The 288,358-nt window shown below is 40.4% G+C and overlaps 2 protein-coding genes and 1 long non-coding RNA gene across 5 annotated transcripts; 2 read left to right on the forward strand and 1 right to left on the reverse strand.

The window, feature by feature from the left end:
- Nucleotides 1–859: 859 nt before the first annotated feature.
- Nucleotides 860–28,464, forward strand: LOC129199769 (uncharacterized). Of its 2 annotated transcripts, XR_008574737.1 has the most exons (4): nucleotides 860–987; nucleotides 1,594–1,745; nucleotides 15,061–15,183; nucleotides 27,135–28,464. It is a non-coding gene; the product is annotated as an uncharacterized LOC129199769 (long non-coding RNA). The 2 variants fall into 2 exon arrangements; XR_008574736.1 differs by lacking the exon at nucleotides 27,135–28,464 and having other exon boundaries at nucleotides 15,061–16,130.
- On the reverse strand, nucleotides 4,778–80,143 carry ST8SIA4 (ST8 alpha-N-acetyl-neuraminide alpha-2,8-sialyltransferase 4). The gene is made up of 5 exons (XM_054810765.1): nucleotides 79,674–80,143; nucleotides 74,901–75,032; nucleotides 59,694–59,951; nucleotides 41,072–41,365; nucleotides 4,778–9,545 (listed from the first exon to the last, which is right to left on the reverse strand). Exons 1-5 carry the CDS (start codon nucleotides 79,784–79,786, stop codon nucleotides 9,263–9,265), a joined length of 1,080 nt encoding a protein of 359 aa, XP_054666740.1. The 5' UTR covers nucleotides 79,787–80,143; the 3' UTR covers nucleotides 4,778–9,262.
- A 3,306-nt stretch (nucleotides 80,144–83,449) lies between these two features.
- On the forward strand, nucleotides 83,450–242,373 carry LOC129199763 (uncharacterized). 2 transcript variants are annotated; one of them, XR_008574734.1, is made up of 2 exons: nucleotides 83,450–86,536; nucleotides 242,152–242,373. XR_008574734.1 is itself a non-coding variant. In XM_054810757.1 (2 exons), exons 1-2 carry the CDS (start codon nucleotides 84,428–84,430, stop codon nucleotides 86,087–86,089), a joined length of 1,539 nt encoding a protein of 512 aa, XP_054666732.1. In that variant the 5' UTR covers nucleotides 83,451–84,427; the 3' UTR covers nucleotides 86,090–87,116. The 2 variants fall into 2 exon arrangements, 1 of the variants encoding a protein (XP_054666732.1); XM_054810757.1 differs by lacking the exon at nucleotides 242,152–242,373 and having other exon boundaries at nucleotides 83,451–85,070; nucleotides 85,194–87,116.
- The last annotated feature ends 45,985 nt before the right edge of the window (nucleotides 242,374–288,358 follow it).

Raw genomic sequence — 288,358 nt, forward strand, 5'->3', positions numbered from 1 at the left:
TTCCATCCTATCTACAGTCACATAGCTCTGTCTTTATCTACAGCTCACTTCAGTCTGGTTTGCTAAGGCTTATATGATGCCATTGCTTGTCTGTGAGTTGATCCTAGCAACTTAGCCAATGAGTAAAGCACAGGCCCACAAAGAAGATTAAGGGACCAAAGCATCTTTCATATCAGGAAAGACTGAAAGAGCTGGGACTGTTCAGCCTGGAGGAGGCTCATGAAGGTCTCATTAATGTGTATAAATACCTGGTGGCTGGGAATGAAGAGGGAGCCCAGACTTTTCTCAGTAGACAGGACAAGAGCACAAATTAAAAACTGGAAATTTCATATGAACACAAGAAAATGCTTTATTTACTGTGAGGGTGGTCAAATACAGGACCAGGCTTCCCAGAGATGTTGTGGAGTCTCCATCACTGGAGGCTTTCAGAACCTGACTGGACATGGTCCTGGGCAAATTGCTCTAGCTGATCTAGCTTGAGCAGCAGGATTTGGACTGGATGATCTCAAGAGGCCCCTCTTGATTCTGTGAATCTGAAGCGATTCTGTGATTCTGTACTGATCTCTTGATCAAATACAGCCATGTTTGCCCAAAGAGTAGTTGTCTTAGACATTTTAAATTCCTAAAACATTTTTGAAATCAGTAATTTACAAGGAGAGGGAGAGCGAACACCACTTTTGTTGCTTCAGGAAAGACAAGCAGCACTCTGCACTCCCTCAGCAGCAGCAGCCGACTCCCTAAATGAGATATAGACATTTATTAGCATGGGTGTATTAGCCCTTGCATAGCTAAAAACTGGCATAATATGCACCTTTACTTGCCTGGCTTGTGAGCTTCTCCTGCCTTTGCAAAATAGGTTCTCTGTCCCATGCTGCAACAGTGGATATTGGAGGGATATGAGATTATTGGAAGAAGCAGCAACTCAGTGAGACTGGAAGACACTGGAACTGGAAAAGCAGTGATGCAGCTGGCATTGGAGTAGCTGAGGTTAGTTCAGGACATAACTTTGTGTAAAATCAGGCTTTACACATTTTACGACTCATAGGATGACTTTGATGAGCAGAGTTAGAGCTATTACAGCGCTGAATGCTGTATGTATATCACACAGCACTCTTCTATGCGTTGTAGAAGCACAGCAGGGAGCATTACAGATGCACCACCCAGGCTACTCCATCTTTCTTCTAAAAGAAGCATTTCATCCACATAGAATACCATACTACAATAGCTATTCTTCCAGCCTGGTGATTCCTACACAACAGTGCCTCAGGCTTCAAATAGTCTCTGTTCATGCACAGATTTAGGAGTTAGTTTGCACTTGCCAATGATATAGGAGTAAGAACAGAGAGCCTGGAGAGCACATGGACCACCCTGTAGAGGAAAGGGTGAATGCCATTCAGCCATTCAGTTGGAAGTTCAGGAGAGGGACATTTGAAATCATCTGCTCTTTTTTTGTTACTGTTTTTTGGTTTGGTTTTTTTTTGGGGGGGGTATGGTGGGTTTTTTTGTTTGGTTTTTGGTTTGTTTGGGGTTTTTTGCTATCTTCATACTATCATAATGTCATTAACCTTCACTTTGACTTTTGCTTTCCTGCAGTCAGAGGATTATATAGGAAAACAATGTGGGAACCAGCTGCTCAGACCCTGTTCTTGAACTTGATGGACCTGAAGCCGTTTTTCGTTAGTGCAACAAAGCAATAGGTGGAGACAAGGATTTGAATGCTCCAGAACAGCTGCTGAGTCATGAAGGTGAGTCTGAGAAGTCTGTCTACTGTGCTGACTAGCTACCTGTGCAGTTGGCTAGCTCTGTTATGACTTAAGTGCCGTAAAGGAACAACTAAACTGGAAGTGGAAGTTACAATTCCTTTGTCAATACTCCTTTGAGAAGCAATCTTTCATATTGTTAATCTGGTTTCATAAGGCTTAGAAGCAGCACTTGAATCACATCAAATATATTTAAAGTTTTGCAATAAGAAAATGGTGAAAACATCTCCTTGGTTTATATATGTATTTATTTTGGGATATAAAAAACAAACGGAAGATAAGGCATAAACTGAAAGGTGGGCTCACAAGGCCATTGTTTAAGGCTGCAGAGAAAGCACAGTAATCTAGTAAGCCAGCGTAAGCAGGTCTTCCTTATAGTGCAAGAATTTTTCATGAACACAGTTACTGATTACGAATTATATGCTTATATTTTTTCTGTAGTAAGTAATCAAAAGACAGCATTTTCCCAATACAAACAGATAGACATTTAAAATAATCTAATATGACAGAGCTATAAGCAGGATTCAGCAAAATATGGCCTTTTGTGCATGTGCCATGAAAAAGAACACAGCTTAGCAAAATATTGACTATCATAGCATTTTTAAATACACATGAGCTCCAACAGTGTGTGAAGGCTGAATCTGCAATTATAGAATAAAAATGTCAAATTCATTATGGGAAAGGTTGGGGGTTTTCTTGTAGTTTCTACAGCCAGGGTGGAGTTGTGTATTTGCTTTTGTAGCATGGCTGGTAAAGGTTTAGAAATGTATTATTGATCAAAACATGATACTAATTGATTTAATAAGCTTTAAAGCATAGCGTATATGTTTTTTGCAGTATTGTATATGTTTTCCACAAGCTATTTTTTTTCATTTTCTTTTACATTCTGAAGTGTATACAGAGATTCTGGCCCTCATTGGGTAAGTTTTGTTCTCATGTGAACCACTTCAAATCTTTTATAATAGATTGTATTAATGGGGCATTATGAGCAGCTGCCTCCTCCAGCCGCTTCAGGCCAGGACCTCTCCTGCTCCGCTGATGGAGCCCAGACTGGTGCCTGGTGCCCCAGGGTCTCTGCCCAGGCTGAGGCATGTAGCTGGTGCTTTCCCATTTGCAGGCTCAACCAGAAATGAAGCTGAACATGTGTCCATGCAAAACACACAGAGACATGGGGACACAGACAGAGGACACTGACACGGCTGGTCACTCACACTGCCGCAGAGGAGGAGCAGCCTCTGACAGCACCCCCAGAGAGAACTTGCACAAACCCAAGGGCAGGCAGCCCAGCCCTCTCCTCCTCCTGGGCTGGCAGACACAGAAGGTCACTACTGCAGCACACATGGGACATTCACAATATTCGCAAACACGCGGACGTTCACGGATCCCCAAGTACCAGCATGGCCCCTCTGCCCACCTGGCACCCCTGCCCTGATCCTGGGCCCTCTTGCCTGCCACACTGGGTCCCCAACGTGCCGGCTGGTCCAGCACTGCGCTTGCTGCAAACACACTCACCCAGCAGCACCCCAGCACAGACACTCTGCCTGCCTGAGACCCCTGCCCCGACCCAGGGTCTGCTACCTGCCGGCTGGTCCAGCTGAAGTTTGCTGGTGATTACCCAGGAACACCAGGTTTGGGGAGGATACAGGCACTCACCCCCCAGCAGCCAGCACCAGGCACACGGGCTGTGATCTGTGGTCCTGCCCCAGCCTCCAATGCTGAGTCCATCACTCGCCTCACTCATGCTGGTGACCCTCAGCAGCTGGTTTTGGGAACACACACCATTCCCACCCCCGGGCTGGAGGTTAAGGACCCCCACTTGCTCCAGATGCTGACACTAAATCATAGAATCACAGAATCATTTGGGTTGGAAAAGACCATTAAGATCGAATCCAACCGTAAACCCAACACTGCCAAGTCCACCACTAAACCATGTCCCTAAGCACCGTATCTACGTGTCTTTTAAATACCACCAGGGATGGTGACTCAACCACTTCCCTGAGCAGCCTGTTCCAATGATTGACAACCCTTTTTTCCCAATATCCAATCTAAACCTCCCCCGGTGCAACTTGAGGCTGTTTCCTCTCATCCTATCACTTGTTGCTTGGGAAAAGAGACTGACACCCATCTCACTACAACCTCCTTTCAGGTAGTTGTAGAGGGCGACTGAGACACCCCCCCCCCCCCCCCACTCGCTCCAGTAGCCGACACCACAGGCCAGGGGCACCCATGTCCCCAGCCTGACTCCAGCAGCTGGCAGTCAGTCCTCTCACTTCGGTTCCTCAGCAGTTGGTACTGAGTCCTTGCAGTACTCACACACATGGGATGGAGAGTGAGATTACGCAGAGAGTTAGTTAAGAAAAGATTTAATGGGGAGTTAGGACAGACTGTGGCAATCAGGCTCAGGGGTAAGCCAGGCAAGTGTACTGACTGGCCATGGCTTACACATGACTGGCTCCTTTTCTGCTTATTCCTCTTTTTTTTCCTCCCTGCACATTGCCTCATCAGTTTGCACAGTCCCATCAACTCCCTTCCAACATCCCGGAGCCTCAGGTCTGCAACTTTGTCAGTCAGAAAGTCCTGTTTGCCTGCAGTTTCTTGACAGTTGTTCAGTTAGTGTGTCTGACAAGGTTCGCTTCTTGATGTTGTCTCCATTATGATTTGTCTGTAAGGTTTGTGTCTCCATATACTTTATTGCTTCCCCCTTTTCCATAGTATCCAATTTAACAAGGTCCTTGATCAGATAATCTTACTTAAAAATAAACATTCCTACACTACACGTATCTTTACCAATTAGTGAAACTGATCAGTTTTGGTTCTCATCTCACATTTGTGTCTGTCTGTGTTCAGTTTATGGCTTCCTCCTTTTCTTAATATCCCCTTTTGTGATGAGAAAGTCCTTGACCAGACGCTTTAAAGAAGCAGACACTCCTTCCACATATCCTTACAATGACCATATAATTGAAAAATATTATCACAGTTGTGTTACAAAGGAATACAGAACAGAATATAGCAGAAAAAAATGAAAAAAGGTCTTTATTTTACAGTTATACAAATAAAAAACAATCCCCATACCTGTACTTGAAATAATATTAACAGTGTCAAGCATGACAATCCTGACAGAATACATATCAATACTTTAAACCACAGAAATTGTATTACATATGCTCAGTAGCAATAGTACTGTGCAGGAATGAAGCTCTCTGTAAACGCTCTTCCTTTGTTTTATCTATATTTAGAACAATTGTGCTTTTCCCTACAGAAAGTAGCAGTGCTCTTATAAATAAATAATGTGCAATTTCAGAGTTATATCCTGAAATATGCTAATCTAGATCCCCATCTCGATCCTGGACACGTCTCTCCCAGGAAAGTCACTGTAAAGAGTGCTCAGCACTAAAAAAAAGGTACTGAACTCACACTTGTTTATCTTCAAATTGCAGTCAATTAGAGAAAGATCTTATATCTGGAGAGTGGCTGTGGGAGACAGAACTGTCCCAAAGCTGAAAACTTAACAATCAAATATATTTATCTATTATTTTTATGAAAGACTGCCACAGAAACATTAACTTGTTTGTTAATAAACAATTTACAATAAATTTATCTGAATGAAATCAGGTTGTGCAATGTAAAGCTGTCATTAGATTTGGAAAAATCTACTCTGTCTGCTGTCTTGACGTAGCTCCCAGTTCTTATTTTTAACACTCTTAGGAACCATAGCTGGCAATTGATACGACTGATGTGAGAATAAATTTGAGGAACACTCAACTGATGTGCATTTCTTAGTTGTTCCTCATCAGGGCAAATATCATTACAATATTAGGGATCCTTCTTCATTTTATCTTATCTATCTACTTTGTATTAGTTGTTGATAGTGTTGGATGATAAGAGTGGTAATTATAATAAAGGCTGTTTATCTGATCTGTGCTGTAAGCAGCACAGGAGGTGTGAATGTATATAAACAAATCATCCAAGGCAACTATGGAGGCTTGAGCTGTTGACTACTGCACAATGAAGGACCACAAAGTGAAATTTATTCCACTGTAAAGTATGTATACAGCAGCTAAGCCTTTGGGGCTATGCTCCAGGTCACCTATAGGGATAAAGAGTGACACAGTGGAAGCAATCTGGTTCTTTTCTTTCAAAACCTGGGGTGCCTCAATAGAAATGCACGAAGAGGCCCAGGGCAATACAGAGCATGGAGGTATAAAGGAAAGGTAAGAAAAGGGTCTCTGCCATGAGTCCACTGCTACATCTTCCCAGCAGTGGGACGGCTAACAACCGAGGCCATTTAACCGAAGAGGAAAAGCTCTGGGCATATCCCACCTCATGTCACCTTAGAGTAACCAGTAACGTGGTCACAAACCCCCTCAAAACAGACAATTTGCAGCACAACAAACTGCACATCCGGGAGCCCCAGAAGCTTTGGGCTCTACATGGACACTGATCTTATACAAGAGCAGTAGAGTAAAATGACTCCTAGTGCTTGTGAAAATCTGCATGGTCAAAGACTACAACTGCTGTTTGCCTCAGAGGATGGTTTGAAACATGCCACTTGCTACATTACACTTCAGCTCAGGATAAAAGCTGACGCAGGTTAGTGAGGAGTCCTATGCTTTTGTTAGGGAGACACACCTGGGTGCCAGTTTGAGGGGAGGGTGCTATGAGAAGAATGAGTGTGGATGACAGTAGAGAGCCATGAGACCATGGCTCATGGTGCCAGTAGAGTGCAGTATTGAAGGTGGAAAGCCTGCAGGAGATGAGGTTAAGGTTCAGCTTTGAAAAGGGCAAACTCTGTTATCTTGCAAGTAGGTGCTACTGTCACATCTTGTGCCAACCAAGTTGGAGAAACCTTGCCCTGTATCACCTTGTTCTATCAGATTTAGTGATCAGGTAAAAATCTGGACTCCATGGTTTGTGTACTTAAGTTAACTTCACTCACAGAGAATCAAATAGGAGGGTTGCAAAACAGGCTTATGCCAAATTTTTCTTCATCTGCTGACTTTTAAAGAAAAACTTTCTCAGCTGTCTTCCTATTTATCTCATTGTTTTGAATTACACAAGTAATTTTTTTTTTTAATGACCATAGGAATTAAGAGTGTCATCATCTACTTTGCATTAAATGCATTGGTGCATTAAAACTGTCCCTGAGGTGAAAAATATCATCTGACAGTTAATATTTTAGTCTACTTGAATTCCTTTTTTGTTGATGGACTGACACTAAAGAGAAGAAAAGACATTCCCAGAAGAAAAGATAAAGCTAAACAGATGCTTCTCGTGAGTTTCTGTGAGACTGGCACATGGAATTTCTTTATCTCAACAGAAATTCTGTCCATGTGTATGAAATACATTTTAAAAGATCAACAGCAGCAAAACCCTAACAGAAAGAACAGGAACACGCCCACCTTTCATCAAGGAAATAGCCTTGTCTTAAACTGCAAGTTTACACAGTGTACAAATAATACCCTCTGGTTTATCAACAACAAATTAAACACGTTCCAGTCTGTATGGCTGTTTAGTTCCTTGTGATGCCTTGGTTTCAGTGGTGATAGAGTTATGACCACATTCCACAGCTTAGCAGATACCCAAAGTAAACAGTCCTGGGTAGGAGAGAATGGTGAATAAGGAAAGATGCTGCTACATCTTAGATATAGCAGAATGGCTTTCTATTTCCCATCAACTTTTGGCAAAACTGTCTGCAAGGCAGTGATTTAGCTACTAAATTTGCATAATCACAGACCTCTAGTCATGCAGGATGAAATACATGTGAACTTAAGAGGAAAAATGGGTAGTAAATGGCACTTTTAGCTAGTAAATGTTTGTGAGTGTTGTGCTACATATGAAATTGCTTGAGCTAGTTCAAAATTCAATAGATTCACCAACTGTCACATTTGGAGATGAGGACCTAACGTAGAACTGAAAACATAACAAGAAAATACCCATACATTGTATCTGCATGCCTCCTCTTTAGCTTAGCCTGACATGAAAATGGTGGAACCATGGTGTTCTTACTTTACCTGCTCCATTAGCACTAAAACGTATATGCAGACAGGTTTTGTATCTTAGTATATGCTGTACTGACACTCCACCCTGTCCTACCCTCTGTAATTTCTCTTTTTTGAAAGAAGGGAGTGAAAGAATTCTTGTTTTCATCGATAAACAAGGCTGATGTTCAGAAAAATCACTGTGAGATAATGCAGCTCTGTTATTTCAGTCATTTACAAATCAGAACATCGTGCTGATACAAAAGAGGTATATTAGAGATATCATCCAACACGATTAGAAAGTTAAGTTTTAAAGAACTGTTTGATCTAAAGTTCTTTTATTTTCCATTTAATTGTCTAGGTTTTTTTTTTTCTTTAGACATGTTCCAATGTCACCTGAGTTCCTTTAGATTTTGTGCTTTACTTTTAATCAGGAATAAAAATTGTATATATATGTATGAAATAATTTCTTTACTCCTGCAGATCTTTCTGAAGAATGAAATTCTATATGCAAAGTATGTAAAGAGGCTTTGCTTTGAGATGCTTAATTCAAAAATTTAAATAGCATAAAGAATATACTCCCTTCAGCAGCAAAGAAACATGCTAAATCTACAGCATTTCTTCAAGGAAAGACTGATGTATAAGAGTAATCTTTGGTACCAAAAATAAGGGCACCTTCTTTTACATCTTTAAACACAACAGAAAAACTTCTCTTTGACAATAGATCAAAATGACCTCTGAGTGATTCCATGTAGTGGGTATTGACAGCAGTAGCTAGAAAAACAATTGGAATATTAAGGGTTGTGTGACAGCAGGATTCAACACATTAACAATTGATAAAATATTTGATGTTTCCCGCCACCCTCCCACCCTTATGAATTTTTTTTTTCCTAAGACAATTCTGTAAGATACTTTTAATTATTCATAACATCCTCAAAACCCTTTAAGGGTTCCAATACTAAAAAGCAACAAAACCCAACCAACAACAATAAGGAAAAAAGCAACAAAACAAAAGCTGAGGTTATAATACAAGATCAGAAACAGTCCTCTGAATGAAGGCATTTACTGATTTGTTTGATCTTATGGATTTCACTTTCTCTACTCAATTCCATCATGATATTTTCTGCCAAAGCCTGGTTTATTTGCTCAAGTGAATATTCCACCCACTGGGGATTTCTTCTGTAGGCTGTCTGACCACAATGGCAAGTCAGCAGTAAGCAGACTATATTTTTCTTCTTTAATTCATGATGAATGTGTCACTGGTTCCTGTAAACACTACTGAGTATACATTCAAGCTTTTTTCTTAGTGAAAGTGGCACTTACTTGAACCCTTACAGTCAGGATAGCTTAAGTTATATAGCACTTTACAGGCATAATAGCTGGTTATGTACTTCTGATAAAATTCCTTTTTCCGATGGCTTAGTGGGTATTGAAACATATCCTCACTGGGATCCCATTGCCATTCCACAACATCATTATGATGAAGTGTGTATTCTGTACTTCTTATTGTATTTTACATGTACTTTATTGCTGTACGCATTTCCCTGTTGTTAATTTAAGTGCTCCTCTGTTATGTAATACATACAACGTTTTAAACTCTAATGGCATCCTATGAGGACTGGCATTAGAAAAGTACCGATACTTCAGATCATCATAATAATGATACTTGACTGGTTTTCCATGTAAATCCTTTGGGAATGGCCAAAATCCATACAGGTGAATTTCATCACAAAATCTGGTGGCAAGCGTATACATGAGGAGGCCAGTGCTGGGTCGTTTAATGTGGACCTTGTTTGTCAGCCAATAGCTGCAAAGAAAAAAAAAGTACATTAAGAAACTGTCATACAACTTCACGTGAAAAAAAATCTGTAAACTTACTTTATCTATTATGCATTCATTTGACACTACAAAAAAGCAAAAGTTTCCTTCTTCTCTTCAAGCTGAGATCATAAATTATGACACTGTTTTGGCACACCTTTATTCCACCTAGAAGAAGAGAGGTGAGATCTTATTTAACACAATGCTGAAGAAAAGTTGGCCAACTAAGATTCTTAGTTCAGGCTTTAACCCTAACAAGAAATTGTGATGCCTGCAAATGGTAGAAAACTGCAGTTAACCTCCTCAGCCAGATCAGGAAACAGTCTTTTGCTACAAACTTTGACCTCTTGCAGTATCCAATTCACCTCATCAAGTCAGCCCTATACTGAATATTTGATTGGCTTAGCGATTACTTCATAGATTGCTTGTCTAAATAGAAAGGAAATGGAAATAATAAACATAAGAATGTAACTTTCAGAAGTAAACAGAAGTGAAGCTTTAATTACTTTGCTTGTAAGTATGTAATGCTTCCTGCTTGCTAATGGTAGTCTCCAGAAAAGCAAAATCTTACACTAACACTAATAATTTTAAAAAGGTTTTGTTTTATACTCAACAGTACACAGATCCAACTGAAGCTATGGAACAGTCTTCCTGAGCCAGTAACAACATGTCTGGTTGTGGGTTTAGAAGCTGCAGCGAGTTTTCAAAGAGGCAAATGGTGGTTAAGTGCAGAAGGAACATTGGAACTGAACTAGATTCCAGCATGTAGCTCACATGGGTACCTTCAAAATCTGCCACTAACATTGTTTTACATCCCAAATCTTTAAAAATAAAACTTCATTGAAATAGTGCCAGCTTATTACTGGTAAGACACTTCTCCCAAGCCTGATTCAATGTAAAGTTTGTTAGTACTTTTGTAGAATAAAAAAAACGTATTTAGAAACTTAAACCTAGTCATTCCGATGGTTCAGATAAACAGCAGCCACACACGCAGCTGTACTGGTCAAACTGGAAACAAGTGGCTGCAAGTAGGGGAGGTAAGCATGTTGTTACACAGCGTTACCACAAAATCCTGAATCATTGCATTGTATCTTTATATTCGTTATTAGTTGTAGGCTGTGAATTGTTTCTATCATAGCCTAGACAGGGGGTCAAGGGAAATAAGCCTCATCAGACCAGAGCTATCCTTGTGATAAACAGGGTTACAATAAGGTTGGAACTCTGAGTATACCACCAGATTGCTTTAAAGGGATTTAGCAGCATAGCAGGATGAACATCCCACCCATCACTATGAGATAGGATAGCAAAAATATGTCTTTAATCAAAGTTTAAAGTGTCTTAAAAGCATCAGATGCTGTGCAACATTAAAAATAACTATCCCATTGAAACTGGCCTTTTCAGTTTCACTCTGCGAAAACCATTGGGCATAAAGGCTAGTGTCTTTGAATTACAGATACAGATGCATGTGAAAGATAATATTTTTTTGTGTTGTACTCAGTTTCTTTTTTGAAAGCTGAAGTAGAAAGCAGTTCTAGGCTGAGTGATTGCTTCTCCAAAGCCAACAGAGGGAACGACTCAGAATTTTGTTTGGTTGTAATAAACAGAATGCTAAAAAGCATATTTAAGAAGCAAATACAATGTAGAATGGTTACATGTACAAATTACAAATGTATAGCATATCATTTTTTCATTGGTTTCATAAACCTAGGTTTTGAGACAGAGGTTTCTGAGGTAAGATGTTAACTATTTTACTTCCTAATCTGAGAAACTCCAACATTTTAAAACAAGACAAGCCAAAGGAGAGGCTCCAATTCTAGGAGATTTTTTTTAAATGTTTGCTTATAGAAAAGTTATTGACAATACAAATCTGACCACTTTTGGCATTTTATATCACAACAAAAAAGATTAAAAGCGAAAGGTAATTACTTAATTTTTGTAGAAACTAGCATTTGTCTCTTCAAAAGTTGGTACCCAATCTAATCACATGCAGTCAGACATCTTTAGCCAAACAGCAATCAAACCTGATACATCTGGTACTACAGAGCACACCTCTGTCATCCCAGCTGAATTTCACCCTTCCAGGAATAGGATGATCATGGCAGAGAATGAAATTAATAGTAAATAGGTGGATTTAAATATTTGAAAAGGACACTACATCTTCTTACTTAAGAGTTTCTGTAAAGGCATAAGTATGTAATGAACGAATAAGATGTAATAAATATTCTTACAATTATAGAATATAAAAGCAAATCTTTTCTCCTGCTTGTCATATTCAGATATATAAAAGAGAAGTTTAACTGTTTGTTTTCTCTTAAAAATGAAAAAGATATTCAAACTCTGTACTCAAAATATGGTACTTGCTCTACTTACTATCAAAATTTTGCAACTTGGGATCAATTCTACTTCAGATGAAAAAAACCCACAAGTAATGCAATGAATGAAACAATTACAAGGTATTCAGTGCTCCAGGCTGGAGCTTCCTGCAGATCATTTGATCTCTACAAATCACTGGCTCCCAATCTCTGCTTGAACTGATAAAATTCGTTGTATGGCGCAAGTAGTCTTTTTGATTTTGGTCCTGAAATATATGTGTCGTCTTCTTAGTCACTCAAGTAGCCACTCTAATATGAAACTTGGTTAATGCTGATTTTTGGAGATTGATTCAGCTTGTAAATGCTTTAATGAATTTTTGCATCAGCTTTCAGTTTCTGGAGTTTTGTTATAACTTTAGTTTTAAGCCTAAAGATACCCTTCTTACCTATTTATCTAGGATGCACTCATTTTCTGTGTAACTAAGATTACAATGTGAGGAAGCAACTTACCACAGATCCAAAAAAGAATCTCTTGTTTCTTATAACTAGTATCTAGATCTTCACCTACGACTAATTCCTGATTCTCAGGCTCACTAGAGAAATAAGTTTAAATAACAAAGGAATAGGTGCATCTTGCCAAGTTAGAAAATGGGGTCTGCTATTTAATCATCAATATTAAGGCTGTAAGTGGAAGGCTGCAGCCACACAGTGCAGCACCACAGTGCTCCTGTGGTTTGTTCTCGATAGCTGCGATAAAATGACTTTGTGTGGACATGCTGTAAAGGAGACTACTGAATTTATCCAAATGTGCCGATGTGTAAATGCACTTAATTTCTGTAACATTAATGACTTGAAGTTGAGTAGCTTGAACTCAAACAGATCTCACTTCAAATTACTTTTAATTACATGGCTGATAGTAAAGACACTGGCAACATATCACAAGTTTCAGCTTAATACTCAGAAGTTAAAAATAAACTTCCAGTGGTAAGCGAAAACCATGGCACCACTAAACGCAACCCTCCTGCCCATGCAAGACCAGAGTATGTTGAACTATCTGAAATGAAGGAAAGGCCAGTTCAGTACTTAATTAATTTAGACAGGTTCATGTATTTGATTTGTATAAAATTACAGTTAATAATTAACAGGATTGCAACAGATATTAAAAATAGCACAATACACCATAAGATTAAAGGACACTCTGCTGATAGGAGGGGACTGCTAAAACTTTCTGCTCAAGCAGGTACTGTTTTTTATATCTAAGCCCTTCTGCTCCTAATCTTTTCTTCTGATATCATTCTATTTTCACCTCAGCAACTCATCCCAAATCCAAGCATCTTTGCCTCTAAAAACCTTTTTAACTGCCTGAGACACATTACACAACAAGTCATGGCCACACACCTGTAGACCTTCTCTTTCATTCAGTCCAATATGGATCTCTTTTCTACAATTCTTTCTTTTAACTGAGCATACACACTTCAAAGAGATTTCATGTGAATTTAAAATTTGAACAGTGATCTCCTGCAAGTTTCACTGTAGGTTACATTTAAAAGTGAAAATAATCAAAGAGATCTTTCAGGGTTTCTGTTAGGCCTAGAGATAAGTATTGCCAAGAATGGATTTGTGCCAGCATTATTTTAATACTTTCTGATGTTTTTAGGCATAAAGAAAATGTTTTTTCATTCCTTTTTAAAGCTTTTATCTTACAAAAACCTGGTTCTTACATGTAGTTCCACATCACGAATAAAAGATTTGCATGTTTTAATATTCTGTATGTAAAAACGCAATTTTTGGCTGAGAGTCATCTTTATCTTTACTAAGATAATAATAAAAACTAGGGTAAAGGAGAAAGACTCACTTGTTAGGTAAAATAATTTGATTTTAAATTGAGACATGGGTATAAAAACTAAACATCTCAGTAATGACTTTTACCAGAATCACAGGATTATTCAGGTTGGAAGGGATATCAGGAGATCTCTAGTCCAACCTCTTTCTCAAAGTAGGCTCCCTCAGCCACTGCTGACACAGCCTGCACTGCCGTCCAACCACCTCTGTAGCCCCCAGCTCAACTAGCTACAGTTGGCCAATATCTTTCCTGTATTATGGGGCCCAAAATAGGGCACAGTGCTCCAGATGCGGTTTAACAAGCGCTGAGTAGAGGGGAGCAATCACTTCCCTCACTTGACCAGCTATGCTCCTGTCAATACAGCCCCCCATGTTTTTGGCCTTTTGCTGCCAGGGAGCACTGACAGCTTGTACTCTTCTTGCTGCCTGCCAAGGTGCCCAGGTTCCTTCCAGCAGAGCTGATCCCAGCCACTCAGTCAGCCCCCAGCCTGTACTGCTGCAAGGGCTACCCCTTCACAGGTATGGGACTCCACATTTGTCCTTGCTAAATTTCATAAGGCTTCTGTTGGCCTATGCTTCCAGCTCAATCATCCAGCTACACTTTGACCCATCTAATTGTCCTGTCATCCAGACCATAATATTCTAACCTGGATGCAAGAATATTGTGGGAGACAGTACCAAAAGCCTTGCTGCCACTGAGGTATATGAGATCCAGTGCTCTCCCCTACAAAGTGTAGGATGTAGTATAGCTAAACTTAGTAAAAGTGCACAACTGTCTCTTTGTGAAGCAAGTCCCTTTTTAAAAGGTGCTTATCTTTGCCAGGTAAAATCACGTTCTTTTCTTTTTCATACTGACAATAAACAATACATACTAATTGCTACTGTTAGAAATGAAAAGATTTTGATATTTTCTTGTAGAAGCTTATTTATTTTCATACTACTATAAGCAAGCTTAAAACCATGACTTTGTAGTAAAATGCAAGAGTTTCCTACTATCTAGGAGAAAACTGGTTTCAAAACTATAATCGGTAGCCATGAGTAGTTCTCCATCAATAGAAAGTTGCATATACCATGGATGGGAAATAGAGGATATGACTGAAAATACAAAATAAGCCTGACATATTTGAGAAAAAAATTATGATACAATTTAACAAACAGGAAATGTAAGTTATTCAGAGAATTGCCTGTGAAGGCTGGCAAAAACTTTTAAGGTGATACTTCTTCAGAGGTGCATGTGGAGGTTAGAACTGGTCATAAACTGCATATGACTCAACAGGCCAAACTACACATAACTTTATTGTAACATGCTTGTAATTTGAGATATTTGCATGCCAATTCTTGCTATCCCAGGAGCTGAAAGAAGGCTCTCCACTCCAAGTAAAGAAGCAGAAACCAGAAGACTTCTCTCTGCCAGGACGGTCCAGTCGTGCACTTGCTGCACCTCCATCAGAATCAATGGGATTACATTGGAAAGTAAGAATTTAATAATTTGTTTCGGTCAATGTCAACAAACTGTCAGACTTCCCAACATACATTTGAGTCCACTTCTATTTTTTAACATTTTACTGTGTCTTTCAATTGTCACATTAATCTTTTCTTAACCTCAGCTGATTTCAAACTATTTAACTCAACCTTGCATGAAAGAAATTTGAAATAAAGTGAAACCAAATGAAAAACATGAGTGTGAGCAGAATATAATATAAAATATCACTTTGTTGGTCAGGAAAAATGATTGGTAAAATGATTGCCCCCAATCACTGGTACAACACTTCAATAGTTGTGACCGATTCTTTGCCACTGAGCTCTCAAACAGTTACAATGCAGTACAAGTTACAAATCAGATGTACTGTACGTTGGTCTTAAGCCTTGTGTCGGTGGTAAATTGATATGATTTGTAATGATCTGGAAAAATGAATGGAACCATGAAAGGAAGGAGTCTGAGTGGAAAAACTACAGCTGAAAACTGTAAGAAAAAGAATTAAAAGATGTAAAAGTCTGTCCCGATGAATATGAGATACAGCAATTTTTTACATCCATAATCACTGTTAAAAGATTGCTTTGACATTTACATTTGTCTTAGTATTTATGGAACCTCAATATTTTGGCCTTTAAAAATGCTGAATCTGTTTCTGCCAGATCAAAATATGACCTATGGTTTAACCTAGAGTCAAAACAGCCAGACCTTCACCTATATCTAGCAAGATACCTTTACATTTATAAAAATGGAATGTACTACTATCAGCATGATTGTAGAAGAAATGTTAATTGAAGAGCATGTTGCTACCAGATAATGACTTCTTGCAGCTATTGACAACAATTAAATTGAAATAAACACATAAAATGTAGACATCTGTTTTAAAAATAGTTAATGTTAAAATGATTTTCTGACAAGACAGTGACTAATATATGCAACAATTGATGCTGATCATCATTACATTAAATGGATACTGGGGAATCCAAATGACAATTGTTTACTCTGCTACTGTGGAATAGATGACTTCTGACTAGATTAAATCACAAGATGTGCTTTCCCAAGGCTGTACTCAAAATGATATGTGTTGTCTCAGACAAGAAAAACCTCATATGATGGGCTACATTCAAATATCAGATAATTTAGCACATTAACATCTTTATTTGCCATATCTACGAATTCCTTAGGATTTCTAAGTATAAGTGAGATCAGAATTTGGTTGTGTATATTTTGATGGATTTTTAACTCCCTTCTCTGGACAGGACTGAATCTGAGGAAACATATATGTTATAACTCTTAATAGCTCTGAAAGATTATATACCAAGCTCTGTTCATTGTGTGGCAAGCTGATCTCTAAGTAAACCCACTCATACACACTTGCCTATCACTGAAATTCTGTTCCTTCTACAGCCGTTACATGGAGAGAATATTTTTTAAAAGAGCTTTCTTAGAAATCTTGTATGGTATTTGAAAAGTTAAAATATTAGCATTAATAAGAAGGTAAGGAAAAAGGATTGTGAAAAAGAAGACAAAACATTTCAGAGCTACTAAAGAGTGTCTGTGTCAGTGGGAAATGCTAGAGGATGTATATTGTCTCAATTACGCTCTCAAAAAATACTGTAGAACAGGATAAGACACAGAGAAAAACAACATAGGTTATCAGAACAATAAAATTCTGTATGAAGACAGAGTAAACAGAGTAGGTTGAAAAAGAGACAACTAAATGGGGATATGGCAGAAAGCTCCAAAATAATGTAGTGTGTAGTAAGGCAAATGGGGATTTAATTACTACTTTAACACAAGCACTGTAACATAAAAACTATGGACCCAGTGAGCTTATTCAGTGGTAGATCTAAAATAAACAGATGCAACTACTTTTTCATGCAACATGCCATTGAACATAAGAATTAATTGCAACATGATGGTTTTGGATGACAATGGCCAACTGACTAAAAAGATACAAATTGTTATAGTTCACAAACACAGTGGTGCAGATGAAGCTCCTCCTCAAGGGTTTACTAAGCTGCTGGCCATGGGAGCACATATCACAGGGTAAATGCTTGATATCTCCTCCATTTCTAACTTTTCTTCTAAGCCTCTGTGTTGGCACCTGGCACCAGTAAGACCACAGAGGGATATACTTAAACAGCCACTTTTATGGTCTTGGACCCAGCATCTGCTTTCTCTTGAAGGTATTAGCTAAAATAACTTCCTCAAACTCAGAAAGAATAAAGCCTGAGTGTCCAAAGAAGAGCAGCGAAGCTGGTGAAGGATCTAGAGAACAAGTCTTATGAGGAGCGGCTGAAGAAGCTGGGGTTGTTTAGTCTGGAGAAGAGGAGGCTGATGGCTCTCTACAACTATCCAAAAGGAGGTTGTAGCCAGGTGGGTTTTGGTCTCTTCTCCCAAGTAACAAGTGATAGGACAAGAGGAAATGGCCTAAAGTTGCACCAGGTGAGGTTTAGATTACATATTAGGAAAAATTTCTTCACTGAAAGGGTTGTGAAGCATTGGAATAGGCTGTCCAAGGGAAGTGGCTGAGTCACCATCCCTGGCGGTATTTCAAAGACATGTAGATGTGGTGCTTAGGGTTTAGTGGTGGATTTAGCAGTGCTAGGTTAATGGTTGGACTTGATGATCTTATTGATGATCTTAAATGTCTTTTCCAACCTAAAGGATTCTGTGATTCTTTACTAGTGCTTTCATGTCTTCAGTGGGATTAATCACATCAATGATATGAACAACACTTCAACTGACCCCCTCAATTTATGTGAACATATTAAATAATTATAATGCATTATTCATCCTCTTCTTACTGAGATATGCTTTGGGCAGGAGGCTGCAGACGAAATCTAGAGTGTGAAAGAATTGAAGTGTGAACAATAATACTGAAAGTGTAACAGCCAGCGGGGAAACACTGCTGAGTGTTTGCGTAAGATCTACTTTACAGTTTTCAATGTACAATATTTTGAAATAGCATACACAAAATTCATTTTATTAAAAGGAATAATGCACTTTATGAAGAGCTGAAACACTCCCAAAAATTTTAATTTGCTTTTTAGCAAACTTAATTCACTACATTAATGTTAAGGGTTATTTTTTGTGTGGGTTTTTTTCCTTTACCCTTTCAATTCTGGCTTATAAAGCAGATTTCAAGGACCACTCAAGAGTTTGGACTCTGCCTGGCAATCTTCCTTAGAAAGAGAAAGAAAAGACCAGTGATATCAATGGTTAACGCAGTTATGTTACCTACCTTGCATTGCCACAGCTAAATGAGACCATGGCCAGCAGGCTGCCATTTAGTGTTACCATCATTGCAGAGAATTTTAACCTCTTTGAGCGTCGTCTTTACTGGCTATGGCAATACAATTAAGAATATATTAAAGATCACTTTTACCTGTCTTAAAATAAAATGGTTCAGTTTCCCTGGTATAGGAGACTATTCTGCTTTGCACCATTGCTCTAGTATGATCTGCTCCCAAAGCAGCTTTAAACAACTTCTGGAAAATTACATCAATAGGAAAAGGATCTGCTAAGGACAAAGAAGTATCAAAATACAGCATAACATTGGCCTTCTGTTGCCCCTAAATTAAGAAATGCTTGCCAAAGTTAAGACCAGTTAAGCCTATGAACTCTTTTCTCATACATGAAAAGATCTTGGTGTAACAACTGGAATCCTCCACAGCCATAAGCCACATACCCTATAAAATATTTGGAAGGATGCGGCAGTAATGCCTATATATGAAGGAGAAAGCCTTCAGGACTAATTAACAGGATATGTTTAAGACTGGGAATGTGTCTCAACTTCTGTCCTACTTTAGCAATATTTCCAAGCTATCAGAATACTTTTATTTGAACCCACATTAGCTCCTTCAATTTTCAACTAAAAAAAGAAATTATTGACCTAAGTTTAGAAGGAAATAACAGGATGAATAAACCTCTTTAACCATTTGATAAAAGTATTCACCCAAAGGAAATGACCCATGCTTCAATCCTTGATGAACCAATGACAACAGCTTTTATGTTAAACTTTCATTAGTTTCAAAATATAAAAAGCCCATGCTGCAGAGTCCTTGATTCTTCCTTCATAAACAAGGACTTTCAAAATTGCCCACATATTTTTTGATTTTATAGTAGAAGCATTCCAACAGGATGGACAGATGACTTCCCTTTCCCCAGAAAAGCCCCCAGGAGATAACAAGGCAGAGCATGACTGCAGAAAACATGGGCCATCTGGTCAGATGAGGGAGGAGGCAAGTTTAAGCCTCTGCAGGTGCTAAGTACCCTGTGCTGCAGTACAAAAGGAGAATGAGAACCATCATCTCCTATCTGCTTAAGTAACTTCTGGAAGAAAACAGCAGTGCATCTATGTGAAAACTGTTATTTAAGGGGCACAGGGCCTCCTCAGAGCACACCTACAAGACCAAGCTCTTCTTACAAGGCTGTGAGAAAGTCACGCTGTCCACACCTCTGCAAAGCTTAGCACCAAGATACCTGGCACCCAGCTCACTGCTGTCATGACCAAGGTATTCCAGAACATGAACAAAAGTTAAACTGTATGACCAAAATTTTAAATTTTAGAAAAATCAAAGCCTTTTCCCTAAATACATATGCCTGTACACAAAACTGCATCTCAACTGATGCCAGATCACTTTCTTCACTTAGCCATGAAACTTTGGTAAATGGTCTTTTATTTTCACACTATTATGAGGTACACTGTATCTGTGAAATTGGTTAATACATATGTACTCAAATATAAAGCCATTCAAAACCTACTAGAGTAAGTAGAGCAGTGACTCTTTGTCAAAAAGGGAAACTTTCTAAAAGACATTCTAAAATTTCAAAGAAATGTCAAGGTTTCTATTAGAAACACCTTCCTTGTTTAAAAGTTGAGCCTCACTTGGATTGTTCCAGCAGCAGATAGTAAAGCCTCACAGAAGACTTCAAGCAACACGAGTTGCAAACCTTACAGAACAAAAAATAAATTAAAATTTAACCAAATTTAAGAAATAAACAATACACATTTATTGCTATTCAGGACAACATGATCCAATTAATTCTGCAATTAACTCACAGAAACAGTGGGAATATTTATCTATATATATTTAAAAAAAAAATAAAAATTGGAATTATCTTGAAAAATATTGTACCTGGGATAGAAAACAATGATTTAACAGCTAGTTCACTTTATGTTTCACTGATAAAAATAGTTGCCATCAGTGTAAATAGTCCATAGAGAACCAGACTGTAAAGTAGTATCTTACATTAAATTTCAATTTTTAGGCTGAGAGCAACAGGAAGCAGAGATACTAGCCCAGGCCCAAATATCTTTTCTTTTGCAATAGTACGTTACGCATAGCACTAAGAAATGTCTCCTAGTGCTTCTATGAAAACAGAATTGGTGCAGATTCCAAAATGCTAAACATATCAATGTAATTGATATCTGTCTTCAAAAGATAGCCAAGGTGTGTTTGAAAATGTTTTGCTTTCATTCCATGAACACAACACTAATGATCAAACTGGCAACAGAACTTATCTGGTGATTCATAGAGATACTATCATTATTTTGATACGAGCTGAGTACAGGTACTCTGAGAGCAAAAAATAAATTTGTTTATTGCGCTTCTAAATCTATTTTGCATGTACATCAACAGACTTTTTGAAAATACATACTGGTTTCTTTTTCATTGATAAAGGTCCACCCCTGAAACCCTTCATACAAGCGCCTGAACTGACTTAGACACTAATATAACTGTGTTCAAAAAATGACTTGTTTAATGATAAAGGGACATGAGATCACCAAGGAGATTACACATGAGGAAGCTGATTCACTTTGAATTTGAGTGTTATTTACATGTCACTGGCCTGTCAAATGTTTTGCACTGACTCCAATCTGAAAATGCTATGACAATTAGCTTGCTAGAAAAGATTTCTTGATAAAATAGTTTAAACTTATGAGCATTCCTTGTTATACAGAGAATGTCTCTCAAGACAGATACTAAGAGATGGATAAATACTTCAGCGTCAAACATTAAAAAAGCTAAGTGAGTTTAAACACTTGAAAAAGTAAAATTACAGAATATTGTCCTGTACCAAAAATCTTACATTTTTTAGTCAACAGTTTCTGCCAAATCACATGGTCTCAGAATGCCTAATACCAGAATCCACCCTTAAAATCAATCTTACCTATTCAAGTGTAGGCCTAGGCTTGCTTTCTTTTTTGGGGGGTGGGGGAACTGTTCTGTCTTTACCATGTATTATTTTTACTTCTACAACATACTCAATATTACAATGCAAGGTAGAAAATAGTTTCTTAGAATTGCCTTGCAATGCTCTACAGTTTTACTACCACTCAAAAGCAGAGTGGGCTGGGCAAAGAAGTACTTAAAATGTTCCCAAAGAAAAGTTACCTGGATATTTGCTCCCCCTGGAGTCAGTGATTAGGGCTACGTTAGCAAGCAGTGGAGACTACTAGGAGTTGCTCTGACAGATGGTGCTGAGTACAGAATGTCCACACCATACCCATTAAAGGTTTTTTTTGACTGAGTTGGGGTGTACTTCATGAGCCACAGGAATGCCCCAGTTTATTTTAATCTGAAAATCATGTGCTTTAAGAACCTTTCATGACATAAAAAACAGTAAAACAGACTGATCAGAGCATTTACTTAAAAATGCCTTCTGACACAAACTGAAAACACTAATATAGATACTCCCCATGACACCCAATGACAACTATTGACTTAAAAGGTAACAGAAACAGTCTCCAAGGTATTTCCTGAAGAAAATTAGCATGTTTGAGCAATTCTTTGAGGTATCTCACTAAAACTGGCCTACTGTACTTGAAAAAGCAACAGCACTTTAATACTGAAAGTGATGACCCTTGATTCTCATCAGAGACTACGTATCTGTCAAGAAGGGAGATCATGAGAAAAGGTGCCAGCTCTTGCCTGGTAGCATAGGCTGGGTTTAGAAAGAATGACTGCAAATCTGATGTTAGCACAATAGCTAAGACCTGACTTGTCATTGTCATGGTTTGGTTGTCATTATGAAGAACAAAGTAAGTAAACGATGGAGAAAAAGAAGAAAAAGGAGTGATAGTGTTCATGTGTCTGCTTGTATGTGAGACAGTGAAACAGCAGTTTTCCAGGAATATCCTCTAGGAAACAGCTACTTATTTTTCAGGACAATGAAAACCAAAATCAAAACAATGGAACAAGGACATTTAATATGTATTGTGATAAAGATTATCTTAACTGCAGAATCAGGTTGGAAATAAAGATCACTAGAGAAGCTTGCAGGATGGAACTGTTTATAACACAATGCTATTATTAAAGGACTGGTCTTGATCTACCAAACTAATTGCTGGTAGGAGGATCATCATGTCCTCTATTCACTTCGCAATAGCCATCTTATCGCCATACTGGGTAGGCTGGAATGCATGCACATCCTCTGATGTTGACATATTATTTTTAAGACCTACTTAACAAGTTCTTTTGTGCACCTGAACCTATGATTAGAATCATAGAATCAGAGATTTGGGTTGGGTTGGAAGGGACCTTAAAGATCATCTAGTTCCAACCCCCCTGCTGCAGGCAGGGACACCCTCCACTAGAGGAATGCCTCAGGTCCTACACTTTGGTCCATTCAACATTGCCTTAATAGCTTCTAGAAGCCAAGGTCACTTTTGTTATTTATTTTTGGTAGAACGGCTTTTTTTCCTGCTTCTCTTCCGGGTCATTTATTCACTGTCATGTCATCTACGATCAGCCACACAATGTTTTTTCATCGGTGAAGGAAGATGCATCTTCTCTTACTTTATTTTCATGTTTTTCTCACAAGGCAAGTCACATTCATGACAACTTTTAAAATACTTTTGTTTAGCAAACCTTTTGCTGACATCTACGTGTCACCTTAGTCTTCAGGCGTGCTTAACTGCTCAGCATTCTCACAGAAAAACCTGAATGAGGCTTTTCACTTCTTCCCTTCTCAAAGCGTTCAAGCTCCTGGTAAGTCACTTCAACCACTTATCTTTTCACTGTGACTTTTAAGCCACAGAAATGACTCACTACCTCAGGCCCCACCATCAGAGCTCTACTCCCACTTGTTACTTGTGTTACAAGTCAGGATCTCTGTACCCGCCCACCACCAGTCAGTATTCCATACTGCTCAAGCATGCGGAGTTTGCCTAGACTGTTGTCTTCCTCCAACTCTCAAAACACCTCAGAAACACTAATCTGCTGCTTGAGTAGTTAGAAATACTCTCTGTGATACATCACACTACAGGACAGAAAGGGAGAGTAGAGGCTACTTACTTATATAGGTACTGAAAATTGCAAAGAATATCCATAAATATATTTTTCAAGTCATTCAAGCTCTTAGGAATACATTCACACCAAAAAGAGCCCTGAACCTTTGCCAGTAAACGTGTTTAGTTTTCTGTTGCACAGCGACATAACACTTATCCTTGCTTCAGAGTCACGGAAGTCATGAGCTGACACTCATTCTAGCACAGTACGTGCCTCTGCTGAAAAGCGTTGCTCCCTCAATTCATACACAAAACCAATTTTAAGAGTGAAATATATCTTCATTTTAAAAGAAGGCAGTTATAAATAATTTATTTAGAGATCACAGGTGCACTAGATGTGCACAACAGTACATAGCAAAGGTGCACTAAAATAGGCCTAGAGTACTTTTTACAGACTAAGAAAGCTAATAGATAAACTTCTGGAGAAAAGGTTCTCCTTTCTGGCAACTCAGTTCCTTCCTGAGGTCTGCTGGAAAGAGATGTATCTCTCAGTGAGGTGTTCCATGTCTGCCTTATTTCTATGACACACTTAGACAATAACATTCCTGCAATACAGATAATGGGGCAAAATACAGAATTCTATAAATTATAGAATTACAGAATCATTTGGGGTGGAAGGGACATCTAGTTGGAAGATCATCTAGTCCAACTCCTCCAGCCGTGGGCAGGGACATCTTTCACTAGACCAGGTTGCTCAAAGACCTGTTCAACCTGGCCTTAAACACTTTCAGGGTTGGGGCATCCACAACTTCTCTGGGCAACCTGTGCCAGTGTCTCACCACCCTCACAGTAAAGAATTTCTTCCTCATGTCTAATCTAAATCTACACTCTTTCAGTTTTAACCCATTACCCCTTGTCCTATCACTACATGCCCTTGTAAACAGACCCTCTCCATCTTTCCTGTAGGCCCCCTTTAGGTACTGGAAGGCTGCTATAAGGTCTCCTCGGAGCCTTCTCTTCTCTGGGCTGATCAATCCCAACTCTCTCAGCCTGTCCTCTTAGAAGAGGTGCTCCAGCCCTGTGATCATCTTTGTGGCCCTCCTCTGGACTCACTCCAACAGCTCCATGTCTTTCTTCTGTTGGAGGCCCCAGGGCTGAACACTGTACTCCAGATGGGTTCTCACAAGAAAAGAGGAGAGGGGCAGAATCACCTCCCTTGACCTTCTGGTCACGCTTCTTTTTATGCAGCCCAGGACATGGTTGGCTTTCTGGGTTGCAAGAATATATTGCCAGCTCATATACAAAGATAAGAAGATATGTTTATGTTTTCTTCAGTTTAATAAATTCTGACCTGCTCAAAACCCCTGTATTTTTGTTTCAATTTGTAGCCTTAAACTAGAACCCACCAGTGACGAATATTAAAATTGCATCAATTTCTTTTTGTTTTATTCCCCACCCCATTATAAATGAATGAACTTCCTTCACACTTGTAAGATAAAGCCAATGTCTCTGTCTGTAAGTTCAAATCAATCTATTTTTTATTAATATAGATAGAACCTGCATCAGGTAAATTATCTTTTATTACACATCGATTAAAAGCTGCTGGCATTAATGGGCTTTTTTTTTTTCTTCTTACACTTCCAAAAGTTAAGAAGACTATTTTTTTCATATATTTTACTCTTGCCCCATGGAATTATCCAAACACATAGAAATAGTATGGGCTAAGATTAAATTCATGGAGAACACTTGGACAGAGTGACTCTTAGGTGTAAAAATGGTAATCAAAAAGCATGTATATGAATTTATGATGATTTGAAATGGAAGATGGGAAGATGTGTTTAGATGATGCATAAACAGTCAAATCTAAGCTAATACAAAATAAATGCCTGTAGCGATGTACAGTAGTAATGATGAGAAAACAGCACAAAAGAAAAAGCATTTGATTAACCAGGGAAAAAAAGAACCGACAAGTTGAATACCAAACTGAAGCAACTATTTGCATGATTTGATAGCCCTCCTTTTTCCTTTGTTTCAATTTTTTTTGCATGAATTCACAGAAGAGAAATTATTTTCCTATGTTTATAGCTACAAAGCACAGATACAAAGTGATTGATGGGATATTCCCATTCAAAACTTTTCTACAACTTGTCAATATACTAATTTAGCAAGCTTTTTCTTTCTTCGCCTCAACTTTCTTCCTGCTCCAAATGCTAACCCTATAAAGGCCAAGTTAGCGCAAAAGGTGCAGTCATCTCAGTTATATGGCAGTTCATAGGTGTATTCTGATTTGTTTCAGTAGGGCTTGGGTCTCATCCACATAATCTAACAGGAATCTTTCCTCATAACACCTTTTCATTAACTCTATACCCTTTCTTACACAAGTATCTCCCAGCTTCCTACAACACAATTGGAAGGAAATACCTGGTTGGAACTTCATAAACCATTAGTCTGTATATAATCTACAGGACGGTTCAGCTCAATCCTTTCTATGCTCTGCAGGTTGTGTGAAAGTCCAAGCTTTCACTACCTGTCTCTCTTTTATGATCAAGGGGGATGGTGCAAAATACCCAGGAAAGCTTTTCTGAGGCAGTTTGTTGATTGGAAGGACAGTTCTATCATACAGTCTTACAGACCTGCATAATAGCTAGTTATAATAGCAACAGTCTTCTGTCACTCATGACTGTAGACAGCAATACATTCAGAGAATTTGAGTTAATGCTAATGCTCATCACCAGTGAATATGCTAAGCATAATGGCAGAAAGGCACTGTGCTGCTTTGCCTACAATGTTGTGCTAACATGCTTCAATTAGAGCATGTCTCTGCTATTCCAGATGAACACACATCTTCAGACCAGTGACTTTAAATAGTCCTGAGCTGTGCAGTTTTCCTTTGTGATTAAACATACATTAAGGAATATGTAAACTCATTGTAACTGGTTAACCAAATCAGACTTCTATACAAATTTTTAGAGGCTAAAGATTGGAGCACCACTATGTCTCTATTCCCCAATCAACAGTTTGACACAAGCAAATCCTGCTTACAAAAGTTAAGCATGCTGCCAGCGCAAATAAAAAACTTTGGCAGGAAAAGTAGTGTTGGATTTCCATTCTGGAAAGCACACTGGGCCCAATCCTAACAAAAAAGTTATAAAAGTAAGCAAAAGAAAGGAATTGCATTTGAAGTAAATGGGGCTAGAAATGTTAAGTATGTTTTAGAGGGAGTCAATTTGCTTTTTTTTCCTCTCATATATATTGTAAATATTATTTATTTCCTTCTCTAAAAAGAGTATTTGCATTAGTTTGGATTAAACAGAAGTGATGAAGCAAAGGGATGAATGGGAAGAAGAGAAAAATCATCATCAGACTGGAGATGGCACGAGAATATTTTATCGGTTTTAGAGATGGAACTGTCTTTGCCTTTACCACTAATTTTCTATTCAGTACAATAAGACTACCTACCAAACTTTCATACACAGAAGTATATGTAGAGGTGGGGGAAATAAGGCAAACCAGAGAGTGAAAGTATGGAAAAGTGACAGGCAAAAGAAAATGTGTAGTGTATAGAAAAAAACAGTATTTCTAACAACAAAATCAGAAGGCAGTCACAGAAGACAGATATTTTACTTCAGTGAGATTTTCAAGTTTTTAGGACACTTATAGCCTAAAATTATATTTTGACTCACAATCATACTGTGTTTGTATTTGAAGCAGAACTCTGTCCTCTGCTGAAGGAAAAGCTTTGCCCTGAGCAGTAACCACTGCTGGAAAACCTTCCTTTCCCACACTGGCATCTCTCCTATTGCTGAAGCTAAGACTGAGAAATCAGAATCCAAGACTGCATATGATTTCACCTGGCCCACAAGGGCAATTTTAACAGGCAGAGATTGGGCAGAGTGATAAATACGCAGCCTGCTTTCTACCAGCCATATTCCCTTCCTTAAAAGAGCCTTTATTTGTATGTCTCAGAGTAGCTATTCAAGCCTCAGAAAGGCTATTGCAGCAGTTCGTTAGTAGGAAACCTTGATAATGGCTTGGGTCAGCAAAGATACTGCAGCCAAGAAATGAATTTACTCATGTTTTGCACAGTAATGATGAATCCTCTAATAAATGCAAAATGATAATTTTACTATTGCATGACTGTTAAGTATCCATTACACAGATTATATTTCAGCTACGATAGAAGTTAGATAATTTTGAATTTTAGTTTCAATTTAAATAATACATACCTATGTAATTGAAATAATGTATAATACAACATAACAACATGTTCAAGTTAATTTTGAACTTACATGCTTATGCCCTGGGGTCCTGACTTTTTCTGGGGATTGGTGAGGGCATGACAAAATGTTCATTAAAAATTATTATGTGCAAATCTATCTATCTGCTATGTCAAACATGAGCAAATGGAGTGGAAAAGGAATTTGGCTTGTAACAATACAAGAGTGGGGGTCATTGGATAAGACTCTTCAACCACGCAGCCAATGCTTCCCTGGGAAAGCCATGTCAAATTTAGAATAGGGAAAACTCTTTTGTTTGAACAAAGGTGACAGTTCAGCTAAAGGCTAGTAAGGGAAAAGAACAATGTAGTCTTACTCCAAAGTTATAATAATAGTAATGTGCAGCAGACTGTCTGGGGGACATTGCTAAGTGCTTTGAAACACACAAGTAACTTTGGTTTAAATTTATAAAATACACATTTCAAAAACCTATGGAATTCATAATATTTTATGAAGCCATTCTACAGCTTACAATTGATTACAATTTTTCGTATGAAAATTGCAACAGAATGTTACTGGAGTGGTGTAATTGAAGTTAATAACTTGCACTAATTCTAGCTTTCACCATTAGATATAGTCTCCTACTGATGTAAAGGAGTATGCTCAGTAAGCAAATTTCTACAACAGAAAAAAATCCTAATTAACTAATGTTTTCGCTTTTCAAAACAATGTAAATGCTGTCATGTTCAGAAAATAAAAAACCAAATATATGAGAAATAAGAATAATATGCAGTGTGTCCACTATGTATATTAAGGAATTATGAACACGATAATGGAAGAACCTACTCAAATTGTTAAATTCTATGTTTGCCACTTCCACAAATCTGTATTCTTGAGATACCGTTTTCTAATACCTTATATCAATTGTTAAATCTATCCTAAAAAAGACAAAAAGACACAACTATGGGATATTCTGCTCTCTCCTGTGGAATATTTTATTCTGCGTCCCTGCAGTAGGGGGAAATTTATAAAGATCATCCCAGGATAAGGACTATGTCCTGTACCATGGAACATTTAATTAATGGCACTGATACTGAAACTGAGGTTGAAAAATGTAGCTTGTGAACTAAATATGTTCAGGATGCTCTTTGCTCATTGGACTGATAAACAAGTTAAAACTGCTTTCAGCTTGTCCCCAGCTCCCCCTGAAGAGTGAAGTCTATAATGTCTAGATACAGTAAAACATGTTCAGTGCTATGTTACTTGTTAGATTAACTTCAATTACACAGAAGAAAATCTGATCTCTTTTGATTTAATCAATACTATCTGAAGTCTCCCTTTCACAGACTACTATATAAAATATCCATTACATGCCCTTAAATTTGATCAATGTGATGAACCAGAGCAGATTAACCAGATATAAAACCAATTGACTTTTTACCATAATAAATCCCACAGCTGTCATTGAATTAACCAACCAGAAGAGCTAGGCTTCATACAAATAAAAGTAAACTACTTCAGTAAAATAAAGAGGGAGAAGTAACTCGTCAGGATCAAGATTCCACAAAATCTTTAAACTGTTAAAAAGCATTCACTGAAGCATGTTTAAACATTGAAGAACGTGATTGAATAGAAACAACTTGCTGCATCACAACTTCAAGTAGAGCTCAGAAGTGAGAGATTGCCTTACAAAGTCCATTAGATATGAAAACCTCACTTAAACAACACACAGGAGTCCACATACTGCCATGCCAAAGAACCAATGCCTATAAAGAACAACTGTTGCTCATTTTTCACATCCTATTAAGCTCTAGCTTCACTGTAAACAATGCCAACCAAAATGGCAATTAACAGCAGATGTGATTGGAGTTCTGCCAAGCCCACAGTTTTCACAAGGACATGCAACAGACCAAGAAAAAACTGCTTTAAGACACTGCTACTCTTAGGCAGAACCAAATATATGATACCTATGTGAAAGGCTGCAGAACCCACTATTGATTGTACAAGCAATAACTACCCAACAGAAATTCCTGTGGTTTTCAAGTAAGGAGATTAATAGATGTTTTTCCCTCCAGAAAGATTTTCTGTCTTTAGCTTGCCTTCCTCCAAGATTTGCTTATATGACAGCCTTCTGCATCAATTTCTCTTTTCTACTAAATATTTCAGAAAGGAGTATAGCGAAATATGATAGAAGACTTTGTCACGATTGACTAGTATTTGCCAAAAAAAAATTTAGAGATTTGTCCTCGCCATTGTATAACTTGTTTTATTTTCTTTCTGTGGGTTTTATGCACTTAGATATGTATCAGTAGAGGCATCCAGCAGGCAGGTGTCTACTATTATTATTGCTGTTATAATCAAATAAAGAAAAAAGGAATTATGACAATCCTGAAACAAATCAGCTAGCCAGTTCACTAAACTGTAAGATTACAATTAAAAAAAAAAAAGAGAAAAAAAAGGAAAAAAGACTGTGTAAATGCATTTTAAAAGATGTTTTAAAAGGAAAGGAAATACTTGGCACTTTCTTGATTAAAGTCTTTAAGCAAAAACTGAACTGTCTTACTGTTACTGTTATGCTAACAGTCATCGTATATTGCCAGTGGCTTTACTAACTTACCATCAACCATGTAATTAACAGTAATTTGAAGTGAGATCTTCAGTCTGAATTCAGGCTACTCAGCTTCAAGTTATCTGTGTTATAGATAGGAAGTGTATTTACACATTGGCACATTTCCCAGATATTTCCTGCCCAGAACTTGCTTTGCATATTACAGACAAGTTTATAGAAATTGAAAACAAAACCAGAAAGACAGATTTCCTCTTCTCTTTCTCCTCTGTTTCAAAGGATGATCATCATACCAAAATACAATGTCTTAGCAATCTCATGAGTTAAAACCAGGAGATCTCAGGCAAATTTTGCACTCTACAACAGCCTTTCTGCATTACCCTTGTCGGTGAGGAGCCTACTGCTCTCTAAATGGATTCAGCAGGAAGAGGACAGATGTTCACTACTAACAACATCAGAGCTGAGATTTTCAAATGCATCAGCCAAATCTTCCTATACTGATGTCCTCTCAAACCTTCTCCCTCCCCAGAACTCATTCAGTTCACCTTCTAATTGACTCCACAGCCAGCCAGCGTCATGTCTTTGGATATGCTCCCTCTGTGAAATGTCCCTGGGGACTCAAAGAAAGCCACAAACTACAGCAAATCAATGCCTCTATGAAAAACCCATGACAAAACCCTTGCAGGCAGCAGAAATCCAAATGTGTTTTGTTTCCAGTGCCAGCTTACAGCAGTCCCCTATAGCAAGCCATGGTGTACCATCTCCTTGGCACACCGTCTCCACAGCATGGCTTATAGGTACACTTGTGAGGTTTCATGCAGCCATGCAGCTTCCCATCTGGTGCAGGCATGTGTACCTCACTGTTTAGGGAGAACACACTGCAGCTTTGAGGGAGGGGTTCCCTCCTCGATCCTGTCTTTATTACAGATTCACAGATTGGTGGGGGTTGGAAGTGACCTCTAGAGATCATCCAGCTAGAGCAGGATCACCTAGAGCAGGTAGCACAGGATTGCATCCAGGCAGGTTTTTAATATCTCCAGAGAGGGAGACCACAACATCTCTGGGCAGCCTGTTCCAGTGCTCTGTCACCCTCAGAGTAAAGATTTTTCTCATGTTCGGATGGAACTTGTTTTCTAGTTTGTGCCCATTGCCCCTTGTCCTGTCACTGGGCACCACGGAGAAGAGTCTAGCCTCTAGAGTCTAGACATCCATGCTTTAGATATTTATAAGTGTTTATCAGATCTCCTCTCAGTCTTCTCTTATCCAGGCTAAACAGACCCAGCTCTCTCAGCCCTCAGGCTCTCTTAAGCCTCAGGGTTTTGCTTTAGTGATTCTAAAATTACTGCAAAGGCAGATAAAAAGAAACACTGATTATTTTCTGAAAGTTTGTCAGAGAGCTGTGTTCTGTAGACTACCTTCTTTTTCTTGCATCTTCTTCCTAACAGATTGAAGGTGAGAAAGGCCTCATTTGGAAAGTTCATGCCAAACATGAAACTTTAAAACAGTCTGCAAAGCCCACAGATGGATTTTACATTGTAGGAGCTGTCTGGAACAAAGAGGTTGATACTGCCCTCTTAGCCCTTCTGTATGTTACGTTTCATCTGAAGCTAAAGATTTTGATATAAACATAAGCTGTGCCACCTGTTGGTTTCAGTTTGACTCTGATACACCCACTACTTCCTCTCTGCCAACACTTCTGGTGAGTGTGCCCACATTTATACTGAAATGGAAAAAATAAAAATAAAAAAACCCCTCATGAGCCTCCAAAATGTTCTGAAAACAGCAGTTGCACTTGTCATTGGTAGGGTCTTAGATCATTTTACAGGTCGTCTTTGCTTGCAAATTGTAAGAGAAAATGATTACTCATTCTGGTTGAAAATTCCCCTGTATTCAACTGCTAGCCAATAAAGTACAACTAAGTTTAAAATGAAAGGCAAGTTCTAGCAGTAACTTTCTCTAAGTCAATTTTCTTTGACTACTTCACTAAATACATGCTTTAAAAAGTGCAAATGATGACTCTTGTTCCCACTAAGTACAGAATGAAAAATGTAAATAAGCTGTCTCTACAGTAGTCATGAGGCATATCAACTATTATTTCAATACAGAAATATTGTTTTAAAAAATGGTAGAAATAAAAGTAATATTTTTTTACATTTTAGAAGTAGTGGTTATTTTCTTAATTTTTCCTGTGGCCCATTAATTCAGTTGTTGAAGACTGAAGGATAAATCTCAAAGAAGGACTTCAATACAGCAACTTTATCCTATTAAACCCATAATGAGAATCCCCACACACTGTTAATCTCCCATATACATATAGACATGTCCTTGTGTCTACGCATGAACCTAGGACAGCAGGACACCCAAGGATTCAGAGGAACGACATCTGCCAAAAGAGATTCCTAAGACAGAATACACAGTGCTGCTGAGACTTCAGTCTAACCTGGGAAAGAAATGAAGACTGTTGAGAGATTTAAATCTCATTCCATCTGAAACGCAGGCTTGTAGCATCTAACTCAACCATGGTGCACCTTCTCACACCAAAAAAGCAGAATCCAGATTTGTCGTCTCATGTATCGTTATTTTTTTTCCAAATGTGTTCTGTGCTTAAAACATCACCATTCATGACAGCACTGACCTAACCACCTGGCTTCTATATCTCCAAAGTGTCTGAAATACAGTAATGCTCACCCTTTTTCTCACTTTCTAACTCAGTCTCTTAATTCTTTGTTGCAAACTGCAGCAGGCTAGTAGGCTTCCCTTAGTCTCTGAAAAGCCTTTACTTGGCTGATGTAGCAAATACACAAATTCCTTCCCTCACATGGTGAGTTGACCCTGGTGAGCAGCTGAGCACCCACACAGCTGTTCTCTCACTCCCTGCTCCCTCCTCAGTGGGACGGAGAGCACAAGAAGTGTAAAAGCAAGAAAACTCATAGATCAAGTTAAAGACAGATAATTAGGTGAATGGAAGAGGGGGAAAAAAGGCAATTGCTCACCACCACCCACAAGCAGACTGAGGCCCACCGTGTTTCTCAGCAACAGCCAGCTTGGAAGACAACCCCCCATCTTCTGCGCTACTGCAGTTTTATTGCTTGCTAAGCATGACGCTATATGGTATGGCATTGCCCTTTAGTGAGTTCAGGCCAGCTGATCTGGCTATGTCCCTTCCCAGCTTTTTGCCCACTACCAGCTTACTCACTGGGGGGGGAAAAGTGAGACATGGAGAAGGCTTTGATGCTGTGCGCGCACTGTTCAGCAACAGCCAAAACGTTGGTGTGTTACTAACATTGTTTCATCCACAAATCCAAAACACAGCACCTGTATTTTGGCACAGGGCTGCCATGAAGAAAGTTAATGCCATCCCAGCCAGACCCAGTACACCTCAGAAAGAGGAATGAACAGGAGCTTTTCTCCTATACAATGCAGAAACACCCTAAACCCTGGACTCCCTGTGTACAAGGAGTACTTCCCCACAAGCTGTGTTTGGGAGGAAGGCAGCCATTAGCCTTGGCATTTGGTAACTTCAGATATAAAATGCTTAAATGCTACTCAGTACTTCTGACTTGAAGGACTTATGTCTTTCTCCATATACAAATAAGAACTCAGGGACTTCAAACAAATCCATTAATGCATTCTTGAAGAAACTCATATGCACTAAAAAAGGAGGCTACAAAAGATACTAAGCCAAACTGCTCCTTCCTATACTGACACCACTGAAGGCGGATTGTCCCAGTGTAGTATTTCACAAAAAGCCTGGACTGTTTATTCATTTTCACAAACAACCCAGTGGCTTGAATTGGAGTAAAAGGTAACTGACAGCACCTGGTGGCATCATCTTTCATCTGTCATGGTCACCTGTGCAGAAAGAAATGCCATTCTTGATCTAGCTCTGCTCATATCAACGTGGCAACAGAAGAATTACAAAAGGAATAATCATGGGCATGTGTATTCATCTCTATCTTTGTCTTTTCGTTTGGTTTGGGCTTTTTGTTTTGTCCCCTTACTATACCCTCCCCCCCCAAAAAATGTAGAAAGATCAAAAGACAAAAAAAAGCTTAATCTTTTAAATTTTCTTTTGCTATTTTTATTATTCTTTTCCAGATGAAGGGATCAATTTGGAAAAAAGATCAATAAATATACTTAGAACTAGTAGAATTTGTCATACGATAACATTTTTCTTATGACCGATTCTGTTGCTCTCCTCTAGTTGAAACCTGAAATTCAACCTTAGAAGAGTAAGTTTTACAAGTCAAAGAAGTTGCCACAACAAGAGGGGCGGAAAAAAAAAAAAACAAAACAAAAAACCTCACAGAATTTTATTATCAAAAGGTAAATAAAAATAATAATAATGGTTCTCTCCCTACAATCATGACCAGGCTTTTCATGGCCTACTTTGCCTAATGGATCAGACATTCAAAAATATAAAAAGCAGACAGTTTAGTGCAAATTCAGTTTCTCCTTTGTGTCCTTCTCTACTTTAACTATGTTTGCCCCAATTGAAAAAGCTCTCCTTTCTCTCAAAAAATGACATAACTCTTGACAGGCCTTGCTAAATCTTCCTGAAACATAATAAAATAGAAGACTTGCACAATGGCAATAAAAGCTCATCTTGAGAAACTTTGATCCAGATGAGGAGGCACCCTCATGGGGTGCACAGGGCTTGCAGCCCTGGTAATTAGGTGCTGAAAAATTACCCCCAGAGTGTCTCCACTTCAGGAACAGGAGCATCACCTCCTGCTCTCCTATTAAGACAGGATCCCAGCATCTGAAGAATGACTTCACACAAATTATTAAGTTTTGAAAATCCAAACTAACTGGCATCTCATTTGTTTGCATAACTTATCAAACAAAGCCAGCTCTACTGATGCATTACAAAAGGGCACAAGGGTACTGTAATATAGAACTCCTATTTTAACATCCACGTACATGAAAAACTGGATTGTACTCCACTGAAAAGTAGGGAAACGTGAAATTTTTTTCAAATATTTTGAATATTTGTATGACATAATGCAAAAGACATGCCCATTTTATATTAAGTATAGTATTGTATTTTTAGCTTAATGGCCAGTTTTTAAATCTTTTGTTTTCTGCAGTGATTATTTATTAATCCACGTACTCCAAAATGTCTTTTCTTAGGAAATATATTTTAGCAGTAAAGAAAAAAGTAAAGTCTGTTAGCACTAAGAAAAGAAACAGAAGTGTTCACTACATAGATTGCTCACAGCAATTGTTTCTTTATTATATAGAATCATAGAATGGTTTGGGTTGGAAGGGACCTTAAAGATCATCTAGTTCCAACCCCCAGCCATGGGCAAGGACAGCCTCCACTAGGCGAGGCTGCCCAAAGCCCCAGCCAACCTGGCCTTGAACTCCTCCAAGGATGGGGCACCCACAACTTCTCCAGGGAACCTATTCCAGTGGCTTACCACCCTCATATTAGCACAGAGCAGCTGGAGAACTATTTGATTTCCGCATGTTTTGAGTTTCTCAAAGTATTTTTTCTGTAATTCCCACAGCAAAGGACTCTAGAGTCATGGTGTTGTGTGAAAGGTCACTACATCCACACAGCAGCTGATTGCTTTCACTAATAAAGGAAAAAAGACCCTCTAAATAGGAACAACATACTCTTTACACAGGGAAAAGACACAGATTTCAGTAGGAATTTTGCCATGTTATATGCAGGATCAACTCCAATACTGCTTTTTCACAGGCAGTAGCAAGGAGGAAATGAGCACAGGCAAATCCCACAGGATGTCCATGTGATTGTTCCATACCCAAAAGTCTGGAAGGAATCTTATGTGAAGCAATTTCAGCAATATTGCTGCTGAGTGACTAATTGTTCGTGGGATGGCTCCAATAGGAAAAAAAGCCAAGAAAACATTCTTAAACATGAAATTGAGTGAGAGAGATTTATTTTGTGGAGTTGGGAGAAGAAACATGAGAAAAACTTCTCCAAAAACTACTGTATTGGAAAGGACTGTATTGCTTGGCGGGGTGGGGGAGTGGTGGTGGTCTGCCTCTTCAGCAGATGTCTTCAGATATTTGCCAGCAGAAGCAGGAGAAGAGCAGCTGTGCAAGGCTCTGGGAGTTAACTCTGGCTTCCACCTAATACACCAATAACATGCTTAGTTTCAGGAGCCGTCTCTACTCCTTCCAGGGAACTGTAAGGCAGGATCCATAGCATAAAGCATCTCCTGATCTTACTTTCAGGTTGGTTGCCTGCCACCACTGGAAGTAAACAACAACATCTAGACTCTAATCCCAGCAGGCTCAGTTCCTGTTTGCCTACTGTTTAATGCATATGCCATTCGAGCTCTGCTACTGAGACCAGACTCTATACAGATACTGTCCACACTTCAAAGAGTATCATCTCACCTGGAAAACACTTTTAAAAATAATCCTAATGAAAGAGTTCAGCATTAATCTTAGGCATATTAATAAATCCAGATTTTCTGAAAATTGTTGTTAAATTAAATTAAAAAAAATTGTGAGGTTTGCTCATTATAATTACTTTAACCTTCCTGGCAGTGGCATTAGAAAGCAAATAAATCCTTTTAATTAGTTAAGCTCTTTATTTATAGATTCTAGTTCCATCTTGCACTCTGGTCAGAACTCAATTATTTTGTCAATAATGTGTGCAAAATTATATTAAAAGTTCCATAAAAGAGCTCTTAGAAACACTTCATGAAAAAATCATGCAACTGCCCCCAAAGCACTTTCCAAATTCAATATTCTAACTTGAAATACAAACTTGTTGATCAAGACGTACAAAAGCAAAATAGAAAAAATAAATTATCACTTAATCTAAATCTACTGAAGTAAAAAATCTGAATCCAACGGCCATTTAAGATATGCTACTGATTAAAAAAGTAGTCGTGTTGGACTTAGTATTTACACAATCTGTTCTAAAAACCTTGAATCCCTCTGAGATTTTAGAGGAGTGGCCATCACTCACAGAAGTTTAATAAGGCATGAAATCTGCAAAAAAGCAATTTCTTTTTCAAACACCACATTACCTTGTTTATGACCCCAAAAGTGCACAAATGGACAGGCAAAAAAAATTTTAAAAAAATCTCAGAATGCAGTCATTATTCTACTATCTGATCAACAGCATCTCCCAAATACTATATGCTGCTCAGAAAGTTTCTTTCATTAAAAAAGAAGCAAAATAGGAGAGAGAATTTCAGTGTGGAATGTGATTGTAGCAAAACTGCCCTATTACTATGTGAAACAGTACAGAGGACTAGAGCATTTGCCCTCACTAGATTAGAACAGAAGTCTAAGAAAGTTAACGTTCTCTTTAGAAACTGCCTGTGCCTTAAGCTTTAAAGAATAATGAAGAAAAAACCTAATTTGCCTGAACAATTTGGCAGTGTGATACACACAAAAAGGAGTAGAGACAATACTTTCCAAATCTTGTGGCCATCTGTGTACACCCTTCAGCAATAAATGTCTCTATTAGTACTTAATTTGTCAGGTTGGAATTATGAACTTCACTTCATTGATGATTAGTTAGTAAATTATTTAGCCCATAAGACAATGCATTTCCATATTTTAAATAAAATTTTAGGTGCGTTAAATCAAAGAACTCTTGATATCAATTTAAATTTCCACTGGGAATTTGTTTGTTCTTCCAAAAAAAAAGGAAGACTTTAAAATTGTAACTTTTTAGGATAGACATCTTCTCTTTTTAGGCACTTTTCAGGTCTGTATCAGACTGTGCAATATTTTTAGATTTTGAAAATCTGTAGTTGCAATATAATATGTTAAAGTTTCAAATAAAATCCTCATTTCAACCAGCTGAATGGTATGGATATGTTATAGCGTCATGGTATACCACATCCACAGGTATATCTGTGGCATAGGAAAAACAGCACAGGTGTGTAAGACTTACAAAACAGCTTAATGGAATGTTTTAGGTTATTAAACATAAAATTGCACCTTTTATTCATCTCCATGGGAATATGTTTTCAGGTTGAGGAACAGTTCTTCAGCAGATCCTCCCAGTATTATCTTTGGCATGGTCTAACAAAAATTTCATTGTGTTTAAGTTGTTACAAATTTGGGAGGGTTTCAAGATACAAAAAGATAACATAAGACCCACACTGACTCTTGACTGATTCTCTCATTAAAGTATAATTTAAAACAGCTTTAACTACCTTCATATAAATTATTATTTAATGCAAAATAAAGAGTAAAGCCAGAATGTGTTAGAATTATCAAGGCAAGAAACCAGAAACAAAAGAAGTGAATGCTTACCTGTATGTAGGTTAACAGGATTTTGGGGATGTTACAAATATTAATACAGGACAGTGACTGCAAATGCTACATTCCCATGTGTCTGCTCTACACTTAGCCTTTAATGAAAAATCACTGTGCTACATTTGAGCACAAAGGTATAACTATTTGAAAATGCTCACAGTCTACAAAACAAAGGCTGCAGATACAAGTAGTTTCCTTGCGTAAAGTAAGACAGTGTACAAAAAACACTTCTTGCAGTTCAGCTTTCTTTATCATGCTTTCATCAATAAATCAAACTCCATCTCCCTCTTACAGCTTAAGAGGCTGAAAGACATCACATAAGCCTTGCAGGCACCCTATGAAGGAGATTAGATGCTCTGCACAGGTCTTACTGTGTGTTTTAACATGCAGGTTTTGTGGGACCACAGGTCTCCACTAGGTCATCACATGGTCACAAAGACTTAAACTTGCAAGCAGAGAGTTTGCAAAAGAATCAAATATACAAAGAAATATATCAAATAAAACAAACACCAAAAATAGTTCATATTTATAAAGCAATGAGTGTTTTATATGAGTTCCTTTTAGCTAATCTCTTCAGAGGCTCATAAATCATCAGTTTACATTGAATTTGAAATAAACATGACCACAATAGACAGAATACAGCATTATGAAGATCTTCCTTAAAACTAAGTATGTAAGTTGCACACACAGTTTTAAATAGCTGTCCATTGGTTTCAAACTGAAGTTAGCAGTTGTAACTTGCTTAAACTCTCACAAGTTTTACTGCTTGAAATGGACTGATTTGACAATCAAGTTATGAAACTTTGAATTTTACTTTATTTTTCAAGTTACTTTACTAATATGCAGAAATTTTTTTTTTTAGCTCAGGCACACTTTAAGGACAGGTTTTGCTTATTATTTTCTTATAATACTATGGTATTCCATTTGACACATAAACCTAACAAATCTTAAAGTGATATAATTCAACCTGTAAAGAGATGACACTATTTCTCTAGATTTAACTTCACTGTAATACAAACCTCAATTTTATGGGCTGGTGTTTTAAGACTGCGTTCTGACAAATTTAAAGAATATTTGTTCCAAATATATTACTGCTAACTGTATCACTTCCAAACTTGACTCACGAAGACATATTCACTTCATGCACCTCACTTCATAAAATCAATAGTTAGATGAAAGATAAATTTGACTTGTTTTGTTCTTATGCAAATTACAAAAAAGAAGAGTAAAGAACACGTGATGATATTCAGCTACTTCCCACAAGAACAAGAAAGAGAAAGTGAGGTGATTAAACAACAAGGTTTACAGTTTTGAGCACAGATTCAACAACCTGACAAATTTGTGCAGTCGTATCAGATGACACTGGTAGGTATAATCTGAAATACAGTATAGTCTAAATTTTCAACAGCAATTCTGATGTCAGAGCTTTTTTTGCCTTTCTTTCAGAGAGACAATGTAGGTGCTAATTCTTTAAGACAAAGCCCTCTAAAGGAACTTCAAATCGGCCAACTGAAAGACTGCATATTACCATCCACACTTGACAATTTTGCTCAGATTTTGGAGATGGAAATGAGAACGGCTGTTTGTAAACTGGAAGTAATAATTTGTTCAGATTTATACGTGCACGCAAACCCACTACACCCATCCATGTGTTATAGGCATTCTGAATACTTGAAAATTCAATACAATCAAGACCCATAAATAGCTAAAGTGTAACTGTATAATAAAAAAACCTATCCAAACAACTATAGAAACTGAGCAACGCAGTAAACAAGTTAAAGGATTTCCAAAGGATTTCCAAATTGCAAAGGGAATATTTTTTTTTCCTAGTGCCAAAAGTGTACCACATGAAGAACACAGCAGTTAATCTATTTGAGACATGGCGGAAGGATAAAAGCGTATTCAGAAGTATAGTATACTACAGTATTTATATATATACTCTTGTAGTGACAAAGACATTGGAGCCCTCATCTGACAGTCTTGTTTAATTAAGGGGTTGGGAATAAAGTCTGCACAAAGCATGGATGCATTTTTTTTTAACAACTGGTTTTCAGTGATTCTGATCAATGTTTTTGAATTGTCCAAGCATCTGGCCAAATTCAAAAGGAGAAAGATTGCTACGAAAGATTGCTACAAAATCCTAGACATTTTAGAAAGGAGATCATTATTTTCAGATCTGCCAGACTTCACTATTTACAGGGTTGTTATCCTACCCCCATGCTATTTAAATTATAATTTTTATCTCCATTGTCTTGCCCAAAAGACGACATGTAGCACTTTCATCATCCTCTGATTTGATGACTCATAGATATAGTTTGAATTCAGACTATTTTTTAATTAATTTATCACTATACTGATTGTAAAAATATTTGTACATAAAAGTAAAAAGTTATTGTGCTAATGCATTTCAGTTGTTTGCAGGCTAAAAGAGTGGACGACACTTTTTACCAAACAAACTTATTTTATCATAACTGTAATCCATTACAACAATAATGGAAATATCATACTCCTTTTAACATTTTACTTGAGCTTTTTTCTGCCTGCTAGGAATTGTAGTTATGAGCTTCATTGTGCCAAGGACAGACCAGTCTTTTCCAGACACTTACCCTCTGACAGCATGAATAAGTCTCAGTGATGGATACGCGGTTCGCACTTTCAATTTATTCTTAAGGATTAATGCATTAACCCACTCCACATGCTTCTCTCCACCTTTGACCATGAAAGCAGGGATCCAAAGGACACTGTCATTCAGCATGGATAGTCTATGCACAAATTTTTCTCTGTCACTCTCATTCCGAAAGCCTCCAAATGCTCTTTGTACAACTGATGGATTCATGGTAATAAAATCAGATTTAGTTCCCACATCGGCAGCAAACTCCACCACAGGAGCTAGATTGCACCTGAAGAGGAAGAAATTAATGGAAAATGAAAATAAATATGAATAATCAACTCAGAAAAATGTGTACCTGAAGGGAAAACTGGAAATGAACATGGAAGCCCATTTCAATTTAACGTGAGAAAAAAACACCAGTGATAATAGGTGTGATAACATGTAGCATTTTACCCAACTTGGACACTCATTGGACAAATTTCTTAAAAACATTAAATGCACACAATACAGCGAGAAAAAGAGGAAGTTCTTTGTACATTTGAAAACCATGTCATCATGCTTTAAAATGCATTGACAGCTAGAGTAGCACTTATGAATAAGAGTATGCTTTCTAACACCTATTACCTCTCATTAGTATTTATTTCTCATCATGTTACCAACAGCTCACACTCTTAAAGGTAGCCAAGACAGTCAAATTAAATTACAATTTCAAAAAGTTAATCATTGCTTTTTTTTTTTTACAATATTTAAATATGATTTACAAATGAACTTACCCCATGTTAAATAACTTTTTTGTATTTTGGTTTTATCACTGCAGCTGATCAGATGTGTTGAAATTTAGTATTTTCATTTCATTTAGAAATGCAGTTTTTGGAAAAAAATTATTAAACTTTCCATTTTTCCTTGATGTCTCATTTTCAAACCTTGTTTAATTTTGCAGTAGCTTTGTGTTTTTTTCTAGACTTGAGAACAAGGTCTTACCAGGGCTTTGTTCAGCATAGTTTTTTTACCTCAGTTATATAAATACATATAAATGTAATCACATAGAGGCAGCATTCTCCGTGGGCAGCACCGGATGTAGGTGACAAAATGCAATTCAGAAATTAGTTGCGATTTCAGTGACCAGTATGATCCAACTGAAACAAATCACCACCACAACATCCTCAGTGAATTAGTCAGTAGCTGGTATGCCTCAAATAAGTATCTTGACACAACAATATTTTCACAGTTTAACAAACTGCTCTGTTGAGGTGAAGGAAGTTAAGAAGCAATGCTGGAACTAGGTCCTTCAAAATATTTACATGTTACTATATTCCTAATACAAATAGTATTATATTAGTTCAGCAATTCTTTTCTGCTACAGTAAACTTTTTACTTAAGCCATATGCAAAGTGTGCACATACAACACAGACCTTATGGTTCTAATATGATTCCATGTCTTTTGACAGCTCCTTTCTGATCTGCCAACAACATCAGTGCCTAAATCTTAAAAGTTTATACACTTTGAAACAAGTATATAAATGTAATTTTACTTAGATCCTGAAAAAAATTATCATAGGCATATCAAAACCAAGGTCTACCTACCTTGCATGTCATTACTGCTTCATCAGTAGTATACTTAATATCAAATACTGTATTCTAGAAAGGTATACAGCATAAGCAGTATAAATTCTTAACATATTGCATATTCAGATTTTTCAAGTATAACTTCAGAAAGTAATGAGCAATCCAAATACACTCGGTAACAATGGGGTTGTCTATGAAGAGTTAGAATATCAGTCATATTTTTAAAGCTTTAGTGTCTCAAATTACACTCCTGATTATAATATTAGAGGCAGGTAAGGCATTTTGTTTTCCAAATACTGAGAACCTCTTAACCCTTGATCTTTTAAAAAATCAGTTATATAAATATGGACTAGTAGCAGTGTTAAAGTTTGAAATACTGTGATAACTACACCTGCACTTTGAAAGGCTCTGTTTTCAAAGAATTAACTAGATGATGTTAGCAGTACACTGCTAAGATTGTTATTTTAGTAGAACAGGAATGTAAGACAAGCTCTACACAAATTTCTAGCTCTGTTAAGGAAATAAACATTACTAAATTAGTTGTAGTTGACCAAGTTGTAAAAATATTACCCTCATTAAGCCAGTTCTCATTTTCTTAGATGTTACTTCCTTCAGAGAATAATTCTAATGCTCATTAAATTAGAATTGTCAATATTGCATATTTACTCTATATTTATCCATGAAGATGGAAAATATAAAACACCTGCTAAAGCCCATCAATTAAAATCAGCACATTCTTCAGCAGAGAGTAAATGCAGCAGTTACATCAGGAGTGTTTCCATACGAGTTCAAGAGTTTATGTGCAAGTGATGGGACTGTAACACTTACCTTAAAGTGCTAGTACCAGATAATTTATATTTCCAGATGAGTTCAAGAAAATTTTATAGGAAGGTATGTTTCAGGATGTCCTGGTTCTGGTGAGGATAGAGTTAATTTCACAAGGAGCCAGGACAGGTGAGCCAAGCTGGCCAGGGGGCTGTTCCATACCATGTGATGTCATGCTCACCATAAAAGGGGGCTAGTCATGGATGGGTGGGCTCAGCGTGGCTCTGGGACCGGTTGAGCGTCCGGTTGGTCGTACACGCGTCCGTCCATCCGATCAGTAAATTGCTTTCTGTTATCACCCATTGTAAACATTCCCTTATCAGTACTGTTGTTGATGGTTTCCCTCTCCCTTGCTGTCCCAGTAAACTGTCCTTATCCCAACCCACGAGGCTTTGCCTTTGTTTTTCCGTTCTCCTCCCCATCCCGCCGGGGCAGGGGTGAGCGAGTGGTGGCATGGTGCTCAGCTGCCAGCTGGGGCTAAACCACATCAGTCCTTTTTGGCACCCAACTTGGGGCTCAAGGGGTTGTGGTAACGACAAGTCTGACCCAAGTGTGTTAAAACAAAGTTGTTATAAGCTTTTACAATGTCATTTAAACAGTTGCTGGTCATAATGATGTTTTGTTTGGTCACATGGCTCTGGTTTGTAAACCCGTGTTTATGTAATACCTGTGGTGCTGTTTATCACCTCTGGGAGAGGGGTTTATGTTCTCATATTGTTGTATTGCGTGATAATGACTTATGATATCATCGACGGTCATGAGTCTGAGCTGGTATTTGTATGTAGCATTTCTGTCATACCCATACCTCGGTCAACATCTTCCAGAATTCATTAATAATTGCACCCAATCTATGGGGAAGACGGGGGGGGGATACCTTCTCCCACTCTTTCACCTCCTCTTTTTCCCTTTTGGTTGGCTAAGGCAATTTTTGAGAATTTTGAATACCCTTGGAATGTTCAGGCCAGTATATTCCTGTTGCTAGTTCTGAATGTTTTCCAAGTCCTGTTCTGGGTTAGCAAAAATGGTTTCAAGGATACCACCCAGGGATCTTCCCCAAGGCTGAATAGTCAGGGCTGGCATGGCATGTGAGCGAATATGGGCGGATATCTAGACACATTCTCACTCCCAATGGTTTGGAGCTTCACTCCCGAACAACTGCAAGACCCTGAAAAAATGGTAGAATATTTGAAAGAAAAATGCTGTGGGGATTCCAAGGAGACACAACTTACTGCGCTGTGCTGGGCCCTGGCCACCATCTATCAAACACTGCTTGATAGTAGACAGCACCATTCAGGGGGAGAGGGAGAGAGCAGACCTGCAGGCACTGCGGATACCCAAACCCCCACAACAAGCACTACAGCTACCCAAACCCCCGCAACAGGTACTGTAGCTGAGCCAACAGATCAACCCATACCAATATCAGTTGCCCCTATACACAAAAAGAAATACACACGGTAATCGGTTCGCTTAGTAAAGGATGATGATGAACTGGGACCATCACAAGAACAGGAAGAAGAGCCAGAACCAGAAGTGATCACCCGATCTCTGTCCCTGAGTGAGCTGCGAGATAATGCGGAAAGACTTCAGCTGCCTTCCAGGGGAGAACATTATTACCTGGATGCTCTGCTGCTGGGATAACGGGGCCAGTAGCCTGGAACTGGAGGGCAGGGAGACCAAGCAGCTAGGATCCTTGTCTAGGGAAGGGGGCATTGACAAGGCAATTGGGAAGAAGGCACAGGCCCTCAGCCTCTGGAGGTGACTCCTGTCAAGTGTGAGGGAAAGGTATCCCTTCAGCGAAGATATTGTATGTTGGCCAGGCAAGTGGACCACCATGGAGAGAGGTATCCAATATCAGAGGGAATTAGCTGTGTGGGAGATGGTTTATTATGATCCGGACAACGCACAGTTGCCCACAGACCCCAATGAAGTCCAGTGTACCCGAACCATGTGGCGAAATTTGTATGGAGCGCACCATCATCGTACACCAACTCACTGGCATTAATTGACTGGAAAAGTGAAGAGGCACCCACAGTGGATGAAGTGGCTGACTGACTCCGGCAATATGAAGAGAGTCTTTCTTCCTCCCTCATCTCGGCTGTGGAGAAACTGTCCCAGGATGTCCGGCAACTCAAAGAGGATATATCGTACTCCCCACCTGCACAGACCTGTATTTCAGCTGTTAGGAGTAAGCATTCCTCTGCTACGGAGAGGGGATATAGAGCGTACACACCACAAGGTATCCTGTGGTTTTATCTGCATGACCACGGAGAAGACATGAGGAAATGGGATGGGAAGCCTACCTCAACTCTGCGGGCATGAGTACATGAGCTACAAGGCAAGACAGTCATAAAAAGGGATTCTTCCAGGAAAAACATTGCTCCAGTGTCCACCAGGCAGCCCCCCAGATCAAGTGGAAGGCCTGATAGCACTTATGATCCTCTCGAAGGGACTTCTAAGTCCTTTTTGCAAGAAGTGAGTAGTGAATATGATGAGCAGAATTAGAGGGGCCCTGCCTCCAGCCAGGTGGAGGAAAGGGACAATAGGGTATATTGGACTGTGTGGATCCAGTGGCCTGGCACATCAGACCCACAGGAGTACAAAGCCCTAGTGGACACTGGTGCACAGAGTACTTTAATGCCATCTAGCTATGAAGGGGTGGAACCGATATCTATTTCTGGTGTGATGGGGGGATCCCAACAGTTGACTCTGTTGGAGGCTGAAGTAAGTCTAACTGGGAATGAGTGGCAAAAGCACCCCATTGTGACTGGCCCAGAGGCTCGACGCATCCTTGGCATAGACTACCTCCAGAAAGGATATTTCAAAGACCCAAAAGGCTACCGGTGGGCTTTTGGAATAGCTGCCTTGGAAGCAGAGGAAATTGAACCATTGTCTAGTTTGCCCGGTCTCTCGGAGGACCCTTCTTTTGTAGGGTTGCTGAGGGTTGAAGAGCAACAGGTGCCAATCGCTACCACAACTGTGCACCAGCGGCAATACCGCACCAACAGAGACTCCCTGGTTCCCATCCACAAGCTGATTTGTCAACTGGAGAGTCAGGGAGTGATCAGCAGAACCCACTCACCCTTTAACAGTCCCATAAGGCCAGTGCAGAAGTCCAATGGAGAGTGGAGGCTGATGGTAGACTATCGTGGCCTGAATGAAGTCACACCGCCAATGAGTGCTGCTGTGCCAGACATGCTGGAACTTCAATATGAACTGGAGTCAAAGGCAGCCAAGTGGTACGCTACAATTGATATAGCTAACGCATTTTTCTCGATCCCTTTGGCAGCAGAGTGCAGGCCACAGTTTGCCTTCACTTGGAGGGGTGTCCAGTACCCCTGGAATTGACTGCCCCAGGGGTGGAAACACAGCCCCACCATTTGCCATGGACTGATCCAGACTGCACTGGAACAGGGTGAAGCCCCAGAGCACCTGCAATACATTGATGACATCATTGTATGGGGCAACTCAGCAGAGGAAGTTTCTGAGAAAGGGAAGAAAATAATCCAACTCCTGCTGCAGGCTGGCTTTGCCATAAAATGAAGTAAGGTCAAGGGGCCTGCGCAGGAAATCCAGTTTTTAGGAGTAAGATGGCATGATAGGCGTTGTCAGATCCCAATGGATATTATCAACAAAATAGCAGCCATGTCTCCACCAACGAACAAAAAGGAGACACAGGCCTCCCTAGGCGTTGTGGGTTTCTGGCGAATGCACATTCCGAATTACAGTCTAATAGTAAGCCCTCTCTACCACATAACCTAGAAGAATGATTTCAAATGGGGCCCTGAGCAACGACAAGCTTTTGAACAAATTAAACAGGAAATAGTTCATGCAGTAGCCCTTGGGCCAGTCTGGGTAGGACCAAATGTAAAAAATGTGCTCTACACCACAGCCGGGGAGAATGGCCCCACCTGGAGTCTCTGGCAGAAAGCACCAGGGGAGACTCGAGGTTGACCCCTGGGGTTTTGGAGTCAGGGATACAGAGGATCCGAGGCCCACTACACTCCAACAGAAGAGGAGATATTGGCAGCATGTGAAGGGGTTCGAGCTGTTTCAGAGGTGATTGGCACTGAAGCACAGCTCCTCCTGGCACCCCAACTGCCGGTGCTGGGCTGGATGTTCAAAGGGAGGGCCCCTCTACACATCATGCAATCAATGCTACGTGGAGTAAGTGGCTTGCACTGATTACACAGCGGGCTCGAATAGGAAACCCCAATCGCCCAGGAATTCTGGAAGTGATCACAGACTGGCCAGAAGGGAGAGATTTTGGAATGCCATTAGAGGAGGAGGTGACACGTGCTGAAGAAGTCCCACTGTATAATAAACTAACAGAAGATGAGAAACCATATGCCCTCTTCACTGATGGGTCCTGTCACGTTGTGGGGAAAGCATTGAAGGTGGAAGGCTGCTGTATGGAGTACTACATGGCAAGTCGCAGAATCTGCTGAAGGAGAAGGTGAATTGAGCCAGTTTGCAGAGGTGAAAGCCATCCAGCTGGCTTTAGATATTGCTGAAAAAGTGGCCAATGCGCTACCTCTATACTGACTCATGGATGGTGGCCAGTGCCCTGTGGGGGTGGTTACAGCAATGGAAGCAGAGCAACTGGCAGCGCAGAAGCAAACCCATCTGGGCTGCCCCATTGGGGCAAGATATTACTGCCTGGCTAGAGAAGCTGGTTGTGAAGGTATGTCATGTAGATGCCCACGTACCCAAGAGTCGGGCCACTGAGGAACATCAGAACAACCAGCAGATGGATCAGGCTGCCAAGATTGAAGTGTCTCAGGTGGATTTGGACTGGCAGCATAAGGGTGAATTATTTATAGCTCGGTGTGCCCATGACACCTCAGGCCATCAAGGAAGGGATGCGACATATAGATGGGCCTGTGATCAAGGGGTGGACTTGAGCATGGACGCCATCTCACACGTCATCCATCAATGTGAAACATGCACTGCAATTAAACAAACCAAGCAGGTAAAGCCTCTGTGGTATGGAGGATGATGGTTGAAATATAAATACGGGGAAGCATGGCAAATCGACTACATCACGCTCCCACAAACCCGCCAAGGCAAGCGCTATGTTCTTACAATGGTGGAAGCAACCACTGGATGGCTGGAAACATATCCTGTGCCCCATGCCACTGCCCGGAACACCATCCTGGGTCTTGAAAAGCAAGTCCTGTGGCGACATGGCACCCCAGAGGGAACTGAGTCAGACAACAGGACTCATTTTTGGAACAACCTCATAGACACCTGGGCCAAAGAGCATGGCATTGAGTGGGTGTATCACATCCCCTACCTACCATGCACCAGCCTCTGGGAAAATCGAAAGGTGCAATGGAATGCTAAAGACTACCCTGAGAGCAATGGGTGGTGGGACCCTCAAACACTGGGACACACTAGCAAAGGCCACCTGGTTAGTTAACACTAGGGAATCTGCCAATTGAGCTGGCCCTGCCCAATCAAAATTACCACACCCAGTAGAAGGAGATAAAGTTCCTGTAGTGCGCATGAAAAATATGTTGGGTAAAACAGTTTGGGTTATCCCTGCTTCTGGCAAAGGCAAGCCCATCTGCGGGATTGCTTTTGCTCAGGGACCAGGGTGCACTTGGTAGGTGATGAGAGAGGATGGGGAAGTCCGGTGTGTACCCTAAGGGGATTTGATTTTGGGTGAAAATAGCCAATAAATTAAATTGTATGATGTTAATAGCTATATACTGTAGCAATGGTATGACCATAAGAATCACCGAAAACTAAGGAAGGATGGACCTTGGAACTGAGCAAAGTGCCATGATGATGGAACTAGAACTGACTTCAACTGGTGCCCAGGAACTTCATCGAAAAATCCCATCTTTGATGTCCAGACTGTGAGCCTGGACCACACCAGATACACCAGCCGTGAAAAAACTGTGGATGGAGCGTGCAACAATCCAGCAGCACGCACCATTGTTCCTGCTCTGAGAGACTGTAATGGCAGATGGAACCCAAAGCCATGGACTAAATGAACTCGACAGATATTTTAGAGCGATAGCCCATAGAGTAAGGGAATGAGATCTGTGAAATAATCTGGGCATGACGTAGATGGTATGGAATAAGGGGTGGATAATGTCCTGGTTCTGGTGAGGATAGAGTTAATTTCACAAGGAGCCAGGACAGGTGAGCCAAGCTGGCCAGGGGGCTGTTCCATACCATGTGATGTCATGCTCACCATAAAAGGGGGCTAGTTGTGGATGGGTGGGCTCAGCACGGCTCTGGGACCGGTTGAGCATCTGGTCAGTCGTACGTGTGTCCATCCGTCCGTCCATCCGATCGGTAAATTGCTTTCTGTTATCACCCACTGTAAACATTCCCTTATCAGTACTGTTGTTGATGGTTTCCCTCTCCCTTGCTGTCCCAGTAAACTGTCCTTATCCCAACCCACGAGGCTTTGCCTTTGTTTTTCCGTTCTCCTCCCCATCCTGCCAGGGGAGGGGTGTGCAAGTGGCAGCATGGTGCTCAGCTGGGGCTGGAGCTAAACCTCGTCACAGGACTAATAAAACTGCTATTGTGTATATGCATGTAAACCTGAGTGTATGTAAATAGCTTTTGTTACCTGTTTCAGATCTTTTATCTTAACCTCTAATGCATCTTTATGCTATGCCACAGTTTCATACAGTTATTGGAATTTTTAAGTTTATTTTGTTAGCAATGTCAATGATCTGTCAATTCTCAGGACTCTCTCAAGAAAACGTCGTATTCAGAGACACTCATAAACATATACTTATTTTCAGTCAAACTGAGAACCCTGAACAACTTTGAAATAGGCAATGCAATACCCTTTCCCTGTTCTATGCTTTAATTCTAGCTTATTTTCTGTAAGGCATAGAATGCCTAATATATCCACAACAGTGATGAGGAGGTGAGGGGGACTCTGCACCACAAACTTCACCATTATGTGCCTAGGGAGATGTACACAGCAAATAAAACCTTACTTTTTTCTTTTTTATTTTTTCTTTTTTTTTGAGTTGTCATTGCTTTATTAAATCAAACAGGAAGAATAAATAGAAGACTGTAATTTACTGAGTTTCCTTTTTCTCACATGCTGCACTATTGATACCTTGCAACTATATGATTGCTTAAAATTTGACTCCAAAACACAATTTTCTGGAACACACCATCATCTTCCATTCTTTTTAAAAAAACTCCAGTATTGCCTTCATGTTAGTCAGCCTGCAAGTAAGCAGGCTGCAGGTCAAAGCTGAGCAGGACAAACTTGCTACAAGGTTATGAATACTGAGAATATAAGAACAGGGTGGAATTAACAGTCACACATAGTACTGAAGATTGCCTTGAGCAATTAAGCAAGCAGCTCTAAATATGATGAGAATATAACATACATCACATTTGTAAACCTCCTTCTGACCCCAAGCTATTACCTGTTTCCAGAGAAAACAATGAAATGCGCCTTGCCCCAACAAAAATAATTTTGCAAATGAATGGTTTTCATGAGTTCCTTTAGTTTCTTTTTTTCCCCATAAAAATTTGCTCTAAGTATATTCTTTAACAAGCTTATGGCTATTTTTTCTACATAATTTTGTTTAATCAGAAGCTCTAGCTCCTTTTTGCTTATGCACTAATCTGTCAATTAATTAGAGTCATCATTTTCTCCTTTATTTATTTTAAGCACTCTATAGAGTGGAAGTGTTCAGAAACTGGTCTAATGAGACAAAGATTGGTACATTTGGGAGATGGAGTTAGGGAAAAAACCTAAGTAAGTGTGAAACATTCATAATCTGTGTGATTGGTAGTATCGTAGGCAATAATATGCAGGTACCTCAAATTAATGCTGCAGTCCCTGTTCTTCCCATGAGATCAGCCCAGACCATATCCAAAACCTTGGTGCAGCCATTTCAACAGGGTAGTTAGTCTAAACTTACTATCAGGCACCGATTATATAATTTAGGTAATCAGTAAGTTTACAGGGCAACCTAATGTACATAGAATTCATGTATAATCATGATACTGAAAGGCAAATATATATATAGAAAATAGTCATAGTAAAAATGCAGAGGTTCCCACACACAAGGTTTCAATGTGATAGCAGATTTTCAACAGGCACACGCACTGCAATACTATCACTAAAAAGAAATCTGAGGTAAAAGGGAAAAATTAGTTCAAGGCTGAAATATCACATGGTATTTGAGTACCTGTAGAAAACCTGAGATCCTAAGATACACAGACCAAAAAGTCTCAGTGACTGAAAACCTACTTCTTCCACAAGTGTGTGTTGCATATAGTAGTTACAGTGGGATATATTAAGAAAAAGTGTGGGGAAAAAAGAACAAAATTGCCATGGAGTTGCATGCTATGAGAAAAGACTAAAGAATGGAGTAAGTGCTGCTATACTACACTGACATGAAAGTAATCAAACCTGGGGTTGCTGTGACTCCTTTATGGCACAAACGTATCCATAACATACTTACTCTTTTAGAGAGCAGAGCTTAACCAAGAAAATAATGAAATCATATTCACAAAAATACACTCAAATGAGAAGTCAGTTATTCCACAGAAATTCAGTTGAGCTTGATTGGTCATTAATAAACATACTGCTCATGTATATGCACTCAAATGTCCAATATGTAATATTCATAAGCCATATATCAGTGTTCTTTTTCAAGTTAATTTTAAATGAAAGCCATAACAATTTGCTTGAGTAAAAATGATTAGTATTTCCATTTGATTTGACATTGTGAACTAAAGGAACATTGTGCACACAATGCACAAATTGGCCATGAATCTGTACACTTGTTAATCTTTCAATAATCTGTGCACTTGAGGTTTACAGGTTGAAATAAATGTTTAGAAACCACTCTAAAGCCCAAGCTGCACAAAAGTGCTGTAAACCCATGCTTTTTTTCATTAATGTCTTCTCCTTATAGAGCAAAGCCAAAAATATTCATCGTACAATATTAACCACATACACTCTGAGAAGCCAAAAAATGAAAATTAGATTGTTGCTGGAAGACATAACATTAAACCTCTCTGAAACATGAGGCATTACCTAAACTAGTATCAATAACACACACTCTTTCCTGGATAGCGTGCTAGCTTTTATATTCAGGTTCACATCCAGACTCCTGTAAGAATCAAAATTGCAATCTTGAATTCAAAGATTCTTGACATTTTAAGAAACACTTGGATGTGAAAGTAAAATTCAAGCCTCAAGCACACTGGAAGGAAAAAAAAAAAAAGGTAAGTTCAAGGCAGCAGATAACCTAACAGCTGGACTACTGTCTACCCAGTTTACTTGCAGGAAGCACATCACCCTAATACCTGCGTCTATGTAGCACATCATTTCACTTGGTTCTTCAAATAAAGGTGTGCAGCAGCACTGTGATAACCTTCACATAAACATACACCCCCCAAAAAAGAGATTTTAAAAAAACTCTAATGCACAAACCTCCTATCTCCCCTTGCTAAATCTAATGATTAGTAAAATGCATGAATTCTCATATGAATTCTCGTATGTTCTGTATACTTGTTCAGCTCCTCATAAAACTAAAATTGCTTCATATTATCTAAAGGGATCGGGATTAGCAGGGAATCCCTTGACAGATCCCATTTCATGCCAGTCCTTACCCTCTGCATGGCACAGTAATGTCTCATAAGAGTAGCAAGCTGTGTAGAGGCTCAGGTACGGCATAATTATAGATTCGGTTCACATACAGAAATCACAGCTGTCTTTTAAGATGTACCATTTAAAATATACCATTATTGATCTGATATCTCCTTTTATAACACAAGTCCACAAGAAACTTGAATTTATGACTGATTTCACTTTAGTTAGAAGATCCATTTTAGTAACATCACCTGCTAATAAACTTCACTACTTCTTGTTGCCGAAACTAGAACCTATACTGATAATCATCAAATTCTTTCTTCCTAGCATCTTCCTTAACACCAGTGACTGAAATGCAAGTTATCCTCAATTGACACAGCACAGTGAAGTGACAGAAAAAGTCTAAGTGGTATTTTAGAAACAGTGGCAAAACACTTTGACACCAAAATAAAGGAAGGAATTTCTATCATTGAAATTTTGTTGTATACGGGAAAAAATATTCAGAGTATTTTAATGTAGGAAAACCTAAGAAATGGAACTTAGTAGTTTCCTGAATACTTGTGTCTTTGCCTTTTTATGTAAAAATACATTTACACATTACTGTCTATAAAGAGCATATTCTGTATGGCAACAATCAAAATGCTACAGAAGTGTTACTACACTGATATAGAAACTTTAGAACAGTTCTGCAACCTCATAAGACAGAAAGAGTTAAAAAATCTTATTATCCTTACAGTAAATTCAGGCAAAATGATTGTTTTTATTGTTTTGGAGAAGAACTTGGGGGTCGTGAGTTTGGAATGTAGAAAAAAGCAGTAGTTTGAACATTCAAAAATGGAGAACAGCAAAAAAGGCAATGTTTAGACTAAGACTGTTCAGAACATTTTCACACATCTCAATCAAAACACTTGGTCAATGAACAAATGGTGAAGCTTTCCTGCATTTGAAACTGTTCAGAAAACTATTAAATTAAAAGCTCTGTATTTCAGAAAACTATTAAATTAAAAGCTCTGTATTATCAACAATAGGAGAAAGAAACTTTAAAAGAATGTTATCCTTTTATCTCAGGATAATTACAGAAAGAGTCAGGCTAACTCTATGTGTTCTACATTCGGATGTTCATAGGACATCTATTTATTTAAGAAACCACTTTGGAATCTTTGATCATTTGTATGTGGGTTTACAGAAGTCACTTCTTACTGCTGTTTCCTTAGCCTTCTAAACTTATGTCCTTAAATCTCCTCCCATATCACTCACTTAAGAATTAACGTCCTAAAAAAAAAAGAAAAAAAAAGAAAAAAAAGAAAAAAAAAGAAAAAAAAGAAAAAAAAGAAAAAAGAAAAAAGAAAAAAAGAAAAAAGAAAAAAGAAAAAAAGAAAAAAGAAAAAAGAAAAAAGAAAAAAAAGAAAAAAAAAGAAAAAAAAAGAAGATGCAAAAAAGTTGGAATTATAAATGCTTATGGAGAGTACCCAGTACTGTGACTCACCAGAGCAGGTAGCACTAGGTGCTATGTACTGACTGAGCAAAAAATTCAGCTTCATAAGAAAACATCTCTGTATCAGCTCTCACCCCATGACGGGCTGCCTGGAGCAGCGGTCATGCAAGGACCCTTCCAAAAGCTGAAGAAATTGTGAGGTTCAGCCAAAAAGGGAAACTGTGGCCACAAGAAGTCAGGCCTTCTCCAAGTTTCTCATGAGGTGGAGGCCACCCATGTCTAACTTGACTGGAAACACCAAACAGCTACACTGGCACTTCCCCTTTCTCAGGCACCCAAATCACTGAGCAAGAACATCTGAAGATGATAGCTTTCTGGCTTTCTTCTGCTTTCATTTAATGTTTCAACATAGTGTAACAATTTGTAGGAAGAGACAGAGGGCAAAAAAAGAGCTGTCACATTTGAGAGCTGAAAAAGGTCTAATGAGCAAGTCATGATGTATTCAAATATTATATTTAAGGGAAGAATCATGCTTTAGGGTAAGTCTGTAAAATTGGCAACTTTGCTTTCAATAGATCTGCTGGCTCTGAGCATCCAGCTCTAATAGCACAATGGTTATGCTCCAAGCAAGGTGTATTAAATAAATATTTGGGCATAAAAGCTGATAGAAGTTACACCCCCCCCAAAAAAAAAACCCCACTTTCAGAAAATAAGTAAATTAATATCCTATATCTTTTTATTCTGACAAATATGTATTTTTTTTCCTATCAGCTGAAGGGACAACTGAAGAAAGAATAGAGGAAAGAAGCTACTATCACTTTCTGCTAACATATTAAGATTAGCAGAGAAATTTAAATTGTTCTCCTGAAATGAGCAAACACATCTCTGTGGTATGGTTAGAAGGTCTGTCCTTTTCTTCTTTCTGAACAGATATAGATTCTTCTCATATCACAATTGATTGCCCACAAAACCAAGACATCAGGGAAGAAGTCAAACAGATTATCCTCCTCTTTGCATAGGATAAAACAATATATTTATTAAAGGAATACAAGTTTTACCCATGTCAATTTCACTAACCACAATAAATGCCAAGTTAAAAAACGAAAGTCAAAGGACACTGGAAAAATAAGAGCTGCATTTGCTGAGCAAAATTTTATCACCAATGATGGCAAAAATATTCAGCTTGATTCCTAGATGCTGACAAGAGTATGAAAACATGCCCAACGGAAGAAAGAAGAGTTCCAATATTTAAACTAGGCACTTCAATCCAAAAAAAGAAACAATTAATATCCTCTCATGGTTGTCCGTTGTCAGAGCAGTCCTAAACTACTCAAAGAGAGTCACTCAACAGGCCTGTTCTCCATATAATCAAACTGAAATGAGAGGGACTTTTTCAGTAGTGTCAGCATGAGAAAAACCATAAGATTATTTACTAGGTTTGGGGGTTTTTGTTTGTCTGCTTTTTAACCAAATAACTCCAAAAGTCGTCTTGGCCTCTGCTTTTGAAAAGTTCTCATCATGAATGCTGAATTCCAGTAATTAAAAAAAAAAAAAGAAAAACAAAGAAAAACAAAGAAAAACAAAGAAAAAAAAGAAAAAAAAAAGAAAAAGAAGAATATTTATTCTGATCTTTGGCACTGTTCAAATTCTGAACCTAAAGCTGAACTGTATTCTTTTTGGTATTTATTGACTGCCAGAAGTAATTCCAGTAATCTGAAAGGTATTACTTGGCAACAGTTAGTATTGTTATTTTGCATTTACCCACAATACAGTTGTATTTTTCAGGAAGTCCTATGTAACTACTTCATTTCAAAATGTACTACTTAGTATAACAAGCTCATCTGTTCTGTAAGATGTAACAGCTAACACAGCCCTGACATGAGAACATGTAGACAATGGGGGAATAAGATTTATTTCATTTAAGTCTCACATGGAATAAGCCCTATATATCTGACCCAACAGCTAGAGAAACAGGTGAAAACTGTACCATGTGGAAAACATCTCCTGCAACAGCACTGTGCCATGTATACATATTAAATGTAATCAGGTTGATTATCTTGCATTTTCATTCTAATTTATTTTATGGAATCAGAGATTTTTGGAATGCTTCAGACTCTTTCTGGGTATAGTATCATAATGCAGCGTGCTTTAGCTCACCACTACAAAAGTAGTGGAGGCGCAAGGATCAATAGTCATGTAATGGTGTAAAAACATAAAAGGAAATGAAAGGAATATAAGAAACAGGAAACAGTTTATAGTCAGCACAGGGTTTTTTTAATAGCAAAGAGTATCCTTGTTTCCCATTTTAACTAGATGGGTCCCATTTTCTTCTGTCAAAATAGGCATAACTTCAGTAAACTTGCGGAACTAATCCATTTTATCCTAGCAGAAGATATGTCCCTAGACTCTTGATTTCTGATGCTGTGAGAACAAAATAAGGGCTTATGTGATCAAGTAATTAAAAACAAGCCTCTTTAAAGTGTTCAGTATGCATAGTAAATCCACTTATGCTGAAAAGGTATTACCTTGCTTGCAAAAATGGCCCTTATTTATGCACACTTGTATTGTTTTACTTGTAAAAATTGCTGACAATTATATGTTGGCTTGCAGGCATGCTTATTATTTGACTCTAGGTGCCTATTTTTAAACGTTTTTCATAATAGAAGTATTCTAATGATCTGGTGTCTCTGTTGGATCAATGTTCTTTGAGACATAGTGTTATATAGAAGGCACTGAACATGCTGGAATATGTCAAAGGAAGATGAACAGCTATTAGTAACTTTGGATGACTTTGAAAGACATTAACAGACACTATCAACCTTAAATTAATTAAAGCACTAGGTACTGATAGTATTCTTTACCCTTAATAAAGTGTGTATTCTGTGTCTTTATCAGTTATTACTAACATCTTCATACCACCTTTATTGGAACATTAAAATTCACGATATTGAGTTTATTGTACTGTAATGTAAACACTGCTGGATGTCTGTTGTGTCCTCTTTCACAGATCTTCACTACCAGTTTTATCATTAAATTAATGGTATTGTTGGGTGTTAGATCTAACATTAGAACCGCTGGTCTGAGAAACAACTCTCTCAAAACCACACACTTTTGTTTTCAGATCTCAAAATGAGCATACAGTACTACCAAAATCAACTGGATAACATATTTAGCCAAAATAGTATGACATATTTATCATAGCACATAGGCATAATGCACTCAGCATCAGGAGATTCTACATAAATTTTGTTCATCAGCCTATACACCTAGCTGTATACAGTACATACAGTAACTGCATTTCAGAATGGAATGAGTAGAATGAGTGCATTTTACTCGTAGAGAAATCAGCTGAAAGTAGAGAGAGTAACAGAGTGTCATAGTGCATTTTAATACCAGAATCCTATCAGCAATAGAGCTGAGTGGTTACTAAGTATGCCGGCACCATTAGATGATGTGATTAGCCATCATGCTGCATACAGCCTTTTTTTAAATGGAAGAGGAGGAACGTAGGAAACTGTAACTCTAAAGAATGCTTTGCCTTTTTCTTTAACTCAAAATACAAAAGAATTCATTGCTATTTACTTTAAACAGATGTTATGCACCTATGCACTCATCCAGACATATGTAAATAAATATCATATAGTTTAACCTATGAGATAATCTGTGAACTTCTAAAATGTTTTGAATTTGACTTGTAAATCCAATAATTTCACTGTATTAAAACTCTCTATAGGCTGCAGGGTCAGGTATTCTATTCCCAGAACCTTATAAAGATTATTATCCACAATATCATCAGTCTAATTAGTCACACACCATATGAGAGATGTTTCTCCAGTCTAAATAACTGATCAGCAACAGTAACTTCCTGATGTTCCTTTCTTCTTTTACTTATACACAATTCTTTAAGAATATTATCTTCACTCCACATGGCTTGAATTAGTTAAAATCTCCTATCAGATACCATGACCCAGTTTCACAGTGAGTTAAAACATGGGGAAGAGCATGGAGATGACTTCAGAGAAATTCAGCACATGATGTATGTACCTTGCCTTCCGAAAGAAAATGTTCATCTAGAAAATCTAGTATCTATTTTTTTTCTGTAGTTCTGTTAAATGAATCACATTTAATCTCTGAGAGAGTACAAAAGCATGCAATAGGCTAAATGTGTTTTAAAAATATGGTATTTAGTTTTTGATTCCTTCTGCAATCAGGATGCTAATTTGAAAGACTATAGTGGTACAAGCAAAACAAGGAAAATTAAAGAGTGGTGTGTTATTGTTTCAGGTGCCACTTGCTAGCACACCTTTCAAATAAAATGTAACTTTCATGTGTAAATCCTGATTTATGTACTGAAAAACTGTAATGTTTGTTTTCCATATCCTTTTGATAGTTTTTGCCATCATCTTTCTTCAAGGTGAGAAAATGAAAAACCAAATAACTAGCAATGACAAGTACTGTTATATTGTTTTCTGTCATTGCCCTTCTGTCTTCTGCCCTTTCACCCTTCTAAAACCAAACCAATAGAAATTTCTGCTTCAAAAGCAAAATGACCTATCTCTTGCACAAGCTCCTCTATATCCATATAATGCCAGGCTGTCAAATGAGGCCAGCTATTCCTCTTTAATTCCTATTGATATGCGAAGTCCAAAGGTATTCTATTGCATATGTTTGAAGAATGAATAAAAAGTGAAGCATATCAATGTTTCTGCCCAAACTGCAGGGGCACATTTTTAGAGCAATGTGAATAGATTTAGATGTGTGACTTCCAATTACCTTAACACCAGCCATCTGGTTCAACATCAATACATCACACTGTAATTTTACCCCATGCTGCACATATTATAATGTAGTAATTTACAACAGGCCATCTTTATTGGCCAAGAACTAAGAAAGAATTATTTTGCATTTATTCTACCAACGCCTCCATAAGAATATTTATTTTGTCTGGAATAAAACCAACGAACAGCAAAAATACGTAGCAGAAACCTCCCTCCTCTGGCCCTTGCTTTTTTTTCACTGTAAAAATAATCTTGTCAAAAATATGGGTAACATTCAAATTTGGGAAATCACCCAATGAAAGATAGTTTCAGATTAATTTCAGATAATGCTTGAAATCTGTATTTCAGATTAAAACATTTCTCCCAGCTTTTGTCCAAGAAACATAGCAGGCTGTATCTTCAACAGCAGATGAAAACTCACCTTATTACAAAGTCATGGCTATCAATCTCTTTTCCACACCCACTCTCCAGAAGGATGCCAGAATTCCCAACAACTGCACAGGTTTTAAATCGGCGATTCTTCATTGGGGAAACTTCAGGGAGAAGGCTGTGCAAATCCTGAGAAATATTTAGGGTGCGACGTCTGTCCAGTACATAATGGATTACATCTCCTGGCTTGAAGCTGCTTTTGACCACTGAAACATCTCTTTCAGCATCCAAGAATAGAAGAATGTTCTTTCTGGGTTGGCAGAGAAATGCACAGATAAAACCCAATACTCATGGCTCACATGGAGTTTATCTAATAGTAATACAGACTGTACAGAGCATACAACATAAAGCAGAGGGTAGATAGTGTCAGACAGACTAAGGTCATTTCCCATGCTCTAGGATGGAGTTAGAGCAAAGCTGTTAGGACACAGTTCAAATCTTGGTTACAGTATAACACATAAATACTACAGTGATAGAGCTTAATGACTTCCTATAGAAAAAAGCACTGAGAGACCAAGGGAAGATGACTTTGGAAATTAGCATACTATTTTTGAGTATTTTACAAAACTTTATAATAAACGCATATTTGAAAGAGGACCAGAGCAGTTTGTTTTCACAGAAACATCATGGAAATACAGTTAAATATATGAAGTATTTATGATTTTGGAAATAAATGCTTCACTACAATCTCATCTCTCACAAATCAGCTTGGTTCGGGAACAGACGTGTTTTCTTATAGATTCTTATTTTACCATAAGAACAACATATTCAGTTTAGCGTAAACTTGCTCCTAATTAACTGAAGTTCAGCCAAAGCTATTCTAATTAACTCAAAATAAGAACACCCACAGTCTTTTGTACCAATTTAAACAAAATCAGCTTAAAAACATACTGCAAATTAAACTACTGCAGCTCAGGGTCTAGTCAAGCTGTTAGCTGAACTCATAGAAACACTTATCAGCTCTATCATCACTTTCAATCAGGTTAGTCCAATCCTTTATCTTGCTTCTCTGCAATTAATTGTTTAAAGTATTAGGGTTCAGACACACGTGATCAAGATATGAGGGTTTAACAAGCTACCACGGGTCAAGTGAACTATGGTAATTAAACAGTTGTATGCTCCCAATTCACAGCAAGTAACAGGTGAAGAATGTCTGCTTAAATGTCAGCTGAAGAAGTTAAGTCATGGTATTTTTGTATCTGCTTATGGGAGTGGGGGCAGGGCACTAAAACCAGACATACTTTCAATACATAAGTTAAAAAAAGACACTTTTAATGAATGCAGCTATGTAATACCTGATACCTGCACTAGCAGTGTCAAGCAGTTTTCAGTACACATTTATCCTTAGTATGAAAAGCTGGGAAGGCCAGATCTGCAGGTGCCACTGGTCACCCAGGATTGCAAATGAGCAAAGCTTTACAAGCTTGAGTCTACCCCTGCTCTGTAGAGCATATATGTTTCTGAAGAGGCATAAAGATCACATCTGAACGTAGGCACAAACTTAAATACAATACACTTGTGGAACAGATGGGGGGTGCTGAGCTGGGGCGGGGTGTTCACTGTATGTTAATTTGAATAGAAACTTTTGCCTCTGCAACTCTAACAAGACAAGAAAAAAAACAATAACCTTATATTTTTCTGCTGCTGTCAGCAGGTAAGGTGGAATTTAAAACAGACATTTTGTTGAGTAAAATAATATGATTTTTAAGTAATAAGTTTTTAAAGCAGAACTTCCTTAGAGCAGATCAAACCAGGAAAAGATAATTAGAGATGCCGCTCTGGCAGTTGCAACACCCACTGAGACATATGAAGGGTCCCCCCTCAAGTGAAAAGGGATGAACTATAGGAACACCATGCTCACCAGCCAGTTCTTGTGTCACTGCCTCAAGAGCAAAGAATATGTCTGAAACTTGCAACCAGTGACACAAAATACTCACCGTAGACCTGGGACCTTAAGTCCTGGTTTCAGCTGAGAGTTAATTTTCTTTCTAGTAGCTGGTATAGTGCTGTGGTTTGGATTTAGTATGTGAGTAATGTTGATAACACACTAATGGTTTTAGTTGTTGCTAGGTAGTTGTTGTGCCTACACTAAGTCAAGGACTTTTCAGCTTCTCATGCCCTGCCAGGTGGACGAGAGGCTGGGAGAGTACAGCCAGGTCAGCTGACCCACCCTAGCCAAAGGGATATGCCCTACCATATAACATCATGATCCATACATAACTGGGGAAGCTAGCCAAGAGGTGGAATTGCTGCTCGGAAACAGATTGGGCATCGGGGTTTTGGTTTTTTTCTGCAAGTGGTGAGCAACTTGTGCCTTTGTGCATCACTTGGTTTTTTATAATAATAGTCATCATCATCATCATCATCATCATCATCATATGACCCATACAATGTGCAGTTACCCACAGATCCAGATAAAGTCCAATGCACCTGACCCATGTGGTGGAGGTTTGTGCAGAGCACACAACCAGCGTATGCCAAATCATTCCAGTAATGGACTGGAAAGATGAAGAGGCACCAGCTATGAATTAAGTGGCTGGCCAACTGCAGCCATATGAAGAAAATCTCTCTTCCTCCCTACAGGCCTGTGTCTCAGCTGTGGAAAGACTGTCCAAAAAATCCAAAAACCTGTTTGAAAAACTGTCATGGGAGATCCAGCAACTCATAGAGGATAGGTCCAATTCTCTGCTTGTATAAACAAGTATCACAGCTATTAGGAGTAAGTGTTTCTCTGCTCAAGAGAGAGGATATAAAGGGAATGCACCACGAGGCACCCCATGGATTTATCTGCGTGAACCATGGAGAGGACATGAGGAAGTGGGATGGAAAACCTACCTCAACCCTACAGGCACGCATATGTGAACGGCAAGGAAAAACAATCACAAATGGGGGTTCTTCCAGGAAAATTGCTGCTCCAGTTATCCAGACACAGTAGGAGGGCTGATCTTACTTCTGATCTTATGGAAGAAGCTTCTGATTCATATTTACAAGTAACAACAATGGGATTTGAACTCATGTGCATCATATGAACCCATTTGTTGGTAATGAATACTATGACCAGGATTAGAGGGGCCCTGCCTCCAACCAGGTGCACGAAAAGGACAACCAGGTTTAGTGGACTGTGTGGATTTTATGGCCTGGCACATGAAACACACAGGAGTATAAGGCTCTAGTAGGCACCAGTGCACAGTGTACTTCAATGCCATCAAGACATGAAGGGGCAGAACCCATCTCTATTTCTGGTGTGACAGGGGGATCCCAACAGCTAACGTACAGTTAACCATACTGAAGGCTGAAGTGAGTCTAACTGGGAATGAGTGGCAAAAGCACCCCATTGTGACTGGCCCAGAGGCTCGACGCATCCTTGGCATAGACTACCTCCAGAAAGGATATTTCAAAGACCCAAAAGGCTACCGGTGGGCTTTTGGAATAGCTGCCTTGGAAGCAGAGGAAATTGAACCATTGTCTAGTTTGCCCGGTCTCTCGGAGGGCCCTTCTTTTGTAGGGTTGCTGAGGGTTGAAGAGCAACAGGTGCCAATCGCTACCACAACTGTGCACCAGCGGCAATACCACAACAACAGAGACTCCCTGGTTCCCATCCACAAGCTGATTTGTCAACTGGAGAGTCAGGGAGTGATCAGCAGAACCCGCTCACCCATTAACAGTCCCATATGGCCAGTGCAGAAGTCCAATGGAGAGTGGAGGCTGACAGTAGACTATCGTGGCCTGAATGAAGTCACACCGCTGATAAGTGCTGCTGTGCCAGACATGCTGGAACTTCAATATGAACTGGAGTCAAAGGCAGTGTCCTGGTTCTGGCAAGGACAGAGTTAATTTCACAAGGAGCCAGGACAGGTGACCCAGGCTGGCCAGGGGGCTATTCCATACCATGTGACATCATGCTTACCATAAAAGGGGGCTAGTCGGGCAGAGGGGGGGGCAGCGCGTTTTTTTTTTTTTTCGGCGCGGTTCCGGGACCGGCTCAGTGTGCGGTCGGTCGTTCGTTGGCTCGGTAAATTGTTACCTGTTGTTACCCATTGTGAATATCTGTTATCAGTACTGTTGTTGATTGTTTCCCTCTCCCTTGCTGTTCCAGTAAACTGCCCTTATCCCAACCCTCGAGGCTTTGCCGTTGTTTTCCCGTTCTCCCCGTCCCGCTGGGGGAGGGGTGGGTGAGCGGCCGCGTGGCACCCAGCTACCGGCTGGGCCTAAACCACGACAGGCAGCCAAGTGGTACGCTACAATTGATATAGCTAACGCATTTTTCTCGATCCCTTTGGCAGCGGAGTGCAGGCCACAGTTTGCCTTCACTTGGAGGGGTGTCCAGTACCCCTGGAATTGACTGCCCCAGGGGTGGAAACACAGCCCCACCATTTGCCATGGACTGATCCAGACTGCACTGGAACAGGGTGAAGCCCCAGAGCACCTGCAATACATTGATGACATCATTGTACGGGGCAACTCAGCAGAGGAAGTTTCTGAGAAAGGGAAGAAAATAATCCAACTCCTGCTGCAGGCTGGCTTTGCCATAAAATGAAGTAAGGTGAAGGGGCCTCTGCAGGAAATCCAGTTTTTAGGGATAAAATGGCATGATAGGCGTTGTCAGATCCCAATGGATGTGATCAACAAAATAGCAGCTATGTCTCCACCAACCAACAAAAAGGAATCACAGGCCTTCTTAGGTGTTGTGGGTTTCTGGAGAATGTACATTCCAAATTACAGTCTGATAGTAAGCCCCCTCTACCACGTAACCCGGAAGAAGAATGATTTCAAATGGGGCCCTGAGCAACGACAAGCTTTTGAACAAATTAAACAAGAAATAGTTCATGCCGTAGCTCTTGGGCCAGTCCGGGTAGGACCAGATGTAAAAAATGTGCTTTACACCACAGCCGGGGAGAATGGCCCTACCTGGAATCTCTGGCAGAAAGCACCAGGGGAGACTCGAGGTTGACCCCTGGGGTTTTGGAGTCAGGGATACAGAGGATCTGAGGCCCACTACACTCCAATGGAAAAGGAGATATTGGCAGCATATGAATGGATTCAAGCTGCTTCAGAAGTGATTGGTACTGAAGCACAACTCCTCCTGGCACCCTGACTGCCGCTGCTGGGATGTTCAAAGGGAGGGTCCCCTCTACACACCATGCAACTGATGGTACATGGAGTAAGTGGGTTGCACTGATTACACAGCAGGCTCGAATAGGAAACCCCAATCGCCCAGGAATTCTGGAAGTGATCACAGACTGGCCAGAAGGGAGAGATTTCAGAATATCCCTGGAGGTGAAGTGGCACGTGCTGAAGAGGCACCACCATATAATAAGCTGCCAGAAAATGAGAAGCAATATGCCATGTTCACTGATGGGTCCTGTCACGTTGTGGTGAAACATTGGAGGTGGAAGGCTGTTGTATGGAGTCCTAGTCAATGAGTTGCAGAAGCTGCAGATGGAGAAGGTGAATCAAGTCAGTTGGCAGAGGTGAAAGCCATCCAGCTGGCTTTAGATATTGCTGAAAGAGAAAAGTGGCCAATGCGCTATCTCTATACTGACTCATGGATAGTGGCCAGTGCCCTGTGGGGGTGGTTACAGCAATGGAAGCAGAGCAACTGGCAGCGCAGAAGCAAACCCATCTGGGCTGCCCCGCTGGGGCAAGATATTACTGCCTGGCTAGAGAAGCTGGTTGTGAAGGTATGTCATGTAGATGCCCACGTACCCAAGAGTCGGGCCACTGAGGAGCATCAGAACAACCAGCAGATGGATCAGGCTGCCAAGATTGAAGTGTCTCAGGTGGATTTAGACTGGCAACATAATGGTGAATTATTTATAGCTTGGTGGGCCCATTACACCTCAGACCATCAAGGAAGGGATGCAACAGTCCAAGAGCAAACACCATCTCCACTGTCTTGAGAGATTGTTACGAGAGGTGGAGTCCAGAAGAGTCATGGAGTAAATTAACTCAATGGATATTCTAGAGGGATGGCTCATAGACTAAGTGAATGTTATCTGTGTGTACATATCAAAAGACAAGAAAAGTGATGGTGATTGTTTGGAATGTGTTGGGAGGTATAGGACCTGGGCATGATGTAGACGGTATGGAATAAAGGGTGGATAATGTCCTGGTTTCAGCTGAGATAGAGTTAATTTTCTTTCTAGTAGCTGGTATATTGCTGTGTTTTGGATTTAGTAAGATAAAAACGTTGATAACACACTGATATTTTCAGTTGTTGCTAGGTATTTGCAGTGTCTACAGTAAGTCAAAGGCTTTTCAGTTTCTTACACCCTGTGAGATCCTCAAGAAGCTGGGAGAGCACAGGTAGGACAGCTGACCCAGACTGGCCAAAGAGATATTCCCTACCGTATAAAGTCATGCTCAGTATATAACTGGGGAAGCTAGCTGGGAGGAGGCATTAGTGCTTTGAAACAGACTGGGCATCGGGGGGTGGGGGTGGGGTTCTGCAAGTGGTGAGCAATTGCATTTGTGCATCACTTGTTTTTTATTATATTGCATTATATTGCATATATTTTCCTTTGTTATCCTATTAATCTGTCTTTATCTAAACCCATGAGGGGTTTTTTTTCCCATTCTTCTCCCCGTCCCACTGTGGGGGTGGGGTGTGAGCAAGTGGCTGCATGGTGCTTAGTTACTGGCTGGGGTTAAACCACAACACCTTAAAAGCTATACAGGAAGTGAAACATGATAAAAATATTTTTTCAAGTGTTTCCTCTCTTTTTGTAAACTAGAAGAAAAAAAAAAGGAAAGAAAGAACATCTTGGGCTGCCTGTTACAGCTATCATGTATGAATGAAGCACCATCAGAGCAAAGACAGTTTGTGCTGAGGCATATGAGGGACTTGAAATAACACAGCAGGACAATGTTAAAATCCTGAGTGTCTAAAGCTTTTAGTAAGGCCAGGCAAAGTATCTCTGTAAAAGGAAGATGAAGACTCCACTTCAGCCTGTAAGTTGAATGGACTTAAAAGCTACATGGGTTTGATAAGCTTCATTTTGTGGGTACTCTGCAACAGATATATTAATTGCTACAAAATGAAAAAGAGCTAGAAAGAAGGAATTGCCAAATCTAGCAATATCAAAAATGACTAAAATTCTTCATGACCTAAAAACTGAGCTACCAGAGCTGTGGCTGTAAAGGACAAGATGAATGCATCAAGAGTTATCAATAGCATCAGCTAAGCTATCCAGAGACTCATTTCACACACACTCTGATGTGAGAAGAGGTGACCACAAACGAGTGTCAAAAACCAAAGGAATTATGAAATGTACAGAAACCTAGGTGTCTGACTAAAAAAGTCACATGTGAACACCAGAAGATTCACTTCAGTAATTCGAAGCACCCATCTCTGATACCTAGAATGAATGGGCCTGATACTGTTTCTGTTAGCAAACAAGTCGCAACATTTGTACATGAATAATTATTTTAAAACATAAGAGGAAAGCAGTGAAGTTATGCAAACAGTGCCAAAAAATAAAAATGCCTTAGCTTCCATTATTCATTTGGTTACTTATAGTCAAAGCTTATTTATCTATCTATGCACTTACATATGCTCACAGAAGTCCTCCAAAGGGTTTCAAGTGCACCTGAATTAGACTCAGATAATCAGCCACTTATTGAACAGAGCTGAAATTTCCAAAATGCCTAAGGAATTTATTTTTCAACAAAATTTTGAGATGGGTAAAAGCCACTGAACCTTAATATCTTCTCACATATTTAAAAACATTTTCTTATCTGAAGTTGTCAGTAGTATATTCAATTAAATGTATGCACAGGTGTTACAGTACACCTAAGAATCCTTGTATAAAAGATGTGTAATAATGCTAACATTAAAATGTTTTAATTGATTAATCTGACTGTATCCAGATATCTTTTAATACTGAAAGTAATATGATTAAGAATGCAGATGTTCATGCTATTGTTTTAAGTTCCTGTGTGCTACTGACTCATCTGTTCCATGGGGATAGTAGTACTTCCCATTTCCATGTAAGTGATAGGAGAAAAAATAAATTACTAAAGGATATGACAAAAACTGAAAGTACATACATGAGTATCTCAGTCAGTCTTGATGCTGGTAAATAATAGGAACCTCTGTTCTGTCCCAAAAAGAGCACTTAAAATAGCACAACAAGGTTTTTCTGATTAAACAGACATGACAAAATAATTTAAAACAAGTGCTAATCCACATCCAGCTGGATACAAAATTAAAAAGTAAGCTCAATTAGAGGAATGAAAAAAAACAGCATGATTTTTAGTAAAGTTTGAAGCAAAGGTGTTCTGCAACCTTAAGCTAAAATGTGTAAAGAAACTGATTTACCTGTGGTGGTCTTTGAATTTTGTTTTGATGAATAAAACTGTATCTGGGGTGTGGCCTGAGCCCTTTGTGGGCAGATGAGACAGATGTGGCTCACTTATCTGAAGCTAAGCAGCTGTTTGCAACGTGTTTACATGAATCATAGAAACATAGTGTCACAATCTGTGGTTGACCTAGAGTTTTTCTTTGATAACCAGAAACAGATGTTCATAATATTTAAACACCAACTACAACTCCCAGTTACCTGATAAAGTGCATGTAACAGACAGTATTGTCTCTGAACAGCTTTCTGAATGAAATAAATATGTATTGCTCTGGGGCAACATGGTGATATTTTTCTACTTATGTGCATTTTTCTGGTTTTATTTTGTACTTTTTTCTTTGTAATACACAACTATTACATAATGGCAAACTCCTTCATCTGCCTCAGAATTGTGTGTATTAAGGGAAGAAAATCACTTAAACATTTGACTTTCCAGATTATAAATAAATTTGTATTTTTAGACATTGTCAAGAACAATAAGATATGACCTCCAACACCTTTCGTGGGAAAATCATTCCTTCTGAGCAAGGCAGTGCCAGAAATCCTCACTGCTGGGGCATCTGGACTTGTCTGGACCCCAGCTGTGAGGGGATGCCCCTGAAGTGCATCCTCAGTACCCAGGAAGCTGGGCTACAGAAACAAAGTGATTACCTAGCCCACACTCTGCTCCCAATGAACTTGTGCCTTTATCTACATCACCCCCAGCCCATGCTTAATATATAATAACATATTCCTAACCACCTCCCATGGTGGGGACTCAGCAGACTCCCCACACAGTCTGCATCAGTGCTTCCCTAGCCTTACCAGCAGCACAATATTCCTCACGCTAGCTCAGATCTTGCCCACAGCAACAGAAGCCTGTTACTGCTTCTTATACCTTGTCTGTGGAGGACAGACTACTCCATGCTCTTGGCAATAGCCTTCATTTACCTGAGGCTAAGAATTCATTCAACTTTTTATTAAACTTTTATGATTTAACTGGACAGTCATATCTTGAAGATCTCTGATCCCTCTTGTTGCTCTCCTGCAGACTTTCTCTGACTGATTCACACAGGTTTTAAACAACTTGATTTTCCATAATTTTACTCTAACCCTAGCAAGTCATCACACTGCTTCACACTCCCCAGTTCGAAGGCAGAAGGCGGCTCTCAGCCTTTGAAATCACCAAGGACTACAACCTAGGTAAAGCACACTTTTTGCCAGCGACTGCTGCTTTCCTTGAAGAGGTTTTCTTAAAACTCCCTTTCAGTCACACTAAAGCCAAACCAAACACAGGTGCAAAAACTTGAAGTCCCCACTGCGTCCTCAGGAGGCCAACAGGAGCTGTAGCCATCTACAAGGGCAGGCTGTGATCTTGTGTCACCACACAGTTTGTTCTTGTTTTGTTTTTCAAGTAAACAGCACTAAAAATGCTCCTGTCCCAAAGGAGTAGTGCTCTCCAACTCTCTACTTGTCTCTAGCGCTGAAAGAGGAACAGGTACTTAAGACCAAACTGTGTTTCTATGCTTGAGTAAGGGAAAAATAAATACTTTAGTCTAATAAATTATCTTTCCTTTTTATGCTCTCTCTATGCAAATTGATCACAAGCAAACTTCTAATAAATTCAGATCAGTTTAGGACGTTTAACCACAGTTCTAACTGTGCACGTCTGTTTCTGAATGTGCACTTCATGCCAACTACAGGAAGGAGATTTTACATGCTACCAAAACAAAAAATTATTTTGTTAGTTTTCTAAAAAGCTGTTTATTACTGAAAGGCCAATGGTTATTTATATCCAAATGTTTTTATTTGCTTTGTAAGGCATCTGACCATCAGTATTTCAATTTCTCAGTATTGTCTTGATCACTTTGAGAGTAACTAAACAGACTTGAGATCTCTCTTAAATTGAACACAGTCTTCAAGTTTTATATTTTTTTTTTTACTATTTGGTGCCTTTTTTCTCCTTTATGAAAACATAAGACAAACAAAACATACAAAATCCTTTTGATATATAAATAGTAAATGTCCAGTAACATCTCACCCCCAAGAGACTCCCATCCCACTGAAGTTACTGCAGATTCTCACTCACTTTCTTCTATTTAATTTTGAAAATTGCTTAAGATATGGATTTGTTAAAAACACACCTAACTGCAACTATCTGTTGGAAAGATTCCTGGCATTCCTCAGCCAATGGAGGACCACAAAAACAGAAAAAAGGGAAAGTTTCTGTCTGGCTTTGTCTCCACTCTAGCCTTCCTCATGCCCTTCAGGGCACCCAACTCTCCCTTGACCAGATAGGTTACTTCAGTAGCTGAGGCACGTAATAATCAGGCACAAATCTTCAGTGGGCATGCAAAAGGAAAAGAGGACATAGTGTGACTCAACCACTGTTTACCACATAGAGGACAACCATATGTGAGCATTTCATGAATTTAAGCAAATTAGAGTCAAAAGAAAGGAGTCATATGAGTTAATCACCCCAACTGACAGCAAACGCTGACTTTTCAGTTGAGGCAAGGGTCTAAGGAGGCAAAAAACCCTTAAGGTTTATTATGACTAAACCAGACTAGAGACCCCCAGTTTGCATGTCTTAGAAACACAGAATATCTGAAGGTAACAGTGCTACTGGCCCCAAAATGTTGCTTCAAAAGCTTCAGAGTAATTGCTGCATTGCAAGTTCAGTATTTACTGCTTGCTCTTCAGGGACTTATCATAGCTGTTTCATATTAACTTGAAAGATAAACAGTGATAATAATCTGAACCTTTCTAAGGAGGAAGTTGCACTTTTTTTTTTTTAATGATGTTGTTAGCATCTTACAAGTTCTCACAATTTTCTGACAGGAAATTTCCACTCATCGAGTTCTCCTTTACATTGCAAAGACATAAATACATCCTTGAAACACTTTTTTTTTTTCCTCTTCTTTTTCTGTTTTGCCTTCCTGCAATTCAACACCTTGATCTGCTCCTTCCAACATAAACACCCACATTTAATCAAAAACAAGTGGAAGAAAGTCACACACTGAGACATCAGACTGCAGTTCATTTCACACAGGTCACAGATGTGCTGGCATCAGTCCTCTGTGGAGGGCTTCTCCAGATAGGTTTGTACCATCTCAGCCACATCTCTGTGAAAGTATGGTCTTCAATACAACTGAAATTTCCTAATTTCCATAACTGGAAAACCTTCATATTGTCTCAGAGAGTAGAAAGTACTTAAGACACAAAAGCTTGCAGAAGGTGGATTCTATCTGTTCTTCATGACTGACGTCATTCAGACAGAAGGGAAGCCAAGTAAGGAGTCTTCTTCCCTTAGGCACAGGAATTGCCAATTATTCTTCAAAGAAGTTGTCAGCAATCAGAAGGTAACATCAGTTGGAAAAATCACTCTCCCATTAGAGCAATGATTGGCAAGGCAGCAAATTTACTACAATCTCAAGTAATTAATATTACCTATCATTTCCACCTCAATCACAGAAAGTCTAGCTCTTTCTTCTAATACCTGCTTAACATCTCCAAAGGGCTGCTGCCCTCCCAAAAGAGCTTCTATGCTCCCTAGACTGCCTCTTCTGGCTGCAAAGTCCCAGAGAGCATCTTGTGACACCAGAAATGCAGTGGAAGCTTTTCATCTTCCTGTAGGGTCCTGATAAAGGAGTTTTTTCACTCATTGATTCCTATCTGAGCCTTGCCAAGAATTCACAGGACCTTTAAGGCTGATAGACTGGTCACTAACCTGAGCAAAAATAAGATGGCCAGAGATGATGCCCATGGTCAACAAAGCAAACAGCAAAGCATAATATCCCAGTTGCCAGCCAGCTAGGTCCAGACATACCATTGATCAATGGTGTTCACATAAAGCAAAACTATTAAATATTTTCTACATTTTGAAATTGCTAATGTGGGTGCCAAGCTGGCGTAAGACACAAAAGTAGCTGCCATTTATGGGTTATTATAAGTTTTATGAAATGTCTTTAGGCTGTACACTAATGGTTTCACAAATTATTTCTCCACTGCTAAGAACTGATAATTTTTTATACATTATTCAACAAGCACTAGGGTTTTTTTTTGTTTCTCTCTTACTGTTATTTGCTATGGTCAATCTCATACCACAAGACCACCACTGTTCACATTAACAGTTGCAATAATAGAGTATGAATCATCTTCACAGTCTACACAGTGCATGTAATGTACTTTGGAGAGCTGAACAGTTAGTTTAACCATAAGAACACTCTAGAAGATTGCTAGACACATTTGATGTTAGTCCTAAAAGGTCTGCAAGTGTAAAAATATTTATGGCTAAGATGCTTCTTACTGCTGTGACAGGGAAGAAAGTTGTATAGCAAACAGCCTGTAAAAGTGAACGAAGAATGCACATTGTTTAGTCAGCCTCAAAGTGGAGCACATATCACAAGGGGCTGCATGTGTCTTCCTCAAGGAAAAGCATGCCAATCTTCCCTCTCTCACCACTGAGTACCATAACTGAATATGCTATGCGCATTAGCAAAGAGGATTTATTGAAAGAATATAACTGGCTGGTAGTAATTTATATCAGATTTTGGCCCTAAGTCACGATAATCTAAAATCTTTTACTGGCTCAGTGAAAACATCTGCTGCCTGCCCTGGTGTTCATGATGATTTCATCTCAAAGCAAGACTAGCAATGTGGACATCTAAATAACATCAGCTTTATGCTCTCTACTGTACAGAGAATCTTTACACTGATAAAGTGGAACCTTTACAGCTTAAACCAGTGTACAAGGTACATGTTTTTCTTCACTGTACTACTGAGATTAAAAAAAAAAAATCCTTCGCTGTACAATTTTTAAAAAGCACCACATAATCACATCATGATACTTTTTAAGAGCATATTAGTAATTTATAAAATTACCATTTTTCCAGCCAACAGTAAGGAAAAAACTGATTTTGAAACTTATGATTGTAGTAGATTGAGATGATACACATATAGTAACAGGCTTAAAAAAATCTAACGCATTCTTTACTGTTTTACCTCTTTGTCTGAATGATGTGTTTTGCTTTTGAAACAGGTGAAAAATGAGCATAACCCCAGCTTCATTTTCTCTCTTAAGTTAAATCAAAAAGTCATTGTAATATTTTTACCTGTTTGTTGTTTGGCTTGAGCAGCAAGGTGTATTGGTTTTAAATGGTTCTGAAATATGACACTTAATTTTTCAACAAAACGACTGAAAAGAGTTATCTGTCTCTACTTACAGTGACTCAATGGCTTCCAAATCAGTTTATTTCACAAGTAAAACAGTGCGCTATTTTGTCCCAATTGTCAGAACCATAATCCATGATTTGAAATTTTAACAGTATTCTTCTGAAGTTACTCAGTATTTCCCCAACTTAAATTGTCAGTTACATGCATATAAAATTGAAATTCTGTTACCGATACAGAAAATCTGCTTATCTTTCCTGAACAGACACTCCTGGAAGAAACTCCATTCCTGAGCTGCACCTCAGCCGCATTTTAGGGCAACCACCAGGTCTTCACCAGTAGGAAACATGGGTGCCTGAGGAGCTGCTGAGTGCTGGAGGGTCCCTTAGTCTAGGCAGTCAGGGAGCTGGGACTCCACAGTGCTCTACAGAGAACTTGCCAGGCAGCAAGCTTGAGACACAGCTATAGGCTTCAAAGTATTTTGTTGCCTACCCAAATCCTGTCACTCTTTACATCCCTGATGCTCTTCCTTGGCTTTCACAGTGGGGCTGCACTATGTCCATCATAGCACAAGACTTCCAGAACATCAGTCTTTACTACAGCTTTGTATATTTCTGAGCTACCCATATCTTCTGCATGTTTTAGAATTAAGGACATAAAATAGCAGTCATTAAAAAACCCTCTAAGTTCCACAGAAAAGCCATGCTTTTGTACATGGAAACACTGCCTGTTTAAGGGTTTTGTAAGCTGTCCTTTAATAAAAAAAAAAAAAAAGGGAAATGACATAGAAACCACATTTTAATTAGATCAAATTCCTATTCAACATCTTAACATTCAGAAAATCAAGTCTACTCTGCTACATGATTGCTGCTAAAAATAGCTACTTTCTATCATTTTTCACAGAATGTAACACTCCCAGCCATGCTCTATACACTTCTGTCACTGGCCATCTTCCTGATTAAGACAGGGACGATACGATGGCAATACAACACACTAAGAGGCTTCTGCCTTCTGTTTTCCCCAATGTGAGTAGATCCACTGTACTAAGACACATTAGAACTATAAGTCTCTGCTACTGTGTCCCCCCTTGGCATGAGCCTAAAGCTGTTTTTGGCCTCTCTGACTTCAGGAAAGAAAACTTCTTAAGATACAGGTATTGTCAATGCCTGACCTTGTAACTTGGACCAGCCACAAACAGGGTTGGTTTCACAGCACCTGACGTCCTAGCTCTTGACTCCTACATCTAAGTTGTCTGCCTAAGCTCCCTTTGCAGTTAAAGGAGAAAAACTGGTATGTTTAAGGTACTTCCATGTGTCCTATTTCAGACCTTTAAGATGAGAGGAAATCATGTCCTAAAAGTGCCAATTTCTCACCACTGACTGCAACAGAGTTCTAGACAACCAGCTCAAATGTGGACATGCATAATGTAGATACTGACTGCACGAGTCTGACTAACACAGCCAAATGAAAATATTTTATTTACTCTTATGAAGGACGACTTGACTTTGGAGTCTAATGTAATTCAGTTGCATTTAACATTGCACCCTAAATATGTACAGTTATGAAACATACACCTGCAAACCATAAATCAAATTACTGTTTTCCAGACCAGAAGAATTATAGGCAATATGAAATAAAAAGAATTGTAGGTAATATGAAATGAACTGGTTTTTATTTAAGACACTCACCTTATTTCCAGCACCAAAGAAGAATTGATTTTCCAACCTTCTACAGCATGCTGGAAGATTGAGGAGCCACCCTTTCGAACTATCTTATCAGAGCTATTGATCATTGATCTACTCAAACTCAGTTCACCATCTCTGCAATGCAATATAGAAAAGACACAATTACATCAAGGCTAACTGTAGTTTTAAGCAATTTACATCACAAGCACCAGTGATATTTCCTTTTATTCACAACAAAAAGAAGCAATTAGCTCCCCTTCAGACTTATTTTGCTTGCCAAAACAAATAAACTGTACCTGTGAGAAATCTATGGGACACCTATATCTAATAATTGAATATGCAATTTAAGAGCTTAAATATGTTTGTATTTGTAATGAAATAAACGTAACAAAAATTACAATAAACTTCAAATTGTGAACCTGGACCAAACTTCAGTATGTTTGTGAGGCAGATTCTGCACTTCTATATTTCAAATTTCCAGTGTTAAACTAAGAATTAAGTGTTAATTTTCAAGCCTTCCCCCAGCAATCGCTAATGTTCTACAATAACGGCCTAATAGACTCCCTTTGCCTCCTGTTGATACTAAAAAACTTTCATGCATGGAATTCTGGAGTTTAAGAGCATACAAAACACAAAATTTTCCCAGACTTCCTGAAACTTTTGTATGCACACATTCAAATAGCTCCATTTGTCTTATCTTCTTCATCAATCTTATCATATTTGTAAATTTTGGTAAGGTAACCTTAAATAAATAAAAAAATATAGTAAGCTGTGGGTGATGACCACTGAACATCTGATGAGGTATCATAATGTTACCAGTGACAATGATATAAGCCAATAAGGTCACACAAATGTGACAGAGAAACTAAAACATTGTAAGCACAACTTAAGATGTTAGGTCTAAAATATGTTTTTACCTCCATATGTTTCCATTATCTTTCACACTGTTCAGGGAAGTTCAAACATAGCTGTTAATCGTAAATATATCAAAGTTGTTGCATATAACATTCTACCATGTAGAATGTCTTGTATCTCGGAAGTATATATAACAGTAATATACAGAAATCTCTTCATGCTCTGAAATACTGCCAATAACAATAATTTCACTTGGTTTGCAAACAGAACTTTTGACCACCAGCCATTCAACCAACAAAATGGAAAAGATGTGAGACTGTAAGCTTTCTAGGGAATCACTGACCCTTGTTTTCCTGTGGCTCTAAGTTCATAAAACAGTTGCATCCTGGCCCTAAGCAACATTAATGTAGTACATATATAAGTTACTAATATTTGGTAAATTATATGGCAGACTAAACTCAAACTGACCTGCAATGGGATGTTAATTAAGCTAAATTAACAAAACTGGTAATATGTAGTCATTTGCAAAAAGTACTATGATTGCAAAAGCCCTTGTAACTAATAAACCAGCATTATACACTTCATCAAAAACATTGATTACTATTAATGCTCTCCCTCATCCCCTCTATGCCAACGTGCTGCAGCACTAACATTGCGCTGACTCATAGGTAAGAGTGCCACCTACCGAAAAATCTACAACTTTAAGCAATCATGTAGGTACAAGATATGTATGCAAATCATCCAAATCACACTAAGTTGAGGGCATGGGAGGATGCTGCAGAAGTCCTAAAATTCAATAACCAGAATGTAATTAATATTTTTTGCTATTTTAAAATGTTTTATTTCCTAAAAATTTTCCATAATGGTTGCAAATATATTACATATATTTCCTGCATATATTTTCTAGATGCATTGAGTGTATGCATCTAAAGGAAAATTACCAAAATTCATCCAGGTAAAGCACTCAGTCTAAAAGTACTTCAGAGATGTCTCAAATTTATGCTGGGTTAAACATTATCCAGTAGATACTTTAACAATGACACAGGTGACAAAACTTAGCAACAAAATCTGTTGCCAACACCTAAAACATCATAGCATTTGAAATGTGGTTGCCTTCCATACTCACAGTTTACATTTGCAGTGAGCTATATAGATTGTACAGTAAAATAATGTTAAATTATGTTCTCATGAGCTAAAAGAAGGTCCTAGGCACTTTGTATTCTACTACAAACACAAAGGTGTTCACTCACATGCTCCTCTCCCTTTTATCGGTATTGTTTTAATTTTCACTTAAGGTAATATTAAATAAACTAACACATAAAAAGCTAAATTTACTCCAGAAAAATCTTCATTGTGTAAACTGTGAAATAAGTTTGGGCTATTTTCTATCTTCCTGAATCACTGCAAAACCTCTCTGATGAAAATGAAACAGCTGCTGTAGTGTGACAGCAACTTATGGGTGACAGGGTCAACCTTCACTCTGAATTACCTTGCCTTGGTGACCAATCAGACCAGTATAATAGGACTATGTCTTCTCCTGAAGACAGTTCAGTAAATATAAAGTAACTCTCTACAGATATATTCCATATCAGTAGAAGATAACACTGCTTAAGAAACACTGCATTCCACATAACATGCATATTTCATTACTTGCTTAACCTTTAAATGGACATTACTGTAGAGTTAAGGGCATGTTTATGCAATTATTACCCTAGCAAACTTTGCTATGAGAACACAGATAATTTAAGGTTTATCACATACTTTGGAATTGCACATAGTCCATTTTGGAATGCCTTCAGTGTCACTAATAACCATAAAATGGGTCACCTTGTGCATTCACAGTTCTGCATTACTGGTACTTCTGCAAGTAAAGAACCCCACAACTGACTTTGCTTTCCCACGTGGCCAGTCAAAAAAACCCAAATGTCATGAGCCCTTCCTTCAGGAGGAAGGCATGTGTAACATCAGTAGTGGCAGCAGATGCTGGTTGTACAATTACTGGGCTGGGGTTTTTTTCCTGCTTCTTAGAGTAACGGATGGGACAATGGGCTGGGAAAAGACACTATATTCCAACATCCTTAGCTAAAGAGAGTAGCACCATACTGCACAAGAAGTCTCACTGATACCAAAGAAGTAAAGATATCACTAAATGACTGGCAGAAGTACATTACAGCTGTATTTTGAAGTGTTGTTAAGGACATACAAATTTATGACTAAATAAACCTATTTTCTTTAATTTAACATTAAGTTCATTTTAGTACCTTTTCAATTGTGGCAAACAATGTATCATAAGCTGGAGGGGACTTTTTCTGCAAATATATATGGATTCTACCTAGTGACTAATTTCTGAATCATTTTGGCAGCTACTTCTAGTCTGACAGGAAGGAGAACATATTAAGAAACATGGGTATCTTTAATGCTGATTGTCCCTCACACATTCATTTTCACGTGTATTTTTGCACACCTACAACCCAAAAATGTTAAACTTTTGCACATCTTGTAAGTATGCAGATACCACAGCACTGTGACAAAAACTGGGCTTATACCCAGGGTGAGTGAGAGGGAAAGTTACCAGCAAGTTGTGAAAATCTTTAATATGAAGGGAAGCAAACATCTCATCGCCAACCACACTCAGGCGAGGTGCCAGGGCCTGTGCCTCCCAGGAGGTGCCGGAGCCACTACCAGCCAGCTGTGCCCAGCAGCACCCAGCTGCCTGTGCTCCGCTCCCGCACTGGCCTGCCTAAGCAAGGGCTGGGGAAAAGACGTGCACTTTCTGCCTTTAACTCTGGGGACCGTGGAGGCGAAGAGGGGCCTAAGTAGGGTATAATTGCCCCAACTTCCTTCAGGCCCGTACCTGCACTTACAACCTCCTTATGCCTCCTCCTCAAATTAAGGCAAGGGCTTACACCAAAGGAGGAAAATCTGCTGTAAATGCATCTCCACTTCAGTTGATTTGCACAAGCAAACAGAAAGTGTGAGCCCCTTCCCTGCCTTTGCTGATGTCACCATGCCACGTCACAGTGCAATTTATGCATCCCTCCTGTGAAAACAAAAAATTATACCCCTCCAAGGAGAAACAGGCTTGGTTGAAAACCCAGTATCTTCACAGGATAGCTGCAAGTTGGGAGAAAAATGAGGAATACAGGCCTACGCATACACAAACACAATGCATAACAAAAAGGAAGCTGAGGTGCACACAGAAAAATGGCAAGGGACTTTTCACCTATTATTTTCAACAGAAGACAGCAAGAGAGGGAAAATATGTAACAGATGGTCTCAGCGACAGATCAGAGTTCCCAGCAGAGGAGGCTTGGGAGCTAAAGGGGGGTGTCCCTCACACTGTCAGAGCAAGCAAGCCGAAGAGCAGCGAAGTTAAGCACATCTCTCAGGCAAACTTCAAGGACGGAGGCAGGGGCCACTGGGAGCTGCAAGCGCCACGCATCCCGGCACGCTCGCCTCTGAAGGGCTCCCCAAGCAGGAAACGAGGCACAACGCGCTCCGGCGGCCACCACTGCCAGCTCCAGCCACCCCGGCCCTCGGGGAACAGCTGCGGCCGGGTGAACTTCCCCGGCGCGCACTATTATTGAGGGAGCAGCACCAGCTGCAACCTCGGCACCGGGCAACCGCCCACCCGTCCCTGTCCCCTTCGCTCCCAGCCCGTAGCCGCTGAGCTCCGCCAGCCAAACCCGCTCGTAACCGCAGCGGTACCCCCCGCCCCGCACAAGTTCCGTCCCCCCTGCCTTCCCGGCGTCGACCAGCGATAGCGCCAAGTTGGAATGGCACCGCAGGGGAACAGATCACGGCCTGGGGGGACGCCGGGTGACCTGAAGACCCGGGTGAGGCCGCGGGAAGGACCTCAGGCAGCGACATCGCCCCACCACCCCCTCGGACAGCCCTCCCGGCGCGGCGCTCCGCAATTACCCGGCGAGCGGTGCCTCCTGGCGCTCCTCGGTCCGCGATATTTCTTTCGTCTTATAAAAGATAAGGAGGAGACTTATCGTGCACACAGTCCACCTCTTCCTGACTGAACGCATGTCTTCTGCGAAACGCGGTCCCCCTCCCCCTTTTCCTTTGTTTGTCAGGGGTGTGCGGAAAACAACTCCGCAAGAGGCAGAAATTGCCAAAAAAACAGTATTTTGTTTTTCGAAATAATTAAAGAAAAAAAAAAAGAAATCAGACGGGCACAGACACTGGGAGTTGTTTGGCGTTTAGTTTTTCACCCTGTCCTCCCCTGCCCAGGATCCGGGCTCGCAAGCGGCCCCTCGCTCTCCTTGGCGGGGGTGACAAATCCGTCGCGCCGCCGCTGCACGCCCGCCGAGCCAAGCTACGCTCCTCCTGTCCCTGCTCAGCTCTAGCTCCTGCTCCACTGCGGCCCCGTTACGATCGCTGCGGCGACGGCCCGGGGGCGATGCTGGCACCTCCCTCCCCGCGGCGGGGCGGTGGCGGGCGGAGCGCGGCCAATGGGCGCCCGCGCAGGGCGGGCACCCGGCGACGGGCCGTGGGGAGCGGCAGCGAGCAGCGCTCGTTCTGGTTCGGGGCTGCGGCGTTGCTGGGGACCGCGGCGGCTGGAGGGTCCCCCTTTGTAGCCCCGCTGTGTATGCGGAGCGGGTCCCTTTTTCCCCTGAAACATGTTGTACCCCGTCGCCTGTTGGGTTTCAGAAAGTTTGAGAAAGAAAGGGCCTTCAGAAAGGGCCGCCAGCGCAGTGCCTCTAAAAAAGAAACGACACCCTTCCTTTTCTTAGAAGGTAGTTTTTCTCAGGGTTTTTTTTGTTGTTGTTGTTGTTTAGTTTTTTTCCCCCTCTCTCCCCCGATGGGAGGTTGGAGCTTGAAAAGGGCATTGGACGTTTTTCGCAGCCTCGGGAGCACTGCCTATGCAGCTCCCCGGGCCTCGGCACCAGCGGGAGAATGCGGAGGGTGGGGGTGGTGGGAAGGGAAACGGCAGGGGCCTGCACACCCCCGCCGGGAGGTTAGGCACGGTGGCCAAATCCACCGTCCAGCCCCTGCTCCCCGGCGTCCTGTTTCATCTACATGGTCTCAACATGGCCGATACTTTTCTAGTCCTGCTAGGACGATTTCTCTGAATTGCACAAAAAACCCCCCACCCCCAACTCCAAAACAACAACAACAACAACAAAAACCCCTTTAAAATACATAATGCAACATGGAAAGAAATCATGAGCTATATCCACTTTTCTCAGTATTACTTTGCCCTCTTCGAAGTGACTGGGCTGTCCTGGACTACCCCGTGTGCCAGGGATCTGCCCACAGCCCTTAAGTTTCCATTTGTGGAGCGGGCTTCAATATCATTCATCTCCCACGGGATCCGAGGAAGAGTTTGTGACAAATCTAGTGTGACTTCTCTTCAGTTAAGAGCAGAAGCCTCTGGGATGACTGAATCTTCCCTGGGTCTATTTGGTCTGATATGCTGTCTCCAGAACTATTTGGTAACAGACATTTCACAGCAAGATGCAAGCAAATTTGAAGATAAGCATGGATTTTTCTTTCCTGAGAGAGTATTCCCTCACAGGCTTTAAAAGTGAAGAAAGGTAAGAGGAATCCTTGAGACTGTCAGGGCTGCTAATAGTTGTTAAGTTCTAAAAATCAATTTTGTTTAATAAGAAAGGATTAATTCAACCTCAGTGGAATGGAAACTTTGCAATTTCCTTCCCCACAAGGCAGATCAAGCTGTGTTTTCTGTGCTTGTCTCTGCTGTGGCTCTGATAACCTTGTCTCAGAAAATGACCTCTAAATAGCATCAGCAGCAAAAGGAGAAAACCCCATTCTATCTGTGAGAGTGAACTTCTAATTTCATTTGTTATATTTCATGTCAGACAGTCTCTTCTAGATAAAAAAATGGATTCAATGCAAAATCCTATTTAATACCTTTGTAAAAACTACATCATTTGTTCAGCTTAAAAGTTAAGGTTCCATCAGCCCTGTTGGACATCTGTAATACTCTTTTTAATACATTATATTATTTTTGTATATTAGGTTATTTTTATAGTTGGATGGGCTCATCAGCTACAGATACTGAAAATGTATACAGAGGATCCCAAATTCACCCACCTTCAGTGGTGTTTTTACTCAGTTCAACCCACAACCCACAACTGCCAATGGCAGTTTACAATATCACTTAGCGACAGTAGCTCTTGGTTTTGTGCAGGCCATGTGCACATTCAGAAAATAACGTGCCTTCGACTTCTTCTTCCCCACCTTCTGCTGCTCTTCCTTCCCTCTGAAGCTTAAAACCCAGCTAACCTGATGATTCATATCGACCCCACACAAGGTATCCCTGCTTGCATCCAAGAAAATTGTGGACTGATGGTGACGGGTGTTATGAAGTTCCTTGCCTAGCAGTGCACTTTTCTCTCTGTGCTCAGTCCGCTTGCAACCGCTCATTGAAATGGACCTCCACCACCTTGAGAAGCCAAAAAAGTTGACTCCAGACTGACTCGATGTACAGGTAGCCACAGCAGCCTCATCCAGGCAAGTGGAAACTTTTGGGGGTTTGTTTATGTCTGTGATTTTAAATACCATCAGCAGTACCAGCATGTGCTCTGTGATGCTCCCAGCATCCTTGAAGAACCTATCTAATATTGTAACTACAAGCTCTAAACCATCAAGACTCCAAAACTCCAATTATTAAAATGTAAAACTATCATTTTACATCAGTTTAAAATATGGCAAAAAAGACTTCACCAAAAGTACACATGAATAATCTGTGGCCATTTTCCTGAAAATTCAGAGTGTTACCATGCCTGCCATTCTATTACCACCAAAACAAACTGCTGGGTCAGAAGAAGACTATAGGATCCTGAGAGGTAACCCAGTGCATCCCCTGTCACAGTGCAGTATTTGTGATATCACTCATGTACCTGACCCATATCATCTAATCTGTTCTTGAAGACTTCTGCTGTTGGCAGCTCCACCACCTATCATCTTCATAGATCAGATCCTGCAGTGATTCACTGTCTTTATGTTCTGTGCATGCTGTTCTAAGGTCTGAGGTTATCTGTGTAGCAGGGTCCCAGAGTCACAGGAGTTGCTTAAAAGTTCACCCAGGGCAAGTTCTCAACTTGTTCAGTGCTCTGTCAAATCAGTCCTGATCTCTATTTCAAATATAGCCTTGCAGCTGTGATTACAGTGAGGAAGATCCCTCTCACAGCTGGTCTGACCAGGTTTATCTCCTAATATATTCTCTGGCTCTCTGATGTACTCATGTAACAGGCAGACTCATATCGTATATAGGTATATAGCATATATATAATATATTTGAGCCAGGTGTTACATTTCATTTGCAATGACAATGTTTATTATAACTCAAAATGAGGTTACTGTGTAGAGAATTCAAACATTCGTATCTAGTACTTCAGTTCCTTTAATTACCTTTATTTAATGTATCATCAACAGCACTTCATAATTCTAAAAAGCTATTTAAATTATGCCTTGAAATGGTTTCCTTTCTCATAGAATCTAATGATTTTTAAATAATCAATAGAGTTTATATCAAATAGTATGGTTTATTTTACATGAATTAAAGGAATGGTTTAGCTCCGTGAACCCAGAAACATGTTCAGTAAGTCCTATTTCATGGCAGCTGGTGTTGACAGTAAAATTTCTTTCATGAAGACTACTGGAGGAGCAAAATGTGGATAATACAAATAATCATGCATTTAAGCCTTTCAAATTTCAGAGTGCTAATTAGTTCCTATGGCAAAGAAAGGCTGCATTTCATGCTGAAGATAGTACCTAGAAACTTGATACATTTACATTTGTTAAAACATATTACCATGTAAAGTCCTTTTTGCATTAAGAGTATTTCATGGTTTGTGTGGGTGCCCAGAAATATCTTCTGACTTCTGTCCTTGTTATCATCGAGGACAGAGAAACACTAGAAGAGTTGCCTGGGGAAGTTATAGCATTTCCATCAGTGGATGTCTTTAGGACCAAGTTACACAAATCTCTGGACTCTTAACTCAAGGTGGAAGGATAGATGAGGTAACTTTTTCAGGTCCCTTCTAAGTATTTAACTTTTTTTGTTTTTAATGTGCAATTTTAGTGTAAATCTGATTTATTCTGATTATTTATTTCTGATTCATCAACTGGAGAACCAGGGAGTCATCAGCAAGACTCATTCACCTTTTAATAGTCCCATATGGCCAGTGCAAAAGTCTGATGGAGGGTAGAGGTTAACAGTGGACTATCGCGGCCTGAATGAAGTGACACCACCACTGAGTACTGCTGTACCAGACATGTTAGAGCTCCAATATGAACTGGAGTCAAAAGCAGCCAAGTGGTATGCTACAATTGACATCGCCAATGCATTCTTCTCAATTCCTTTGGCAGCTGAATGCAGGCCATAGTTTGCTTTCACTTGGAGAGGTGTCCAATACACCTGGAATCGATTGCCCCAGGGGTGGAAGCATAGTCCTACTATTTGTCATGGACTACTCCAAACTGCACTGGAAAAGGGTGGTGCCCCAGAACATCTACAATACATCGATGACATCATTGTGTGAGGTAATAAGGCAGAAGAAGTATTCAAGAAGGGAAAAAGAATAATTCAGATTCTTCTGAAAGCTGGTTTTGCCATAAAGAAAAGCAAGGTCAAGGGACCTGCACAAGAAATCCAGTTCTTGGGAATAAAATGGCAGGATGGACGCCGTCATGTGCCTATGGATGTGGTCAACAAGATAGCAGCTATGTCTCCACCAGCTAACAAGAAGGAGACACAAGCCTTCCTGGGCCTTGTGGGGTTCTGGAGAATGCATATTCCAGGTTATAGTCAGCTTGTGAGCCCTCTCTATCGAGTAACCCGGAAAAAGAACTATTTTGAATGGGGCCTTGAGCAACAACAAGCCTTTGAGCATATCAAACAGGAAATAGCTCGTGCTGTAGCTCTTGGGCCTGTCCGAACAGGACCAACTGTACAAAATGTACTCTACACTGCAGCTGGGGAGCATGGCCTTACCTGGAGCCTCTGGCAGAAAACAGCAGGAGAAACCCAAGGTCGACCATTAGGGTTTTGGAGCCGGGGGTATCGAGGATCAGAAGCCCACTACACCCGAACTGAAAAAGAGATCCTAGCAGCCTATGAAGGGATTCGAGCTGCTTCAGAAGTTGTTGGTACAGAAGCATCTCTCCTCTTGGCACCGCGATTGCCTGTGCTACACTGGATGTTCAAAGGAAACATGCCCTCTACACATCACGCAACCAGCACTACATGGAGTAAGTGGGTAGCACTAATCACGCAGCGAGCTCGACTAGGGAAACCCAATCACCCAGGAATCCTGGAAGAGATTATGGACTGGCCAGAAGGTAGAGATTTTGGAGCACTGCCTGAGGAGGTAGCTCGTGCCCAAGAGGCACCACCTTATAATGAGTTACCAGAAGATGAAAGGCGTTATGCTCTATTTACTGATGGATCCTGTTGTGTTGTAGGAAACCATCGGAAGTGGAAAGCTGCTGTATGGAGTCCCACACGACAAGTCGTTGAGGCCACTGAAGGAGAAGGTGAGTCAAGTCAGTTCGCAGAAGTGAAAGCCATTCAGCTAGCCCTAAAGATTGCTGAACGAGAAAAGTGGCCAGTACTCTGTCTCTATACTGACTCCTGGATGATGGCAAATGCCCTGTGGGGGTGGCTACAGCAGTGGAAGAAGACCAATTGGCAGCGCAGGGGTAAACCCATCTGGGCTGCTGCATTGTGGCAGGACATCACTGCCCGAGTAGAAAACATGGCTGTGAAGGTACGTCATGTAGATGCTCACGTACCCAAAAGCTGTGCCACTGAAGAACATCAAAACAATCAACAGGTAGACAAGGCTGCCAAAATTGAAGTAGCTCAAGTGGACCTGGACTGGGAGCGTAAGGGTGAGCTATTTGTAGCTCGATGGGCCCATGAAACATCAGGACATCTAGGGAGAGATGCAACATACAGATGGGCTCGTGATCGAGGGGTGGACCTGACCATGGAGGCCATCACACAAGTCACTCATGAATGTGAAATATGTGCTGCAATCAAGCGAGCGACACGAGTAAAATCTCCCTGGAATAGAGGGCGGTGGCTGGGTTTTCGATACGGTGAGGCCTGGCAGATTGACTATATTGGGCCACTGTGTTCGGGTGTGAAGTCCCAGGCTATAGGAGGTGATAATCGCCCTAGGAACCTGCCCAAATCCTTCCATACACCCTGCCACCCAGGGACCGGCTGCCTCAGGGCACGTTTCACTATTGCTTCACTCAAAAGTTGTCTCCCCTTAAACCAGGACGAAACCAAACTCCACAACACCCGTAATATGCCAGCAGTATTAATTAGTAATATTAATGAGCTTACATAAGGGTGAACAAGGACCTTGGGAGCCTGCATAATGAAACCATCCACATGAAACGCAGGTAGAGAGAGAGAGATGTATTCCCCCATCATCTCCACAAGATAGCTCCCCCAGCACAGCAATAGCAACGATGCCAGGGCCATGCACATAACCATTGTTTGTACTAGCATGCTCCCAAGTTCCTTCATCCTCCCCACAAAATAGCTCCCCCAGTACAGTAAGATCATCAACACCAGGCCAAAGCACAGAGCAGCCATTGTTTGTATCAGCATGTTCCTAAATTTAGCAAAATAGAGATAAGCAGCACAGCTAACAAACCCGGTGACCTGCACAGGAGCTTGCAACTTAATAACTACTATAGCTGTAGCACCCTTAATACTAAACTGCCTTTGTCGTGCCCCACATTGGGCGCCAAAAAGGACTGTGGTGGGTTGAGCCTGGCTGGGGGGCCAGGTGCCCACCAGAGCCGCTCTATCACTCCCCTCTTCAGTAAGGCAGGGAGGGGAGAAAGGAGGATGGAAGAAAAACAACCCCAAACTTGTGGGTCAAGATAAAGGCAGTTTAATGTAGCTAAAGCAAAAAAGCCGCGCGCGGAAGCAAAGCAAAAAGCAAAAGATTATTCTCTACTTCCCATCAGCAGGTGATGTCCGGCCACTTCCTGGGAAGTAGGGCTTCAGTATGCGTACCCCTTACCCCGGAAGACAAACATTGTAAAAAAAAAAACAACGAATGCCCCCACCCTGTTCCTCCCCCTATTCTCAGTTTCTTATTGCTGAGCAGACATCATATGGTATGGAATATCCCTTTGGTCAGTTTGGGTCAGCTGTCTTAGCTGTGTCCCCTCCCAAGATCTTGCCTACCCCCAGCCTGCTGCTGGGGAAAAAGAAATGTTGGAAAGACAGCCTTGATGTGTGCTGGCACTACTCAGTAGTAGCCAAAACACTGGTATGTTATCAACAGTTTGCTAGCTACCAATACACAGCACAGCACCATGAGGGCTGCTGTGGGGAGAATTAACTCCATCTCAGCCAGACCCAATACACCTATATAATAACTTTTAACAGAATACTCAATATTATGGAAAGATCATGTGTTTGTACATCCTTCTGTTTCAGGAATAGGTGTGGCTGATGCTTCATTCTTGCATTTGCTTAACACTTTTAACTCTGATTTAGTCCTATGCAATGTGTTTAATAGTATTAACTATTTAAATTTTGTAAAAAAGAAACATCACTTAAAACAATGAGTGATTAAGAAAATTTTAAGTACTACTGATACTTAGATCTGTTTTCATCCAGACATCAATGTTGTTCAATATTTTCATTGATGGCTCAAGTAAAGACACCAGACATCCCCATTGTTTGCTTAATGTTAATATGCACAGTACACTAATACTTTAAAGAAAAAGTCCTCTTGCAGCCAAAATTTGAATATCTTCTATGACTTTATGTGTCATCATCCATACATACTTTCGTTAAAAAGTCTTCCTCTTTGAAATATAATCTACTTGCTATTGTAGTAGAAGTTTAGTCCTATATTACATTTTTAGCATTACTGATATTGCAGATAGCAGCATTTCAAATATGTCAGCTTCATAATGCAACAGCTTTTCTCTAGGCAGCAGAATTAAAGACGATGCAGTGAACTGCATTTTTGTATAGTTATTCCACTGTATAGGACTCAAGGTTTGGATTGTTAGTGCTTAAATTTCTCTTGATGTTCAGAGGCACAAAAAGCAGGTTAGAATCCCTATTTGGATTTACCTTCCCTTTCGTTTTTTTGACTAACATGCAATGATGACTTAGTGTTTGCAATCGCTTTGCAGAACACCCACAGGATCTATAATGTGAGACAGTTGCAATAAGCTTACATGAATCTCTCAGCAGCTTCTCGGTGTGTGTGATAGGAAGGGAACATCTTTTTCTCTAGAAGAAATGCTACAGCACTTAGAAAGCATTGGAACTAAAACCCAATGAAGCCATATTCTCTGGTTTACGTTCTTTTGTACAGTAATGTATTTATCCAGTATAGAGGTCCCCAGATGAATTTGCAGCCTAACAGCAAGGAAGGGTATTTAATTTAGGGGCACACACTGTTGTGGTTATTGCATTGCAGACTTCTCTGATACAGGCACACTTTTATATAGTGGTAAAATATAAACTATTTTAACATTTTAAGGAGAGTGATCATGCAGATAGAGGCCAACCTAAAAGAAGATATTGTCAGTCATCATGATCTCCTCCTTACTTTTGTGACATGGGATATTGCAAATGTCCCATAGATGTTGGTTATAAATATGCAAATCTTCTACTAATTAAAAATGGCTATCAGCTAGTTTGCTTTTCAGGAAGGCTAAAACCTCACTGCTTTGAATCAAAATGGCTATCACATTCCTAGAGGCTGCATGTGTGAAATTTGATAATGATGAACTGCACTATTTCCTATATTTGTTCAGTCTCAAGACAATCTGTCCTTTTATAATTTAGATTAACAGAAAAAATGAGGAAACTGAAATTAAGATTAGAGAACACTGGGAACTAACAGAAGAGGAGAGAAGATGAAGTAGATATAGAATAAGGATGGGGATGAAGGGATTAAGGGGTTGGGAATTGGCAGAGAGGGAAACAGCTGTATCTGGTCCAACAAAAGAAACGGGCAAAAAACGTTGAGAGTCCAGAGAAGGTACAAGAAACTACTTGAAGGAGCATGACTAACTCTGGCCTACTGAAGAAGCTGAGGTAAGGAATGCATACAGTTGTGTCTGCCTTTTGTCTTCATTTGTCCTTCCTGTGAGAACAAAACAGTTGTGTCCCTTGGTTAAATGTGCCTGAGGCCTGCGTTCAAGCCCTAAATTGACATCACTGTTCAGATACAATTCTGTTTCAGTGTCTGAATTAAGAATTAATCTTTCTAGAACATAAAGCATGGTTCAGTTAGGAGACTGCTACTTACTTAAAAGTTTCTTTTTGGTCAAATGAAAAAAGTCAAGAAAATTTCTGGCCATATTTCCATCCTTGCAGTTTAATGATCTGTAAGTTACAAACACATTTAAGACATAACTGGATAAATGATTACAACTCCAGAAAGCACTCCTCTTTCTAATTACACAAAACCTCCAACTCCTCTTTTCATAAGAGCTACAAGTCATCTTTTCCTTCAGACTATGAACCTAGGTCTAATAGTTTAAGTATTCCCAGGTGAGACTGCTGGGAGTTAATCAAGAAAACTTCACTACCGTCCAGCCCTGCGGAGATCTTCCTTATGAGTCATGGGAAACTACTAACAGTTTAAAAGGACTATGAACATCTTCTCATGATGTTAATTGAGCTATCCACATTGCAGAAGGGGAGGCAAAAAAAGATCACGTCTATATATTAGCATTGGGTTAGTCCTGATTTTTTGTGCTTGCTTATGCCTGCAGTGAAACCTTGGTCCAAAGTGGCTCCTCTAAGGGGTTAGGGCTAAGGGTCAGGTTTGGGGTGAGAGGTCAGGACTGGGGTTAGAGTTAGGGGTTAGGGTCATTAAGATTAGGGTTACGGTCATTAGAGTTCAGGGTTATGGTTAGGTGTTAGGGGGTAGAGGTTACAGGTTAGTGTTAGGGGTTATGGTTATTGTTAGTTTTAACTCAGCTGCACGGAGCCTGTTCTGTTTTTAGGAGGCCTCAGGTCAGTGATCCCAGTAGACTCCCTTACTACAGGGGACATCACGAAGACCCCAAACTGTCTGCCTGTGTTGGGTTTTGTGCGGCAAGGTTTTGGTAGTGGGAGGGGCTACAGGGGTGGCTTCTGTGAGAAGTTGCTAGAAGCTTCCCCTGTGTCTGATAGAGCCAATGCCAGCCGGCTCCAAGATGGACCCGCCCCTGGCCAAGGCCAAGCCAATCAGCGCCTCTGTGATAACATATTTAAGAAGGAAAACAAAACAGTTAAAAAAGCTTTTGCAACCGGAGAGAGGAGTGAGAAGATGTAAGAAACTCTGCAGACATCAAGGTCAGTGACGAAGGAGGGGGAGGAGGCGCTCCAGACACCAGAGCAGAGATCCCCCTGCAGCCCATGGTGAAGACCATGGTGAAGACCATGGTGAGGCAGGCTGTCCCCTGTAGCCCATGGAGGAAGGATGAGGGAGTGTAGAGATTCCACCTGCAGCCCGTGGAGGACCCCACGCTGGAGCAGGTGGAGGCACCTGAAGGAGGCTGTGGCCCGTGGAAAGCCCACGTTGGAGCAAGTTCCTGGCAGGACCGGTGGACCCGTGAAGAGGGGAGCCCACGCCAGGGCAGGTTTGCTGGCAGGACTTGTGACCCCGTGGAGGACCCCATGCTGGAGCAGTCTGCTCCTGAAGGTCTGCACCCCGTGGGAGAGACCACGCCGGAGCAGTTCGTGAAGGACTGTAGCCCGTGGGAGACTCCATGTTGGAGCAGGGGAATGTTGAGAGGAGTCCTCCCCCTGAGGACAAGCGGCAGAGACACCGTGCGCTGAACTGACCGCAACCCCATTCCCCGCCCCCCTGTGCTGCTGGTGGGGGAGGAGGTTGAAGCCGGGAGTGAAGTTGAGCCCAGGAAGATGGGAGGGGTGGGGGGAGGTGTTTTAAGATTTGATTGTATTTTCTCATTGCTCTACTCTGTTTTGCCTAGTAATAAATTAGATGAATCTCCTCTCTACGTTCAGTCTGTTTAGCTCGTGACGGTAATTAGTGATCTCTCCCTGTCCTTATCTCCACCCAAGCCTTTTGTTATACTTCTCCTCCACATCCCGCTGGGGGAGGGGTGAGTGAGCGGGTGCGTGGCACCCAGCTACCGGCTGGGCCTAAACCATGACACTGCCCTATATTGATCCTCCTATGGTATTTTCAATAGGCATCCCAAAATAGGAAGTGAGATCAGGCTCAGGCAGGTCATCTCTGTTCTTGCATACTCATTCAACATGGCACAAAAAGTCCAGGTTGGTTTATAACAAGCTCAATCTTTGTCTTTTGTTTTGTGCTTTAGGCAATCTTCTACAGCCGAAAGACCTGGAATCACAGCAAGGTGGTTTCCACGCAGCCTAGACCCATGCCCGAAACTGTATATAGGTAGATACTACAAAATTGCCTGACTTGTATAGCTTTGTGTTAAAGTCACACAAAAGAGCTTCCCATATGCCTTCAGCTATATTTTCTTAATAGTCTCTTTGACAGTAACACTTTGAGGTACTTGCTGAGATCAAGACTACAGCTTGTTGTGAATTTTTTTCCCTTCCCCCCCCCAATTGGAAAACCGTGTTTATGGTGGCTTTTTAAGTTTCAACAAAGGGTAATGCTCTTCATGTCCAAAACTGAATTTCTGGTCAGTGAGAAAGGTCAGACCTACCAGTGATTACTCTCTTCTGCACTCACCTAGCATACAAAGGATTTCAACTCAACCCCCCCTCAGAAGTTTTTTGACTGTCTTCATTAGCAGCTTATAGACCTTGTATGGGCAGATGAACAAGCAAACCCTTTTTGTTGACAGCTAAGCTACCTCAACATGATCTCATATTTGCTGCAAATGCATGTGTGCAAACTGTTACTGTGTAACAACCAACAGACACTCCAAGTTCACAGTATACCCTCTGCTGTGGTAACTTGTTTGTGAGTCTGTACTCTCAGTCTGCGTTGTTAAGATCAATGTCATTTTTAATGACAGCTTTCAATGACAATTTTACAGTATGAGTGAGAGAAAGAGGCTTACACCATTGCCTAGTGCTTAAGACAGGATAAAACCCCCATCTACCATATTCTAAGTAACTTATTTTTACATGTTTATTTTGGCTGACTGGAGAGTGAGAAAATCTGTCTTGGTCCTAGGCTAGACAGAAGTGTATGATTAATATAGATTTGTGCCCAGAAACAGGTAATTTGAAATTATTTTGCTCAGCTACTGCCAAGTGCTGTAGTCTGGTTGTGTGCTCTCAGTGGAGAATTTCCACAGTGCAAAGAACAAATGTGCCACATCTAGGTCTATGCTTCCTCTCCACATCCTTGCCTTCAAACAAAACAAAAACCAAGCAGAGGGAAGAAAGCTGTATTGTACTATGTCAGTCGTCCCGTGGCAGTGACTGGAAATTACTTTGGAGCCAGGTCCTACCAGCCCAAGCTCTGGTACAGAGCACAGAAATACTCTGTGTTCTCAGGATGAAGAAGGGCTTAGGAAACTCTTTTGGCAATAACAATATAATATTTATGATGACTTCCAGGTGGTACTTGCCTCCCAAAAATGAATGGTTTGCAGATTTTATAGTATAGTATGGGAGTATCTCTCAGTATCAGTGTATTGACACTCAGCTTTCACAAGGACATGTGATGCATTAGCCTGTTTTGACTACATCATTGCAAATAGGCTTTAGCAGCACCTTTCTCAGAATCTTTATGTGGGCAACTTAATGCTGGATGTGTCTCACATCTAGGACTCCTCTTAGCATTGCTGTCAGCATCTTAGATTATCAAGATTTGAGCTGTACATTTTGCAAAGCAGCATTCTTAGAGCAATGATTTTACAATTCAGACTGATTATTATCAAGACAAACATGCTTATTGGCAGGGAACTTTGTACTTTTACAGTCTGGGGAAACAAGCAAGTTGGTGATGAATGAGCTCAGGCTTGCTGCAAAAAATTGTTGTTCTTTGCTAGGTTAACTTTTATCCCAGCTGTGCTACTCTGTTGTATTCCGCTGTGAAATTTTTTCTGTAGAGCAACCCAAAAAGCAATTTGAGGAAATGGAGTCTCTCCAGATAAAACACTGTTGTGTGTTCACAGATCTCTTTCTGCACTGACAGATCCTACACCACACAAATGCTCCTTTTTTGTCATCAATAGACACATCTTTTCCGGCAGGCTACCAATTCTCTGGATTTGTGTACAGAATGTTTTTTTTCCTTTGTGCTGACTCCCCACATCTAGTCGATTACCCACGGCATTGCTTACTTGTTTTGCTTTGTCTGCTGTACAGCACAGGAAGTTTTTCTAACAAATTGAAATGTGTGTCATTTGCTCACTTTCAGCTTTAGATTTTGCCTTACTGATAGCTTCCTAAATGCTGGGAAATGTCTTCAAAGTACTGCAAAATAAATTTGAGCTTTTACCATTCAAGTGAAAGTAGCATTTTTGTAAGGTGAAGCTTTCAGAACCATGCTGAATAATAATGCTTAATAGTAGAGTCCTGTATTTAAGTATAGCTCACTGTTATATTCCACCAAAGAGATGAAAGTAGAAGTGAAAATACTATATTTCAGCTTGCTCTGCAGCTGTCCTCTTTACCCACATTGTGCATGTTCTATAGGTGCTGACCAGCCCATGCAAACTCTGCTGCATTTATTGTACCTTTTTCCATTGTGTCAAGTAATGCCCTGACTTGCTGGCTGTCGCAGCCTGTGTATCTTCATCTCCTTGATTCTGATATTTACATTTCCAGATCAGAATGCTATTGTTTAAAAAATTTGAACTTGCAATCATTGTATCAAAGCACTGTTCATTCTTATCTCCAAGCTTCTTCTCGGTCCAGTATGATTTAGGGGGTTTCATCTATCTGTTTGTTTTAATGGGTTGCTTCATATTCCAACTACTATCATAGAATCATAGAATCATAGAATGGTTTGGGTTGGAAGGGACCTCAAAGATCATCTAGTTCCAACCCCCCTGCTGCTGGCAGGGACACCCTCCACTAGACCACGTTGCCCAAAGCCTCATCCAACCTGGTCTTAAACAGTTCCAGGGATGGAGCCTCCACAGCCTCTCTGGGCAACCTGTTCCAGTGCCTCACCACTCTAACAGTAAAGAATTTATTTCTAATATCTAATCTAAATCAACCCTCCTGCAGTATAAACTCATTACCCCTTGTCCTGTCACTACACTGCCTGATAAAGAGTCCCTCACCATCTTTCCTGTAGGGTCCCTTCAGAAACTGGAAAGCCGCAATTAGATCTCCCCAGAGCCTTCATTTCTCCAGGCTGAACAATCCCAACTCTCTCAGCCTGTCCTCGTAGGAGAGGTGCTCCCGCCCTCTGATCAGCTTCGTGGCCCTCCTCTGGACTCGCTCCAACAGCTCAATGTCTCTCCTGTGTACTGGGGCCCCCAGAGCTGGATGCAGTACTCCAGGTGGAGTCTCACAAGAGCAGAGTAGAGGGGCAGAATCACCTCCCTCGACCTGCTAGTCACGCCTCTTTTGATGCACCCAGGACATGGTTGGCTTTCTGGGCTGCAAGTGCACACTGCCAGCTCATGTTGAGCTTCTCATCAATCAATACCCCCAAGTCCTTCTCCTTGGGGCTGCTTTCAATCCATTCCTTGCCCAGCCCGTAGTTGTGCTTGGGATTGCTCTTAACCACGTGCAGGACCTTGCACTTGGCCTTGTTGAACTTCATGTGGTTTGCTCCAGCCTGTCGAGGTCCCTCTGTATGGCATCCCTTCCCTCCAGCGTGTCGACCACACCTCACAGCTTGGTGTCGTCAGCAAACTTGAGGGTGCACTCAATCCCATTGTCCATGTCACTGACAAAGATGTTAAACAGTGCTGGTCCCAGTACTGACCCCTGAGGAATGCCACTTGTCACTGGTGTCCACTTGGACATTGAGCCGTTGACCACAACTCTTTGAGTATGACCATCCAGCCAATTCCTTATCCACTGAGTGGTCCATCCATTGAATCCATGTCTCTCCAATTTACACACAAGGATGTCGTGCGGGACAGTGTCAAATGCCTTGCACAAGTCCAGGCAGATGATGTCAGTTGCCCTTCCCTTATCCACCAATGCTGTAACCCCCATCAGAGAAGGCCACCAAGTTTGTCAGGCATGATTTGCCCTTAGTGAAGCTGTGTTGGCTGTCACCAATCACCTCCTTATTTTCCATGTGCCTGAGCATAGTCTCGAGGAGGGTCTGCTCTATAATCTTGCCAGGCACAGAGGTGAGACTGACCGGCCTGTAGTTCCCTGGGTCTTCCTTTTTTGGGTGTTATGTTCCCCCTCTTCCAGTCGGTGGGAACTTCGCCACACTGCCAGGACTTCTCAAATATGATGGTGAGTGGCCTGGCCACTTCATCCGCCAGTTCCCTCAAGACCCGTGGATGCAACTCATCAGGTCCCATGGACTTGTGCACCTTCAGGTTCCTTAGATATTCTCGAACCTGATCTTCTCCTACAGTGGGCGGTTCTGCATTCTCCCAGTCCCTGCCTTTGCCTTCTGTGACCTGGGCAGTGTGGCTCAAGCATTTGCCAGTGAAGACTGAGGCAAAGAAGTCATCGAGTACCTCAGCCCTCTCCATATCCTGGGTAACCAGGTCACCCATTTCATTCCAGAGGGGACCCACATTTTCCCTCGTCCTCCTCTTATCACTAGCATACCTATAGAAGCTTTTCTTGTTGCCCTTGACATCCCTGGCCAGACTAATTTCTATCAGGGCTTTGGCTTTCCTAACCTGATCCCTGGCTGCTCGGACAGTTTCTCTGTATTCTTCCTAGGGTACCTGCCCTTGCTTCCACCCTCTGTAGGCTTCCTTTTTTTGTTTGACTTTGCCCAGGAGCTCCTTGTTCATCCACGGAGGCCTCTTGGTGGTTTTGCTTGACTTCCTCTTTGTTGGGATGCATTGCTCCTGAGCGTGGAGGAGGTGACCCTTGAATATTAGCCAGCTGTCTTGGGCCCCTTTTCCCTCCAGGGCTTTGTCCCATGATATTCTACCAAGCAGATCCCTGAAGAGGCCAAAGTCTGCTCTCCTGAAGTCCAGGGTAGTGAGCTTGCTGCGCGCCCTCCTCGCTGCCCTGAGGATCCTGAATTCCACCATTTCATGGTCACTGCAGCCAAGGCTGCCCTTGAGCTTGACATCCCCTACCAGGCCCTCCTTATTGGTGAGAATAAGATCCAGCATGGCACCTCTCCTCGTGGGGTCCTTCAACACTTGGAGGAGAAAGTTGTCATCAATGCATTCCAGAAACTTCCTGGAAGTTTCAATGCAGCTCAGCTGCATTGTCCCTCCAACAGATGCCTGGGTGGTTGAAGTCCCCCATAAGGACCAGGGCTTGTGAGCGTGAGGCTGCTCCTATCTGCCTATAGAGGGCTTCATCTGCTCGGTCTCCCTGGTCAGGTGGCCTGTAGCAGACCCCCCCACTATGATGTCCCCTGCCCCAGCACTCCCTTTAATCCTGACCCATAGGCTCTCAGTGGGCTCCTCATCCATCGCCAGGTGGAGCTCCATGCACTCCAGCTGGTCATTGACATAGAGGGCAACGCCCACTCCTTGTTTCCCCTGCCTGTCCTTCCTAAAGAGCCTGTACCCTTCCATCCCAACACTCAGTCATAGGAGCTATCCCACCATGTTTCTGTAATGCCAATAAGGTCATAGCCTTGCAGGCACACACACATCTCCAGCTCCTCTTGTTTGTTCCCCATGCTCTGTGTGTTCACGTAGAGGCATTTCAGTTGTGCCCCTGATGAGGCTGACTTATTGGCTGGGGTGGCTGGAATTCTTTTGATGTATCTTCCCAGTGTTACCCTGTTGGTTCCTGTTGCATCCAGAGCCCCTGGCTCATCTCCTCTAGGCTTCAAGCATGCTGTGGTGCATCCAGCACGTCTCTGAGCAGTAGGCTGAGGGCTTTCACCAGCACCCCGTCCCTCCAACCTGGGCACATCAGCCCACAACATGTCGCTGGCAAGCCTGATGTTATCCCCCTCCCCCTTCAAGCCTAGTTTAAAGCTCTGTCGATGAGCCCCGCTAGTTCCTGGGCAAAGATCCTCTTCCCCCTTTGAGAGAGGTGAATCCCATCAGGGTTCATCAGGCCTGGTGCTGTGTAGGCTGTCCCACTGTCAAAGAACCCAAAGTTGTGGCATTGACAGCAGCCATGGAGCCATGCATTTATGGACTGCGTCCGCCTCTTCCTCCCAACATTGCTGCCCTTAACTGGAAGGAGGGAGGAGAATATTACCTGCGCCCCTGAATCCTTCAGCCACTGTCCCAAGAGCATGAAGTCCCTTTTGATCGTTTTTGGGCTACGTGTCTCTGCTTCATCCCCACCCACATGGCAGAGCAGCAGTGGGTAATAGTCAGAGGTCCGTACCAGGCTGGGGAGTTTCCTAGCGATGTCCTTGACACAGGCCCCGGGGAGGCAGCAGACTTCTCTGAGAGGAGGGTCTGCCCTGCATATGGGGCCCTCTGTACCCTTCAGAAAGGGGTCCCTACAACTATAACCCTCCTTTTCTTCTTTGTTGGGGTGGTCACAACCCAAGGCATGGGCTTTTGGGGCCTAGGTGCTACCTCTGGAGTAGCTTGACTGTCATCCATATCCTCGCTCAAGTGGCCTTCCACAGCCAGAGCCTCCTACCTGTTGCACAGGGGTACATGGGAAGGCGAGGTGAGGAGAAGGTTTGCCTACCACACTGAGTGTGGACTTGTTTCCATTCACTCCCCTCTTTGAGGCTGCTGCCTTCTGCTTGGTGAGGGGAGGATACAGGGTCCCCTTTGCTTTGGCTTTGGTCTGTTAGTTGTCCCCGTTTCTGTCTCAGGGAGGGCAGAGCTTGGCTCCACCAGTCTATCTCTCTGTCAGCCTCTCTGATGCTCCTTAACCTCTCCACTTCTTCACGGAGTTCTGCCACCAGGCTGAGCAGGTCATCCACCTGGTCACACCTCAGGCAGCCAATCTCACTACTGCCTTCCCCTGCCAGTGCCAAGCTCAGACACTCCCTGCAGCCTGAGAGCTGTGTGGCTGCACGCTTCTGTGGTAGCTCTGTCTGTGTTGCCACATGCCTTCTGGCTAGCAGAGAGCTTAGGGCTTTCTGCCTGGTGGGTGCCATGGCTGAGCTCCTTCTATGACAGAGTGATGACCACCGATGGACTCCCCTCTTGAGCAGGTAGACTGACTAGGCCCTGCCTGCGCGCACTGACGCGCCACGCTCTGTTCGCAGCACTCCGGGTCACTAGCGCACCCTAGGCTGCTTTTTATAGGCGTCAGGGGGTGGGCACCGTTGCTTTGGCAACACCCAGGTCTCGTCAGTGGTTCCTGTGAGAGCAGCCGGCTTGTGGTGGGTCTCTTCCACGTCCCTGGCATTTCCCTGCCTCTGGAAAGTCAGGAAAACCCCCTGTGCACCTAGATCTGCTGCTCCGCTGTGGGTCGGGCCAGCACCGGAGCTGCACTCTTCGGTGACTGACTTATTTGAATTATTTGATCCATGTGTAACTGAATGAATAATCATGGTGATGGGAAGGGAGCATTCTGAGCAGAACGGTATGGCGATGATTGGGTGATTGTGTTTCGTTTGTGGTTGCTAACCAATTTGTGGCTGCTAATTGTGTTGATTGTATAGTCCTAACCTGACGTGAACAATAGAATAGATAAAGCATATAGTTGGCAATGGGTGCAAGTAGTATCTTATTTTCTGTTAAAATCATGTCCTTTGACTGAACTTTGTTCATTATAATCTAATACCAAAACACACCTCCACTCTAAAAGCTACCTGCCTTTGAGGTGTGACCACCCCTCACTGGACATGCTCTCTGAATTTCTCTAAGTATACAGCTTTAAATCAAAGCGAGAAAACTTTTTACCAATCACAGTAAGGTAACTATGTGATGTAAATGTAATTTTGTAGTGATGTAAGTGTGATTTTGTAACCTAAGGGTATAAATGTATAAGGGATTAAAGGCTAGGTGTGCATGTTAGGAGGAGAGATCCCCCATGCAGCCAGAGCTGAATAAACCAATGTTGGCCTTCTAAACTGCATTTCTGTTTGGAAATTTTTTATTGCCGTTTGAGTGGTAACATGTGCATAAAGCGTTGGTTTTGGGGGAAATTCCAAGATGCCCTGTGAAACTGCAGATCCGTATTTCTACAAGCCTGCAATATAGCTGTCATATGTATTTGAATATCCCAGTCAGAAGTTAGTCAGTCACCACATTCTGCATGACTGTCATGGTTTAACCTCAGCTGGCAGCTAAGCACCATGCAACTGTTTGCTCACTCCCCCGCCAGCGGGATGGGGGAGAGAATCAGAAGAGTGAAAGTGAGAAAACTCGCAGGTTGAGATAAAGACAGTTTAATAAGTAAAGCAAAAGCCACGCATACAAGCAAAACAAGACAAGGAATTCATTCACCACTTCCCATTGGCAGGCAGGTGTTCAGCCATCTCCAGGAAAGCCAGGCTCCATCATGTGTAACGGTTACTTGGGAAGACAAACACCATCTCCAGGAAAGCCAGGCTCCATCATCTGTAACGGTTACTTGGGAAGACAAACACCATCTCCAGGAAAACAGGGCTCCATCATCTGTAACGGTTACTTGGGAAGACAAACACCATCACTCTGAATGTCCATCCATCCCACCCTTCCTTCCTCTTCCCCCAGCCCCTTATACGCTGACCATGACATCACATGGTATGGAATATCTCTGTGGTCATTTGGGGTCAGCTGTCCCGGCTGTGTCCCCTCCCATCTCCTTGTGTACCCCCAGACTACTTGCTGGCGGGGTGGTGTGAGAAGCAGAAAAGGCCTTGACTTTGTGTAAGCACTGCTCAACAGTAACAAAAACATCTCTATTATCAACAGTGTTTTCAGCACAAATCCAGAACATATACCCATACTAGCTACTATGAAGAAAAATAACTCTATCCCAGACCAAACCAGCAAAATGACGTAAAAGACAACATACAATGTTAGCAGGAGGAAAGAGACTTGCTCTGCAAATCCCAACAAATATCTCTAATGCCAGAAAACTGTGCTTCAAAAATGCTCTTGTTAGCAAGCAGAGGAAGAAAGAAACTCCACCTAATTAAACATAGATGTCACAGAAAAAAACATAGAAGGGTTAATCACTGACTGAAACAACCTGTCTGTGCAATAAATGCAACAGTTCTCAAAGCCAAATGCTGAGGCATGCAGGACAAGAGGCAACAGATCACACAATCAGTAACAGCAACATTAACGTGCTATTTTAAAAAATCTGCTGATGACAAAAGCAAAGAATTTGAGGTTGGTGGTGTCACAGAATCAGTTGTTTATCAGGAGTCATTGTAAATATAGAAGGATACATCCTACAATTAACTCGTTTATTACAGTGGACTAAATAACAAGAGATAGGTTTCAGATAAAAACAGTGATAAACTATTTGAAGGAAGCCTATCCACCAGGGACTGCCCAGTCAAAAGAAGAAAATGGAGATCTCGATTTTGCAAAATATTAAGAAAAAATTGTCCCATTCTCCTTAATTTAAAACGTGTGTTGTCCCAGGATGGTACTATGCATGCAGATGAGCCTATTTTAAGAAGTTTTGCACTCAGTTGGGATTCTCAGGGTTTTATAGAGCCAAGACTTAGAGTTCTCTTTTTCCTGGATGCATTTTGGTTTTTGGTAGTAGGTTGACTTATCACTCAGCACTTTAAAATATTTTAACGTGTTAGGCAAAATAATAGTTTTCTAGAACAGAATCCATTCCAATAATTTTTACCCTCAGTAGACCTAAATCAGTTTGCCACACGAAAGATTGAGGACAATGCACTATTTGAAAAGAACTTCTGTTTTAGGAAATAACCTGCACTAAAATATCTTTAATGTGCTTTAATGTGTGTTATCTTCGGCCCATCTAAAAAATTAAATCTTTTCTCCTGCTAAGTAATATTTTTATATATACTAAAGCACAGATTTACTTTTGTTGTAACATTTTTATCTGAGTAGTAACTGAATCTCTAAAAGCTGATTTGATTGGAATATTACCCTGGTCACCTCCATTTTCTCACCTTGTGTTTTAGGATTCTCAGGGAAGCATTTCAAGGCTTTTCAACCTAAAGGCAATTGGATTCATTTAAATAAAACAAAAAGGGGAAAAACTATACCACCATTCCCCTGCATACATGCAATGGCTGTTAAAGAGATATTTTAGAAGTAATTTCCTGATGACTGGCTTTGTGGACACATTTACCTATCTCTAGGCATTAGATTAACTACGTATTTATGGACATGCAAACATTTATCAGACACTATGGTTAGATTTTATATACTAACCAGCGCTTGCAAGTGTGTTTATATAGAGTGATTCATGTGTTAATATCAAGAATGTTCTTTACTGCTGTGTGTAGTTGGTCTATGAACAGTGTGACAGCTGTTGTCTTCTCTTGAAACTCAAAGTGGTGCATGAGGTATTTCTTCAGAGAGGACTCTACTACACTTTACAGGCAGCAGAGAAAATCAGATGTATTTAATCTTCAGCAGGGGATGTTCTCAGGCCCTTTGGCTGTGCTTACAAAATAACAAGTGTGTAAAGGAAGACAGACCCAAAGATTGCACTGTAATATGTAGTGGACTGTATTACTTCAGAAATTGCATTCATAGTAATTTGTGTGTATTTTGGATAGGGCTTTTTTAATCACAAAAAGTTTGGAAGGATTTCAGACTAAAGTACCCTGTTTAGGATATTGTTTAGTTCTTACAGATATTATTTGTATGTTTCTATGTTTTCTTCAAATTAATTCTTTTTTTTTTTTTTTTTGTACATTTAAGAGTAGATGGAGATGCTTCTAAAATGGCATAATTCCATTCATGATCTAAAATTACTAACAGAGTGCATATGCGGTCTAATATTTATAGAAATAAATACAGATTAAGGAGAAATGCCAAATATAGGAGGGGTTTTGAGCATTTAAATCCATAATCAAGTTGTGTGTTTGAAAAAGAATACATCTAATGCATACAGTGGAGTAAACAGGAGACTACACATAATTTCAAAGGCTGCACTTTGAAAGGATTTAAAGAAAGAAAATATTCACTCTCATGGCATTCTATAAACAGCATTCTATATTACTTACATGGAAAGTTTGAACAAGTTGTTGAATTAACCCATCAAGAAGTCAAGTGCCAAAGCAGAGCAGCACACAGCCAACATTACAGAAGCTCACTTAGTCTGCATTCACTTCTACCGCACGATCTGCAAAGGGCAGAACCAAATCATATCCCACTTGGATTTTGTCTTATTGCCATCCTAAGCACCTACTCATCAGCCCTGGTCAACTTACTGTGCCATGCTTTGGATTTTGGGGCCTAGATTAAAGACTGAAGGGTCAATAATGCTCCAAAGCTATGTTGTTGCATCTTAATTTCAGCAAAATTTCTCCTAATGAGGAAATGTAATCCAAATATTATGTTTATGTTAATCTCGTCATCTAACTATAGAGTCAAAATGCAAAAATTACAAAAGTAGACTGGGTATGTTGATAGTACTGCAACAGGATGCTTTTCAAATGCAATATTGCATTTGAACAATTTGCAAGAAAGCATACTCTGAGAATATCTGTTGTGTCAGACCCTAAAAATCAAGAGAAATAGCTCACCTTCTAGTATGCGAATGAACTACAAACCTGGCTGTTAAATATACCTAAGCTCTGAGTAGTAACTCAGCAAATATACAACTGGGTGAATTTTAAAGTGTACAGGTACATAGTAACTGCATATTTAGGTACACTCTAAACATAATGTTTCAACATTTAAATGTTTTAACTATATTGCCAAAAATAACAACTACGTCCTTTTGTATATGTACCACACACATCTTTTTTTCAATCTATTTCTAAAGTGTTTTGGCTTCTTGTTAAATTGTATATTGTGTTTTATTTTTAATGTGTTAGAATTAATTACTTGTACAATTTTATGCTTTTTTCTTATGTAGACCTAATTCAGAGAATCATTCACATCACAACAAGTTTCTGAACAGGGATGCTTTTTTCAGTCAAGACTAGAAAAAAACAGAAAATAAAAATGTGCTTATTGAACTGCTGAATTCTTCAATACCATTCCTCCCTGTTTTCAATGTGTTTTCTATGCATATATTAGAAATTTTTAAGCTGATAATGAGGAATTGCCCTGTCAATAAATTGCAACCTTATACTAATACACAAAAATATTATTTACATCTGCGGATTATGTTCTTACTCTTTGAAGTAGTAAAACAGGCAAGGGAGAAAGATCCTTCTGTTTGGCATCTTCAGCTGCCTAATAACTGTAAAAAAGAAATTCCGTTCTTCAATTACATTCCATTTTTCAGTTACCCACTTACTGGACTGATGAGACTTCTGATAGGTCATATCATCCAGACAGTATTTAATCATTGATGTTTGAATAGAAAACAGAAGAAAAAGAAATAAGAAAAGAGAAAGAAAAAAAAAGTATATAACCTTGAGTTCACCAATAAACTTCAATTTATACCTGAATCCCAAATTACATGCAATTTTTATTTTTTTGAATAAAAGTTTACCCTAATGCCATATGACCTGTAAGGCTGTCCTTCTTTTCTGTGCTAAGAATGCTGTAAATAATTTCCTCTCTTCATGTAAATCTGGAAACATGTAAATGTGTACACACACTGACAAATGGAACAGAAGTGTTTTTTTAAACCTTAGCTGAGAATCAGAAATGAGGTTAGTACTTCTAAAAGTCTATTTTCAATAGAAGAAAAAAGAAAGTAAGTTTCTTCTTGCAGTAAAATTAAAATACTATCACTTTTTCTGGAACATTAGTAAAACAGACCAATTGTTTCAGTTTGTCAGTGCCTCAGTTATCTTAGTCATTATAACAATAAGCTCTCAGAACGCGGACCTACTATAGATGAAATAAGATTGCTGGGACCTATTTTGCCTTTCATTTATGTGAAAATAATTCCAACTTTTCTGAATTTATTTCTGGAATTATGAATTATGACATTATTGAAGTATTAGGGCAGCAATTTTAAACACACAGTCTCGGGAACAGAGGAAAACATAAAATGTAAGTGGAACAAACTTACAGTTAGATTGATTCAGCCTCTGGAGCCCGTCTTTTCTGGTAAATTACCGTTTTTACCATCACAAAGTTTTTCTCTAGATGGCCTGCACTGAATATAAGGTGGAGTCGGATCTTTAAATACCAAGACCAACCAATCTAAGTACATCTAATTTATCCAAAAGAGTGTCTTCTATCTCCTTTTCCGGTTCCAGGCAGGGATCTCACTCCTTTGCCTCCAGTGCTATTTGGCCTATCAAACTGCACACAGAAAATGAAAACACATAGTTACCACACAAAAACCTTTAACAGTGGATTTTAATAAAAACGATTAAACCCAAAAAAGAATGCCTTTGCTATTCTGCTGCATGTAACTCCTCTTGAAGTAAAGCAGATACTCAGCAGAATTTGAGGGGTTTTTTTCAGCTGCATGGAGATCTGAGGTTGGATGAGAGTGTTGCCACTAATGAATACACTAGAAAACTGAGATTCATCATCATTACTTATCAAGCAAAATGTCTATAAAGTGATATTTTAAACTTCATACTAATCCTTTTTATGTATGTTACACAATTTTGAGTTTAAAAAGTGCATTTACTTCCACGACAATGAAATATAAAGAGATTGAGTGCAGTAAAGCATCTGTTTGACAGCTGCAATTTGAGAGGATGCAGTCATGACATAATTGCTTTACTCTTATATAACAACATGTCATAAAATTAACGTTTTCCCGTTAATGCTCTTCTTACCCTTTCATTGAAAGTTACTATGATAGGAGCATGACATGCATATTGAATATTAAAGATATTCGTGTAGGGCCAGATAAATAATAACTGCTGGAGATGATTTTTTTTTTTTTAAGTTATATTCTCTGCAATTTCCACCTTTTTTTTTTCTTCTGTAGAGAAAAAGAAAAAAACAACTTTCAGTCAAATTTCAGTTTGGAAATCTTACTGTAGTGTCTGATGGGAATCTTTCTTTGTCACCAGTCACTGCATTACTGTCCCACATATAGCCAAAATCTGTTGACTTGGACAGCGCGTTCTACGTAATACCATGCTCTATCTTCCTTAGTCAATGTGATACAGACTGAAACTTTGTTTCTCTTATTCCATGAAAGATGTTGTCCAGTTTAAAAAAATACAAACATATATATGTGTGTGTACATATATACATATATATATAATTCATAGGTACTTTCAATGACAGAGTAATTTCCAAATGGAACTTTCTTCACTGTTAGGCCAAAAATGAGGGTGCTAATTTCTTTGCCAGAGTGCTGATATTTTTCTACTAGCAAATAGTTCTCATAAGGGAATCCAAGTAGCTGAAAATCCCTTCAGGGATCAAAAATTTTTTTGATGGAAAAAGTTCAATTGTCTTAAGCTAAAATATTGTGGTCTGTTATTTAGAAAGACAGGCTGTTTAGAAATCGTACAAATGAAAATTCCAAATAATCAAAACACAGTTTCATAAAATAAGGATATGGAAATGCATACAAGTTACAAGCTAGTGGCAGTAGGAGAGAGAAAAAGATATAATTTTACTGATTTCGCAGGTAGGAGAATGAGTGAAAGGTCAAAAGCCTGCCTTAAGAAAAATTAATCTACAGAGAAAAAAAAAAAAAAGATTGGCAATGGCTTTGATGGACTGGTGAGCCTTAAAAAAAAAAAAAGCCTTTAAGGAATCAGTTACTAAAGGAGAAGCAAATTCTGCAGATAGATTTCTGGAACACAAAATCAATGTATGCAGAAACAGAAAGCACGCAGGCAGAGAAAAAGCATAATAGACCGTAATGTCAAACTTCTTGGAGTAAATGAATGTAAAGACATAGGAGATGAAAAATGAAGTAAAAAGAATAAATTCATAATGGAGTTATGAAGGTAAGATGGTTTTATAACAAAGAAATGAGCACTAATTACAATTTCTTAGGCAGAGAAATTACTCATAGAATCATAGAGAGGGGATCCAAGAGAGCCGGTCAATATTCAAGAACCACTTCCTCCCAGCTCAAGACTGGTGCATCTCGAAGAGTAGGAAATCAAGCGACAGAGGCAGGAGACCTGTATGGATAATCAAGGAGCTCCTGGAAAAACTGAAAGGTAATGAGGAAGTTTACAGTATGTGGAAAACAGGACTGGCCACTTGGGAGGAATATAGGGATGTAATCAGAGTATGTAGGGGTGTTAACAAGGAAGACTAAGGCCCACTTGGGATTAAATCTGGCAAGGAATGTCAAGGACAACAAGAAGGGCTTTTTCAAGTGCATTAGCAGCAAATGGAAGACTAGTGAAAATGTACGGAGGGTACAGAGTGAAAATGTACGGAGGACACAGAGAAGGCAGACTTACTGAATGCCTTCGTTGCTTTGGTCTTTACTGCTAAAGCTGGCTCTCAGGAATCCCAGACCCTGGAGGTAGGAGAGAAAGTATGGAGAAAGGAAGATTTTCCCTTGGTTGAGGACGATAGGGTTAGAGAACATATAGCCAAACTTGACATCCACAAATCCATGGGCAACTGATGGGATGCACGCACGAGTGCTCAGGGAGCTGGCAAATGTTATTGCTATGCCACTCTCCATCATCTTTGAAAGGTCATGGAGAACAGGAGAGGTGCCTGAGAACTGTAGGAAAGGCAATGTCACTCTGGTCTTCAAAAAGGGCAAGAAGGAGAACCCAGGAAACTACAGGCCAGCCAGCCACACCTCCATCCCTGGAAAGGTGATGGATGAAACAACTCATTCTGTGGGTCATCAATAAGCATGTGGAGGAAAAGAAGGTTATTGGAGGTGATCAGCATGGATTCAACAAGGAGAAATTATGCTGACCGATCTGATAGCCTTCTATGATTGGTTGGGTGGATGACGAAAGAGCAGTAGATGTTGTTTACCTTGACTTCATAAGGCTTTTGACACTGTCTCCCATACTATTCTCATAGGCAAGCTTAGGAAGCGTGGGTTAGATGAGAGGACAGTCAGGTGGGTTGAGAACTGGCTGAATGGCAGAGCTCAGAGGGTTGTGATAAGTGACATAGAGTCTAGTTGGAGGCCTGCAGCTACCAGTGTGCCCCAGGGGTCAGTACTGGGTCCAGTCTTATTCCACATATTCATCAGTGACCTGGACAAGGGGGTGGAGTGTGCCCTCAGCAAGTTTGCTGATAGTACAAAACTGGGAGGAGTGGCTGATACACCAGAAGGCTGCGCTGCCAATCAGTGAGACCTGGACAGGCTAGAGAGTTGGGTGGAGAGGAACCTAATGAAATTCAACAAGGACAAGCATAGGGTCCTGCACGTAGGGAGGAATAACATCAGGCATCAGTACAGGTTAGAGGCTGACCTACTGGGAAGCAGCTCTGTGGAGATGGACCTAGGAGTCCTGGTGGACAACAAGTTAAGCATGAGCCAGCAATGTGCCCTTGTGGTCAAGAAGGTCAATGGTGTCCTGGGGTGCATTAAGAAGAGTGTGGCCAGCAGGTCAAGGGAGGTTATCCTCCCCTTCTACTCTGCCCTGGTGAGGCCACATCTGGAGTACTGTGTCCAGTTCTGGGCTCCCCAGTTCAAGAGACACAAGGAACTACTGGGGAGAGTTCAGGGGAGGGCTACAAAGATGATTAGGGGGCTGGAACATCTCTCTTATGAGGAAAGGCTGAAAGAGCTGGGTCTGTTTAGGCTGGAGAAGAGAACACTGAGAGGGGATCTAATCAAAACTTATAAATATCTAAAGGGCGAGTATCAAAAGGATGGCGCCAGACTCTTTTCAGTGGTGTCCAGTGACAGGGCAAGGGGCAACGGGTGCAAACTGGAAAACAAGAAGTTCCATCTAAACATGAGAAAAAACTTCTTTACTCTGAGGGTAACAGACTGTAGGGCCCTGATAACAAGTGGATGTTGCAAACACCTGTCTTGACATGGACAGTGATGGGCTGATGATGACCAGGGAGTGTTGAACAAGAACGGAGCCTGCAGAGGCAGGATAACGTCTAGTGAGACCACTCCTCTATTCCTGAAACATGTAAACAAAGACCATCTGTGCCCTGTGTGCGATGTGCCTGTGACAGATCACCACTCACTTGTTCAGCCCTGAAAGGGGGGGGGGGGGGCATTGAGACCCCCAGGACACCCACAACCCACCAACTCATTTCTAGAACATTTCTGAACATTCCTGAGCACATACTGTGCCTGCTTAGTGATGACAGTTCCCCGCCTATGGGGCGGGCACATTGGGTTATAAAAGGAGGAAACATAAGTTTTCGGTGTGCGCCCACCACCTGAAGACTACAACTACGAGCAGAGAACATCACTAGATTCAAGGGTGGTGATATCTTTTCTCTCTCTCTCTCTCTCTCTTTTCTTTCTTGCTTTCTTTTCCTCTCTATCACTCTGTCTCTAACTTAATTTTCGGCACATTAGGGTAATATCATCACATGTTTTGCTAAACCCTTACCTTTCATAGTTCTGCTAAGTTTTGAGCATTGTTATGACTTTTGCCAAGCTTCTATCTTTTGTAGCTCCACTGAGTTTTAAGTAAATTTATGATTGGTTTGAACCTCTAAACTAATTGTCGTTACTCCTGATTACTGCGCAGAGAATTAAAAAGTTAACCTCACCCTAACCACCTGAGTGGGACGAGATACACACCACTGGAACAGGCTGCCCAGGGAGGCTGTGGAGTCTCCTTCTCTGAAGATATTCAAAACCTGCCTGGATGTGTTGCTGTGCAACCTGCTCTAGGTGATCCTGCTCTAGCAAGGGAGTTGGACTAGATGATCTCCAGAGGTCCCTTCTAAACCCTACCATTCTGTGATTTTGTGATAGTATCATAGAATGATTTTGGTTGGAAGGGATCTTAAATATCATCTAGTTCCACCCCCCCCCCACCACGGGCAGGGACACTCTCCACTAGACCAGGTTGCTCAAAGCCCCATCCAACCTGGCTTTGACCAGTTCCGTGGATGGGGCATCCACAACTTTTCTGGGCAACCTGTTCCACTGCCTCACCACCCTCACAGTAAAGAACTTCTTCCTAACATCTAATCTAAATCTACACTCTTTTAATTTAAATCCATTACCCCTTGTCCTATCATGCCATTGTAAACAGTCCCTCTCCAGCTTTCTCGTAGGGTCCCTTTAGGTACTGGAAGGCTTCAATAAGTTCTCCCCAAAGCCTTCTTTTCTCCAGGCTGAACAATCCCAACTCTCTCAGCCTGTCTTCAAAGGAGAGGTGTTCCAGCCCTCTGATCAGCTTCGTGGCCCTCCTCTGCACTCGCTCCAACAGCTCCATGTCTTTCTTGTACTGAGGACCCCACAGCTGAACACAGTACTCCAGGTGGGGTCTCACTAGAGTGGAGTAGAGGGGCAGAATCACCTCCCTTGACCTGCTGGTCATGCTTCTTTTGATGCATCCCAGGATATGGTTGGCTTTCTGGGCTGCAAGCGCATGTTGCTGGGTCATGTTTACCTTCTTGTCCACCAACACCTCCAAGTCCTTCTCCTCAGGGCTGCTCTCAATCCATTTTCCACCCAGCCTATATTTGTGCTTGGGATTGCACCGACCCATGTGCAGGACCTTGCACTTGGTCTTGCTGAACTTCATGACATTTACATGGGCACACCTCTCAAGCCTGTCAAGGTCCCTCTGGATGGAATCCTTTCCCTCAGCACATCAACTGTACCACACAGCTTGGTGTTGTTGGCAAACTTGCTGAGAAAGTACTCAATCCCATGGCCTAGGAGTTGTAATGGTTTTAACCTCGGTCTAAGACATAAAATCAGTGACGGTATGAACTGAAGAGCTATAATTATGAGATCATTTATCAACTTAAAAAAGCCTTTCAAGCTCAAACCAACAATTTTGTCTATAAAAATGTCAGGCATCAATGCCAAAATTGGGGAGCAGAACCTTGGCAACTATAATGAGAAAATACCGTGTAAATTGCCACAGCTAGGATACCAGAGCTATATAAGCAGTGCATCTGATGTCAGGACTTGCCTCAGAAAAGCACTGCCCCTTCAAGGATGGATGGATGTTCCCAGTTGGTTTCAGGACAAAACAGGTTAAGTAATTTTAGGAGAAAGCATATACTGGCTTTGCATTCTCCATTAACATAGAAAACTATCATCCAAAGACCAGTATCAAGAAACAATTTCCAGTTTGCTGTAGAAAACTGCTGTTGGCTGGAATGGTGTTGTAACTCAAAGAGAAAAATCTATGTTCACATGGCTGTATATTTATGTATCTTAGCTATACAGCTTACATAGTTAATGTAAGTGCAGAGGTAAGTGAACAGTTTAAGAAGAATGCAAGTGATAACCGCAGCATGACACTTTCATTCTTATTATGTGTGTCTGCCATTAACTGACAGAAAGTCTGACAGTTACAAGTCAAACATCAAATGACTGGAAGGAATCATAAAATCATAGAATCATTAGGGTTGGAAAAGACCTCTAAGATCATCAAGTCCAACCATCAACCCAGCACCATCATGCCTACTAAACCGTGTCCCAAAGTACCACGTCTATACGTTTTTTGAACATGTCCAGGGATGATGACTCCACCAGCTCTCTGGGCAGCCTGTTCCAATGTCTGACCACCCTTTCAGTGAAGAAATTTTTCCTAATATTCAATCTAAACCTCCCCTGGTGCAACTTGAGGTCATTTCCTCTCATCCTATCACTTGTTATTTGGGAAAAGAGACTCTTTTTGATGTTAATGTATTTGTAAAAACATTTTTTGTTATCTCTTACAACAGTGGCCAGGTTGAGTTCTAGCCAGGCTTTTGCCTTTCTAATTTTCTCTCTGAATTACCTAATGAGATCCCTGTACTCTTCTTGAGTTGCCTGCCCCTTCTTCCAAAAGTGGTAAACTCTCCTTTTTTTCCTGAGTCCCAGTCAAAGCTCCCTGTTCAGCCAGGCCAGTCGTCTTCCCCACCCGTTTGTCTTACGGCACATGGCGACAGCCTGCTCCTGTGCCTTTAAGACTTCCTTCTTGAAGAACGCCCAGCCTTCCTGGACCCCTTTGCTCGTCAGAACTCTCAAACAGTGTCCTGAGCAGGCCAAAGTCTGCCCTCTGGAAGTCTGTGGTAGTGGTTTTGCTGACCCCCCTCCTTACTTTGCCAAGAATTGAGAACTCTATCATGGTTACTAAGGCCAAGATGGCCTACGACCACCACATCTCCCACCAGTCCTTCTCTGTTTGTAAACAGCAGGTCAAGTGAGGCACCTCCCCTGGTAGGCTCACTCACCAGCTGTGTCAGGAAGTTATCTTCCACACAGTCCAGGAACATCCTAGACTGTTTTCTCTCTGCTCTGTTGCATTTACAGCAGACATCTGGTAAGTTGAAGTCCCCCACAAGAACAAGGGCTAACGATTGTGAGACTTCTGCCAGCCGCTTGTAGAATGTTTCATCTACCTCGTCATCCTCATTGGGTGGTCTGTAACAGACTCCCAGCAAGATATCTGCCTTGTTGCTTTATGTATATATGTGCTTTATGTACTTTAGACGGACTACAGCTTTTGTTCTATTACATGCACATTATACATGCCTATACTTTCTTTCATGATGAAGTTAATATGCTGGCAGTGAGTGGCTGCTACTGTGAGAGGAGGCTGGGACTGCCCTGTGCTGGACACAGGCAATTCCAGCTGCCTCAAAGGGACCCAACACAGGGCACAGCTGAGCCCCTTGGCCAAGATGGTGGTGCTTCTGTGGAAAGTTATTTAAGGAAGGTTAAAAAATGCTGGAGAAAGAGAGGAGAAGGAAATGAAGTAGCACTAAGAAATAATGGCAGAAACACTATAGTCAGAGGAGCAGGAGGTGCTCCATGGCAGAGCAGGTGTTCCACCAAAGGGGTTGCATCTTCTGGAGGACCCACACCAGCACAGACAAAAACTGCACAAAACAAGGAGCAGCAGAGACAAACTGCTACACCCTGACCCCAAACACCCTGCGCCGCTCACAGCGTCATTAGAGGAACTGAATGTATAGCTTGTGGGATAACAGGGATGAGGAGAGGAGTTGAGTGAAACTGAGCCTGGGAATATGGGAGGTGTTTTTCTCCCTATGTGTTTTTATGTTGGTTTTTTTTCCCAATACAATAACTAAATATGTGAATTGGCAATAAATTTTAAATTGAGCTTATTCTGCCCTCTGTAGCAATTGATAAATGATCTCCCTGCCTTTATTTTGACTCGGGAGTTTTCTCAATCTTGTTTTGCTATTGTCTCTGCTGCCCACAGACCAGGGCCTGGGGAGCAAGCAAGCATCTCTGCAGGCGCTTTGCTACCAGGTGAGGCCAACTCACCATATTTGGCTCACTTTCAACTTCCTTTAAAGATCACATTCACTTTAAAGAATGGATTGAAATGTCACAGAAAGGTGGGACAGCCTCCTGGGAATAACATCCTTTTGTTAAATCTCTACATTTCCAGCTTTATAATGACTCCTAATTGGTTAATATGTAAGATGATTATACCCTATGAAAGGTAATTTTTTTCTTAAGTGTCTTTAGTGATGGATATGTTAAAATTTGCTTTAATACAGGAGCAGCACTTTATCTGGATGCTCCTTAATTACAATGCACTGTCCTCTTTTTTTGTTATCATTTTCAAACCATTTGCCTAGTATAGAAACCAGATTCAACAATGTATTGCTCCACAATCCTCCTAAAGTCCTTTTGAAGGTCGGTGAATGGAGGTTTTTTCTGTTCTGGTACTGAGGATTCATGAAACAACATAGTTACACACTGTAGCTAATAATTTTACAGTTTCATATATGAGGTTTTTTCCTACCTTTGAATGACTCTTCCACTTCGGATACTGGGGATTTGATACCATGTATTTAATTGATTAGATGAATTTAATTAATTTCATTTGTTAGGTGGTGGCATTGATGAGGCCATTGGCTGTCCTGTTTGGGATAACACCTTAGACTCTTTCCTATAAAAAGTGGTTCCAGGGTGAGAACTTGTAAGGCAGATCTCTAGATTGTTCAAATATAGAAAAGATTTTAAGCATAACATCCCTTCACTCTGATGTCTGCACCTCTCCTCCATTCAGCACTCCCCTCTCTAATGCGGCAAAATCTTAGAGTGGAGAAACACTAGCTCAGACCATGTAACTGAGAATATCCAAGAATGCAAAGATGCCTGTCAGCACACTTTTGCAGAACACAGCCCACCCTGGGTTATGTGATAGGCCGGTTCTTCTGTTCACTGTAAAGCTGAGGGAACATGTTCTGCATTCCAGATTCCCACATTTTGTAGGCTTCAAATAGCCTATAAGGAAAGAAATATAGCCCTACATTCTGTGGAGGACAGAAAAGAAAGTTGTCATCCTTCTTCTTCCACAGAAGAACAATGAAATACTAGCAATATCTTAGGTCTTCATAAGCTGATAAGCACAGAGCTTAGTGGAGTCAACAGACAACACACTACCCACATAGATAACAGGCAAGCCTAAAATAAAAGGTTCTTTCAGCCTGAGCTCAAGTTATCAACAGAGTCAGAGTGTTGTAGTATACTTGGTTGTGTTGGGTTTGCGTGGCAGGGTTTTGGTAGCGGGGGGGGCTACAGGGGTGGCTTCTGTGAGAAGCTGCTAGAAGCTCCCCCTGTGTCTGATAGAGCCAATGCCAGCCGGCTCCAAGACGGGCCCGCCGCTGGCCAAGGCCAAGCCAATCAGCGCCTCTGTGATAACATATTTAAGAAGTAGAAAAACACTTAGAGAGAGAGAGCTTTTGCAGCCGGAGAGAGGAGTGAGAAGATGTAAGAAACTCTGCAGACACCAAGGTCAGTGCAGATGGAGGGGGAGGAGGAGGAGCTCCAGGCGCCGGAGCAGAGATCCCCCTGCAGCCCGTGGTGAAGGCCATGGTGAAGCAGGCTGTCCCCCTGCAGCCCATGGAGGAAGGATGAGGGGGTGTAGCGATTCCACCTGCAGCCCGTGGAGGACCCCACGCCGGAGCAGGTGGAGGCACCTGAAGGAGGCTGCGGCCCGTGGGAAGCCCACGCTGGAGCAAGTTCCAGGCCGGACCGGTGGACCCGTGAAGAGGGGAGCCCACGCCAGGGCAGGTTTGCTGGCAGGACTTGTGACCCCGTGGGGGACCCCACGCTGGAGCAGTTTGCTCCTGAAGGTCTGCACCCCGTGAGAGGGACTCCATGCTGGAGCAGGGGAACGATGAGAGGAGTCCTCCCCCTGAGGATGAAGAAGCGGCAGAAACACCATGAGATGAACTGACCGTAACCCCCACTCCCCGTCCCCCTGTGCCGCTGAGGGGGGGAAGGTTGAAGCCGGGAGTGAAGTTGAGCCCGGGAAGATGGGAGGGGTGGGGGCAAGTGTTTTAAGAGTTGATTTTATTTTCTCATTCCTCTACTCTGTTTTGCCTAGTAATAAATTAGATGAATTCCCTCTCTAAGTTTGGTCTGTTTTGCTCGTGACAACAATTAGTGAGTGATCTCTCCCTGTCCTTATCTCGACCTGTAAGCATTTCGTTATGCCTTTTCTCCCCTGTTTAGTGAATGAGGGGAGTGAGAGAGCGGCTCTGGTGGGCACCTGGCCCCCAGCCAGGCTCAACCCACCTCAGTCTTTTTGGCGCCCAACGTGGGGCACGAGAAAATCGAGATAAGGACAGTAATTGGAAGAGGTAACGAGCAAAACATTGACTGAACGTAGATTGAGAGTGAAATAGAGGTGAAGGGACGAGAGGTGGATTCTGTGTGTATTGTCTACTCTTGTTTAGTGTTGTGATAGTGTTGCTTTGATTCTGGTGGGGGGAATTCTTTTTCTTTTTCCTTGTTGATGTGATTAGTGTGTGTGTAGTTTTTGTGTTGAATGTATGTTTTAATAATTCTTAAATATGTGATTCACAGAGGCGAGGGGTGGAATGTGTTGGGTTTGCGTGGCAGGGTTTTGGTAGCGGGGGGGCTACAGGGGTGGCTTCTGTGAGAAGCTGCTAGAAGCTCCCCCTGTGTCTGATAGAGCCAATGCCAGCCGGCTCCAAGACGGGCCCGCCGCTGGCCAAGGCCAAGCCAGTCAGCGCCTCTGTGATAACATATTTAAGAAGTAGAAAAACACTTAGAGAGAGAGAGCTTTTGCAGCCGGAGAGAGGAGTGAGAAGATGTAAGAAACTCTGCAGACACCAAGGTCAGTGCAGATGGAGGGGGAGGAGGAGGAGCTCCAGGCGCCGGAGCAGAGATCCCCCTGCAGCCCGTGGTGAAGGCCATGGTGAAGCAGGCTGTCCCCCTGCAGCCCATGGAGGAAGGATGAGGGGGTGTAGCGATTCCACCTGCAGCCCGTGGAGGACCCCACGCCGGAGCAGGTGGAGACACCTGAAGGAGGCTGTGGCCCGTGGGAAGCCCACGCTGGAGCAAGTTCCAGGCCGGACCGGTGGACCCGTGAAGAGGGGAGCCCACGCCAGGGCAGGTTTGCTGGCAGGACTTGTGACCCCGTGGGGGACCCCACGCTGGAGCAGTTTGCTCCTGAAGGTCTGCACCCCGTGAGAGGGACTCCATGCTGGAGCAGGGGAACGATGAGAGGAGTCCTCCCCCTGAGGATGAAGAAGCGGCAGAAACACCATGAGATGAACTGACCGTAACCCCCACTCCCCGTCCCCCTGTGCCGCTGAGGGGGGGAAGGTTGAAGCCGGGAGTGAAGTTGAGCCCGGGAAGATGGGAGGGGTGGGGGCAAGTGTTTTAAGAGTTGATTTTATTTTCTCATTCCTCTACTCTGTTTTGCCTAGTAATAAATTAGATGAATTCCCTCTCTAAGTTTGGTCTGTTTTGCTCGTGACAACAATTAGTGAGTGATCTCTCCCTGTCCTTATCTCGACCTGTAAGCATTTCGTTATGCCTTTTCTCCCCTGTTTAGTGAATGAGGGGAGTGAGAGAGCGGCTCTGGTGGGCACCTGGCCCCCAGCCAGGCTCAACCCACCTCAGAGTCAGAGTGTTGTAGTATACTTGGTTTTAAAAAATGAACCTAAACTTGCTCCCTCATGTATTAAACCAGGCTGAATCAAGTCAGTCAGGCCTAAGAAGAGCATTAAGGACCATTCCCAGAAGGACTCTATATGGGTCAGAAAGAATTGGAACAGTGTCCCAGTCAGCTCAGGCCTCTCTAAGCAGTCAGTAAGACAGGTAAAAACAAGAAATGTAAATTGAAAAGGGGCAAGTCAAATAATCTGACATGAATAAACCTGCTCTAGAGCTTTATATTCAATTCACAGGGCAGCCTTATTGAATAACATCAACACTAAATTCTCATTTACTACCTCCAGATCAGGATTCCTCTCTATGTGGTGACTGTCCATCCAAATAAAGGACAGAGAGCATCTGATTTTACTCTGCACAATATACATTTCTATATACTTTGTACAGGTCTTAGTATTCTCTTCCAACAATAAGCACTCTAACTGCATTTTACTACCTGCACAACAGATTATTTATCTGCAAGAGTTAGATTAAAAATAAACAGATGATGCTAATATAAAAATGCACTCCAGCTAGAATCAATTAAAAAAAATGTAAAAAATAAAATTACCACACTGCTGTGGACACTGTGGAAAACTATGACAATGGAAAAATGTAAGTAAATAAGCAAGCCCATAACATCAAGTAAAGGATTATCCTTACTTGGGAGGAACCTACTCCAGAGAAAAATATTTATAGTATTAATATTTAAAATATTCATTAAAAAACAGCTATAATGCTAGTACTCCAAAACAAACTCCTTCAAACATAGCAAAATCTCTTGTCCCTGTTTAAGGTCACATCTGATCTGGTTGTATGTACCTATGCAAGATACTGTAGTGTCATCATTTTCCATGACCTGCTGGATTTCTGCACTTTCAACTCAGCACCATGCAGGATTTGTTCCTATTTCCAGACCAACTCTGAAGCTTGAAAGCTGTCTGGCTATATATGTATATATATACACACACGTATATTTATCTTTATACATAAAATTTCATACTGACACATATGTATTTATATATAATTATATACACATATGTATTTATATATAACTATATGTGGTGTCTTAATGTTTTTGCACAAACCAGAGTACTGGATCCAAAATGTGACTCCCTGTAGTCAGTTAAAAAGTGGAGAGGTACCTATCTTTGGTGGATTAGAAGGCTCTCTGGAGGTTTTGACAAATGGTTCCTTTATTCTGCTTGAGTTTAGACGTATCTAAGTTAACATATAAATTGGAAAAGAAATGTTGCTGTATTCATTAAGAGCTTGGGTGATTATCTTCAACCCAACTAGCTACTAGTTGCCTCATATGAAGGAAATTCACTTTTGAAGCTGTCACCGGGCTTACGGTTTCCAAAACAAGGCAGATAAGACCATCATTATTTGCAGATTTATGATGTATGAAGGAATTGTTTAAACTAAGTAATCAGTAAACTACATTCTCCCCAAATTAAACATTGACACCGTTCTTATGCCAATACTCATTTTTAGATTTACTTAAAGATTTGTTTTCTGTGAAGGTGATTACAGTCTCTCAGCCTGCGGTCAAGCTTGATTGCATTTCTATGCTAAAATGAGTACAATGTAACCATTTTCTGTCTTTTGTGTTATTTCCTTGCTGATTCTTACACCTTCATAACTCAAAAATTAAACCAGTGATTTGAATGATTATAGAATGCAAGGGGCTTGTAATGAATGTTCCTTAGAACTCAAGACAACAAAGAAATAGATGCAGCAACTGTGAGAGCGATCCCGTGCTGTGATGATATACCATGTATTTGAAAAGAGAAAAAAAATTAAAAAAATTAAAAGACTTTTAATTTAATTTCCATGCAGTCCGAATCCCTCTAAAATGATTTCTTGACAGAGAAATCAAACTCCACAATGTTTAGTTACAGGGAAAAGATTTTTTCTCCTTCAAGAATTCCAGTTTACTAGTCAGAAATCTGAAAAGAGTAATGATTTATAACATTTTATGACATTTAACATGACATTTTAAAAAACTGAATATCATTCCCTGCACACTTCATTTTATATGTGTAAATGTAAGTTGCATATCTCCAAAATAATGTAGAATGTCTTCTGAATTGATGTTTTAGTGGTTGCCTGGGTTGTTGGGTTTTGTTGGGGTTTTTTTGTTTGTTTGTTTGGGCATTTGTGTGTGTGTGTGTGTTGTTTGGTTGGTTCGTTGGTTGGTTTGTTGGTTTGGTTTTTTTGCTTGTTTGGTTGGTTTTTGCGTGGGTGGGTTTTTGCATTGTTTTCTCTTAGCAGCCTTGTACAAGATGTTCGGCAGGTTATCTTTTGTCTAAGTCCATCAGAATACAGCTACATCCCCACCTCCAAAAGAAAATTAATTGAATGATCAAGCTACCAGAGCTTATGATAGTCTGAAGTTGTGTTAGCCAGCAGTTAGGTTAAGGACAAAACATCATCAAACAGAGAAACAGCTTCCAGCAGCTGTCTCACTGTCTTTTTAAGCTCACAGTTGTCACAGGAAACAATTTCCAGCATCACAGCAAAAAATATTGAAATATTGATAACATTATTGAGAGGATATTATTGGTTTTGCCAAGGTAAGTGCTAGGAAATATCACCATCAAGTTGCTTGCACCTTAATTTAGTTTCCATAGTGTTAGGACAGGCAAACCACGTTATTTACTCCCTAACTTTTCCTCCTATGTCATTTGGTGTGTCTCGGTCTCACAGAACAACGGAATGAATGAAGTAGAATATTTTGTGTGAGAATGGGGCAAGAGAAAGGCTAAACTCTGGTTAAAATAAATGAACACTTCCCTGGAAAGCTAGATCCTACTCTTCCTTCCTGTAAGCAACACCTTATTTCCTGGGAAATGCAGTCAAGATCCTGTGGCTACACCAGTACAAAATACATCCAAATTCCCAGGGTTATGGCATGAGCTGAAGCACTGCCATGTATTAAAATACTGCTAGTTTCATACCTTGTAGGGTTTGGCATGGGCTAAGACTGTCTGTCAGAGCCAAGGAGACAGCACAAGCCAGAGAGTATTCACAGTAGGTTGTGGTTGGGGGTTAGCAGGGAGCAGGGGGCACCTTAGGTATTTATAAAAGGGAAGAAGAAGAGGAAAGAGATCAGAGGGCTCTTTAAAGAGCATTGTAAACCCAATATACACAGACTTTGATTTGCAGCGTCAAGCACTTACAGAAGTCCCCCCTGAAGTCATTAGTTGTAATTTTAATATAAGTACACAATGGTATGGTAAAACTCTGGTCCTAGCACTTCAATCTTGGTAGCTAAATGTTGATATTTCTGCAAAATGGGATTAGTGTCACTCCCTCACCTCAAAGTTATGCTGTGAAATAATTAACTAACATTGAAATCATAAGGATAAATAGCACAGCAATTTCAAGAGTAGGTTATTAATATTGTCCACAGAGCCTTGAACAAGACATCATTAAGTGAACAGTATCTACTACTGACACTGAATGAAGTAGGATGTCCTGTGGAAAATACAATATATGCTCTCAAACAGTTGAACTAAGTTTCCATAGTCAATACTCATTCTCCTATTTCCTAACTATCAACTAATTAATTCTGAAATCTCATTAATTTTCTTTTAACAATTTTATGCTTGTTTAATAGGCAAGTATACTTCAAATAATACACTAATTTCTCTAGAAAAGGCCACATTTGCACTCCACAGTTGTGATTCAGAGTACCCAATTTACTGAGTACTTAGTTCCAGTAAAAATGCTTGCTTCTTTTAATTATTTCACAATATGAGAATGCATAAACAATAGAACTCATGCATTATATATAAATCTGTACCTATTCAGATGAAGAAACCTGAAGAAGTTAAGCCTTCTTACCCACTGCTGTAAAATTAAATTAATTTATATTTAAATAAAAGTATTTACTGACCAATTTAGTAAAAGATACTCAACAATGGCAGAAACAAAAGGAAGGCAGCAATTTGTTTTGAATTCAAATAAATTTGTTTAGGAAAAAAATTCTTGCAAAGCAATAGGATTTAATGAGAAATAGAAATACTTTTAATATGCCTTTCATAAAACAATTTCAAGGTATAAAATAGTAAGTGCTCCCTTACTAAATAAGCTACTACCTTCAATAGCTGAAAGCCTAAGCAGGTAAAAAGATTTGACCATATTGTCCCACTAAGTATCAAGCAATACTACACAGTGATGCTTTCTTTAAAATGTGATGGCATAGCCCACTTTCTATTTTAAAAGCAGCTTTAGACCAGATTCAATAATATTCAACTACTGAGTCATAGGCAAAGAGACCTCAAGAGGGAAAGATAATTGTGACACAGAAAGGACCAAATGTAAAGAAAAAAGGGAAAATAATTTAAAAAAAAAGGGGGGGGGAAGAGACTAGAATGAAAAAAGAGGCAAGAAGGAAAAAAAGAAAGAATACTAGTACAAGAATGGAGTAAATGTCTTAATCATTAGAGCTTCTTTAAGATTTTTTTATTTATTTTCACAGCATATTTCATACTGGCTAAAGTTTTTCATCCTTAATTGGGAAAAAATATTGCTAAAAAATGAAGTTTTTCTTCATTAAAAAGTCAATCAAAATTCAGAATTTCCTCTTGGCCAGAGCTGAGGTTTCAGGTTTTACACTCCAGAACATATAAATATTTAAGGATGTCCATGAAATTGAATTTCAAAAGCCACAATTTTCCTGTGGCAATTTCTGTTTTATTTCAGAGTATTTGTATGGACATGTATAGAAAATGTCAATTTTTAGTCAATAATTTTCAACTATTGAATCATGTCATGAAATATATAAAATATATGTTATTATGATGTCTATATGGTAATATATTAGTTTAAATATTGTATTATGTCCAAGTTAGTCTAAATGTAGGTGTGACCCACTGAAAAAACTTCTTCTTCAGAACTCTGTGCCACCTATTTGTGATATAATCAATCAATGTAATGTTAATTGCAAAATACCTTAAAATAACTTAGAACCAAAACCTGAACAAAATTCCAAAACTTTCCAATGTTAGCTGTAGAGGTTACAACAGGAACTTTGAAATCTGTCCTCTTGGAACGTTTTTGATTAAAATTGAGACAAATTCACAAAATGATCATAGAACAAATTCTCCAAGGAAAACCAAATTGATTTGCTTAATATTTTCTAGCAAACTTTGAGAAGCATAAGGCAAAACCTATGGCAGTAGTCTATTGAAAGGTATCATTCATGCATAACTTGACATTTGAGAAATAGTCAGGTTTACTTTTGGTATTTGTCATCTGCTAAACAGTGGTTAGCTGAGATTTTCAATATAGCAGGCAGAAACATTTTTCCACTGGGCATCTTTTGCTGATGTAATATTTTCTGAGGATTACATCTAAAGGAGCTGTAATTACAAGAAAAGTGTGTATACAAACAACTGTCAGATAATGAGGATTGTGGGCTTGGTCTCTTGGTCATCCCTGGGCAGGCTCTGACTCTTTCCATGGAGGCTCTGATAGCCTCTATGCTGGGTGCTCTAATGAGCTTTCCTTGAAGGCAACCTTTTCCTCCAGCTCAACAAATGTTGAATTTATTTATAGGAGATCAGTTTAAGTGAAGGAAATTAAGCAAGAGTCACCCCAGAAAGGCCACTAAGCTGCTAATCAGAAGCTGTTTGTGATCCTTACACTATAAATATCTTTCCAGCCATTCTTTCAAAGAACAGAGGGACAATCATAATTTTTTACAGTGCTGTTGTAGTCTGCTTTTTGTAGTGAACTACCCCTTTCATACAACATGTCCTGCTTAAAGCTCTCACCCAAACAGCAAGATCTGAATTCCCCCCTCACCTTGAGGAGTTCAGACATTCCTGCCTGTTGGGACAATGCTGTGATGGTACTAAAGACCACAGAAGCGAGTGATGTTTGGTTTTAGTATGGTGTTTCCAAAGTTCTTCTGACAGAAAACTGTAATAGATTTAAAATAACCAAATAAAACCAGAGCTCTGTATTAACTTACTCAGCTATCAAGTTTGATAATACTGCAGCTCCACAAAGCAGACAAATGGTTTTTCAAGGTCCAAATTAAAAAAAGACAGACTTTACATTAGTTCATACCGAAGATTCACATTTTATTCCACCCAGTTCATACCTTCCACCAGGTTAAATTCTTCCAGTATTATTTAAATGGAAGGAAGTTAATTTGTATTCCTTGTAGAGCTACTCAGACTTATTTAATTTATTTTTTAGCATTTTTTTCATGCTCAGGTGTTCTTTATTCTTTTCAGCAAAAGTAGGAATTCTTAGTTTTCTTTTAATCATGTACATCCTGTTTCTTTGTTTTCCAGAAATTACTATTTGTGTAGAAGCTGGCAGAAAATGATAGATTAAAAAAAGTTAATTCAATGGTTCTCCAAGGCTTTAAATCTGGAGCTTTTCCTGGTAACTCTCCTACTCTATAGATGCAGAGACACTAATGTGGTATTCAAAGATTCTTCAGCATTGCCATGTGGCTAGAAGTTTCCTTCCTTAATCTGTCAGCCAAAGAGGTAGTTACAAAGTTTTCTTACAAGTTTCTCTAGTTGTCTTGGTTTCAGCTGACAGAGTTAATTTTCTTCATAGTAGCTTGTATGGGGCTATGTTTTGGATTTGTGCTGGAAACAGTGTTGATAATATAGAGATGTTTTTGTTATATAGAGATGTTTTTGTTGTTGCTGAGCAGTGCTTACACAGAGCCAAGGCCTTTTCTGCTTCTCGCACCGCCCAGCCAGCAGGATGGCTGGGAGTGCACAAGGAGTTGGGAGGGGACACAGACAAGGACAGCTGGCCCCAGCTGACCAAAGGGATATTCCATACCATATTACATCATGCTCAGTTTATAATGAGCTTGGGGAAGAGGAAGAGGGGAGGTGGCAGTGTTCAGAGTGATGACGTTTGTCTTCCCAAGTAACCGTTACGCGTGATGGAGCCCTGTTCCCCTAGAGATGGCTGAACACCTCCCTGTGGTGAATGAATTCCTTGCTTTGTTTTGCTTGCGCGTGTGGGCTGGGAGGCTGGGCAGCTGGGGGTCTTGTGTAGCATCAACTTTGGGTGATGAGAAATTGTGCTGTTCATCACTTGTTTTGTACATATTATTATTATTATTATTTTTATTATTGTCTTATTTTTGTTTGTTTCTTTGTCCTATTGAACTGTTTTTATCTCAACCCATGAGTTTTCTTACTTTCACTCTTGCAATTGTCTCCCTTGTCCTACTGGAGCAGAGGGAGAAAGTGAGCAGCTGCATGATGCTTAGTTGCCAGCCAGGGCTAAACCACAACAGACACCCACTCAGTGCCATGCTCTTTGGCCCAGCTATCTAGGAGATTGTTTCAGAAATGAGTCCCGTTGTCTGACTCAGTTCTTTCTAGGGTGCCATGTTGCCACAGGACTTGCTTTCCAAGGCACAGGATAGTGTTCCAGGAGGTGACATGGGGCACAGGATATGTTTCCGACCATCCAGTGGTTGCTTCCACCATTGTAAGTACATGGCACGTGCCTTGGCAGGTTTGTGGGAGTGTGATGTAATCAATCTGCCAGGCCTCTCCATGTTTATATTTCAGCTATCGTTCTCCATACCAGACAGGCTTTAACCACTTAGCTTGTTTAATCGCAGCGTGCATTTCACATTCATAGATGACCTGTGCAATAGCATCCATGGTCAAGTCCACCCCTTGATCACAAGCCCATCTATATGCTGCATCTCTTTGTTGATGGCCTGAGGTGTCATGGGCACACCGAGCTATAAATAATTCACCCTTACGTTGCCAGTCTAAATCCACCTGAGACACTTCAATCTTGGCAGCCTGATCCATCTGCTGGTTGTTCTGATGTTCCTCAGTGGCCCAATCCTTGGGTACGTGGGCCTCTACGTGACATACCTTCACAGCCAGCTTCTCTAGCCAGGCAGTAATATCTTGCCCCAGTGGGGCAGCCCAGATGGGTTTGCTTCTGCACTGCCAGTTGCTCTGCTTCCATTGCTGTAACCACCCCCCCAGTTCCCCACTATGGCTTGCAGGCTTTGTGAATGCCCTGAGCTGGTGTCTGCTGTGCCTTACACTCTTGTGGAACTGATGTGCAAGGCCAACGGATCCACACAGTCCAATAAATCTGGTTGTCTCTCTCCTCCACCTGGCTGGTGGCAGGGCCCCTCTAATCCTGTTCACGGTGTTCGCTACACACTTGTTGCAAAAATTACTTACTTAGAAGTCCCTTCAAGAGGATCATACATACCAGTAGGCCTTCCACTTGGTTCGGGGGACTGCCCGATGGAAAGTGCTGTGGTACTTTCCTGGAAGAATCCCCTTTTGTGATTGTTTCGCCTTGCAGCTCACATACTTGTGCCTCTAGGGTCGAGGTAGATTTTCCATCCCACTTCCTCATGTCTTCTTCATGGTCACGCAGGTAAAACCACAGGGTGCCTCATGGTGTGTTTCCTCTATATCCCCTCTCTTGAGCAGAGGAATGCTTACTCCTAATAGCTGAGATACTGGTCCGTACAGGTGGGGAGTAGGACATATCCTCTCTGAATTGCCAGGACAGTTTCTCCATAGTCAAGATGAGGGAGGAAGAGAGATTACTTCATATTGCCAGAGTCAGCCAGCCACTTGATGCACCGTTGGTGCCTCTGCTTTTTCAGTCCGTTACTGCCTAAGAGCTGGTGTACAACAATGGTGTGCTCCATACAAACTTCTGCCACATGGGTCAGGTACATTGGACTTCATCAGGAGCTGTGGGTAATTGCACATCGTCTGGGTCATAATAAACTATCTCCCACACAGCTAATTCCCTCAGGTACTGGATACCTCTCTCCATGGTGATCCACTTGCCTAGCCAACATATAACATATGGAATACCTCTCCCTCATGCTTGACAGGAGTCGCCTCCGGAGGCTGAGGGCTTGTATCTTTTTCCCAATCACCTTGTCAATGCCCCTTCCCTAGATAGGGATCTCAGTTGCTTGGCCTCCCTACCCTCTAATTCTAGGCTACTGGCCCCATTATCCCAGCATCAGAGCAGCCAGATAATGATGTGCTTACCTGGAATGCAGCTGAAATCAGGTTATTACCTCTGGTTCTGCCTCTTCCTCCTGTTCTCATGATGGTCCAGGTTCATCATCATCTCTTAGTAAGCACACTGATTTTTTTGTGTATTTCTTCTTGTACACAGGAGCAACTGGTCCTGTCATGGGTTGTTTTTTTTTGATTCAGCTGCAGTGTCTGTCACAGGGTTTTGAGTAGCCACAGTGCCTGTCACTCCATTTTCGCTCTCTTCCCCCTGATGGTGCTGCTTATTATCGAGCAGTGTTTGCTAGATAGGGGCCAGGGCCCAGCACAGTGCAGTAAGTTGTACCTCTTTGGAATAGCGTCAGCATTTTCCTTTCAAATATTCTATCACTTTATCAGGGTCCTGTAGTTGTTCAGGAGTGAAGTTCCAAACCATTGTGGATGAGAAGTTCTCTAAATACCCGCCCATATTCTCCCACCTGCCATGTCACTCCTGACTATTCAGCCTCAGGGCAGATTTCTGGGTGGCATTCTTAAAAGAATTTTTTGTAACCCTGAACAGGACTTGAAACACATTCAAGAGACATAACAATAGGAACATGCTGGCTTGAACATCCCAAAGGTGTTCAAAATTCTCAAAAGCTGCTGTAACTAGCCAAAAGGGAAAAGGAGAGGTGAAAGAACAGGAGAAATTGTCCCCCTCTGTCTTCCCCATAGATTGGGTCCAATTATTAATCAATTCTGAGAGATATCGTCCAAGATATGGGCATGACAGCAATGCCACATTCACATACCAGCTTAACTTCATGACTATTGATGTTATCATATCATGAGTCAATATTACACTGTACAGCAAATTGAGAATCCTAATCCCTCTTCCAGAGGTGATAAACAGCACTGCAGGGAATACATACAGCAAGTATGGGTTTACATAGCACAGCCACATAAACAAACAAAACACCATTGCGACCAGCAACTGTTTACCTAATATAATAAATGCTTATAACAACTTTGTTTTAACACACTCAGGTCAGATCTGCTGTTATCTCAACCCCTTGTGCCCCACATTGGGTGCCAAAAAGGACTGTCGTGGTTCAACCCCACCTGGCAGCTGAGCACCAGGCAGCCACTCGCTCATCCCTCCCCCTCTGTGGGATGGGGAGGAGAGTGGGAAGAAAAAGGTAAAACTCATGGGTTGAGATAAGGAGAGTTTACTGGGACAGCAAAGGGAGAGGGAAAAAACATCATCAGTACTTAGAACGTATAAAGCAGGTGATACATAATGAAATTTCTCACCCAGTGATGACCAGACCGACACTCAAATGCTGGCCCTCCCCGACTAGCCTCCTTTTATGGTGAGCATGACGTCATATGGTATGGAATACCCCTTTGGCTAGTTTGGGTTACCTGTCCTGGTTGTGTCCCATCCCAGCTTCTGGTGAAAACTAACTCTATCCTAGCCAAACCCAGGACACTCCCCTATGGAGAAAATTTTGCACCATTGTACTCTCTTGAGAAAGTGCTATCACTAGCCTTAGGAGTGAAAGCAGCACTTGAAAATACTTAAAAATAGGATATTGTCATGGTGCAGCCCCAGCTGAGCACCAGGCGGCTGCTCGCTCACCCCTCCCTCCCCTTCCCCCCCCCCCAGCGGGATTGGGAGGAGAACGGGAAGACGAAGGTAAAACTTGTGGGTTGGGATAAGGAGAGTTCACTGAGACAACAAAGGGAGAAGGAAATAACAACACTCAGACCTTTCATGGGGCCATGCTGCTCCTCAACTAGCCTCTTTTTATGGATAGCATAACATCATACGGTATGGAATACTCCTTTGGCTAGTTTGGGTCACCTGTCCTGGCTGTGTCCCATCCCAGCTTCAGGAGAAAATTAACTCTATCCTAGCCAAAAACCAGGACAGATATCTACATTGCATGTTGACTGGTTATATAGGGTATCTGAACTGGCTTCAAATGCACTCCTTAGGTACCAGAAGCAATGATAAACTGTAATAGATGGAGACAGGCAGAACAAAGTAGCCAATACCAAGCAGCTGGAAGGCTGCTGGAAAATGTGCTAATCTGTTTAAATCTACTTGGTGCATCGCTACACTAGACTGCAGTACAGACTTCAAATCTTCACTGCTTACATGCAGCATTCAGGTTTTTATCTCAACTAATTGCCTGCTCATAAGACGACAGGTAGAATCCTTAGTTATGACAACAGCACCCAACAGCCCTTCTCTGCCTCTGGCACATTAGAGTGATCTTGGTCCACCTGTAATTTGAAATGGAGTGCTGTGGATGGATGCTTTCTGCTTAACATGGATACCAGATGTGTCAACACTTCTTGTGAAATAACAGTGAACAGCTTTAAGAAATAGGTGAAATGATTGATTTTTTGTGTTAGTGGCAAGTTAAAGTGAACATATTGTACCCATCATAATCTCCTCTGTAGAACAGTTTTAACTATGCCTCATATATCATGCAATGGTGAAAAAGGACTTGGGGAGGGAAAGGCTATGGCTTTTTTTTGTCAAATATTTCAGGGATTTTTTTTTTTTTAGTTTAACACCTTATTGTAAAATGGAGTGGATATTGCACAAAACTGTGTTCAAACTACATTTAGCAGCTCTGTCCTATAAGAAAGCTTCATTCAAATCGCAGAAAGAAAACAAATTGATATGTGGGAACAGACATAGTAATTCATGGACTATGTCAGGGTTTATGTCAAGTAAAAGCAATTGCTAAGAGATGAAAAGAGAAAGCCTATCTTAAAATGAAAATGTGTAATCCTAACCCCTATCTAATAGGACTTTATTCGTAGCCAGAAGTCAAGATCTTCCAGCAATGAGAAGAGAAGCTGAATAGTCCTAACCCTTGTTCATTGGCTTCCAGGCAGTTCTCACACAGTAATCTATCCAAGAAAAACAGCAATAAGCCCTAAATAGTCCAGTCAATAAATACAGAGCTAGAACGGCAAGAGTAAACTTATTTTTACTTCGCCATCCTTCCTCTGTACTTCATTCAACAATAGTTCTGTAAACTCCAGCTTTAAAAAGAAATCAGAATACTGAAAGAATGGAAATGGGCTACATTTGGTGTTGGATTCTTATTCAGGTGCCATACCCACCATCTGTCATAAATGCAGTACTGAGCAGGCCAACACTATCCTAAGATCACAAGAACTGATTTTCAATACCTGTCTAAGAAAAGAGATAGAACAGAAAAATAATCATAACCTGTTGCTGAATACAAAACAACCCATCCATGTTAAAATCCAGATTTGAGTGGGATATAGGAAAGGTATCAATGCAAGATGTGATGATTATAATATCAATAATAACTGCAACTTAAGCTGGGTATCACTTGACAAAGAAGAATCTAAAAATGCTAAAGAAATTACATGGGAGAAAGAAAGCTAAGAAATCTACACTATGGGTTAAATTTACTTACATAACTTGTAGGTCTAAGTCTAAACAGAACATATGCTTGATACCTATGCATTCCTTTAAGATAAATAGTAAAATAAATCCTCTGTGCATTTTCTAAACCTTTTAGATCAAATACCAGACTATAACCCTTTTTTATGTTGACACTGAGTACACAGAACCATGCTTGATTTTATGACCTTTTAGGAACTAGGAACTTAAGGATGCAGAAAAATATTCCTAAATGCTTGTATCACTCAGAAAGTTCTTGACTTCAGAATAGCCTTTCTTTCTTTCTTTCTTTCTTTCTTTCTTTCTTTCTTTCTTTCTTTCTTTTCTTTCTTTCTTTCTTTCTTTCTTTCTTTCTTTCTCCCCAGTTAGAAAATAAGATTTTGAAACACATGTATATTACTTCTGTTGTCTGATTGCTTACATTTACAACATAGGTTTTCACTTTATTTTTGACATTGATCAGCTATAAAAATGACAAATTTTGTTCTTCTGTCATACAGGAATCAGGAATTTATGCACTGCAAGCTGAGTCTTAATTAGTTTTATTTTGGCTGTGATTATACTGTGAAACAAGTGAAACTCTTCTTCCTGGCTGCTAGCACCACTATGCAGATATCCAAATACTGAATTTCACATGACCAAAGCCTGCTTGAATTTAGTTGCATTATTGGTACTCTAGATGGAAACTCTAGTCCTTGCGACAGTAGGAAAAACACAATGTAAATGTTCAGGCCATCACAGCATTTCTCTACAGCCATCCAGCAAGCTTCCAGGAATCTGATTTAAAGTTTACATTTTTAAGGATATAAAACAATGAAAAAACCAGAGCAAATATTAGCAAAATGGTTTCTAAATTAAGTATAGTTAAGAGATAAAGCATAAAATAATATAGATTCTTTTGAGAACAAGCATCTTATTGTATTGTTATATTTACAGCTCTATCCTCTCCTGACATGCCACGGAGAAGGACTGCAGTACAGCTGTGTGGGGTCAAACTTACCTGCTTGCCAGCCCTCTGGGACTTATGCAGTAATTCTCATTTCACCCTGCCACTTCAGATTTCTGCAGCAGCTGTTCCGTTTGAGCTGCCAGAAATGGCCAACTGAAAGAGAGGAGCAGTTTCCTACCACCTCTAGCTTTGCAGTCCTCAATCTGGCAACTAAAGGTCCTGGTCCAGGTAGCCCTATAGGGTGGTAACATTCCTTGTAATAGATCATTTTTCTTGAATACATAGCTGTCTTTATTGGGGATGACTATTTAGTCAGCAGAGGGCAGAAAAACTCAGCAAAATCATAGTTTGAGCTGATGAAGTCAATGCTAGTTCAATTTAGATATTGTCTGTGATGATAGAAAAATAATTTTGTGTAATAACATAAATCAATGACCTACAAAGGGTTTTTTTGCTGGATAGTAGTGGATGATCATACTCATTCTAAATTATCTTTAACTTAAAGCATTAGGAACCATATATTGCTTTTAGAAAGCTCATCTGTTTCTGAGACCAGGACACTCAATTTCCAGCTCTACAGTGTAGCATTTTAATCACCACAGATACATTGGGCAGCAGCTTGACTTATGACCACCATAGCTTTGACTGCTGAAAGTCCTCAATTACACCAAAATACCATGATTTAGTTGGCATTTTGCTTTTGAATAAGATTCCAGGATAACTTATTCCAGAAAAAGAATAAGTTGCTGCTGAAAACTACATTGACCTTGGGAACACTTTGTCAGTATTGGACATTAATACAGCTACGCCGGCAAAGAAGATCTGGAATGCCCACCTAGACCTGAGCTTTCTACCATATCTCTGGAAAAATGTGGTGGTCTGAAAAGTACTTTCATCACATACACTTTGACTTAGAACACTCTATTGTTAAAATCAAGGACCAGATTAATTGCAAGTGGTGTTAAATTATCCCATCGGTGTTACAGTTTGATTATATAACAATTAATTTGCCACATCATTCCAGACATCTTGAAAATACAGGGGAATTTTGTTTGGTTTCCAGTGTGGTGTTCTTTTTTGGGGGAAGCAGAGAAGAAGAAATTATGTTGAAAACCTATGTTAGATAATGGAATCTAAGGTGATTAGTTCCTATATGCATAAAAATTTCATAGTTAGTGATATAGTATTGACATTCTTAGAATTCTGCAGAAAAGATCTCTTTTTAGAGAAAAAAAAATCTTCAGTGGGGCTAAATCCATGTTTTTTCAATTCCTCTATCTCCTGGGTCTGAACAAAATTGAAGTGTCATACTTCATCAAGAGAAAATGCCAGACATTTTGAAAATCACTCAACCTTTTTTATTGCCTTTCTTTTCTTTTTTATTTAAAAAAAAATAAATACCAAGAAAAGATGTCAGCCTCAGAGAAGTAAGTCTACTTTCTTTAATATGTTTTCCCAGAGGCACCACCGTCTTGACTGAGGAGTTCAGCTGTGCCCTGTGGTGGGTCTCTTGAAGAAAGCCAGAACTGGCTGTGTCTGGCACCAGACAGGCCCAGTCTCTCCTTACAGAGGCCACCCCTGCAGCCCCTCACTGCCAGCATCTGGGCATCTACGCCTAATACATGCACCTAATTCTACTAGGCAGTAGGAATACAAAGGGATGAAAATCTATAGCAGGAGAGATAATATTGATGGATCCTCTTGGTGTCACTGCCAGCAAATCATATAAGACCGACTAAATGCACAAAGTTTCTGCCTTGAGAAAAGGTTTTAGTTGTAGTACCTTTTTTAGTCTCTATGTATGTCAAAAATGGTAACTCCTAACAACAGAAATGTGAAGACCTACTATGTCTCTCCCCTTGTAGGCTCATACATAATCTTTTTCTCTAAATTCCTTAACATTGTTAATGGTAATATATTGGTGGAAAAATGTAAGTATCATTCACTCCTCCTTTTGCCACATTGGACTTTCCCAAACTTCATGTGGCCTCCAAACATTATTATTAGATGTGCTAGAAACAAATAGATAATTTATTTAAAGAAGTTCCTAGCTCAGCTTCCAAAAAGTATTTCTAAACTGCCCCTGATGTCATGTTACACTGCTGAAGACCTGAGAGGTTTCTTTTAAAAGTTCTTCTGCAGAAGGGAATTAAAATGAAGAAAGTAACAGGGGAAAATGTGGTGGAAATAGGTTGCCCTTGGGATTCATAGCCATATATCGTTCTGTATCTAGCACACTTCAGTTTCCTTGTGCCAAAAGGAAATTGAAAATTCTATGTTTTGCTATTGAGAATTACTGTTCACTGATAGACATACAAGTGTCTAAGTCATTACTGCACATATGAATGTGAACATATACATTACCAATGACATACAAATAAATTGTACTCAAAAAGGTGCAATTTCTGAAGTATGAAACATCTTGTACATTGTCGAAGTTCCTTCTTCCTGTAGAACCTCAGGATTTATTATTCGCAATATTACAATGTGAAGTGCACCAAATTTCATTGAAAGGTATTCTACATCACCATCTAACAAAAAGGCATCTATAGATTTTCCAGTCTAGGTAAAATCAAATTAATTTCTATGCACAACTAAGTATCAGTATAAATGCTACAAGAAAAATAACACTTTTACCACTTATAAACAAGAAATAACTAATTCAAAACCATTTGAATTACTATTTATCATTTATTTTGGGGATATGCCACCATCTCAAGAGTACCCTACCAACTAGTGTCAATGTGTTTTGGCCACTTTATGTGTCCAAAGTGCAGATTTCTTTGATTCTAATTTTCATCTTAAAACAGTGTTGTCATTGTCTTTCATATTTCACTGAATGAAAGTGTTTAATCCATTGACAAAAATGTAATACATTCTCTTACCATCATTGCCACAAAGCAGACAAATTATTATATGACTTTGGTCTGACTTTGTAAAATAAAAGATATTTATTAGAGTCACTTGTTACTGTAATGCACTGGAGACTGAATGAAAGGAGAAAAACATAAAGAAACAGACATAATGATAAAGCACCATCACAAACACATTACAGCAGTCAAGAAAGGAAGACAAGCATGCAGCAAAGGGTCTGGCAACACTACAGTGACTTGGTCAACTCTACCTCTCTTGGGCATATGAAAAATTCTACTATAAGTCATCTTGCAAAGTTTAGTCTGAATAGTGCACAACTCTGGCCACTGCAAGACAGAAGCCTATGCATGGAAAAGAAAGGCTGGGGAAAAAAAAAAAAAAGGCTCAGACTACAGAATTCACTCAGCATCACTTACTTTTATGATTTACTAGCTTAGCATCATAAAGAAGCTCCCTTTGAATTATATCCTAACAACATCTAATTCATGAGAACACTGAAAATTATGATTTATTCAGATAAGGAAAAGTTACTTTATATCTTCAAGCAGTAATATGGCTCTGTTATCAATAACTACAATCACTTAAAGCACCCAGAATAATCTGAATGCTAACTTGCTAGAAAGCCATTCAAACAACTAAGGTAACTTAAGGAGTTTTGTCCAAATCCTTAGCTTTTCTTTCCAGCAAGGCATGGTGTGCTTATTCAGATATACATGTGGTTTAAACAGAAAGATGTATTTAAGTGACAAAATATGTATTCAGCTGACCAGTTAATTACTCAAGTGATGCAAAAGAAACCAAGAAATGCAAGTAAATATTAAAACAGAGTATTGGTTCAGTGCATCATGATAACACTCAAAGCTCAGAGTGTATCTGTCATTACCAAATAATAGAGGCAAGAAAATATTTGAGATAAGGGATATTTCCAGAAATTAGATTTGTTATTCCCACAGCATAGGAGTGTAATTACATATTTGGCAATGATTAAATATTTAGGGTCAGTACCTGTTTTTGGTTAGAATATCCTATTAGCTCATTAGAAGGGCTTGCTTTGTTTGGAGTCTCGGTGTCTTTGCATCTGCATGGCAACATCCAGTGAGAAAAGCCAGAGAATCAATAGTAGCTCTTGAAAGCCACTGAGCTGTATCTGAATCTCACGCTTGGAAGTGACAATGTCACTAATCCAGATGACATCTCTATAACTTCTGTATTCAGGTCCATTGGAGTAGTATGCAGAGCTCAAAGGACTGATCTTGCTGAGACTGTTATGCATCTTCAGTAAGACAACATAGACTGTCTATAGCTATGCAAGGGATGTCTAAGCTTCAGGAAGCTCACAGCTCACAGCCCTTGCAAAAAGAAAAATAAAATGAAGACAAATGATGCATCATAGGCATAATTTCCTAAGAAGAATAACTGCATGAGTACTTTCCTTGTGATGTAATAACACTCCCTCTCCTTGGCTTTCCTTAGTTGCTACAAAGGGAAGTGGTTGGGATTTGGGGAGTGGAGCAGCTAGTATGTCCATATCCCAAGCTGCTGCACATTGCTAATGTTACAGGTATCCCCATGTAAATATTCAAATAAGACTGCTCCTAGCAACATACTAAAAAGCTGGTGAGAGTTTCCAACAGCACCAATCTGCCTATAGCAGCAGCTGTACTGTCAGGAGAAAATGGAAAGTACTTGCACCTCAGTGTATTGTAGCGCCCAAAGATACATTTTGACATTCTGACCAGAAGAACAGGCAGGCAATTAACTCTTCAACAATTTCCACATATCACATTAAAATGCGCTATTAGTCTGGTTTTCCGCAAGATTCAAAATCTCCAAGAATAGAATTGACATCTCAGTTTCAAATCCTTGTTTGTTAAAAATTACTTCTGAGACTTTCTAACAACAGAATGCAGGAATGTTCTTTGCTGAATTATTTGTATATTCTTTCTTTTCAGGTTAATTCAGGAGCTATCATCACCCATGAGCAAACTCCTGCTATTTCACCCTAAAAGACTGTGTGCTCTAAACAGTGATCGTATGATGCCTTTTTCTGTTCCAACAGGCAATGTGATGGGCTAAATTCAGTCTGAAGAGTATGCATTGCTTTTGCTGTTGGTATTTACTCACAGAATTCTTATCATACAGGAATATATCATATGCCTGCCACGAGAACAGGCTGAGGCAAGAGTGACTAATATAAGCTATTATTAATACTGCTTTTCTGGATGCTTGAAGCAAAAGATATGTGAAACTAGCTCAGTAGTCCATTGAGAAATCACAGTGGAATCTGTAAGCAATAGACAAAGCAAAATATGTAGACACATTTCCCACTTTGAACATTTTTAAACCATTTGTTTGAAATTGCAACACAGCGTAAACCAGGCTTACAGAAATAAATATGCACCTAAAAGGGCACCACAGAAGACCTCTGTAATTCAAATTTTAAAAAGAGAATTGAATGTAAAATTAATAATGGAGAAGATTACAAGTGCAATCCAGCTGGTTTTGCTGCTCTGGTTATACAAAATAACCTTAAATGCATATGAACAGGTGATGGTTACTTTGAATTATGACAAGAAGGCAAAGAAGCTAGAACACATTGTTAATATTGGACTTATGATTGCAAGAGGATTCAATTTAAACAAAGTATAATTCATATAACTTTAATGGAAGAAAAGTGCCAGTATGGAAAAATTCTTAATAGTAGTTCAAAGTTAGCATTGCTTTAATTAAGGAAGATGAATATTATTATTTCTGATTCAGAGTTGGAGAAAATGGAATATAAGAAATAGAGTGACTTGCCAAAACAAATGCTTCGGGTCAGTTGCAGGTATCTAGACTGTCATTTCAGAGGTCAACAATAGGAACTCACAGACTCTTGCACAGATCTCTCTAATTCTGTATCCAACACCTCAACTCTTCTCAGGGCTTACTCAACATAGCTACAGTTTAAGGAATTGTATCTGGTGCAAAAGAAAAATATCAGAACATGAGCATTGCCCAAAAATCAAGGTCTCCAAAGCAGTGTTACCTTAGTAAATTCATGAGCAGCAAAAGATGATATTTTATAATAAGGGTTTGCTAGTAACCATGTAGTTTCACAGATTTCCATGATAGCGGGGGGAGCGGCTATGTGGTGCTTAGTTTCCAGCTGTGGCTGAACCACAACAGTCCTTTTTGATGTCCAATCTTGGGCTCAAAGGGTTGAGATAACAACAGATCTGACCAGAGCATGTTAAATTAGTTGCAAGCATACATTATATTAGCTTAATAGTTGCTGGACACAATGTTGTATTATTTGTTCACATGGTTGTGTTTTGTGAGTTCTTACTGGTATTATGTATTTGCTATGGTGCTGTTTATCTTTTCTGGGAGCTGGATGAGGATGTTCCTTTTACTGCTGGTGTTCTACTTGCTTATGATAAGATAGCATTATTGGCAGTGAGAATATTTTGGTTTGTGTATTCAACATCGCTGTCTCTTCCATACCTCGGGTGCTATCTCCTGAGTGCTGCCATGCTGGACATGGTGGAACTTCAATATGAACTGGAGTCGAAGGCAGCCAAGTGGTACGCTACAATTGATATTGCAAATGCATTTTTCTCAATCCCTTTGGCAGTGGAGTGCAGGCCACAGTTTGCCTTCATTTGGAAGGGTGTCCAGTATACCTGGAATCGACTGCCCCAGAGGTGGAAACACAGCCCCACCATTTGCCATGGACTGATCCAGACTGCACTGGAACAGGGTGAAGCCCCAGAGCACCTGCAATACATTGATGACATCATTGTATGGGGCAACTCAGCAGAGGAAGTTTCTGAGAAAGGAAAGAAAATAACCCAAATCCTTCTGAAAGCCAGTTTTGCCATGAAACAAAGTAAGGTCAAGGGACCTGCACAGGAAATCCAGTTTTTAGGGATAAAATGGCAAGATGGGTGGCATCAGATCCCAATGGATGTGATCAACAAAATAGCAGCTATGTCTCCACCAACCAACAAAAAGGAAACACAAGCTTTCTTAGGTGTTGTGGGTTTCTGGAGAATGTACATTCCGAATTACAGTCTGATAGTAAGGCCCCTCTACCACATAACCCGGAAGAAGAATGATTTCAAATGGGGCCCTGAGCAACGACAAGCTTTTGAACAAATTAAACAGGAAATAGTTCATGCAGTAGCCCTTGGGCCAGTCCAGACAGAACAAGATGCAAAAAGATGTGCTCTACACCACAGCCAGGGAGAATGGCCCTACCTGGAGTCTCTGGCAGAAAGCACCAGGGGAGACTTGAGGTCGACCCCTGGGGTTTTGGAGTCAGGGATACAGGGGATCCGAAGCCCACTACACTCCAATGGAAAAGGAGATATTGGCAGCATATGAATGGATTCAAGCTGCTTCAGAAGTGATTGGTACTGAAGCACAACTCCTCCTGGCACCCTGACTGCCACTGCTGGGATGTTCAAAGGGAGGGTCCCTTCTACACACCATGCAACTGATGGTACATGGAGTAAGTGGGTTGCACTGATTACACAGCAGGCTCGAACAGGAAACCCCAATCGCCCAGGAATTCTGGAAGTGATCACAGAGTGGCCAGAAGGCAAAGATTTCAGAATATCCCTGGAGGTGAAGTGGCATGTGCTGAAGAGGCACCACCATATAATAAACTGCCAGAAAATGAGAAGCAATATGCCATGTTCACTGATGGGTCCTGTCATGTTGTGGTGAAACATTGGAGGTGGAAGGCTGTTGTATGGAGTCCTACTCAATGAGTTGCAGAAGCTGCAGATGGAGAAGGTGAATCAAGTCAGTTGGCAGAGGTGAAAGCCATCCAGCTGGCTTTAGATACTGCTGAAAGAGAAAAGTGGCCAATGCGCTATCTCTATACTGACTCATGGATAGTGGCCAGTGCCCTGTGGGGGTGGTTACAGCAATGGAAGCAGAGCAACTGGCAGCGCAGAAGCAAACCCATCTGGGCTGCCCCACTGGGGCAAGATATTACTGCCTGGCTAGAGAAGCTGGCTGTGAAGGTATGTCACGTAGAGGCCCACGTACCCAAGGATTGGGCCACTGAGGAACATCAGAACAACCAGCAGATGGATCAGGCTGCCAAGATTGAAGTGTCTCAGGTGGATTTAGACTGGCAACGTAAGGGTGAATTATTTATAGCTCGGTGTGCCCATGACACCTCAGGCCATCAACAAAGAGATGCAGCATATAGATGGGCTTGTGATCAAGGGGTGGACTTGACCATGGATGCTATTGCACAGGTCATCTATGAATGTGAAATGCACGCTGCGATTAAACAAGCTAAGTGGTTAAAGCCTGTCTGGTATGGAGAACGATAGCTGAAATATAAACATGGAGAGGCCTGGCAGATTGATTACATCACACTCCCACAAACCTGCCAAGGCACGTGCCATGTACTTACAATGGTGGAAGCAACCACTGGATGGTCGGAAACATATCCTGTGCCCCATGTCACCTCCTGGAACACTATCCTGTGCCTTGGAAAGCAAGTCCTGTGGCAACATGGCACCCTAGAAAGAACTGAGTCAGACAACGGGACTCATTTCTGAAACAATCTCCTAGATAGCTGGGCCAAAGAGCATGGCATTGAGTGGGTGTATCACATCCCCTACCTACCATGCACCAGCCTCTGGGAAAATTGAATGATACAATGGACTGCTAAAGACTACCCTGAGAGCAATGGGTGGTGGAACCCTCAAACATTGGGATACACATTTAGCAAAGGCCACTTGGTTGGCTAACACTAGAGGATCTACCAATCGAGCTGGCCCTGCCCAGTGAAACCTTCCACGTACTGTAGAAGGTGATAAAGTCCCCGTAGTTAGTGCACATGAAGAATATGTTGGGGAAGACAGTCTGGGTTAGTCCTGCTTCAGGCAGAGGCAAACCCAATCCGTGGGATTGCTTTTGCTCAGGGACATGGATGCATTTGGTGGGTGATGCAGAAGGATGGGACAGTCCAATGTATACCTCAAGGGGATTTGGTTTTGGATGAGACTAGCCAATGATTTTAATTGTATGATGTTAATTGCAATATGATAATGTTATAACGATTGCTATATGCCATAGTAGTAGTATTACAGTAAGAATTATCCAGTTTAATGAAGACTGTCAGAGCAGTTTCATCACAGTATCAACTTCATATATGTCATGTTGATGCAGGAAATCTCTGATGCCTGTGGAAATAACACATTTCTTCCATAGCACCTTGAATATGATGGCATGGTATGTAGATAGAATTCATTATTAAGAAAAATACATATTTGGAAGAGTCAGAAAATAATTAAGTCCCCTGTATATTTCCAGGGTATCACCTCAATACCATGCTTTTTGCCAGGTATTCATGTATTTATTCAAATGTTAATGTTCAGTACAGATTTTCAGGCTGATGTGCAGGCTCTCTCTTCGTCATGCAATCCCTTAGTTTATAAGAGAGGTCAGCATTTAGGAACAGCATTAGAGAAGTGGATTATTAACAGTGAGATATACTATGCCACATTTTTTCTTTCTAATGAATCAAACTGAGTCCTTAAAATTGCATCTAATTTTATCCTCTCTGTTCTTTATTACATTTCACAAACATCCTCCAAAAATAGATACTAATTATTAGATAAAAAACTCTATGACCAATTTTTATTCATAATTATTAGAAGGATTAGTTTTACTATTCATAAAGAGTGCTCTCTGCGCATATACAAACTTAATAAGAAATATATCTACATCTTTAAATTTATAAAAAATATAGGTCAGACATACCCTATAGTTCCATTAGTTATTCCTGTGTAACACAGAAGAATGCAGCTAAGGAAACTTCACATTTTAGCCATATAGATTTCCACCTGGATAGCATGACATAAGTCTTTATATGGAGCTATGGAAAAGATCAGTCATATGAGAAAGAAGAGTGGTCAGCACGCAGATTTTATCTGGAGGGAGCTACCACAGGTAGTAGAACTTCTCACGGGAAACTGATGCTTAATGTCCCTCCTTCTAACATTGGTTTGTGACAGCAATATATTCATTTTAAGTTAAAACCAAGCACACAGCATCTACAGGCAGAAGTAATTCTCTTTAGCTGGATTTTCAGGACAAGTCCATTAGGTTGTATTTCCAAGACAAGACTGTGTCTTAAAATCATAAAATCAAAGAATTGTTTAGGTTGGAAAAAGACCTTTAAGATCATCAAGTTCAACTGTTAACCTAGCACTGCCAAGTCCAACAACTAAACCATGTACCTAAGCACCATTTCTATGCATCTCTTAAATACCTTCAGGGACAGTGACTCAACCTCTTCACCGGGAAGTCTGTTTCAGTGCTTGACAACACTTTCAGTGAGGAAATTTTTCCTAATATCCAGTCTAAACCTCCCCTGGCACAACTTGAGGCCATTTCGTCTCATCCTATCACTTGTTATTCGGGAAAAGAGACTGACACCCACCTCACTATAACCTCCTTTCAGGTAGTTGTAGAGGGCGATAAGGTCTCCCCTCAGCCTCCTTTTCCCCAGACTAAACAACCCCGGTTCCCTCAGCCCCTCCTCATAAGACTTTTGCTCTTTACCCTTCACCAGCTTCATTGCCCTTCTTTCGACATGTTCCAGCACCTCAATGTCTTTCTTATAGTGAGGGGCCCAAAACTGAACACAGTACGCGAGGTGCAGCCACACCTTTCTGAGTACAAAGTGACAATCACTTCCCTAGTCCTGCTGGCCACACTCTGATACAAGCCAGGGTGCTGTTGGCCTTCTTGGCCACTTGGGCACACTGCTGGCTCATACTCAGCTGGCTGTTGATGACCACCCCCAGGTCCTTTTCTAGCAGGCAGTTTTCCAGCCACTCATCCCCAAGCCTGTAGTGTTCCATGGGGTTATTGTGACCCAAGTGCAGGACCTGGCACTTGGCCTTGTTGAACCTCATACAGTTGGCCTCGGCCCATCAATCCAGCCTGTCCAGATCCCTCTGTAGAGCTTTTCTACCCTCAAGCAGATAAACACTCGCACACAATTTGGTGTTATCTGCAAACTTACTGAGTGTGCACTCAATCCCCTCATTCAGATAATTGATAATGATATTAAAGAGAACTGGTCCCAGTACTGAGTCCTGGGGAACACCACTTGTGACTGGCCACCAACTAGATGTAACTCCACTGAGCACCTCCTTGGGCCTGGTCATGCAGTCAGTTTTTTTACCCAGAGGAGCATACGACCATCCAAACCATGAGCAGCCAGTTTGTCCAGGAGAATGCTGTGGGAAACGGTGTCAAAGGCTTTACTAAAGTCCAGGTAAACAACATCCACAGCCTTTCCCTCATCCACTAGGCGGGTCACCTGGTCATAGAAGGAGATCAGGTTAGTGAAACAGGACCTGCCTTTCATAAATGTACACTGGCTGTGCCTGATCACCTGATTGTCTTGTACATGTCATGTGATGGCACTCAAAATGATCTGCTCCATAACCTTCCCCAGCACGAAGGATATACTGACAGGCCTGTAGCTCCCTGGGTTCTCCTTCTGGCCCTTCTTGTAGATGGGCATCACATTTGCTAACCTCCAGTCAACTAGGATGTCCTAGGTTAGTCAGGACTGCTGATAAATGATGGAAAGTGGCTCAGTGAGCACTTCTGCCAGCTCCCTCAGTACTCTTAGGTGGATCCCGTCTGGCTCCATAAACCTGTGTGTGCCTAGGTGGTGTAGCAGGTCACTAACCATTTCCCCTTGGATTCTGGGGCTTCATTCTGCTCCCTGTCCCTGTCTTCCAGCTCAGTGGACTGGGTACCCTGAGAACAATTAGTCTTACTGCTGAAGACTGAGGCAAAGAAGGCATTAAGTACTTCAGCCTTTTTCTCAGCCTTTGTCACTATGTTTCCCTCCATATCCAATAAAGGATGGAGATTCTCCTTAGCCCTCCTTTTGTTGTTAATATATTTATAGAAAAAAATTTTATTGCCTTTTTATGGCAGTAGCCAGATTAATTTCTAGTTGGGCTTTGGCCCATCTAATCTTCTCCCTGCATAACCTCACAATGTCTTTGTAGTCTTCTTGAGTTGCCTTCCCATTCTTCCAAAGGTCATAAACTCTCTTTTTTACAGGCTGCAAGGAGAATGGATTGAGAGCAGGCCTGAGGAGGAGGACTTGGGGCTGTTGGTTGACAAAAGCTCAAGATGATCCAGCGATGTATGCTTGCAGCCCAAAAAGCCAACCATATCCAGGGCTGTATCAAAAGAAGCATGATCAGCAGGTCAAGGGAGGTGATTTGCATGACACTTCGAGTGCTGCATCCAGCTCTGGGGTCCCTACTACAAGAAAGACATGGACCTGTTGGAGCAGGTCCAGAGGAGGGCCACAACGATGATCAAAGGGCTGGAATACCTCTCCTGTGAGGACAGGCTGAGAGAGTTGGGGTTGCTCAGCCTGGAAAAGAGAAGGCTCTGGGGAGACCTTATAGTGGCCTTCCAGTACCTAAAGGGGGCCTACAAAAAAGCTGGAGAGGGACTGTTTACAAGGGCATGATAGGATAAGTGATAATAGCCTTAAGCTGAATGTGGGTAGATTTAGATATTAGGAAAAAAGTCTTCTCTGTGAGGGTGGTATTACACTGAAACAGGTTGCCCAGAGAAGCTGTGGATGCCTCATCCCTGGAAGTGTTTAAGGCTAGGTTGGTTGGGTCTTTGAGCAGTCTGTTCTAGTGGAAGGTGTCCCTGCCCATGGCAGGGGGGTTGGAACTAGATGATCTTTAAGTTCCCTTCCAACCCAGGCCATTCTATGATTCTATGATGATGTTGTCCTTGTTTCGGCAGGGATAATTTTCTTCCTAGCAGCTGGTATAGTGATGTGTTTTGGATTTAGGATGAGAATAATGTTTATAACACACTAATATTTTAGTTGTTGCCAAGCAGTCAAGGACTTTTCAACTTCTCATACTGGCCTGCCAGTGAGAAGGTGGGGGTGCCCAAGAAGCTGGAGGGGACACAGCCAGGGCAGCTGACCCAAACTGGCCAAAGGGATATTCCATACCATATGATGTTATGCTCACTAAATAACCGCAGTTTGGCTGAGAGGTGGTGTGGCTCAGGGACTAGCTGAGCATCGATTTTGGGTGGCGAGAAATTATGCTGTTCATCACTTGTTTTGTACATTATTGTTATTATTATCATCATAAACAACAACATCTTTATTTTCATCATCATCTACCTTTTCTGACCTATTAAACTGTATCTCAACTCACGAGACCTTTTTTTTTTATTCTCTCCCCCATCCCACTGGGTGGGGGAAAGTGAGTGAACAGCTGTGTGGTTATTTTAGCTGCCTGCCGAGTTAAACCATGACATGGACAACCAAATCTATCTTCTTTTTTGTATTCCACCTACTGGCAGTCATGGCAGGGTACACATGGTGCCCTTCCATTAAGATGGAATTTTAAGAAATGTAAAAACTTGACAACATGCACACAGATGTATGAAATAAGAGTTTAAGAAGGACTTATCACTTTCATAAAGTGTGGAAATATGAAAAAATAAAAGCAAGCAGAGCAAGGAGTGCCTAACTGGGATTAACCATGCTGCCAGTGATTCTTAGCAGGAGAATTCTAGACAGTAAGAGGGCAGAGAACTGAATCAGTCCAGAAGATTGAACTATAGTTACTGATAAGGAACCTTTCGTAACCACGTAGTCTGACTTCTAGTTCAACAGAAGCTCTAGGTTTTCGTGAATTGGTGGTTGCTGAACAACAGCAACATGCAAGGAGAAACTAGGATCTAAGGTTTAGATACAGAGAGAGATATGATGTGAAGTATCTGATATATAGTATCTGGGTTCATGAGCTTTTTAAAAGGAGTTCATAATTTTAATTTGGCTTGCTTTACATTTGAATGCTAGTATCTTACTGTAGCCTTGCCTGCTGGATTAAAAAGTCTCTGTTTACTACATTTATGGTAGTTATTACAGGATCTACAAATTTGATAAAATAAGTAAATGGAAGTTATTTAGTTTCCCTCTGTGCTAATCATTAGTATGATTCTTGCTGAATGTTCTTCAAGTGAATGAGGCCTTGCAGAATTTGTGGGCACTTGAACTGGGCATATTATTTCAAAACAAGTTCAAGCTCTTACTCGATTCGTGTTACTACATCTAAAGAGGACATTAGTGACTTTTGATCACAATGTTGTACTAAGGTCTCACATTTATTTGGTTATCCTTGTGTCCTCCAACTTTCTTCAGCAACACTTCACACCAACTTAGAATCCTACACTTCAAGTCAACACATACTACTTTCTTTGCTTCCTGATGTATCACTTTGAATATTGATATAAAAATGGATATTGTTTGCTTGTTTTCAGATTACCAAGTAATCCAGATCCACCGCTGTATTCTTCATTACTTAAATTTTCTTTCAGTAGCTCTGTGAATTCGGATAACCTTTATTATAATGATTTTATGTTTTCTTCTAAGCCACTAATAAAAATATTTAATAGTGTTGGAGCAAGAACAAATCTATATGAAACACACCCACGTCATTGCTAGGTTATACTCGCATTTTGAAATCTACTAGATTCAGTCTATTTAAGATATTGTACCAGTTCGGTGTCTTTTTAAAAGTGTTACTTTGGGCCTGCTTCCTACAAGTCTATGATTATTTTTTAATTTATTTCTTTGTTAAGTAATCCTTTAAGACAATAAACATAACCAAGATGATAAGATATCAAGCAAACATAAAGACCTCTGTTTTTATAGAAAAAAGCATTAATAAGTGTTAACTGGATTGCCTTTCTGGTTATTCTTACTGAGTTGAGTTTCATATTAGTTCAGTATTTTGGTAAGGGCTGTTGTCACACCTAGAAGTCCATACTTGAATATTTTCGGTTAATATTTTTCCCTCCTCTGAGACTATTCCAGTGTTCCATGATTTACTGTTGATCCAGCTAAACAGCTCCTGAAAGCTTCCTTAGAAGCTGCTGCTTAACATCCATCTCAGTTATTACAATTGCAAGCAGTGTAATAGCTACTCTTTACTTCATACACAATAAAACCATACTGTGCTCTTAATAATTGTTAGAACTATATTTTTCTCAGAAACTTCTCAATATCATTAAAAGGTCTTCTGTTTCTTGTATACTTTCCAGAAAGCAAAATAAATCCCTTCATTCCCAGATGCCAATATAATCTTTGAAATTTTACTCCGTTTGTCAATTTACAGAAGTTTCACCTTCTAATTTATGTTAATGACCAACAATCCCTTTTTAGTTTCAGAGACAGAATCATAGAATGGTTTGGGTTGGAAGGGACCTCAAAGATCATCTAGTTCCACCCCCCCTGCTGCGGGCAGGGACACCCTCCACTAGACCACGCTGCCCAAAGCCTCATCCAACCTGGTCTTAAACACTTCCAGGGATGGGGCCTCCACAACCTCTCTGGGCAACCTGTTCCAGTGCCTCACCACTCTAACAGTAAAGAATTTATTTCTAATATCTAGTCTAAATCAACCTTCCTTCAGCTTAAGGCCATTACCCCTTGTCCTGTCGATACACTCCCTGACAAACAGTCCCTCTCCAGCTTTCCTGTAGGGTCCCTTCAGGTACTGGTAAGCCGCAATTAGATCTCCCCAGAGCCTTCATTTCTCCAGGCTGAACAATCCCAACTCTCTCAGCCTGTCCTCGTAGGAGAGGTGCTCCCGCCCTCTGATCAGCTTCGTGGCCCTCCTCTGGATTCGCTCCAACAGCTCAATGTCTCTCCTGTACTGGGGCCCCCAGAGCTGGACGCAGTACTCCAGGTGGGGTCTCACAAGAGCAGAGTAGAGGGGCAGGATCACCTCCCTCGACCTGCTGGTCACACCTCTCTTGATGCAGCCCAGGACACGGTTGGCTTTCTGGGCTGCAAGCGCACACTGCTGGCTCACGTTGAGCTTCTCATCAATCAATACCCCCAAGTCCTTCTCCTCAGGGCTGCTCTCAATCCATTCCCCACCCAGCCTATGGCCATGCTTGGGGTTGTGCTGGCCCACGTGCAAGACCTTGCACTTGGCCTTGTTGAACTTCATGCAGTTCACACAGGCCCACCTCTCCAGCCTGTCAAGGTCCCTCTGGATGGCATCCCTTCCCTCCAGCGTGTCGACCCCACCACACAGCTTGGTGTCGTCGGCAAACTTGCTGAGGGTGCACTTGATCCCACTGTCCATGTCACTGACAAAGATGTTGAACAGTGCCAGTCCCAGTACCGACCCCTGAGGGATGCCACTCATCACCGTTCTCCAATTGGACATTGAGCCGTTGACCACAACTCTTTGAGTGCGACCATCCAGCTAATTCCTTATCCACCGAGTGGTCCATCCATCGAATGCATGTCTCTCCAATTTAGAGACAAGGATGTCATGCGGGACAGTGTCAAATGCCTTGCACAAGTCCAGGTAGATGATGTCAGTTGCCCTTCCCTTATCCACTGATGCTGTAACCCCCATCAGAGAAGGCCACCAAGTTTGTCAGGCACGATTTGCCCTTAGTGAAGCCGTGTTGGCTGTCACCAGTCACCTCCTTATTTTCCATGTGCCTGAGCATAGTCTCCAGGAAGGTCTGCTCCATAATCTTGCCAGGCACAGAGGTGAGACTGACCGGCCTGTAGTTCCCTGGGTCTTCCTTTTTTCCCTTCTTAAAAATGGGCATTATGTTTCCCCTTTTCCAGTTGGTGAGAACTTCACCGGACTGCCAGGACTTCTCAAATATGATGGTGAGTGGCCTGGCCACTTCATCTGCCAGCTCCCTCAAGACCCGTGGATGCAACTCATCAGGTCCCATGGACTTGTGCACCTTCAGGTTCCTTAGATATTCTCAAACCTGATCTTCTCCTACAGTGGGCATTCTCCTAGTCCCTGCCTCTGTGACCTAGACAGTGTGGCTCAAGCATTTGCCAGTGAAGACTGAGGCAAAGAAGTCATTGAGCATCTCAGCCTTCTCCATAACCTGGGTAACCAGGTCACCCATTTCGTTCCAGAAGGGACCCACATTTTCCCTCGTCCTCCTCTTATCACTAGCATACCTATAAAAGCTTTTCTTGTTGTCCTTGACATCCCTGGCCAGACTAATTTCTATCAGGGCTTTGGCTTTCCTAACCTGCTCCCTGGCTGCTTGGACAGTTTCTCTGTATTCTTCCTAGGCTACCTGCCCTTGCTTCCACCCTCTGTAGGCTTCCTTTTTTTGTTTGACTTTGCCCAGGAGCTCCTTGTTCATCCACGGAGGCCTCTTGGTGGTTTTGCTTGACTTCCTCTTTGTTGGGATGCATCGCTTCTGAGCTTGGAGGAGGTGACCCTTGAATATTAGCCAGCTGTCTTGGGCCCCTCTTCCTTCCAGGGCTTTGTCCCATGGTATTCTACCAAGCAGATCCCTGAAGAGGCCAAAGTCTGCTCTCCTGAAGTCCAGGGTAGTGAGCTTGCTGCGCGCCCTCCTCGCTGCCCTGAGGATCCTGAATTCCACCATTTCATGGTCACTGCAGCCAAGGCTGCCCTTGAGCTTGACATCCCCTACCAGGCCCTCCTTATTGGTGAGAATAAGGTCCAGCATGGCACCTCTCCTCGTGGGCTCCTCTGTCACTTGGAGGAGAAAGTTATCATCGACACATTCCAGGAACTTCCTGGATTGGTTGCGCTCTGCTGTATTGTCCCTCCAACAGATGTCGGGGTGGTTGAAGTCCCCCAAAAGGACCAGGGCGTGTGAGCGTGAGGCTGCTCCTATCTACCTATATAGGGCATAATATGTCTCTTTTATGCTTTAGGAATTATTTCACTTCTCTCTGCCAGTTTATGTTCTTAAATCTGTGTAACTTTCTTCAGAATTGTGGGGTTTATGAATTTTATGAAAGATCCATCAGGAGCTGCCAGTTACAATCATATATATCTTGTTTATAATTTTCTCTACTGTGATTTGGCTCATAATTGCTTTCAGACTTTTGATACTAGGCCTTTTAAATTAAAAATATACAAATACTTATGCTTCGTCTTTGATTATATTATATTATATTATAATTATATTATATTACATATTTTGTAAATAAGCTACTGCTAATGTTTATCCTTTCCACTAGTTTCTTTTGCATGACAATAAGTTTAATATTCATTTTCCATACTGGATACAGCTCTATCTTTTCCAGTACATACATATGTGTGTCTATTTTTAAAAATTTGATATTTTTAACATTATTAGTGAGAAACCTCTGGCTCACATCAGCCAGACTAAGTTCACAGTGTGAACTCACACACAAATTTTCTCCTTAGAACGTTTTAAACAGATTCTGAAGCAACTTGCTATTCTGTCTTTAGTATGATATGGTGGTAGCTGGAAGAGAAGAAATGAATAGCTTATCCTTCACATCATCTATGGAAGTGTCAATTCATTCAAGAACTTTTCTATCCAAGCTACCAGTCCTGCTGAAAGAAAAAAACCCCAAACCCAAGCCTTTTTTCCTTTTTTCTTTTTCTTTTTTTTACATTGAATGTCATTCCCTCTCCTCTCTTGAAGATAGAGCTGTTTTTTTTTTTAAACAAAAAAAAGTGAAAAATAATATAAAATAAACTCCTTGAATAAATAAGTTCCTTTATTCATTTTAGTCTTGTCTCTTTCCACGAAAGAACTCTCCTGTCTCATCACTGTTTTATCCTGGAAGGTACCCGAATGGACATATGATACTCACCTATCACCTCGAGAACTTCTAATCTGTGGTTCAATTCATGCTCAATCAAAACTTGGCCCTGACTTTAGGGAAAAAAGGATTATGGCCATTTTTCCTTAGTAGTTACTTTCAAGCCTAAACAGTCATAGAGGCAATGAAATTTCCTTTAAATAAGCTAAAATTTGACTTGGAGATATCCAAACATTTTTTTCACACAGAGCAGAAAATCTGTAATGAACAGAATACACCTGAAAAAAACAAGGAAAAGATTATTTCTTCTGCCTTGAATGACATGTCCTTCAGAAAGGGGGAATATCTCTCAGTGTTGCCATACGGACACTATTTCCCTTATTCCACCAGGCCTACAACTGTCACATCTATTACATATAATATATGAATATATACTGAATATAAAATACAAGCATCTTACACAAACAATTCATCTTACCTGCCAGACACAAGCATCATTGTTCTTTTTGTTGGTTTGTCTTTGTTTAGTTGTTTTTTCAAAATATGATAACATTCTAGTATCTTCTGTTTATTTTGCCTACAGGTGTTTACAATCTTTGTTTTTATTCTTTTTTTTCTTACTTTATACATAACACACATTTTAAACTTCACAACTGATCGCCTTTTCACTTGGAAAGGGTTACTGCTTCTACAGCAGTTTATGTCTTTTATAGCAGAAATTTTAAGTAAAACAGATAAACCATGAATGAATAGGTTTACTTTTCCCACTCATTTGGCTTTCTTTATCATGAATGCTTATACATGCAGCACAGAGAAGTCTACTAAGGCCGTGTGGCTCTATATTACTAAAATGATGCTAGAAAGCCAGAAATAAAAAGTAGTATAATTTGGATGAAAAATTACCTTAAATGCCACCAAACACATCCTACTGACAATTTTACTGACCTGCAGCATTAAAGATGTTAATTAATATATCACCTCAACAGACTGGAAGAAAACCAATCAATCATATTAATTGGCTTCTTGGATGAGAATCAATGACTCATTAGTCTTAACCATATCAGTCTACTAACACTATTTTACGTCCGATGAAATAACAAGTAACTTTACAGGGAATACAACATGCCACACACAGAATGCTTTTACCCCCTTTTAACTCCACTCAATACACATTGCTACTTGCACTGTTGTCCGTAGGCAGTAAGGCTAACGTCAATGAGAAAGAAATCACACCATACAGTGCATTTACTGCTTCTGCTCCTGTCTGTAACTGACCTTTACTCAATGACTCTTAATATAATCAGAATTTTTGTCTAAGCACCAACTATGATGGGAATTATATTATGCTGATGTTACTGAGCCAGGGATTTCATAGACATTTACAAGGTAAGATTTAAGGAAGAGAAAATAAAAATGTTGGAAAAAAATATTCCCTTCTTTATTGTCATTAAATATTTGTAGTGGGCTCTTCAGTGAATTAAGACTACCTTAACTGCATAGTGAGTTCACTCTCACTTCTGCAAAATACTGGAGATTATTTTATACTAATTGTTTGGAATGGTGTCCAGTTCATTTAATGTAGATACTGATTTGGGGCATCTATCACTGAAATTTTAGACTCGGTCCAGAGAAGGAGGGTTAAAAAGAGTTGCAAACTTATTCATGTTGTCTTGTTCTGTCAATGAACTGAGCCGGAAATACTGGAATATTCACAAAAGGTGATCCAGACCACTCAGCCCACCCAACTTTTTCCTGCTGTTTGTACAAGACAGTCCAGGGTACTAGAATTAACCCTTCCCAATAAGACTGCAGGGAGCCACTGGGAAACGCTCAGTGCTAGTTGACAGGAGGATATGGTCCACTGTGCTCAGTGGCCTTCTGCACCTCTTCAAGGTAGCTAAGAGGATGGACAAGTGAAAATAATGGTAATAGTTATATCTTGCATTGCAATTGAGAAATTAGAAGGCTTTTTCAGGAAGTTGGATATCTCAGAGGTGAGCCCTGTCCAAGGAGACTTAATCCTATCACTCTCACACTACAAGGAATTGCCCAAATTTGGGCTCTAACCTGCCTATGCTTGGCTGTGGGTTTTCTGACTGAATACGTTCCATCATCATTAGCCAGCTGTGTGGTCAAAAAGGCAAAGATTTTTGAAAAGGGAGACAGAAGGCTTTGCTCAGCCATAGTGTTCACAGTACTCAGCTAACTGGGTGTCCAGAGCTAGCTCTCTCGAAAAAATTAGCTTATGCACTGGCTAAAGCTGAAAAAACAAGCTAAGGAAACAGGAACCAAAATCCCTTCGGTCAGTGACCTAGGACAGAATCAATATTTTCCTGATTTATCTTTCTGAACCTTCAAAACTTGCATTTCTGTGTATTTCACAGTTTCCAGAAGCTGAAAGGGAAAATCTAATCTATGGCCTGCTTACTTGGGGCACTAGATGAGGACAATGTGAGTTTATTTCAGGCTAGGTAGCAATGTAAACCAAGATCTTTTGCTTTCTACTGTCTCTTAGACCTATATTTCTACAAGTGTTTGTTATTTTACAAACTGTAAATTATTCATCTGAATGACAGTCTCAGTTTGTGGAGAACTACCATACAAGGATTTTCCTTTTCTGTCATACAATTATCTGTCAGAATTGCCTTCTGTGAAATTTACTATGATTGGGTTTGAATTCAGTGCACTAGTCGAGCATCATCTTGATGTTAGATCTCATTGATGTGCCTTATAATAAATCTTGTATAAAACAATATCCAGAGACAAATATTCTGTTAGTGAATCTATTAGAAGACATTTCTGTTTGGTTTTTCCAGAAATAATTCCAGTTAACATTGATACTGTATAAAGTAATTATTATAATTTTATGTTATAAAATAATAGTAAATAATTACTAACAAGAAAATTAAAGAAAGATATCTAAAGTATAAACAAGACATATGGCATTTTATGTTAACATAAAATTTTATTCAACATGAAAGGCAAAGCCAGTCACAGCTAAACCAAAAATAAGCTCCTGTAACTTTGTCCACACCAATAGTTCACTGCATGAAGAGTCATTGATTTCACCATAGCTCTGCATGAGCAGCAGGACTAATATGTGGCCTCTTGTCTAACAAAAAAAAGAGCTCTTTGCCACATCTCCATTAAATTTCATCTTTGAACTGTTTTTGGAAACAGTTCTTCAATACACAGCTGCAAGATGACCTCATCTGAAAAGCCATCTGATTTCTTGTTTTTCATAAGGAAGACATTTTTTACAATGAGGGTGGTGAACTGGAGCAGGTTGCCCAGAGATTTGATAGATGCCACCATTCAAGGTCAGGTTAGACAAGGCTCTGAACAATCTGATCTAGTTGAAGGTGTCCCTGCTCATTGCAGGGAGGTTGGACTAGATGACCTTTAAAGGTCCATTCCGACTCAAACTGTTCTATTCTTATTCTGTAAAAAGTATTAAAGTAAAGCTAAATATTTCCAAGTACTGACAAATTACGTATTGCAGTGAAACGTATCTTTCCACTTACCTGTAAATAATAGACAAGAAGAGATGGGAATACACAGACATTTGTGAGTAAAAGGGTGAGAGAGAGAGTGCCCAGTTGATCATCTGTAGCATACTTTTTAACTAGGCAAGTCTAGATCCTAGGTTACTTATTTTTCAGTTCAGCTTTCTTCCCTACATTTTTAACATCAATCAACAGCTTTATTTTCCTTGTTTTTACATAGGATAGTAAGAACAACACACACATTTTTGAAATGGAGGTCAGAAGGAGATTAATGGGGGAAGCTTGCAACAGACTCCTAGCATGCCTAAACTACATAATGGGATGCCCTCCTGCTGAAACTGTGAGCTAGCAATGATGGAGCTAATGCTAAAACAAGAGTTTGTTGGGAAAATCAGTTCTGTGCTCACCCAAATTAATCAGCCCAGGAAAAATGTCTGCACTGCACCAGTGCAGTCACATGGCTTTTGAGACTTCAGTTAGTACCACTGTATATAGCACTGTGTTGCGCCAAGGGATGTAGCAGCCTAGGTTGGTAATAGCTTAGTGGTCTTCTGCACCATTCAGGGATGCAAATTTGCCTTCATTCACAAGCTTGCTTAGTTCTGCACTTCTCTAAAATCTTGCCTGAAATAGCTTTGAGAAAAACTGTAAGCAGATGTAAAGAATGCTCTGAGGAGATATTTTAAGTAATCTAAGTAGAATAAGAGAGTAACCCCTTTGTAATTTAATTGCAAGAAAATTAGTTTCAGTCCTGAAACACGGTCAGGCTATGGCTACAAGGTTCCTATGGCTCATAAGAGAAAGACCATTACTGGCTATTGATATTTTTTCCATACACAAATATTCTTGAGATTTTTTGTTTTTCTTTTACATGTAAGAATCTTCAATGACAAATTAAGAAGGGAATAAAAGCTTATGTTTCCTTATAAGATTATATATTTTTCTAAGTTAAACCACAGAATATATTAATACATAAAAAGTCAGGAAAAATATATGGAATGAGTCAAGCAAACAATTTAGCATATATTTTGAAAATATTTCAATGCAAATTTTTACTTTTTTGACTTTTTTGTTGCAACAGAAAACAATATTTGGTGAAATGGTAAAATTATTTAATTCCTCCCTCAGACTTTGTTTTTGGACTATAACTTTATATGCTTATTTATTTTTCCTTCCCTTCCTATCTTAAGCAATACAACAATTGCTGGAATGTGCCATAGGTATCAGTGTAGAAAAATCTTGTCTGCTATATCTGAATTTCCAACATACTATAACCACTAAAGATTTTGTCATTTACTATAAAATCATCAGTGCCTCCCAGTTACTAACAGCTGATTATTATTAATTTGCTTTATGTTCTTTTCCACTGTATTGCTGAAATTTCTTTGCTCAATGCAACAGTATCTCCAGTACAAAAATCTGTCTGAAGCTATTACCATTGTAACGAAGCTGCAGTACTGCCACCGCTGGGAGAGAGCACTCATTACCTCTTTAGTGAAAAACAGAGTAAAGATATTTTTTTCCTATAAAAGACAGAACTAAAAGGTATGAGAGCCTCAGAGAATCCTTGGAGAGTCAGTGGGGAAAAAAAAGACACATTCAAACTCTTCACTTATCCTGTAAACATTACTCCTTGGTACTGATACAGCAGTCAAGACCTTGCTTTTACACCACGTCAAAGATGATCAGAACAGATGAAACAGCTTGCCCAACACAAAAGAGTCTGTTAATCTGCTTTTCTACGTAGTCAAGATAAAGTATAGCAACCTGGGTGAAATTTTAATCGGAGCTTGCTCTTATTTCCTAATCTTTACACAGAAACTTGAAATTGCTGAAGGATCTCTAGCGTTTTAGTGTTCTATTCATCTTCTCTCCTGTGCAACTCCTTTGCCATGGTGAGGATCAGAACCATCTTCAAGCTAGCCATTCCTTTAACATTAAAGACTGTATTGTGGAGAAGAACGCTTTAGCTAATAAAGATGGCGTGGGAAACATGCGATTTCGACCTGTGTGCTGAAGGAGCAAAAAACAGTGGTTCAAAGAAAAGATATGCACAGAACAGGCCTTGCGTTCTTCAGTAGCTCGTAAATAACATGTGACTGGCTGAATCCAGGAGACAAGGAGCTGAGAACAGACAGCCAGGCACCAGCCAGGTGGAATATTAAAACAGAATAGCAGATCTTGCGGGGAACACGAATCAGGTGATGATTGGGGAATAAAAGAGCCTCCCCTTTTAACAAGAGATACTATATAATCAGGAAATTCTGTAATAAAGTGGATTCTGTACTTGCACCCTACGGAGTCCATGCCTGTCATACACCACACTGTATTATTGCCAGGTATGTGGTACACTATGCAAAGTATTGTACATTGCTTGCCAAACAGTAGATGAAATACTAATATGTTGACCATACAAATAATCTAGTATGACATACTAGTATGTATGACATAATAAATAGTCTAGATAGGACAAGAGAAAGCCTACAGAGGGTAGTTGGGAGTTGGGGTTTCATACCAGTCTCTCTGCAGCCAAGTTTTTTTCACCCAGAACGTAGGAGCCCTGTAAGAAACCTCTAGGATCCTGTCCCATAGTATTGCAAGAAAATATGTAAATTAATCCCAATTGTTTCAGCTCTGTTTTAAAATGGACTCTGTTTTCCTCCTCTGGAACTCCTCTTGGAGTGAAGCACAGTACTGGTGTAGTCAAGGCACCTTGCTGTGGCTCCTGCATTGCCAATTTGGGCAATCACAACCTGGGCTGAAGATTCTCCCTGCGTGTATTTTGTATAAACACCCATTACCCAAAGTTAGGGATTCAACAGTGGTACCAATCAAGACCTAGCTGTATGACTCTCCTTCAGTTATAGTGACTGGAATATTTAACAATAGTGGCAACAGTAAGCCTACATGATCTGAGGCAGATCCTTGGCACTGAGCTTTGACTCTTACTGGAAATCTGAAACTCATGGCTCTGATGGTGAGGACGGCTTGCCTTTTGAAAGCAGCATTCCAGCAGAATTCAGAATAGGAAGGGAAATTCTCTTCATATTTAAAGTCCCAGAACCTTTACAATACTCTTTCCCATCCATTTTCTTCTATCTCACTTCCCATCAATAATGACCAGGCATTGCTGACCTGTTAAAATAATTTTGGAAAAATATTTTATCTACTTTAGCGATGCATATAGAAGTTTACCTGCCAGAAATGAAGAGGAGAATCACTTAATGAGACAAAAAATACCAGGGATAGGGAAGGATAGTAAAACTGCAATCATAATCAAGCTTTTACATGTGTGTCACAGGGTAAAGTCTGCACAAATGTATCACTCAGAAACAAAATGAGACTTTGATTATATCTGCTCTGTTCTTTCTCAGTAGATGATTCCGGTATGTGCTAAGAACCCAAACAAAGCACAGACAATTGTTATGGGGGGGAGGCATACCTGAAGAGCTACATCTATTCCACTCTTAAGGAATTAGGTGTGCACTGGAGAGAAACACAAAGCTCAGATGAGTTTTAGATCCGTTTGGTGGGCGGACAGAAGATGAAGTGATTCAGGTAACACCAGTCCTAAATAAGGAGAAAGTCAAAGAGGCTGTCAGCAAGAACTCAAACACTTTGACTAATTGGAACACATGTCCTGTTGAGCCTTGATGACATGAAAGCACTGCTCAGCAATAGCCAAAATATGAACACAGTTTTAGTCAAAAATCCAAAGCATAGCATCATTTGGGCTGCTATAAAGAAAGTTATCTCCACCCCAGCCAGACCCCGAACGCAGTTACATTTAGTCTGTTCTGGGCTAGTAGTCCTAAAACATAGCAGCAAGTGAAGAGTCCACATGGTGTAGAGGACATTTAGAAAGCAGGCTAGCTAGAAACAAAGAGAAAAATGGCTGTTAAGTACCCAGGCAGTCTGGACTTTTGGTAAAGCCCTAACAGAAAATAACCTCATTGTTTTGTGTGAACGGAACAAAAATAAAAAAATACATACAGCCAACAAACCTACATTGCTGAAGCCAGAGGCATTTAAATTTGTATTCAAACCCAAATGATAAAGATATACTAAAGCTAAGTTTTACAAAGTCTTTCTAATGCAATAAAGCTTCTTCTCTCCATGAAATTGTTTGCCACAGAGAAATAGGAACTCTGCAACATTAGACCTGTCACTCTTACAGCTCAATCCGTAGGATTACCGCAAAAAAGCGAGCTGCATTCTCCCCAGGTAGCTTTGGCAGTAATTAAGGAATATTGCAAAATTCAGTCAGGTCTAAAATGCCTGAAAAAATGGTTCTGGGATCAATATTGTGTATAGCAAAGGGCAGGTACCTTGCTGAATATTCAAATATTTTATAAAAACACACCAAAAATTGAAAATATTAGAAGGACAGCACTCATTATTTATCATAATGACCACAGCCCTGGGAATCTAGATTTCCAGCTTTTACCCACTAATTCAGAGGTCCTATTGCACCACTGGTTAGAGCCAGACTGTCCTTATATCAGTAGGTTAGTTGAGAGACACAGCATATAACGTGAATAATAATAATCTAGGAAACATTATGATCAGTCAGTTACCTAGGTAAGAAGACTGTAATTGCAGTTTAGAGCTGAGAAATGCATGATCATTAGAGAAAAATGCAAATTATAAAGAAGTGTCTATCTCCTTCTTTCTTTAACAGAAACGTATGAAAACACACCTGCTTCCAGAACATACATGAACATAAATGTTCCGAGTGGTAGCTAGAAAAAATATTATTTAGTTCTTCACACAAAGTTGTGAAGCTTTCACAGACACAATTCATGTGATACGAACAACAACAGCAGAGTGCTGTAAAACTGGTTTGTTACAGTAATACATCAAATAGTGTCAACATCAAAACAAAATCAGACAGTATAATGAATAAATATATTTATATTTAAAATATATTTACTGTGATGCCATTATTAATAACTAACAAGGTAACTGATGAGGCTCTGATCATAAAAGAAGAGCTATTCAGTGAGACTATTTTGGCTGTTCACAGGTTTCTCTGAAGCTGCAGCACAGAGTAAGTGTTGGTATTAATCCACACAACGCTCCTAAAAATATTAACAATTTGCCTAGTTATGCAAGAACCTTGGAATGTTCAGAAAACCTGCCTCTGACTGTATTTGTTCTATGCCTGAAAAGGTAGGTCTGACCTCTGAAACTTTTGTGTTTTAGTTCACCAACAATAACAAGCAGGAAATTGTTCAACTGTAGAAGAATTATGAGGATGACATCACCCTGGTCCTCCAACATTACCAGGATGACTTCATAAATATGATAAGTATGTGATAAAATTTTATCATAAAATCTTATGTGGCTCTACAGTTAGAAAAAAAAATACACCCCCTATATATACACACTACTGAAGTAATCTAAAAAAATTATTTTCCATTTTTAAAAATAACATATTTCTAAAAATACATAAATTGTAACACTTTACAGTTACTATACAGCAGTTAAAAATTCACAGCCAGTGGAAATAGATACATAAAAAAAATAGAAAAGCATGGTAACCAGAATCAACAGATGGGCAGATTAATCATTCCCATTCTACTACAAAAATTATTCTCATATTTTATCTAAAAATGTGCTATAAATTCAGATATCTCAGACTATACTTACTACACATTTAACATACAAGATATAATGCCAGCAGTAGAAGATGCAGCCCTTATGTTTTGTGATTTTAAAGATGTAATATGGTATTTTCTCCTGTAAGTTTGTCCACTGAAAATTTTTTTCCTAATTTTAATATTTTAGTTGCAACAAATAAAAAAGAGAGATTAATCCAGAGCTGCTCTCTTGCATGGAATCTAGAATTCACACTAAAATCCCCCTTCTGCTGAAGATAATATTAGCTTGATTACGGCTTTTAAAAGGTATTGCTGTTCATGAGTGGGACTTACAGACAACCCTGCTTCTTCAAAGAGAGGTTGATTAAGCAAGTCTTCACAAATTTAGTCCTATAGCTTACTTTTTTATTTTCTAGTAACTTTGCTACAAATATGCAACAAAATTAAGTAGTCTATAATAAATTGGCTAACGTTTTTCTGATTGTGAACACATAGCTTGCAGCTTTTAGTAACCTGAAGTTTACAAACTGAAACAGTCACATCAATATAGAAATACACATAACAGAAGAATGAAGTACCATTGACCTAGCCTGAAAAGCCTGACTGAGATCTAGCCTACAAAATTTTGCATATATCATTCCTGACATAATCCCAGATAATGAACACATTTTAAATGGAAGGTATTGAAAAGAAAAACCTTTAGAGAAAAGTGGACTACGTTTCTTGAATATAGTGCTAGCTTAAGATAGTTGTTGCAGTTGTATTACTGGTGATATTATGGATAAAGAACAGCATTGTGAGTCAGGATATATGGGCTTTCACTCGAGATTCTGGAGAAAACCTTGTATGCGACCTTTTCATCTCAATATTCCCAGCTCTAAAGTGGGATAATAATGCTAGGATTACTGCAATGTTACAACACTCATTTTATTACTGTTTTTTAAGGAACTTTTAAATTTCTTGGATGAAAAAGTGTAAAACATTTTTTATTACTTTAGCTGAACTGTAGCCTCTATTATGCTAGCTAGTAATTCTTTAAGTCACTTGAGAGAGGAAAATGAAAATAGTAACAATCCCCCTGCCTGAATATTACCTTTGCTCCAGTGTATTATTATAACAGGATTTCTGCATTTTAGAGACACTAGAGGAAAAAAAGGCCAGTTATATGTCATTCATGATGCTATTTTAGCCCACATCTTCTATGTTCAGGAATATGTATATGTATGGAATCACAGACCCATGCAGGCTTTCAGGTCAGAGTAATGAATGTCTCCAGAACATTAAGTCTAAGTCAGCAGAATTCATTCCTAAATGAAGGATGACAAGGTAGTGCGTTCATCTTCTGTGTTTCTACAATGAAGAACTCTGATGACAATCTTTCATCACTGTTCTGAAAACTAAAGATGAAATCTAAACTCCACTAAAGACAGTTAAAGTTACATTTTATTTTTAATAAAACAAGGTATCAGCCAAAATTTTGATGTCTCAATGCATAGCTAATAAAAAGATGCCAAGTATCATATACATTCAGCAACTACAGGTTTTAGCATATTATTTACTTCAGGTTTGGTTTTGCTTATATCTACAACATTCCCTTCAAATAATTGGTGAACAAATTCCAGCAATCAGGTTTTAAAGCTGCATATACAAATGTTTTGCAGTTTCATATTTGCAAAAATATTATATTAGAAATACCAGTTTGCTCATCTGTCACATTATTTGAGGTCAGGAAACAAAAGTAAAATGCAACGTAATGAAAAAGTATTGTGCACACTTCTATTAGTTGCAATCAGGCATTAATGGAGAAAATGAATGTGTAATCTGATTAATTTTAAAACAATTTAAGCAGTTAATACAGTTTAAGTCATCATCGGTTTAGCCTGTTCAAATGTGAATTTGAAAGTACTAACATAGAGTGTACGCCCAGTTGTTCTTTGTTACTTATTAGTTTTGTGTTATAATCATATGTGGAAGTCTACGATATTCTGACTCGTGTCCCAGAGGAAAAAAACTCACTTTTTTTTCTATTTCTGTGAAGCTGAACACCCTTAACACCTGCTATCAATTTTTGAAAATGTTATATATTTAAGGCTATAACTAGCAGCTATCTAAAATGTGAAACAGATCCTTATGTCTGAAGTTCTTACCTTGTGATATTTTGTAAATGAAGCATGCTATAATTTCAGAGAAGAGCTGTAATTCTGGGTCACTGTGAAGAATTCAATTTACAGTGTACATTTTTGTCTGCACTTTGAGCAAGTTGTATAGAATATATTATGTTTCTGAAATTCATTTCAGCAGGTGCTAAGATAGTAACAGATAAAGAACTAGAACTATTTTTATGGATACTGAAGTGCTATATAAATGGTGGTGTGAATAACAACATAGCCCATTAAGAATTCCTTGAAACAAGTAGTATTATATGAATTAAGCAAAAGAAAAATTTAACTAGAAGGATTGATTGAATAACGCACTTTAAATAAGAGATCAGACAAAGATAATGTTTTTGAATACTTGCTTGCTTGTGAATTATTAAATGTTGGGACACAATTTAATTTTAACACTTAATTGGCTACCATCCTAATAACATGATTTTTTTATCACAGATTGGTGAATTAAATTATTCACATTATGTGACTATTCACCTTTAGATGAGAACTGACATGACAGTATTGTTCCCGAGGTAAATTATTTGACATAAAATATTGTGCTTTTTAAAATTTTTTGTCCTTCCTTTATTCCCTATCATGTCCAAATAAAAATATGAGCTTTATAAAATGGTTGTAAGAAACTAATTCCCTTGAAAATTTATGACAATTATCTGCAATGCTCTGTCTCACAAATAAATATTTGTTTATCCAAATGTTTATGAATAAATATTATGAATATTTTTGTGTTTGCATATGATTACTTGTCTAATATAACTCTCCTTGAATGCTGAGTTAAATCAAAAAATGTAATGGAGAACTCAATGTGGAACAACCAGTGAGTCACAGATAACTATGCTCTGGAGTTCCTGATGGTGGAAGTTAGTACCTGGTGGAAGAAGTACTTCTTGCTTTGCTTCAGATAGCTTTACAAGATGCCTTCTCACCAAATCCAAACCATAGATTAAAGAGAATACTGAAGCCTTAAAATACTGATCCAAATATAAAACTAGCTAAATCTGTGGTCAGCATACCAACACTCAGAGGTCGAGAGACAGACCACACTGTAGGCAGACCACAGCTTTTACAAAGAGATGTGTTTATCTGTGCTAGGAGGGACCTGCAAATGTTCACAGTTGTTTAAGATTCTGCCTGTAAAGAATACTGCCTGTAAAATGTGAAGCTATCCGTCTTCTATATTCAGTGGCAGTATGATCTCTGTTGCAGTACAGTTTCCAGTCTGGGGTGTAACAATTTAAGAACACTAAGACACTATTGAAGAAAGTCCAGAAAAGATCAAAGAGCATGTGTGGAGATTTAAGAAATGTGATGGGGGAAAAGCTGGGAATTGTTTAATGTGAAAAAATGAAGACTGGGCAGCATTCAATTGTGGCCTTAAAACACTAAGAAGCTGAAGCAAAGAAGAAAAGTAAAATTTATTGTCCATATCCAGAACAAGAAGCAGTGGTCTTCAATTGCAGTAAGAAAGATTTAGTTTCAGTGCTGGGGAAGACCTTCCGATGGTGCAGCTAGACAGCAACAGAATACGATGTGTAGGGGAAGTAACTAGGTTACTAAGAATAGACTGGGTAAGCCTCTATCAAAGTTAGCATAAATGTAATTGATCCTAATTTAAGGTAGGACCATGGATTAGATGACTGATCTCTTGAGCGCCCTTCAGCCATATGTTTCTGTAACACAGGACCAGATGAGGGGAAGTGTGTGTCCACAGTCCTTCATTATAGTAACTCCTTGCCCTACAATCTAATAGGAAGAAAAAAATAAACATAACTTTCTTATTAAAATGCCTGCTTTGAGTTACTTCAGTCCTCTGTCTGTTCTTAGGCGAAGCTTACATATGCCAAAATTATATGGTTCTTTTAAATAATTGTAATTGATGTAAAATTACCAAACACAGATCTAGTCTAAGTGCCTCTGGTCTTGATATTACCTCCAGAGTTTGATACAAAACCCACATTTATACCACAGGATAAGAATTACGTTGAGTTTAAAGTAAATATCACTAGGGGGAAAAAAAAAATACTGTCCCTAGTAGAAATCTAAGTCTATGGGTTTGACCAGAACCAATTTTTCACCCTTGTGTTTTTCTCTATCAGATCTAGGTGAAACTAAAGAAACATATTCAAAAGTTTATCAGGATACTGTCTTAACAGTAGTGTGGGAGGCCTATTTAAAAACAAAACAAAACGAAACAAACCCCAGCACACAGAAAATTGAAAAATATAGAGCCACAAAATAAATTTCTGGAAGCAGCTTAGGTGGGTGGTAGACTGCATGAACTACTATGATTCATGGACTTCCCTATTATTAATTTCTTCTCTTCAATTACCTAGTTTATCACAGGAAATGAGATTATCAAAAGAAGAATTTTTGGAAAAAAAGAAGTCATGTATGATCCAAGGTCATTTTCAGGCAGTAAGACTGTTGCTCACTTATTCAGAAACGTGTGACACTAGACGTTAGAGAAATCTTCAGTAACTGGTTATTGGTTGAGAGGCAATGGAAAAGCAGTTATATAGTTTGGGAATTACCTGTATTTGCTTCACAACTTAGATACACTTTGAGTTTCGAACGGTTATTGGTTTTTGTGACTCACTGTACTGTGTCTTAATACACCAGAAGCCATTGTAGGATGTTATCATCAAACTTTGCCTAGCACATTTATGATGTGCAATAATATAACAATGTTCTAGCGTAAAAAGAATGAGATTGCTCACAGTGCAACATTTTGCTCTTCAAGAAGTTTCAGTTTTAGATGAATTTACCTACCTAGCAGTAGGTATCTGCTATCAATTTTGCAAAGTAGTTTAACAGCTGAAAAATAAAAGCTAATAAGTGTTAGGCCAATGAGTCCTTTGCTAGGTCTGACACAATCTCCCTAAAATTCTGTTGTCTCTCCAGTGTAGTACCTGCAGCACAAGCTTTTTCCACTTTTGCAAGGAATGGGAAAGGAATAATTTTCTGGCTTGCTTTGACTATGCTTCCCAACTTGCTCCCCCTAACTGTCTTCTTACAGGTGACCAAATTTGTCCTGTCACCAGTAAATGCAGCTAGACATTGCAAAAATCTACACTGCCATGAGGACCATTTCAATTCCAGACTATGCATAAAGGAAGGGGTAAAATCTGTATGACCACAAAGATCACCACAAAACCGTACACAACATGTATTCTTTTTTTTTTTGTTAGAAAATGTCACACATGAAAAACATTAGCTTCTCCAAAAGTTAAAATGAACTTTGAGTTACTTGTTTATGATGATACAGCTGCTACCATGAGAGAGATTTCAGTAGGGTAAAAGCTAAAAACATCTGGGCAACTGGTCTTTCCATGCTTTTGAGTGTATTACTTTGCAACCCAAACTACCCCTCTGCCCCCTCCCCCAACAGAAGGGAGCAGAAGATACTTAATGGTGTCCTTATTCTCATGGAAAATCCACCAATAAATAAACAAATACTAATACTTACAAAGCAATCACAGTTGGGTAGAAAGTAATTTAATCCCTTTCTTTACCTAAATGAAGTCAGCTTTCATTTTCTTAAGGACCACAGAAAAATATATTTACAGACTGTAAATCTCACCTGGGGAAGAAGTCATCACAACACTAAAGTTCTCTTAGTTTTCCTGTAAGATTTAATTGCTGCATGAACAATGTGTCACCCCTCTGCCCCAAAGGATTAAAACATCATTTTATATTATGGGACGCAATGTTAAACAGGATTTCTGTAACTGAATTAATTTAGCAATGAATAACAGTTTGATCAAATAAACAAGTTTTCTGTTTGCTAGGAAAAAGGGTATGTGGAGGACAGAAAAAGACCTTTTTGAGGAGTTCTGTTAGGCTTACAAAATAATAAGACTTGTGTCACACTAAGCAACTGAGGATTCTTGTATGAAGCAGCATATTATTAAACATACCCATCAGAGAATGTTTTCCAGTTATTTCACTCCAAATCTGCTGTTCTGCCTTCCTTTATAGAGATCATATATTCCCAATATTTCCTTTTTCAGGGATGAGTGATATAACAGACTTTGCAAAGGAAAAGACAGATACATAATGTATGTAGGGAAGATTCTCTTACTTCTCACACCCTGCTACGTCCAGTTCTGAGATCTGATCTAACCACTATTATCTGTTTAATTTGCCTGCTTCATGGGTACAGACTGCTAGGTTTGGATACCACAAGTACCACAATCCTGGCACTACACACGCTAGTGGGAATCAGTATATCAGTTGCTACGTTCACCGATGTTAGGAAGTTTACTTTTACGGGTTCTCTTACTCATTCCAGCCTCTACTCTTTCCTTCTACCCAACCCACTACCATTCTATGACTTTGTTTCTGCCAAAAGCTAAATCAATTATTTGCATAGCTGCTCTCTATCTAAATGAGAGCATTAAAAATGTTGTGGTGTAGGGTGAAAAATGATTATAATTCTTGGTTTTCACCCCTTTTCACCCAAAGCAGTTAGTAACTTTTGCCAGATGGCAAAATGCACTATCTTATTCTGAACAGCTATCATGACCACCTGCTCCCAAAATACTATTCAATAATCCAGGACATGTATTTTAAAGAAAGTTGCCAGCTTTGTACTATTGCAATTCTATCAAAGACTAGACAAACTGCATTAGGAGAACAACTATTTATCTCTACATTCCAAAATTCAGTTTGGTTCAAACTAAATGTGTTTCTGCCATTTTGGCCACCATCCTGAAGGTATAATATGATTACTACTTTTTTTTTTTTTTATTAGAGTTTCATGGATGATGGCCAGCTCTTATTCTGATGGTAATGTGGTAAGTTGCATATAATCAGTGTTGATTTTCATGAGAGATAAAATTATAGATACAACATCTTACAGAAGAAAATGCATAGAACTCACAGCTAGTTTTAAGAAATTTATCATCAGCATCGTATCACAAATAAGCCCACTAGAAAATCGTGGGGGATGTGAAACATCACATATTTCACCAGAGAGTTTACCATCATTCGTATTCAAAACAGCTTTCTCAAGCATTGCTTCAAATATCACTATGTGACACTTAAAATATTTTTAAATAATCTAGGTACCCACAAAGCAACTTTTGAGATACAGGAACTAAATCACAACACACAAACTACAAGGTGGTCTTATTTACACGTATCAAGATTTTCACAAAGAACAAAATGCATTGGAAAGGAAAAAATCAAAACCAACAGCATTCTTGTTCTTTCCCCTTTCCAATTAAACCACATTAATCACCAGATCAATTAAAAAAGCAGAAAGACAGAAATTATTGATTTGTGAGTGTCTAGCAGAGAGAGGTTTCAGGTCATAATGTGAAATCAAGGAAACTATGATCCCATGCCAAACAGAAGCAAGTACCAAAGAATCCTGATGCACTTGGTCAAATGAATGTATTACTTGATGTATAAAGTATATGAGAAATTTTTGTGACATACTGTACAGTGGAATAAGGAGAAGATTTGGAAAGCTAATGTAGCAGACTTAGTTACTTCCAGTCTGTCTCTGCAGTTTCTTAATATTTCAGTATCCCAAGGATATTTCATGAACAGTCCTTTAAAGGATGGGATAAGGATATAGGCACTTAATAAATGTATTGGAACAATGAATAAAATTTAAATGAAGCAAACCACAGTTTTATTAAAAGACACCAGCAAATTTTTGGGATCTTCACATTTGTAAGCAAAGGGTATCTTCTATAGTTAAAACTTTGCATATGTCGTTGTTAAATGATTTAAGAAGACCATGTATAACACCTCCTAGTACCCAAAAATCCCATTGAATTTCCAGTTATATGACTACCCATCAAAATATTTTACTGTGACTGATTTTATTAACCACATGGACCAAGACCGTGAATACTGAAGATCAAAAAACCTGAATCTAATATTGCCATTGTCTTAAATGTATTTACATATTGTTTCATCTAGTCATTGGGAACAGTAGAAAATAGTTTCCGTGGAAAACAGAGCAGGGTACCCTATGATGTATTTTCCATATTCTGTATCAAGAACGCAATTTAGACCTTAAAATATGGGGTTATTGCATGCTAAAACCTCCTAGACTGACAGCAATTTCCATAACATTGAATGCATAATGATCCCTTTCGTAATCTGGGAAAAAAAGCCCCCGATCATTTCAACATTCATATGTCAAAGGTATATAAAATGGAAAATGTATAAAGGAATATAGTGATCAGCAAAGACATGGCTGATGTGGTCAAGTACTTGTGTCTACTGTATATAACTGTCGAGCCTAAAAACGCAACCCAAGCGTAGAGCTATGGCAAATACTTCAAACTTAGAGATCAGGTTGTACCTAGTTGCCATGTACATGCCTATTAACCACTTAGAAATTGCCCTAAGGCAGGATCAGTGATCAGAAGGATTAACTCTATAGTGCCTTGTCGTGGTTTAGGCACAGCCGGTAGCTGGGTGCCACGCGGCCGCTCACTCACCCCTCCCCCAGCGGGATGGGAGAGGAGAAGTGTAACAAAAGGCTTGGGTCGAGATAAGGACAGTGGGAGATCACTCGCTAATTACCGTCACGAGCAAAACAGACTGAATGTAGAGAGGAGATTCATCTAATTTATTACTAGGCAAAACAGAGCAGAGCAATGAGAAAATACCATCAAGTCTTAAAACACCTTCCCTCACCCCTCCCATCTTCCCGGGCTCAACTTCACTCCCGGCTTCAACCTCCTCCCCCCTCAGCGGCACAGGGGGGCAGGGAATGGGGGTTGCGGTCAGTTCAGCACACATTGTCTCTGCCGCTTCTTTGTCCTCAGGGGGAGGACTCCTCTCAACATTCCCCCGCTCCAACATGGAGTCTCTCCCACGGGCTACAGTCCTTCACGAACTGCTCCAGCGTAGTCTCTCCCACACAGTGCAGACCTTCAGGAGCAGACTGCTCCAGCGTGGGGTCTCTCCCACAGGGTGCAGACCTTCAGGAGCAAACTGCTCCAGCGTGGGCTCTCTCCCACAGGGTCACAAGTCCTGCCAGCAAACCTGCCCTGGCGTGGGGTCCCCTCTGCACGGGTCTACCGGTCCGGCCCGGACTTGCTCCAGCGTGGGCTTCCCACAGGCCACAGCCTCCTTCAGGTGCCTCCACCTGCTCCGGCGTGGGGTCCTCCACGGGCTGCAGGTGGAATCTCTACACCCCCTCATCCTTCCTCCATGGGCTGCAGGGGACAGCCTGCTTCACCATGGTTTTCACCACGGGCTGCAGGGGGATCTTTGCTCTGGTGTCTGGAGCGCCTCCTCCCCCTCCTTCCTCACTGACGTTAGTGTCTGCAGAGCTTCTTACATCTCACTCCTCTCTCCGGTTGCAAAAGTTTTCTTTAACTCCTTTGTTTTCCTTCTTAAATATGTTATCACAGAGGCGCTGATTGGCTTGGCCTTGGCCAGGGGCGGATCCATCTTGGAGCCGGCTGGCATTGGCTCTATCAGACACAGGGGAAGGTTCTAGCAACTTCTCACAGAAGCCACCCCTGTAGCCCCTCCCGCTACCGAAACCTTGCCACACAAAACCCAACACATGCCTAAAACTGAATGAATGGCAAAATATCATTAGACTATACTAATGATAGAGTGCATCACCACAGAAACAGTAGCTCTTGAAATACACATTTCAGGAAGAAAAATTTAAAAGGAACATGTTAAAGAGAAATATAATTCAAAAGATTTCTAAGTGTGAGTTGCAGTAAACTCTGAAAAACAAACAAGACCTACCCTTAGAAATCATCAAACAATATCATAATGAATTTAACTTCATTTTCCAAGATTAGCTATTAAATAATAAAATAAACCATTACAACTTCAAGAGTTCAGTAATATTTTTATGCACTACCCGTATTATTAATAGCATTTTATTGCATTAGTAAAGCATGCTTACATTTTATTTTGCTTAATCTCAGAAACACTGATGTCTGTGGCTGACCAAATGAATAGTCAGAAAACCCATGTTTACTATACATAATTCCTTTGTGTGTGTCATAGTCAGCTCTTCTCTCTACCATGCACCCTGCATGGTTTTAAACAGAGCATTAATTTATATAGATCCAGTGAGGGAAATAACTGAAGGATCAGCAGACTAAGGAATTTAGTAATGGCCTGTAGAAGTTATTAGATCAGACTACAGTAAAAGCAATGCAATATTATTTCTTGTCTCCTGCAGGGGAGAAAAAACAGCCCCCCTGACATATGTGTCTAACTTTTATAGACCAAGACAAATACAGTTGTTCAAGATAATTAATCCCCTTGTGTTTGATGCAAGTATAATATATTATCCTCACTCAAACTCAGCAACAGGTTGTCAGCTTGCATTCTCAATGCTGAACCTGTTGTTTCCTGCCTTAGAGAATTGTTCTCCCTTGCCTTGGAGAATGCTACTCAAAATGCTGGGAAGCTTTGAGAATGAGCTTTCCAGCAAGTCTCTGCTGCAACAACAGGTATGAAGACAAACTGTAGGGTATGTCTTTTATAGGAATGTGAATTTTTATAAAGGCTTTCTAAAATGTCCACAAATACTATTATTCAGTCCACTATGAGTTGCCTCATCTGAAAAATGAACTCATTTACTGAATTGATGCAGAGTTAGGATTCAAAACTGAAAGTTCTGTGCAGCCTTCCTAGCAACCATTTTCTGCCACTGACATATATGAAATTTGTTTAATGAAATCCATACATTTTTAGAAACATTTTTTTTCCTCATTTTAATACTCTCTTTCATTCTGCAAGCAAATATTATCAACTATTCATGGAAAATCGAGACTAGCAAAAATAATTTCTTTCATATACGGGATGTGAGAGAAGCAGCTGTTCCTGTACAACCTGAGGAAAAAGGGTCAAATTAGAAACACAGGCTGAGGCATTATAGTCATGACTGTAATTTTTGATGCATCTCTAATTCATTCAAATTGTCTATATGTTGCAGATGTGTTTTTACCTACCAACAAACCACTTTTTTTACCCTTGCATTCTGCTTCACTGCTTTTACATTGTAATTACAAAAATATGTGTGAATGCCTATTATTATTAATATTTTTCTTGAAGTCTTTATCTTTTTCCAAAATGATCACTAGCATCATTCTAACAAAGTGACTTGTAGAATAGCCCTTGTCTATATAGGAAGTAATTTTAGATTCTGAGTTTATAGGGGTTCTTTGGTATTTGTTGAATATTTGACTCTAAGCTTACTGTAATACACCACTGCTCCCCTAACAAAATCTGCTCTACTATTCCTACAAACTTTTTTATCTTCTCTTAGAGTGTTTAATGTTATTATACCAATATTTTCATATAAAAAAAATACCAGATTGAACCACATTCAAAATGTTGATAGGATTTTTATTTAGCATCTTACACATAATTTCTGCGAGGCATTGAGATTTTTTTATTTTTTTTTACTAGCTTGTACCAAATTCCTAAATTCAAATATCCAAGAAGACTAGGTTCTGTCATTGTGCTCATATTAATTAGCACTGTAATTCCTCAACAGTTCTACACAGTGGTCATACTGGGCCTGTTTTCAGTAGTTTCTTTATACATTTTTGAAAGTGTCATGAGAAAAGAACTGTGCAGTAAAATGCTCCTTTGATTTGCTGATATACTATCACTGCCCACAACCCGCTTCCTGCTGCTTAACCACTAGTTTTCAGTGTAGCTTGTACACATGAACTTACTCCTTTGCCATGGCAGTATAGAAAATCCAGAAACAGGGTGAAACTAATGTGCAATAATAGTGTTTTAATTATTTTTGGAAAGTTTTTTAGTGGTTTCCATGCTGATTGGTCAGGAATAAGTTATTTTGCTGATAGTTTAAAATACAATCTCTCTGTATCTTCCTCAGAGCATTAAAAGAGTATTCTGAGTTGGCATCAGACGGTAGAGAAGCAAGAGCTCCATCTCAGTGTTTCAGGAAAGGGATGTGCTTGGGACATTTTAGAAGAAGGTGTTTATGGGTGTTCTGGGAGTCAGAGAGGAAAAAGAGCAGTCATGACCAGAACACATCTGGGTATAGATACTGTGACGAGCTTCTTATGGCAATAGGCTGACATTTTGTGAGAACTGTCATCGGTTCTCCAAAGATACAATGATTTTAAATATTTTTGTTAACTAATACCTCATATTCCAAAGACACATACATCTGATGCTTGTCATCATCACCAGCTCACATCAACAAAACCACGCTCATTTCCAGCAGGAAACCCACAACTTTGTAAAGCATCAAGTGAACTGTGGGGTCAGTCTCAGACATAGTAAGCCAGTCACATTTTACCGTATCTCTGAAATACTCTGGAAGGGACTAAAATAGAAGACAATGCAGCTGGAAATATCTTGATTCAATGATGCTGTTTGATGTCACTCCAGGATCAGTAGGATTCAAGAAGGATCTAGCCCTAGGTATCTCAGCGATGCAGGGGTATCAGCTGCAACAGGAGTAGAAATGCATGCAGGGCAGACATGGCAACACTCCTGGGGGTAAAAAGCAAGTTGTCATGCATATATGGTGATGTTCTATTTTTCTTGCTCTGCCAAAATTATGGATGATGATGAAATGCAACCATTTTGGCTGCTGTTTCAGATGGGCCCAAGCTGACAACCCTTAGTATTAGTGCAATTTGTACAATTTAAAAGAGTTATGAAACCTGCAAGCAACACCATAATACTACAGTTCAGTATTACTACAAACTTTCTAAAAGATAATGGCAAGATTAAACTATGTACATTCTTCTATGACTCAGTATCTATCTCTAGGTCCAATTACTTTCCCCCCCAAGACTGCCCTTCTTCAAGATCTGCAAAGGGTTTGCTTTGGTTTTTCACTCAGTATATATACAGAACTGATGACACAGTAATTCCCTTTCACAAGTTGCTTTGCAAACTGAGACTTTTATAAATGGGTATATGTATAGGAGAGGGGCATTATAGGCAGTTGATTAATTAGGCCGGTAACTGGAATCAAGTAATTAAGTGGGCATTAGAATCTCATTACCATCTCTAAATTGGGAAAATTGAAAAAATATATGATGCATAAGGCAAAATGGATTATAATAAAACTGCTAAGACTTGTTTTCAGGAATTAATATGTAGTCTTTTAGAATAAATTTCTTTCCTGATTATTAAAATGTAATATGTTTTTATTAAAAAGCAACAAACATTATATTTATTCATTCCAACACAAATCTTGATACATATGGAAAGGTCAATATTTTACTAAAAAAAGATTATTATAAATATAAACTGTAATGCATAAAAATAAGGATTACAAAATATTTATATTTACACAAAAAGATTTTTTGTAGAAGCACAGAGTACTAGGGAAAGAAAAATTTTTAAAGGCCTCATGATTGAATACTAAGAAATAACTAAGAGCGGTATGAGAATATGTCTGGTTTTTTTATGATCACAAACCTCAAAACAATATACAAGATGTCATTAAAAAAAAGTCCTCTATGAACAGCTTAATAAAGTCCATATATAGCTTGTAACTGTGTCTTGAAAAACAGACTTGAGAAGAGAGTAAAAATTTATGAAAATATATATTCTGCCACTATCCAATTAATATTCTTGCTCTTTTGGTTATTCATTGTTTAGTATACAGCTGTGGTGAAAGTCAGAAAATCTGACAGAAATTAAAGCTGCCTAATTCTAATTTGGAAATAAAGGATTGAAAAACACTGCCTTCAGATTCATAAAACTCTGCCTCATTCATTCATTTTTAGACACTCTAATAGATGTCTTATTTTAAACTATACATTTTCCTTCAGGCTTTTAGAACCTGAGTGAATGTTCTTGATTGCAAGTATTTCTGTTGAGTTGATAGCATATGACTGATATCATATGGATCCATTTACAACACACAGTAGTTTGCATTTTTGATTAAATACCATCAAAGGCTTTCTTTTTAGTATTTTACAGTCACCCTCATAATCCATAACTAATCCCTCTGAAATTAAAACACACTGTCTTGCAGATGCATGTACAGATTGCCTCATTTTCAAGTGAGTTTTTTTGGGGGGGTGGGGGAGTGGGGATGAGGACAACACACTGCTAAAAATTGAACTCTCTTTTAGTATAAGAGCCTTACTCTCTCGGTAGTCTAATGACCGTTGTATTCTCATGTGAGGTTATTCTGAGAAATTTCAAAATGCTAATGATTGTGTCTAATGATTTCCAATAACTGAATAGTGAGAAAGTCATGTATTTTAACAGCTCTGCTGATTATTATGTTGGTATTCTACTTTATTAGCTAATATACCATACCTAAGCAGGCTGTATATATTTAGCTGAGATCAAGATTTTTCAGTATTTCAGCTTATTCCGTCCTAAAATTAAATGATTCAAATGGATAAGATGAGTCCCCTTCCAGGGATTCTCATTCTCTGTCTCTCATGAAACTATATACGGTACTTTCCACAGTGGTTTAAATTACAGCTAACTTTGGACCTTATTAAGATTGGATTGCAGTAATTAGCTTACCAATTAGGCAAAGATGGCAAAGTGAATTCCCCTCCTATGGACAAGGGAGGTAGGCTATAAAAATTGCTGAAGAAATAAATCCAAGGAAACAGCAATTTTGAAGATTTGTAGATAGGAGAGGACAAGAAACTCTTAGTACTATGCGGCAGTGAGATTGGCTAAACCATTCTCCAGCTATATAAACAGAGCAGCTTCTACCGCTGTATATCACCGTGACGAGGTGTATACTGGAAAACTGACAGTTCTAGTTTTCATGCTTTTAAAAAAATTGCAAAGGGTGTAGAAAAGTGTTACAGAAGTGATTTGTGTGTTGGGAAAAGCCTTATAGCAAAAATCATTAAGGGCTTAATATATTAAGCTTACAAATGTATTAAATAACCAGAAGATTGACAGATGATGATAAATTGTATTGTCTTCAAAGACAGATGCTTAATGATACGTTCTTAACAAGAACTAATGTCTAGATATCAGAACCAGAATCATCCATATCAGAAAAAAAATGTAGCTCCTTTTCAGAAACTAGGATCATTAATCTCTGGAAGATCCTAGCAAAAGAAGCAATTGGTTGTTTCTAGACTTCAGTTCTCCAGCTGCAGTGGGCCTCTTCTGAAAGTATTTTTAGTCTTCTAACATATTTAATAAAAAAATCCTTTCTCACAGCCTTTAATTTTGGCCTTTTTTTTCCCCGAGGTTTTTTCTTTCCCTCTGTGATTTTTTCATACTTCCGTTTTATATTAATTACTAGGCCCTTCCTTCTTATTCCCATTCATTCCTTTTATATTCTTAATTGTGCACTTCTGAACATATATTTGGTCAAACTCACTCCCTTCTCTACTGCAACATCGAAAACTGTACCATACTTTCCTTTCTGCTCTCATCGCCCGTCCCCGCCCCCGTCCCCGTCCCCCCCCCCTTCACGTTAAGAAGTAATTCCTTTCCCTGATTGCCAGATCAAGGAAGACCATTCAGACTTCCTTCTTACATAGCTTCCTTGGAAACTTGAAATGTTTACACACATTGCCATATATTCACATTTTCACATGATTAGCAGTGAAGTCTTATTGGATGACCTCATAATTTCATCAGCCAGCAGCAGAAAATGTGACCCAGTGCAGGAAAGGTCCCAGTGAAAGGCTGTGTCTTTTCTCATGCTAACTAAAATCATATATGAGACTAATGCCTTTAAATAAGAGATGCTTGTCACAACAGAATCTCATTCTCCCTCCACCCAACCTTTGTTACAGTTCCACTTTCTGACAGAATGCCTGCTGCATTTTTTATCCCCACACCATGAAGCAGGTCTCACAAGCTTTACCGCTATCGACATAAGGCCCATTTTCTCTTCCCTAAGGTTTCTTATTACCCGATTCTGGTATTTCAGTAATCTGCTTCCCTACCACCTTGCTTAGCCCATGTACATTTACCCTGACAAAACCTGCCCACACAATAGCTTTTTTTTGCCTCAGTTTTACTGGACATTTCCAATCCTTTGAGCTTCCCAAAACCCAGTCCCTTCTTTCCATCCATCCACTCTCCATAAAACACATCTCCCTCCCCAGCTTTACCTCACCCTCATCCATGTCCCCACTTTCCAAAGAGATCTCCTGTTTTCTTCTACTCCAATCTGAAAGCTGCAAGTGTAGTCAATGAAGGATGACCAGCAGTTTCTTGCTCCTTCAGTCCCTGTAGCTAGGAGACAAACTACTGTTGCTTGAAATGATTTATGGCTCTAGAGAAGATTTTTAGTGAGTAAGAGAACTCTTAATCATTCTGTGATGTGTATCTGTTATTGAAGGAAAGCAAAAAAAGGCAAAAGCTAAAATGCAGGCTAATAGTCAATACTATGCAGCCCTACCATGCTTTTACCCTTTCAAAGGAGAAGCATAAACTATTGTGTTGCAGAGGGAACAGCAGTGTCAGGAGAGCTGATAATTATTTCAAAACTTCAGGATAATCCTTAAGTATGAGTGCAGACAATTGCTTTGGACCTAACCCACAACATCACAGATCTGGAGGGGTGATTTATCAAATTCGTCCCCCTTTCCCATCCTCCCTAGAGAGTGGTATTGTGGGTGCAAGGGAGAATCTTCTCCTCACACAATGAGGCACCTAGTAATTGCTTTAGTAAAAAGCAAGGACTGTGGCCGTTAGCATTCACAGGAGTTACCTAATTAATTCATTTTAGATAGCATTCCCACCTTATTTACTCTGCATCCTTCCTCACTGGCATAAATTAACCTCTGGCTTTCCTGTAAGAAACTTGTGCTAGTAGCTTGAGAAAGCAGAGTAAACTTTGGCCAGATAGGAGATTAGCAAGATCTCTCAGTAGAGAGAAGGACAGGGACCAGTTCTGCTTGCAACGGCCTAAAGCACTGGGTGGTTGAGTTTGTGCCAGATGGTTTGATATACCTAACTCTGAAAAGGATAGCTGATACAAAATATTGGTTAAAATAATGTTTGAATATTTGCTTTGCAAATTAATGTGTTTCTACCAACAGGGGTCTGTCTTCCTTGAGGCTCTGACACATTGCAAGTGATTTCTTCTTGTCTGATTTTACCTCTACACTGAATTATGGTTTATATCAGAAGCATATCACTGACAAGATGGGAAGTGAACCTTACCACAGAAGAGACACCCAGGGGAACTGTGGAACCTAGCACTTGATCCAGTCCATTTTCCATCACTACTTCAGATTTCTGTGACCATTTGTATGTTTCTCATGACTATTAAGAGGAAATATCTGGATTTACTTGTTTTTTCATTCATGTCTGTAGTGAGTGTCTTTGTGTGTTGTAAACCATTTCTCTGAAAGAAGGAGACAATGGAAAGGCATGATACCTATTCAAAGCTATATACTTTCACAGTTCAGACCCTGAGTTTTGGTAAAGCATGAGGATGAGGGTTATTATAGCTGGCAGATGATAAACACCTACTATGTTTCTTCTGCAGTGCAGATACTGGTGGCACACAATGGTTGTGTGCCATCTCCAGTACTTTCAAAGTAATTGCTCACTTATTCATATCAACCTCAAAGCTCTCCTCTATGATCTTAATTTGCCAGTCTTTCACAAGAATTTCAAAGCTGTAGAAAACATGGAGTTACATTTTGAAAGTCAAAAACATCTTGTAGGTACTTTTAATTAATCAGTTATCTAATAAATTCACTTTAGTTATCATCGCTACCCTATTTGTTCAGCATGTTTGCTATATTAATATTATGATATATGTAATTTTACTCCTGTTTGGTGAAAATTGCGCAAATAATACTGACTGAATTTCTATTTGGAACTTCTCCAGCTGCCACTATAGTAGGAAGCACCACTGAATGAACTTACTCTAGCATGTGTACAGTTCAGTTTTCTAATCTTTTCCTGAAACACTATACGGTATTACAGTACTCAACACATCTAATGGATGTAATCCATCATAATACTTACAATGGAAAACTAAATAAATTATACTCCACAAAGCCTTCTTTTTAAACCACAGCTACTGTCACAGCCCAGCAAATTCCAGGAAAGGCAGATGAAAGTTGAGTTTATTTTGAAACTTCTCCTGGAAAGGGCCACTGCTGAATAATAAACCAGAGCACTGGATCTACATTAACAGAAAATGCCAGATAACATTAAATTAAAAAAAAAAAAAAAGAAAAAAAGGAAATGGTGTTTTGGCTGGGTATTAGTAAATAAAGTGGACACAAGAGTAGGAAAAGTAAAGGTTGTCCTTTCTAGGCAATATAATAAGACAGTATTTTTACTATATTGACACAACCAAACCAGTTCTCCTAGTACTTGTGTACACACTTTTCAAATAGTTTAATCAGTATCACTAGGTAAATGGTTACAGTAATACATTTGCTGTAGAATTTTAAGCTTTGGATCCTTCTATCGTTTTCCATAATTACAAAACTATCAAAAGCATAACTGGAAAGCATGTGTTCATGAGCCATTAAGACTTGAAACTGATTGTACAAGGAGCTGTGAAAGATTTGGATAAAATGTTCTGTTCTATTTCATCTGTGAAAATGTTCAGCTATATTGTATCCCTTATGTCCAGTATCCTCATTTTGATTTGCTCTTTCAATATAAGACAACTAAATAGCATTTAAAGAGAGTCAGCAATGTTATAATTTATAAAACCCCAAAGATTTATAATCTCAAATATTTCATGCACAACATTGCTCTTATTACATTATTTAATAGACTGATGTATATTTGAAATCCCATGGTGGATGTTACTGAAAATGTCAGGCTAAATGATATATTACTACCTTCTGGCCTTAGATGCTATAAATGATGCATTGAGTTGTGTTTAATACCTATGAAGAATCAGCAATTATTTCAATAATTTTAATAATTTACAGAGCCTTCTAGCAGTGCAGATTAAATGTTGAATACAACAGTGATTTTTTTTTTTAAAGTTAAAATCTCTCTGGGTTTGCAAAGTTTGGTATCTTTTTCTTCTAAAAAAGAGGAAACCTTCTATAATGGATGTGGTACAAAATATCTATGCCACGCTCAGAACAAAATTGTTCTGCACAGCCTTGCACAGCATCAACTTTGGAGTGATGGTGTTTGTCTTCCCAAGTAACCATTATGCATGATGGACCCCTGCTTTCCTGGAGACGGCTGAACACCTGCCTGCCCATGGGAAGTGGTGAATGAATTCCTTGTCTTGCTTTGCTTGCACGTGTGGGCCGAGAGGCTGGGCAGCCGGGGGGGTCTTGCGTAGCATCAACTTCAGGTGGTAAAAAATTGTGCTGTTCATCACTTGTTTTGTAATATAATAATACATAATAATAAAACATAAAATATTGTTGTTGTTGTTATTATTAATCTTTCTTTGTTTGTCCTATTAAACTGTTTTTATCTCAACCCACGAGTTTTCTCATTTTCACTCTTCTGATTCTCTCCCGTCCCACCAGGGGGGAGTGAGCGAGCAGCTGCCTGGTGCTTAGCTGCCAGCTGGGGCTAAAACCACAATGCAGACTGACTCAATTCACCTTCTCTTTCAGCAGCTTCTGCGACTAGTTGTGTATAACTCCATAAAGCAGCCTTCCATCTCCAATGCTTTCGCACAATGTGACAGGACCCATCAGTAAATAGGGCATATGGCTTTTCATTTTCTGATAGTTTATAATATGGCGGGCCTCTTCAGCACGTGTCATCTCCTCCTCTGGTGACATTCCACAATCTTTGCCTTCTGGCCAGTCCATGATCACTTCCAGAATTCCTGGGTGGTAGGAGTATCTGCAGTACCTGTTGCAGGGGTTAGACTAGCCACAGTACCTGTTGCACAGGTTGGTCTCCGGGTGGTATTCTTACATAGTTGTTTAGCCCTAAACAAGACCAGAACCACATTCAGGAGACCTAGCAATAGAAGGGTGCTGGTCCGAACATCCCAAGGATATTCAACATTCTCAAGAGCTATTGTACTTAGCCTGGAGAAGAAGGGGAATGTGAAGAAAGGTGTCTCCCCCACATATCAAGTCTCTGAGGAGAAAAAATAAAAAGCATAATTATTTTTATCTTCTGACAGATGGCTCCCGAAGTATGGACATGGAGCCGTTGCTGTTGCTCTGCTGCCGCTGAATACAAATTCAGCCACTGAGTACAAATACAAAACTGGCCTGACTATCAATGATTTTCACAGATTCACAAAGATTCACAGATTTGCAGGGGTTGGAAGGGACCTCTAGATATCATCTAGTCCAACCCTCCTGCTAAAGCAGGATCACCTAGAGCATGTTGCACAGCAACGTGTCCAGGCAGGTTTTGAATATCTCCAGAGAATGAGACTCCACAACCTCTCTGGGAAGCCTGTTCCAGTGCTCTGTCACACGCAAAGTGAAGAAGTTTTTCCTCATGTTCAGATGGAACTTCCTGTGTTCCAGTTTGTGCCCATTGCCCCTTGTCCTGTCACTGGGCACCGTTGAGATGAGTCTGGCCCCTTCCTTTAGACACCCACCCTTTAGATATTTATAAGCACTTATAAGATTCCCTCTCAGGCTTCTCTTTTCCAGGATAAACAGACCCACCTCTCTCAGCCTTTCCTCATGAGAAAGATGCTCCAGTCCCCTAATAATCTTTGTAGCCCTCCCCTGGACTCTCCCCAGTAATCCCCTGTCTTGAACTGGAGTGCCCAGAACTGGAACCAGTACTCCAGATGTGGCCTTACCAGGGCAGAGCAGAGGGGGAGGATAACCTCCCTTGACCTGCTGGCCACACTCTTCTTAATGCACCCCAGGACACCATTGGCCTTCTTGGCCACAAGGGCACATTGCTGGCTCATGGATAACTTCTTGTCCACCGGGACTCCCAGGTCCTTCTCTGCAGAGCTGCTTTCCAGCAGGTCAACACCTAACCAGTATCTGGGGTTGTTCTTCCCTATGTGCATGACCCTACACTTGCCCTTTTTTTTTATCATACTATAAGTACACTGAACAGCAGAACAATAACCTTAATCTAACACCCAGAGGTGACAAACCACACATAAACACTGGTAACCAGTATATACAGCAAGTAAGGTATTACATGATACAACTCTGAAAACAACTCTGTGAACAAATAAAACAACATTGTGACCAGTGGATCAGTGACAATTAAACTAATATAATGAATACTTATAACAAATTTGTTTTAATATGCTCTGGTGAGATCTGCTGTTATGTCAACCCTTTGGGCCCCATGTTGGGCCCCACAAAGGACAGTTGTGGTTTTGCCCCAGCCAGCAGCTGAGCACCACATGGCCTCTTGCTCACTCCTCCCCCCGCACAAGGGGATGGGGAGGAGAATGGAAAAAAACCAAACTTATGGGTTGAGATAAAGACATTTTAATAGGATAACAAAGTAGTATAACAACAACAACTATGGCAACTACAATAACTACAACAACAATAACAATAATAATAATACAAGTGATGCACAAATGCAATTTCTCACCACATGCAAAAGGAAAATAAAACAATCCGACACCCAGTCTTTTTCCAAGAAGTGAATCTGCCTCCTGGCTAGCCTCTCCAGTTATATATACAGTGATCATGATGTTATAAGGTTTAGAACATCCCGTTGGCCAGTCTGAGTCAGCTGTCCTGGCTGTGCTCTCCCAGTTTCTTGTGCACCTGGCAGGGCATGAGAAGCTGAAAACTCCTTGACTTAGTGTAGACACAACTGCCTAGCAGTGACTAAAAACATGAGTGTGTTATCAACATTATTCTCATACTAAATCCACAACAGAGTACTATACCAGCTACTAGGAAGAAAAATTAACTCTATCTCAGCTGAAACCAGGACAGGGGGTAATAACTGTTTTTAAAGTGACATTTTGCTGGAGAGAAATCATTACCTGTCTTTCATAAAGAGAGTAATGTTTAACTGGGATGCCAGCACAAGCCAGTTTCTTAGGTTAAGGACAGGGATTTTCACCTGCTTTAGTTTTTCATAAGTGCTGTTAATCAGAGCCTTTTCTGTGATCTAGGAATTAAACCTACTATATGATTCTATTAAATTCTTTTGAAAAAATGAATGCATGTATCCCCTCTACTTTATCTGCTCTTGCATATTGAATAAGATTGATTCTTTTTTGTTAAAATAGTTTTGGTCCATCCTGCTTTTAAAGAATGACCAGGTTTTAATCAGCCACTTGAGGAACAAGTAATGGTCAGAGAGGTAAAAGAGAGAAGATTCAGTTCTAAACTCAAGGTCAGAGGATGAAGTGCAGGCCTAACCATAAAATTCACTCCAATAAAAGCAGAAAAGGGAAGAGATGTATTTTTATCTTCTTTGAATGCTGTTAGGACAACTTTTCTCAAAGATTATCCTTGTCCTCTGACTTACCTACCACTCCTGTTAAACAACAGCTAGGACTGGAACCCCAGCTGATATGAAATGATTTATTAACTTAGGTGACTTACATAGTACAAAAATCTGGCCCTCTGTAGTTTGAATCATCATGAAGACTAATCAGCCCTTCTGAAAGACAAGGGAAAAACTGCAGTGATATTGAACATCAATATATAAAATAATTTTGTGTAGCTTTAATTTCACATCTGTTCTAGACAGTATTTTTCATCTTTACCTTCTTTTAGATAGCTACTGTAGGTGAAGTGTTAATGCTAACACTTGACTGGTAAGAGACAAACTTTTAAGGGGACACTGTATGAGTGAAGCTGCAGGGTTTATCCCAAAGTTTGAGATCTTCCACATGTTCATTACTAACAAACCCTCTTGATTGATACTCATCACTTTTCTTCATCTTCCTTGAAAGGGAAACACATGTGTAACGGTTGTCATTTTTTGCCATATATCTTCATAAGCATACCATATGTGCAGCTCTAAGTTTTTATTGTTTATCTCTGTAACACAGCTCTGGATGCTCCCTCCATTCAGTCCCTCCTCTCTTACCATCTCATAATGAAAAAAACCAAACACATCAGGAAACAGAAATGCAATCTTCCATACATCTTTACAACTACAGCATGGTATCTGCCTAATTCTCATCAGATTTCTCTGCACGCCTTTGTAACAAGATCTGTTGGTATTTTTAGCTTTGCCCAATTCTTGCTGTAAAAAAGTCTCTCTGAAACATTAGTCATAGTTTTTCACCTTTTCAGATGGTGTTTGCCAACTTATGGAATGTCATCTTGTGGCACAAGAGTGGATATACACTTCAGAACCAATTCCTGCTCTGAGCAAAGCTGAACTAATGCAATAGTATCATATCTCAACAGCCTTATCAGCCATTTTTTCATTGAAGAGATACCCAGCACATGAAGTGCTGAATTCACAACATTTTTTTAAAGAAAAAGAAAGTAAATAAATGTAAAGTTAAAATATACAACATTTCTCAGAGTAGGTTCAAAAGAAGTATATGTCTAAATAGAGTAATTAATCTTTTTATCTTCTTTCCCTCTAAAATTAATTTCATAAATTTTTAGCTTTGACTTTCACTCATCTCACCTCTTTCCTGCTCTAAACTATTTTTACTTTCTATGTTTGCCTGTTTCAATTTTTTAATTTATCTTCTTCATCATCCCCATAAATACTTACCTTCACATCTTTTTATTTTTTAATCTTTAGTTATTTTAAAAGTTAGTGTCTTCCCCTTGCCATTGTTCTTAGTTATCTTTATCTGTGCTCATTCTTTCTCACTGCCTCTTCAGTGTTCCTACTTGATGTCTGGTTTGTGTCCTAATGTCTTTATTGATCACTTTCTCCATCTTTTCCCAACAACTGAAGTGAATTTCAGGATCTGACCCTCGCTAAACAATTTGCCTATTGTCACTCCCTTCATATTTCACAAATTTTGCTTTCTGCTCCTTTCTGCTTTCAAAAAATTGTTATTCCTTAATTTCACACCTTCTACTAGGTACACAGGAAATCCACCTCTTCACCTCCTTGAACTTAATAGATGATTAGGAGAAGTATTGGAAGCACCATCTTTATGAATTAGGTAAGGACTTTTTGTGAATTTTGATTTCTGTGCGGAAAATTAGAAGAAAACCCACCTAACCTATGGCTGGTTGCACTGAGGTCTCAGTAAACTGAAATTTCTGACATCTATCTGTCATGGCTCTGGTCTGGGTATTTTCATTCCTTAATGCAACCTTTATGTGAAGTAAGATGTCATTAGATTAAAGAAATTTCACATTTGTTCTGCTACCATCATGACAGCTAAAATGTATTGGTTTTTTTCTATGTCAAAACTCAAATCTATAAATGCAAATTTTGCTGACTTTCTTAAAAAGACACATCAATATTAAATAAAAATTAATCATCACAAACTTACATTTTTCATTCTTATGCATTTTTTCCAGGCCAACTGCTTGAGATAAAATGAAAGCTTTATCTGAGAAAGGAATGTTAATGCTTATCTCTCTAAAGTATTTATTAAAGTAATAAAAAATGGGTAAAGCCAGAAGAGAAGACTTGATGAGATTATCACAAAAGCAGAGTAAAAATCATACATGCATTATTCTCTGAATATGATATATTTTGCTTTAAAACTTTTTCAAGTACCAACTGACATTTCACCAATATCTCCATTTGAAAGTACTGGATGCTGATGAGTCAAATAATTGTTATTGACTCACAAAGCTCATCCATTGTGAGAAATTATTCATATGCTGTCATTTAGTGTGTGAGTTATGATATATCTCTATGTGGCATGCACTAAAAATAATATAGCTTAGACAATGTAGATTTGTCTTGCTCATTTGATAGAGTTTTTAAAAGGTTGAATTTATGTCAGTTGCACCAAATATCCTATGAGGACTCCCTTCTGTAGAATTATCTACAACATTTCAAACTCCTCTGAAATACTTCAGATCCCTCACTTCTGAGTGAGAAATCTGGGCAATGGAGGCCTTGAATGCAGTACATGTGCTGGTTCTGGTTGGAATAGAGTTAATTTTCTTCATTGTAGCTAGTATAAGGCTATATTTTGGATTTGTTCTGAAAACAGTGTTGATAACACAGGGATGTTTTTGTTACTGCTGAGCAGTGCTTACACAGAGCCAAGGCCTTTTCTGCTTCTCACACCACCCCACCAGTGAGTAGGCTGGGGGTGCATAAGGAATTGGGAGAGGACACAGCCAGGACAGCTGACTCAACCAAAGGGATATTGTATACCATATGATGTCATGCTCAGAATATAAATCTGGGGGAACAATAAGGAAGCTGGGGGAAGTTCAGAGTGATGGCATTTATGTTCCCAAGTAACCATTACACATGATGGAGCCCTGCTTTCCTGGAGATGGCTGTATACCTGCCCGCGATGGGAAGTGGTGTATGAATTCCTTGTCTTGTTTTGCTTGTGTGTGTGGCTTTTGCATTACTTATTAAACTGTCTTTATCTCAACCCACAATTTTTCTCACTTTCACTCTTCTGATTCTCTCCCTTATCCCACTGCGGGGGCAGTAAGTGAGCAGCTGCATGTTGCTCAGTTGCTGGCTGGGGCAAAACCAGGACAGTACAGTATTTATCTTGGCAGGGACTGGACAACCTGGTAAGATTTTTGAGGAAGGCTTGGCACAGCATGAAGCAGTCTCTTCTGCAGGGGCCACTTCTGTAGGAAAACTCCTGAGTCTGTAGCTTCATCTCTCCATACCAGTCAAGGACACCTGTCCTGAACCAGAAAACCTGAAGACAGTCAAATTACTTTTTTTAGACTGTGATTTCTCAAGCAAAGGTAATTCCAGCCTGGCTATCCCACTGTGTTGCTTTGGGAGGTGTGGCAGATGCACCCGCCCCAACAAAGCCCGAAGGGAAACTTTCCCACCAGAGTTTGAATTATGCCCGCAGGGCATTGGCAGTTTCACTTGACAGGAGACAAAGCTGACATCTTTGGCCAATAGGGACATACGTGACCATATATGACCACAGGTCAGATTCGAATTGGGTATAAATGGAGTCCCGCAAGGGGCCCATCTTAAGCCGGTCTCCCTCAGAGCAGCGGATCTGTGGTCAGACGCTCTCCCCATGGGTTGGGACGCCACCTGCAGTTCATCTTCTGTACAGATCGAGAGACCTCATCTTGCACAGGTGAGTGATTTTGCGCGTTTCGGGTCATCAACCATGAACCTTAGGAGCTCTTAAGTCAGCAGCGTAATACTAATTTCCCGACTGACATCCTGAACCTGTGAATTGTTAATGTCTGTTGGAGCCAGAGTGGTTTCAGTTAGAAAAAAACTTAGTTTTTCCCCTTCCATCTTACAAAATACATATTTTTGTTTGATTGTTTAACTGGACTGGCCTAGTTTGTGTGGTTCCATGACAGGAGGATTGCATGCAAGGACCTAAAAAAATTTCTAAGGAAATTTCAAAGCATAGAGATAACAGGATTTAGGGACTGAGGTCCAATGCATTGTGAATCCCAACTTTTCCCAACATTCCTCACCTGCAGAAGTGTATATCTTTATTTTCCCTTCCTTTCCATCCACTGTGAGAATCTCTCACATTACTTTTGGTAACTAAAAGCAATTTTGTGGACATCCAAGGAAAGGTAGGGGGAAGCCCATATAATAATGGAGAGTGGGGTGTGGGAATGGAACACATATTGGATCTGCATAATGACCAAAGAAGATAAACAATTGCCATTTAATCAAAGCAACTAGCTCTAATTATCTAGACAAAGCCAAAGAGTTCTACAGTAGAAATCTCAATAGACTAAATATCCTAGACTTGTGCCAAACTCTTCTTAAAGACAGAAAATTATGAAGAAACTATTGAGATGTTTATCACTGCCAAAACTGTTTAAATTGCTTTATCTATTAAAGTACTTCCTCTGCAACAAAAAATCCTCCAAGTCAAGCTCTAAGTTGAATTACGTAGCAGTATTATAAATGCAGTACAATAGTTGCTAAGAGAACACCCACATTATAGCAAAGCAAAACACCTTACCCAAACTGAGAAATTAAGAATTAAACTTCAGGCAGGAGGCAAACAAAAATATTACAAAAGTAAAAAAAAAAAGAAAGAAATTATGATAAGATGCTCAAAAAAACCCTGTGTGTAGAAAGTGTAATTTAAATAAATGCTGCTTTGAAACTCAAAATACTTATGCACAATGGTTTCCCTTGGATGGAAATATCCATGCACATTATTAACTTCACCATTCCAGATAAGTTATTGGCTTAAAAGCAAAAACCTATTCAGTTTAAATTTTACTCTGATGGTTTGGAATATAAACAGACTAATACATAACTTTCCACTTTAATAAACAACATATAGCTTGAATTTACTAACTTCTGCAGAAATCCAAAAAGAACAATGCAATAAAATAAAGAGAAAAAAGACAATTGTGCAGTTTTAACAGTATCCTAAAGTCTATGTGATTCTGTAAGGTAGAACACTTGCTTTATTATTTCAATTTACCTAATTTTAGCACCTATGTTTGAACTTTTTTCTGTGAGACCATGTTCAAACTATCCAACCCTTCTGATCAGCCTGTGCTAGTGCTCAGTCACCCTCACAGTCATAAAGTTTCCTGATGTTCAAAAGGAAACTCTTGTGTTTCAGTTTGTGCTCATTGCCTCTGGGCCTGCACTGGGCACCACTGAAAAAGCCTGGCTCCATCTTGTTTACACTCCCTTCTAATTTTCCCCTGAACCTTTTCTTCTCCAGCTCTCTCAGCCTTTTCACATCATCTTAGCAGTTCTTTGTTGGACTCTCTCTGGTATGTCCATGTTGCTTGTACTGAGAAGCCCAGAACTGGACACAGTACACCAGGTATGGCCTCACTAGTGCTGGGGGGAAGGATCACCTCTATTGACCTGCTGGTGATATCCGGCATCGAAGTTAAAAGTTGATCATGATTCTGTAGCTAAGAAGTTACAGATAGTTCTTCATAGTTCCATAGTTAAGGATGTCACAGACAGTTTTGTAAATAGTTGCTAGGTACTACTAAGGACGGCTGTTGTGCAGTCCTACCATTATGTTAGTTAATATTCACCCAAAACAATGTATAGATTAAGATGTGATTGTCAAGAGGTAGAAGCATAACCAGTAAATTGCTAGTCTGATCAACACACCCTGAAGAACCATTTGGAAGTACCAGAAGCTTTGAGAAACTAGGGGAAAGGTAATTTGGGCCAGGGTCTCTGTGACCACCAACCCATGAGCCCCCTACCCAAATTATACCACCTACTCAAAAGTTAAAGGTGGAGAAAAGAACTGAGCATGCGTTCTAGTTTGCATACTAGGTGAAGAAATATGAATCAATGATTGCAATGGGGAGTGTACTAATTTGTAACATTTCTGTATAACTATGAAAAGAGAACTGGCATTAGGGGTGGTTGATTTGTGGAAATCCACCAAGCACCCAGGCCTGCATAAAAAGCAATATCTCTCCTGTGTGTGTCAGAACTGACTGCATACCGGGTAACAATTCCAGTTTTCAGACAACACTGGCAATGCAGTGTTAATGCAGCCTAGGATACCATTAGCCTTCTTAGTCGCAAGGGCACATTGTAGGCTTATGTTCAGCCTGGTGTACACCAGGATGACTCCCAGATCCTTTTCTGGTAAGCTGCTTCCCAGCAAGGTGGAGCCCCAACATATACTGTTGCCTAGGATGGTTCCTTGTCATGTGCAGGACTTTGCACTTCCCCTTGTTGAACTTCATGAGCTTCGTTGCCCACTTCTTCAGCCTGCTGAGGTCTCTGAATGGCAACATGACCCTCTGACATATCAGTCACTCCTCCTGGTTTGGTGTAATCAGCAAACTTGCACAGGGAGCCCTTGCCTTATTATTGAGACCACTCATGAAGATGTTGTAGAAGACCGCTACTATATGCAGTTTGTCTCGACACTGCCACTGCACCACCAGTTCCCTGTGATGACGTTCTGTCTCAGAGGACACCACCCTCGCAGTCTGTGGACAAATACCACCGTGTGCTTGTACAAGAGCCAGGGCATGAAAAGGAAGGGGAGCGGAGGAGGGCTTCCCAAGCAGGCAACACGGATAGCATGAAGTGCACGTATGCAATCGCGACCTGCGCATGAGACCCCTACAAAGGACAGCACGCACTCTGGTGAGTGGGCTTTTTCCCTTCTTCCTCTCCTCCTCGTGTATCTCCTGGAACCTGCTTCGAAAAAGCCTGCGACGCTTGGAAATCATAGATGAATATGACGGAACATCACTGGACTCGGAATGGTGGTAGCTAGATTCCTCCCCAACTTGAACCCTCTCCCTCTCTATCTCTCTACCTCTCTATCTCTCTCTCTCTTTTCCCCCTCTCTTCCCTTTGCTCTTCCCTGGTCTCTCGGTTGTCTCTTTATATATAGTTCTTTTCTCCCTGTTCATCAAAAATAAAGCTGAAAGCTTGTACGACATCTGACTCAATCTAGTGTCTTAATCTCGTCCCTGGAATTGTAATGAAACCTCCCTGACACTGTATTGGGACAGATGTTAAAAAGATTTTAAATGCGAGGCTTATTGACAGAGCTTTGAACTAGGCTTGAAGCAGGAGGGAGATAACATCAGGCTTGCCTGTGACAAGCTGTGGGATGGCATGCCAAGGTTGGAGGGACTGGGTGTCAGTGAGGGCCCTCAGCCTGTTGCTCAGAGACGTGCTGGACCCACTGCAGCACACCTGAAATGTAGCGGAGATGAGCCAGGGGCTCCTGAGGTAATAGGAACCAACAGGGAAACACCAGTAAAGTACATCAAAGGAATTCCAGCCACTCCAGCCACTGAAGTGCCTCTATGCAAACACACATAGCATGGGGAATAAACAAGAGGAGTCAGAGATGTGCGCACGCCTGAAGGGCTGTGACCTCACTGGCATCACAGAGATGTGGTGGGATGGCTCCTATGTCTGGAGTCTTGGAATGGAAGGACAGCCAGGGGAGCAAAGGAGGGAATGTTGCCCTCAACGTCAGTGACCAGCTGGAGTGCATGGAGCTCTGCTTGGGGATGGCTGAGGAGTCGACCGAGAGCTTATGAGTCAGGATTAAAAGGAGCGCAGGGACAGGGGACATTATAGTGGGGGTCTGCTACAGGCCTCCTGACCAGGAAGATCGAGCGGATGAGGCCTTCTGTAGGCAGATAGGAGCAGCCTCATGTTCACAAGCCCTGGTTCTTATGGAGAACTTCAGTCACCCCGTTATCTGTTGGAGGGGCAACACAGCAGGACACAAGCAATACAGGAAGTTCCTGGAATGCACTGATGATAATGTCCTCCTCCAAGCGATAGAGGAGTCAATGAGGAGAGGTACCACACTGGACCTTCTTCTTACCAACAAGGAGGGGCTGGTGGGGAACATGAACCTCAAGCTCAAGGGCAGCCTTGGCTGCAGTGACCACGAAATGGTGGAGTTCAAGATCCTCTGGGCAGCAAGGAGGGTGCAGAGCAAGCTCACTACCCTGGACTTCAGCAGAGCAGACTCTGGCCTCTTCAGCGACCTGCTTGGTAGAATACCATGGGAGAAAGCCCTGGAGGGAAGAGGGGCCCCAGACAGCTGGTAACTATCCAGGGATCACCCCCTCTAAGCTCAGGAGCGATGCATCTCAACAAAGAAAAAGTCAGGCAAAATGCCTGGAGGCCAGCATGGATGAACAAGGAGCTCCTGGGCCAAGTCAAATGAAAAAAGGAAGCCTACAGAGGCTGGAAGCAAGGGCAGGTAGCCTGGGAGGAATACAGAGAAACTGTCCGAGCAGCCAGGGATCAGGTTAGGAAAGCTAAAGCCCTAACAGAATTAAATCTGGCGAGGGATGTCAAGGGCAACAGGAAAAGTTTCTATAGGTATGTCAGTGATGAAAGGAAGACAAGGGAAAATGCGGGCCCCTTCCAGAATGAAACAGAAGACCTGGTTACCCATTATATGGAGATGGCTGAGGTACTCAATGACTTTTTTGCCTCAGTCTTCACCAGCAAGGTCTCTTGCCACGTTGCCCAGGTCACAGAAGGCAAAGGCAGGGACTGGGAGAATGAAGAACTGCCCACTGTAGGAGAAGATCAGGTTCAAGAATATCTAAGGAACCTGAAGGTGCACAAGTCCATGGGATCTGATGAGATGCACAAGATCCTGAGGGAAATGGTGGATGAAGTGGCTAAGCCACTCTCCATCACATATGAGAACTCATGGCAGTCCAGTGAAGTTTCCACTGACTGGAAAAAGGGAAACATAACCCCCATTTTTAAAAAGTGAGAAAAGGAAGACCTGGGGAACTACAGGCTGGTCAGTCTCACCTCTGTGCCCGGCAAGACCATGGGGCAGATCCTCCTGGAAACTATGCTCAGACACATGGAAAATAAGGAGGTGACTGGTGACAGCCAACACGGCTTCACTAAGGGCAAATCATGTCTGACAAATTCGGTGACTTTCTACCATGAGGTTACAGCATTGGTGGATAAGGCAAGAGTGACAGACATCATCTACCTGGACTTGTGCAAGGCATTTGACACTGTCCCGCATGACATCCTTGTCTCTAAATTGCAGAGACATGGATTTGATGGATAGACCACTCAGTGGATAAGGAAATGGCTGGATGGTCGCACTCAAAGAGTTGCCGTCAACAGCTTGATATCCAAGTGGAGACCAGTGACAAGTGGCATTCCTCAGGAGCTGGTATTGGGACCGGCACTGTTCAACATCTTTGTCAGTGCCATGGACAGTGGGACTGAGTGCACCCTCAGCAAGTTTGCCGACAACACCAAGCTGTGTGGTGCAGCTGATACACTGGAGGGAAGGGATGCCATCCAGAGGGACCTTGACAGGATTGAGAGGTGGGCCTATGTGAACTCCATGAAGTTCAACAAGGCCAAGTGCAAGGTTCTGCACGTGGGTCGGTGCAATCCCAAGTGCAGCTAGAGGCTGGGCAGGGAATGGATTGAGAGCAGCCCTGAGGAGAAGGACTTGGGGGTATTGATTGATGAGAAGCTCAACATGAGCCAGCAGTGTGCGCACTTGCAGCCCAGAAAGCGAACTGTGTCCTGGGCTGCATCAAAAGAAGTGTGACCAGCAGGTCGAGGGAGGTGATTCTGCCCCTCTACTCTGCTCTTGTGAGACTCCACCTGGATTACTGTGTCCAGGTCTGGGGTCCCCAGTACAGGAGAGACATGGAGCTGTTGAAGCGAGTCCAGAGGAGGGCCATGAAGATGATCAGAGGGCTGGAGCACCTCTCCTATGAGGCCAGGCTGAGGGGGCTGGGGTTGTTCAGCCTGGAGAAGAGAAGGCCCGGGAGACCTTATAGCAACTTTCCAGTACCTAAAGGGGGCCTACAGGAAAGCTGGAGAGGGACTCTTTATCAAGGATTGTAGTGATAGGACAATGGTTAATGGGTTTAAAATAAAAGAGAGTAGATTTAGCTTAGATGTTTGGAAGAAATTGTTTACTCTGAGGGTGGTGAGGCAGTGGAATAGGTTGCCCAGAGAAGTTGTGGAGGCCCCATCCCTGGAAGTGTTTAAGGCCAGGTTGGAAGGGGCTTTGGGCACCCTGGTCTAGTGGAGGGTGTCCCTGCCCATGGCAGGCGTTTTGGAACTAGTTGATCTTTAAGGTCCCTTCCAACCCAAACCATTCTATGATTCTATGATTATTTAGTATGCGGACAGCTCATGCTCCCTAAAAACAGAACTTTCCATCTTTTCCATCTTTGTGCTTCAGCCGAAAAGAAAAGCTGTCTGAGGACTGGAGACAGTAGATAGGTAGGTCTAGCTATGTATTCACATTATGACTGAAATTTTCATCAAATGCTTTCCCGTTTGGCAAATATACCTTCTTTTATCTAACTGATGTGTGTTTTCAGGTGTCTGCGGAGCTACTGCATTGTGGGATTCTATTTAAAAAGGAATATCATCATCTTAAAACAAATCCCCAAATTCCTGGAGGGGGGTTTCATCTCCCTTAGCATATCATGAAGCTTGTCATAGTTTGGTTGCCTAAGTATTTTCTGAGATGAATTTGTTGACAGTTATACTTGAGTCTATGAATTTATCCTTTCTGTGGTGCCCAGATGAATCTGCTTTAAGTCTTGTTGTATGTACTTGCAATATGTTCTCATTACATCTTAAATGGTAGCAAAGACCTGCAGTTACAGTTTGTTTGCCAGGAAAAAAATGTGCTTCCTTAGCACCATAACACTGTTCTTTTCTACCTGTTCAATGAACTACCAGTAGTGCAAAAAAGGGGAAATAACCTCATCTGTGTTCAGAAGTATAGGGAGTTTGTGTGTGTTTTTCAGATCTGCTGATCTTCATCATGTAATTTCTTCAGACATCGATCTTTCTAATTTTATTCTTTATCTGTCAACAGTTTTCAGTGTAATAGCAGAGTTCTTAGGTGCTTATTGAAATGACTTTTATTTCTCTCCTCTTAACTGTGTGAAATTTGTGAAAACTCCATTCTGTTGCCTGTACTCGTATCCCTGAATCTGACTCATGCTAATATCTCCTAAAATTAGCTTTTAATGTGGGTCAAGAGCTTTGACTTGTTTTTTGATGCTTTCTGCTATACCTAAAGAAAGAAAATCTTACAGATGAGCTGATATTTTCAACTTCTAGTGTGACTGCCTGAAGATCTAAGGCAGGTCAATTTTACACTTTCATCTCTGTGATCTCTCTTCACTTCTGTGTGCTTATAAGATTTGTAAAGTCTTTGTTCTATCTCTATTTAATTATTTCTCAGTATGGCTGAAACCACTTCTGAAAGAGAACTGCTGATTGTGATAGTCACCCCTGACTTCTTCCTTTGAATTTAAAAGGTCTCCAGATAAGGTCAGTGCAGCTTATTGCTTTGGACCAATACTTTTTACTCTTCCATTGTTTGATTAGCCAGTGCAGGCAGTCTAATCCAAGCTTTTTATGTGTGTTCCAAACCACCGATATGTTTAAAGAGAAACTTCCACACTGGAGTCAATTTTAACAAACAGTGAATCGAATGAATCAATCTGCACTCAAATTTAGCTTTATATAACACATTTAGCATCCAACTCATTTTGTGGCTAAACAAGTTTATTCACAACATAATCTAGTTTAATATGCTTTTGCAGTTTTCAATTTTACTTTTTCCCAACTATCACGGATTCATGTCTTGTCATCAGAGCCTACCACTTCACCCTTCCTGAAGCATAAAAGGGCTGGTCGTGGAAGTCATTACCAAAGTGATTACAGCTATACTGTGGGACTGAAGAAGAGGGAGAAACTCTCATTACTGCTTATTATATTTATCAGTCATTGTGTGCTGGGCCTGTATAAGCACACTGAGAACGATATACAATGCATACAATATGTAAGGAAAATAATGATAGGACATCTTTCTACAGTGGAACCTTTTCTCTAAGTGCATGTGTCAGTATAAAAGCCTAGTCTGAAGGATTTTCTAATGTTACTATCCAGCATTGTTTAATTTTTTACAGCTTCTTGTGTGTTATTATGATATTGTTAAGGTTCTTAGAATCATAGAATCGTAAAAGGGTTTTGGTTGGAAAAGACCTTTAAGATCTTCAGATCCAACTATTAACCTAGCATTGCCAAGTCCAACCACCAAACCATGTCCCTAAGCACGACATCTACACATCTTTTAAATACCTCCAGGGATGGTGACTCAACTACTTCCCTGGGCAGCCTGTTCCAATGCTTTACAACCCTTTCAGTGAAAAAAATTTCCTAATATCCAATCTAAATCTCCCCTGGCACAACCTAAGGCCATTTCCTCTTGTCCTATCACTTGTTACTTGGGAGAAGAGTACTCAACCTCCTTTCAGGTAGTTGTAGAGAGCAATAAGGTCTCCCCTCAGCCTTGCTTTCTCCAGACTTTTCTCTTGGTTTTGTGTTACAGGTAATGTTCCTCCCTTCTGTGTGCAAGCGTTGTAGCATCCATCTAACCTCCCAGGTTTGTCAGACACCTTGATAGCTCTCCCATCCACTACAGTCAGGTTTGATAAAATTAACTTAAAATCTTTTATGCAGCCTTTTATCATTTTTTCCACACTCTTAATGAGTGGGAGTTTTTCATACAAATTCTGCTGATCCCATTTTTGCTTGCTCTGTCCTAGCCCCCACAGACTTCTAAGCTCTGTGGAGAGCAGCTCAGCTCTTTCCTGCATTTCCTTCCTATGTTTATTCTCAGATCTGTTCTTCAAAGAATCTTCTCGCTTAGCACAATGTTGGACCACAGGAATAACAGGGTACTGCCTCCAACCCTGACTGAATAGGGAAGAGTACAGAACACAAGGGTATAGTGATGCCTTTCCAAAAATACTCTCCCAACCTATTGCTGTAGGGATTTTCTAGGCGGAGTTGCCTTTTGTAAGTAAAAGTCCATGACAGATTTCTGTTTTATGGACTTTTTTAGTGTCTCCTGGAATTCACACATCAGCTTAGTGTCCACCACACCTTGTGGCAAGCAATGTACAAATTGAGCAAGCAATCTCCTTTTGTCTTTGGAATCTCACTGGGTAGTTCTCTGATGGTCCCCTGTAAAAGTCAATATTTCAGAAACCATCTGGAATTCAACTGTCTTGATAACTATCTTTTTAAAGCAACATCAGCTGAGGAAAAGATACAGTAGACATGCCCCATCACAATAGTCACAGACAAAAGCAGGGTTATCCATATAGCAAATCAGAAGCATAACTTAGGCATCTGGAATTGTCATGGCTATAGAGAAGGCCAAACGTGACTTGCTTTTTTCTATTCTCTTTGAACTTCTCCATATCACTTCATTATTGGGGGGAACAATAATTTTATAGCCCAGGGATGGGAGCCTGGAGGACCATAATTGTATTTTTTACTCTTGTACTTCTGCTGCTTTAACTACTGACTTCTTATACTTCTTTGGGCTTGATTCTTTTCCTGCCATGTCATGTAGTGCACGCATTTCATTTAAGTTGAAGAAAAAAAGCTAAATGTTTTGAAGAATTGCTGAACAGTTATAAATGTGACAATTTCACAAGAGAAAATAAAAATCTATGCAGTCAAGTGAAATCCTGAGTGTACCCAGAATGCCTAGAATTTTGTAAAAAAACCTCTTAGACCTTCTGTGACCAGAAGTGATTTTGGTGTATCCACTAACAATGTATAAAAGAGAACTTGCCACCTTCCTGCACTGTAAACCTGTCATTAGACATCAGATTTGTTTAACTGAATGTTTGAGGGGTTTTTTGGACAAGTTCCTGGGAATAGGAGATGTATTATAAATAATTTAAAATACTGATGTGTGAACATGCATATGCTTGTGTTTGGGCAAGAGCAGCTTCCATTTTAGAATTGTACAATGAGGTATAAAGTCTGTCACTTGTCCTTTTAATATTATCTGTTAGCTTTCACTGCACTGCAATTCTAGGAAAGAAAAATATTACCTTTTATTAAAAAAAAAGTTCTTTTTTCCCCTTGTTGATAGCATCCTTTTCAGTCTTCGCAAGACTCCAGTGTTTCAAGACCCCAAAAGCTTAGACTAAGTTTAAGTGGAAAAAAGTTAATGTTGAAAAAGGCAAGCCTAGTGTGTGAAATCGCATAGCTCTGCAACTTTTTCCGATGGATTATGTAGAAGAACATCATATCTGTTTGCTCTGTGTGTGGATTGAGGCACATTTGCAAAAATGCATTGTGTGTAGACTCTGTCTTAAGCAGTGGAATATTATATGCCTATATATCTATGCTACCTTTATTGCACCACATAGGACTAAAATAGACCTTTTCTTACTCATGATAAATTTGTTGAAGATGTAGTGATGGCCAGTAAAGTATCAGCATTTGTTAATAACTGCCAAAACACATTTTATCATCTGTACAGTAAATCTAATATTGTATAGCTTTATTTCTCTCTGGCTATGATTTATCCAGTTATCACTAATTTTTTAGACTAGTTTTGTCCAACTCTAATTCATTTTGCACTGCAGAAGAAAAAATTCACATACCTGACATTTTAAAAGCTATAGGAGCTTTATATGAGCAGATAACCTGGTATTATGTCTTGACTTGCTAAAAAAGCTCCAGTAGCCAAATAAAATTAAATAAAAATATTCATTTCATGTAATGTACTTTGTGATAACAGTGACATACAATAATTCAGCGAAGAATTTGATAGTTTGTGCTTTTTTAATTCTCATGCACTTTGAATAAAGCAACTGATGATGGATGAGAACCCAGGGGTACTTTAGATTGTAAGAATGCCTACATCTTTTTACATGCCACTGTGGAGCAGAAATAAGGAAAAACTTGGAAAGGTTCTGTGCTTTTGGCAATTCTCAATTTTTTTCCTTCTCCAGGTTTCTGAGTCCTCCAAGCTGCATTTAATCTTCAGAACATTTCTAACAATGAGAAGCTTGTTTATTTCTTCTCTTCCTTCTGCTTACAATGTCCTCTCCTATTTATTGTAAGACATGCCAAGCCTGTTTTTTATCATGTGCTGTTTCCATGGTTATCTCATTTTTTAAAACCTCTAATTCATTAACTTTCTTGTCATTTTCTCCACTAGCAAAAACCTTGTTTCTGTTATTGTCAACGCTAGTAATCATCCTAAACTTAGACCATGACTTCTACCTCCAACTCTGAAGCCCAGCTGAGACTATTCATATGCATTTTTAAAAGTGGGAGTAGAAAAGATAATTCTGTTAAATAAAACAACGAACAAAAAAAAGCACTAGTGCATCAGTCTTAACAGAATAGAATCATTTATAATGAGGGTGTTTAATGAAGAGACCCTTCAAATAAGTCTTAAAAAAAGGCAGAAGAAACCCAACAATTTCATACTGACTATTTTGACACTGGAATTAATTCAATTCACAATATATTCCTCCTTGCTTACATTTCATAGTCCTGAGTGTCCCCTGAGTTCAGTTTGTTCCCTCATCGTCCTTGATTCAGCCTCCCTTTCTAGCCATCTTTACAATCATATAAGCAAATCCCTCCTTAGTCCTAAAAAGTGTTACTAAAAATGCATGAATGCATAGATGTACCATGCACAAGTTGATGAAGCTTGGAATAATAAGAAAAACATAAGGAAAGTTCACAGATAAATGGGACAGCATTTAATTCCTTATGTTTTAATGTTTGTATCTCCTGTCTATATAGACGGAATGGAGTATTTAAAGATAATCTCATTTGGAGTCTCTTTTTTAATCCCTTCAGCCGAAGAAGTACAAGGTATTAAAATGACAGACATAACAGAACTATTGTTCTAATTTCCTAGTTTTAGCAGAGGGACTATATAAACAATAAGAGCTCCCCTTGTACTGTCTAAGCACAGAGATTGTCAGAGGCTTAGTTTTTAATTTGAACTGATATGAGCACAATGAAGCAGACTGAATGTTACTGCTGTTACTTATTAGCAACCATTTTGGTTTATAGTATAACACACGTAAAAGAGAGCTATAATTCAATGCTCTCTAGAGGGGCCAATAGGTACCATGGCAGGTAAAATCAGATGAGGCAATTTAAACCTTCATGGAAGTCTTCAGTTGGCAGAAGATATGGTTATTACATGTGACTTCTTTGTCATCTTTTTTAAAGGTTTGTATTTCCATGGAGTTTGTATCTCTGAGCTTGGAATTTTAGCTGTAATTTTTGATTCACTCTCTTATAGCTTGCTTTTGGAATCAACGCTGTACAGAGTACCACTCTCATAGTTTGTCTTCAGGGACTCGGTGGAACAGAATTTTTACTTCTTCCTCTTACCTAATCCAGATTTATCTAGACTAGTTTGAATCATTTGCTTTGAACAAAAAGGAATCAATCGATAACATGTATCTGGTTTAAAAGGACAAAATTGCTGGGTGGCTCATTATTGACTGCTTCCTCTGGTATATAAGTCTTTTCGAGGATGAGTACGATAACATTTAACCTTTTTATCCAGCTTTTCAGTGCCAGTTATTTTACTCCATGCACAATCCATTAGTGACTTTCTCATTTAATCTCTGCTGACAGAAGTTGAATTGACATTTTACAGGGTGGAAGACTGTGGACCTTCATTCTGGTCTGTCACTTCTCAGACTAGTCAGTGTGAACCATGAAAAGTGCCAGTTAAAACCTTCAGAAACAGCCTTTATTTAAGAAACTTGTTAACACGACATATACAAAGTGGCAGCTAGCAGGATTTCATTGTATTACTCTTATCAGGTAGCCCTCATTTTCACTTTATGTTGGCAATAATATCCACAGCTTTATATAAGCTAGTATAAAAAAAATAAGGAAGTTATCTATTAAAAAAGGGGAATATTCTTAAACTTATATTTCCTATTTATTACAGTGCTCATTTTGTAGTTCCTTACCTATTATGGAGAAAAGCTAGGGGGAAATGGCTTGCTCTCTGCTCACAAAGCTTCATATATTGTAAAACAGGAAGGAAATAGCTCACAATCTTACTTCTGCCTGCCTTCCTTATGTTGAATTTATGAATGGCTTTCAAAACAGGATGATATAGGATACAGTACAGAACATGAGCTTCTGCTGGGAAGAAGTTTAGTTCAGGAGTATGAGGTATATCTTTATTTGGATCTGCCTGTATACTGATTACAAGCTTGCTAATGTATTAAATGCTTTAAAGCAACAGCATTAAATGCAAGAGTCAGTCCATGAAGAAGGAATCATGAATGTGAATAACAAATCAATTTGGGAGAGGTTCTTTGTTGGTTTTGGCAGTAGGTGATTTCCAGGTGGATCAGTAATATAAAGTGCTATGAGGATTGTTCATCATAGGAGGAGAAAGCACTTGTTAACAATTTAGCATAAATAGACTTCAACCACAATCTAATTTAATAAATCCAGGAATGCTTTACTGTATGCTGATAGACATATGCAGAGGCTCACTACAGAGAAACCTTAGGTTATATCTTCCAAGCACTGCAGTAGAAGGTGCTGGTGATGCTGGTTTTCCCTCCACAGTCTTCAGAAGTGTTTCTAATTACTCATTGGGTAACCCCCTTTATACTAGATATTCTCATGACAGCTACTAAAAATATTTAACTTTTAATAATTTTAAAATATTTGATCATATTTTTATAGTTACTTAAGTTCCACAGGTAAGATACTGTGATGACGATGTTCAGTTGTGTGTCTAGTAACCCCTTTTTGGTTTACAATCTTAACTGCAACCACTTTTTCTTGTTTCCTATGTATAGAAATATTTCAATCTTTTATTTCTTCTCTCCTTGCCTGGAAGAGACAAAATATTCAAGCTTACAACAAAAATAAATGGGTATTTTTCCTGTCAAAAGTGAGGCCCTCTGTGATAATTTAGGATGCATGTTCTACTCTAGAATCTTGATTGCATGTTTTAGAAAAAAAAAATCCAATTTTTTTTTTTAATATTTAATTTCTTTGTAAATCTCAAATTCTTTGGTCAACAGCTGGGGTTTTTGCTTGGGGTTTTTTTCAATTACTGTTGTTCAAAGGAATGTTGCTTTACCTATAGCATGCATTTTCCTTAACATCAATGCAGTAGAGGCTACACAAAAGAGAAATCTGTTCCCACTTAACATATGTGACATACTTTCTATGTGTGTTTGTATATTTACAGATTAATACTTTATGGTTTATTATGTTCTTTGTTGGGAGTATTAAAAATGTTATTGTTATACTGATTTTTTCATATCACCTGACTAAAAATCACTGGAGGGAGAAAGGAAAACAGTATTCTTACACTAATTACTCAACATCTAATTGCAGCTTACCAGTACCTGAAGGGGCCTACAGGAAAGATGGTCAGGGACTGTTTATCAGGGAGTGTAGTGACAGGACAAGGGGTAACGGGTTTAAGCTGAAGGAGGGTCGATTTAGATGAGATGTTAGAAATAAATTCTTTACTCTTAGAGTGGTGAGGTACTGGAGGAGGTTGCCCAGAGAGGTTGTGGAGGCCCCATCCCTGGAAGTGTTTAAGACCAGGTTGGATGAGGCTTTGGGCAACGTGGTCTAGTGGAGGGTGTCCCTGCCCGCAGCAGAGGGGTTGGAACTAGATGATCTTTAAGGGTCCCTTCCAACCCAAACCATTCTATGATTCTATGATTCTATGAACATAACTTAGTTATGAAGTTTCCCTTTAGCAGCTAAAGACTGCTGGATTGACAGGATTGATGCTCAGAAGTGGAAAAAATATGGTCCACATTTTTTATTTCAGACATGTGGAGTTCTGCATATTCCTATGTATGTGCAAATTGTTAAAGCAAAAATCTCACAACGAAGTGGTTCACTGAGTTGTGTTTTACCATTTATGAATATATAGTATGTTATTTGAATGGGCTTTATAATACTTGTGCATTAAGTTTAGATATGCCTCTGCCTGTGTCCCAAGCCTTGCTTCCCCTCAGATAAAAAGAATTTCCCTTTCTTAATATCAAGGGCAATAATTTTCTGTTGCCTGTGTCATCTATATATTGAGAACAGCAAAATAAAACTCTTGCTATACTTTAAATTCTAATGGTTGAAAGAAAACAATACGTATTTTATTCTGCTAGAAATCAGGAGGATGGCAGTTCAAACAGCAATGAATATTGAAAGGGCATTTTTTTCTGAAATTTTAAGTTGATTTCCCATTGCATTTTTCTTATATAAATAGATATTTCTCTCATATTATGATGATGATGATCTTATATATGAGGGGTTTTATACATATTATGTTTACTTACTGTTTTTATCTCCATATTGATCTTCCAATAAAACGCTTATAGTTCTACGGGCCTGTGAGTTCACATTCATATCATATGAATGAAAAAAATACTGCCAGTGAGCAAGTAGACCACCCATAGCAAAGAAATTTGTTACCCCACCTCCCCTAAGAAAAGCTCAGCTTCACCACTTGAGTGGCAGCAATGAGAGAATCAGGATAAATGGTCTTCAGCCGAATGTTGTTCAGGCCTTTTTTTTAATTCTGACATGGTTGCCAAAGAAAGCAATGTGTAACAAATAGTCAAACTAAGAAACAATTAAATGTTTTAATAAATAGCTTTTTATCTGAGAGCTCAAATCACTTTCCAAAGTCTCCTAATTCTTCATTTTACAGATAAGCGAACCTGTTTATCTGAAGATTAAATAACTTGTTTGAGCTGGAACTACTTACAGAGTTACAGGGCTAGGAAAAAACTAATTTTTGTTCTTAGTGGCTCTAACTTCTAGGGCTCTCTTACCAGATGATACAGATTGATCTGACAATGGAAAGGAAGCTTCAGAAAAATATAAAATCTGCAACATAAATTTATCTAACACTTCACATGTATTTTATGTATGAAATTGCTGCTTACAGTAAACTGGAGACATTGCCATTACGGGCAGATTTTAGGCTGAGAGATAAAAAGAAAGGCGGGGGGCAGGGAGGGAAATAAAAAAATTGCAAGAATATATATGCAGTTTTGGATCATTTTAAAAAAGAAAACAAAACTGAATTTTCAACATCCTAATTATCATGATTTCTGGAACCTGTGACCATCTTTATACAGTGTTATTCTGCTTGTACAACAGAAGATGAAACAACTTTACACACTGCTTCAATATTTTATATTCCGATAGCTTTAGCCACCATACTTGGCTTCTAGTTACTGTATACCTGGGTATAGTCTTGCAATGTAGCACTTATTTTCTCTGTAAAAAATTCTGTTGAGAGAAAATGGAGCAATAAAGGCCTTTATTGCAAATGAAATGTATAAATAATATGCAAAAGCTGAGAGCATGTTTTGATATCACGTATGTTTTTTTCATAACTAATGACACTGCCCTGTCACTACATCTCTCTCAAATTTGCCTTTCAATCATGTTATCTTTCTCAACATCACAATAATTTTTACTTTAAAACTTACATGTAAAATTTCTCAATGTAGTATGCAGCTGATGAGAAAGGAGAGCTCAGGAATCTATTTTGTTTGTAAACCCTGATTGTTTGCAGAGAATATAAGGACCTTTTTCTCACAACAAATAAATCAGTTTATCAATTTTATTGAAGAAAAAATTAAGAACATGAGTAATCAAGATTCAATAACTAACTTGTGTTGGTTTTGATGTTTCATGATAGGAAGTAATGTGGTTATAAGTATTATGCATAAGGTAAGCCTTCTGATGGCCTTTATGTGGTACTGTCCTAAATTGGATGAAAATATTTCTGTATTTCTTTTATTACAGACAACCATTGAAAAAGCTAGCAAATAGCGTGTACATGATAATTATTACATCAAAATATATCACAGTCCTGAAGATAGGTGCTCATATAGATTCTATTGTCATCACTGTTCCTTTGTGATAGATTCAAATTACCAAATAAGAACAGTGCACATTCTTCTGTCATCTTTCAACGACTAAGTTACTTTAAAATTGAAGTTTACATTGGGTTGTATTAAAATATGATGAGTTATGTGAGAAAACATCACATTAATTTATGAAATTATTTGTATTATTAGAGGGTCTTCAGAACACTAGATATTTAGAGTCAATCAGCTCATCAATATTTTACATCCCAGAAGTTAATACAAAACTTAGACTAAAGGGAAAATTACAATGAAGCGGTTGGAATTTAGGCTCCTTCTCCAGTAGGCTCTGCATATTTTTTTCTTAGAAGTGTATATAAACCAAGAAAATGCATGTAATTATTTAGAATCCTTGCCTAATTAAGATTGTAAATTACTTTAGACTAGCATTAGTTTTTCCTGTTTGAAAACATAATTCTAAATTATGAAAATGTTTTATTGCTTATTGCACTATTAAAAGAAAGCTGGTAGGCAAATGAGCTAGATTAGAGAGACTTTCTTTGTTCAGGCATCTGCTTTGCTATGTGAATTGGACAGAGCAGAAACTTGACTGTTTAAAAGATTCATGCCAGTAGTTGGATCTGCCCCCCAGCCTTGTATAAATGAGACAGTCAGCTGACAGAACCATTATCTGAGGATTTGTTGGAATATTTCCAGAAAGATCTTCCTAAATACAGTAATGTCAGCTTGATGTGATGGACATCCTAAGAGCTTGCCGTGGACAAGGATTCATTAGGTTGAAGAAGCCTATTTCTAGCATATAATATTTTAAACTGGCTGCTCAATCAGTTATCTAGGATATTGCTTCTCTTGCATTTACAATCAGAGCACTAGTCACTGTATAAATGTGAAAAGGGGCAGTTATTGATAACTCCAGCCACTGGATTTAAGTTCACAAATATTTAAATTTAATTATAATATATATCAGGTCCTTTTCATTTTTGTTCTAATGTTTTGATTATTTTGTGATGAATTTCACAGACACGAGAATAGTATTCCTATGTAATCAAAAACACCAGGTGACAAACTGCACTGGCATTTCTCAGAGGATATTTATCTACTGTTTGAAGAAAGACAAATGCAAGTAGACTATTCCAGATTAGATGCTACACAATTGGTCTCTAGTGTGTGCATGATGGACATTTCTACTATTGAGACATCTAAGGTTGTTACCTGCTGTTCTTGCCTCTAATTATGAACACTGGTTTCTTTTGAATTCAGCATTTTGCAGGGAGATTTGAGTCCCCAATTTTCATCTCATATCTCATCTCATCTCATCTCATCTCATCTCATCTGATTTCCAGTATTTTTAGATCAGTATCTGAATTAGGTAATCATTGCAGGAGCACAGCCGTTTTGATCCTTATTGTTCTAAGAATGCTCCACACCAGCACCTTTTGATTTAGAGGTGGCTTCTTATTTGTTGTGAAAGAGTACCCAAGCAGATAGTTTTCAATGAATAAGCAATCAGGTTTACCATCAGGGCTACCATGGTTTTTGAGATTACTATCTTCATTGTTTAATTATTCCAATTATTTCCTCCCTGCTATGTGTCTTTCTATACCATTAAATGGCCATTTAGACATCTAGGTAGGTCTGGGCCTTCATTCCTAATCATATGGGCTTCCTGGACTGGCCTCACATTCTGCTGCTGGCACTGTGGGACACTAATCTGCCTCCCATAAAGGAGTCTGCTCTCCACTGACTCAGGAATTTGGTTTGTCCAGCAGCCAGAAGGGTACTTAGAACTTGCCAGAGAAAACTCTAAAACACATCATGAATGTGAAGTTCTCAAAAATGAACTTGCAGTTTCTTGATTCACCATGCATGAGAAACAGGAAGGCACACTGTTAGCGAGATCTCTTGGGCTGGGTCTATGCTGATATTCTTCTAATGTTGAAGATGCATCTATACCACCTAGCACTTAGCTTGTGGCCTCCTCTGGACCCCATATAGTGTCTGTGGTCTGAAGGCATAAATGTGTGCATGTTTTTCAGGTTCAAGATATCTAAAATGTGTTCTGATTCAGCCCATTGCAATGGGGTTTACACATTCTGAAACAAGAGGTATTCCAGTGTTCTAGTCTGGATATGACAGGAAAGTGCATTATAGAGTCTGAGGATTCAAAAGCTTACTATAGTGTTGGAGGTAGTGGTAGCAATGGTGCACTTAGGTTCATAATCCCTGCCTATAGACAGTCTCCATGTTGCCTGAATGATGTCTGAATATTGGCCCAGTTAATATTATCAGTCAGAGACAAAAACAGTGTGAGGGAACATGGAATGCAATATGAATGATCGGTGCTGCAGTGTTAGATGTGTCTATCTGGCATCATGCTATTTAGATGTACAGGCATCACTATAGGCATAACTTTAATGTCAGTGTGTGACTGGGGGAGATCAGGACATCACACTGATAAAACGTAGGGTAAGTATTTGCTAATAAGATTGGAAAAAAAGAAACAGAATGGAAATAAAACAAAAAGCTCTATTAAGAACTATCATTATTAAAATCAACCAAAAATTTAGCTCTGCGAAACTTGAGTACTTTTCTTAGGTTGGCATCTACCAATCATTGATGCTAAGGGGACCATTTCAGTGTTAATTCACTATCTCAGTTACTTTGCAAAATTGGCTGCTTGGTTTCTAGTTATAACCTGCTTTATTGGTTAACAAATTAATAGAAATGAATGAGAGGAACCTCAAATCCTATTTTCTTTTCCTTCTCTTATTCCCTGTTACTATCATTGTACATTGGTTTGATGTACAGTGAAGATGAGAGTGAAGCATTGTTAGGTTTGTCCAGACACAAAAGGCAGCAGAAAATCTCTTTGAAATGCAGGTTCAATAGCTCTGAATTGCTGTTCTGCTTACACTTCCACTGTGTTAACTAGTCTGTTCTTTCTTCTTTCTTGCTTAGACAACTCTCTGGCTTTTTCTGCCCAGCTTGTTTAGTTTATTGTGATATGCTGTATAACATCAGAAACAATTGCAGTGCAAGCATCTTATTAGCCTTACAATTTTCAGTTCCTCTGGCATTTTATAGACAGCAAATTTGACACAGCAATATAAAAGAAAAGTGTTAGGATGAATCAATAATCTTCCACCTTGTCTTTTTTTTGGGGATTATTGCATTGGCTTATCCATCTTTGAGTGCAGATTCTTTAGGCTACAATGCTAAAAAAGTTTGACTGTCAAAACAGTTTGGTGAGTCAGAATTTTTTTTTGTTTGGGTATAGTTTTTCCAGTTTTAACTGCAGCCAAAATCTGCATTATGTATATCCAGTAGTTTTGCTAGTTAAAATCTGTACTATTCAGCTCTAATCTTCTTATAGGGAATCTGAAGTAATCATATGTGGGTAATACTGTAAATATAAAAAAGCTATTTTAAACACTAGGATCAGGTGATACTACTATTATATTAATGTGAGATGATGAAGTAGAAACAGATTTAAAAAAAAATCAAACTTAATGGAAACAAATTCAGCAGCATATCTTTTATATATATTTTTAACCTCTCTTCTCCCCTCTAATGTTGACTGATCTTAACCCAGCCCAAACTCATTAAGCTTGTATTGTCTATTCCAAGCCCATATTTATGTTTCAGGTCCAGAATTTTTACTTTGATTTGTAAGACTGACTTCATTGTTTCCAAAATAGAAGAATGAAACTGTTGTAATACCTTCTTATCCATTACCACAACTGGAAACTCTGTTCATGCAAGGTTTTCTCTGTGCCCAGTATGAGAAGAAAAAAAGCAAACCAAATGTTTAGCGATAAGGTTCAGATTTGCCATAAATGCGTGACTGGAAGTTTAATATAACATGTTCATTGTATTTATTTCTGGAGGGAATTTTTTATATAAAGAAAGAATATTATTGAAACCGTGAAAACAATCTGGGTTCCATGTGGCTAAGAATTCCATGTTTTCAGAACTTTCAGCTTAGGTTTTTATACTGATGTGTTGGTCAGTGTAAGCTCCCATCCTGCACACACTGTGGTTGCAAACTTCTCTTCAGACCATTACAAGCAGGCAAACAGAGCCAGGTTTAGAAGCACATTGAGATGGAAGACTTTTTGCTCAAGCCATAACACAGTCAGAAACACACTTGTTTATTTGATGTGTACTGGAGAAAATGACTTTGTGTGCACATACATATTCAGTAGTTTAAATAGCATCAATTGGGTGCTTAGCTAACTAAAAAAGTATATATGTGCTTCAAATTTCCTGCAGTGAAAAAGGATGTCCCATATAGTCTATCCTAAAAATTTACTTTGCAAGACACAGGGGCATGTGTTTGACTCAATCACCTTTTTTATAGATGTCTCTTGAGCATTTTATAGATTTGTCTTTTGATGACAGATTAGATTCCTGTATGTTGTTCCCTTTTTCCTTCTTCCCTTCCATCTCCCCAAAGCTATTTAGTCTGAGTGTATAGTGGAGAAGATAGGCAAAAGTTTGATACTAGTTACCTCTGCAACATTTGAGATAACCAAAGTTTGCTTCTACTGTATTGTTTGATTCTAAATATGATCTGATATCCTGAATCAGAGATACTGTTAGAACAGCCATACTGGAAATAAGCAGAAAGTAATTAAAGTAATTCTATGATCATTACATTATCAACTTTAGCAGTTAGCTGATGGGAGCATCTAATTTTTCTCATCGCTGGAGAATAAAACTGTATTTGTATCTCTAAGCAAAGTATTTATTTCTCCTTATCCACGTGCTTCACACTTCATAGCCATGGAGAACTTCTGCCTACAAAGAACCACTGGTACATGAGACCTGTGAGACACAAACGACGTATTGAATTCCCTGTGTACTCTGCTTCACTAATGCTACACAGCAACTTTGTGTTTGATCTCCCAGGCAATGGCTGATTTTTCCTGGAGATTAATTTAGAATCGGTACCTTAGTACTTTTGGCACTAGTTAGATACCTAGAAAGATATTCTCGTTGCTGCAAAAGGTTACAATGTAATGAGAGACAGAGCTGAAGAAAAGACAAGACTATAAACACTAGGACTGGATTGGTGGGGGGGTAGTTTTTGTTTTGGTCTTGTGGTTATTTAACTAGATTACTTATTCCAAAGCATGTGTTTATTGAAAGCTTTCAACTAGTCATTCAAGGATTTTTAGGAACAGGTTTTTTAGAATCGGGATCATTAGTTTGTGCATTTCTATGAGATTTTACATGAGTGAAAACTGATAGATGTTCTAGTCATAGGTGTTATGCTGGGAATGAAAGTCACATAAATCTTTCCACTATTTTTTAGGAAGTCTTGGATAGCAGATACTTGATACTATTTTACTTTCATGACACAGTAATTCTCAGGCATGACAATAATCCATCAACTTGAAGAAAAGGACAAGTGAATACTGCTCTCCCCAAGGCCTGGTGAGGCTATTTTACTTGAGGATTGTACTGTATATGCTTTACTGTTTACCTAAGCCTGTACATTGCTATGAGTCTTTGACTTATTTCTGTCTAACCCCTAGCATCTTCTTATGCCCTATAAAGAATGAATAACTACTATTCAAAAGTTATACTTGTCTGGAAAAAAAAAAAGCCAAACATTTCTTTAACCAAGATAAAATGCAAAACGCCCTTGTACTAAGCTCTGGAATGTATCCCTATTTTGTCTCAAAGAAATATGTCATACAATCATCTTCCCTTCCAATAGTTATTTTGATGTTCATTCCCCTTCCAACAACCCAGAATAATCTCTAGGGCTTTGGTACTGGGCTAGCCAGAACAGCTTTGATATCTGATATACAGGACAAGTCTTTCAAGCATTTTGAATAACTTTAAAAGGATGTGTGGGGTTTTTTCTTCTGTTTGCAAATTGTCTTTAAAGGAAAAATAAATTATATACTTTATTTCGTTTCCACCTGACAATCTTATGCATTATGTTATCTTGTTAGCATTATGCTAGTTGCTTTTGCTAGTAAGCATACACATGAAAAACAGTCCTACAGAACTGCTTGGCTATTCTATGCTCAGCACGTCTCTTGTAGAAGTCACCTTGCACAAAACAAATATCTCTGATGTACCTTTGTGTAAAAGAATCAATGGAGTTAAGGCATGGAAATAATAAACAAAAAGCTAGCCACTAATACAGATTAAAAAGCATATTTTAATCTACATCTTATCTATTATTTGTCTGTCTGTGTATAATCTACTCACAATTGAATAGATGAATGGCCCTAACTTTCCTTTTTAATTTTCTCTGTTTTTACTTGATAATCAGTTATTTCTTGGGTTTTCTATGTTATTAAATAGTATCAATATAACTTAATGTAAATATACAACAGAATGACATAAAGCAATGATGTTACATTTCATTTACGTTATGAATATATTAAGCTTAAAGTAAAAAAACAAACAAACAAACAAACTGACTCACTTGGAAATAGTATGTTGATCAATTGAACTTGCTGTGTGTAAGAAGCCAAACATATAGACATATCTATTTTCTTTGCTGCTATCTAGTAAGCAAATGTTAAACTTAGTGTATTTCATACAGGTTCCCCAGCAAATAGATTTTATCTCTGCTCTAAGTTTTAAAAGTGTACTTTGGGTAAACACATCATTTTTACTGATTTTTACCATTTTATGGCTCAGTTCGGATGTAATAGAACCTTGCTTTCACAGATGAACTATGAATTACAGCATTTTCTTGCATTTATTTTAATGACTATTTTTAAAGTGCTGCAACACGTTCTGTATTCATGAATATTTTGCATAGATTTATGTAGATATTAGCACTAGTAGAGGAGAAATAAATATGCTTTATTTATTTATTCTTTACGCATCACACTGTAAAATTGTTGAAGGCAAAATAGTTCTGTGTTTTGCTAAGAAGAGTGGCTTAGAGATCCCCATCTGTAACTTCACTTATCCGGCATTGCTAATAGATACAATCCTCTAACAATAAAATTCATGATGCAAAAATTACAGCATTTACAAACAGAATACTCTGATGACAAAACAGAAGTTGATATTTTCTACCTCAAAGAGTTTGTTCTTCAAACTTCTTCTTGGTGTTAAAATGTTGTAACACTTCTGACTTTTTAGTGACATTGCTACACAACACAGTAACAAAACCAAATGCAACTGAGGTATTTAAAAGACCTTTGATATATATGGTACTCCAGAGAAAGTATTTATTTTTCTCTTTTAAAATAAAACTTTCAGGACATAAGCAAAAAGAATTTTCAAATATTATCAGTTTAGTCTGTACATACCATAGGCAATACAATCGTAATATCTCAGTTTTCATCTTAAGACTGGACAGATTGTTTTGCCAGCCCTTCTAATTCAGAATATTGTCCTAACTTATTTTCTGGCCAGGATTTTTCCAAATAATACTCAATTATGTGTGTTGTGCAGCATTTGTGATATCGTCAAGTACATGATCTTTTCATGCATTAATGATAATTGCATAGTAATTTGTCTTTATTTTCCTCCATCTTTCAATGCTGAGTACCTCTAAATAGAGCATTTACAAAGTTCAAGCAGTCATTTGTTCTCCACAGATATTACTGGCAGTGGTTTTGGTTAAAACCCCACTCAGCTCTCTGAAATACTGGGAGTAAGTTCTTTCCATTAGGCAAGAACAGCACCCTTAATCACATCTCTATTCCTGTTGCTCTGAACACTCACTGGCCACACACCACATAAGCCCCAGGCTCAACTGTAATATTTGTCTTTCACTTCTTATCATGTCTTCAAAATCCATGTTCGTTTTCATTCTTTCCATTATTGGGGTTTGTTTGATTACTGTGACTCTCTGCTTGCAAGTCTAACACAGTTTTAGACCCAGAATACTAAACACACATCACTGCTGAAAAATAAGCATTTTTAGTGAATATCCAATAACAGATGGACGCTTCTCAGCATTGCTGTCTCTGACCATTTACAAACATATAATTCCTTCTTTGCTTTCAGGATCAGTGAAAGCAAACTTTGAGTTACATTATAATTTTACTTAAATTTGTGGTTTTTCCTTAGTGGTGGTGTCACTTTTTCTGCCTCTATTGTGCTGTGCATTACACATTATCTATCCATTTACTGTACTTAATACCTTGAACCTTTTGAATTCACTGATGTGTGTATGTCCTTAGTAGATTGCTTCACCGATCCATGGGCAAGTGTCTTCTCTTGTCATAACCTCACCTGGGAATTCAGTGCAATGAATGAGAACTGATACATAGCAGAAGCTGGAGTTCTGCTGAGGACCACACTTCTGACATCCTAAACCAAAGCCATCATCATGCACAAGCATTCAAAACAAGCTTTATTTATGGATGGTTGTATTTGTTAGAATGATCTTAGCACAATTCAAGAGGTGACAAAGTATTTCTGCCACACCTGATCCCCAGTGCCCATTGCTGCCCCAAAGGGACCAGGTAGCTTGCAGCAACAGACTGTGGACCAGGAAGGGGGTGAGGAGAGTTTTTGCAGTGGTAAGGATGTTTTCCTGAAGTGCTTATTTGCTTTTTCTTTCAATGCCAGAATTGGTGATTAGCACTCTGTTAACTGATAAATTCCATTCATTGAAATTCCCCCTCAAAACAGTAAACTGTCTTTTGCCCATGACAGTTGTATGAGCATGCGTTTTGTTATTTGTCCATGAATTTCTGAGCAGTCTTCCTCATTAGTTTTTATTTTACAGTTAATCTTTTGATAATTGATAGTGAATCTAACACATTGCTAGATATTATAAACACATAAGGACTGTAGAAACACACAGCACAGTTGAATATGAACACATCAATGGAAGTGAAATGTGAAAGGTTATGAGCAATGTACTTGCCAGCTGGACTTTTCAACAGCTGAATCAACTATCAGACCTGTGACAATATACTTTAAAAATGTTATCATTTTCTATCTCCCTGTCTGTGCTAGACAAAGACTGGAAAAAGCATTTCCAAATACAAACCACATATGACATTGTCAATAGACTAAACAAGAAAAAGGTGAAAGTAGAAGAAATAAATTTCTTCTTTTCAATTGAAATAAAAGATTGTCCTGAGTGATGTGAGGAGTCTGCTGCAGAGCCAAGAGGTCAAATCTCCCGATTCCAATCCACTGGAATTTAACAATTGTTTCTCCTATTTACAAGTTTCTCATGTCATTTCAGTGTCATTTCAGATGCAGATATTATGAACTTATAAATTGTATGTGGACACAGTATTCTAATACATACAATGCTGATTTGCTGAATAATAGAGCTCTTCCACCTACAAGAATAAGAAAATAAGAACTGAAAATAATGCAGAATGCAGTTTTTATTTCATACTGCAGACAGTGGTTAGAGATGATCCAACACAGAGATCCTGTAATCATAATTTGAAGTGTTGGCCTATGAGGATCCTGCCAACTATCTCATCTCAAAAGATGAAAGTATACACTTTGAAAGAGAAAGTTGATACTGGACAAAAGAGTGAAAAAAAGAGGACAGCTGGGAGCTGGCTATCACTAATAAAACATTGCATGAACTGGTAAGGAATGTTAGTTGAGAGCAGCCTTCACCACCAGTTGATCTGGTCCAGGACTTACTCCTGCCTGGCCGGTCACTCGCACTGCCGCAGAGGAGGAGCAGCCTCTGACAGCACCCCCACAGAGAACTCACACAAACCCAAGGGCAGGCAGCCCAGCCCTCTCCTCCTCCTGGGCTGGCAGACACAGAAAGTCACTACTGCAGCACACATGGGACATTCACAATATTCGCAAGCACGCGGACGTTCACGGATCCCCAAGTACCAGCACGGCCCCTCTGCCCACCTGGCACCCCTGCCCTGATCCTGGGCCCTCTTGCCTGCCACACTGGGTCCTCAACACACCAGCTGGTCCAGCACTGCGCTTGCTGCAAACACACTCACCCAGCAGCACCCCAGCACAGACACTCTGCCTGCCTGAGACCCCTGCCCCAACCCAGGGTCTGCTACCTGCCGGCTGGTCCAGCTGAAGTTTGCTGGTGATTACCCAGGAACACCAGGTTTGGGGAGGATACAGGCACTCACCCCCCAGCAGCCAGCACCAGGCACACGGGCTGTGATCTGTGGTCCTGCCCCAGCCTCCAATGCTGAGTCCATCACTCGCCTCACTCATGCTGGTGACCCTCAGCAGCTGGTTTTGGGAACACACACCATTCCCACCCCCGGGCTGGAGGTTAAGGACCCCCACTTGCTCCAGATGCTGACACTAAATCATAGAATCACAGAATCATTTGGGTTGGAAAAGACCATTAAGATCGAATCCAACCGTAAACCCAACACTGCCAAGTCCACCACTAAACCATGTCCCTAAGCACCATATCTACGTGTCTTTTAAATACCACCAGGGATGGTGACTCAACCACTTCCCTGAGCAGCCTGTTCCAATGATTGACAACCCTTTTTTCCCAATATCCAATCTAAACCTCCCCCGGTGCAACTTGAGGCTGTTTCCTCTCATCCTATCACTTGTTGCTTGGGAAAAGAGACTGACACCCATCTCACTACAACCTCCTTTCAGGTAGTTGTAGAGGGCGACTGAGACACCCCCCCCCCCCCCCCCCCCCACTCGCTCCAGTAGCCGACACCACAGGCCAAGGGCACCCATGTCCCCAGCCTGACTCCAGCAGCTGGCAGTCAGTCCTCTCACTTCGGTTCCTCAGCAGTTGGTACTGAGTCCTTGCAGTACTCACACACATGGGATGGAGAGTGAGATTACGCAGAGAGTTAGTTAAGAAAAGATTTAATGGGGAGTTAGGACAGACTGTGGCAATCAGGCTCAGGGGTAAGCCAGGCAAGTGTACTGACTGGCCATGGCTTACACATGACTGGCTCCTTTTCTGCTTATTCCTCTTTTTTTCCTCCCTGCACATTGCCTCATCAGTTTGCACAGTCCCACCGACTACCTTCCAACATCCCGGACCCTCAAGTCTACATCCTTGTCAGTTGTGAAGTCCCATTTGCCTGCAATTTCTTGATAGCCTATCAGTTACTGCAAATAGCTAGGTTTGTTATTTTCATTAACATTACTTGGTCAGGTTTTATGCTTCTGAGCCTTCATCTCCCTCCCTTTCTTTATCATCCCAATTTGGCAAGGTCCTTAGATAATCTTACTTAAAAATAAACATTCCCACACTCCACATATCTTTACCAATTAGTGTGGCTGATTAGTTTTGGTTCTCATCATTACCTCCCTTATCACTTGTCTGACAGGTTTGTGTCTCTCTCTGTTCTTATTTATGGCTACCTCCTATTTTTAAGATCCCTTTTTGCATTGAAAAGGCCCTTGACCCTTGAAGGAGCACTCTCCTTCCACACATCCTTACATGAACCACTACAATTTTTAGGGCTCTGCATCACTAGCCAGATACTGGCAGCAGGATTCCTTGAAGTTGAATTATAGGTTTTATTAAGACACTAATAATTTTAAGCATACCAATTTACTTTGCCATTTTTTCCAATGTGCTGATATTCTTCTTTAAAATGTTTCAGAAGTCCCAAGCTCTCAGATCAGTCAAGCAGAAATTTTTGAATATGTGATCATAAGGATATTTTCAAAGTCAAGCAAGGAGTAAAATTTGAAGTTGAACTCTTTATTTACACACACATTTTTTATTAGAGACATATTTACCCAAATTGAAGAATAAATATTGGAAAACATATATTGGATCCACTGCATTATCTTCACTCAAATTTAAAATACTCCATCTGAACTTTTACTACTTAGCTATGGCTTTCTAGGCTCCAAGTGATTTTCAGTTTGAACTTCTGGTGTTTATAGCAATGCTACTGGCTAACAAGGTTCTGTTGCTAAAGAGTAATCTTCCAGTCTTGTGTACATGGGCTTAATATGACAGCACTCTGCTTGTTAGAAAAGCACTTTTAATCAGACAGGACATACTAGAAGTAGGTCATGGTTGTTGCTGCTCTTCTTAATAAATAGGCATCCCCACAGCTTTTACAATTACCAAATAACGCAGTCTGTAGTACTAGATGTAGTATTGTTCTTGTCTTTGAAAATATTTACTTCATTTTTATTAGTTCTTTGGGTGAATATCTTTGCTGACTTCTATTCACTTCTAACATGGTCACCTTTACACTGAACCAGGTAAGTAGTGATTGCATAGTGCTTCTTGCTTGCTCTCTTTGCAGCTGAATCCTGCTTGCAGCTGATTCTGCAGTTAATATTTGACAATAGTCTAAGACATTTTCTAACTCCGCTAGCTGTGATTCTATCTTTTTTTAGCTGTGTTCCTAGCACTTGCTTACACACAGGAAAATGTTCAAGTAGCCAGAGTTCTGACTCAGAAACCAATCTCATTTCTTATTAAATTAATATCAATAATTAAAGCACTTGCAAAACATTGAAGTGGATGTTCTTGTCCTGAAATTCAAGATTGCTACTTGAAAATTGTCACCTAGAGTTTAATCTTACTAACCACGTAAGCGAAAAGATGATTAAAGCTGAGGATTAAAATAGTGGAACAAAATTCTATCATGTTTATATGCACAGAAAGGAATGAGGTCTGTGTGTAACTAATTCTGCTGAAGAAATGTCCTGGTTCTGGCAAGGACAGAGTTAATTTCACAAGAAGCCAGGACAGGTGACCCAAGCTGGCCGGGGGCTATTCCATACCATGTGACGTCATGCTAACTATAAAAGGGGGGCTAGACAGGCAGGGGCAGCGCGTGCGGTTTTTGGTGGGGTTCCAGGATGGCCTGAGTGTCGGGTCGGTCGGTCGGTCAGTCGGTCGGTCAGTCAGTCAGTCAGTCAATTGTTCTCTGTTATTACCCATTGTGAATATCTGTTATCAGTACTGTTGTTGATTGTTTCCCTCTCCCTTGCTGTCCCAGTAAACTGCCCTTATCCCAACCCTCGAGGCTTTGCCCTTGTTTTCCCGTTCTCCCCATCCCGCTGGGGGAGGGGTGAGTGAGTGATGCTGCCGGCTGGGCCTAAACCACCTCAGTCTTTTTGACACTCAACATGGGGCACAAGGGGTTGTGATAAGGACAAGTCTGACCCAAGTGTGTTAAAGCAAAATTGTTATAAGAATTTATAATGTTATTGAAACAGTCGCTGGTCATAATGATGTTCTGTTTGGTCACATGGCTCTGGTTTGTAAACCCGTGTTTACTCTATGTAATCCCTGTGGTACTGTTTATCACCTGTGGAAGAGGGGTTCCTGTCCTCATATTGTTGTATTGTGTGATAATGACTTATGATAAAGATATCATCGACAGTCATCAGTCTGAGCTGGTACTTGTATGTAGCATTTCGGTCAGGCCCGTACCTCAGTCAACATCTTTCAGAGTTGATTAATAATTGCACCCAATCTATGGGGAAGACAGGGGGGGATACCTTCTCCCACTCTTTCACCTCCCCTTTTCCCTTTTGGTTGGTCACGACAATTTTTGAGAATTTTGAATACCCTTGGAATGTTCAGGCCAGTATATTCCTATTGCTAGGTCTCCTGCATGCTTTCCAACTCCTGTTCAGGGTTAGCAAAAATTGTTTCAAGGATACCACCCAGGGATCTTCCCCAAGGCTGAATGGTCAGGGCTGGCATGGCATGTGGGAGAGTATGGGCGGGTATCTAGAGACCTTCTCACCCCCAATGGTTTGGAGCTTCACTCCCGAACAACTGCAAGACCCTGATAAAATGGTAGAATATTTGAAAGAAAAATGCTGTGGGTATTCTAAGGAGACACAACTTACTGCGCTGTGCTGGGCCCTGGCCACAATCTATCAAACACTGCTTGATAGTAGACAGCACCATCCAGAGGGAGAGAGTGGACGCTCAGGCACTGCAGCTGCCCAAGCCCCTGCAACAGGCACTGCAGCTACCCAAACCCCCGCAACAGGCACTGTAGCTGAGCCAAAAGATCAACCCATACCAGTATCAGTCTCCCCTATACACAAAAAGAAATACACAAAGAAATCGGTTTGCTTAGTGAGAGATGATGATGAACTGGGACCATCACGAGAACAAGAAGAAGAGCCAGAACCAGAAGTGATCACCCGATCTCTGTCCCCGAGTGAGCTGCGAGATATGCGGAAAGATTTCAGCCGCTTTCCAGGCAGGGGGCTAGTCGGGCAGGGGCGGTGCGGCGCGGTTTTCGGCACGGTTCCGGGACGGCCTGAGTGTCGGGTCGGTCTGTCGGTCAGTCAATTGTTCTCTGTTATTACCCATTGTGAATATCTGTTATCAGTAATGTTGTTGATTGTTTCCCTCTCCCTTGCTGTCCCAGTAAACTGCCCTTATCCCAACCCTCGAGGCTTTGCCCTTGTTTTCCTGTTCTCCTCCCCATCCCGCTGGGGGAGGGGTGAGTGAGAGGCCACGTGGCACCAAGCTGCCAGCTGGGCCTAAACCATATCAAGAAAACACCATGAAAAGCGCAGAGATTGCAGAAAGGCAGAACTGAATTCAGTTTTAAAACTAATCAGGAACAAAAAAACCTTCCTGATGAGGAAAACCCAGGGAATTTTAGCTCATTTCAAATGTCAGAAGAAACAGAGGAGTCAGATGAGTGCGTGTAATAGTATAGGACCTTTCTGTGAAGAATGCCGTGGGCCATAAAAAGAAAGGATTCCCATTTGGAAGAAAGACTAGGAAAAATAAAACAGGGCTGAAGATTCTGTAGAAGTATTTAAGGGAAGAATTGCTCAAAGTTCTGTGAGATTTCATGTATTTGTGTTTTTATTTGACAGACCCTTTAGAAAATAATTTCTGTTATATATGTCAAACCTAAACAGCTCCCTTACCCTTGGTTCTTAGTATCTGACTTTAAAAAGTGCATTAGAATTGAAATAATCATGCAGACTTTCACATGTCATCGGAAGTGGATGTCCTGCCTGGAGCTTCGTGTTCACTCACTCATTCAATAAAAGAGACCTTCTTCCTCTGAATTCAAGCTAATTCTGAGAAGCATGGGTGACCTGGAATAAAACTTTGTGTAGCAGTCTTATGCAAATCAAAAGTTCCCTGGAGTTAAAAGTTTCTGAAAGTGCAGGACAATTCTAAGTTTGATTCAAAGTTACACTTCACAATCTGCAAAAACCAGATACTAACAATGAGAAACATGTTTGGGTAGTATATCTGCCAATAGCTGTTTCCAAAGTGTTTGTTATTCCTAAGAGTTTACAGTAAATTGAGATGAAGAGATAACTAGAATCAGTAGTGCTTATCTTTCAGGAGTATTACACTTCATGTAACCAATAAAATTTTAATATTTAAAAATAGACAAATAGGTATTGCTACTCTATGGCTAAAGAGTCAGCTTTGTAATTTGAGTAACCAATTCTTAGACTATGTTATACTAAAAGTAAAAGGGATTGCTAACTGACCTAGATTCTACTTGAGGAGTAACAATTGATTGAGAAGAAGCAATCATCCATCTAGACTGAATCATCTTGGGAGATGGTTGTGCAGAAAAAGGCAATCAGTATTTTAACTGGATTGTCTATTCTTTGGACTTTTCCATTTAAGAGCAAGGATCACACTGCTTCAGAATGTGGAACTGGGCAAATAAACTACCTGACATGTTCATAATCATCCTCATTAGTACATACAATAGTCTTACAAGAGCTCAATACCATTCTGAAAATTCCTAATGTGTCTGATTTATTCAGTTATCCTTCCAGGTACATTTCTATAGTCCTGCTTAGGTGCACTCAGAATTCTAGCCTTTAGTGTTAACTTCCAGGTTATATGTGAGAGGTCCACCCAAGTTCCGCCCTATAATGCCCTTGACAACATGAGTCTTTGCCATTGACTACACTGTTCTTCATACTTACCTTCTTTTTGCTTGAGCCGAGGCTCTGGGCTAAACCTGGGTGAAAATGAATTCAGGTAACCTCTGGAAAGGAAAGCTGGTGCTTTAATTTCAGCCCTTTGAGAGAGATTACTTATGATGATACTGTGACATGAAGAGAAGAGAATATTACAAAGATGAATGTCTGTATATAAATCTTTGATACATCCTCATACCAAAATATTACTTTCACTGTTTTCTAGTCACAGATTGGAGAGGAGAGATATCCTCTTTTAGCCATCTAATAGCTGAGTGTCTGGTCCAAGACTCATTCAGGTTCTTTCCAAAGTTGGTGAAGGAGCAGAATGTCACCTTCAGAAAAGAGTTTATTCTGTTTATTTAAACATCAGTCATTGGCATCCGTAGAGGATGACTCATGTGTCTTCACTGCTAAGGTGGTTTTAAAGGCTAGTTTAAGATTGGTCAGACAATTTAGGGGTGATTAAAATTAAGGCACTTGATGTCCTATGCATGATCTAAAAAATTCTAAACAAATAATAGACCAAAGGCCTAATGAAAAGGCCAAAACAGGTAACAAAAATAATAGTATATGAGACAATGTCCTAGTATAACAATACTGAGTCACATACAGAAAATTTTGAATCTAGAAAGAAGTAAAAAGACCTGACAGATGTATAAGAAAATCAATACACCTGCATTCACTAAATGAAATTAAGAGACAACATATTTAAAAAAGAGGAGAAATAGTATTTCCCTGTTAAGTTGAAATTGATTTGTTGAACTCCCCATTGTGGAATATTATATTGACACCTAAGAGGAGTAACTTCAGCTCTATTCAGTATGGGTAAAAGTCTTTTAAATCCTAATTCTTCAAGGTACAAAATGTCATCAGAGAAAAATTTTTGTCCATGTTATACCACTGTAGTTATGATTGCTAATGAGACCTTATGCCTTCCTCTGGAGGCAAACATAATTGCTCCAGAGAGGATAATTATTCTTCACAGTATGGTGGCAGTTTTTATGGTTTACCTGCATTAAAATTGTTTAAAAGATTTACAGAAAATATTTCATGAACATAAAATATTTACTCAGTTCATGATTTTGTGGAACTTCTCCCAAAACATATACACAGGTGTGTATGTGTCTGTATGCGTGTGACCTGATTTCAGCTGAGATAGAGTTAATTTTTCTTCCTAGTAGCTGTTATAGTGCTCTGTTGTGGATTTAGTATGAGAATAATGTTGATAACAAACTCATGTTTTTAGTTATTCCTAGGCAGTTGTTGCATCTACACTAAGTCAAAGTGTTTTCAGCTTCTTACACCCTGCCAGGTGCACAAGGAGCCAGGAGACAACAGCCAGGACAGCCGACCCAGGCTGGCCAAAGGGATATTCCCTACTGCAGAAGGTCTTACTCCATATATAACTGGGGAAGCTAGCTGGGAGGTGGAATCGCTGCTCGGAAACAGACTGGGTGTTGGATTGTTTCATTTTCCTTTTGCATGTGGTGAGCAGTTGTAATTTTGTATCACTATTGTTATTGCTATTGCTATTGCTGTCATCTTCCCTTTTTATCCTATTAAACTGTCTTTATCTCAGCCCATGAGTTTGTTTTTCCATTCTCCTCTCCATCCCCTCAGCGAGGGAGGTGTAAGCAAGCATCTGCCTGGTGCTTAGTTACTGGTTACTTGCTGGGGCAAAACCACAACTGTCCTTTGTGGGGTCCAACATGGGGCCCAAAGGGTTGAGATAACAACAGATCTCACCAGAGCATATTAAAACAAATTTCTTGTAAACATTCATTGTAGTAGCTTAATTCTCACTGATCCACTGGTCACAATGTTGCTTTATTTGTTCATAGAGTTGTTTTCAGATTTGTATCATGTAATACCTTACTTGCCGTATATACTGGTTACCAGTGCTTATGTGTGGTTTGTCACCTCTGGGTGTTGGATTAAGGTTATTCTGCTGTTCAGTGTACTGCTGGCTTATGGTATTGTAGCAGACTGCTACTCTATGCAGTTTGTCTTGACATTGCCGTCGCACCACCATTTCCCTACGTTAACATCCTGCCTCAGAGGATACTGCACCCCCCGCCCCCCCCACGGTCTGCGGACGAGCGCCGCCGTGTGCATGCGTGAGAGCCAGGGCACGAAAAGGCTTCCCGAGGAGGCAACATGTACCGCACATGCCGCACGAACTGCACATACACAGCTGCGATCTGCGCATGAGCGTGGGACCCTATATAAAGGAGTGCACGTGCTCCGGTAAGTGGCAGGGCTTTTTCTCCTTCTTGTTGTCCTCCTCGTGCATCTCCCAGCACCTGCTTCGACAAAACCTGCAACGCTTGGACACCATAGAGGGAGCTAATGGAACATCACTGGACTCGGAGTGGTGGTAATTAGACTTGTCCCGACTTGGTCCCTCCCCCTCTCTACCTCTTTATCTCACTACCTCTCTATTTCTCTGTCTCCCTCTCTCTCTCTGTGTCTCTCCTTTGCTCTTCCCCGCTCTCCCGGTTGTCTCTTTCTATACAGTTCTTTTCTCACTCTTCATAAAAAAATAAAGCTAAAAGGTTGTACGACATCTGACCTCATTTGTGTCTTAATCTCGCTCTTGGGATCGTATTGAAACCTCCCTGATATTGGATCGGGACATTTTAATTGGCATCACGGACAGGATCCCTTGAGACGAGAGTGTCATACAACCTTGTTGTGGTGTGCTGTGCGAGTGTGTGTGAACGAGACGTACAAGCAAGTACGAAGCGAGTGCGGATTTCCAATCCGTGGTTCTGCTCTCCCGCTAGGGAAGCAGCCGGAGACGAACAAAGCATAAGGAAGGAGTGGATGTTTGTTCCTTTTTATTGATAATGTGTATAGTAGCATAAGGTTTGGCCTCCCGGGGGTGTATGGGGGAAATTTGGACTTTAAGGTGCGACCCTCCGGGGACGATATCCCCTTTGCAGGACATGGCTGCCCAGAAGGCAGACGATATTTGTGACTGTGCGCCCATACGGACTGAGGAGATTGATAAGCTATATGATTTTTTTGAAATATACCGATCTCATCCCTTGCTCCTGGGACAAGATTGGGCAAGGGACCGTTGGTTCCAATTGTGAAGTGTGATAGACAGAATGACAGTAGTGCAGAAGGAAGCTAAGGTTAAAAAGGGGAAGGGAAAAGCTATAATTTGTGCCGTGTTGGGAGCGTGTTTGGCAGCTGTGGTGGAGGACAGGAAGCAGAGGTCCTGTCAAGCTGAAGCTGTGGTGGCTTCTCTGCAGGCAGCGGTAACAGCGCTGCAGGAACAGCTACAAGAAAACAAACGGGCACTGGAGGAGGAGAAGCGCCAAAACCTGATATTGAAGGAGGAGTGGAGGAACCAACTCCTAAGGGATACAGACACCCTAGCAGAAGCGGAAGTACCGCTTGAGGAGACAGGGCTACGGCAAGTCTACCCCAGGGAGACCTAAAGGGAGTAAAGGAGGCCGTAAAGAAACCCCCCGATATGTGCCCACTAGTTAAGACGGAATATGTGTATGAAGACGACAATGACAACTGCCCCCAGGTTATTACCAAAGAAATTCCTTGCACGGCAACCAAATTGGCCAAGCTGCGAAAGGACTTTGCAAGGACTGCAAGAGAATCTGAAACTGAATATGTTTGGAGGGTGTCCCTGTCGGGGGGAGATGGGATCTTGCTGTCGGAAAAAGAGGCGGAAGGATATTGGGGCCCAGGTGTGTTTTTAACCACTGGCGACTGCCGAGTCCCATGGTTGTTAACTCAAAGGGTTGCATATTGGGCAGGAGGGTTGAACCCCTTGGAAAGGGGAGACCCCCTAGCCATAACAAGCTCAGTAGATCAGCTGTTGGAAAGTGTGCAGAAAGTGGCTTGTCTGCAGATGATGTACGATTGGGAACTTAAGCCCAGCCTGAGCTCCCCAATGTTGTTGCCAGTAGATCCCGAACGAATGATGCCCCTGATACAGGGACTTCCCAATTCCTTAAAACCTATTGGGATCCAACTGCAGGGGAAAATTCAAAATATACCCAGGGAGAAGAGAATCACGGCTGCCCTGGAGGGAATGGTGACCCCTGAGCATCGGCGGCTAGGGAGGAAGGTGTGGACCTGGGGGGAGATAGCGCAAGAGTTAATTAACTATGGGAGAAAGTATGGCCCCATTAGCCGACCATACCAGAAGGTTGAAACCAGAGCTGTGCAAGCAGCAGAACAGGGAAGCGGGTGGCTGCCATTCTCTGGGAGGAGCGCAGATCTAACTGGAAAAGAAAAGCCCCTAACCTGACAAGGGTTATGGCAGTTGGGGCTGAAAAAGGGCGTTCCCTGGGATTTGATGGATGGACTGAGAAGTTAGAGTTGCTTGTGCAGAGATGGTCCGGGCAGGGAACTACTTCTAGACCAAGTCGTAATACCAGACCAATAGTGAACATGGGGGAGGAACAAAAAGGGGACAAAAGAATGGCAGGAAACTAAATCCTCTGCCCTTCTGCACCCCCCCCCCCACCGCCCCAGGGTGAGGGGGGAGGCGGAGGGTGGATGCTTATAAGGCAACTCACCTGCAACAAAAAAGGGGATTTATTGATTACGGTGTTGATAGGGCCAAAGAAAAGGCCTGTAACCTTTTTAGTTGACACCAGAGCCCAAATTACAGCGCTAAGAAGAACTGAGGTGGAACAATGTGGTATCTCGATCCCATCCAAACGCCTCATAGTCCTAAATGCCCTGGGTAAAACTCAAACCATACCTATGACCCCAGTGACATTGTGGCTACCAGGAGAAGAAGGTCCCATTAACACTATGGCAGCAGTGGGGCCCTTCCAAATGAACCTCTTAGGTATAGACGTCCTGAAGGGTAAACAATGGCAGGATACCCAGGGGAATTCATGGTCTTTCGGTGTCCCCCAAATTAGGCAGTTAACCGGAACCTTTGGTGCGGCAGTGCATCTGCTACAAGCAGTGCCTCCCGTCCCTCCTTCTCGGCTAACCAATGTAAAATCCTATACATTACCATTGGGAGCAAGAGAAGGTATTGCACCAGTACTGGACGATTTGAAAAAACGAGTTGTAGTCCTGGCACAATCTCCTTTTAACTCTCCTGTGTGGCCAGCACGAAAACCTAATGGCACATGGAGATTAACGGTAGATTATCGCAGGTTTAATGCCATTGACAGCAGCGGTACCAAATATTGCCAAGTTGATAGTGACTATTCAGGAACGAGCCCACCCCATCATGGCAACAATTAATGTTAAAGATATGTTCTTTATGGTCCCTTTGCAACCTGAGGACCAAGATCGCTTTGCTTTTATGTGGAAGGCCAACAATTCACTTTCACCCGACTCCCACAGGGATATAAGCATTCCCCCACCATGCATTAGCGCAGGAACTAGAGGTAGTCCAAGTAGAGAAGGAAGTCAGTGTTTACCACTACATTGATGACATTCTTGTGGGAGGGGATGAAATAGAGAAAGTTCAGATAACTCAGGATAATATAATTTCCCACTTGGAAAGTTTGGGGTCGAAAATTCCACCGGAGAAGGTACAAACACCCTCAAGCGAGGTAAAGTTTTTAGGGATCTGGTGGAAAGGAGGAATGACATGCATTCCACCAGACACCCTTTCCTCATTAGATCAGATTAAAATGCCAGAGTCGAAAAAGGATTTGCAACATGTATTAGGATTATTTGTGTTTTGGAGAAAGCATATTCCTGATTTTTCAATTATTGCAAGACCACTGTATGACTTATTGTGAAAAAAGGCCCAATGGGAGTGGACCCTGGTCCACGATGAGGCATTACGACTGCTAATACTTGAAGCAACTGCCCATCAAGCTCTTGGTCCCATTCACCCCACAGATCCTATCCAAACTGAGTGGGGGTTTGCCCGGACTGGGCTCTCGATTAATTTATGGCAAAAGGGGCCAGAGGGGCCCATTCAGCCTATTGGGTTTTACTCGTGCAGTTTTAAAGACACTGAAAAAAGATACACAATGTGGGAGAAGGGCCTATTTGTAGTTAGTCTAGCTTTGAGAGAGGCCGAATGAACCATTTGAAAGCAACCCATAATTCTTTGGGGCCCATTTAAGGTGACTAAAGCAGTCCTAGCGGAAACCCCACCCCCTGAGGGGTGGCTCAGAGAGCCTCTGTGCGGAAATGGTATGCCCCAATAAAAGTGGATTATTCCTTCCTTCTAACCCAAGGAGTGAGTTTGTTTCTGTTCTTGTTTTTCAGGATAAAGCAACTGACCCAGACATGTACCGCCAGAAGAAGCCAGACAGACATCAATTGCGGTTTGATCAGAATGCGTATGGTATTTTTGAGTATTCTAATTCAGAAGTGTGTTCACGAGAGCGATGGAAAACCAATTCCTCTACCTTCCCTCAACCCATATGATCCCTTTAAGGACAACAAATTTGTATTATTGGCTAAAGCAGTAAGCTGAACCTTCAATTTGAGTCATTGTTGGGTTTGTGGAGGACCTCTGGGGTTGTCAAGTTGGCCGTGGACGTCCACACTCCTCACGCCAGACCAAATTGTGAGCAACTATAGTGAAACTGCGGACGACACTTGGGGCGACAGTGGGACATGGCCAATTCAATATCCGACTGTAGGGCAGTATTGTCTAAACCATACTCAAAGGGGAGGGATCTAGGTGGGGGAAAGTAAATGTCAATGGACACTCACTCGTAAGCTAGTTGATAAAGATAGGAGAGTCTATATATGGATGTGGCTTAATGAAACTGGGCGCACTCAGGGATTCAAGGGATATTGGTCAAACAAAAATGAAACCCTGTCTGTCCCACAAACTAATTATAAGCAAATTTGTGAGTGGAAAAATAATTCTGGTGCTTGGTATTGCACCAGCCGAACAAATAATTGCCCAACCATGTTTTTTAGCCCTCTGGGTGACGAGAACACAGCTTATTTTCAATTCCCAGAAGGGGCAGCTGGACCATTTGCTCATGGCTTTAAGGCTAAGAAAGGGCATTATTGGATCTGCGGACATACCACATACAAACATTTACCCGCAAGATGGTCAGGAATCTGTTACATAGGGATTATCCTGCCCTTATTTTTCCTTTTGCTGGAGATAGGCGGACCTCGGTTAGGAGTAAAACTATATGATAACCTCGGAGATAGAAGTATTGCCCATAAGACGTGATCTATTGAGGTAAATCTAGGTGGCACACAAAAATGGGGAAGCAATGAGTGGCCTCCTGAGCAAATAATTCAACATTACGGACCCGCCACCTGGAACCCTTATGAACCAATATCAGGGGCAAGAGAACCAATTTATAATTTAAATCGGATAATCAGATTGCAAGCGGCTCTAGAAATTATTACCAATAAGACTGCCGATGCAATAGATCTTTTAACCCAGCAGTCCCAACAGATGCGCACGGCAATCCTTCAACACTGCATGGTCCTAGGTTACCTGTTAGCTGAAGAGGGAGGGGTGTATGGGAAGCTAAATGCTTCCAACTGCTGTTTAGAAATAAATGGTGTAGGTGAAATGGTCCTCCAACTAACCAAAGACATTAGAAAATTAGCCCATGTCCTTGTCCAAACCTGGAATGGCTGGAATGGTAATTTGTGGTCCTGGTTACCTGGAGCGCCATGGGTAAAACAACTGCTATTGTGTTTGCTATGCGCGCTTGTCACTTTAATATTTTTGCCATGTGTAATCCCTTGTTTTATTCAATTAATCCGACATGTAGTCTCTAATATGCAATTTGTTCCTACCACAGCACCTGATAGCATAAAACGGATCTGTACCATTCACCAGTCAGAGCCAATCACAGTACCCATTGTTTAAACCCTTTCAAATTCCCAAATTGTCTAAGAGAAAGATTGCATATTAGTACCCATATTGTACTTGCCAATTGTTCTATAATTGCTATAATAAGAAACTGCCTCATTAACCTGATTTTTCAAGCTTGTTCTGCAAAGTTAAACGTTGTTTGTTATTGAGCATTCCTCTACCATACCCCACGTCATTCTTCCTTCCTGCAACTTCCCTTTGCCCCTGTCCCCATTTCTCACTCTTACTCTCTTCCCTCTACCTTCTCCTTCTCTTTCCCCTTTTCCCCACCACTAAGGAGACTGCAATGTCGAGCCACGGGGTGGTGTAGCGGACCGCTACTGCATGCAGTTTGTCTCGACATTGCCGTTGCACCATTTCCCTACGTTAACATCCTGCCTCAGAGGACACTGCACCCCCCGCCCCCCAATACTTAAGAGATTGACTAAACACTATGGCAGCCCAACCCAACTTACATATATATCATGGCATTTACAAATTTTACAAACAGTCCAGGCACTTTGTCCGTCTCTGGCCGTGTTCCTCGCGGAATCACGGAACCGCAAATTAGGACTTCCACTCGCTTCACAGCGGCGCTGTGTCTCAAAACACACACATGACAAACATACAATCCTCACTCCAGTTATTATCCCTCCAGCAGCTGCAAATATTATTCAAGTAGAGAGGCCCGCTTACCCTTCTCCTGCTTCTTATACAGTCATTAGCAGGTCCGTCCTGGCTCCCAATTTTGGGATGCAGCGGTAACCTCGGATTCACTCGATCTACTCCCAAGATCGCTAGCGGCCGCTCTATCGGTCGGCGAGTCCCCCTTTTCCTTAATGTACAGGGTACCCTCCTCCCATATGGGGACTATGCCATACACCAGACGTCTCTGCGCGATTTACCAGCGGCCCTGGCCAAGCGCGGGCGTCCCCAGCGACTTACTGGCCCCCTTACTAAACATACCGTTTATCTGCAACTTCAGGAGGTCGTTGTCTACTCCCGTGGTGAGCGGCTGGAAGTGGAGGCTCCTCCAAGAAAAGGGCTCGGGGCGTGCCTAGGAGCGTCTGCTCCGCAGTTGATCCCGCAGCCGAGCAGAGTGTCTCCTGCCTGGCTTGCCAAAATGACGCACGGAAAACGGACTCCACAACCTGTGAAGTTGTAAAGTAGGTATGTTTATTCAGTGCTGGGCTGCACGGGGGATCGTCCCACCAAAATCATGTGCGCCTTGCAGCAATTCCCTTTGAATTTTATACAATAGAATGTTACATATTCAAAAAGCACCTATACATATTCATGATCTTTCTGCGGAAAGACGGTCTTATTACAATGGTTCATTTCCATTGTCTCCGCCTTTAACTCCTCTCAGCTGTGCATGCGCAGTGCCTCTTGGTGGTCGTGGGCCGGGGTCTTAGGGATGAAGGCCGTATGTCTTCCTCACTGTGCACTTTTCACCTTCACCACAAAACTTACTCAGACCAGTTCCTAATTAGCAGAGAATCCTCCGTGTTCATTCCATTCTGATTTACTACCTTTCATTCCATTCTGATTTACTACCTCCTTATCTTGTGATTGGTTACAAAAATGCAAGCAGAGCGAAGGGTCATCTTGACCCTTCCGTATGCTAGTTCTTGTTAAAACATCTTACGTAAGGGTTAAGATTACTAGATATGTGGCTTAAGCTAGTTAATGGCCCTGCCATTTCCCTTAAGCATTAGTTCTCTCTATCAGTCAGACCAGTTTTGTATTTGTACTCGGTGGCTGAATCTGTATTGAGAGGCACAAAGCAACAGCAACGGCTCCACATTCGTACTTCGGAAGCCATCTGTCAGAAGCTAATAATAATTATACTTTTTACTTTTCTCTTTGGAGAGCCAGTATGTGGGAGAGACACCTTCCTTCACCTTCCCCCCTCCTCCCCCCTCTCTCCACCCGAGGAGGGTGGTGGGGGGTGGGGGGATTGGTGGGGTTGGAGAGTGTGCTGGTTTTGGCTGGGATAGTGTTAATTTTCTTCATAGTAGGGCTATAGGGCTATATTTTGGATTTGTGCTGAAAACAGTGTTAATAATATAGAGATGTTTTTGTTATATAGAGATGCTTTTATTATTGCTGAGCAGTGCTTACACAGAGCCAAGGTCTTTTCTGCTTCTCACACCACCCCACCAGTGAGTAGGCTGGAGTTGCGCAAGAAGCTGGGAGAGGACACAGCCTGGACAGCTGAACCCAGCTGACCATTGGGATATTTGTTACCATATGATATCATGCTCAGCATATAATGGCCTGGGGGAAAAGGAAGGAAGGAAGGGGGAGACACACGTTCAGAGTGATGGTGTTTGTCTTCCCAAGTAACCTAACGATAATGGAGCCTTGTTTTCTTGGAGATGGCTGAACACCTGCCTGCAATGGGAAGAGGTGAATGAATTCCTTGTTTTGCTTTACTTGTGTGTGCAGCTTTTCTTTACCTATTGAACTGTCTTTATCTCAACCCATGAGTTTTTTCACTTTTACTCTTCCAATTCTCTTCCCCATCCTGCCGGGGAAAGTGGGCGTGAGTGAGCGGCTGCGTGGTGCTCAGTTGCTGGCTGGGGCTAAACTATGACAGTGTGTAAAAATCACATACAGGTTCATTAGAATTAATTCAAGTGCCTATATTAAGGAGCCTGTTGCTTAAATGAGTGGGTGAATTTTAAAAAATCCTGTAAGCCTAAGGTACTTATGAAAGTCAGAAGAAAGTGAAAAGGAAAAATTCTTCCTACCCTTATGAACATATACATATATGTATTTAGATTCATTAGATAAGTCATTTAGAATAAGGAGTGACAGTATTTAGAACAAGAAAATTTTGACCAACGTATGTTTGTATGGCCATTTGCTTCTTGGGTATGTGACATTGCTGCAGAGAATCGTCTGTTGTTTCTTGTGGTAGCTGATTTAAAAAATCCAGTTTATAGTAAGAATGATCATCAAAAATCGTAATATCATTCTCAACCAAGAAAAGAGAGCAATATTCTTGCACATCCCATCCCAACGTATTAGTGAGTTTTAGCACAGCTTGACGTTAGTCCAAAGGGAGTCACAGGTGCTCTGTACCTCTGGAAAAGCAGTTTTATTTTATAGTCCTGTGACTCCCTTAGCAACTGTGTCTCATGGGACGTATTTTACTGCACATCACGTATTTGAAGTGAGAGCAAGAAAGGAGAATGTGCCTCTACAAACACTTTCCCCAAAACTATTGATCACTGGAAAAAGAAAATTAATAAGTTATATGATCTGCCCACTACTTGTGAATACAGTACAAATTATATTAAGTTGGATGAAATCAACCCAAGTATGTGCTGAAGTGTGTGAGGTCTTTAGGAAGTCACTAACTGTGCCATCCAGTGAGGTAAATGAGACTTGGGGTTTTAGGTTAGGTTCTGCTGTGAAAGAGGCTAGAAGAATGCACTATGATGCATAATACTTAGCAGCAGGTTTCATAACACAGAATGATTCAGATAAGCATCTAGTACATAGCGAAAACTTCAAGACTAAACAAATATTAAGTAAATTCTGATGCTGAAGAAAATGTAAAATATTCTCATTTATTTCAGTTTTACCCAATGTTCCATCAGGTAAATATGTTCTTTTCTAATTATTTTTACTATCATGAAGCTGCTGTGTAATCAAGCTAAGAATGGATTTTGTTGTTGTAAGGGCTTCTGTTTGGGGTTTGTTGTTTTTTGGGGGTTTTTTGTTTGATTGGTTTTTGTTGGTTTGGTCGGGTTTTTTTTTAGGGAGAGAGGAGGGAGGTGGCCTGTATAAGAATGACACAATACTTTCTTGAAGAGGAACATAGGATCATATTATTATTCCAGTTCCAAATTCCATTTAGAAGGAAAAAATAATGGGCAGACAGAAAGTATTTGTGTCTCTGAGGTGCATATATAATGACTATAGGGCAGACCTGCAGTCTCCTGTGTGAATGCTAGCTCTCATGTGGCCACTCCACCACTGCTACTGCAGCAGCCTCCCAGAAGAGGTTAGCTAAAGTAAGTAATTTTGTGCTGGTTTTTGTTTGTGTTTTGTTAAAAGAAGTGTTCTGCCACTGCATCGATCTTCTAGAAATCAGAGACACTATATCTTCTTTTAGTATTGGGGTCTGGGCAATATCAGAAGAATTAATGCTTTTTGAAAGTTTTAAACTTAAAAGCAAATCCCTTCGCTTAAACTTCACATTATTTTTCACTGTAAAATCAATGAAATTATTACTTTTTTGGTAGAAGACTAACAAAATAATTAATATTGCACATTTAAACTTTATTGTCATTATAATGTTACTACTGCAAAACACTTTCTAGATAAAGATTCTTTATGTAAAGGTGAAACATAGTGGGCTTAAGGCATATTGTGGGGAGAAAATGTTCGTCTCTAGGAGAGAACAAGAAGTGAGGTGTTAGAAAAATGATGCAACTTTTATCTGCATGTCTTTTTAAACCCAGTAACAAAGGAGTTTTCCCCATTGAATAAAGACTTTGGCATATTCATTAGAAGATGTCTGTCCCTGTTTGTTAGGTAGGTTAAACCAGAAAGGTTTGTATTATGTATGCGTATTTCCCTTCATGCGCAAAGATGATCAAAGACATTTTTTTGAAAATGTTGCTTTTAAATAACGCTGACTTGCAGTAAGCAAGTCTTTTCCTTGGGAAGGTGAATTACTAGCTTAGAAAAAAAACAAGCTCAACTTTCCGTTTTGCGGCTTCAATATTTGTGAAAATGTGCTTCAAAATGAACAGCAATCTGATGTGCCTCCACGGAAATACACTCCATGCTTATCGTCTGCAAGACAGTATTGTTATAATTACAATGTGGAATACTACTGTTGTCCTTCACCTTGAGAAAATGTTATGAAATCCTTAATCCACATTTGTAAATGAAGATGAGACCTTTAAATTGGGCTTTTTGCCTTGCCAGATATACCGATTATCACATCAAGGAGTAGAGTCAGAATGACCCACAACACTGCATGGGATGAATGCTATGAAGCCCATTAATTTTAAGTCTGTCATACTGAACTTTCCCATAAATACTCATTATATTTCAGGAACACTCTTGTTTTCTTTTTTAATGCATCGAAGCCCTAATAAATCTTAAGATACATTCTTTTCTTTCACAAGTTTATGGAGCTGTTCCCGAGCCGAGAGCCTGTCCGTAGTAATATCTTTGCAGAACTGGGGACTTCACCACCTATGTTCTCAGTCTGTGTATTACAGAAGTTGATAACTGGTGCTGGAAGGGTGACTGCAGGGCCTGGGTGAGAGCTCCAAGGAGTCTGTAGAAGGTCATTCAGTGAGAGCAGGTGTATTGGATCTGGCTGGGATGGAGTTAATTTTCTTCATAGCAACCCGTAGGGTGCTGCGTTTTGCTTTTGTGGCCAAAACAGCGTTGGTAACACACCAATGTTTAAGATATTGCTAAACGGTGCTTGAACAGCATCAAGGACTTCTCTGTTTCTCACTGTAGCCCTACCAGTGAGCAGGGTGGGTATTAGCAAAACCTGGGACAGAGCTGACCCCAGAAATATTCCATAACAAGTAAGGTCTTGCTCAGCAATACAACTGGGGGTGGGGAGTTTTTGCAAAGTTAACTGTTGCTTTGTAACGGTTCCTGTAACCACTCAGGACTGGCTGGGCATAGGTCTGCTGTTGGTAAGTTTTTGCGTTTTGCATCATGTGGCTTTTGTTGGGGTTTGGGTTTTTTGTTTGTTTGTGGGTGTGGTTTTTTTTAATTTCACTTTTTAAACTGTATCTTGACCATGAGTTCTCTCACTTTTGCCTTTCTCGTTCTCTCCCCCACCATGCTGTGGGAGAGTGAGTGAGTGAGGACTTACCTGCTACTCTACCTCTCATTCTAGTTTGTTCTCTTTTAGCTCTAGGATTATACCAGCCTTTCTGCAAAGTGGCTCAATTTCAAACAAAAAGTTGGAAAGTGACCTACTCCTTTTGCACATTAGAGGACTTCTCTGCAACTAGAAATGAATGATTTGAGCTTACTTCATGTTTAAGTGAACTTAGAAATGAAATTCCTACATGTGAGGTGAGAGCTTTATTTGTTATTATAAAATGGCTTTTGTTACAGCTTTTTTCATCCACAGATTGACCTGTGTTGTCTGAGTTTATTAGATATCTTCAGACTAAGCTAAGCAGGGATTGGCATGGCATTTGGTGTTTAGCTGTGAATTGCAACAGGTGTGAGGCTGTACTGGGTATGTGCAAAAGACCAAAGTCCAACAGTTGCATTTTAAACCTGAGGGCTGCCTTGATTTAAGAAACCAAAATACTTCTCAGGGTCTGACGTCTGCTTTTTAACCATCAGAAGTGGTCAGTGTGAAGTCACCAGTCACAGCCTACCAGCATTTGGTCCATCTGAACGATGATGTAAGGCCTATAATTTAATTTGATTTGGCATTTTCTTTATATTAATCTGATATCTTCCATAAGAAATCTCCATATCTCATTCACCTGTGAGAAACTATCCAGATATTTTATGAAAACAAAGTTCTGAAACTTCCTTCTGGTTCTCAGACTATGAGTGGCTCTGGCTATGAGCCACAGCTCGCTGGTACTACAGCAAGTGTTTTCCTTTTGAATAAACAGCTAATGTCAGGCAATTTGTGCTGAGTTGGACATAGATTAGATTAGCTATAGATGAGATTAGCTATAGATATAGATCTGACTGAACTCTGGCCCCTGCTGTAACAGAAGTCATTAACTTCTGTAAACTTTCTAAATACACTAGATTTTTTCATGTTCCTTTCTAAACAATTTTATGTTGCATTGATCTGAAGTTTTTTTCCTAAGCACTCAGTCTCTGTGGGGTCAGGATTTTGTCTGTAAGTATGGATAACCCTACGTTAGGTGAGGAGATGGACTTTTCCAAGCTTAAGATCGTTTATAAGGCTTTGAAAGTTCGAGAGAAACAGTGTCAATATTACCCTTGAGTTTCAGCTAGTGGCAGTTACCAGGTAGGTTTATGTCAATCTACTATTCTACTAATGTCTCTCATTAATTACAGCTATGTAATATTTAGTTATGAACAAAACCCATTTGATAATTTCATTTCTAATGATCCTCTCCACTGATCTTACATTTTGTTCATTTCATAGTAAAATACTCCTTTCTCAGTGTGTGAATGTTTACATTCTCATGAAAAAGTCAATTTTAAGCCTCCAGCATCGCTCTGACTTTATCTTAGCAGAAAGGTCCTTCCAGATTTGATGGCACCTTTGAATGAATGCCATTTACGAATGTATTATGGTATTCTTTTGAGTTCAGCTCACTAAAAGAACAGATATAAAATTCCTCAGATGGACATGGTAAATGTGGGTTTTATCCTTCAGTGCCCTCAGCAGCTATTTTAAAGAAGGATTTCCTGTTCAAGAAGACCTGGTTTAGGAACACCTGTTTTCTAGAATGTAAGGAGTTAATGGGAAACAATATTTTAATTAAGCAAATATCATTGCTCATGTTGGTATTGCACTTGCTAATTTTAATGCAAAATAAGATGACCCTATGATATGCCTCATAAATTAACATATTTGACTTCTATGTGAAGCAATAACACCACAACATAAATTTGCTATCAGCATATGTTTTTTTATTACTATTGCAATTATTTGACATGAGACTGATATTGTTTTATCTTCTTCTATGTGGTCCTTTTATTTAAGCTGACACTCACCATTTTTGCTAATTATCTGAAATTCTTTTTTACAGTGGTCCTGTGTCTATTTCAAGATCTCCATTATTCTGACGATTGTTTGCCAGTATCTTATTATGACAGGAAATTTATGCCTAGTCAAAATATCTAACATTCAAATACCTCATAAATCAAGAGCTATTAAACATTTAGATCTATGAGATTAGCCCTTCTCCTATTTTACTACAAAGACTATTCTTTTTTTTCTTTTTTTTTTTTTTGTCTTCTCTTTGTTTCCTTGGGGTTTCATATCCTAGTCCATAAAATACTACAGAGATGTTCATGTTCCTATTATAAAGATATTCTACTTTTACATATTCTCAACAGACTGGATAGGTTTCATATCATAGAATCATAGAATGGTTTGGGTTGGAAGGGACCTCAAAGATCATCTAGTTCCAGTCCCCCCGCCATGGGCAGGGACGCCCATGTAGCATGTTATCTGTGAATTGTTTGATTCAAAGTCTGTGACTTGTTAATTTAGTATTACAGTAGAAGGTCATGATAAAGACTTCTCAGACTAAGACTCAGGACTAAATTGTTCAAAGTTTTATGCTGGCTTTACCTGTGTTCCTTTAAGCTTAGCATTATATTTTTATTGTAATTCCCACAAGGCTTAATGAGATGTTTTCTAAAATCCCAAATCCCTGAGACACTTCCTTAAGTAATAATGTAAACTTTCACTTTAAGTGTTTATAGACATTGTGGTTGCAGAGAGAAACTGGAAAACACCAAATCAATACTTCCAAGTGAATCTTCTCTTTTTTTTTTTTAATCAGACCATATATTTACACCATAAATAAAGCACATAAATACTTAAAATTGTTACTCCCACGCTTGAAAATTGTAGCTTCTTTGGACACATCATACAACGAAATGGTTTAGCTTCCCTGTAGCTGCAAATCACTTCTCCTTCCAGCATGTCCTAGCAAAATCTTTATTACTGACCAAAGAATAAAAGCTTTTTTCCCTTCAGATTTTCCTTAAGTTAGGGTCAATTTGTTTCCCAAAAGGCCTTTCTCTTCAGCATCAATACAGCTTGTGTCATCTAGTCACAATCAAAGAATGTATTCTGATCTAGTCTAATAATTTTTAATCTGTCAAAAAATTACTCTATTAGTTCATGTGCTGCTTCCACTAATAAATTGTGTTTCTTTCTTTGTGATTTCTGAATTTCTGCAGTATATTTCCTTGCTATGGTTTATTTATTGATTTTGAAGTTTTAATGGAAATTCCTCAATATCCTGTAACTTAGAAATTACATCTGGCCAAATTCTTCTCCAAGTTTCAGTATTATTCCACAGTGACTCTGTTGCCTGCTTTAGTAAATAATTGAATACAAGAATGCTTGTTTTTTCCTTTCTCTTAGGTTCTTCACTGCACTACATTTTTAACTTACATAGAACACAAAATAGATTTGGGATATAGGTAAGAGACAAATTTTAAACTATAGTCTCAAAGCAATAGCTCAGTAAAAATTTCAGCCTACAAATGTTTGTGTTACCATCTTTTCTTCTGACTTAAACTCGAATTGCATTCCCTGTGTGTTGGGGCTTGTAATAGCTCTCTCCAAAAAGAAATATAAGCTGATGAGCCAACTGAGATCACATAGTAAGGATTAAAGAGCAGACCTATATGGGTGACATTGTAGTGTGCGTCTCCTGTAGGCCATCTGACCATGAAGAACAAGGGGGTGAGACCTACAACAGACAGCTAAAAGTAGTCTCATGTTCACTGGCCCTGGTCTTCATGGGGAACTTCAACCACCCCAATATCTGCTGAAGGGACAACACAGCATGGCATAAGTAATCCAGGAGTTCCTGAAGGGCATCAGTGACAACTTCCTGACCCAAGTGATACAGAAGTTATGAGGAGAAGTGTTCTACCACATCTCATACTTACCATCAAGGAGGGGGGGCTCGTTGGGGATGTGAAGGTATAAGGTAGTCATGGCTGCAGTGACCATGAGCTGGTAGAGTTCAGGATCCTGAGGCCATAAAGGAGATTGAAAAGCAAGCTCACAACCCTGAACTTTGGGAGAGCAGACTTGGGCCTCTCCAAAAAGCTGCTTGGAGCAATCTTGTTGGTTAAGGCCATAGATAGAATATGGACCCAAGAAAGCTGGTTAATATTCAAGGTTCACCTCCTCCAAGCTCAAGAAAGCTGCATCCCAATGAGTAAGAAGTCAGGCAAAATTGCCAGAAGGCCTGCATGGATGAAGAAGGGGCTCCTGGGCAAACTCAGACTTGGAAAGGAAGCATACAGAGGCTGGGTGACCTGAGAGGAATGCAGAAACATTGAGTATGCAGAGGCACAGTTAAGAAAGCCAAAACCCAACTTCATTTTAATCTGGTGAGGGATGTGAAGGCAACAAGAAGAGCTTTTGTAAGTACCCAGATGGCAAAAGGAAGGCCAGGGAAAATGCGGGAACACTGCTGAATGAGGCCAGAGACCTGGTGACAGAGGACATGGAAAAGGCTGAAGTACTTAATGCCTTCTTTGCCTCAGTCTTTACTAGAAAGATGAGCCTCCAGGCACCTGAAGTCCCAGAGAAAGGAAGGGGAGAAAGGTTGGGGCAAGGCAGACATACCCTTGGTGGAAGGGGATCATGTCAGGAAACAAGCAAATTGGATGTCCATGAGCCCTGATGGCTTTCACCTGTGAGTACAGAGGGAGCTGGCTAACGATATTGCAGGGCCACTCTCAATAATCTTTGAATGATTGTGGTGACTGGAAGATGTGCCCAAGGACAAGAGGAAAGCAAATGTCGCTCCTGTCTTCAAAAAATGGCAGGAAGGAAGACTCAGGGAACTACAGGCAGATTAGCCTTACCTTGATACCTGGGAAGGTGATAGAGTAGCTAATCCTGCAAACCAATTCTAAGCACATGAAGGGCACAAAAGTCATAAGGACTAGTCAGCATGGCTTCACAAAGGGCAAATCATGCTTGACCAACTTGATCAACTTTGATGAAGAAATGAATGGCCTAACAGACAACATGAGACCAGTGGATAATGTCTACAAGGACTTCAGTAACTCCTTTGACACTATCTCCTGTAAGATCCTCATAGAGAAGCTGTTGATGTATGGGCTAGTTTAGCAGACAGCAAAAACTGGTTGAATGGCCAAGCACTGATGGTGATGATCAGTGGCCCAAAGTCTAGGGAGATGAAACCCCCCTCCAGGAATTTGGGGATTTGTTTTAAGATGATGATATTCCTTTTTAAATAGAATCCCACAATGCAGTAGCTCCGCAGACACCTGAAAACACACATCAGTTAGATAAAAGAAGGTATATTTGCCAAACGGGAAAGCATTTGATGAAAATTTCAGTCATAATGTGAATACATAGCTAGACCTACCTATCTACTGTCTCCAGTCCTCAGACAGCTTTTCTTTTCGGCTGAAGCACAAAGATGGAAAAGATGGAAAGTTCTGTTTTTAGGGAGCATGAGCTGTCCGCATACTAAATAATCATAGAATCATAGAATGGTTTGGGTTGGAAGGGACCTTAAAGATCAACTAGTTCCAAAACGCCTGCCATGGGCAGGGACACCCTCCACTAGACCAGGGTGCCCAAAGCCCCTTCCAACCTGGCCTTAAACACTTCCAGGGATGGGGCCTCCACAACTTCTCTGGGCAACCTATTCCACTGCCTCACCACCCTCAGAGTAAACAATTTCTTCCAAACATCTAAGCTAAATCTACTCTCTTTTATTTTAAACCCATTAACCATTGTCCTATCACTACAATCCTTGATAAAGAGTCCCTCTCCAGCTTTCCTGTAGGCCCCCTTTAGGTACTGGAAAGTTGCTATAAGGTCTCCCGGGCCTTCTCTTCTCCAGGCTGAACAACCCCAGCCCCCTCAGCCTGGCCTCATAGGAGAGGTGCTCCAGCCCTCTGATCATCTTCATGGCCCTCCTCTGGACTCGCTTCAACAGCTCCATGTCTCTCCTGTACTGGGGACCCCAGACCTGGACACAGTAATCCAGGTGGAGTCTCACAAGAGCAGAGTAGAGGGGCAGAATCACCTCCCTCGACCTGCTGGTCACACTTCTTTTGATGCAGCCCAGGACACAGTTCGCTTTCTGGGCTGCAAGTGCGCACACTGCTGGCTCATGTTGAGCTTCTCATCAATCAATACCCCCAAGTCCTTCTCCTCAGGGCTGCTCTCAATCCATTCCCCGCCCAGCCTCTAGCTGCACTTGGGATTGCACCGACCCACGTGCAGAACCTTGCACTTGGCCTTGTTGAACTTCATGGAGTTCACATAGGCCCACCTCTCAATCCTGTCAAGGTCCCTCTGGATGGCATCCCTTCCCTCCAGCGTATCAGCTGCACCACACAGCTTGGTGTTGTCGGCAAACTTGCTGAGGGTGCACTCAGTCCCACTGTCCATGGCACTGACAAAGATGTTGAACAGTGCCGGTCCCAATACCAGCTCCTGAGGAATGCCACTTGTCACTGGTCTCCACTTGGATATCAAGCTGTTGACGGCAACTCTTTGAGTGCGACCATCCAGCCATTTCCTTATCCACTGAGTGGTCTATCCATCAAATCCATGTCTCTGCAATTTAGAGACAAGGATGTCATGCGGGACAGTGTCAAATGCCTTGCACAAGTCCAGGTAGATGATGTCTGTCACTCTTGCCTTATCCACCAATGCTGTAACCTCATGGTAGAAAGTCACCGAATTTGTCAGACATGATTTGCCCTTAGTGAAGCCGTGTTGGCTGTCACCAGTCACCTCCTTATTTTCCATGTGTCTGAGCATAGTTTCCAGGAGGATCTGCCCCATGGTCTTGCCGGGCACAGAGGTGAGACTGACCAGCCTGTAGTTCCCCAGGTCTTCCTTTTCTCACTTTTTAAAAATGGGGGTTATGTTTCCCTTTTTCCAGTCAGTGGAAACTTCACTGGACTGCCATGAGTTCTCATATGTGATGGAGAGTGGCTTAGCCACTTCATCCACCATTTCCCTCAGGATCTTGTGCATCTCATCAGATCCCATGGACTTGTGCACCTTCAGGTTCCTTAGATATTCTTGAACCTGATCTTCTCCTACAGTGGGCAGTTCTTCATTCTCCCAGTCCCTGCCTTTGCCTTCTGTGACCTGGGCAACGTGGCAAGAGACCTTGCTGGTGAAGACTGAGGCAAAAAAGTCATTGAGTACCTCAGCCATCTCCATATAATGGGTAACCAGGTCTTCTGTTTCATTCTGGAAGGGGCCCGCATTTTCCCTTGTCTTCCTTTCATCACTGACATACCTATAGAAACTTTTCCTGTTGCCCTTGACATCCCTCGCCAGATTTAATTCTGTTAGGGCTTTAGCTTTCCTAACCTGATCCCTGGCTGCTCGGACAGTTTCTCTGTATTCCTCCCAGGCTACCTGCCCTTGCTTCCAGCCTCTGTAGGCTTCCTTTTTTCATTTGACTTGGCCCAGGAGCTCCTTGTTCATCCATGCTGGCCTCCAGGCATTTTGCCTGACTTTTTCTTTGTTGAGATGCATCGCTCCTGAGCTTAGAGGGGGTGATCCCTGGATAGTTACCAGCTGTCTGGGGCCCCTCTTCCCTCCAGGGCTTTCTCCCATGGTATTCTACCAAGCAGGTCGCTGAAGAGGCCAGAGTCTGCTCTGCTGAAGTCCAGGGTAGTGAGCTTGCTCTGCACCCTCCTTGCTGCCCAGAGGATCTTGAACTCCACCATTTCGTGGTCACTGCAGCCAAGGCTGCCCTTGAGCTTGAGGTTCATGTTCCCCACCAGCCCCTCCTTGTTGGTAAGAAGAAGGTCCAGTGTGGTACCTCTCCTCATTGACTCCTCTATCGCTTGGAGGAGGACATTATCATCAGTGCATTCCAGGAACTTCCTGTATTGCTTGTGTCCTGCTGTGTTGCCCCTCCAACAGATAACGGGGTGACTGAAGTTCTCCATAAGAACCAGGGCTTGTGAACATGAGGCTGCTCCTATCTGCCTACAGAAGGCCTCATCCGCTCGATCTTCCTGGTCAGGAGGCCTGTAGCAGACCCCCACTATAATGTCCCCTGTCCCTGCGCTCCTTTTAATCCTGACTCATAAGCTCTCGGTCGACTCCTCAGCCATCCCCAAGCAGAGCTCCATGCACTCCAGCTGGTCACTGACGTTGAGGGCAACATTCCCTCCTTTGCTCCCCTGGCTGTCCTTCCATTCCAAGACTCCAGACATAGGAGCCATCCCACCACATCTCTGTGATGCCAGTGAGGTCACAGCCCTTCAGGCGTGCGCACATCTCTGACTCCTCTTGTTTATTCCCCATGCTACGTGTGTTTGCATAGAGGCACTTCAGTGGCTGGAGTGGCTGGAATTCCTTTGATGTACTTTACTGGTGTTTCCCTGTTGGTTCCTATTACCTCAGGAGCCCCTGGCTCATCTCCGCTACATTTCAGGTGTGCTGCAGTGGGTCCAGCACGTCTCTGAGCAACAGGCTGAGGGCCCTCACTGACACCCAGTCCCTCCAACCTTGGCATGCCATCCCACAGCTTGTCACAGGCAAGCCTGATGTTATCTCCCGCTTCAAGCCTAGTTCAAAGCTCTGTAAATAAGCACTGTAAGCTCCTGGGCAAACACCCTTTTCCCCCTTTGAGAAAGGTTAATCCCATCTGATTTCAGTAAGCCTGGTGCTGTGTTCCTTTTTCCATTGTCAAAAAACCCAAAACTGGCAGTGACACCAGCCATGGAGCCATGTAGTGGGTTCATCTATTCCTCCCAATGTCACTGTACAGAACTGGAAGGAGGGAGGAAAAAAGAACCTGTGCACTAGATTCCTTCAGTAACTGTCCCAAGACCCTGAAGTCTTTTTTGATCTCTTTTGCACTACGTGTTGCAGCTTCATCACCACCCACATGGAAGAGCAGTAGTGGGTAGTAGTACGAGGGCAGTACCAGGTTGGGAATTTTCCTAGTGATGTCCTTAACATGGACCTCAGGGAGGCAGCAGATTTCCCTAAGAGCATATTGGACCCTCTGTATCCCTCAGAAGGGAGTCATGTACAGCTATAACCTGCTTTTTCTTCTTTGTTGAAGTGGTCACGATACAGGGTATGGGCCTTTCTGGCCTTGGTGATACCTCTGGTGTAGCTCGACTGTCATCCATGTCCTCCTTTGAGTGGCCTTCCACAGCCAGAGCCTCATACCTGTTGTACAGAGGCACCTGGGAAGGAGAGGTGGGCAAGGAGGAGGTTCGCCTGCCACCCTGAGCATGAACTTGCTTCCATTCACTCCTTCCTTTTAAGCTACAGCCTTCTGCCTTGCAGGGGGAGGATACAGGGTCCCCTTCACCTTGGGTTTTGTCTGGCTGCTGTCACTGTTTCTGTCTCAGGGACAGCAGAGCATGGCTCCACCAGTCTGTCTCTTTCTCAGCCTCTCTGATGCTCCTTAACCTTTCCACTTCCTCTTGTGGCTCTGACACCAGCCTGAGCAGATCGTCCACCTGGTCACGCATCACACAGCCATTCTCACTACTGCCATCCGTTCATAGTGACAGGCTCTGGCACACCCTGCAGCCTGAGAGCTAGGTGGCTGCATGTTTTTTGCGGCAGCTCTGTCTGGGTTCCCATATCCATTCTGGTGAATGCAGAGGTCGGAGCTTTCTGCTGGGTGGATACCATAGCTAAACTCCTTCTGAGGGGGTGATGACCACCAACGGACTCACCTCTTGAGTCTGTGGGGTGACTAGGCCCTCCTTGCATGCGGTCCCATGCAAACTGATGTGCATGCTCCCCAGGCTACTTTTTATAGGCATGGGCGCCGTTGCTCTGGCAACACCCAGGCCTTGTCAGTGGCTCCTGCAAGAGGAGTCACAATGACAAGCAATATACAATATACTGTAGGTAAAACAAGGCCAATTACTCTAGGAAAGGTATGTCCAACACAGCAGTCATCTCATGTTCTATTATTTCATCCTGTCAACCAGTACCTGCAGGAGACTAATGCCTGCAGCTTCAAGCACGAACACTATTCTATAGAGGACCGCTTCTGTGTCAATGTAGAAATGTTTTGTGGAGGAAACTTGATTTTGAAATGTGAAATGTTTTTTGGCAGCTCACCTGGCAAACTGCTGAGGCCCCCATCCTGTTAAGCTGTCAGGAAGGTGGAAATCCAGAGCCTCCAGTCTCTCTTCCCAGACTCCTTGGGTCTTTTCACAATTTGTCTGGTGAGCATCCGTGGAACAACTTTAGTTTCTAAGCACTGACTAACTGCCAGAATATCCATTATACTGATAAGAATCTCAGTACCTCTGAGACTTCACACTAAACCCTCTAAGCCCCAGTGCTAACAAACTAGCCATGGTTCCTAGCTCACAGTGTTATTCCAGATAGCCCACTAACAGTCTGAGCAATTTCAGATCACAGACTAGGAGTGCTAGCTTTCTATTTTTGAGATTGAATCTGATAAACTGTATAACACTCAGATCTAGACTGTCCCATAGCCCCATCCTCTGTGAACGGGAGCTTAAAATGTCACCACACAGCTCCTTACTGTGTTCGGAAAAAAAAAATTCAGCTGAGCAATCCCTTTTTCAAACCAAGGTCTGTCTGCACAGTTTCACGTATCCCTTTGATGACTCTGTTACAATGGAGACCTACATTGTCTCTCTGTGATCATGTTTTCTAATGATAGTGAGGTTAAAAAATGGTTGTGTCTCTTTTAGAAAGTATCCTGCCCTTTCTTTTGAGAAATAGGCCAAATATTTATAAAAATGTTTATTGGCTTTTCTAGGACACATCTTGGTATGGAAATGCAGCCACTCTTTCCTACGTAACCAAATTTGTGGGCATTTAGGAAATTGTTGCTTTGTAGATAGAATACTACCATCTTTGGGTGGTGTGACAGATGCCGTCACTCTGAGTGAACACGACTTTGGTTCAGGCATCACTGGCAAGGAGCCGTGGCTGAAATCAGCCCTGCAGTGCAAACCATGAGAACTGTACTAGGCCATATCTTCTCAGGAACTAAGGAATCTAGGCCATTTCTTATCAGGAGCTATACAGTACCAGCCTGAACTGTGACTAGACAAAACTAAACCTGCACAAAACTACAGCTGCACACTTACACCAAAGGGGGGCTGTGAGTCAATCACTTTATTCTATAAATACTTGTAGTCCCCCCTGAGCCAATAGAGCTGTACTGTACGGCAGCAGCCTGCATGGTGGTGATCTCTGCCCCTGAGCAGGGATGCCTCTCAAGGTTACCCTGGAGGCTGAGAGATCCCTTACCCAGCATCTGATACTTATAGTGAGGTAAGCAACATTCTACATTAGGCCTAAAAGTATATTGTATGCTAGTGACATTTATATATCCAGCTATAGCTTAATTATTAGAAGTGCAGAAAGTAGCAGAGAATTTGATCACCACCTATTTATTCCTTAGTTATTGTTAAATCATTGTTAAATCACTGTTTAATTACCGTCATTATTGCTTAATCACCATTCAATTATCATTTACTTATCATTCAATCATGAAATAATTGTTATATGATAATTCTTTAATCATTAGTAAAACCTTTCAGTTCAGTTTTCTTTGTTCTATGAGGCTTTGAAGTATGTTCTTTCACTTGGCTAAAATGTATGACCATCAAAATTCACATATTACAGTTCTAAGCAGAAAGTTGCCAAAATATGCCAAAAAAGTTGAGAAGCTATAAATGTTGAGACATATAAGGTAATCTCAGAATAGGTAAACAAAAAGATTCCAGGATAATACCTTTGTTGTATTGCACCAGCCTATCCTTGAATATAATGCCTTCAGGCAATATGGTGTCATTTTTGTTCCAAAACAGTCTTTAAATCACTCCTTCATTTTTAATGTGAACTTTTCAGCTTTTTAAAACAAACTAGGCTTGAACAGGTACCTCACTGATAATTAAGTAGTGACACAGAATTTTTCAAAATAAAAAAGTCCAAATTTTCATGTTTTAGCAAGTTTATTTACTTAACAAATAATGCAGAAATGGCCAGTTTCCAAGGAAAACTTAAATATTATTTAACTTAATGCATGAAAAGATGATAAAATTCAACCAGATTTTTTTTAAAAGTGCTATCCTAAATTTTTATTAACATGTCAGAATTCATCCATTTCGGAATACTGTGAATGTGTTTTCAAAAAAATTGCAATCCACTAACCTCTTGAGGGTTTCTCCTTTCACCAAGCCTACCCAAAGAGCAACCATATACTTAGCTACAGACAGAGTATGACCTATATGAAATCCCAAATGTTATTTCTGTTTAGATTGATCCAATGCTGCACTGTGAAACCACATCTATTACTTCTATGGAATCTACTTCTAGGGCTTTCTTCCTTGTTCTTGTCCAGAAGAAATCCCATTTTACCAGCTAAGACAGATCCATGAATTATCCACATACAGGTCATTTTGGGGGTATCTATTGTCCTGAGAGAGTGGGGAAATTGCTAGGTAATATTTATTTCTATTTTTCATATAATATTTGAATATATATATAGTGCCTCAAGCTTAGTGAATGCCTTAGACTTACTGAATGCTTCCATTGTCTGTTGGCATTCTACTCTGTGGTGATTGACATTGTTTTAAAATTAATTAGGCTGTGAAATAAGATGTCTTCTATATCTAAGGCAAAAATGCAAAACCTGTTTTGCTCATATATTCTGTGTAATATGAAAATATATCTGACAGCTTCTGTTTCCCTAACACTGTGGTGGTTTACCCTTGGCTGGAGGCCAAGTGTCCACCAAGCCGCTCTATCACTCCCCTCCTCAGCAAGGCAGGGAGGGGAGAAAGTAAGATGGAAAAACAACCCCAAACTCATGGGTCAAGATAAAGGCAGTTTAATGTAGCTAAAGCAAAAAGCAAAAGATTATTCTCTACTTCCCATCAGCAGGTGATGTCCAGCCACTTCCTGGGAAGCAGAGCTTCAGTATAGGTACTCCTTACTCTGGAAGACAAACATTGTAAAAAAACCCCCAAATGCCCCTGCCCTGTTCCTCCCCCTCTCTCTCAGTTTCTTATGAAGTTTGGGTCAGCTGTCCTGGCTGTGTCCCCTCCCAAGATCTTGCCCACCCCCAGCCTGCTGCTGAGGGGGGAAAAGAAATGTTGGAGAGACAGCCTTGATGTGTGCTGGCACTGCTCAGTAGTAGCCAAAACATTGGTGTGTTATTAACACCTTGCTAGCTACCAATACACAGCACAGCACCATGAGGGCTGGGGGAGAATTAAACCCATCTCAGCCAGGCAACCCAACTCATTTCTTCCTCAGCTTAAATTGCATGAGTGGACTTTATTATGAATTTGTTTGAGCATGGATAGAGAAACTGTACATTTTCCCCAACTCTTCAAATGGAACAAAATGTACGCATTATAAAATCAGATACCAACCACAAATATGTCGTTAGTGGCTTAAATCAAATATGGTTTAATCAGTTACAATCTTCTAGGTAACTATATTCTTATAGGTGAGGAACTCTAACTTCAGACAGCTGCACTTCTGAGAGCTGTGAACTGCACTGTGGAATAATCATTATTCCATAATATTGACTAGTACTCACTTTGTAAGTTGTCCTATCTGTATAGACCAGTACATAGGCAAAAAAGAAAAGATCGAGTACACTGCATGAAAACACTATTAGTTTTGACATATGTAATTTAGACTAAATTCTTCTTTACAACGAATTAGATAACCTATTTTATTAATGCTCTGTAGACTTGGTACATTCTTTGCTGCCATGTTGTGGGGTTTTTTTACAATGCACTGGAATTACAGTGAAGTACAGTGAAGTAGCAAGCTTCTATTGTTGAGATACAATTACTTTATTTATTGTTACTTGGTAGTCTAAAATAATTAATCAGACAATGACTACACTTAAGATCTCAAGTGAATTTCAGTATCTTCCACAAATTTCAGGCAGAAGCCTGCTTCCTCCTGCCTGTGCCTCTACTCCTGTCCAAAAAGCCATATCACACATCTGTTGCAGACTTCCCAGAAATCTGCCAATTTCAGATTACTTTGAACTGAGGATGAGTGAAAAAGCTTTCATGGTTAATGTCCTGCCAACCACCATGTCTCTTACATATCAGTTGGTAGCAGCTGTGGCAGAAGAGCATGAGGAGAGATTTAATTCATGATAGGCCATTTAGGACTTTATGGGTCATAACAAACATCTTAAATTCCATCTGGAGACCATGAGGCAGGCACTGTAAATACCACAGAAATACATCAACACTCCCAGTAAAATACCCTCTTTCACCATCTCAGTAGTAAGTGACACACCAGTGTCAGCTCCTGAGACATTCTATGGTACAACACCATGAAGAGTACACTTTTGCAGTCTAAGAAAATTACTCCCCCTCTGTGGGGGGAAAACAAACAAACAAAACCCCAACAACAAAAACTTCTAAAAAACCATGACATAAAGTAGCACGAATCTGGCTAAAAAGAGTCATAACATGAGAGGTAAACCTGAGAGACAAGTGGTAAAAATGCTGACTTCCATAATGTGATCTTCAGATAATAATGGAGGATCTATGCTGCCACTGATGAATATTAATGAGGGTTGACAAATGCCTCCATCTTTGGTAACTGAATAAGCACCCACTATTGTCCAAGTTTCATCTAGGATGCTACCTTATGTAGCTTGTGAATTGTCACTTTCAAACAGAGTCAAGGCAGATAGTTCTGCATCACTGGAGAAAGGAAAGTGTGTTTCTGTCATCTGTTGTTAAACATCTTGTGGCAGCTGAAATGGATAGATGTTTGTTATCCAAATCTTAAGACTGGATGCCACCATCTAAAAACTACTGGATGCTGCCTGTGTTGGATCACTTTTGTCTTCATTCTTTATTCCAAAAATGTTCAGTTTAAGTCCTCATGACTCATTCAATACACTCGTGGCTGTTCTGAAACATAATTGCCTTATTTCAGGTTTTTATGATCACTTTATGATCCTATTGTACCAATATTTGTCTCATTGATCAGTGATCAGTATGGATGAACAAATACAAATGGAGGCAAAATCTTTGGATGAGGAAGTTTACGGTATTAATTCTATTTTGTGAGTGAATGATGTCAAATTGTTTATTTAGGGAGTTTAGCAAACTTCAAATTTTTTTATTTTTTTTTTTTTTTAAAAAAAGGTTTTGCATGGTCTTAAATTCTTTCAGGTGACTTTTTTTAAATGTACAAAACAGCATCTATTCCCCCCTCCCTACAAGTGTACATGAGATGTTCTAAACTTTTTCCAGCTGTTTCGAGACTCTTGAAATACCTCAGCACCTGCCACTGCAACCTAAATTCTGCTCCATCTCATGTACACATAAATATTAAGGTACATATAGTACTTTGACAAAGTCCCTAACACCTAGTCTATATTATTGTATGCACTGTCATTTGCAGAGTGATAATTTGCTTTCAGAAAACTCTAACATTCATCAGATCATAAATTCACACACACACATCTCTTGAGACCTCCAGAACTACTACTGTGTTTCATTAACTGGATTAAAAAAAAAAAAAAAAAGTTTACATCACATAGAGAAATAAGGAGAAGCTTTGTACTATTACTGGAGAAAAGACTATCAGAGCCTGCTTAGCAGGTATGATATATGCCAGTTCCGATTTTAATAATATGGTAGAGATGCTGCTCTTTCTTATTTTTTCACTGTTCTTCAAAAGCTTGAAATACAAGACTGTATTGATTCAGTGGCAAAAGCCACCTTTGTTCAGTTTCAAAATCTCCATAAACTTCAGTATTTCATGGTTCCAAACTCAACGATGTAACAACTTCAATTCTTAAATATTCTACTAAAAACAAAGTGCAAAATGTGCATCCACATTTTCAATGTTTTTAGGATTAGGGCAGCAATGTTGAAGAATATTAATAACACATAAAGTGAAGTATAAATAGTTTCCTACAAGGTTAATAGACAATTTAAACAACTTAAAAAAAAGAAAGGCAAGAAAAAGAACATGGAAAAAAAAAGAATTATACATTGCATACGGTGTTTGAACATGTGAGCAAATATAAATGGGGTCTCATTTCTATAAACATGTAGCAAGAAAATGTATGACCTATATTGACTACACTGGTTGGTTGTTATCTGTGACACAGGCACGTGTGATCTCATCCTAACTACAATCAACGATCTTCAGACAACGGTATCACAGAATATGACACATAACAATTGAGTATCATGTGTGGATTTTAGACAGACTTGTCATTTAGTGTGCATTAGTGCTGTTTTGGTTGGGGTTTTTTGTTGTTGTTGGTTTTTTTTTTTTGAACAGAAATGAGAACACAGCAATTCCTAAATAGTTCACTTACATCATACTTTTTCTCAGTTTGAACCTGATTTTAATATGGAAAATATTAATTACCATTCCATAGTAACATTTGCACAGAACAATTCCCTTACCATTTATGATATCATGACATTTTACCCAGTCAGTTCTATGAACATCTTTCTTTGTAAAGGAAAATTAATTTTTACGTTGCATACCTAAATTTTCTTTTGAGCTCTATGAGGGAAATTACACTTTGCAAAGATAAAATTTGTTTGAAATTTTCTTTTTAAATATTTTCTATCTTCCATCTAAAAATTAATACAAAAATAATGTGAGATGAAATTTTTAACACTATCAGGAGTCTTTTTCCCTCTTGAAGTTCTGACAGAACTCAGCATCTTGTGGCAAAATATTTTGATTCTTTGGATTCTAAAAAGGCTCCTCTGGTCAATTTTACTCTTTACAGACATAACATTTTACAAAAAAGGAATATTCTGTAGAAGTCAGGGACAGGACACAGTTCCAAAACTGAAAAGTTTTGAGTTCTTGACTTTTCTGAGTGTATGATTAACAACTACAACTATTTTAATAAGAATCGTAGAAGGAAAAATTCTTTCCCTTCTCTACTTACTTTTCCCAAAGCCATGATGTGTCTAAATGCAAAATGCCTGTTTCCTAAACTTGAAATAGGTTTTTATTGCATATTGATATTTTGGAGATGAATCAGTATTATTTGTCTATTTTCTTTACTCATGAATGCTGACTACTGGGCAGAGATAGATTATTTTTTTTTATCAAATTTGAGAGCACAGTCTTATTCTATTATCTAGTACAATAAATGCATTAAAGTTGATTCTTATTTGGCTATAAAAGCTGATCTTTAGTCCAGAAGTTATATTTTTTCCCTAATGTACTACTGTGGTTCTGAGTAAAATTGGATAAAGTCCCAGAAATCACTGTAATCCAACAAGCAAAAGCAAACAGTTTCGACTTTGGGGCTCTAGATTCACAAGATCTGCATATGCACTTGGCGGAACAGAATGCTTGTCCTCTTGCAGCGTAGTCTATTCACCAATGATGGATAATAACTAAGCACAGAAGCCCTTTCTGACTGAAAGCAGATTATTTTACCCTACAACAGAGTGCACTAGCACTGTATTTCAGTAATATAAAGCTGGTATGTATCAGTCTTTTATGTAAACACCATTCAATGTTTCAAAATACTGAATGTTCATTGGTACATCTGTGATCTGTCTTAGTGCCCTCACAGGAGACTGTCTGAAACAGACACTTGTGACATTGGCCCCAATGTCTCTGCTTGTGATTCTTTATTTATATACATGGGGTGGTTTCTGTGACCCAAACCTCTGCCAGAACCTGGAAATGTTTTTTCATGCCCAAATTATTCACATTTGTTAGTAATGTTTTAGCCACGTATGTGACAGTACCAGATTGCCACACTGGCTAAGCAGTCCATAAGTATTCAAATAGTTCTGTTTCCAGGATTACTATCAATCATCTAAGAATACTAGGCATACTATCAAATCGTCTAATATTCTAACCTGGTAATAGTGGCATATAGGGGCAATTACTGTGTCAACAAAGAAATTCAACTTTAAATAAGAGATTTCACTGACTTCACTGGAAGTCTGTCCAGAGCCTCTGGTTTTCCGGTAAAGCATTCAAACACACCTTGGGTTGCTAAACATCTTGTCATTCTATGATATTGATATACAGAATTGGTAATCAGATACTGAACTACACATACGATGTTGACAACTGATTTTAAATATGAAATGTGAAGAGCATGTGGTTTTAAGAGTGTGGAGATCAACAGTTCCCAAACAAATCTTACAAAAAAAATTTCTTTTTTATTATTATTATTTTTAACATAATAATTTGTTTTACCTTATCTAAGTATATTCTTCCAGATCCTGCTTAACAAAGCTTAGAAGTTTTGTTTGATTTTTTGCATAGGTCATCAATAAGAAGGTCATTATGTTGCCAAAAAGATGCTCATTATGTCAGTCCTCAGCATTGTTCTTTATTTAACTGCATTAGCATGCAGCTAGCTGTCTGTAAAAAGAATTATTGGACAACCATACAACCTAATTGGAAACCATAATTTCTGATAACATAAAAAAATGTCTTTTTTACAGCTTCCTTGGAAAATGAAAGCACACTTTTTTTCAAGCTCACTCAGTGACCTAAAAGATTCACGTTATTCTTCTCTTCAAAAGAAAGAATATCCACTTGCTTAAATATATGTAAATAAAATTATAAACTTTTAAATGCAAATTTTATTTCAAAATATTTCAAATATTATAATGTAGGAACAGCTGTGGTCCAAAAAAAGCTCCAAGAAACAAATGGCATTTAAGGAAAAGTTCTGGGAGGCACTCTGCGTTGACATAGGCATTAGTGATGTGGGTTGATAGCAGTGTAATAGAACTTCCCTGGGGTTATTGAATACAATTACAAGACTAGCCCTGCTTTCAAACAGCATCTTTCAAAAATGTCTAGTGTTTGAAATAAAGTAGTATGATATCCTTTCAAGCTTCACTTGTATATTCCAGGGTCATTTATCCACTGCTCAAAATTTAGCTTTCAGCTTTTTCAATGATATGTAAATTACCATATTAGTAAAAGCTGTGTATTTCTGGCTGTTGCAGCTTCTAACCAAAGCTGGATATTAAGGGCCAGATTTTTTCTCTCAATGGTACAGGTTAACTACAGAACATTCAGATTCTTTACTACACCTGCATGGCATGGAATTTTTTTTTCAACAAGAATTCATTTTGACTTAGTCCAATGTCATGTTCAGCAAACAGACACATGAGGATTACACTTTTCTCTTTGTTAACCAAGTCAGAATTTCTAGTCATTGTTTGGGTTTGGTTTTGGTTTTTGTTGTTGTTGTTTTATTTTGGTTTTTTAAATTTGATCTTTCTAGTAAGACAACAGACAAAGGGCACTGTTCAAATCTCTAAAAGCATAAAAAAAATTCAGTGACCACTTCACAAAGAGAATAAGGAAGGGAAAGAAGGATGACTTTTGTTCTTTTAAACCACTGTCATTTCAATAGTCAAGCTTGCAGTGATTTGCAAACAGTACATCAGGACAGCTGAGTGGGTGTTAAACAACAGCTGGAGGTTTTGGCAGAGACAAGAAAAACCTGCAGCTATGTTATCAAATAAAAGGTAACACAGAACTCCAATTTTAACAAGATGGTAAATATTTTCCTCTTCTCACACCTTGCACACATTGGTTAAGGCTGAATAATCTTTTAATTTCCCATTTCTCTATATATGTTTGTACAAAAATATTTCCCTTCTTCATACTGTTTCCATAGCAAACAGGTAAATGTCATCATCTCTTCTTACTGTAAACATAGGCAATATTTTCCTTCCAATGTAAGTTTTGCCCAAGAAAGGACTAATTTAAACAATTTACTGAGACTCTCAACAGTTCTGACTTGTAGCTTAAGCTAGAAGTCTACCTTAATGAAAACAAGAGCAGCAGCCAAAATTATTCCACTAAGTAAAACAAATCACAGATTTTTAGCACAGAAATCACAATAGTGACAAATCTACTACTTGACTTGGAAATTAAACACATGCAAGCTGACAGACAGTGTTTCTTTACAACATGATATTCTGAAGGTTTTTCTTACTGTTGAACACCTGTAAATACTGATCACAGAATGCAGAATCATTTAGGTAGGAAAGGACCTATCAAGATTTAGTCCAACCCCTCTGCTCAAGCAGTATCAGCTAGAGCAGGTTGTCCTGCCCAACCCTGTCCAGTTGAGTTTTGAATATCTCCACAGATGGATATCTACCATGACCTACCATGTAGACTGGTCAGCAGGTCTGTTTGACAAGTCTTCATTGTCCCACAACAGTAGCACTGACCATATAAAATGAGAAGTTTCAGCTTCCAGTATATTTTCCATTTCACTAGATGAAATTGCCATTTCAGTAGACAGGTTTGTCACATGAGAAGAACATTCCAACATTTGTAGGCTTTCAAACATTTTTTGGATATTGACACTGATATACATGTGAAATACAGAATAGTACTGCACTTTATGTCAATATTCTGTGATATTCAAAATTTTTGTGATAGAGTAACTGGAATGTTTACCCATATCAAATGAGAACAAAACTATTTTGCTTGGAAATACTGAGAAATATGTTTATTTACTATTCTCATGGCCACTAAAACTTCAAGAGGTAATTGAAAATGCTAAAAGGACAATATACTGGTTTAGCTGTAGAACATTTACAGAAAGGGAAGCAAGAAAAATCCATCATAAACCTCAACTATGACCTAAATAAACCACCTTAAGTAATGAGGTATGACTCTTTTTATGCTCATTTTACTCTTGGTGATGACAGTTAATGAAGCTGCCAATAGTGCCTGTGTTTTTGTGATAAGGTTATCTCTCTGCTAAGAACCAGACTGAGATTTCCCTTTCTCCCTTCTGAGAAAAATAGTGTTTGCATATTCACACAGAACCAATAATCTCTCATTCATAAAGTACATTTTGCCTTTTTATATCCTAAGAAGCACAAGCACATATTTTACATACCTTCAGCAGTAAAGAAAAGTAAATAAAACAAACAGAACAGAGTACCTCTGAGCATAGCTCTGAATCATTCGAAATGGTTCGTTTGACTCAATCTTAGTGCATTCTTGGGGAGCTAAGAAAGTTGACCTAACAACATCTAGTCTCCATTATGAGATCATCCTGTTTAGCCCTGCTTCTTTGGTCCTCTTCCACAAACACTTATTGCCTACAATGTCACTATACCAAACCATCTGCCTGGCTTACAGGGTTACATTTATAATAAGGCTGAGTTTTCACTGCCATTGTTTTAATGAATGCTTTTTCCATTGAAATTATTTATTCTTTGTTTTTTCATCACATTATTTGATGAAGTATTTAAGTAATCTAGACATTAAAGCAAAGCCACACACTGAAAATTTTCACTCATTTGAAAAACACAGAATACAATAAAAGAGGAATAAAAGAGGAATATGAAACTCAAGGTAAAAGCCCAACAAAGGCCAGGTGTAGCAGCAGCAGCACTTTACACTCACTAAGTTCCATCCTGGAGCCTGTACAAGAAGGTACGATCTGACCTGCAAATAGTAAAATACAACAACAGTAGAGAAACAACCGGTGAGACCAACAGTGACCCTTTTTAATTTCATATGTAAGTTAGTTAAAATAATATAGTGATATAAATAGAGAGGAAGGCAGGGAAGAAAAAAGGAGGCATCTGGGTAAAATATTTCATATAGGTTTTAACAAATTTGTGCCATGCCCCCACCTATCCATATGGCTTATATGAACAACAGTCAAACATCTGCCTACACATACACCAGGTAAAGTGATGCAATACCTATCTTTTTTTATATATACTCTTCAACTTTATAGCATCCAAATATATTATTAGAATTATCATGGTATTAGTTATGCTCAAACCACAAGGCTTTGATAAGGAACATCAACTAGGAAATACATTTCAATATCAAACTATGTGCATTTTGCATTTGACAGGTCTCTATTATAAAGTGTGTCTGAAAACACATTTTAATGGTCCTTCTTAGAACACAGTGTACTCTGAATTCCTTAACAAAAATTCTGTTGATTGTCATGGAGCCAGACTTTCACTCCCAGTATTTCATTGTTCCCAGAAAAAACTAGGCTGCATCATCAGACTTTATTTCTCCATAGAAAGCCAAAATTTTCCAAAGAAAGATTTATCAACAGAAGAATCAGATACTCCTGTCCACGGAAAAGAATGATAATAGGATGCCAATTCAGCACTCGTGAAGAGGTCTTTCATATTCACTGGAGTACAACAATACTTCAGCACAAAAATAAAGAGAAATTTTTTTCCCAGTCTTAGGAGGCTTCAGTAGTAGAACATTGAAGAAATTGCAGTTCTGTTCCTGGTAGAGAAACTGATCCTCAGAAACAAAAGCATATGCTCTTCTGCATCACTGTACAGAAGAACTAAAATGACTCCCCAACCTCTTTGAAAATAGATTTGATATTTGGAGGCTTAACAGTAATAAATAGTGTCCACCTCTCTGAGAATTGCTGCCACAGAAAGCTTGATGAATTATTTGTGCAAGGCTCTGAATTTCATAAGGAGGAGACTAAAGTAGTCACAGATTGCACCTGTCATGCTCCCCTGTGCTAGGCCATTTCCTCACCCAGCTCTGTCAGACTTCCTTCTGTCCAAACTGTTGTGAAGGGAGCGCTGCAGAAGAAGTAGCAGCACTTAGAACAAAAAAATACTTTGTAAAACAAAGGATTAACAGGAGTACCCAGCTATTCCTTCTTCCTTGTCAGAGGAATGATGAGAATAACAACACATGAGTGAATAACTAACTAAATAAAAGCACTGTCAGGAAAACCTAGCCAGATCTAAGCAATCCCATGAGTTTCACAAGTAGATAAAACAGTAACTAGTGAATAAAAATATGTTAACACTACAGTCATTGTTACCACTTAAATCTCAGATCTGACTTCCTGCAGCACCTACAAAAAACTCACAGGAAATTAGCTAGATGAAACGAGTTCAGTGAGACCGAACACCCGAGGCTTATAGTAAGGAGTAAGGTGAATTCCAAGTTGTCCTGGTTCTGGCAAGGATAGAGTTAATTTCACAAGGAGCCAGGACAGGTGACCCAAGCTGGCCGGGGGCTATTCCATACCATGTGACGTCATGCACACCATAAAAGGGGGCTAGTCGGGCAGGGGCAGCGCATGCGGTTTTCTGTGCAGTTCCGGGACGGCCTGAGTGTCGGGTCGCTCGGTCGGTTGGTCAGTCGGTCAGTCAGTCAGTCAGTCAATTGTTCTCTGTTATTACCCATTGTGAATATCTGTTATCAGTACTGTTGTTGATTGTTTTCCCTCTCCCTTGCTGTCCCAGTAAACTGCCCTTATCCCAACCCTCGAGGCTTTGCCCTTGTTTTCCCGTTCTCCCCATCCCGCTGGGGGAGGGGTGAGTGAGTGGCGCTGCCGGCTGGGCCTAAACCACCTCAGTCTTTTTGACGCTCAACGTGGGGCACAAGGGGTTGTGATAAGGACAAGTCTGACCCAAGTGTGTTAAAGCAAAATTGTTATAAGCTTTTCTAACGTTATTGAAACAGTCGCTGGTCATAATGATGTTCTGTTTGGTCACATGGCTCTGGTTTGTAAACCCGTGTTTACTCTATGTAATCCCTGTGGTACTGTTTATCACCTGTGGAAGAGGGGTTCCTGTCCTCATATTGTTGTATTGTGTGATAATGACTTATGATAAAGATATCATCGACAGTCATCAGTCTGAGCTGGTACTTGTACGTAGCATTTCGGTCAGGCCCGTACCTCAGTCAACATCTTTCAGAGTTGATTAATAATTGCTCCCACTCTTTCACCTCCCCTTTTCCCTTTTGGTTGGTCACGACAATTTTTGAGAATTTTGAATGCCCTTGGAACGTTCAGGCCAGTATATTCCTATCGCTAGGTCTCCTGAATGTTTTCCAACTCCTGTTCAGGGTTAGCAAAAATTGTTTCAAGGATACCACCCAGGGATCTTCCCCAAGGCTGAATGGTCAGGGCTGGCATGGCATGTGGGAGAGTATGGGCGGGTATCTAGAGACCTTCTCACCCCCAATGGTTTGGAGCTTCACTCCCGAACAACTGCAAGACCCTGATAAAATGGTAGAATACCTGAAAGAAAAATGCTGTGGGTATTCTAAGGAGACATAGCTTACTGCGCTGTGCTGGGCCCTGGCCACAATCTATCAAACACTGCTTGATGGTAGACAGCACCATTCGGGGGGACAGGGAGAGAGCGGACCCACAGGCACTGCAGCTGCCCAAACCCCCGCAACAGGCACTGTAGCCGAGCCAAAAGATCAACCCATACCAGTATCAGTCTCCCCTATACACAAAAAGAAATACACAAAGAAATCAGTTCGCTTAGTGAGAGATGATGATGAACTGGGACCATCATGAGAACAGGAAGAAGAGCCAGAACCAGAAGTGATCACCCTATCTCTATCCCTGAGTGAGCTGCGAGATATGCGGAAAGATTTCAGCCACCTTCCAGGGGAGAACATTATTACCTGGATGCTCCGCTGCTGGGATAACGGGGCCAGTAGAGGAGGGCAGGGAGGCCAAGCAGCTAGGATCCCTGTCTAGGGAAGGGGGCATTGACAAGGCAATTGGGAAGAAGGCAGAGGCCCTCAGCCTCTGGAGGCGACTCCTGTCCAGTGTGAGGGAAAGGTATCCCTTCAGCAAAGATGTCATATGTCAGCCAGGCAAGTGGACCACCATAGAGAGAGGTATCCAATATCAGAGGGAATTAGCTGTGCGGGAAATGGTTTATTATGATCCGGACAACGCACAGTTGCCCACAGAACCCAATGAAGTCCAATGTACCCGACCCACGTGGCGAAAATTTGTGCGAAGTGCACCATCATCGTACGCCAACTCACTGGCAGTAATCGACTGGAAAAGCGAAGAGGCACCCACAGTGGATGAAGTGGCTGGCCGACTCCGGCAATATGAAGAGAGCCTCCCTCGTCTCGGCTGTGGAGAAACTGTCCCAGGATGTCCGGCAACTCAAAGAGGATATATCGTACTCCCCACCTGCACAGACCCGCATTTCAGCTGTCAGGAGTAAGCATTCCTCTGCTCTGGAGAGGGGATATGGATCATATACACCACGAGGTAGCCTGTGGTTTTATCTGCGTGACCATGGAGAAGACATGAGGAAATGGGATGGGAAGCCTACCTCAACCCTGCGGGCACACGTACATGAGCTACAAGGCAAGACAGTCAGAAAAAGGGATTCTTCCAGAAAGAATGCTGCTCCAGTTTCCACCGGGCAGCCCCCCAGATGAAGTGGAAGGCCTGACAGCACTTATGATCCTCTTGAAGGGACTTCTAAGTCCTTTCTGCAAGAGATGAGTAGTGAATATGGTGAGCAGGATTAGAGGGGCCCTGCCTCCAGCCAGGTGGAGGAAAGGGACAATAGGGTATATTGGACTGTGTGGATCCGGTGGCCTGGCACATCAAACCCACAGGAGTACAAGGCCCTAGTGGACACTGGTGCACGGTGTACCCTAATGCCATTGAACTATGAAGGGGTGGAACCGATATCTATTTCTGGTGTGATGGGGGGATCCCAACAGTTGACTCTGTTGGAGGTTGAAGTGAGTCTAACTGGGAATGAGTGGCAAAAGCACCCCATTGTGACTGGCCCAGAGGCTCCGTGCATCCTGGGCATAGACTACCTCTGGAGAGGGTATTTCAAAGACCCAAAAGGCTACCGGTGGGCTTTTGGAATAGCTGCCTTGGAAGCAGAGGAAATTGAACCGTTGTCTAGTTTGCCTGGTCTCTTGGAGGAGCCTCCTGTTGTGGGGTTGCTAAGGGCTGAAGAGCAACAGGTGCCAACTGCTACCACAACGGTGCACCGGCGGCAATACCGCACTGACAGAGACTCCCTGGTTCCCATCCACAAGCTAATCCATCAACTGGAGGGTCAGGGAGTGATCAGCAGAACCCACTCACCCTTTAACAGTCCCATATGGCCAGTGCGGAAGTCCAATGGAGAGTGGAGGCTGATGGTAGACTATCGTGGCCTGAATGAAGTCACACCGCTGATGAGTGCTGCTGTGCCAGACATGCTGGAACTTCAATATGAACTGGAGTCAAAGGCAGCCAAGTGGTATGCCACAACTGATATAGCTACTGCATTTTTCTCGATCCCTTTGGCAGCGGAGTGCAGGCCACAGTTTGCCTGCACTTGGAGGAGCGTCCAGTACAGCTGGAATCGACTGCCCCAGGGGTGGAAACACAGCCCCACCATTTGCCATGGACTGATCCAGACTGCACTGGAAAAGGGTGAAGCCCCAGAGCACCTGCAATACATTGATGACATCATTGTATGGGGCAACTCAGCAGAGGAAGTTTCTGAGAAAGGGAAGAAAATAATCCAACTCCTGCTGCAGGCTGGCTTTGCCATAAAATGAAGTAAGGTCAAGGGGCCTGCGCAGGAAATCCAGTTTTTAGGGATAAAATGGCATGATAGGCGTTGTCAGATCCCAATGGATGTGATCAACAAAATAGCAGCCATGTCTCCACCAACGAACAAAAAGGAGACACAGGCCTCCCTAGGCGTTGTGGGTTTCTGGCGAATGCACATTCCGAATTACAGTCTAATAGTAAGCCCTCTCTACCACATAACCTAGAAGAAGAATGATTTCAAATGGGGCCCTGAGCAACGACAAGCTTTTGAACAAATTAAACAGGAAACAGTTCATGCTGTAGCTCTTGGGCCAGTGTGGGCAGGACCAGATGTAAAAAATGTGCTCTACACCACAGCCGGGGAGAATGGCCCCACCTGGAGTCTCTGGCAGAAAGCACCAGGGGAGACTCGAGGTTGACCCCTGGGGTTTTGGAGTCGGGGATACAGAGGATCCGAGGCCCGCCACACTCCAACGGAAAAGGAGGTATTGGCAGCCTATGAAGGGGTTCGAGCTGCTTCAGAGGTGATTGGCACTGAAGCACAGCTCCTCTTGGCACCCCAACTGCCAGTGCCGGGCTGGATGTTCAAAGAGAGGGCTCCTTCTACACATCATGCAAATGATACTACGTGGAGTAAGTGGCTTGCACTGATTACACAGTGGGCTCGAATAGGAAGCCCCAGTCATCCAGGAATTCTGGAAGTGATGACAGACTGGCCAGAAGGGAAAGATTTCAGAATGTTGCCGGAGGAGGTGACATGTGCTGAAGAAGCCCCACCGTATAATAAACTAACAGAAGATGAGAAACCATATGCCCTCTTCACTGATGGGTCCTGTCACGTTGTGGGAAAGCATCGAAGGTAGAAGGCCACTGTATGGAGTCCACGGTGAGTTGCAGAATCTGCTGAAGGAGAAGGTGAATCGAGCCAGTTTGCAGAGGTGAAAGCCATCCAGCTGGCTTTAGATATTGCTGAAAGAAAAAAGTGGCCAACACTGTCCCTCTATACTGACTCATGGATGGTGGCCAATGCCCTGTGGGGGTGGTTACAGCAGTGGAAGCAGAGCAACTGGCAACGCAGTTGCCCCTTCTGGGCTGCCCCATTGTGGCAAGATATTGCTGCCCGGCTAGAGAAGCTAGTTGTAAAGGTATGCCATGTAGATGCCCAAATAACCAAGAGTCGGGCCACTGGGGAACATCAGAACAACCAGCAGGTGGATCAGGCTGCCAAGATTGAAGTGGCTCAGGTGGATTTGGACTGGCAACGTAAGGGTGAATTATTTATAGCTCCGTGGGCCCATGACACCTCACATCAAGGAGGAGATGCGACATATAGATGGGCCCATGATCGAGGGGTGGACTTCAGCATGGACGCCATCTCACACGTCATCCATCAATGTGAAACATGCGCTGTAATCAAGCAAGCCAAGCGGGTAAAGCCTCTGTGGTATGGAGGACGATGGTTGAAATATAAATATGGGGAAGCATGGCAAATCGACTACATCACACTCCCACAAATCCGCCAAGGCAAGCGCTATGTTCTTACAATGGTGGAAGTAACCACTGGATGGCTGGAAACATATCCTGTGCCCCATGCCAGTGCCCGGAACGCTATTCTGGGTCTTGAAAAGCAAGTCCTGTGGCGACATGGCACCCCAGAGGGAACTGAGTCAGACAACGGGACTCATTTTTGGAACAACCTCATAGACACCTGGGCCAAAGAGCATGGTATTGAGTGGGTGTATCACATCCCCTATCATGCACCAGCCTCTGGGAAAATCGAAAGGTACAATGGAATGCTAAAAACTACCCTGAGAGCAATGGGTGGTGGGACCCTCAAACACTGGGACACACATTTAACAAAGGCTACTTGGTTAGTTAACACTAGGGAATCTGCCAATCGAGCTGGCCCTGCCCAATCAAAATTTCCACGCCCATAGAAGGAGATAAAGTTCCTGTAGTGCGCATGAAAAATATGTTGGGTAAAACAGTTTGGGTTATCCCCGCTTCTGGCAAAGGCAAGCCCATCTGCGGGATTGCTTTTGCTCAGGGACCAGGGTGCACTTGGTAGGTGATGAGAGAGGATGGGGAAGTCCGGTGTGTACCCCAGGGGGATTTGATTTTGGGTGAAAATAGCCAATAAATTAAATGGTATGATGTTAATAGCTATATACTGTGTCAATGGTATGACCATAAGAATCACCCAAAACTAAGGAAGGATGGACTTTGGAACTAGAACTGACTTCAACTGGTGCCCAGGAACTTCTTTGAAAATCACATCTTTGACGTCCAGACTTCGAGCACGGACCATGCCAGATACATCAGCCATGAAAACTCCGGATGCAGCATGCAACAATCCAGCAGCACGCACCATTGCTCCTGCTCTGAGAGACTGTAATGGCAGATGGAACTGAAAGCCATGGACTAAATGAACTCGACGGACATTTTAGACTGATGGCCCATAATGTAAGGGAATGGTATCTGTGAAATAATCTGGGCATGACATAGATGGTATGGAATAACGGGTGGATAACGTCCTGGTTCTGGCGAGGATAGAGTTAATTTCACAAGGAGCCAGGATAGGTGACCCAAGCTGTTGGGGGGTGGGGGGGGGTGGGGGTGGGGTTGCTATTCCATACCATGTGATGTCATGCTCACCATAAAAGGGGGCTAGTCGAGGAGGGGCAGGTTTGGCGTGGCTCGTGATGCCTGGACGGGGTGAGCATCTGGTAGGTCATGGGATCGGTAAATTGCTTTCTGTTATCACCCATTGTGAATATCTGTTATCAGTACTGTTGTTGTTTCCCTCTCCCTTGCTGTCCCAGTAAACTGTCCTTATCCCAACCCACAAGGCTTTGCCTTTGTTTTTCCATTCTCCTCCCCATTCTGCCGGGGGAGGGGTGAGTAAGCAGCAGCCTGTTGCTCAGCTGCTGGCTGTGGCTAAACAATGTCACCATCCCTGAAACTGTACTGCTGAATAGCCTGGGAATCATCAGAGCTTCATATGGGCTCATATTCAGATACTTACATTTGATTCACTTACTCTGATTATCACTGAGGGGATTGATATCCCCAATATGCATCACAGTTCTCTTCACTGATCAGGTGCAGCTGAAGTGACAGTCTGTGGTACTGGCTGTTTTGGCTATTCAAGAAATTCACAGCTTAATTCTTATAAAATGTGGTGTTAAGTGCTTGACTTTTAACATTTTCATAACAAGATTCATTTTTCTCCCTTGTATCAGAAAATGCTAAAATTTGTTCTCCAGTCTTCTTTTCCTCATGAGAAGGATCTGCTGTTTTCACATAAGCATTCAGATGGAGAGCAGACACCTGTAGTTCTGGTAATGAAAATTACCTCAGCGATTTAACTGAAATGCTGGGAAATACTGAAAACTAGGATATTGGCAGTGATTGAACCATGAGGATTATGGAATGTATGGATGAGAATTGTTTAGGAAGTTAGAGATAGTCAGGGCAGGCCCATAATGAGAGACAAACTTTAAGGCTCTAGCAGGCAATTGCTCGAAGAGGCTGAGGTCTGCCTGCTATCCAGTTTTATCAGCACTCCTGATTACACACCAAGGGCAGCTGTAGACATAATATTTACAAAACACTGTCTCCTTTGAGCAAATAACTGCATAATCCTGACACCATCCTGTGCCCTCCCCCTGCAGTGCACCCAGTTTACCAGGTTGATAGGCATGGAAAGCCCTAATCTTAGCTGGAACATGAACCTCTGACACTGGGTCCCAGGAACTGTCCTCGAGGTTGTACCCTGCCAAATCAATCAAATATTGCAGGGTGCCCCAGGATATCTGGCAATCCAAGATAGCCAGATACCATATCCCTCTGGCCCTGAACCATAACCAGAGTCAGAGGTCAAGGATGATGCTGGAAGGGATCTGGATGAACAGGTTTTAACAGGGACACATGATCCTTGGAAGCAAAAGAAGCTGCAGATGAAATGTGACCTTAATCACCCAGGCCATGATTACCACCAGGTAACGGTGGTCTGACTTAGAAGATGGGTGCACCAAATGAACATGTTTACTGGACAGCTAGGGTCTTCTTTTCGCAGCTGCTCTTTACATACAGCAACCACTCAATTGAGTCCACAAGGGAAAAGCTCCTAGACAAATGCTGGAGTAGCTGGATGGTTGTGGAAGTGAAAATCACACTGCGCATTTGTCCTGGGTTCGACTAGGGTAGAGTTAATTTTCACCAGAAGGTGGGATGGGACACAGCCAGGACAGGTGACTCATACTAGCCAAAGGGGGTATTCCATACCATGTGACGTCATGCTCACCATAAAAGGGGGCTAGTCAGGGAGGGGCCATTCGGCGTGGCTCTGGGATGGGCTGAGCATGGGCTGAGCATCAAGTCAGTCTCAGTCTTCGGGTCAGTAAATTGTCTTATCACCCCTTGTGTATATTCTGTTCTAAGTACTGTTGCTGTTGTTTCCCTCTCCCTTTGCTGTCCCAGTAAACTGTCCTTATCCCAATCCACAAGTTTTACCTTTCTCTTCCCACTCTCCTCCCCATCCCGCCGGGGTGGAGGGGTGAGTGAGCAGCTGTGTGGTGCTCAGCTGCTGGCTGGGGCTGAACCATGACAGCATTCAAAAGGGTTTTCTCCATGGAAAAGTGGGCACTACTGTTGCACGCAAATTTTGCCAAAAGGAACTGATTCCTGGTCGCCCTGGCGGTAACTAGTACAATGGAGATGCTGCTTCAAGATCTGGTTCACCTGCTCCCTCTGGTCATCAGACAGTGGGTGCTACAGATGGAAATGCACGTCCATAGCTGAGCAGAAATCTGGGGCCCTCGATTCATAACCATCCCGTCAAGCAGGCCATGGCAATGAGACACATGCTGCAGCAACAAACATGCTGTCTTAGGGGCCTTGGCCAGATTCTTCAGTGGAATAAAACCAGCCACCTTTGTAAACACCAGCACCACCACCATGTCTCTCACAGTAAGGCATCCCAGACTGAGCTCAGCTAAACAGGGTGTGCCCATGAAGACTGGATGAAGGGCAGAAAAAGAAATGAACTCCCCATATCCAGGGCAATGAGGATCTGCCCCTCCAGGGGACCCTGACAGGTGTCCCCTCAATGGCAAAAATAGGACAAGGTACAGATCAGCTTTGCATTGGCACAGGAGTCACCTTCTACAAACTTTGTGTAGAGAATCTTTTACAGTCTCTGGCATGGACTGAGCAGAGGGCAAAAAAGAGTGGCTGAAGCATGAGATCCTCTAAAAACACTTCCATCCTCATAAATGAGTAGGTGTGATCATCTCAAACCTCATCTTTTCCAGTGCTTGGGGACTTAACCTGCTGCAAGGACTTGACTCCTAATGGGGCCAAAGAAAGCTGACTTTCATGTGACCATTGGGAAAAGTACTACCCAAGCCCTCCAAGAAGACATCCATAGAAGATGCAAAAAGAGGGGGGTCCCTACCCCGAGTAAATCAGGGAAGGAGGGACTAAGCAGACAAGGGGAAAATCCCCACCACACAAAAGAGTAGTAGTGGGAGAATGGGTCCTTGCTGCACAACGCCAGAACTACTCTGCTATGACTTGAGCATTCTCCCGTGTCTCACACAGCTCCTGTGGCTTAAGCTGCTCTGTGCGCCCTTGCAGAGCTCCTCTGTGGACGCGCTTGCAGGGGTGTGGGTACCAGACACCTTTGTCCAGGGTTCCCAGTGGTGGGGCTCTTTGGGCTAGTTGTCAGGGCGAGCCCAAAACAAGAGACAAGGGCTTTAAGATAAAAAGGCTATAGCAGGCAATAGCTTGAAGAGGCTGAGGTCTGCCTGCTAGTCAGTTTTGTTAGCTCTCCTGATAACACACCAAGGGCCTAATATTTACAAAATGCTGTCTCCTTTGAGCGCATAACTGCGTAACCCTGACAGAGGTCATGGACAAAACGGGAAGAGGTTAAGGGAGTTTAGGAGCAAGAAGAAATACTTCTGAGTCTGATAAGTACTATTTACCGTGTTATTACAAATATAGACCTAACAGTGCTTTCAATTTATTCAAACTAACAGAAATACAAGGTAATAAGCATTCATACAGCTAGCATGAAACGTTGGCAAGACGGATTTGATTTCTTCTTGGTACAGATTTCCTTTTGCGACCTTCAGCAAGTAATTTGAAGATAGATTCACAATGGGACTAATTCCTGAAATGAATTTCTCAAAATTTTAGATCAGCGACTGCTTGCTTCTGTCAGGATTCAATCTTATGTTTTCACTGCAAAATACTTATGTGGCTTTAAAAAAAGTCAAGAGTAGATTTGTTTGTCCCTATTTGTTCTCTTCATTGATAGTAAGGTTCACTTGCAATCAGATGTACATTTAAGTATTTTCTCTGTTTAGGGTTTTTCTTGGGAAGGGAGGTTGGAGACGGTGAAGGGAGTTTGCCCTTTACTTCTGAAGATGCCCCTAACCACTTGACTACTGTCTGCTATAGAAGTCTTGCTCTGTTTTATTGGAGCTGGTCTGCTTTCAAAATGATTCTTTAGATTAGAGAGTTGAATCTGATTCTTTAATGTTTAAGCCTGAAATGTCAATTGGTACTAAGGAATCAATATACTTCTGTCTTACTGTCTGTTGTGAGGAAATGCTTCATTGACTTTAGATGTCAAGGAGGAAAAGGGGAGAAAAGGTGTCTCCCTCTACATTTTTCACCAGTGCTGCATTCTGCCTGCCTTATGGTGATAATAATATGACAAGCACATGACAGGTATTGTATAGTCAAATGCCTGTGTCAGTGTCATGGGTTCCAGTATGCAGAAGAATTACTGGTTGTGATGCTGAATAACAAACTTAATGTCTAGAGACTAGACCACTTGGGGCCTTCATTCTCCTTTAAAAAGATGTTATTGCCTTACCTTATGATTTAAATAAAGGTATATGTGAACGCAGCATAGAAGATCAGTATGATTTCTGTGTGTGTACATGTAGTAATAGAAGCTGTGATATGCTGGAAAATCTGTGGTGATACGATGATTTCAGAGTAGGAACCTAAAATAGCAGTAATATAAAGCTGATCTAGTAATATTGGGATATTGAAAAATCCTTAAAGAAATTATTGTTAGACTTGTTACAATAGGACCTAGCAGCTCTATTCACCTAAGGGACAATGTTGGAAGAAGACTGCTGACAGAATTGTTGGAAGTGGGAAAAAATCTGCCATAATCACCTGCATTCACAGCAGTGAGGCAAAGAGCTGACTGTCACTCAAAATATCATTGTAAAGGAATCTAAATGCATTTAGATCATTGACTGCCAAAGTAATTATGAATTAATAACTTACATATTTTGCAGTATAAAACTGGGGATGCCAGGTAACTCAACAATAAGATAATAAGGCATTCTGACTTTTTGTACACTCTAGTAATGTAGGCCCATTGAAAACTTTTTTTCAAGGTATATTTTACAGTTTCTAAGTCTTTGAGGGAAAGAGTATTCAAACTAATTTTGGAACTGATATGCTAGAAATTGAAGAGACAAGTGAAAATTTGTTAATTGTAACATCTATATTTAATTATTTTGCAGAACATATATCCCTTCCAGCTGAAGAATATCCTGCTAAATTATTTTATGTAATACAAAACAGTATTAACCAACAGACAGATAAAACCAGCTCATTTCATTAGCATTTGGTAGGAATTTGCATTTCTCCATCCAATATTTCTATCAGGATTTACGTGCTCACTTGCTTTCCCTTATTGAGAGTGAATACAGTTAATCATAAAACATATATTGAAATGAACATGTATACTGTGTCCTCTAAATCTTAGCCTTAGTGCAGAGCACTGTACATGAAAAGGGAATATGCTTACAGGGCATGTATCTTACAGATTAACATCAGTCCTCACTGTACTGTACTGCAGTCTGAATTCTAGGGATAAGGATGGGCTATCTAAAATGTTGCTTGAATCATTATACCACCAACTGCATTTTACGTTCCCAAAACCCCCAAACAGCCACCCTGGAAACCAAACAAAGACCAAAACAAGAACTCAGATAGCTCAGCTACCCAGAGATTGTAAGTGATGAAGGTGTGGCATTGTTTTTGTTGGACAAGAACATCAATTTTAACAGCCTCAGGAATGCATAATTAGGCTTCTAAAAAGTAATTCAATAAAGATGAACTCTTTCATTTTTTAAATTATTAAAATTGACCATCGGTGTTGCTAAAGTAAGTTATTAACTATGTAGAGATAACTCTTATTAACTGTCTGAAATGTTTTCTGTCCAGCTTGGCTCTCTTGCTTCATGAAGATCAAATTATTATTCTATGGCCAGAACCCATAGATATTAATTAAAATAATTCATCAATACAAACTACAAAATCAGATATGATCTAAGATTATCTAGCTAGTCTGTTATTTACTCTTGAGTTGTACTATTGTATGGTATAATTTGTGTTAAAAAGCATAATTGACAATAGAAGGCTTTATTTCTCTATGGTGTAATAGGGAAGTATTAAAAGTTATATGGTAAAATTAGCAATCATGTAAGAACAAGGAGTTAAAAGTGCTTTCTTCTTTTCATAGAAGGATATAGCCACAAGCAGAACCTCCTCTTGACCATATTTGATTTTGGCATCCTTATATTTTAAAAAAAAAAAAAAAACCAAACAAAAAAAAGAGAAAGATGAGAGGACAGGAAAAAAGTAGAATATTTCAGTGTCTTTGGTGTGATTCTCAGGGGTGTTTTCTGTTGGTTATGATGGCAGAAGAACAAGGCTCAATGTGATTCAGCTCAGTGTGAACTGCTGAATGCAGGAGCCTAACTGTGAACTAATCATTCCAGAACTGAACTTTCAGTTTTTCTGTAGAATGGCTAGACTGGTAAGAACAGTGAAATGGTGAAAGCACAAATTTTCAATTCACAACATTTAAAGTGGCTTAAGAGCTTTCTCAGCTTTGTCAGCGTATCTTTTTATGCTTTTTTTGATCAGACTGGACCACCTCACATATGAGGAAAGGCTGAGAGAGCTGAGATTGTTCAGGCTCAAGAAGAGAAGGCTCAGGGTGGTCTTATCAGTATATATAAATACCTGAAGGGAAGGTGCAAAGAATACAGAGCCAGGCTCTTTTCAGTGGTACCCACTGACATGACCAGAGTCAATAGGCATAAACTGAAACACAGGAGCTTCCATATGAACACAAGGACATACTTTTACACTGTGAGACTGACCAAGCACTAAGACAGGTTGCCCAGGGAGATTTTGGAGTCTCCATCCTTGAAGATATTAAACCATCTAGACACAGTTCTGGGCAACCAGCTTTATGTAGCTCTGCTTGAGCTGGGGGATTGGACAAGATAACCTCCAAGAGGTCCCTTTCCACCTCAACCATTCTGTGATTCTGTGATTTAAAAAAATGTAGATCAGTATCAGTGTCATAGACTACACCATGTTAACCCCTACCTCAGCTCATCATTGTCAGAGACATCTCTTTCCAGAATATGACATCATTCCAAGAGAAAATCTGGTCATATACAGTACTGAGGTGCTTACACTAGCTATGGCTGTGAGTTGCAGTCAATCATGGATGTGAACTGAATGCTTTGGAGTTGATGACATATATGCTTACTTGATGTCAAATCGCAAATCTTTTAAATAGTAATTTATCTCATTGAATTCTGACAAGATTCCACAGACAGTAAAAATGCAAGCTCAGATATAGCTATTTGGCCCATTGGACTGTTCTGTGTTGTTAATCATCGTATTTTTATTTGGAAATTTAAAAAGAAAAGTGTTAGGAAGGGAATCTAATTTTTCTGTGTGTAACTTCAGTGTTTGAGGCATTTTACAGATGAGGTATGGGGTACAGCTTCCTGAAATCTGCAAGATTTAACTTTTGCTAGGTTTTTTTTCTTTTCCACTGGAAAAATGTCTGCTTATCCTTGTTTCTAAAACTTTGCTTCTAAAACCTGGCACACTGTTTAAAGAATAGTGAGGTACCAAATGCATTTAACTCTTGAATTCTTTTGGAGTATAACCTGATATTTTATAAGCTCTGACATTTTTAGCTGACAAATTGGCTGAAATCATAACTGTAACTTGGTCTTTGCAGAAATCCTCATTTTAGTTATTTTCTGTTATATACAGAACTTAATGGAGTTTTATCTGTATCTGCCCTGTACCTGTCACTCCCTTTATGTTGGCATAACAGGTGAAGAAGGCAAAAATATTTCTAAGAACATACAATTCTTTTTGCTAAGGTAGCTAATGATATACACATATATTCATATGTATATGTCGACATGCTGGAGGGAAGGGATGCCATCCAGAGGGACCTTGACAGGCTGGAGAGGTGGGCCTGTGCAAAATGGACGAAGTTCAACAAGGCCAAGCGCAAGGTCCTGCATGTGGGTTAGCACAATCCCAAGCCCAGCTATAGGCTGGGCAAGGAATGGATTGAAAGCAGCCCTGAGGAGAAGGACTTGGGGGTATTGATTGATGAGAAGCTCAGCATGAGCCAGCAGTGTGGCTTGCAGCCCAGAAAGCCAACCGTGTCCTGGGCTGCATCAAAAGAAGTGTGACAGCAGGTCGAGGGAGGTGATCCTGCCCCTCTACTCTGCTCTGGTGAGACCCCACCTGGAGTACTGCGTCCAGCTCTGGGGGCCCCAGTACACAGGAGAGACATGGAGCTGTTGGAGCGAGTCCAGAGGGCAGCCACAAAGCTGATCAGAGGGCTGGAGCACCTCTCCTATGAGGACAGGCTGAGAGAGTTGGGATTGTTCAGCATGGAGAAAAGAAAGCTCCGGGGAGACCTAATTGCGGCTTACCAGTATCTGGAGGGGCCCTACAGGAAAGCTGGAGAGGGACTGTTTATGAGGGAGTGTAGTGACAGGACAAGGGGAAATGGGTTTAAGCTGAAGGAGGGTCGATTTAGATGAGATGTTAGAAAGAAATTCTTTACTGTTAGAGTGGTGAGGCACTGGAGGAGGTTGCCCAGAGAGGTTGTGGAGGCCCCATCCCTGGAAGTGTTTAAGACCAGGTTGGATGAGGCTTTGGGCAGCGTGGTCTAGTGGAGGGTGCCCTTGCCCGTAGCAGGGAGGTTGGAACTAGATGATCTCTGAGGTCCCTTCCAACCCAAACCATTCTATGATTCTATGATTCTATAACTTCAGTGAACATAGAACAATAATTTAGTCACTATTTGCTAGATTTTTTTTCTATTAAACATCAGAAAAAGAAGTTTTCCTTTTATGGAAAATTATATTTCAGTATGCCTGCCTGGTGCTCTCTGCTTAATGACTGGAGAATTCTTGAATAGGACTTATTTTAACATTATCTGTAAGTTAACCACTCAGGTCAGTTCGTTTGGCAGAAAACAGCAAATCTGCAAAGCTGGGAAAGGTTTGGAAAGTTGTTCATTACCACACAGTATATCTGCATTTAATTTTTTTGTTTAGTAACTTGTATAATATTCATTGTTTTGTAGTCTAGTGATATTTTATCCTGCCACTGCAAAAGCATTAGCTGCTTTGCTGGTTAATATTGCCTGAGACAGCATCCAGCACTTTTACTGCTTATCCAGGATTTACTGACTTCTGTGAACAATGTACCATACAGTAACTCCTAAAGTATTTTGCTGTCATATGGTGGTTCCTTTCTCAGAGACTCTGCATCTTTCATTACCCCATTTTGTCCAGAGCTTTGGATCAGTACATTTAAAAATATTAAAATGCTTGTCTGGATGTTTATTAAAGCTGAAAATACGCTTGAAGTTCTATGAGCAGACTTGAAAAACTGGTGAATTTTTTTTACAATTTCTACTGAACTTATTACAGGATAATTTCCATTCTCTGTATTTTATTTAAGCACAAAATGTTTCTTAAGGGTGCTGTGAGGAGGCAATCTCACCCTTCACATCATACCAAAGTGTAAGCTGGTTGACACAGAGAGTCACCTCAGATTCTGCCCTAATAACTCTGATACATCATGGAGGACTTTTGTTTGACCCACAGTACAGGCATTTTCAGTGTCTTAAGAATAGTGAAGGCTACCTTCTCTTAGAAGTAGTAGCTTCTTGGTGACAAAGATCTGAAATCTGGAGTAGTGCCATCAGAAAAGTGTGCCACAATTTTCCCTGTGGAATGCAGCGACACGGTGCTATCTAAACATAAACAACTTGGAAACTAAAAGAATAGCCCATAGGTTAGTTACTTTTATCAGATCAGCACACAGCTGGAGATATTGATTTCATATTTTCACTCAACTTGTGAATGAATTGTGGTTAGGTTACTTTATTCAGCCTATCCCATCCTATCAAAATAATATTTGCTGCTTTATAGTATTTTATAATTTTCATATGACTTTTTGTTTTATCAGTGTCCTGGTTTCAGCTGAGAGGGTTAATTTTCCTCATAGTAGCTAGTATGGGGATATGTTTTGGATTTGTGCTGGAAACAGCGTTGATAATATAGAGATGTTTTTGTTATATGGACATATTGCTGAGCAGTGCTTACACAGAGCCAAGGCCTTTTCTGCTTCTCGCACTGCCCTGCCAGCGGGATGGCTGGGGCTGCACAAGAAGTTGGGAGGACACACAGACAGGTGACCCAAACTGACCAAGGGGATATTCCATACCATATGATGTCATGCTCAGTTTATAAGGAGTTTGGGGGAAGAGGGAGAGGGGGGGTGGCGGCATTCGGAGTGATGGTGTTTGTCTTCCCAAGTAACTGTTACACATGACAGAGCCCTGCTTTCCTGGAGATGGCTGAACACCTGCCTGCCCATGGGAAGTGGTGAATGAATTCCTTGCTTTGCTTTGCTTGTGCATGCAGCTTTTGCTTTACCTATTAAACTGTCTTTATCTCAACCCACGAGTTTTCTCACTTTCACTCTTCTGATTCTCTCCCCCATCTTGATGGGGGGTGGGGGGGAGTGAGCGAGTGGCTGTGTGGTGCTCAGCTGCTGGCTGGGGTAAAAACATGACAAACAGGAAAACTCCTCTATCAAGTTCTTATTTTCTCAGACACTGTTTCTGAAATGTTTTCCTGGATGATATTAGTAAATATACTTAACACTAAGAGATGGAAGGATTCTTGTTTGAAAGGTAAATACACATTTAATGGTACTCATATTTTGATGCCCCTAGCCATATTATGTGTGTATTATTGATAGATTTAGGGTTTTTTCTAGTTATAACTTTTTCTGTTTTCCACAGTAAATGAATGTAACTCTGAAGGAAGCCACATATGAATAGCACAGATACTACATTTGAAGGTAGAATGCTTTAAATTTTTGCACAGTTACCATATGTTTGATATTTCTGCATTCAATATTTATTTTCTGCAAGATGAAAAAACTCAGACTTTAGACTGTGATATTTAGCTTTTCTCCCAGTAGACTTGCTGTATAGGTTTTGAACTTTGCCTTTAAAGGTTTGTCGTACTGCAATAAATAAGTGATTGTGTCTTCTACTGTACTGAAAACCTTCACCAAGTATTTTAGGAAAGTTTGCAATGTTTGACTGAAAGAAAAAAAGTATAATATTATGGAAATAACTTTAATATTAGCTCAACCAAGAGAAATTTATGATAACTTTTACAATATATACTTTTATTTGTGCAATTAGAATCATTACTATAGCCTTATGACATGACCAGGAAGCAGTGTGGGATTATTTACAATTAGTGACAACACATATACATAAGCTTAATTTTAAGCATACGAATAGCGTCATGTATCCAGGAAAAATTTGTCTGCCCTACCTAAAATATTTTTTTATGTCTGCAACCAATGTGTTCAGAGAAAGATTTATGTATAGGGAAAAGGTCAAATGTGAGCAAACTGTGGACAAACTACCTGATGCAAAACCAAGCAGCTGTTTTGATTTTTTTATCGGACAAATACAAGGTTCAAACATGAGCCCTGTATTATTGCTTTCCATTTAGTTGACTTTAAGGAAAAAAAGTGTTGAATCAGTAGCCCTAGGACAAAATTGCTTTTTTATTGTTTTATTTAGATTTTTGCCAAGATACATTGGTGCTCAGAGTCTGTTAAACAAGCACATGTGTTTATCCTGAATGGTTTATAGAGCTTGAGAAAATCCCATAATCTTTGTAATGAGCTCCTTGGGCATGTGTTTGAAAGGCATAAGAAACTAGCAACTACTGAACATTCTCCATACTTGACATCATCTGTTAATGGCAATCCTTTGAAGCTTAGCTGCTGAAATGCCATCTGTTGCAGGAAACATGAAATGCAGTAATTCCTGATGAAATCTTAAATGAAGCCCTTAATAAAGAAGCTTGACTTAGTTCAGTTATTATTGAATATTGCATCAGATGTGATAAAACTTCATTTTGTAATTTAGTCTTATTACTATGGACAGCTGTTTTCCAAAAAGTGATTTACTGCTTATGGAATATTCTAACTGGACAGCCTGGAGTCCAAAAGGGCAAAGTCTGGCTGCTATGCCAGTGCCTGTTAAGGGTGACTGCATTGGCACTGCCATGACTGGACTGCTTTTAGCCATTCGATTATATATAGCCACAGTCCTTCCTTTGCATACCCCCTTGTGTGTGGTTGGATCTTAAATACCTCACATGAGGTTCTTTCCTAAAAATACATCTTCCTCTTCACATTTCCAGCACTACTAGTGTGACAGTACAGGATACTGCACTCCTTGACACTGGGATGCAGTGAGTGGGGATGAAGTTACAACGTTTCTGAAGAACACATGGGTGAAAAGCCAAGAACTGAGACAAGTAATAACCTGGTTGTCTTCTGTAGGTGATACCTGGTTCCTTCAAGACAATGGGAAATGCAAGCTGGCACTCTGCCTTTTTGGGGATAGGACTGCGGTTTTATAATGAATTGAATTGGTCTTTCCCATTATCTTTCTGAAGTCAAAAGAGAGGGAAAGTATAAGCTGAATTTACACCTATTTGTGTAAAGTGAGGGAACTTATTAGGACCTAAATTTCCTATCAGCAATATTTTAAAGATTATTTTGGCAGAAGGGTAGGGGAATACTTGAACTTGATAGGAGCCTATATGTACTGTATGTTTGCACAGGAACCAAAGCCTTATGTGATCCACTGTCTGAAGAACACTGCTTCTGTGGCCTGGGGTGGCAGGCACTCCAGACTGGACCACACAGACTTTCTATGACAACTTGGGGTTTTTTTTGTTGGTGGGGCAGAGAAATCCTACTGTAAGAATTTGTCAATTTTATTAAATGTCATTAAAAACTGGTTTCTACTCTTATGCAGAATGATATAACAGGGTTTCAGCTTTTTAGCTAGGATGCACTGAATATTTGATTCTGCATTTTTGCTGAGTGAGCACAGAATAATTTCTAAGTTTAGGAGTAACTTGTAAATTACTTAATTAAAAGGAATGATACTGATATTTCCAGTATCTTTATTTTGGATTCTTCCTTCCTTCCTTCATCCCTCCTTCCCTTCCCTTCCCTTCCCTTCCCTTCCCTTCCCTTCCCTTCCCTTCCCTTCCCTTCCCTTCCCTTCCCTTCCCTTCCCTTCCCTTCCCTTCCCTTCCCTTCCCTTCCCTTCCCTTCCCTTCCCTTCCTTCCCTTCCCTTCCCTTCCCTTCCCTTCCCTTCCCTTCCCTTCCCTTCCCTTCCCTTCCCTTCCCTTCCCTTCCCTTCCCTTCCCTTCCCTTCCCTTCCCTTCCCTTCCCTTCCCTTCCCTTCCCTTCCCTTCCCTTCCCTTCCCTTCCCTTCCCTTCCCTTCCCTTCCCTTCCCTTCCCTTCCCTTCCCTTCCCTTTTCTGTTGTAGCATTGATGACCACTAGTGTAGGGAGCAAACCTACACCGGCAAAATGATGACCAACAACACTTAATGTATTAGGTTTTGGGGTTTTTTTATTTCCAACTTGTAGGACTATGTTAAACCTTGGAGACTGTCATCAGAAAATGATAGTGAAGGTATAAAATGATTCAGTGACTTGAGATTTTAAATGAACCTGTATTCTTTTGGAGGAAGGGGTGCACAACACTGAGGATATGAGTCAATGTTACTGCTGATCTGAAAGGGGACTTGGTTGCTCTTGTCTTTCTCCTCTTCGGTTTCATGCTGCTTTCCGCATACCTGTGGTGGTAGTTGGACTGCTTGATGTGCCATTTAAGTTTGTGAGGTCAATATTTTTACACTGGATCAGCAAGCTGAATCAGTTCAGCTACAGTTCTGATGTCAGAGAAAATAGGATGGAGGGAAGGAGAAGCAAGCAGCAGCAGCAAGCAAGCAAATAGGTCAGCACCCAGTTATTTCATTACACTGTTCCTAAGATAATCCATCACTGATCTAAGGCTGTGGTTCACATTTTATGGTATACATATTGTATTATGATCCATGGGTCATAACCTGGGATGTAAACAATACCATAGTCTTTAAACTGGCAATGTTCAGTCTCTAGCAATCTTGACCCAGAACATTGCAGGGCACTCTTACAATTGGAAAAGACTAGCCTTAAATTTGTCTACTTCAAGTACATAAGTTCTCAGGTCCCTATAGACTGCTTTTCCTGTGAACACTTCCTTCTAGTTATAAACAAGCTTTATGTAGTTCCCCTGTTGGTTTAGTCTTGAGTAGTGCCTGGTTCTTAAGCATGGCATTAGTCATCTATCACTATGCCAGCCATCTCAAGTGTGTTAAAAAGACTTTATAGGGCTTTAAGTTATATGTTAGCAAGTAGGTGAAAATTAGCTGTAGGTGTGTGAAAACACAAAATAAAGTAAGAGCGGCTGGCTGAACAGTTTTGCCAGCTGCCTTTCTCCTGGTATACAGTACCGGCGAAACCCACCCACACTCATAATTAACTGATTAACTGTTTTCTAACTTTAATTAGCTGCGGAACAACCAATAATACAATAAGTTTCTTTTTAATTGTGTGTTAGTGTTTTTTTCCACAAGTAACTGCAAATTCTTAGCAGTACTACCACAAGACATGTCCATCATTTCTCTGTTTGAGTGTGGACTGCTGGGGGATAAATGAAATATGAATGCAGCTATTTCAATCTCCTAATTTTTTGTCAGAGTTCATGGGTCTGAATTTAACAGTGTGAAGCTACCTTAAGTAGCCCAACTGGACTTTTTTTTTTTTTCCTTTCTTTCTGGAATGGGTGATAGCTGAGGTAGCTAATATTACAAAAAAAAAAAAAAAAAAAATCTTTTATTATTTAGTTGATATGCTTTTCATACTACAACTACTTCAAGGACAGTTGCAAAAATTAAAGAGCCAGTGCTTCCGGGTAGTGGTACTGAAGTAAAATGGCCACAAATTGTGTCTGGGACATTAGGAAAAAAATCACTGAGAGGAAAAGCTGTGCTTATGATTCAAAATTCACATGCCGTTTGCTTGATCTCTGTTAAAATTTGTACACTTAATCATTTTTTTAGTGTGTCTTAAACCTAAATATCTGAAAACTAATGCTTTTAATATACCTAGAAAACACTCCTTGACTGAAATCTGTGGTTAAAATATTTACTTACATTGTGTAAGATAGGTATTTTTCAAAATATAAAGTAGATTCAATAATTCATGGATTCATAAATTATTCTCCTCATCATCCATTCCTCCTCTTCTCCCAAACTGTGCATCTTCAACTAGGAAACAATAGACTACCATTTACTTAATCCTTTATAAAATACAGATAGAGCTAGATGTATTGGCTTCATTCCAAGGATTCTTGTTTCTTGTTTAGATACATTGTTTGGGTCTAAGCTCACTAATTATTTCATTGTATCATTAAAGATATGTCTGCCCTTTTTAGTTATGAATGATGTAACAAATATGTGTATCCCAAGTTTGATTTGTATTTTAGTAGCTTCTTTGTCAAAACAGTTGAATATCTTGCTAAGCAAATTTTTTTCGTTTAACACTGTTGTTATAATTAGATCCTTTAAATACTTTTATGTTGATGGGAGTATTTTGCCAATAAAATGAAAATAGAGATGTGGTTGCATTGTTCAAAACCAGTTAAATTTTTAATTTAATCTGAGTGCATCCAAGAGAGGTAGCAAAGGAACAGAGCCTCTTAGTCCCCAACCAAAATACTCTAACCACAGAATAATAAGAAAGCAAATAATGCTTGTAATATTCACTCTTAGAAGATATACGCTAAATGCTTGTTTTATAAAGAGGGAAGTTTCTAACAACCAAAATGTTACAAGTTTGTGGGAAGCCCAACACTTGAATTGTTAGATATGTTGCATGAATAGTTTCTTTCAAAAGACAACCATATTAATGCCTTACCTTTAAGAGGACAGAGTGTAAACTTCCTGAATTATTTCTATTATTATATTACACACTATCTTGATTGAAATATATGTTTATCAAAAATAACTTCTATCAATTTTATGTATTGTTTTCATTGCAACAGCTCGTGTCATAGCTGAGTTAACTTCATTGCCATAAGAAATAGTCATGCAGATAGTAAAAGCTTTATGGTCATTTGTCCAAAGCTTTCATGTATACTCTGATGATGTTTTAGAAGAAATAGTTGTTGACAACATATGTTTTACTGTTTAATGTTCTTCTGTATCAAAAGAGCCAAAGTTAAAAAAAAAAAAAAAACATTCAGTATTCTGGCAAGCAATGCAAGTTATCCCAGGAAATCTATTTTTTAACAGTAATATCAGTACCATCTGTTTATTTTTTCCATCCTATACTTAAAAGAAAATCAAGTTTATTTCAAGGAAATATGAGCTGTGGATCTGTTGAAAGAATGAGTGACCTGACTAACCATCATATTTAAGAAGTATGGCAAATGTGAAAGTGTTATAGGAAGGCTCAGAATCCGTAGCAAGATTTGAATTGACAGCAACTCGGTTGATGGATTCATGATGTAAAGTTACAAGAAGTTACAAGGTTAATTGCTTCACACAGAATGGTGTTCTGGATGGAGAACTGCTTACGTTATGTTTGCATTCAATTTTCCTGTAAAAGCAATGTGTAGGATTGCTTTCTCTGACCAAATCTATTGTATTGCTTCTAAGGATTTTTTAATTCCAGAAAGAACAATTTTGGTAGTTTAAAAAGCAAGAGGTAAGTGCAAACTTAACTTATCTGCTATGAGTAGCCTGAAGTTGTAATTATATAAAAGTTAAGAAGAGGCGGTGTCTGTTCAGAAAAACGTACAAAAGTATGTCCTTTTTCACGTGTTCTAGTAGGAGTATGTAAACACAAATCGGGAGAGGTTCTGCATTCAAATGTGGAAGACAAAAAATAGAATCTGGAAATGCAGGAATGATTTATCTGACTACCAATCATGTCATCTCACTAAATATGCATAAGCATATAACACTTCTATTGTGGTGTCAGTGTTGTTATGTGTTGTATTCATGCCTGTATGGGACAAAGAGATGCATAACCTCTGTGCTCTAATATATAGAGAACAAAACTGTAATGGGTTCTGCTGGATTCTGTTAATATCTGTTGTCTCTGAACACTCATTTTCACAAGGTTTGATGCATAACAGCATCCATGAATGTATGTAATTGAATAGCTTCCTGTCAGACTACCCACAGACAACATATTTAAGCACAAATACATATTTTGGTGGGTTTAAAAAATGGTGGAAATGTTTTATAGGTAATAATTTCCAACATGCATCCTAAGCTACTCTTTCTTGATCTATAGGAAAGAGAATAGTCTATGAACATGTTTTTAAAGAGCATGCATGTTCCAATAATACCTTTTTGATAACGTGGAGGCTTTTCTGCCATTTCTGAATACTAAAATTAATAATTTCATGTTAGGCCATAATACTTCGTGATTTATGATCTGAAGTGATAGCTGGTGCTTAAGGAAAATATTGAAGGAGAGAAGAACACAGATAACTTTGTGTGCAGCATCATGGTATTAGTTTCAAATTTTCACGTTAAATCTTGTAATAGTTCCTTAAAAGAAACACCATATGGTTATCAAAATGCCTCTGAAGGAGCAATAAATCATTCAGTAAGAAAGCACTTGAGCATTTTTAATCTTGATGGATACATACATCTTGTAGTATTTTTAACTACAGACTCCATTAACATTGCAGGGCACAGACATAATACTGTAAAAGAAAGTCTAAACACCACATTAATTTAATTGCAATTTATAAAAATCTGTCACTTAATATTTAGAAAACAGGCATATTTATGGGTGGCATTTAATAGCTCTGGTGTTATGTTGATTGCAGACTGGAGAGGAAAAGGCATTGTAGAAATTGAAAACAATTTAACTGCTTGTGGCTGGTATTTTCCTTGGTGACTTTAACACAAAAGGTTCCACAAGGTTTATTTCGATAGCTGCTGAGTTAAAGAGAAAACAAATAAGCACCACACAGCCACAAAAAATCCTCCCAGCAATATAGGAATAAGTAGTAGCATCAACCAGATTCCTGCGGTAAACACTGATTTAAAATTGGCATGCAAAATGCGTTTACTTAAAGTAAGTAAAAAGCTCCAGCCGAAAGATGGGAGAGAACTTCCCATTTCAGTTCAATGCTTTTGTGGGGATATCCATACAATTTGTTCCTAAAAGAAATACCTCAGCATTTATTTTAATACAGCTGAAGGGAATTATAATTATACAGCACAATTTTTCATTGTTTCATCTATTGAATAGAGCCTTGCCTATCTGAACCTTTTTGAATCAGTCTTCAAAAAGTCTTCAAAACCTAATTGGTTCTCAGAGCAACACAACACAGAACAAACACACACAAGTCAGCAGAGAAAGAGTTGAACCAAGGGACGCCTTTGTTTTTACGGAATTGAAGTATGCTGTTGAGAACAGTTGTACAAAAGGTTGTACTAGGTGAGGAGAAAAAAAATTAAAAAAAAGCAGAATAGATAGGAATGGAAACCTTAAGTAAGCAGGCAGATGGTGAATAACAGGGTGACTTGCATGTCCACTTCTGGAGTCTGTCAAGAGTATTATTTTACTGTTACTATGACTCCTGTCTCAGAAAGTTTTGCACTCTTGACAGGCTGTTTAGAGCAGATCCTTACAAGTAGCATACTGCAGCCAGCATTGTCAATGACTGTGAGGTCTTTGAATGAATACTGTGTGTCAAGTAATTTAACGTTGACTAGGTCTGAAAAATTAAGGTGAACGTTTTAACCTCTGATTGCCAAAATGTTAAAGGTTGAAAAATTCAGAAGATTAGTCACTGTGAGCTTATCTATAAGGATAGGTGGCTAACTACTGTGAAAGTTTTTTGGCGTTTTTTGGTTTAGTTGTTTTGGGGTTTTTTTAAGAAGACTTTTCTCTATTTCAGTGGCTGGAGATGTAACCAAACAAAAACTGAGCATTATCTAATATTTACCCTATCACTAGTCAATATATTTGTTGCTTTCTTCATTTTGCATTTCATTCATACCCATTTATAAAAATTGGGTTATATTCTGATAGACTTTTATCTGGGTTTATGTTTTGATTAAATTGCTTTCACTGCTATCAGAGGAAAGTATTACTTACTTTTACAGATCAGGGATGGGGGTAACGAGCTCAAGACTAGAAGCATCCAGTAATTTAAGGTGCCATTTGCAAGACCACTAATATCTGATTTTTCAGATTATGTAGTATTGCATAATGCTTTGCATGTGCCAAATAAAAGGAACTGTGAATTAATTACTAAAAATGGAAAATGAAACATTATATTGTTAAATAAAAACAGTTCTACTCAGACAGGCTTTGAAATCCGTAATTTTCTTTCAGACTGAAAATATAAAATGGAAAACGTCCTAAAAATGAAGATTTCTAAATTTTCTCCTTTGAGGAGACGATGATATCATTTTGCCATAAGCTTTCTAAAATGGTGTTAACCTGGTGATAGCTGAATGATGAGTGTTGCTGTCGGTCTTCCCACTTGGCTGTTCGGTATAGATTTTGTCTGAACTTTCAGTAAAAAGTATTGTCATCTGCTGCCCCACCAGCCATACCAGCTTTTAAAAGCAATTTCTTATGGTAGTTTTTTAATGAGTTTTTAAAGAAGAGTAGAGAGGGAATAAACTACTTCTGATGTCAGAGTAACAGTATGATTCTAGGTTGTGATTACAGACCAGAGATGACAAATTCTTGCTTCAAACAAAAAGTCCTTCAGGCCGAATTCTGCCATCATTCAATAGATGGCTGGTGTTAACTTGATCTTTCCCACAAAACTGAGAAGGAAACTGGGGAAATGCTGTTTCACCAGAGTGAAATGAAAGGGGAGAAAACCCCCTCAAAATAAGTAATTGATTTGTGTCAGACTGCTGTAGCAGCTTGCATGAGAGCAAATACGAATTCTTCCTGCCTCCTCAGGGCAGAAAGGTCAGCAGAGCCAGAGGGCCTGCCTCCATGTTGATCTGATCAGGACAAAGGGGGCCTGTGGGAGCACAGACCCAGGCCCCATGGCAGCCTGCTTACAGGAAAGCGACCCTGCCAGGGCCGTGCCCAAATCAGGGCAGAGAGGCCTTGCATGAGCGAGCAAACAGGCCAGGCCCTGTGGTGCTCCAAAGGCCCACAGGCAGTGAAATCAGTACTCAGGGGCCCTGCAAGGCCACACAGCCAGTCTCCATGGTGCTTCAATCAGGGCTGAGGGGCCCTGCAATGGCAGAGGGCCAGGCCACATGACACTCAAGTGAAGGAAGCCCTCAAAGACCAGCAGGTCAGGCCATATGGGACATGAGTCAGGGCTCAGAAGCCCTGCAAGAGCACAGGGCTAGGAACCACGGTGCTCCAGTCAAAGAAAAGAGGTCCCACAAACCTGTAGTGCCACAGCCCGTGTTTCTCGAATGAGGAGAAGGACCCTGCAAGAGCATGGGGCCAGGTGCCATGATGCCCTGCTCAAGGGAAAGAGGTCCTGCAAGAGCAGAGGACCAAGTCCCATAGCATTCAAATGAGGGGAAAGAGGGCCCAGCAAGACCGGACAATCCAACTCAGTGGTGCTCAGATCAGTGCAAAGAAGCCCTTCAGGTCCATAGGGCCAGCCCCCGTGGCATTTGAATCAGGGAAAATGGCCACTGCAAGAGCACAAGGCCAGGTGCCATGGCACCTTGCTCAGGGGAAATGGGCCCTGCAAGAGCAGAGGGACAAGACCCATGGTGCTGTGCTCTGGGGAGAGATGCATGCTGAGAGCACAGCTCCAGGTCTCATGATAATCAGAGGAAGGCAAAGAGGTTGTGCCAGACCAGAAGGAGAAGCCCCATGGTGCTCTTCTAAGGACAAAGAGGGGAAACAGTGGGCATAGTACCAGGAAAAGGGGGAGGAAGCAGCATGGGTGAGGATAGCAATGCCGCCTGCATTGTTAGTAACACTGAGACTTTTCCTATAGCTCTCATGCCTTTATTTTCCTTGTCTGATCATTAGATCTAGACTACTAAGGAGAGGCCTCTGATCTTCTTGGGGCCGGCACATGCCCCAGCTGATGGCCCTGGTTTCAGCAGCTTCTGGGACGTTGTTCTAGTGTTGCCGATGGGGTGGCCTCTTGTTGGGTTGTGAAGAGGCCTCAGGGCTGCTGGCCCTCCTCTTTGGTGGTCGCTGTGGCTCCCCAGGTGAACGTTCCCTGCCGTGGCTGGAAGTGGAGGGAGCTGCCACAGCCTCCTCTGGCTCCTCCTGGGGCTCTTGCTCTCCCAGGATGGGAACAGGGGCAGAGAGGGTGTTGTCAGGATTCCCACCAAGGGCGGCTGTGGAGGTGCTGAGGAGCTCATCCACATTGTATCTGGCAGGGCTGCTGGAGGGGGCTGGGCTGGGTGTGGGAGACCCTCCTTGGGAGGCAGTGGGACTGAGGGCAGCCCTGCAGCTGCCCTCTCGCCGCCCTGCAGCATGGGCGTCCTCCAGGCCCAGTGGATGGTGGGCCTCCCCGCCGCATAGTCGCACAACAGCACCAATGAGATCATGCACAAATGTCACTGTACGGTTATGAAGGAAGAGCCCCAGCAGCTGGACCAGGACATCTTCGTCCAGTCCAAAGAGGACCAAGCTGGACATGATGATGTCCTCCACGACAGCTGTCTGCAGATGGTCATCCTCAAAGATCAGCCTCAGCGCCTGATGCAGCCAGGGCAGCAGGGGCTCAAGGAGAGCTGGGTGGTCCCAGAAAAGGGTGCCCCAGGTGTCGGCCTGGAGACTGCCCACTGGAGCCCTGGTCACCTCTCCAGCAGCCCATGAAGGGCTGCGGGCGGCCTGGTGGACAGCAACTGGTGATGCCGTAGATGATCTGATGACATACTCTTCAAAGCTGTTGTACGCCTGCACTGAGTGCACAATGGAGCTCACCCTCCTCTTACAGAGGGGGCACTCAGGCTTGCTGTCAGCCCACTGCCAGATGCAGGTGAAACAGAAACGGTGGCAGCATGGCATCACGTAGCTGGCCTCCTCCCAGCTGTCCAGGCATATGGGACAGCGGTTGTCCAGTTCTGTGGCCATGGTCTTCACGTGCTGCAGTGGGCTGAGGAGAGCTGGCAATGACAAGCTGCTGCTTCTCTCTGGTGCTGCAGCAACAGGTGTCGTGCTAGAAAAGGAAGAGAGGCCACGGTCATTGGCTGGCCTGGGCAGGGGTGGGGGAAATTGCCAGGTCCCTCCAGAAGGAAAGCCCCCCCGCTCCCCAGGGTGAAGTTTCCCTGTACAGCTCACCTCTGCTGATGCGAGTGTGCCTGCTGCATGCCCCGGCTGCCTGAAAGCTGGCAGGACAGGGGAAAATCCTCCAGTGGCTCTGGGAATGGACACTGGGAGCTGCAGTCAACAACTCTCCAGGCACGACACCAGCACCAACCAAAAGCCTTGCTCAATGCTCCAGACCTTGTGTACTCAGCTGGAGCAAAGGCGCAAGCCAGCTGGGTGAGACTCGCTGCCCAGATATAAGCAGCGAGGGATGTGTTGTCACAGTCCATCCCTTGGTGATGTCAGAACTCATTGCTCAGGGATGTCACAGTCCATTCCTTGGGGATGGCACAATGGGCCAACCTTGCCCACAGTGCTCACCCCAGCAGCACTGCAGCCCCAGCACATGCATCTGGGGTTACCACAACACCAATACCCACTCTATCCTCCCCATCTCTTGTCTTGTGCTCGGCATCAGTGCTTCATGCCAGTCATTGAGGTCTTGTCTGTGTCTTCCCAGGGCCCCATCAGGTTGCTCTGGCTGTGGTACACATCTCCAGGCACATGTGGCAAGAGGGTTCATTTGGTAACATCCTGTGCCTCCCTCAGAGGCTGTGGGACAAAGTCCCGCAGGCTCTCCCCACACTCCAGCACTGCTGGCCAGCCTTCTGGGCTCCCCTGGTTCCTCCCATGGCACATCGAAAAATCGGCAGTCAGTCTTCCACCTGAGGACAATCCAGGAGACAGGAAGAAGCCTCCAAAGGTTGTGTCTCTTGTGCTCTGCCTCACCTCAGGGAACTCAGTTGAGACTAGGTGGAAATAAACATTTAGCTGCTTATAAATATGTGGATATAACAGCATACATGTGAATGGGTGAAATTAATATTATCTGGAAATAAAAATCTTCCTCCCCTCCTTGCTTTGAATTTTGCAACATTATTGAGATCTGTTGCTACTGTTTGCAACAGAGGTTTTTAGCTGGAATGCCCTGAATACCCCAGGAAATGCTCACAAACTCTACACAGAGGCCAATGATGCAATGTGATCTAAGCAATTAAAGGATAACATTAATTGTCATATTGCATTGCCCTTCTTGCTCACAAAGGATTTTGGGGGGTGGATTGCTATTCAGGAGTTAAAATAATTGCATTTATAAATGAATACAGTGTTTTATAGGGAGTCTGTAAGAATAGCATGGCCTCTATTTCTGTTTCCCCTGGTTCTTTATTTTAGTCAGACGTTTTAATATAACGTTCCAGGCTTAAGTCTCCATTTCCACAGATGTTCTCATCCTTAGTGATACCTAAGCATTATTAATTTCATGTGTGTACATGTCATTATTTCTTCTATGAATTTCTTTTCTCTGATGTCAGTCTGGTTTTATTTCTATCTGAATTGGTGAGACATAATCACTGCATTGATGTTGCTGGATGGCCAAGAATAAATATTTCTGGCCTCTTAATTTAGGAGGAGGATAAAAATGAGAGGAGTTATTGCCCAGGCTCTTAGTCAAGTGCTATGTCCCTTACTTTTCCAGGTATAAGGCACCTGCCATCTTTAGGCTGTTCTGCTGCTCTAGGGGTCTCCTGTCTGATTAATCTTGTCCAACAATATTCTTAATCTTGAGATTAGAAAACAAAGTTTTATGAACAGGAAGAAAGCATTTGCTCAAATTTCCTACCAGACACTGCTTATGGGGACTCAACTTCTGTTCTGTGAGGTCAGGTATGTTTAAACTGTATTACTTGCTAACAGGACTGTTTCCAAATGGCTCTGTGGAATCATATTATCATCTCATGTTGCAACATTATAGTTCTGTGGGGTTTTTTTAAAAGAGAGTATTAGATCAGTAAATGAAGATCAATAGAACAGATGAAACCTTTTACAAAATAGAGAAGTGGGGCCTGTTATTCCACTTTCTGAAGTGAAGAAATGTTTTCCTTTACTTCCTAGAGTGAATGTATTAAATGAGGTGAATTCAAAGTATGAGAAAATGTGATATGTGAAAATATTTAGCCAGTCAATGCTCAGAAATTTAAATTAATTCAACTCTAATACCTTTGCAATGCATTGCAAAAAAACAACAACAAAAAAGCATAAAAGCTGTTTTTGCAGGCTGGAAAATCTTTTTCCTATCTAACAAGTAAAAGAAATACACAGGATGTAGGGGTTTGGGTTTTTGGTGGGTTTTTTTTTTTGAATGTTCATGCTAAACTATCACAATATAGCCACAAACAACTTTTACCTTTGGATTATTGGTTTAGAAAGGGAATATATGAACATAACTTTGATCTGTTCTAATCAGATGAATAACAATCCATGGTCATGCCTTTTTGTTTACCTAGGTGAATCAGACATAAAATGCTGAAATATTCCAGTTACATGTATTTTACAGCATTGTGGAATGGCAACCAGCTGCTTCAACCTTTAAGCAAGTATTATGCTAAGTATTGTATATTATTGGAAAAAAAAAATTAAAATATCAGAGTAAATATTTAAATATTTTGTTGAATATTTAGCCCAAATTGTAGTTCTTCTTCTGAAGAATTGTTCTTTACTATTAAAGATTTTGAGAAATAAATGAACATCTTTATGTTTTACTTCATTGTTTACTCCATTTACTGAATTTTACTCAAGGAAATCTCTTTTGAGGCAAAGAAAACCAAGTGATGATAGTGGCCTCTGATTAACAGAGTGAATGGTTCATCAACAGGAAAAGAACTCATGCTATAACTTCAGCTTCTACTGCTAGAGATTTGTGTGCAATGAGAATAGAAGAAAGCCTCTGGCTTTTCATATGCACTAGAAAACAAATGCAGCTACCAATATAATCTGATCCACTTTACTGGATAAATTTTTTTATACGACTTTATGTGAAAGTCAGACAATGAATTTATAAACAAGGAAAGCAGAAAAAACCTACACATTTTACTAATTAACAACAGTAATTAGTTCAACAAGATAACACTATGACTTCTGTCTCTTGCATTTATACAAAATGATAAACAATTAGAATTAATCCAATATTTAGACATACAGTACATAGTTTAGTTTGATGTACGTGAGTTTTTTACACTATAGGCTGTAGAAATCTATATGTTTAAACTATCCACTCTTCCCATTTTCTTGTATGTTAGAAAATTCCCCTTTTGTTCTCCCTCATGAGCCTGTTGGTTATTTACTTAATAATATTAGACTTCAAGAGCATGTTGTAGCATACATTGATTCTAGCTACCAGCTCAAATTACTTTTTCCAAGAGCACAGGGGATGAAGGACTTCTGTCATCTATATGCAGGTTATATTTATGGGAACAAAACACTGTTTGTGTTAAAGGCCAAATGTAAATGATGAGCCAGGTTTGCATTAGAGAAGACATGCTTCAGTTTTGTTGCCCTACCTTGACAGGTCGCTTTCTAGAGGGGATAATGTAACCAAATTAGAGCTCTCTGTCAAGTCTCTGTAGGAGTCCTTCTTGACTTTCACAATGTGGAACATAAGCCAGAAGGGAATTTTAGCACAAATCAGTTTTTATGACTGTTTTCTATGGTGTGAGTTTCAGAGAAATAAGCTGGGGGAATTCAAGCACACTGAATTTTCTAAGCCATCTTTTAGCTGAAGTGGAAATAGACAGGTAAAGGAGGGAGGTTTGAAGGTGGATTTTATCTTTAATTTGCATTTCTTCAGGGACATATTCTTCCTTGGGGTGCAGGCTTGCTTTTCACTCATAGTCACATGATGAACTATAAAATGTCCACAGTCAATCACTAGTAATGTTTTTTTCCTAAAACATCTGCATTGTCTACACAAGTCCAGTGAGATATTCTTTACATGACACGACAATTGAGATGTCTGGCTTACAGCATCAACTCCAGAAAGTCTTGAAATGTCATTTCAGTGTCACCATGAGTTCAAACCGAGAAGCAGATACAAGACTATTTAAATTTATTACTTGTAATCAGATTAAGTCCTTTGTGTGACATAAGTGAAAATAAACCAGAAATGAGCTTACAATATCTTTTTTTCTTTTTTCTGTCACTCTAATAGGAGTAATTTTTGTTCTGTATGCATATATTCCTAACCTAGTTTATTTATGTTACTAAATCTTTTGAAGCATAAATATGTTTCAAGTTAAAAAGAATGAACTACTAAGTTGTATAGAATTAAAGTGAAGGAAAAAAGGATACAGCAGTTAAAAAAATAAAACATTTTGCCAAATAATCTCAAATAGATCAGCCTTGACCTTTAAAAAAACCACCTCATCAAAATCATTCCCCAACAGCCTTGATATTTTTGTTAGTATTTCTGCGCAAACCGCCTTAGTGATAGTTCAGGCAAGCATTCAGACTAAGCAAGCATTTCTACTAGTGGGAACAGACTGAAGTAGTTTTCCATTCCTAAAGTAAAGTTACAGTGCTTGAAGAACAGTATTTTTCTTTTTAGAGGTGTTTTTAGTTAAAGTTACATTAGATATTTTGTTCTGGGGATATGTACAGTGAAATCTCTCAGGATTTTTATCTTTGTGCGTAGGAAGGAACTGGAGGCTGAGCATCAGAGCATGTTTAAATGAAGGAAAACACTGCTAGGTTTGGCATTAGTTGGATTCTGTCTGAAGAGCAGTTTCCTGATCCATTGTAATTTATTATTGCAATCTGAAATGGCTGAGATTGTTGCTGCTTTTTTCCCCTCAAAAGTACTCTAGTTCAAATAAAAACTGATGCAGAGAAGTGACAGAGTCTGGGAAATGAAGGGGGGGCTCAAAAATCACCATGATGCCGCCTATCTGGTTTTTGTTCTCAGTTTTGTCACTGTCTTCCCGTGTGATATGGGACAAAAATAGTTTCCCTTCTGAGTGTCTTGGCTTTTCCACCTCTAATGCAGGATAAATAGCTTAATCACTGGCCAACTGCTGGGTTGTAGATGGCTGTTTATTCCTCTGCTTGAGAGCACATTTGAAGAATCAGCAAGAGTGTTGTTATGGACAGCTTACTGTGACTGTATATGCCCTTCTGATGTATTTAAATCCCAGTCAGATACAGGCAAATATTCTGGTCCACAGATGTGAAGCAATTTAATATTGTACCTTTGTAAAGGGAACGTCATTGGTCACTCAACAGTAGGAGCTGAAAATAACACTGACTGTATGTGAACGCTGTCAGCTTACCTGAGGTAAGAACTGATAAGGTGACTGTAGTAACTACAGTTTTACAGCCTGCACGTAATTTTGGGGGTGTAGAAGTAGGCATTTATAAAAAAATTACTCAGAGTTACTTTAGAGTTTGGAAGACTTAAGAGAACAGCTTGATGTTGTAGCTGGGTAACTGCTGCTTTTGGCTGGGATAGAGCTAATTTTCTTCATAGCAGCTAGTATGGGGATGTGTTTTGGATTTGTGCTGAGAACAGTGTTGATAACACAGAGATGTTTTTGTTATTGCTGAGCAGTGCTTAGACAGAGTCAAGGCCTTTTCTGCTTCTCACATCACCCCACCAGCGAGTAGGCTGGGGCTGCACAAGAAGCTGGGAGAGCACAGCCAGGACAGGCTCCCCCAGACTGGCCAAAGGGATATTCTGTACCATATAACATCATGCTCAGTATATAACTGGGGAAGCTAGCTGAGAGGCAGGATCATTGCTCGGAACAGATTGGGCATTGGTTGGGTTGGGTTTTTTTTCCTCTGCAGGTGGTGAGCAATTGCATTTGTGCATCACTTATTGTTGTTGTTGTTATTGTTATTCTCTTCCTTTGTTATCTGATTAAACTTTACCTCAACCCATGAGGTTTTTTTTTTCCTATGCTCCTCCCCATCCCACTGAGGGGAAGAAATGAGTGAGTAGCTGTGTGGTGCTTAGTTACAGGCTGGGATTAAACCACAACATTAAGACAATAATGTTTCTCTCTAGGCTTATTTATTTGAGTGAAGTTTCGGTAAAAGTCTTAGGAATTTTTATAATAAATAACTAATAATTTAGGGTGTTTAAGGTAGAGTTCTTTATGTGTGTCATTATTTTTTTTATTTCCAGGAAAGATTAATAAAATTTTGACACTCACTTGACATTGAATTTTAAAAGGAAAACTCAAAATAATTTTAGAGCAATTCTGTGCTTGAATATCTTAGGAAAAAAAATCTCTTTTTTGAAGTTGAAACAGATTTTTCATAGAAGTGACTGGTGAAAGTGATGATAGTCCTTAAGATACAGCAGCATTCTGTTTTTCCCTTTCCTCCTTGCAGACAGTTTATTTTAATAATTTCCAATACAAAATCCTAGGATACCATTCAGTAGCATTTTAGAATGTGATTCCTTAAATTTTTGTCTGCGATCACTATTCTCACTGCATTAAAATAAGAAGATTTTTCGGTACCTTTTTTTTTTTTTAATTTTTCCTTTGTGTGTTTCTGAATTATTGATGGTTTGAAAATGCACGTGTACACCCCAGGATTAGTGTGCCTCCAGCTGCACTCCCATTTTTGTTTTGTTTTCATGATGCTGCTTAAGATAGTGATAAAGTAATTGTGTTTATCAACTTTTGTGCTCACAGAGCCATGTAGTTCTCTATACAGATATTTTTAATGACGGTTTAAATTTTGAATGAGTATTTTCATGCAACCAATTTGAAGTAGTTGGAAAATAGAAATTAACTTGAGATAATATTTCTGAACTCAAATGAGAGTGCAAAAACTCCTTTGACCTGATTTGAATATGAAAAATACATAGTGTTCTATAGATACATACATCTTTCAGTGACACATAGTAGTCTATAAATTCAGTCTGATTTATGTACCTTGGGAAGAGACATTGAGAAGAAACCAATATGCCAATAGGAATGTATCAGCAATTTCAAATGCTTAGGTTACCTTCCAGCCATACTAATCCCTCCTTTCTTAGCAGAGTGTTTTTTTGTTTTATTCAACATAACTGTTAAGACAAGCTGTTCAACTTGTGACAAAATATAATATGACAGAAGAGAGAGAACCTTTCTTGTTGCAAAAATTCCAGACAGGTTTAAACACTGTTCTGTCTTCTAAATGTTAATTAACACATTCTTAAATTACTATAGACAGCAACTTTGTTTTTAAGGAGATACTAAACCCCATGTTTCATAAAAAGAGGTCAAAAATTACATCATATAGTGTATCATTGCCATAGTTAGTAGTAATGCTCATTAAATAATGATAAAAATCATTAAATAATTTGCATAATGAGCTCAGCACCTCATTTAATAACAAGAAAAATAAAATTAAGTACAATTTAGTGACATCGGCAGAAGGTATTCCCCCCATTTCTATCAGCAATGATCCTGCAATTAGTATTATTAGGGCCAGATTGTGTTTATACTATATGGCTTCTGTGGGCAGCAGTGGCATAAGCACAGTGCCATCAACACGCTATGCAGTTAATATTACTGCTTCTGTGGGTTTTTGCTTACATAAGAAAATGGCTCTAAGAGGTGAGACAAAGGTCCACCTAGTCAGGTGTTTGGAGAGTACTGAAATGGTTGCCCCAGACCACAAAAGCAGGACAAGTACTTGTGACAATTCTCACCACCCTTGTTTTGTCAGAGCCTACTAAGCTTTGCAACTCAGAGGTTTTCTCAGATAGAAGATTTTGTGGGGTTTTTTTAGAATGTTTTTGATACAGTTCCAATGGACCTCTATATCCTGTAGTCCTGATCAGCTTCCTTTGAATCCAGGTTTATGCCTGATATACTTGGTAAAAGATTAAAAAGATCTCCTCAGCTTAAATACACACTGAATAAAGAGATCACTCCTTTTATTTACTTTTGAGTTTGCTATGTTTATTTGATGCCCTTTAGTTCTTTTGCTGGATGTCTTGTTTATGCCACTAATGATTTTGTAGACCTCTATCCTCTCCTCTCTCAGTTGTCTTGTTTCTAGGCTGAAAAGACCAAGCCTAACTAGTTCTTCTGTAAATGCGAACCTATTAGAAACCTTCCTGTGAAAGTTTTTGAGATTCTGGACCTCTATGCTCACACTCAACATGAAAGAAAGAAAAGGTAGACTGTTTAACTGTTTCCAGCACTTCCCAGGACACTTACATT

Source organism: Grus americana, chromosome Z, assembly GCF_028858705.1.
Source record: "Grus americana isolate bGruAme1 chromosome Z, bGruAme1.mat, whole genome shotgun sequence".
NCBI lineage: Eukaryota > Metazoa > Chordata > Aves > Gruiformes > Gruidae > Grus > Grus americana.

What these genes read in the sequence shown, in the direction of transcription:
- ST8SIA4 (XM_054810765.1), bottom strand. Translation starts at nt 79,786, where the DNA reads ATGCGTTCAGTCAGGAAGAGGTGGACTGTGTGCACGATAAGTCTCCTC. An exon ending in TCTTTGGTGCTGGAAATAAG is followed by an intron (nt 59,952 to 74,900) that starts GTGAGTGTCTTA and finishes CTGCCAACCCAG; the next exon opens with AAAGAACATTCTTCTATTCT. An exon ending in AGCCATGACTTTGTAATAAG is followed by an intron (nt 41,366 to 59,693) that starts GTGAGTTTTCAT and finishes CTTCCTCTTCAG; the next exon opens with GTGCAATCTAGCTCCTGTGG.
- LOC129199763 (XM_054810757.1), top strand. Translation starts at nt 84,428, where the DNA reads ATGGATGTGGTCAACAAGATAGCAGCTATGTCTCCACCAGCTAACAAG. An exon ending in GATTATGGACTGGCCAGAAG is followed by an intron (nt 85,071 to 85,193) that starts GTAGAGATTTTG and finishes GTTGTGTTGTAG; the next exon opens with GAAACCATCGGAAGTGGAAA.